General features: G+C 39.7%; 6 protein-coding genes and 1 pseudogene across 9 annotated transcripts; 4 read left to right on the forward strand and 3 right to left on the reverse strand.

The window, feature by feature from the left end:
- The first annotated feature begins 38725 nt into the window (after nt 1-38725).
- On the forward strand, nt 38726-56436 carry LOC133556384 (arrestin domain-containing protein 3-like). The gene is made up of 6 exons (XM_061906259.1): nt 38726-39137; nt 42587-42644; nt 42752-42899; nt 48696-48792; nt 51779-52035; nt 53472-56436. The coding sequence occupies exons 1-6, from the start codon at nt 38879-38881 to the stop codon at nt 54036-54038; spliced, it is 1386 nt and encodes a 461-aa protein (XP_061762243.1). The 5' UTR covers nt 38726-38878; the 3' UTR covers nt 54039-56436.
- Nucleotides 56437-61054: 4618 nt separating this feature from the next.
- LOC133556910 (arrestin domain-containing protein 3-like) lies at nt 61055-79550 on the forward strand (annotated as a pseudogene).
- A 4784-nt stretch (nt 79551-84334) lies between these two features.
- si:dkey-245n4.2 (uncharacterized) lies at nt 84335-117890 on the forward strand. Its single transcript, XM_061906260.1, has 6 exons — nt 84335-84491; nt 90377-90762; nt 92128-92281; nt 109700-109825; nt 113779-113869; nt 113947-117890. Exons 1-6 carry the CDS (start codon nt 84368-84370, stop codon nt 114143-114145), a joined length of 1080 nt encoding a protein of 359 aa, XP_061762244.1. The 5' UTR covers nt 84335-84367; the 3' UTR covers nt 114146-117890.
- Nucleotides 117891-134685: 16795 nt separating this feature from the next.
- On the reverse strand, nt 134686-157590 carry aqp3a (aquaporin 3a). The gene is made up of 6 exons (XM_061906261.1): nt 157388-157590; nt 139948-140074; nt 139730-139867; nt 137130-137245; nt 136817-137034; nt 134686-136725 (listed from the first exon to the last, which is right to left on the reverse strand). The coding sequence occupies exons 1-6, from the start codon at nt 157493-157495 to the stop codon at nt 136524-136526; spliced, it is 909 nt and encodes a 302-aa protein (XP_061762245.1). The 5' UTR covers nt 157496-157590; the 3' UTR covers nt 134686-136523.
- An 18775-nt stretch (nt 157591-176365) lies between these two features.
- Nucleotides 176366-213032, reverse strand: nol6 (nucleolar protein 6 (RNA-associated)). The gene is made up of 26 exons (XM_061906262.1): nt 212865-213032; nt 207801-208004; nt 207610-207726; nt 207340-207519; nt 207086-207254; nt 204453-204587; nt 204201-204364; nt 203951-204071; nt 203806-203864; nt 202853-202954; nt 202662-202777; nt 202407-202584; nt 202188-202310; nt 201972-202120; nt 201769-201844; nt 198178-198318; nt 197960-198077; nt 197705-197859; nt 190981-191144; nt 190715-190867; nt 190499-190596; nt 190227-190351; nt 178928-179017; nt 178644-178844; nt 176764-176865; nt 176366-176666 (listed from the first exon to the last, which is right to left on the reverse strand). The coding sequence occupies exons 1-26, from the start codon at nt 212901-212903 to the stop codon at nt 176517-176519; spliced, it is 3429 nt and encodes a 1142-aa protein (XP_061762246.1). The 5' UTR covers nt 212904-213032; the 3' UTR covers nt 176366-176516.
- Nucleotides 213033-232503: 19471 nt separating this feature from the next.
- On the reverse strand, nt 232504-238961 carry LOC133556388 (uncharacterized protein C2orf81 homolog). Of its 4 annotated transcripts, none has more exons than XM_061906266.1 (5): nt 238273-238961; nt 236759-236806; nt 236311-236574; nt 234773-234979; nt 232504-234690 (listed from the first exon to the last, which is right to left on the reverse strand). In XM_061906266.1, the coding sequence occupies exons 3-5, from the start codon at nt 236542-236544 to the stop codon at nt 233875-233877; spliced, it is 1257 nt and encodes a 418-aa protein (XP_061762250.1). In that variant the 5' UTR covers nt 236545-236574; nt 236759-236806; nt 238273-238961; the 3' UTR covers nt 232504-233874. The 4 variants fall into 4 exon arrangements, with proteins under 4 accessions (XP_061762250.1, XP_061762249.1, XP_061762248.1 ...); XM_061906265.1 differs by having other exon boundaries at nt 236759-237697; XM_061906264.1 differs by lacking the exon at nt 236759-236806.
- On the forward strand, nt 238348-254577 carry wdr54 (WD repeat domain 54). Its single transcript, XM_061906267.1, has 9 exons — nt 238348-238947; nt 239038-239100; nt 239169-239235; nt 244649-244705; nt 244787-244914; nt 245016-245116; nt 252706-252868; nt 252930-253004; nt 253075-254577. The coding sequence occupies exons 1-9, from the start codon at nt 238723-238725 to the stop codon at nt 253204-253206; spliced, it is 1011 nt and encodes a 336-aa protein (XP_061762251.1). The 5' UTR covers nt 238348-238722; the 3' UTR covers nt 253207-254577.
- The last annotated feature ends 7923 nt before the right edge of the window (nt 254578-262500 follow it).

Consider the following 262500-nt stretch of genomic DNA (forward strand, 5'->3'; position numbering starts at 1 on the left):
ATTTAGTGGTCAATTGTACGGAATATGTACTGAACTGTGCAATCTACTAATAAAAGTATCAATCAATCAATCAGTGTAAGCTGCGTGCCGCTGGCTACCTCCTGATTTCACTCTTTGCCTATTTCCTTGTGCTCCTTGTGTTTCCCCTGATCCTTGTTTCTCCTGCTCTTCCCACAGTGTCGTGTTACCACCGCTGTTTCCCTTCTGGACCCATCTTGCCTTCCCGGAGCCTCGACCTTGTTTATGGACTTTGGACCCGCTCTCCTGCCTCTGACCCCACTTGGACTTTGGACTCTCTCTTGCATATTCCCTTCCGGATTTGGACGCCATCCAACCAACACGCACCTCAACAGCCCTCACGGTATTCCTATATGATAATTCAACACATAGTCATTCATGCAAACACATAGTAGCATACACACTCCACACAATCATCAAAGTTTCAATAAATCTATTGAACTTGGCATCCCGTTGCTGTGCCGTCTCCTTCCTCAGTAGAAACCTTAACAATTTAACCTTTTATTGTTAAGTACATAACTCCACATGTGTTCATTTATAGTTTTGATGCCTTCAGTGACAATCTACAACAGGGGTCACCAATGCGGTGCCTGTGGGCACCAGGTAGCCCTTAAGGACCAGATGAGTCGCCCGCCGGTCTGTTCTAAAAATAGCTCAAATAGCAGCACTTAGCAGTGAGCTGCCTCTATGTTTTAAATTGTATTTATTTACTAGCCAGCTGGTCTTGCTTTGCTTGACATTTTTAATTCTAAGAGAGACAAAACTCAAATAGAATTTGAAAATCCAAGAAAATATTTTAAAGACTTGGTCTTCACTTGTTTTAATAAAGTAATTTATTTTTTTACTTTGCTTCTTATAACTTTCAGAAAGACTATTTTAGAGAAAAAGCACAACCTTAAAAATGATTCTAGGATTTTTAAACACGTTTACCTTTTTAAATTCCTTCCTTTTCTTTCTTGACAATTTAAATCAATGTTCAAGTAAATTTATTTTGTATTGTAAAGAATAACAAATACATTTTAATTTAATTCATTTTAGCTTCTTTTTTTTCGACGAATATTTGTGAAATATTTCTTCAAACTTATGATTAAAATTCAAAATAATTCTGGCAAATCTAGAAAATCTGAAGAATCAAATTTAAATCTTATTTCAAAGTCTTTTGAATTTCTTTTAAAATTTTTGTTTTGGAAAATCAAGAAGAAATAATGATTTGTCTGTGTTAAAAATATAGCTTTGTCCAATTTGTTATATATTCTAACAAAGTGCAGATTGGATTTTAACCTATTTAAAACATGTCATCAAAATTCTAAAATTAATCTTAAACAGGAAAAATTACTAATGACAAAATTATTTTTGGATTTTTTTCAAAAAGATTCGAATTAGCTAGTTTTTCTCTTCTTATTTTTCGGTTGAATTTAGAATTTTAAAGAGTCGAAATTGAAGATAAACTATGTTTCAAATTTTCTTTTCATTTTTTTCGTGTTTTCTCCTCTTTTAAACCGTTCAATTAAGTGTTTTTTTCATCATTTATTTTCTACAAAAAAGCTTCCGTAAAAGGAAAAAGAAATGTACGACGGAATGACGGACAGAAATACCCATTTTAGAAAATGGATGGATGGATGGATTTTTTTACCAAACGTAAATTGAGCAAATTGGTGATTTCTGGCAATTCATTTAAGTGTGTATCAAACTGGTAGCCCTTCGCATTAATCAGTACCCAAGAAGTAGCTCTTGGTTTCGAAAAGGTTGGTGACCCCTGATCTACAATGTAAATAGTCATTAAAATATTATTCTAGTTTCTTGAAAATAGCCACCCTTTGCTCTGATTACTGCTTTGCACACTCTTGGCATTCTCTGGATGAGCTTCCGGAGGTAGTCACTTGTAATGGTTTTTACTTCACAGGTGTGCTTGAAGCTCATTGAGAGAATGCCAAGAGTGTGCAAAGCAGTGATTAGAGCAAAGGGTGGCTATTTTGAAATAACTAGAATATAAAACATGTTTTCAGTTATTTCACCTTTTTTTGTTAAGTGTGAATGTGTTCATTCATAGTTTTAATGCCTTCAGTGACAATCTACAATGTAAATAGTCATGCAAATAAAGAAAACACATTGAATGAGATGGTGTGTCCAAACTTTTGGGCTGTACTATGTATGTATTACTCCAACTATAGAGTATTCACAAGCCCACTTGCAAAAGCATATCTTCAAGATGATAAAATCGTTAAAAGGAGGATGACTCTTGAGAAAGTTAATTAGTGAAGAAGCCAGTGAAGGAGTGCAAAGCAGGGCCTCGAGAAGCCGACACGGCTGCCAAAAAGTAATAATGTTTTCATTATTTATTTCATTATTCATTTATGGATGTGTTCAGACGGAATTAATAATAGAAAATGTTTGCATCATTGTGGGCCGGCCAAGTCCAGTGGCACACTTAGTTAACATAGCTCCAACAAATAAACACATCAAGTGGCTGTTTAGTGCTTCCCACACCTCTCTATTTTAATGCAGCTCACCCATCTGTGGTCACATTTTGTACCAGCTGCACTAAATAATCGCAGTTACCATTTGATGTTGCGCTTGTCCAGTAAAATAAGGCGCATCCGTTTAGTATAAAACAATTCAGAATCAATTAACGCTCCCTTTGGAGAGTGGAATTTGTACCACATTCCATTTTTTCTAGTCCAAACGTTATTCTGCAAGCACGGTATTCCCTGAACTGGCCCATGTTTGCATTGCTCACTGTTTACTGCAACACACATTTTCCTGCCGCCATCTCCCAAATACACGCTCGGGGGAAACAAATGAGGCCAGGAAGAGGAAGAGTAGTGGCAAATCATTCAAGGCTGTCCAAAGAACTCTATTACAAAAGCAGATTATATTTGCTTCCAACACAGCTTGACAAAGGTGTTTTTTTTTCTTTCTCTTGGCATGTCATTGTTCACTTGTCAAATGTGCCTCACCAACTTTCTAACTGCAACTTACCCAACCCAATTCCTGGCTTTGCCATTTCATGGAAAAAGTATCAATGGATAGGGGTTAAAAAACATACATACACACCTACGTGTAATATATCATTACACTATATAAGTCAGGGGTGACAAAGTGAAAGCCCGCGGGCCAAATCCGGACCGTGAATGAACTATATATGGCTCCTTGGATGATATTTGATTAGTTTTAGAACCAGCCTACAGGCCACAGCCACCTGCAGCTGTTTTGCACGCACCAATACTCCATCAGTATTGGCGATAGGAATTTTCAAACTGGGGTCCCAAGGACCCCATCAAGTCATACAAATGGGGTCCCACAGTAAATGTTGGAGGTCCCACTTTTTTGTGACTGTTTTAAAAACAAATGCTGGTAACACTTTAGAATGGGGAACATATTCACCAGTAATTAGTTGCTTATTAACATGCTCTTAATTAGTCATTATTAAGTACTTATTAATGCTTTATTCTGCATGGCCTTATTATACAACCAACCCTAAACCTTTAGCCCTAATCAAATACCTCTAAATGAAGTCTTTTGTTACATAGAACATGTTTCCCGTACTGAAGTGTTACCCAAATGATAAATGTATGCATTATCCTGTTATATCTCACATTCTATACTGTGAAAAAGGTTGTCATAAACGATACTTAATTCATAAAATAAAAAACTTAATACAAAAGAAAACACATTTGTATACATTTGTAAATGTATTCAGTTATAAACATTCATTCACTTTCTTCTTTCCTTCATGCATCTAAACTTTACCGTTGCCGGTATTTTTTTCCATATTTTTATTGTAATATTTTCAGAATGGGTTTGTACTCATTTTGGCCAAAGTAAGACAAATAAAATAATCTTAAATTGTCTTTTTATTTTTTAGTTTTAATGCCATGATTTTAAATAGTCCGGCTAGCGTGTACACATATTTTCCTTCATGTGGCCCCTGAGCTAAAATGAGTTTGACACCCCTGATATAAGTTATTATATGGTAGGGCTGCAACAATTCATTTGATACAAAAAAAGCTTTATTTTTTACTCTTTTGCTTCCATTAATCGTTTAATAAGGGTAATTAATTACATTTTTTTATATATATATATATGTATTAAGGTTGTCCCGATACCAATATTTTGGTACCGGGGAATGTATTTCATTACTTTTCGATAATTTTCTAAATAAAGGGGACCACAAAAAATTTAATTATTGGCTTTATTTTAACCAAAAAAATTAGGGTACAATAAACATATGTTTCTTATTGCAATGAAAGAACAATTTTGGCCTTAAATAAAATAGTGAACATACTAGACAACTTGTCGTTTAGTAGTAAGTAAACAAACAAAGGCTCCTAATTAATCTGCTGACGTATGCAGTAACATATTGTGTCATTTATCATTTTCTATTATTTTGTCAAAATTATAAAGGGCAAGCTGTAAAAATGTATTATTAATCTACTTGTTCATTTAGTGTTAATATCTGGTTACTTTCTCTTTCAACATATTCTATCTACACTACTGTTAAAATGTAATAATCACTTATTCTTCCGCTGTTTGATACTTCACATTAGTTTTGGATGATAGCACAAATTAATTTATTATTTATTTATTATTTATTTATAAAGATATACATTTTAAAAGAAGGAATAAAGAATAGGTGAGAATAAAAAATATTGATGTAATCATAGTAGTATTGACTAAATACGCTACGGTACTTGGTATCATTAGAGTGGATGTCAGGTATAGCTCCACCTATGGGATTTGTTTACATTCAGGCGCGCTAGCTTTTGTTAGCGGTGAGCTATTGTATACTCCTACGGTGTGTAGTGAAGCATGTTTAGCTTTTCCTCGTCCTGCAGGGATGATGCTTGTAAGAAACATACAAACCCTGTTTCCATATGAGTTGGGAAATTGTGTTAGATGTAAATATAAACGGAATTCAATAATTTGCAAATCCTTTTCAACACAGATTCAATTGAATATGCTACAAAGACAAGATATTTGATGTTCAAACTGATAAACTTAGTTTTTTTTATGGAAATAATAATTAACTTAGAGTTTCTTGGCTGCAACGTGTGCCAAAGTAGTTGGGAAAGGGCATGTTCACCACTGTGTTACATCACCTTTTCTTTTAAAAACACTCAATAAACGTTTTGGGAACCGAGGAAACTAATTGTTGAAACTATTAAAACTGGAATTATTTCTCATTCTTGTTTTATGTAGAGCTGTAGTCGTTCAACAGTCCGGGGTCTCCGCTGTCGTATTTTACGCTTCATAATGCGCCACACATTTTCGATGGGGGACAGGTTTGGACTGTAGGCGGGCCAGGAAAGTACCCGCACTCTTTTACTATGAAACCACGCTGTTGTAACACGTGGCTTGGCATTGTCTTGCTGAAATAAGCAGGAGCATCCATGATAACGTTGCTTGGATGACAACATATGTTGCTCCAAAACCTGTATGCACCATTCAGCATTAATGGTGCCTTCACAGATGTGTAAGTTACCCATGCCTTGGGCGCTAATACACCCCATACCATCACAGATGCTGGCTTTTGAACTTTGCGCCTATAACAATCCGGATGGTTATTTTCCTCTTTGTTCCAGAGGACACCACGTCCACAGTTTCCAAATTTGAAATGTGGACTCGTCAGACCACAGAACACTTTTCCACTTTGCATCAGTCCATCTTAGATGAGCTCGGGCCCAGCCAAGCCAGCGGCGTTTCAGGGTGTTGTTGATAAATGGGTTTGGCTTTGCATAGTAGAGTTTTAACTTGCACTTACAGATGTAGCAACTGACTGTAGATACTGACAGTGGTTTTATGAAGTGTTCCTGAGCCCATGTGGTGATATCCTTTACACACTGATGTTGGTTTTTGATGCAGTACCGCCTGAGGAATCAAAGGTCCATAATATCATCGCTTACGTGCAGTGATTTCCTCAGATCTGCTTTTATACCCAATCATGGCACCCACCTGTTCCCAATTAGCCTGCACACCTGTGGGATGTTCCAAATAAATGTTTGATGAGTATTTCTCAACTTTATCAGTATTTATTGACACATTTCCCAAGTTCTTTGTCACGTGTTGCTGGCATCAAATTCTAAAGTTAATGATTATTTGCAAAAAAAAAACGTTTATCAGTTTGAACATCAAATATGTTGTCTTTGTCGCATATTCAACTGAATATGGGTTGAAAATGATTTGCAAATCATTGTATTCCGTTTATATTTACATCTAACACAATTTCCCAACTCATATGGAAACGGGGTTTGTACCTTATTTGTCGCCATGGAGGCGAGGATTAGTGATTTAGAAGTAGCTAAAACACTGCCGACTGCGGATGGACATTAGTCACTAACTAGCTAACCATTTCTCTTCCTGAGGGTGTTTCAGTGTTATAACTTCATCTTTATCATGAATTTAATAACGTGGACCCCGACTTAAACAGGTTGTAAAACTTTTTTGGGTGTTCCCATTTCATGGTCAATTTTACGGAATAAAAGTTTCAATCAATTAAATTTCAATCAATCGTCAGGTTTTGGACCAAAATGCGTCCGTTCTCCCTTTTCTGTCTACATACTGTGTCTGCTTGTAAGTACTCCGTGTTTGCATTGCCGAACATGCTCCTATGCTCGTAAAACCAGCAATAGCATGACGTGACGGCGCACTGCTTGTCCCTTTCGAGATCGCGGGGGGTGCTACAGCCTATCTCAGCTGTATTCGGGGGATAAGCGGGGTGCATCCTAGACAAGTCCCCACCTCATCGCAGGGCCAATACAGATGGACAGAACAGGTACTTTTCAAACAGGGTATAGTACCGTTTTTGATTCATTGGTACTATAATACTATACTAATACCGGTATACCGTACAACACTAATATATATATGTGTTGTTATAGTTTCCCTAAAATACGCATTGAGGCCATAAAGTGTCTTGTATCCGATCACTCAATTAATCGAACAGACTAATCGTTAGTTTGTTGGATTACTAAAATACTTGATAGCTGCAGCTCTCACAATCCCATTCGATTTAAATTCTTGGGATCCGATTTGATCCAAATTAATTTTTGATTCAAATTAAGTCTCACATTATATTATTTGGTATAAAACCTTTTTAAAACAGGTTACCAGTTACAAAAGCTCCTCCTGGCTGCTAACGTATGACGTATAGAAATCGTCTTTTTGAAAATTGATTCTTAATTTTATTTGTTTTTCTTTAATCCATTCTTCAACATTAAGAATTAATTTAGAATTGTAAAAATCACTAATCATGATTGAAACGTGAATCCATTTTATTATTATTATTTTTACATAGAGGTAAATATTAGTTTTGTCAAATTATAATTTTTCAAAATTAATTACACTTTTGAAAATGGATTAATTATGATTAATCACAGGTTTTACTAGCTTGCATTTTCAAATTAGTTGAAAAAAAGAGCCCAATATTTGGAACCAAATGCAATTTCATGGTCAGAACTAAATATGTCGCCTGAATGCATATACATTAAAGATTATTGCGATATTTTTTTTTGTGATTAATCACCTGTTAAATTTGACATCCTTAATTATTGTTATTTTTAATGTAATCATTGACACTAATATTACTGTTACAATTATAGTGTAATAATGATCATTGTTTGCATTGTATTATTACTGTTTATTTCACTAATTAGTTTTTATGAATACTAGTACCCTATTTGTAGAAACCGTATATGCTGAAGTTGTCATGTTGTTGTTGTCATTGTGTATTTGTTGTTGTCTCTGTCCCCACAATTCCCCCTTATGTCTTCTATTTTCTTCTTTCTATCCCCATCTGGTTCGGTTGGGCCAAACTCTAAATATGTCCAAATATTCAATAACATGAAAAAAGAATATGGGGTTAACAATAAATTAATCTAAAAAGAATTGCCTATTTTTTAATCCAAAGAGCACTTTTTACAATTGTGATGCACAAAGCACAGCTTTTTTTTTTTTTTTTTTTTTACCCCCACACCTATTTGCAGCTTTAAAATGCCAGAGCCATGTGTGCATATTCATAGGGAGGGCCTCAGCGGTGCTTTCGTCTCCTTACAAGAGGTTAGCAACGAGGGCAGATCGTGGAGGTGCACGTTGAAGCAGTCGCGGGATGGGGGTCGCTGTGAGCGCCAACACATTTTGGGCTTGGAAATCCTCACAAGCTTGTCTCATTAGCTGCTAATAGGCCAGACTTTCCCTCGGCTTTTGTTGTGCATAACTTTTGTCTCATCTGTAGTGGGTGAATGGCAGTCGGGTGGATGGCAAATTGCATTTATCAAGTACTCTGTTGAGGGTGTTAAACCCTTATTGTGGCAAGAAACACACCTGCCCGACAATGAACCGAGCACAAAAGTGTGCCTGCCAAAAAGAGGTTTGAGCCAAGTTCAAATACAAAACCCAAAACCAGTGAAGTTGGCACGTTGTGTAAATGGTAAAAACAAAAAACAGAATACAACAATGTGCAAATCTTTTTCAACTGAATAGACTGCAAAGACAAGATAATTAACATTCGAACTGGTAAACTTTGTTATTTTTTGCAAGTATTACCTCATTTGGAATTTGATGCCTGCGACATATGTTCAAAAAAGCTGGCACAAGTGGCAAAAAAGACAGAGAAAGTTGAGGAATGCTCATCAAACACTTTTTGGGATTATCCCACAGGTGAACAGGCTAATTGGGAAATGTTGGGTGCCATGATTGGGTGTAAAATGAGCTTCCATGAAATGCTCTGTCATTCACAAACAAGGATGAGGTAAGGGTCACCTCTTTGTGAACAAATGTGTGAGCAAATTGTCTAACAGTTTAAGAACAATATGTCTCAACCAGCCTTTGCAAGGAATTTGGGGATTTCACCATCTACCATCTGTTATATTAACAAAAAGTTCAGAGAATCTGGAGAAATCACTGCTCGTAAGCATCGTGTGTCCAACGATCCCTCAGGCGTTACTGTATTGTAAACCAAAATCAGTATGTAAAGGATATCCACACATGGGCTCAGGAACACTTCAGAAAACCACTGTCAGGAACTACTGTTGGTCGCTACATATGTAAGAGCAAGTTAAAACTCTACTTTGCAAAGCGAAAGTGTTTATCAACAACACCCAGAAATGCCGCCAGCTTTGCTGGGCCCAAGCCCATCTTAGATGGACTGATGTAAAATGGAAAAGTGTTCTGTGGTCTGACGAGTCCCTATTTCAAATTGTTTTTGGAAACTGTGGACGTCGTGAAAGAACCATCCGGACTGTTCTAGGAGCAAAGTTCAAAAGCCAACATCTGTGATGGTATGAGGGTGTATTAGTGCCCAAGTCATGGGTAACTTACACATCTGTGAAGACACCATTAACGCTGAAAGGTACATACAGGTTTTGGAGTAACATACGTTGCCATCCAAGCAACAGCTGTTTCATGGACGCCCCTGCTTATTTCAGCAATACAATGCCAAGCTACATTCTGCACGTGTTACAGTAAAAGAGTACGGGTACTAGTCTGGCCTGCCTGTAGTCCAGACCTGTTTCCCATTGAAAATGTGTGGCGCATTGTAAAGCGGAAAATACAACAACGGAGACTCCGGACTGTTGAAAAACTTAAGCTGTACATCAAGCAAGAATGGGAAAGAATTCCACCTGAAAAAGCTTCAAAAATCGGTCTCCTCAGTTCCCAAATGTTTACTGAGTGTTGTTAAAAGTCATGTGTTCATGTAACACAGTGGTAAAAATGCCCCTGTGCCAACTTTTTGCAATGTGTTTCTGCCATTAAATTCTAGTTAATGGTTATTTGCAAAAAATAAAAAACAAGTTTCTCAGTTGGAACATTAAATATCTTGTCTTTGCAGTCTATTCAATTGAATATCCATTAAAAAGGATTTACAAATCCTTGTATTCTGTTTTTATTTACAAATTACACAACGTGCCAACTTCACTGGTTGTGTAAATCCAAATCCTCCTAGCCACTTTCTTCTTCAAAAGCGACTAGTGACAAACCTAGTGACTTTTTTGGGATGTATAGGAGACTTGAAAGCACGGATCACTCTGCTGATGATGTCCTCAATGAACAGCCGGTGCTGCCGTGAACCCAACCTCACGGATGGTCAGGTGGACTCTTGCCTCGTAAAGGAGTCCCAGCTGCAGTCCGAGCAGAGAGGAGACCCACACCCACTCTGTGCAAAGCTGCCACTGTTTGCGCCTTGCTTTACAGAGTGAGAAGTCAATGGTTCATCACTGTCATGTTAAAAATTCTAACAAAAAATATTGTTCATGTTAATGAGACAGTCAACAGATTTGGTTTGTTCATGAATGTCACAACCCTCAAGTCTTTTGATCAGTTTTGATACGCTAACATTTAACAATGTAGTACAAAGAAAAAATACTTCAACTAAAAATCAACAGAAGAAAGTTCATTCAGAGTTCTAATCATATTGTTTTTAAAAAAGATAAAACTCACTTTTAATATCTCCCATAACTAAACTGCTCTCTCCTACAGTGTCTTTTGCAGGGGTGTCCAAAATTGTTACAGCGAGGGCCGCGTAAATAAAAATTGCAGGATGCGGGGGCCACTTTGAAACATTTTGTACATTAAAAAGACTAAAACCAATACAACTTAAGTCAATCAATATGTGCCGAACTATCTGAACACAACATCTATATATTAGCTTTGTGTTGTCGGTGACAAAGCGTATTTTATATAATTTTGTACTAAATTGAGCATTTTCAAGCAAAAACTTGGCTAAATGAACTGAAGATATCAATGTATTTAACAGTATTCAACAGACGAGACCAAACCAATAAAACCATGCTGTTCAGTATCGTGGCCACTGATTGGCTCAGCCCCAGACAGCATTGCTAACATTATTTTAGTGCAAACGTTTTTAGACAATTTTAGCCTCAGTCATATAACTTGGTATTAGACACATGCTAACTGTTAGCATACTAACATTAGCATACTAGCCTGCCAACATTAGTGTCTTAACTTTTTTTTTGCCAATTTTAAAGCCAAACACCTCAGACACGTAAAACTTGGTACCTAACACATGATAACTGTTAGCATGATAACAATAGTATGCTAACTTATTTAGCCAATTTAGAACCCAAACACCCCAGACTCATATAACTTGGTACTTGACACATGCTAACTGTTAGCAAGCCAACATTTTAACTTTTCAGCCAATTTTGCAGTCGAACACCTCAGTGTCCTATACTGTAATGTGATACTTGGCATATGCTAACTGATTGTGTGATAACTTTTTTTTTTGCTATTTTTACAAGCGTACATTTTATAGTCATATGACTTGGTACATGACGCATTCTAACCGTTACCATGCTAACGTTAGCACTTAAATTTGGCTTTCACATTTCAGCATTCACATGCAGTTTCTACCAAAATTGCACAGTATAGTTGTTGTGTGAAATGCTCTTATTTTCTTTAAAATGTGTTGCGGGCCTCTAAAAAAAATGCTGTGGGTCGCAAATAGCCCCCGGGCCGCACTTTGGACACCCCTGATCTATTGTAATCCATTATGCAAATAGACAATTACGTCATCTAAGAAATTTTAGTGACTATTACTTAGGAGTAGGCAACACTGGAAGTAGGTCCTTCCAGCGGGCTAATACACAGGTGTCAAACTCAAGGCCCCGGGGCCATATCTGGCCCGTCACATCATTTTATAAGTACCTTATATTTTTGTACTAAATGTATTTGTTCTTTCCATTTTGACAAATGTATATACATATATATATATATATATATATATATATATACATATATATATATATATATATATATATATATATATATATATATATATATATATATATATATATATATATATATATCAATGTATATATAGCCCTAAATCACTAGTGTCTCAAAGGGCTGCACAAACCACAACACAAACCACTACGACATCCTCGGTAGGCCCACATAAGGGCAAGGAAAACTCACACCCAGTGGGACGTCGGTGACAATGATGACTATGAGAACCTTGGAGAGGACGAAAGCAATGGATGTCGAGCGGGTCTAACATGATACTGTGAAAGTTCAATCCATAATGGATTCAACACAACCGCGAGAGTCCAGTCCATAGCGGATCCAACACAGCAGCTAGAGTCCCGTTCACAGCGGAGCCAGCAGGAAACCATCCCAAGCGGAGGCGGATCAGCAGCACAGAGATGTCCCCAGCCGATACACAGGCGAGCGGTCCATCCTGGGTCCTCACTCTGGACGAGCGGTCCATCCTGGGTCCCGACTCTGGACAGCCAGTACGTCATCCATGGCCATCGGACCCCCTCAACAAGGGAGAGTGGGACATAGGAGAAAAAGAAAAGAAACGGCAGATCAACTGGTCTAAAAAGGGAGTGTATTTCTAGAGTATACAAATGAGTTTTAAGGTGAGACTTAAATGCTTCTACTGAGGTGGCATCTTGAACTGTTACTGGGAGGGCATTCCAGAGTACTGGAGCCCGAAATGAAAACGCTGTATAGCCCGCAGACTTTTTTTTGGGCTTTGGGAATCACTAATAAGCCGGATTCCTTTGAACGCAGATTTCTTGCCGGGACATATGGTACAATACAATCGGTAAGATAGGCTGGAGCTAGACCGTGTAATATTTGATACGTAATTTAATATTATGAAATATTGCAACAAATAATATAGTACAATCGTTTCCAGACATTTGTATTTGTTAAAATAAAATAAATACTTCAAAATCTGCTTGACTTATGGTTTCAAAGCAAGTTATTCATCAAATTGTACACTGTAAAAAAGGACGACAAATATTACGTTAAAATTACAATGTTTTTTAACAGCATATTCAATTAAAAACTGTAAATTGAAAAAAACTCTACCACTGTTTTTACTATAAAATGGTGCCAACTACGCTGCTTTTTTTTACTGTAAACTCTTCGATTGTTGTTACTGTAAATGGAAAAATGGTACCACAGTTATTTTAAAGTAACAAACTGGCAGCTCAAAAATAACAGTGGAACTGTTTTTCTGTTTACAGTAATATGTTGAACAAACTGCCTTTAATTTTACAGTAAGATTCTGGCAACTTGGCTGTCAGTATTTTACCGTAAAATAACGGTGGTACCATTTTAAAATGGTAAATAAACAGTGGATGCTGTTTTATATCTACTGTAGTAATAATGTTTAAAACAAATCTGTAGATTTTGCTTTAAAAAATGGTGATAATTTTTATGTGAAATATACAGTTTTTTTTATTTTTTACAGTGTAAGTAAAAAAAAAAAATTATTAATAAAATGCATAGGCAAATTTGTAAATTTTTCACTGTTAAAAGCGGTCCTCTGATGGCAGCCATAACTGCGAAGTTTCCCTGACGAAAAACAAGTTTGACACGTCTGTACTAATACATGAACAAGCTGCCCGGAAGAAAGTTGGCGGAGTGACAATGTGACTTTTCTGTACTCAAGAAAACATTTTGAAACAATATTAAAGAGCTACAGACCTAATGACATGAGTTTTGGGTGTTTGCGCGGGAGGCCCTGTTGGCCACCGTACAGGACATAAGGACGGGAGTTTTTATTCCCCCATCATGTACAGGAAGTCATGTACAAAAAATAACGCGGTCAAACTGGAAATTATTACCAAAAGCTTTCCTTCAGTTCTGGCTCCAAAATAGATATACTTGAGTTGTCATGCAATGGTATGGATGGGCAGTGCTTTTCTTCAGCTGCAGCACGTTTTGACAAACATTAGAGGAGACAATAAAATATCGAAGTAGATGTGCTTCGGGCCGCCAGGCAAAGACGGCAGGAAGAGAAATAAATGGGGAAAAATGCTCTTCATATTAACAACCGAACTTCCTGACAGTGGATTTTTGCATTTACAGAAGTAACCACTTGAGCCTGCCATAAGACACATCCTGTCCACGACTACTGATTTGAAAAGCATGGCCATATATCCGCTCTCATGTTTTGTTTTGTTGTTTCTACTACACTAACAGTCTGTCCTTGAATCAATCTGTTTGTTGATGTTCAAATCCCTCCTTGTATTTGGTTCTTTTGCTCTGAGATAGAACTGTGTCCTAAATGCTGTTATTCATTTCTTAGATAGCGGCCACCAGGAAACGAGCGTACCATTTTTTTCTGTTTCAGAAAAAAAAAAAAAAAAAAAAAAAGACAGTCTTGAATTACAGTACAGTGTAATTCAGAGCAAACGTTGCCTGAAGGGATCTGTTTTAATGTCCATCATAAATGTGGATAGACATGGATATAGTACATGTGCAGGAGAGATATACAGCACATGACTAAGTGAAGAACAGAAGATATGATTTGAAAAACATCCTTTTCCCATTGAAACACATGCAGACTCCATAGTCTGTTTATATCGGTCTGATCCAATGCAGATTATCCATGAGTGAGATCAGCTGATACCAATACCGATCACAAAGTATTAACTGTACACTTTGTATTGTATCTGGTAAGTGCTGTTGACAGTTTAACAAAACAAACACTTTAGTCAGTAAGACTAAAATAATGCTATTTGGTAACAGTAGAAGAGAAAGCCAAACACAAATAAGGATAAACAGAGTAAATATTGAAAGGGTAAAAGAAGACACATTTTTGAGTGTAATAATAGATGATCAAATGAATTGGGAAATCTCATGTAAAAAAATCTACAACATAAAGTAGCAAAAAACACATCAATAATGAATAAAGCAAAACATGATCTAGACCAAAAATCACTTCATATTCCTTACTGCTCACTAGTGTTACCATATCTGAGTTATTGTGCAGAAATATGGGGAAACAACTACAAATGTGCGCTTCATTCATTTACCGTGTTACAAAAAAGATCAATTAGAATAATACATAATGATGGATATAGAGAACATACAAACCCTTTATTCGTTAAATCACAATTATCGAAATTCAACAATTTGGTGCATTTGCAAACAGCTAAAGTTATGTATAAACAAATTAAAACCTGCTAGCCAAGAATGTACAACAATTCTTCTCAACAAAAGAGGAGAACTATAACCTTAGAGGAAAATCTAATTCAAAACATGCATATGCACATACCACACTTAAAACCTTTAGTATATCATTACTATGTGGAATTACATTAAGAAATGGATTAAAAAGAAATCAAAGAAAGCACCAATATGATTCAGTATAAGAGACTGTTCAAACTACAACAGTTCACAAAGTACACAGAACAAGAATTATGATGAACATCTTGAAACCATTTTAAAATTTTTTCATTTTATCGAGACAAAGAATATTTATGTATTTAATATGTGTTTGCTTAGTATAGTACATTATTTATTTATTATTTATGTGTTCACTGTTCTGTTGCAGAGAACAAGGAAACTGGATAAAATTGCTATGGTATCAAATGGCGTCGGATTAAATAAGCTCTGCTTCTTTCTACTTCTTTTCGGACGTGCTGGAATGAAACAACCAGAAATGTGTGATAAATAAATAATGATAAATGGGTTGTACTTTTATAGCGCTTTTCTACCTTCAAGGTACTCAAAGCGCTTTGACACTACTTCCACATTCACCCATTCACACACACATTCACACACTGATGGAGGGAGCTGCCATGCAAGGCGCTAATCAGCACCCATCAGGAGCAATGGTGAAGTGTCTTGCTCAAGGACACAACGGACATGACGAGGTTGGTACTAGGTGGGGATTGAACCAGGGACCCTCGGGTTGCACACGGCCACTGTCCCAACTGCGCTACGCTGTGATGCATTACATTGTATCGTATGCATGTTCCAAATAAACTGAAACTGAACTGAACTGAACTTAAAGTAGTTCTTTATCTCTTTTATTGTATAGAATTGTTTGATGAAAATAGTACACAATAACTAAACAAAAGCGAAAACTACTATCTACTAGCCATTTAAATAATTTGATTTTGCCCTCAAAGTCCTCCTGTAACCAGGTAATTACTCCCTGTGCTTGTAAACAATAAAAATAAAACAGCCAAATTGTTTTTTGAGAAAATGTAAACATTGACCTAATCACACTAGTACCAATTATATGCTGATACTACTCTTGTTATCGACACCAACAATTAATGGATTGATCCACCCTCTTCTGACTTTTCATGTATGGACTGCGGCAATGCTGACACTGCAACAGTTGCTTTTATATTAACTTCTCTTTAAATCAGGTGTGTCAAACGTATGGCCCGCAAGGTGGATCAAGCCCGCAAAGATGTTTTACCCAGCCCGTGGGATGAGTTTGCCAAGTATAAAATGAGCCGAAATTTTTGAATGAAAGAAACTGCTGTTCTAAATCTGTCCACTAGATGTCGCCATGGCAATTCTTTGTATCTACGGAGATGATGCTACATATGTAAAAAAAATAAAATAAACCACATGATATTAGTACATCAGTCGAGGAAAATGAGCAAACTATATAAATAACATGCTGTAATTAGATTTTTTTAATATATTTTTTTATTTTGATGGATTAAAAATTAACACCAATGAGTTGACAGATTATCATTATCACATAATTTATTCAAAAAGTATAAATAACGACAGATAAATGTAGAATACTATCAACCGCCACATGTAAGTGTAAAAAAAAACATCATGATTCGTACATTTTCAGAATGTGCTTGTTCTTTTTAAAAAAAAAAAAAAAATCTGAAGTTGTCTTTATTTTGAAGTTATCGTGCCGTGATTTTACCAGTCCGGCCCACTTGGGAGTAGATTTTTTCTCCCTTAGGCCCCCCAATCTAAAATGAGTTTGACACCCCTGCTCTAGACTCTTATTAATATACTTATTTTTTTCCTGTTAATACCTACACTTCAAACTTTACTAATCGTTTATTTTTTAGCTCAGCAGTTAGCTTGCTGACTTGCTCTCAGTGTGTGTCATGTTTAACCTTGTCCTCTAGTGACAATGATACTTAAGATACGAAGAAATGCAGTTTATTTGGTGATTATTATGAGCTGTACAATGTGTATGGAGACACATAATCGGCTGCTAGCCGCTTGTCAGCCGGCTGACTATAAATAGTGTCAGCAAGAGGGGATCTGTGTTTGTGATTGACATTAAAAGGTATGTACTTTTTCAGGAAAATTGGCGGATTGATCTGCAAATCTCCAGTAAATAGCATAGCAATAGCTAAATTGTTTAAGTTTCGAAACACCTCAATTATACACATTCCCATTCTAACGCTCCAACACCAAACCCATTTTGCAGCAACAGTTCCAGAGAGAAAGAGGCACTCGCCGAGAAACATCAGCAGGTCGCAAACGGGCAGCAAAGCTATGCACCTCAGCCTTCATCTAGCAGATCAAGGGCCCAGAACTAAAGCACTACCGACACTGACCTTGCAGAGACCCAGCACCCGATAGAGCTCTAACAAGGCATTAGCAGGCACCTCAAATATACCTTACAACTCGTTGCCTAAAGAAACACAGCTGCACGCTGTGTTTTTCAGGGCGCACAGGGCAAACCGGCAAGCAACATGCGGTGCTTGGGTGAGCTCAAGGGTGCAGCTGGGAGGTCAAGAATTCAAAGCAGTCAGGGGGGGCAAGGTTTATACAGATTTTTTTAATGGCATATTCCCCCTCCTTGATCGAACACACTCCACTGAATCCGAAGGATATCGGTTCTTAGGGGTAATTGAGGTTAGTTCAGGTTTCTTCTACGCAATGGATGCATTCCTAATGTCCATCCATCCATTTCTACCGCTTATTCCCTTTTTTGGGGTCGCGGGGGGCGCTGGCACCTATCTCAGCTACAATCGGCCAGAAGGCGGTGTACACCCTGGACAAGTCGCCACCTCATCGCAACCATTCCTAATGTATTACAGTGAAGTCAGTCTTTCCTCTTAAAGTGCTACTCTGATACTACAATACCCAAAACCAGTGAAGATGGCAGAAAAAAACAATGATTTGCGAATCCTTTTTAACCTATATTAAATTGAATGGACTGCAAAGACAAGATACGTAACGTTCGAACTGGTCAACTTTGTTATTTTTTGCAAATATTATCTCATTAGAAATTTGATGCCTGCAACATGTTTCAAAAAAGCTGGTACAAGTGGCAAAAAGACAGAAAGTTGAGGAATGCTCATCAAACACTTATATGGAACATACCACAGGTGAACAGGCTAATTGGTAAGAGGTGGGTGCTGTGATTGGGTATAAAAGTAGCTTCCATTAAATGCTCAGTCATTCACAAACGAGGACGGGGCAACAATTTGAGGGTTGTTAAAAGGAAAAGCCATGTAACACAGTGGTAAAAATGCGCCTTTGCCAACTTTTTTGCAATGTGTTGCTGCCATTAAATTCTAAGTTAATGATTATTTGCAAAAAAAAATAATTTTCTCAGTTCGAACATTACATATCTTTGCAGTGTATTCAATTGTGAATTGAATATAAGTTGAAAACGGTTTGCAAATAATTGTATTTGGCTTTTATTTACGGTTTACACAACGTGTCATCTTCACTGGACATTTAGGTTCCAGACCGAAAAATTATATGTACAGGTCAAATTCCCCACAAAAAAGACAGTGGTCATTTTAAACTTGATTTTTGGATGCAGACTTTTGCGTTTAAGCCACATTTTGGCCAAGTCTGTATACTCTCAAATTGCCTTGTATGTGTTTTGGTTGCATCTTAGTTATTTTCTCGCAAAATTCAAATAAATCTGCAAAATACCCTCGAGGGCAGAAACACTGACTCAGAAAAAGTTACTCCGTACATTACATGCAATACAAGTTGTTCTCACTTTTCCCTGCCCTGGTTATACGGGGGCTTTGCTCACGTCCTCCTCGGCTTACAGCACAAACATCAATTGCTACTACATTATGGAGTATTCATAAAATCGTTAAAAAAAATGTGTGTGTGTGTGTGTGTGTGTGTGTGTGTGTGTGTGTGTGTGTGTGTGTGTGTGAGTGCGTGCGTGCGTGCGTGTGTGCGTGCATGCGTGCGTGCGTGCGTGCGTGTGTGTGTGTGTGTGTGTGTGTGTGCACAAACTTAGCCATGGACACACAATCCAACACAACACCGAAGCAAAAACAACGAGAGAAAATGAAGGTAAGCCTATTGTGTGTCCCTTTGTACTGATGTTTTGCTGTTGATGCCACAGATGTTTGAGGAAATGCTTACCAGAGAATGAGGAAACACAGGTTATGGTGTCCATATGTTATCACTTGTTCTAATCTTTTTTCATTCATAATATTAACCATATCAGTGTTGACTAAGGTGACAAAAATCTAATCAAAATATCAAAATAATAGTTGAAATGGGACCTATGATGATGTATCTACATTTAAAACACATCCGCAGCTAGGAACGGCTCAAGCCACCCAGGCCACTCTGAAAGGGACAAGCGGTAGAAAATGAACAGATGGATGGATGGATGGATGGATGGATGGATAAAACAGATAATACGAACATTTTGTGTACATTTTATCTTTTGAAACATTTACTTTTAATTGCATATCTTGAAATTGTCACTGGTATTTTTTGTCCAGACACAGTCGTAAATCTATATAATAAAAAATAACTATTATATAGATTCACCCGGTCACAACATTATGTACACCTGCCTGCACACTTTCCGATCGATTCAAATTTTCATATTATCTCTTTTATCTATCCATCTATTCGTCATGCCTGTAATTCAGTTTTAAGTTTCATCATGTTTGTTTTGTTTTTGGACTCTTGTTTCCTGTTTTACACTTCCTGGTTTTGTCTGTTTCCATGGTAACCCATTAGTTTCCACCTGGTATCCAAGTCACGCCCACCCCTCAGTCCCACACCTGTTTCTAATCATCATAGCTGCTATTTATAACATTCTGTTTCTGTCGAAGGAGCAAAACAAATCCATGTCCAGGTGTGACACTATTCATTCATCTACTTAAGTCGGCAAAAAACAACGTTTTTTAGCAACTTTGTCTCGCGCCGGCATTATATGCGCATGTCACAATTAGATGAAAAGTATACTTTATCCTACTTTTATTTGTCTTCATTTAACAGTGTGGAACATAGGAAGAGGCACTCCCTATGCTAAGTGCATCCACCCCGCCTTGACGTCACGACATAGCCAGAACTGCGCGAAAGCTCAGGCCAAAATAAATGAACCATGAATGAACCTTATTAATTAACGCTTTAAAATTGTTTAACACGGATATCCAACAATGAAACATTTTTAACTTAAAAAAGACGAAAGTCATCATGGGTCCTCTTAAAAATTCCTTTGTGTTTCTAATTTGTCCCCAGTACCGTCGATAACATTACACCAAGACAGGGTGTCATATTGATTTTGGAGATAAGAAGGGGGCGATCCAAGTACAATTGCTCTACAACAGGGGTGTCAAACTCATTTTAGCTCAGGAGCCGCATGGAGGAAACTCTGTGCACACGCGGCCCGGACTATTAAAATCAGGGCATTAAAACTAAAAAATAAAGACAAAATCAGATTGTTTTCTTTGTCGTACTCTGGCCTAAAATAGAACAAACAGATTTTGAAAATCTTACTTTAAGAAATGAATGTTTATAACTGCTGCGATGAGGTGGTGACTTGTCCAGGGTGTGCACCGCCTTCCGCCAGATTGTAGCTGAGATAGGCACCAGCGCCCCCCGTAATCCCAAAGGGAATAAGCGGTAGAAAATGGATGGATGGATGGATGTTTATAACTGATTGAATTCACTTATGCATAAAAATGCATAATAAAAACTCCATTACTATGGAATGCCCTCCAGGTAACAGGTAGAGATGCTACCTCAGTAAAAGTATTTGAGTCCCATCTTAAAACTCATTTGTATACTCTCCCCTTTAAGTAGACCCCCTTTTTGGACCAGTTGATCTGCCGTTTCTTTTCTTTTCTCCTCTGACCCCCTCTCTTTTGTGGAGGGTGGCCATGGATGAAGTGCTGGCTGTCCAAAGTCAAGGACCCGGGGGTGGACCGCTCACCTGTGCATTGGTTGGGGACATCTTTGTGCTGCTGACACGTCTCTGCTCGGGATGGTGTCCTGCTGGCCCCACCGTTGACTGGAATCTCACTATTATGTTAGATCCACTATGGACCGCACTTTCACAATATTATGTTAGACCCACTCGACGTCCATTGCATCCGGTCCCCCCTAGATGAGGGCGGGGGAGGGGTCAACCACAGCTGCGGTCCTCTCCAAGGTTTCTCATAGTCATTCATATTGATGTCCCACTGGGTTGTGAGTTTTTCCTTGCCCCCTCTGAACCGAGGATGTCGTTGTGGCTTGTGCAGCCCTTTGAGGCACTTGTGATTTAGGGCTATATAAATAAACATTGATTGATTGATTGACTTAATGGGGTCCCTGTAACCCCATTTTGAAAATTCCTAGTGTCAACGTGCAAAACAGCAGCAGGCGGCTGTGGCCTGCAGGTCGGTTCAAATACTGATCAAATATCGTCCCGGGTGCCATTTATAATTGATTCGTGGGCCGGATGTGGCCTGCGGGCCCTGACTTTGAGACCCCTGCTCTACAACTAACTGATATAATGGGAAACGACTGCTGGTTTCAATTTCTGCTGCATAAAAACACATAAGGAACATTGGTCTGAGAGATGTTTCTGGGTCTGGATATGCAAATACGCGTGACTGTGCGCATATGTAGCGAGAAAGCTCCTCTGCGAACCAACCCAGCCCGAGTATAAGCAGGGATGTCCAAATATACGACAGTGATGGATGCCTTAAATTCAGTCGGCAACTTGGCCAATTGAACACATTAGGAAGAGGCACCTGTTTTCCACCCGTACAAATCTATTAAAAGATAACAGCAACGGCGCCTCCTGCACTATTAGTAAATTATAGCTCTGTCTGCATATGGTGAGACAGTGGGCCTCCCTTTTAACACTTCATAGTCTTATTAGCAGTCTCACAGTGCCACCCAGTGGCTCATACTGCAGATTATTTGGGTTCAAACTTGAGGTATTTTGACATGCATTACAGTAAGGGTTCATGTGTTTGTCATTTGAGGTCAACTAACAATACCATGGCATGAAGCAAAACAAATGCAATGTTGAACTGACTGATGCATTTCTGGGTCAGTAAAGTCAATATGTAGTACAATGTTTGAAACAAGCCTTTCTGAGGGGTGTCAGGGCTAGATAGCTGCTGATTTGAGACAAGTGTGCAATATAAAACCATTACGATCAACTCAGACCTACTTTTTTCAAGCAATAACAACAGACAAGTGCTCTTAACATGACACCATTACGACATGTCTCGGGTTAAGGCTTCGGTGCAACACATAAATGTGTCTCACAGAAATTATCTGTGGGTAAATATTTCTGCATCTGCTGTGCTGGGCATGCATCTGCCCGAGTGTAAAGAGAAGGGGCGCTAAGACCTGTAAATACTTTTACAGCAGGCAATTTGTCACGAGGTGTAAATGTCTCCGATTCCTAACAGGAGTGGGGTAAAATTTACAATCACTCAGGAAGTGACAATGGACAAAAAAGGACCACTTTTTACACTCTCTCATCTCCCTCACACCACTAAAACGCTGTTCATAAATCTCCCCCCCAGACGTCTGCTGTTGTCAGATATCATGCCTTGACAAAGCCGTCTAACCGCCATTGTCTTGACAGAAATATGATTTGTGAAACTGCAATGTCACATCACTTAACGTGATTTAGCCTAAGCTAGCGCACACCATTTTAATCAATCAAAACATGTCACCTTTCTCCTGTAATGATAGTAGAGGTAAAGGGTGATCTACTAAGACTCATCCCCGGCTGTTGATTTATGACAACTGCCAGCCAATGCACTAAAAGAGCCTCCTCTCGTCTTGTCTTTGGGGTTTCTATCAAATTGGCAAATAAGTAGGGCAGGGCAGCAGTATACATCATGTCTTGTTGGTAAATAAAAAAAACGGATGTCTGCTTGAAACCCGCACACAATAAATCTGTTTTCTGGCTGTGCACGTTTTAAATGGATACACCAAATGTCGAGAGTAGGGTTGTCCCAATAACAATAGTGTGGCACGGGTACCAAAATGTACTTCGTTACTTTTCGATACTTTGATTTTTGTTTTTAAATAAAGGGGACTACAAAAAATGGCATTATTTTAACACAAAATCTTAACGTACAATAAACATATATTTCTTATTGCAAACGTAGAACAATTTTGGCCTTCAATAAAATAGTGAACATACAAGAAGTAGTAAGTAAGCAAACAAAGGCTCCTAATTAGTCTGCTACAGTAACTAATGTAGTAACATATTGTGTCATTTAGCATTCTATTATTTTGTCAACATTATAAAGGACGAGCCGTAAAAATGGATTATTAATCCAGTTGTTCATTTACTGTTAATATCTGTTTATTTTCTGTTTCAACATGTTATATCGACACTTCTGTTCAAATGTAATAATCACTTATTCTTCTGTTGTTTGATACTTTACATTAGTTCTGGATGATACCACAAATTTAGGTATCGATCTGATACCAAGTAGTTACAGGATCATACATTGATCATATTCAAAGTCCTCCTGAGTTTATCAACATAATATACATTTTTTAAAAACCAAAGATGTTGTGATGCCAAAAAATGTTTAAAAAGGAAAAAATATTTTGTGAGGATAAAAAATATCGATGTAATAATAGTAGTATCGACAAGATATGGTATTTTATCAGGTGTAAATCCACCCATAGCGTTTGTTTACATTAAGGAGTGCTATCTTTTGTTAGCGGTAACGCTGGTGAGCTATTGTATCCAACTACGGTGTGTAGTGAAGCATGTTAAGCTATTCCTAGTCCTGCAGGGATGATACTTGTAAGAAACATACTTTATTTGTCGCCATGGAGGCGAGGATTAGTGATTTAGAAGTAGCTAAACCACTGCCGACTGCTGATGGATGTTAGCTGCTACCGGGCTAGCCATGTTTTAAAGTACCTCTTTCTGAGGGAGTTTCAGTGTTATAACTTCACCTTTATCTTTAGTTTTTAAGCCAAATTGCGTCCATTGTCCCTTTTCTGTCTACAAACTGTGTCTGCTTGTAAGTAAAGTAAAGCCTGTTAAATAGACTGACCATACGTCCTCTTTTCCCCAGACATGTCATCTTTTGTGGGAATGTCCGGGGTGTCCGGGCGGGGTTTTTAAAATGCCTCAAATGTCCGGCGTTTTGTGTCAAGGTTGCATGTGTTTTCAATGCACATACAGGGTTAAGAGGGGTTAAAAACCAAACAAATTGTGAAGGTGTGCACACGCAGCAACACTCGTGAGGGAGGTGCAGAGACAGAGAGAGCGAGAGAAGAAGGTAGTGGATCGATTGTCAATCAATACATAATTGGTCAACAGCCATACAGGTCACACTGAGGGTGGCCGTACAAAGATATTTAACACTGTTACATATATGCCCTACACTGTGAACCCACAGTAAACAATTTTTATGACAACCTTTTTCCAAAACACAGTATATAAAGTGAGATACAACAGGACAATGCATACGTTTACCATTTGTTTTCGAAACGCTTACAAAAAAGTGGGAACCCAAAAATTTACTGTGGGTATCCCATTTTCATGACTTGATGGGGTCCATGGGACCCCATTTTGAAATTTCCTACCACCAACATTGCTGTCAACAGAGGAGAAAAAAAATACTTTATTCATATATATATTATTTATAAAGCAAGTTAAAGTATCATTAACAAATTTTCACCTAGTCCCAGCCTTGGCATGCATACATATGTGTCCTCTTTTTGGGATTTCAGAATATGGTCAACCTACGTTAAAAAAAAAGAAGAAGGGGGAACCGGTACTTTTCAAACAGAGTATAGTAGCATTTTTGATTCATTAGTACCGCAATACTATACTAGTACCGGTACACCGTACAACCCTAATGTGTAGGGCTTGCTAATGCACTCAATAGGCTGGCTAGCTTCCTCCCCAATGATCTATGCAATGGCTAACCAAACTGCGGCCCGTCAGACTCTTTAAAAGTTTATCTAGAAGATTGTCCAATTGCGCATTTTAGCCTAAAATTGGTCCCTTGTGGATTGGAGTGGAGCAATCTTGCCGCCCTCTTGTGGGAAAACATAGAATAGATGGTCAAGGTCCATGAATTTCATATGGAAAAAACCTAAAGCACAACATCATTATATATGACCCAATCCAAACAACCTTCCCCACTCATGGTGTAAATGACCTAAAATCAACAAATAAAGTATACATACTTTATATAAAACATTATAATATACAAACGTATTATGTATTATAATATGACATTATAATACATGTTCAAACACTATATATAATTTAAAATTACACATATATAAATTCACTACAGTGCATGATGGGTGCAAAACACTCTCCACACTTCAATCATCAATCAATCAATGTTTACTTATATAGCCCTAAATCACTAGTGTGTCAAAGGGCTGCACAAACCACAACACGAACCACTACGACATCCTCGGTAGGCCCACATAAGGGCAAGGAAAACTCACACCCAGTGGGACGTCAGTGACACTGATGACTATGAGAACCTTGGAGAGGAGGAAAGCAATGGATGTCGAGCGGGTCTAACATGATACTGTGAAAGTTCAATCCATAATGGATCCAACACAGTCGCGAGAGTCCAGTTCAAAGCGGATCCAACACAGCAGCGAGAGTCCCGCTCACAGCGGAGCCAGCAGGAAAACATCCCAAACGGAGGCTTCTCCATGTTAGTCACATTTTAGCTGCTTGATCTTTCTGATTGATTACAAAACTTTCAGGGGATCATCAGGGAAGTACAAACAAGGTAGCAGTCAAACTTTCACATGCTCTTAATATTCAACGGCTTATCGTTTATACTTCATTTTGCATTGCCGTGACTCGCCAGGGTCTGACATGCGAGGAGGATTGTTAAATTTGAAGTATTTAAAGTTTAGTGTTGTCATTCACTCTGTTATAGTTTGCATTAATCAATATAAATTGAAGTGGTATTTTGTACAAATAATTGTTACGTCAAAATCAACACTGCTGTGTGGTGAAAAACAGTGTCACAATGTGTGTATTTGTGTATGTGTGTCAAAACCGACAGCGTATTGACGATTACCTTCCAAAATATGGCTTTACGGCAGGTTGTACTGTGATCTTAAATGTCTGGCAAACTTCATTCTTTAATGTGGTATGAAATAAATATGCAAACTTAAAGCAAACTTAATATGCAAACTTTACATGTAAAGACAGCCGTGTAACGTGATCGTGGATCACTAAGAGACAGCACACATAGTTGGAATAAATAATCATTAAACAAGCTACTGAAGTTCGTGCAGAGATTTCGATATCACATTTTTTGTGATGCTTATTTAATTACAAAACACATATTTAATATCCAGTATATAAGTAGACCAAATTCAGAACTGTATACATACTGTATATGTATACAATATATAGACATTTTGTGTGTATAGATACACTGAGTTGAGTGTGTATGTTTGTGTGTATATGTACATATATACTGTATATGTACAGACAATTTTTTTTAATGAATTTCAATATTTTAAATATTTTGTGTTATATGTATACTACATACGTACATTGTGTATTGAAATACACTGCGTTTACATGTATATATGAATATATATATATACATATACATATTTACATATTATGAATCATATTATGTACTGCAAATGTACACATATACCAATACAGGATATGTATATGAGTTTATATTGTTACTTTGCATGCAGTCGGCTTTCGGCTCCGTTTGCAGTGCAGTTTTTCGTGAAAGTAAAAGCGATATTTCTAAAATTTCGAAAAGGTATATTTGTAGCTTGTTTTCATTAAAATGTGTTTTGTGTCATGAGTCGTAACTCTTGTAAAATCTCGGAACGCAAAACTCCACTTCGAGGAAAATGGACGCGTTGCGATTCCATGGTATAGGAGATTGTCAGTAGCAGACCAAGGCAGCACGTAATCGCTCAAAGGCGACGTCCTTACCTACGGCAGCGGCCACAGATAAGGGATTTTTGTGGACGGGGATTGGGGGTTTAATGGCTATGGAAGTATTATTGTAGCAAAAAGTATTTGCAAACACGTATCTCAACCTTTGATTTTAATTCGTTATTATTTTTTTAGCAATGACAGTTTAAAAAAAACACTTAACTTATTGAGGATCCAAAAGGGCCCCACTGATATTTGTTAAAAATAAGTCATACATTTTTTTTTCTTTCAAAGCTTAAGTCTCTAGATCAGACCTGGGCAAATTAGCCTGTCAAGCTTTTCTATCTGGGCCGCCGGACATTCCCAAACATGTTTTTCCAATCTTTAAGATGGAAACTGTCGCTGCCATTATGACGTGCAGTTATGTTTTCAAATGACCGTAAATCTAGAACCATACAAAATATTTTAATGGTTAGAATCTGCGCTTTTGCATGATATACTAGTTACTATAGTATTCTAATTAGTGACTATGGTAATCTAATTAGTTACTATGGTAATGTAAGTCACAGCAGCTCAGGCGAGGCACCAAGCAGTGTGGGTGTGGAGCATTTTTTACAGAGTGTTTGCAGAGCGGCCAGCCTGAAATGCGGGTGTCAGGGTCAGACGCGGAAGAACATTTTTACAACAAAGTTCTAAAGCTTACTGATATATCAGATATGTCAGTTTGTAAGTGGGTTTATTTATTTACCCTTCATGTTCATATTTTGCTGTGTTTGTTGCATTTTTGTTGCGTTTCGCTTGGTTGTAAAATATGTCGTTCGAGGGGGGGTGTGACGTTCATATGTTGTCAATATTCAGTGTTTTATTGTTCATAGTTAATATTGTAAATCCAACATTCTTTATTTTCATGTACATTCTGGGTGTCTCATTCAGTAAAAAATGTATTCTTCCATTCTGTGTTTTTAAGGCGGTTTTTCATAACGTTTTTAGCATTCAATCAGACATTTTTGTGAGGTTTTGTATTAGTGTTTGTGTTAGAGTTCCAGGCACATTTTGTTTTCTCTAAATTTGGCCCCCCGAGTTAAAGTAATTGCCTGCTCTCAATCAACTTTAGATTTATCCTTCAATTATATGTTTTTATTATGCTTTTATATTTGTTTGTTTGTTTGTTTGTTTGTTTGTTTGTTTTATGCTGTTTTTGTCATAAAACTTAATCTTTATATGGCAAACACACAAATTAGCAATATTTTTGCCAACAAATATTTCTAAGTGGAATATTTAAAATGAAGTAATTAATAACAACATTGATTTTGATGTGGTGTTATTTTTTGAGCAAAGACAGGTTTAAAGAAAAAAACAGCCTGCATAGCAGAATTGCATTATTAGAGTCAACACTGCAATTTTTTCTCGTTACATTTCACCTGTTTGCTTGTTTATTCCACTTTTAATGTTTTTTGAAGGGTTTTTTTGTTTGTTTAGTATTTAATGGCATTTTTAGAGTAGGGCCGCACTTGTAATACGTAAGTAAGTAAGGGAACTCTACCTGTGACCACCACGGAGTGGGTAGACCCACATGCCATCATCTTCACCCTGCCCAGCCCTCCTTCTGGGAACTCGCCGAGGCGGGAGTCCTCTGGGGTGACGTCACTTGGTCTGCCATGCCCGCTCTGGCCCAGCTCTCCATTGCCCCAGCACAGCAGATCCATTGTCAGTTAAACCAATCTGGATGCAGTGAACATGCGCTGGTTAGTTGTTGACATGATAAAGAACCAATATTGTTCTTGTCATTAGCATTGAGTTCACCTGAAGCCGAATTAGTAATAAACCATGAATGTGATACAAATTCTTCTAAACGTGTTTATTTCTGCCCTAATTAGATTGTGACCCTGCACACACACACACACACACACACAAAACAGTGCATGAACACACACCAACCCCACAGCAATATAACCGACACCATTCCATCCGACTGATATTGGAATTTTCCGAAAGAGCAAACCAATAGATAACCCATTACAAAACTATAAGAGATCAATAGCTAATTTCTTGGCATTGATTACCCCTCGGACATTTAACATTCACCGTGTGGCCGCGGTGTGTGTTTCGCCCGCCGACATCCCCATTGGCTCTTGCAAGTATTAAAATTATCGATTGAGACAGAGGACTAAAAATGTCAAGCTGTTCATTAATCTTAATAAAGGCTGGACTTGACCACAGCGCCCTCCCTCTTTGCACAAACAGAAGAACACATACAAACACATGTCCGAATAGGCACCCTCTGTCAGCTGTCATTTAAGTCCTAACCATCAATTAAAAAAGAAAAAATTCATATCGACTATTCTAGAATATCGCCTACAATTAATTAGTCAGAACTGTTGAAATAAGGCATGTCCGCAAAGGGATTAGAAGGCTAATTAATCCTTAAGAATCCTGTTAATTGTGCGGAATTGATTGGAGATCAATTAGCAAAAGCTGCAACCAACAACGGCCCTGTGGATTCAGTCTCTGCTGGTCTGAGGTCCAAAGAAATCAAGAAATGACAGAACTCAGGTTAATACAACACTGGAGTTGTGAACATCCAGAGAACTAGATGTACTTTTCTTCTGCAACACAGTTTAAAGGTTTGCATTGTTGAATTACCTCGATCAGACTGACCCGTGCCCACGTTTTCTTGCTTTCCTTGCTGGCGTGCATGGACAACTTTCTTCCACAACCGCTATGTTTGCCCCCCGTCGCCCTGGCTCTATGAACCCCCCTGTTGTCTATGCACTCGCCACATTGGCAGGGTTACGATCTCCATGGCAACCGCAGGAAATAAACATCGAGTTAATGTTTTCTGAATTGAAGTTAGCTAAAACAGCACGGGAAAATGGTCAAAGGCATATACCATATACTGTATATTTGCCGCGCATATGCATGGAAAGCATGGGTGTCAAACGTACAGCTCGAGGGCCAAATTGGGCCTGCGAACAGGTTTTGTAGGGCCAGCGGAATGAGTTTGCTGAGTATAAAAATTAACCAGAAATGTTTTACTAAGGACAGCACGGGCTCTGGATTTTTCTGTGTGGAAATTGCATGTTCTCCCCGTGACTGCGTGGGTTCCTTCCGGGTACTACGGCGTCCTCCCACCTCCAAAGACATGCACCTGGGGATAGGTTGATTGGCAACACTAAATTGGCCCTAGTGTGTGAATGTGAGTGTGAATGTTTTCTGTCTATCTGTGTTGGCCCTGTGATGAGGTGGGTTCTTGTCCAGGGTGTACATCGCCTTCCGCCCGAATACAGCTGAGATAGGCTCCAAAGCGGTAGGAAATGGATGGATGGATGGATTTTTGAAAAAAAGAAACTGCTGTTCTAAATGTGTCCACTGGATGTCGCAATAGCAATTAGTTGTATCTTTATAGATGATGCTACATAAGTACAAAATAAACCATATGATGTTAGTACACCAGTCGAGGAAAATGATTAAACTACATAAATAACATACTGTAATTTGAGTTTGATATAAATTTTTTATCTTGATAAGAAAATTGACGCCAATGAGTTAACTGATGAACATTATCACATCATTTATTCAGAAAATATAAATAACCATAACTTAAGATAGAATACTATTAATTGCAACATGTATGTGTAAAAAACAAAACAACATTATGATTTGTACAATTTCAGACTGTGCTTGTTCTGTTTTCAAACAAAGAAAACAAACTGAATTTGTTTTTATTTTTAAGTTAACGTGCCGTGATTTTACCAGTTCAGCCCACTTGGGAGTAGATTTTTCTCCTTGTGGCCCCCAATCGAAAATGATTTTAAGACACCCCTGATGTAAAGTAACACAAAACATTTCCATGTATGTCATTCAACCAGAAAAAACACTTGTGCAAGCATAAATTACGTTCTAACGGCCTTAAGAATGGGTATTTTTCATATTTGAATTGATACAATACCAAAGAATCGATACTGGTACTCAACAGTACCAATTTTTTGTTACTTTTCTGTGTGTTTCATTGTGTCAAAAAATGTTAATTGTAAAACGTAAAACTTAACTTCTCCTATATTAGCATGCTGACAGTAACCTGCTAATATTTTCTGATAACATTGTTGCTATTTTTATTTGTATAAACCTAATATTAATGGATTATTATACTTGGCAGCAGCTTAGAAACCTGCTAACTTTTCCTATGTCATCATGCTAACCTCTAGCATGCTCACATTACATGCTAACATTTTAACTAAATCTATTTGTAAAGGTAAAAGGCTAAAGGGGTTTTACTTGTATAGCGTTTTTCTACCTTCAAGGTACTCAAAGCGCTTTGACACTATTTCCACATTCACACACCTTCACACACTTATGGCGGGAGCTGCCATGCAAGGCGCTAACCACGACACATCAGTAGCAAGGGTGAAGTGTCTTGCTCAAGGACACAACAGGCATGACGAAGTTGGTAGAAGGTGGGGATTGACCCCGGAACCCTCAGGTTGCTGGGACGGCTACTCTCCTAACTGCACCACACCACCCCCACCGTCCCCATTAGCTTAGAAGCCTGCTAACTTTTCCTATGTCATCATGCTAAACTTAGCATGCTCACATCATTATATGCTAGCATTTTAACTAATTGTATTCATTTAAACCTAAATATAATGACTTTTGATATTTGGCACCATTTTAGAAGAGTGCTAACTTTTCCTAAGTTAAAATGCTAACATTAGCATGTTAATATTATATGCTAGCATTTTAGCTCATTTTGTTCACTTAAACCTAAAATTCCTGGGTTTTGAGACATGTCTATATCCAGCAATTATAACTGTTCCTATCATAACAGTCTAATGTTAGCAGTCTAACTTTAAGATGCTAACATTTTATGCAAGCGTTTTAGCTTCAATCAACCCCAGGCCAGAGGTAAACACAGATAGCAGGCACATCAAAATTCCCTTGGGAGTTTTGTAGTTTTCATTTAACATTTAGCACTTAGCTGTGCTGTCCAATTGTTTTCTTGCTTTATCACACTTATGTGTCTCATTTTAAAATATTACATAGTAAACTTTATAGGCAGTTGCAAATACAAGATGTGTGTTGCCTTAGCCAGGAAGTGGTCTTCTTTTCCATTAAGTTGAAGGTGCCAGTCTTTTAGTTTCTTTGGCCCTCCAAGGAGAAGGGGGAGAGGAGAAAAAGGGGGGCAGGTGAGAGGGACAAAGAGGGGAAAACTTCCGTAGTAGAGTCAGATCAATTTGGGCAATGCGATTGAAAGGTTGTTGTATCTAGATTGGTCTCCCAAAGCTTTGGTAATAAAATATCAAAATGAGCAACTCTGCCTGGGATTCATTTATAACCAGCTTATGTGTCATCTAACAAATCTGGGGGGTGACCGGAAGAAGACCGGGTCAAAACACAACAATTGGGGGCTTTTGTCCAGGATGACACGCTGAGAATTGGACTTCTCTTGCAATCTTCCGGACAGACTCACTTGGCCAACACATAAATCAAAGTAAGCAGAGCCTTTTTCTAAAATCTGCATTAGGAGTCTGTCCAGAGGTCTTGTAAGTCAAACATTGTTTTGTATCCCAGAGACATAGTGGTGATTTTGATAGATTGGTTGCATTTTATTTTTGCCTTGTCCGCCATTACATAAAAGTTGTAAATAAGTGGTCAACTCACGGCATAGTGTCAAGATTACTGTGACGGGCTGCTTCACTGACGAGTGGGCAAATAGTTGGGTGTGACCCGCCCTAGGGAATTGATCTCCCCTAAAAGAGTAACGGGTCGGAGGACCGTTTTGTGGATAGTAAATACTCCCCGGTTGTAAGATCCATGTGACATTAACATGTGACATCGAGACTTTGTATGTGTAAGTAATAAGCAACTATAATTATTTGATACTTCTTTATATTGAAACATTTTGTGTTTTAGACTGCAATATTGTTCAACTAAGAACACTTATTATTTGAGTCTGGGTTGTGTGTTTAGCTGTTGTGGAGCTGCTAGTAGTATTGTGAGGCACATGCACTAACCCCTGTTCTACCGAGCTGCCCAGGGTTCAAGATGTTCTGTGTACTTTGTGAACACTTGTAGTTTGAACAGTCTCTTAAACTGAATCATATTGGTGCTTTCTTTGATTTATTTGATTAGTCCATTCCATAATTTAATTCCACTTACAGATATACTAAAGGTTTTAAGTGTTGTATGAGCATACACATGTTTTAAATTAGATCTTTTTACTGAGGCTATATTTCTCCTCTTTTGTTGAGAAGAATTTTTGTACATTCTTGGATAATGGGTTATAGTTTGCTTTGTACATCATTTTAGCTGTTTGCAAATTCACCAAATTGTTGAATTTCAATAATTGTGATTTAACAAATAAAGGGTTTGTATGTTCTCTATATCCAACATTATGTATTATTCTACCTGATATTTTTTTAAACACAGTTAGTGAATGAAGCGCACATTTGTAGTTGTTTCCCCATATTTCTGCACAATAACTCAGATATGGTAACACTAGTGAGCAGTAAAGAATATGAAGTGATTTTTGGTCTCAAACGTATTTGCTTTATTCATTATTGATGTGTTTCTTGCTACTTTATGTTTTATATTTTTACGAGAGATTTTCAATTCATTTTATCATCTATTATATCTGTATTTGTGTTTGACTTTCTCTTCTACTGTTACCAAATAGCATTGTTTTAGTCTTACTGAGATTCAAAGATAGTCTGTTTTTGTCAAACCATCTTTTTAGTTTGTTAATTTCTTTTAATTTGTTCATTTCTTCTGTTATTATGTGTATTACGTTCTGTGAGTAGTTCTATCATCGGCAAATAATACTAGCTTTAAGTCCTTTGTTACTTTACAAATGTCATTTATATAGAGATTGAACAATTTGGGTCTGAGTATTGACCCCTGAGGTACGCCACAAGACATATTCAGCTATGTGGAAGTGTGTTCGCCTATCTTCACGTATTGCTTCCTGTTGGTTAAGTAGCTTCTGTTCTAATTTGTTTATTAAGATGCTATGGTTTATTGTGTCAAATGCTTTTTGTTGAATCCATAAACATTGCAGCAGACTTAGACTTACACTTAGACTTAGACAAACTTAATTGATCCACAAGGGAAATTGTTGACACAATTTAGTTTTTAAATACACATACCGTCTGTTTTCAGCTTCTTTTTTTTTTTTTTACGAAAAAAAAATCTAAATAAAAATGCTCCCCTGCATACTTTGACTTTTCAGTTTTGTCACCACTAATATTAGAAGCTCTCGAAATAAACATAACATGAAATTCAAAGTTAGATAGAGTTAAGATCATTTAAAAAAGTAAACAAACAAAATAATACTATTAACTTACATATTAATTTATTTGGAAAATTACAACAATAATAAACACTTTCAAATGTAAAACTGAACATCATTATTTCTGCCATACAGTATGCAGAATGTTTGACAAGATTTGGTTATTATTATTATTATTATTCATATGTTATTGTTATTATTATAATTATTATTATTAATATTATTATTATCATTATAGTTTTAAATTAGGGGACCACAACATGTTGTCAGGAAAATACCTAACAACAGTAAAAAAAAGACGTAACATAATGAAAAAAAAGCTGATATGTTGATACTCATGAATAATTATGATATAATGTGTCACCTATGACACAACACTAAACTTAGACACAACTTGGTTATTATTATTATTATTATTATTATTATTTGTATTGTTATTATTATTATTAATAATTATAACATTATTATTATTATTATTATTATTATTATTATATAGTCTTACATTAGGAGACCACAACATGTTCTTGGGGGAAAAACCAACAACAGTAAAAGGGAAAAAAAAGACCAAAAAGACTGGTCCACAAAATGAACCGTGCATGAACATCACCTTGTTCAAAGAACAAAACCAACACAGTGCATAACTCACAACAAATGACACACCTGCAAATCAGTGTGACTTCTGCCGTTGCCGTATCCGTAATACGCCGATAGGGAGAAGTTTTTATTTACACGGGGAGTCGGGTCTGTCTTGACCTCCGCCGAACCCCTGAGCCCGACTCACCGAACCCCTAGGGTTCGATCGAACCCAGGTTAAGAACCACTGCACTACAGGCTCTTCTCACTCCTTCTTGTGTCTCCTTCTCACAGACAGCATGCACACCTTCTTGCACACGTCACATACTGTCACGTCATACGTCTCATACCTATACACCCTCGCCCAGCAGAGAGGTAGCAGACTGGGTAACGTTAGCTGGGATGCTAGCGGAGCTGTGAGAGTGGTAATACGAGAGAAAGAAGGTACAAATGAAGGAAGAAATAATTCCCAAGAAAAACAGCAGGGGGTCCATCGTCTGGCGCTGGTTCGGCTTCAAGCGGGAATATGTCGAATAGACAACTTTATTCGTCAAGTGTGGGGCAAAAGCGTTGCTACCAAAAGTAGGATCACTGCTAATATGTAGCGTCATTTGAAAAGTCACCTGCTAATAACTGTTTAATAAATACAGTTTTGGTAAAAATACTTAGTTGTGATTTCCTTCTCTGCATGGAAGTTTAAAAGTAGCATATATTAATGGCCTACTGAAATGAGATTTTCTTATTTAAACGGGGATATCAGGTCCATTCTATGTGTCATACTTGATCATTACGCGATATTGCCATATTTTTGCTGAAAAGATTTAGTAGAGAACATCGACGATAAAGTTTGCAACTTTTGGTCGCTAATAAAAAAGCCTTGCCTGTACCGGAAGTAGCAGACGATGTGCGCGTGACGTCACGGGTTGTGGAGCTCCTCACATCTGAACATTGTTTACAGTCATGGCCACCAGCAGCAAGAGCGATTCGGACCGAGAATGCGACGATTTCCCCATTAATTTGAGCAAGGATGAAAGATTTGTGGATGAGGAAAGCGAGAGTGAAGGACTGGGGGGGGTGAAGGAATAAAGGGCAGTGGGAGCGATTCAGATAGGGAAGATGCTGTGAGAGGCGCCGTGGCAGCCGTGGAGGTGGCAGGACCACTCGGCCAGGGGCAACCGCAACAAGGGATAGAGCCATACCGCTTTGAACCCGACGCTGATGGTGACGGTCAGGAGGACGCTGCTGATATTGATGCTGGAGTAGCACACGACATAAATCACCTTCAGAATACAGAATGGTAAAATGTTATTTATTTTTCAAAATGATTGCTGCATAATCAATCAATTAATCAATGTTTATTTATATAGCCCTAAATCACAAGTGCCTCAAAGGGCTGCACAAACCACTACGACATCCTCAGAAGAACCCACATAAGGGCAAGGAAAACTCACACCCAGTGGGCAAGGAGAACACTGTACTTTGCGTGTGTGGTCCAATCCAACCGTGTTCGCTTGACATCTCTGTTCCACAGTAAAGCTTGACTGTCATCTTTCGGGAATGTAAACAATGAAACACCGGCCGCAATACACCGCTTCCCACCTACAGCTTTCCTCTTTGATGTCTCCATTGTTCATTGAACAAATTGCAAAAGATTAACCAACACAGATGTCCAGAATACTGTGGAATTTTTCGATAAAAACCGAGGACTTAATAGCTGGGAACGATGCTGGCACAAAATGTCCTCTACAATCCGGGACGTCACGCGCAGGCGTCATCATACCGAGACGTTTTCAGCAGGATTTTTCGGCGCGAATTCGGTAGTAGTGGGTTTCGATAGGCCTTTAACTGCCTGTTATGTTAATTTCTCTGCTCTGTTTCACCTTGACTCTTGACTTTCTTGCTCGCGAGATCGCTTTTTAAATTAGTGGCTGTTTTTTTTAATAAACATGACATGCTTGTAATGCTTTCTTTGGCGTAACTCGTTTTAGTTGACCTTGTACCAGTCATTCTGTACCGTCATGAAACTACTTGATCCTATGTAGACTTATAATACATTCTTCAATCAATCCATCTATTATAATTAATCAGAAAAGGTTGGAAAAAAAGCTAACACTACTGGCTGTGTTCATCTAACCGGGGACAAAATGTTTTCAGCAACTCCTTTGTCCCACACGCCATTAGACTGTACAACTCCTCTCTGGGGCGGGGGGCGGGGGGTACTAGGATGACAGGGGATGCAAAACAATAACATGGTCACTACTGCCTACTTTGTCTTGTTATATTCTTATTTTACTGTTATATTTTTATTCCCATTGTTGCTTTTTGTTTTTTATTCTTATTGTAATATTTCTCTATTTTGTTTCCATTTAAACCCCCATTATTTACTTTTTACTTTTATTTAAATTGATCTCAACTCTGTACACTGCTGCTAGAATTTTAATTTTCCTGAAGGAACTCTCCTGCAGGAATCAATAAAGTACTATCTACCTACCTACCTACCTACCTTCCTTCCGTCTGTCCGTCCGTCCGTCCGTCCGTCCGTCCTTCCGTCCTTCCGTCCGTCCGTCCGTAGGAGTCCAGTGATCCCTCCGTATCATACTCCGTCCGTTCGTCCGTAGGAGTCCAGTGATCCCTCCGTATCATCGTCCGTCCGTCCGTAGGAGTCCAGTGATCCCTCCGTATCATACTCCGTCCGTCCGTCCGTAGGAGTCCAGTGATCCCTCCGTATCATACTCCCTCCGTTCGTCCGTAGGAGTCCAGTGATCCCTCCGTATCATCGTCCGTCCGTCCGTAGGAGTCCAGTGATCCCTCCGTATCATACTCCGTCCGTCCGTCCGTAGGAGTCCAGTGATCCCTCCGTATCATACTCCCTCCGTTCGTCCGTAGGAGTCCAGTGATCCCTCCGTATCATCGTCCGTCCGTCCGTAGGAGTCCAGTGATCCCTCCGTATCATACTCCGTCCGTCCGTCCGTAGGAGTCCAGTGATCCCTCCGTATCATACTCCGTCCGTCCGTCCGTAGGAGTCCAGTGATCCCTCCGCATCATAGTCCGTCCGTCCGTAGGAGTCCAGTGATCCCTCCGTATCATAGTCCGTCCGTCCGTAGGAGTCCAGTGATCCCTCCGTATCATACTCCGTATGGCAGAAATCCACTCGTTACAGCGGTCAATGTTATGCACCAAGTAGCTGGAAACAACACGCGTGGCGCAGTGGGAGAGTTGCCGTGCGCAACCCCAGGGTCCCTGGTTCAAATCCCACCTAGTACCAACCTCGTCACATCCGTTGTGTCCTGAGCAAGACACTTCACCCTTGCTCCTGATGGGTGCTGGTTGGCGCCTTGCATGGCAGCTCCCTCCATCAGTGTGTGAATGTGTGTGTGAATGGGTAAATGTGGAAGTAGTGTCAAAGCGCTTTGAGTACCTTGAAGGTAGAAAAGCGCTATACAAGTACAACCCATTTGTTGATACTAATGATTAATTATTATATACTTCGTCACCTATGACACAACAGTAGACTTATACACAATTTGGTTATTATTATTATTATTATTATTATTATTGTTATTATTATTGTTATTATTATTACTATCATCATTATTATTATAGTCTTACATTAGCGGACCACAACATATTGTCGGGGGAAAAAAACAACAACAGTAAAAAAAAATTACCCAAAATCTGGGAAAAAAGCTGAAATGTTGATATTAAAGATTAATTATAATGCACTTTGTCACCTATGACACAACACTTGCTGACATTTTTGTTTTTAAATATACATAATGTCTGTTTTCAGCTTCTTTTTTTTTTTTTACGAAATAAAATATATACATCAAAATGGTCCCCTTCATACCTTTTATTATATCTACAGGTTAAAAAACACACAAACAAATATATATAGTACTGGACACCATTTGAACAATATTTGTTTTCATAAGTGACATGCACTTTCTTTTGTGAACGCTAGATGGCAGCAGAGCTCTTTGTGTTGTATTGACACTACAATGGGTGTGGCCTGTCCGATCGTATCAGTGGATCAGCGTTAGGAGGGTCTCGGGGAAGAAGGAAAAAACTGACCAAGTCACAAAAACTGTGGATCGATTGCATGACTTTTTGATGACTATCTTTTTTTTTTCTTCATTCATGCTTCTGCTTTGCAAAATATGCCCGCGATTAACGGCTTTTCGATCGATTACAACGCCCTGAATGAGGAAAGGACCTTCTCCGAAGGGGACATTCTCTCTGGGAAAGTCACGCTGGCCTTGCTGAAGCCCACGGCCGTGCAAAGCCTGTTCGTCAAAGTCAAAGGAGAGGCTCAAGTCCGGTGGACGACGAGGAGCGGGAACCACAACTACACACACTCGGCACACCGCAGATACTTCAAGCTCAAGCAGTTTTTGATCACTGCTGCAGAGAGCGATGGTAGGTCATTTTTTTACTACGGGACTCTCAACTCTAGCCAGGGACGTGCACAGACACTTTGGGGGCCACATGCTCAAGCCAGGAATAAAGGGCACTCGTTATGAACATGTCTCATACAATTACTATGGGTGATGATAAAAATCAGTAGGGTTGTTTGACCGAAATTGAATTACAAAACTAGTGAAGTTGGCACGTATTCGTAAATAAAAACAGAATACAATTATTTGCAAATACTTTTAAACTTATATTCAATTGAATAAACTGCAAAGACAAGATATTTAATGTTTGAACTGAGAATCTTATTTTTGTCTTCTTCAAATAATCATTAACTTAGAATTTAATGGCAGCAACACATTGCAAAAAATGTGGCACATGGGCATTTTTACCACTGTGTTACATGGCCTTTCCTTTTAACAACACCCTGTAAACGTTTGGGAACTGAGGAGACCAATTTTTGAAGCTTTTCAGGTGGAGTTCTTTCCCGTTCTTGTTTCATGTACAGCTTAAGTTGTTTAACAGTCTTCGTTGTTTTATTTTAGGCTTCATATTGCGCCACACATTTTCAATGGGAGACAAGGCTGGACCCGCACATTTTTACTATGAAGCCACGCTGTTGTAACACGTGGCTTGGCATTGTCTTGCTGAAATAAGCAGGGGTTTCCATGATAACGTTGGTTGGATGTTGCTCCAAAAGCTGTATTAAGTTAAAGTTAAAGTACCAATGATTGCTACACACACATTAGGTGTGGCGAAATGTACTTTTCAGCTTTGATGGTGCCTTCACAGATGTGTAAGTTACCCATGCCTTGGGCACTAATGCAACCCCATACCATCACAGATGCTGGCTTTTGAACTTTGCGTATATATCAATCCGGATGGTGCTCTTCTTCTTTGTTCCGGAGGACACGACGTGCACAGTTTCCAAAAACAATTTGAAATGTGGACTCATCAGACCACAGAACACTTTTACACTTTGCATCAGTCCATCTTAGATGATTTCGGGCCCAGCGAAGCCGGCGGCGTTTCTGGGTGTTGTTGATAAATGGCTTTAGCTTTGCATAGTAGAGCTTTAACTTGCCCTTACTGTACAGATGTAGCAACGAACTGTAGTTACTGACAGTGGTTTTCTGAAGTGTTCCTGAGCACATGTGGTGATATCCTTTACACACTGATGTCAGTTTTTGATGCCGTACCGCCTGAGGAATCCAAGGTCAGGGGCATCCAATGTTGGTTTTCAGCCTTGTCGCTTACGTGGGCCATTTGCAACCCACACTTTGTTTTTTATTGGCCGGTGACTCATTTCAAAGGCAAAATAAACACATAGCCGGTTAGAGCATTACATAAAAAACTATAAGTTGCAATTTCGGTATGTGGGTGCAGAAATGTGCAAGCTAAACTTAAATGCTAACGTTAGCATGCTAACAGTTAGAATGCGTCAAGTACCAGGTTATATGTGTATGAAGCGTATGCATGTAAAGTTACCTTTAAAAGTTAGTATGCTAACAATTAGCACGTGTCAAGTAACAAGTTACAGTAGGGAAGGGATTCGTATGGCCCCATGTCTGAGTGGATCTCGCGTGATGGGGGTGAGAGTGGGGGGTAATCATTTTGAACGCGCCACTCTACATAGCGACTAGTGCCATGGTCAAAGTTGGATTTGCCACAAAACACATTTTAAGATATTCAACACTATACTGCCGTCTGGCGGCTAAAATGGATAGGGCACCTCCCAAATTGTCACCATTCATGTGTCAGGTAAACCAAGACAAATGGGAACATTTGAATCCCCTTCCTACAGTTTATGATTGAGGTGTTCGACTGCAAAACTGGCTTAAAAGGTTAAAAAAATTTTAGGTTAATGATGCTGCCTGAGGCTGAGCCAATCAGTGGCCAGGATACTGTTGTTGTTTTGGTCGCGTCTAGTGGCCAATACTTCTGTAAAATCAATATATTTTTTGTTCATTTATCAATTTTCATTACAATTCCTATATGAACATTTGTGTATGCATTGAAAATTGTAAATAAACACTTGCAATAGGTGGCTAGCAATGCAGGCCATGGAGATTCAATCCAGTTCTCTTATAAAGCGCTCAAAAAAAACCTCCATCAACATTTTATATGCATATAGTCATGGTCAAAAGTTTACATACACTTGTAAAGAATATAATGTCAAGTCTGTTTTGAGTTTCCAATAATTTCTACAACCCTTTTTTTGTGATGTAATTGGAGCACATACTTGTTGGTCACAAAAAACATTTTGGTTCTTTTATTAATTTCTTATGGGTGTACTGAAAATGTGACCAAATTTCCTGGGTCAAAAGTATACATACAGCAATGTTAATATTTGGTTTCATGTCCCTTGGCAAGTTTCACTGCAATTAGGCATTTTTGGTAGCCATCCACAAGCTTCTGGCAAGCTTCTGGTTGAATTTTTGACCACTCCTCTTGACAAAATTGGTGCAGTTCAGCTAAATTTGTTGGTTTTCTGACATGGACTTGTTTCTTCAGCATTGTCCACACGTTAAACGTCAAGACTTTGGGAAGGACACTCTAAATCCTTAATTCTAGCCTGATTTAACCATTCCTTTACCACTTTTGAGGTGTGTTTGGGGTCATTGTCCTGTTGAAACACCCAACTGCGCCTAAGACCCAACCTGCGGGCCGATGATTTTAGGTTGTCCTGTAGAAGGTAATCCTCCTTTTTCATTGTCCCATTTACTCTCTGTAAAGCACCAGTTCCATTGGCAGCAAAACAGGCCCAGAGCATAAAACTACCACCATCATGCATGATGGTAGGTTTGGTGTTCAGCTCAATTTTTATTTCATCTGACCACAGAACTTTCCTCCAGAAGGTCTTATTTTTGTCCATGTGATGTCAGATGTAACAAAAAATAAGCTGTTTGGCCACAAGACCCAGGACACGTTGGAAAGACTATGTCTCCCGGCTGGCCTGGGAACGCCTCGGGATCCCCCGGGAAGAGCTAGACGAAGTGGCTGGGGAGAGGGAAGTCTGGGCTTCCCTGCTTAGGCTGCTGCCCCCGCGACCCGACCTCGGATAAGCGGAAGATGATGGATGGATGGATGGATGGCCACAATACCCAGCAATATATTTGGAGGAGAAAATGTGAGGCCTTTTCATCCCAGGAACACCATTCCTACTGTCAAGCATGGTAGTGGTAGTATTATGTTATATAATGCCAACTGTTGCTTGTACAGGTTTGTTATGCGGGTAATTAAGTGGCTGTGCAGAACCCCTGTGAGTTATCAATTAAGAAATTTAAGACTGATGCGTGGCTGATAGGTCAAAACAAATCTCTTGTCTGACCCTATTGACGATGACAACCATTGTGATGTTTCCAACCAACACTACTGTTGTGTTTTACTACCACACCAGTTGTACTGTACTTGTCGTCAGGCTAATTGTAAAATCCCACTTCTTTCATTTGCAGAGACTGTCCTTGCCCGAGGTACCCATGTGTATAACTTTAGCTTTACCTTACCGTCAACGTAAGTAAGAGATTCAACATGAATTAATGTGACGCACGATTGTCAAAGTAAATCACTAAATATATTAATTACTATTCCGTTTACATCACATGTGTGATATGTTACAGGAGCATGCCTTCAAGCTTCAAAGGCAGCCATGGATGTGTTGTCTACAAGTTGGAAGCAAAGTTGTCCAGAAGTTGGAGAGTGGATCAGACTATTGAACAAAAAATTAATTTTTGCTCCAGGTCTTTCCTGCAACTACAATCACTGATGGTTTGTCATTTTACTTTCACATATCTGAAAATGAAAATTATGTTCCCCATTACCTCGTCTTTGATTTTTTATTAATGAGTTAAACTTTTTTGATGCAGATGATTTCAAACATTTAAAATTGATATTTTCCTCTTCTTATTCCTGCATATTTTTTGCCCCCAGGAGCTTCCGCCCTCCTCATTTCTTTGCATTCACACACACTTACCAAAAAAACGCACACGCAAAGTTTGTTCTCAAGAAAAGAGAAGTGTTGTCAGCGGTTTGGTTTTTCGGCAACAAACATGGACCAAATGATTGCACGCTGCAAAGTTTGTTTAAAAAAGGCAGCAGCACAACAAACGTATTACATTATCTTTATTATTATTAAGGTTTATTTGAAATAGGGACAGATACAAAAAACATAGACATCTGTAACAGTTATCCAATGTATGTATCATACTGTTTGTAGCCAAAGCTAATTTACAACACTTGTCCCCAACAACAACAACACAGATCCAACATCGTTAAAACAGGAAAGTAAAAATAATAAGGCAAAAATGAGTCGATAATAATGATAATAGAAATAATATCAACAAAGTGAAAACTAGATAAAAGCCAATAATAATAATAACAACACAAAGTGCAGACTAAATAAAAAACAATAAGTAAACATTAGTAAAAACTAAACATGGGAACATGATTGCTGCTCAACTAGCCACTTTTCAAAGTGTCAGGTAAAGAGTTCCATAGTTGTGGTCCTTTTATTGAAAAGGCAGTCTGGGCAAACCAAAGCATCCAGCCTGGTGGGGGAAATCCAGCCTGGTGGGGGAAATTCAACTCTTTATAAGGCGAACAAGAATCGAACAATTAACATGCAAAATCCTCCTAAAAAGCAGTTTACTGTGGTGGAATATTTACACAAGGTAACATGTGTCATGAGAAAAAGAAGCACAGTGGAAAACAATCACTAAAGCGGACATTCTGCAAGTAGATCAAGATGTGGTGTCCGAACACCCATTTACTAAACTATAGAGACCTCTTAACGTACATTTTTTTTACACATGTATTTTATTCAAGACAAACGTTTTTCCTCCCATAGGAAGCCCTATATTGAATAACTTTTATTTGATTAGAACAATCCATCCTTTTTTTGATCAACATACAAGCAAAATGATCATAGTATATACTACAATGAGCTATAATAGTGAAATTTCATGTTTGCTTTTTTTGAAAATTATACTATCCACCCATTCTTTTTCTACCGGGGGGCTGGAGCCTATCCCGGCTGCATTCAGCCCATGTAGAGAGGCCCAGACTTCCCTCTCCCCAGCCACTTCGTCCAGCTCCTGCCGGGGGATCCCTAGGCATTCCCAGGCCAGCCGGGAGACGTAGTCATGCCAACGTGTCCTGGGTCTTCCCCGTGTCCTCTTACGGACGTGCCCTAAACACCTCCCGAGTGAGGCATTCGGGTGGCATCTTGACCAGGTGCCCGAACCACCTGGCTCCTCTCGATGTGGAGGAGCAGCGGCTTTACTTTGAGCTCCCACCGGATGGCAGAGCTTCTGACCCTATATCTAAGGGAGAGCCCCGCCACCCGGCGGAGGAAACTCAGTTCGGCCGCTTGTACACCTCTTGTCCTTTCAGTCATTACCCAAAGCTCGTAACCATGGGTGAGGATTGGAACGTAGATTGACTGGTAAATTGAGAGCTTTGCCTTCTTCAGCACACCGGATCAATACAGTGTCCGCATTACTGAAGATGCCGCACCGATCCGCCTGTCAATCTCACAATCCAATCTTCCCTCACTTGTGAACAAGACTCCGAGGTGATTGAACTCCTCCACATGGGACAGGGTCCCCTCCCCAACCCGGAGAAGGCACTCCACCATTTTCCGGGCGAGAACCATGGACTCGGACTTGGAGGTGCTGATTCTCATTCCAGTCGCTTCACACTCGGCCGCAAACCGATCCAGTGAGAGCTGAAGATCCTGGCCAGATGAGGCCATCAGGACCACCTCATCTGCAAAAAGTAGGGACCTAATCCTGCAGCCACCAAACCGGAAACACAGATAGAGACAAAATCCAAATTAGATCTGTTCAAAAAATAATGCACTTCATAAAAATGTCTGTCTTGCTAAGCGTATGATAGTGAGTGCAGTGCCATTTCAAACTACTTCTTTTTTTTATTAAATGAAAGCAAATCTTGGTATTGTCATTTATATGCTTCGGTTTCTTTAAAAAGTAGGGACAAAAATTTTAAATCAAATTTTTTGTAAAAAAAAAAAAAAAAAAGAATTTATTTTAGGCCATATCGCTCAGGCCTATTTAGTACCATGCTTTACATGAAGAGAGTGAATATCATTTAAAGAAATCTAAAGTGGGATGTCCAAAAACGTTTGGAAGACCCGTCATCCTCCATTAGGATTTTTGGTCATTGTTTTCCATTGGAAATAATACAAATTAAAATCCTTTATTCCAGTTTACTTCCTGTGAGGTTTAGCGTGTTCTTGCATTCTTCTTCACACAAAGCCTCACTGACTGGTCCTCTTTTGGGATTAGTGTGGTAAAAAAGCCGAAGATTAAGCAAAACGATTTAGCATTAGTGACTTGTCTAGGGTGTACTTCGCCTTCTGCCTGATTGTAGCTGAGATAGGTTCCAGCATCCCCTGCGACCCCGAAGGGAATAAGCGGTATAAAATGGATGGATGGATTTAGCTTTAGTACCTTATTTTTTATTATCAACCCCTTTTAAAATAGATTAGATTCTCGCTTTCGAAGGCAAGAGTACACCCAGATCCTTTTGTTGCAAGGATTATGCAAAGTGACAAGAATGAAAGATTACCAATTTAATCTACAGAAAAGTACAAACAATAGTAATACCAGCACTGTAGGGCGAACCAAGCCAGTCTAAAGTTCGGAGCAATCTCTAAAATGGTCACCCATCATATGTGCTTTTGTCCTCCTTGGCTGCTACCTTGGCGGAGAACAAAACTGAAAGTTACACGCCACATCTGTCCATTATCCCTTTATCTCGTTCCTGGTACCTCTTCTTCCGGAACCTAAAGGAGATACAGTGTGTGTGTGTGCTTTTGCAAAGATAGGAACTACTGGATGTCCTTAAATATAATCTACTGCACATGAGGTAAGATCTCATGTACAGTTCACTGAAAATATTCCTCTAACAAATAGCCAACGAAAACAAAATAGTACAAAAACAAAAGCAGTCTTTCCCTTAAGTAATCATGTAAATCCAATTTACTGTTCCAGACACCCCAAAATATAAACACAAAACACATATTATAGGGAATAATTGTCATTTTACCTGCAGAAAACACTGTGAAATATGTATAAACGTTGAATAAAATGTATTTACGAAAATATCTTGCAACATCATTTTTGCGTTAACTGAAGACTCATGCCAACAGACTAGTTTGTGCGATGTACAAAACCGAAGACAAAATTTGGTCGAAAACCGAATTATACGAAAAGTTACAACTACTGTATATTCAATTGTTTGGTGTTGGCCGAACAGATTTTAAGCGACAATATGCTGACACCTCACGTGTCATCTTGCATAAAAACTAGGGTTGTACAGTATACCGGTACTAGTATGGTATCGCGGTACAAATAAATCAAAAACGGTACTATACTCTGTTTGAAAAGTACTGGTTCCCGGGCATAACGTCACGTCGTGACATTGCTGGTTTTACGAGCAGAGGAGCATGTTCGGCAGTGCACAATCACTGAGTACTTACAAGCAGACACAGTGTGTAGACAGAAAAGGAAGAACAGACCCATTTTGGCCTAAAAACTATTGGTAGGTAGGTCTTTATTGTCATTGCAACAAGTACAACGAAACTTTGTTATCAGCACAAACCTGTTCAAGATTAGACAAACAAACAATGTACAGGGTTACAGAACAAGAACGTTGATGGGTCGCCATAAGGCGCCCCATAAAAGATGGGAAAAAGGTAAACGCTGGGGAAGGATGAGTAAAAAAATACAATCCAGACTGGGCTCCTAAGGGGGCCCGGTTCGGAGTGAGAAAAAACCTCTATAGCAAAGCAAATATGCATATTACAACATACATCTCGAGATATCTAGCAACAGAGGGAAGGTAGTTCAAGGTCATGGTGGTAGGTCGCAGCTCTCAGGCGCTGACCATCCATTCATCACCCCTACGGGATTTGCATCGAGGGCGTTGGATTAGTGGGACGGGGGGGTGTATATTTGGCGTATATTTTTTTGTGGTTGTGTGTGTGTCTGTATATATAAGCCCATAGTGTGTCTCTGTTCCGCGGCCTTGATGTATTTGCCGTCGCTAGTCCAAAGTTCACAACAGGTGTGTGTCCATTAGAGACAAAAAAGGGAGTTTGTTGTGTCTTCGTTGCAGCGATCTTCGGGAGAGTCTCGAAGCCAGGGAAACAATCCAAGTTAAAATGATTTGTATAGATAAAGGTGAAATTATAACACTGAAACGCCCTCAGGAAGAGGCGCTTTCAGACATGGCTGGCTAGCAAGTAGCGAACATCCAGCGGCAGTCGGTAGTGTTTAGCCACTTTTAAATCACTAATCCTCGCCCCCGGGTTGGGCGTGAACCTCTGCCTCAAATAGAGGAGTTCAAGTATTTCGAGGTCTTCTTCACGAAGGAGGGAAGAATGGAATGTGGGATTGACAGACGGCCTGTACAGGTTTGTTATGCGGAGGAGCTGAGCCAGAAGGCAAAGCTCTCGATTTACCGGTCAGTCTATGTTTCTACACTTACTTATGCTCACAAGCTTTCGGGTAAAGGAAGAGGTTGCAAATACAAGCAGCAGAAACGAGCTTCCTCCGCAGGATGTCTGGGATCACCTTCAGATAAAGGGTGAGGAGTTCAATCATCCCGGACTGCTTCCCCCGAAACCCGTACTCGGATAGGCGGTGGAAAAACGGATGGATGGATGGATGGATGGTCTTTACACAGCTCTTCTTTCTGTCCTCCTAATTTTTTATTTCTAAGAATAACAAGATAGTTATGGTATTTACTAGGGGTGTGGGAAAAACTCGATTCAAATTTGAATCGCGATTCTCACGTGCGATTCAGAATCGATTCTCTTTTTTTTTTTTTTTATCGATTTTTTTTTTTTTTTTGACCAATCCAATACACAGCAGTACCATAACAATGCAATCCAATTCCAAAACCAAACCTGACCCAGCAACACTCAGAACTGCAATAAACAGAGCAATTGAGAGGAGACACAAACACGACACAGACAAACCAGAAGTAGTGAAACAAAAATGAATATTATCAACAACAGTATCAATATTAGTTATAATTTCAGCATAGTAGTGATTAAACATCCCTCATTGACATTATCATTAGACATTTAGAAAAATAAAAAAAAAGAACAATAGTGTCACAGTGGCTTACACTTGCATCGCATCTCATAAGCTTGACAACACACTGTGTCCAATATTTTCACAAAGATAAAATAAGTCATATTTTTGGTTTGTTTAATAGTTAAATCAAATTTACATTATTGCAATCAGTTAATAAAACATTGTCCTTTATAATTATAAAAGCTTATTTTTTAAAATCTACTACTCTGCTAGCATGTCAGCAGACTGGGGTAGATCCTGCTGAAATCCTATGTATTGAATGAATACAGAATCGTTTTGAATCGGAAAAATATCGTTTTTTGAATCGCGTTGAATCGAAAAAAATTGATAAATAATCGAATCACGACCCCAAGAATCTATATTGAATCGAATCTTGGGACACCCAAAGATTCGCAGCCCTAGTATTTATTAACTGGAGTTTTATGTGTTCCTTTTCTAGTCACAACAAATTGGAGTAACAGACAAAGAAGTGGGAATGTTCTCAAGCGGACATGTGCACATGGAAGTCACTGTTGATCGGACGGCTTATGCCCCAGGTGAGAAAGAAGAACTAGATATATGTATTAGGGTTGTACAAGATAGGCTCCAGCACCCCCCACAACCCTGAAAGGGACAAGCGGTAGGAAATGGATGGATGGATGGGGTGTACCGGTACTGGTACAGTATTGTGGTACTAATTAATCAAAAACGGTACTATACTCTGTTTGAAAAGTACCGGTTCCCAGGCATGACATCATGTTGTTACATTACTGTTTTACGAGCAGAGGAGCATGTTCGGCAGCGCACAATCACAGAGTACTTACAAGCAGACACGGTGTGTACACAGAAAAGAGAGAATGGACGCCTTTTGGCCTAAAAACTGACAATAAAAGGTGAGGTTGTAACACTGAAAGACCCTCAGGAAGAGGTGCTTTAAAACATGGCTTGCTCGCTCGCAGTGAACATCCATCCGCAGTCAGCAGTGTTTTAGCTACTTCCAAATCACTAATCCTTGCCTCCATGGCGACAAATAAAGTAAGTTTCTTACAAGTATCGTTATCACTGCCGGTCGAGGAATAGCTAAACATGCTTCACTACACACCATAGGAGGATACAATAGCTCCCTGGCGTCAACGCTGACAAAAGCAAGCACTCCTGAATGTAACAAATACCATGGGTGGATCTACACATGACATCCACTGTAATGATACCAAGTACAATAGCGTATCTAGTCGATACCACTATGATTACATCAATATTTTTTATCGTCACAAAGTGTTTTTTCCTTTTTTTTTTATTCATATTATGTTTATAAACTCAGTAAATGTGTCCCTGGACACATGAGGACTTTGAATATGACCAATGTAAGATCCTGTAACTACTTGGTATTGGATCGATACCTTAATGTGTGGTATCATCCAAAACTAATGTAAAGTATTAAACAACAGAAGAATAAGTGATTATTACATTTTAACAGAAGTGTAGATAGAACATGAGAAAGAGAAAACAAGCAGATATTAACAGTAAATGAACAAGTAGATTAATAATCAATTTTTACAGCTTGTCCCTCATTATGTTGACAAAATAACAGAATGATAAATGACAATATGTGACTGCATACGTTAGCAGACTAATTAGGAGCCTTTGTTTGTTTACTTACTAATAAAAGACAAGTTGTCTTGTATGTTCACTATTTTATTTAAGGACACAATTGTTCTTCGATAGCAATAACAAACATATGTACCCTAGGATTTTTTGTTAAAATAAAGCCAATGATGCCATTTTTTTGTGGTCTCCTTTTAAGAAAAGTATCGAAAAGTACCAAAATACATTTTGTTAGCGGTACCAAAATATTGGTATTGAGACAACCCTAATACGTATATACTATAGCTATTACAGTACACTTTTACAGTAGATCCCTGCTAATTCAAGGTTCAGCATCTACTCTCTCAAATATTTCTGGGATTTTTTTTCTTACTTTGAATAGTTAATAAATTACTTTTTGTATCATTTAAATATAATCTGGTTTGATGTTGCTGTCACTTCACCCATGTTTTCCAGTACTAAGATGCTTTGACAAGACATAATGTTGTTTAACTGCACATTTTGGAAGTACAACGGGTGTCATTGAGGGCCACATCGCAGTTATGTTTGACACCAGAGGGCCACTTTGAACAGTGAATTATTACACATTGCCCTACTGTATGCATGTAATTATTATTTTTTTTTACTTTACAAAAAAAAGTTATATTTCACAGTAAAAAAACTGGGCAGGACTTTACTGCCAAATTCACAGGTGTTTTTACAGCATATTGCGGTAAATGGAAAAACAGTACTGCTGTTGCCCAAAAATATTTTTTTATTTATTCTTATCGTAATCTGAAAACTGCTTTCTGAGGTAAAACTCTGCAAATTAAGCTGCCAGTTTTAACGTAAAAACAGCTGTATAATTTGAGGTGTGTTACTGTAAATAGCAAAACCCTACCAACGTTTTTTTTTCGTTTTTTTTCAGTAAAAAAAGACTGGCAACTAATTCAACAAAATTGTTTTTTCTATTTACAGTAAAATGCTGTAAAAACAAACAATACACATTAATCAGAATCAGAAGTACTTTATCAATCCCCGAGTCAAAATTAAGATTATTTATTTTTATAATTATTGTATTTATTTTTTATGATTTTAATTGTTATTATTATTTATTTATTCAACATTAAACTTTATTGTGTATGATTGGATAGATAACTTAATTTCAAATCATAAGTCATAGAGAGAAAAAGTATTAAGTTATATTATAACATTGTATAAAAAAGTATTTTATGCATTATTACATAATATTTAAGTTGAAAAAAATAATGCGATTGCAAGGAGTACATTTTCTGTCAAAATAATAAGAACGAAAAAGAAAACATAAGTACCTAATTGACACTTTCTTACCAGGCCTTTGAAGGCCAAATAAAATGAAGGGGTGGGCTTTGAGTTTGACACCTGTGACAGTGTAATACTCAATTTAAAATGCATTTAATATCTGTGAGAGGTATATTAATTGGTTTTAGATTTTAAAACAGTGGTTTCAGAAACGTTTTTTTCACCAAGTACCACTTCAGAAAATACTTGGCTCTCCACTGTAATGACCAACAATAAAATACAGTAGCGTAGTTGGCATAGACATGCATTAAAACTAAGGCATTTAATAATTATATTTCATATTTTTGGCCACTGTAAAATGTAAAAAAGTTTGAACAGTAACACTGTTGGAATATTTAAACAAGTGATTCTCTGTACCACAGTTAGAGAATGAATAGTTTAGATTATCAAAATTTAGCATTTATCTCTGTGGTTGCTTGCATTATTTGTGGTTTTACAGTTTGTTGGGGACTTGAATAATAACCAGTATTAATAGTGGGGATCTACTGTTGAGTCAAAATATGTAGCTAAATAAGGTAAACAAACGCTACTCCTGTGTATGCACTCATTGTGTTATTTAGTTACATTATTCTCTGAGAAAGTTGACAGCTTGACAAAATGTTTTTGTTTCTTCCCCAGGGCAAACATCAGTGGTTGTCGCAAAAATCAACAACTCCTCATCCAGTGACATGACACCCAAAGTGCGTTTGTCCCAGGCCATCGTGTACACCGCCAACACCAGTACCAAACACGAAAGCATAACTATTCACAAAATTGCTGGCCAAAGTATTGCACCTCACTCGGAGAAAGAGGTTAGTTGGCGGTTGAAGATTCCCACCAATCAAGAGCTGACCATCAAGAACTGCGACATCCTCTCAGTGGAATACTGCTTAAAGGTAACCATTGTGCCCTATGGCAGCTTTCCATTGTTAAAGTAGTCGTAAAGTCGGGTGATACAAAATAAGAGGAAGTTCGTATGGAGGAAATTCTCTCAAACTTTTTCAGCTCAGACCTGGGTTGTCTCGATACCCATATTTTGGTACTGGTACCGGTACCAAAAGGTATTTCGATACTTTTACAAATAAAAGAAACTACAAAAAATTGCATTATTGGCTTTATTTTAACAAAAAATCTTAGGGTACATTAAACATATGTGTTTTATTGTAATCGAAGAACAAGTTTGTCCTTAAATAAAATAGTGAAAATACGAGACAACTTGTGTTTTAGTAGTAAGTAAACAAACAAAGACTCCTAATTAGTCTGCTGATGTATGCAGTAACATATTGTGTCATTTATCATTCTATTATTTTGTCAACATTTTTTAGGACAACAAATTATTAATCCACTTGTTCATTTACTGTTGACATCTGTTTACTTTCTATTTTAACATGTTCTATCTGCACTCCTGTTAAAATGTAATAATCACTTATTCTTCTGTTGTTTGATACTTTACATTAGTTTTGGATGATACCGCCAATTTGGGTATCGATCCGATACCAAGTAGTTACAGGATCATACAATGGTCATATTCTAAGTCCTCACGTCCAGGGACATATTTCCTGAAAATACATTTTGTGATGCTACAAAATATTGATGTAATCATAGTAGTATCAACTAGGTACACTCCTGTATGTGGTATCATTACAGTAGATGTCAGGTGTAGATCGTTTGTTTACATTGTGACGCCGGTGAGCTACAATGTATAGTGAAGCATGTTGAGCTATTCCTCATCCTCCTATAATAATGATACTTGCAAGAAACATACTTCATTTGTCACCATGGGGGCAAGGATTTGTAATTTAGAAGTACCTAAAACACTGTGGATTGACATTAGCCCCTAAGTAGCTAGCCATGTCTTAAAGCACCTCTTCCTGAGGGCGTTTCAGTGTTATAACTTCACCTTTATCTTTAGTTTTTAGGCCAAAATGCGTCAATTCTCCCTTTTCTGTCTGCACACTGTGTCTGCTTGTAAGTACTCCATTAATGTGCACTGCCGAACATGCTTCTCTGCTCAATGTCACAACAGGACAACGCGCCATCAGGCCCGTTAAAAAAAAAAATTGGGAACCCATCGATTCATTTATCCATTTTCTACCGGTCCCCTTTATTTAGAAAAGTATCGAAATACATTTTAGTACTGGTACCGGTACCAAACTATTGTTATCGGGACAGCTCTAGTCCTGGCTGATGATTGTCTGACATCACATCCGCGACATTAGTAACTTCAGTTACTAAACAAGATTATCCCTATTATGTACACATGTAGAACTCCATCTGACTCGTCATTTTTTTGGTATTTCTGAGGTAACGAGATTATTTTTTTCCCCCTCAGGTGTACTTGGATATCAGTTTTGCCTTTGACCCAGAGGTCAAGCTCCCTATCATCATTATACCTTCTGCACTAACGTCCGGTATTCAGCCTGGTGATTTTGGGCCTTCTCACAACAGCGACTTCCTCCCTCCTACAGCCAGTGTGCCTTCTTATCCTGCCTCCCCAGCACCCCGAGCATATTCAGCACCCCCGCCTTCTTACCGGGGTAATCCATTTACTAGCCCACCGGTCATGAATCCTAATCAGCCTGCTTCCATGGCATGGGGTTACAGTCCAAGATCTTTTTCATACGGCCCTCCCTATTTGTCATCATCATCGAGCGTTCTCCACCCTCCGCCGAATGCATCGGCATTTCACGCACCTTCTTCAGCATTTCATCCATGTCCACCCAACCAACTGACCCGCCCAGACCCGTCCGCACCACCAGTATTCGCCCCGGCCCCATCTGCTCCTGCGTACGAACCGCCTTCTTATTCGACAAGCACCAACTTCCTGTCTCATTCGGATGAACCTCCTCCGGCTTATTCGGTTATTTTCCCATCAGCTGCAAATGAAGGGGCCAACTAGCCAAGCAGTATTCACACTACCATCAAGTGTTATGTTTGCCTGTGATTGTTTTGAGGTGCAACATTTTTTTTAGGTTGTAAAATTGTCTTTGGCCAGTTGAGGATATTGGCACCTTTAACAGTTACACATCTTTAGTGGCCTTGTCGTGTTTATTCCTGCCTTACAATGTCCAAAATATTAATGTGTTATGTTGTTGTTTAACAGGTATTATGGGGTCCAAACAGTGCCAACATTCTTGCGCGTAAAAAACACTCGCCTCCAAGTACCACCATAATGACCAACATTCAAATACTGTAGCATAGTAGGCCTGCTTATTCATTAAAAACAAGGCCAAGGTTTTATTTAACAAGTGTATTTAATATTTTTGGCCACGGTAACACATTTTGAACAGTTACACTGTGTCTGAATATTTAATTAGGTGATTTTTTTGATTGTGCTCCACACCACACGTGTCAAACTAAAGGCCCGGTGGCCAGATCTGGCACGCCACATAGTTTAACGCGGCCCTCAAGAGCTTTGAAATAAAATGCATCAATAAATTGCTCTTACTTTTCTAACAAAACGTATTTGCTCTTTCCATTTTGACCAAAAAAAAGTACATGTTTTGCATACAAACTTTAATAGCACTTAACATCCATCCACAGTCAGCAGTGTTTTAGCTACTTCTAAATCACTAATTCTCGCCTCCATGGCGACGGATAAAGTACATTTCTTACGAGTATCATCCGTGCAGGACGAGGAATAGCTAATTGAGAGTCACATCGCAGTGATGGTTGCCCTCACAGGGCCGTTTTTAACAGAGAGTAATATATCGTTGTTGTTTTTTAGAGCATTTAAAAAAATGGAGTGGAATGGAAAAACAATACCACTGTTTTTAGCGGTAATTTATTTTTTTTAACCGTGAAATATTGTTGTTTTAATGTTTATATTTGTTAGTTTTTTATGTTTTAGTATCTTTATATGAAAAAAAAAAATACCTAAATTGATTTTACAGTAAAAAACTCAGTCGGCGGAATTCAACCGTAAAATTTAATTTTACAGTGTATAATTTGCTTGGTAATTTGTTTTGAAATCTGAAGTCAAGCAGATATGCAAGTATGATATTTATCTTTATTTTTAACAAAAAATATTTTTGGAATAAATGATTATATTATATTTTGATAATATTGAATTTTAAAATATATGCAATTGCATGCAGTACATGATTTTTAATCTCAAAAGGGAAATAAATATACTTAGTAAGAAAAGATTAAGCATTTTATTAACGCATATTATCTCCAGACTTTCGCGGGCCACATAAAATAATGTGGCGGGGCCCGATTCGGCCCCCGAGCCTTAAGTTTCACACATTGTGATTTACATGTAATAATGTGCTGTGAAATACATCCTAAATTTTGCGATTGCTCAATTTAAATGTCCATTGTGTTGTGTGCTACGTGACACATATATATGTATATACATATAAGTACCAAAAGAAACAGAGAAACGCATCACAAGTGCATAACAGTGTCTGTGGATTTCCACTGGTTGCGAAACGGCGGACTCTTTCCGTTTCCATTCAAGTCTTTTTGTCAGGCATAGCGGTGACGTTACGCATTCCAACGTTAAATTAGTGTGGCTTTTCTGCAACGTGTATTTTTAGCGCGCAAGGATTTTGGTACTGCTTTGACGCTCTAAGGCGGGGGTATCTAATATGTTTCCACTTAGGGTCACACACTAAAAAATGAAAGTATGCGGGGGCCATTTTGATATTTCTCACTTTAAAAACCAGTGTAATATGAACACTTTTTGAAAGGAAAGTCAGTTTTTTGTTATTAGCGTGGACATTTCAACTTTTTCTTGTTCCATTACACCCGTTTGGTATTTTATTTCACTGTTTTGTGGGGTTTTAATCCTTGTTTTTTTAATAATAGTATTTTTAAAATGCGCTGTAGGCCGTTCAAAAATGAGCTGTTGGCCGCAAATGACCCCCGGCCCACAGTTTGGACACCCCTGTCGTGATGTATCGTTTGCTGTAAATTATGACACAAGAAATTGAATAAAAGGAAAAAAAAACGTAATGAAGTTGCATTAGATATATGGTATTAATAAAAAATATTCACATTTTAAATGAAAATAATTGTGAGAATTAATATAACTGGTACCGATCTAACTGTTAAAAAAAAAAAAAACATTTTAGGGGTACATTTTATGTTTTAAAAAAAAATGTTTGCCATTGACACAACTTGAGATACAGTTGCAGGTTTAGAAAACTATATTTTATTTTTACCAAGCTGCTGTGCCTCCCCTGCAGACTTCTGGTGTCTCCCTATGGTAAAGAAAATTGTTATAATCCAAACCAGGGGTGTCCAAACTTTTTAACTTGGAAGCCACATTGGAATAAAATTAAGTAAAGTAACTATGTGGATATATATGGACTGCATGTAATGTACGTATATATTATATATATACAGTATATACACGTTAGGTCAGAAAAAAACACAAAGGTTATATATGTGGATATATATGGACTGCATGTAATGTACGTATATATTATATATATATATATATATATATATATATATATATATATATATATACACGTTAGGTCAGAAAAAAACACAGAGGTTATATTAATGTTAAAGTACCAATGATTGTCACACACGCACACTAGGTGTGGCGAAATTATTCTCTGCATTTGACTTACAAGCCTGTTTCGCAGGTTTCCCTGCTGTCAGTACCAAAATCTCCTGATATATATTTTTTCTGACCTAACGTATATTCTGCTCTACCTCTGTATTGAGCGCTGTATAACGGATAAACCACAGAAACCTCAACACATATATATATATATATATATATATATATATATATATATATATATATATATATATACATATATATAATTATATACACATATATATATACACATATATATGTATATATCATCATATATATGTATACATCATCATATATATGCATATATATATATATATATATATATATATATATATATATATGCATATACAAACCCCGTTTCCATGAGTTGGGAAATTGTGTTAGATGTAAATATAAACGGAATACAATGATTTGCAAATCATTTTCAACCCATATTCAGTTGAATATGCTACAAAGACAACATATTTGATGTTCAAACTGATAAAAAATTTTTTTTTTGCAAATAATCATTAACTTTAAAATTTGATGCCAGCAACACGTGACAAAGAAGTTGGAAAAGGTGGCAAAAATAGTGAAAAAGTTGTGGAATGCTCATCAAACACTTTTGGAACATCCCACAGGTGTGCAGGCTAATTGGGAACAGGTGGGTGCCATGATTGGGAGTAAAAACACCTTCCCAAAAAATGCTCAGTCTTTCACAAGAAAGGATGGGGCGAGGTACACCTCTTTGTCCACAACTGCGTGAGCAAATAGTCAAACAGTTAAAGAACAAAGTTTCTCTAAGTGCAATTGCAAGAAATTTAGGGATTTCAACATCTACAGTCCATAATATCATCAATAGGTTCAGAGAATCTGGAGAAATCACTTCACGTAAACGGCATGGCCGGAAACTGAAATTGAATGACCGTGATCTTCGATCCCTCAGACGGCACTGTATCAAAAACTGACATCAATCTCTAAAGGATATCACCACATGGGCTCAGGAACACTTCAGAAAACTAATCACTAAATACAGGTTGTCGCTACATCTGTAAGTGCAAGTTAAAGCTCTGCTATGCAAAGCGAAAGCCATTTATCAACAACATCCAGAAACGCCACCGGCTTCTCTGGGCCCGAGATCATCTAAGATGGACGGATGCAAAGTGGAAAAGTGTTCTGTGGTCTGAGAAATCCACATTTAAAAATGTTTGGGGAATATTCGACATCGTGTCATCTGGACCAAAGGGGAAGCGAACCATCCAGACTGTTATCGACGCAAAGTTCAAAAGCCAGCATCTGTGATGGTATGGGGGTGCATTAGTGCCCAACACATGGGTAACTTACACATCTGTGAAGGCACTATTAATGCTGAAAGGTACATACAGGTTTTGGAACAACATATGCTAACATCTTAGTGCTGTTTTTTTCATGGACGCCCCTGCTTATTTCAGCAAGACAATGCTAAGCCACATTCAGCACGTGTTACAACAGCGTAGCTTCGTAAAAAAAAAAAGAGTGCGGGTACTTTCCTGGCCCGCCTGCAGTCCAGACCTGTCTGCCATCGAAAATGTGGGGGGCATTATGAAGCGTAAAATATGACAGCGGAGACCCCGGACTGTTGAACGACTGAAGCTGTACATAAAACAAGAATGGGAAAGAATTCCACTTTCAAAGCTTCAACAATTAGTTTTCTCAGTTCCCAAACGTTTATTGAATGTTGTTAAAAGAAAAGGTGATGTAACACAGTGGTAAAAATGCCCTTTCCCAACTACTTTTGCACGTGTTGCAGCCATGAAATTCTAAGTTAATTATTATTTGCAAAAAAATAAATAAAGTTTATGAGTTTGAATATCAAATATCTTGTCTTTGTAGTGCATTCAATTCAATATGGGTTGAAAGGATTTGCAAATCATTGTATTTCATTTATATTTACATTTAAAACAATTTCCCAACTCATATGGAAACGGGGTATATATATATATATATATATATATATATATATATATATATATATATATATATACATATATATTTATGTATATATATGCGCATGTAAAGTGAGTGTATATATATACATAAATGTGAATGTATAAATATATATTCTATAAATATATATACATGTGTACATATTATATTAACATCATGGATATATGATTAATATAATTTGATATTAGGAGTATGTGAAAGTTCGACTTCTACCTTGTTTACTTCTGTGATGACCTTAAAGTTTTCTAATCAATCAGAAATATCAAACAACTAAAATGCGTCAAACATTGAGAAGTGTGGAGTGTTTTGCATTTTTACCATCATACATTGTAATTGATTCAAATGGGTGTTTTTTATTTTTTTAGGGTGAATGGATATATTTGTATAATATCCACAAAGTTCAGCGACCATGATCCATGACGTTTTGTTTTAGTTGGACTCTGTATTTTTTTATAATTTGTCTGCACCATGACTAAGGAAGGTTGTTTGCATTGGGTCATATAAGTAAATTTGGCACTTATGTTTGTTCATTTCACAGTTAATGGTCATTGACCTTAAAAATGGCCTTGCAATGACCTGGCATCTTGTCCTGGGTGAATATTGCCTTTTGCCAGAATGCAGCTTGGATAGGCTCCAGCCACCCTTGCGACCCAGAGAAGGATAAGCGGTAGAAATGGATGGATGACCTGAAAAACCCTTTTTGTTTACTATATGGTGAGAAAACGGCATTATTTATGTTGAGTGCAATCTCTGCGGGAAAAATTAATTTTTAATCTTTTGACGTCTCATGAGCCAATTAGTAGTTTGGACACCCCTGATCTAAACAAATGGAACCAATATGCCTAAACGCGTTAGGGATGGAATTTGTAGTCAAAATGTAACACAACTTCTTCAAGTTTTTTTTTGCACACTTTCTTGTGTCATATCCAGCTTACTTTTCATTCACCAAACCACTAAGAAAACATGTTTATATGAAACATAAGCATATAGCATGTATACAACAATTACTATAAAATCAACATAGCATTAGTATTACTATTTTACACAAAGGTATTATTGTATTTATTTTGTGAACTTTGCTCTGTTGCCACATGTTCGTGTCATTGGACTATAAAATCTAATGTGCTGCTGTTTCTACAGTGATGGATTTTACTGTGATATATTTGTGTAAAGGTCCAAATTAATTTACTTCTACTCATTGTTAGTGTCCCCTCCAAACTTGTTTCTTGTTTGTGTGCAGCATGATAAGACATCTTATTATTTAAAATTATATTACAGACATACATGTATTAAATAATCATACACTGGTATTAACACAAATTAAATATTCACTAATATGCCACACACCAGCAACCCGAGATTAGAAGACAAATATTCTCACAAAATTTTATTGTCAACAGAAGTAACAAAAAGAGTACCTATTGCAGTTGTACTTGGTGTAAAGACTTTGCTGCCGGACATTAAATCTCAGGCAAAGCAATCATTTTATTGTGCTTCGCCAATTGGTGGGAATGATATAGAGAAACTATTAGTGTTCCTATATAACTACATGTGTGGGTCAAAATAAGAGAAAAAAAACACTGTTGTTATGCTGCAAATGTACTATTTCTCTGTCAATAAACAACTGGAGACACTCAAAAATAATTAATGAGAATAATAATTACTTAAATAATTATTGAAATATTACGTAATGAAATGCACTTTTACATTAAATATATTCTAGACACATTTGTGTATTCCAATCATAATTTATTAATTACTAATTTTTTTCACACATTTATGTATTTAATTCAAATTACGTTTGTATAACTGATCAAATAGATGCAATTTGTGTATTTAATTCCAATCATAATAAATGATACATTCATTAACACATGTTTGTATTTAATTCACATTATAATTCAATATTTAATGAAACATTTAGTAAAGGTGTGTATATAGTTTCAATTATAATTTCTGAAACATTTAATAACGCATTCATGTATTTAATACAAATTATAATTGAGCAATTAATGAAACTAAGTACATTTGTGTATTTATTACAAATTATAATCAAATTATAATGACACATTTATTAACGCATGTATTTATTTAATTGAAATTATAATTAATTTTACAATGACCCATTTAGTTACATTTGTGTATTTAATTCCAATTATAGTTCATTGATGACACATTTATGTATTTTATTTATTCATCCATCTATTTTCGAACGTTTGTCATTCTCAGGGTGTTTAAATCAAATAATAATTAATTAAAATATGACATATTTAGGTACATTTGTGTACCTAGTGACACATGTAATAACACATGTATGTACTTACTTCATATTATAGTTAAATAATGACACATTTAATAACACATGTATGTACTTACTTCAAATTATAGTTAAATAATGACATATTTTGGTACATGTGTGTATTTCATTCCAACTATAATTAAATAATGACACATTTAATACCACATTTGTGTAATAATTCAAATTATAATCAATTAAATAATGATGCATAAGTATTTAAATATGTATTTGTTTAATTATTATTGTCCCATTTCACACTGCATGCAGTAAATATCTGGTTTGTGACCATTAAAACATTACCACAGACCGCTAGTATAACACTATTACAGTATTCTACTATAATTACCCCAGGTCTTGCAACATATTATGCAAGAGGGCGTTGTCTATAATGTCAACAGAAGCTCAGGCAACGACAATACATACTTGTCACACCAGGTGCAGATTGCATACATTTACGACTCAACCTAGCAGCTCCACTGTGAAGCCGGAAGTCATTTTCTACCTGTACAGGTGACTCCTTTTGATCTTCGAGCTATAATTCCTCATTTCCCTGAGACACTGCTGAAATGTCTCCAATCAAAGATCTGGTGCTCGTTTACGAGGCTCCCAACGGAGCAGGCTTCTTTTCTAGCGGGGACGCCGTCACCGGATGCGTTTCTTTCACTTTGACTAAAGACACCAAAGTGAAGAGCTTCAAGGTGAAGGTCAAAGGAGAAGCGCACGTGCACTGGAGAGAAACTGTTGGCGATGACAGAAAATCCTACACCTCTCACAGGAAATACTTCAAGGACAAGGAATATTTAATTGAAAAGAATGATAAAGGTAAGTCCAAAATGCTAGTTTTGGCTTTTGGTTTACGTATCATGTTTTTTTACCTACTCGTTAATATTTCTTTCTTTCAGACAAGTTACTTCATCTTCCTTGCTCCTATTTGATCCTTCTTCTTCTTCATGTCTATTACTGACACGTCATTCACACCAGAACTTGACCCCTGTGAAGTCGTTACAGACTAAAAAAATAACACTGCATTCATTTGTGCTTTAAAATGTTTGTCCTACTCTTACAGCTGTCATGTTATGAATGTGTTATTATTCATAACTATCCTCCCCAACTTGTCTCTGCTTATTTGTGCTACATTTGTGCTGTTTGGTGCTTCAATTTATTTATTTTTTTGTATAACTACTTTAGTTTTTGTGTTATTGATGTGTTATTTTTCATAAACAACCGCCCCAACTTGTCAAAATCCTCCAAAGTCTGTCTCCATTCGTTTGTGCTGAAAAAATTGTTTGTCTAATGACAGTATTATAATGTTGATGTTATTGATGTGTCAAACTTGTCAAAATCTCCCCAAGCTGGTCTCCATTTGTCTGTGCTACATTTGTGCTGGTTTGTACTGCAAAACATGTTTGTCTAACTTTTATAGTTGTCATGTTATGGATGTGTTATTATGCATATCCAGCCCCCGCAACTTGTTTTGCTTATTTGTGCTACATTTGTGCTGGTTGTTGCTGCAATTTTTTGTATTATTTTTATTATAGTTTTTGTGTTACTGACGTGTTATTTTTTCATTAAAAAAAATGCCCCAACTTGTCAAAATCCCCCCAAGTCTGTCTTCTTTCGTTTGTGCTGGTTTGTGCTGCAAAAAACGTTTGTCTAACGACAATATTACACTTTTGATGTTATTGATGTGTTATAATTCATAACCCCCCCCCCCCCAACTTGTCAGAATCCCCCCAAACTTGTCTTCATTTGTTTGTGCTACATTTGTGCTAGGTTATGCCGCAAAACATGATATATATATATATATATATATATATATATATATATATATATATACCGAGCGTGATGATGTCACGTTATCGATGGGAAAATGCATTTTTAGACAATATGAATAGTCACAGAGAGTAACAAGTGGTAAAAAATGGGTTAGAAAGGACATATTTAAAAAAAATATATATATATATTTATATATATATATATATATATATATATATACTTTCTTTATTATTATTATTATTTATTTTTTTTAACTTGGGACTTCCCGCTGGCTGGCTTTGGACCCTGGCTGGTCGGAGTTTGGGAACATGTTTGTCTTACTCGTATAGTTGTCATGTTATGGATGTGTTATTATGCATAGCCCCCCCCACAATTTGTGCTTCATTTGTGCTGGTTGGTGCTGCAATTTTGTTATCGGTGGCCGTTTTGGGTTAAAAAAGATTGGCCGGGGGCCGGGCTGTACACACATTTATATATATTTTTATATACATATTTATATATGTATATATATGTATATATTCCGAGCGTGATGATGTCACGTTATCGATGGGAAAATACATTTTTAGAAAATATGATTAGTCACAGAGAGTAACAAGTGGTAGAAAAATGATTAGAAAGGACATATTTAAAAAAAAAATATATATATATATACTTTATTTATTATTATTTATTTTTTTATTTTTTTTACTTGGGACTTCCCGCTGGCTGGCTTTGGACCCTGGCGGGCCGGAGTTTGGGAACCCCTGGTCTAGCTATTACAGTTTTTAAATTACTGACGTTTTATTTTTCATAAACCACCCTCCCAGCTTGTCAAAATACCCCCAAGCTTGTCTCCATTCGTTTGTGTTACATCTGTGCTATTATGTGCTGCAAACATGTTTTTCTTACTCTTTTAGTTTTCATGTTATGGATGTGTTATTATTCATAACATATTTAGAGACACTGACTGTCCCCCTTACATGCCTAACCCTTAATAAACACCTAGTATTCTCTACAGTTGAGTAAATAAACTTGTTTTTTTTTTATTATTCTTTTTGCAGGCACAGAAATTTCCAAAGGTGATCATTCCTATAAATTCACGCTTAAAATCCCAGAGGGGTGAGTTGTTAGTTAGTCTCTGTTGTTTGACTTTTGCAAATGTTCACATTTTCCAAACTCCTCTGCACCTCCAGGGACTGGCCATCAGCCTTCAGTGGGTACAGCGGAAAGATTGTTTACACTCTCGAAGCGTGGATCTCCAGGAGCTGGCATATGCCTACATATGTGCAAAAATAACTCAAATTTGCTGCAAAGTACTTTCCACAGCCTGACCAAACCATGGTAATACAACATCTGTACGTGTCAAGATTATACTTACGGATGGACGATAGTTATCAGACCAATATTAATGGTAATGACGTCACACAGACAAATCCGATGGCATCAAAAAATAACTCATAGAACTGTTTAAAACTGAGGTGTTAAAGTCCTTTTCACTGAGGGCCACGGTGCAGTTTTGTTTGGCCCCAGAGGGCCTCCTCTAACAGTAAATACTATTATTACACAACTTTTTAATGCATTTTATTAGAAGATTTTTTTAAACAAAAATATTTAAAAAATGGTAAGTTGCAATAATTTTACCTCAAAATTTAGTGTATATTACTGGAAATGGAAATTCAGTACTGCTGTTTTTATGATTAAAAAAAGGCAGCTCAGTTGCCAGAATTTTACTGTAAAATTTACATTTGTTTTTTTACTATAAATAAAAAGAACTGCAATTTTACAGACAAAAAAAAATGTTGGCACCTGAACTGCCAGTTTGTTTGTTTGTTGTTGTTTTTTTGTTTTTTTTACTGCAAATCAACAATTGTAGATTTTTCGGTGTATTACTGTAAATGCCAAAACTGCACCAGTTTATGACGGTAAAAAAAGTACTGTTTTTTCAATTAGAGAAAAATGCTGTAAAAAACACAGTAAATTTCACAATTTTATCATGAAATTTATTTCTACTTTTACATTGCACAATTTGATGGATAGCTTGCTTTGAAATAATAATTATTATTGGTATGTATTTCTCTTTAAAAAATGGTTTGAATGTTTGATAATATATCTTTGCATAATTAGACAATATTTAAGTTAACATAATTTGCGATTACATGGAGTACATCTATTTGTTTTCTACCAAAATAGAAAGAAAGAATACATTTAGTAAGAAAAGTTAGAGTATTTTATTGATAAATATTTCCAGGCTTTTGAGGGACAAATAAAATGAAGTGGCGGGCCACATCAGCCCCGCAGGTCTTATGTTTGACATCTGTGCTTTAAAGACCTACTGAAACCCACTACTACCCACCACCCAGTCTGATAGTTTATATATGGGTGATGAAATATTAACATTGCAACACATGCCAATACAGCCTTTTTAGTTTTCTAAATTACAATTTAAAATTTCCCGGGAGTTTTGTCTTCGAAACGTCATGTAATGATGACGTGTATGCAAGACGTCACGGGTTTTTAGGAAGTATGAACGCTGCACACACACAGGTAAATGTCGTTTGCTTTAACGGCATAATTATACAGTTTTTTGGACATCTGTGTTGCTGAATCTTTTGCAATGTGTTCAATTAATATTGGAGACGTCACAGTAGAAAGATGGAGTTGGGAAGCTTTAGCTTTTAGCCACACAAACACACGGTGATTTATTGTTTAAAATTCCTGGAGGTGTAACTTTCCTACGGATTAGAGCGCGGTCAAAAGAACATGAAACACGACGGAATGTCAACCAGCAGGTTTCGGTGAGAAAATTGTGGTTAAAAAGTCGCTTCTAACCGGAGAAAAGCTGAGCTTGTGCCGTCCGTAGCTGCCGTCCACTCCCCTGAGACGCGGCACATCAAGACACCCGTGGAGACACCCTTCCGACTATCAGGTACTATTAAGCTCACTAAAACACTAGCAACACAATAGAAAGATAAGGGATATCCCAGAATTAACCTAGTAAATGTGTCTAAAAACATCGGAATCCTTCCCAATGCAATCACATTTTTTTTTTTTTTTTACTTTTTTTTTTTCTAGTCCGTCGCTATCAATATCCTCAAACACAAATCTTTCATCCTCGCTCAAATTAATGGGGAAATTGTCGTTTTCTCGGTCCGAATAGCACTTTTTGTAGGAGGCTCCCATTAAAAACAATGTAAAAATGTGAGGAGCCATCAACATGTGACGTCATCGTCTGCGACTTCCAGTAGAGGCAGGGCTTTTCTCCTAGCACCGAAAGTTGCGAACTTTATCATGGATGTTCTCTACTAAATCCTTTCAGCAAAAATATGGCAATATCGCAAAATGATCAAGTATGACACATAGAATGGACCTGCTATCCTTGTTTAAATAGGAAAATCTCATTTCAGTAGGCCTTTAAAAGAATAAAAAAATGCTTCAGTGAGGCGAGATTACCTCTAGTGTACTGTAGATTGGTTAGGGTGAACAAATCAAGAGCTCATACCTCGTAGGCACACATAAAATTTGTCTGAGCTACCAGAGAGCTCACAGTGTAAACAAACATAGCATCATTACTGATTCGTGAACGAGATGTTAGCCCTACTACAGCAGAGATGTCATATTTGTTCATCCTGTAGCGAGTTTACATTATTCACCAACGATACTTTAGTGGTTTTTAGAGAGTTCCCGTTGGACGGGTTTTCACGGACACATTTCCAGTGTGTGTGTTGTTGCATTAGTAAGTCACAGATGTGTACATACTGCTCCGTTGTTATTTTAAACAAACTTCTTAATGCCATTAAAACATTAGTGCCACATTTTGACCCTGCGCCTTCGACTACTGTCTTTAAAGGCATCCTTCACTCACGGACCTTTAGGGTTTTTTTAGAGAGTTACTCCACAATCCTATGTACGAGTCTCCTACTTCCAGGTGGGCACAAATTAGAGTTAAAGTAGACATCAGAGACCTATTAAATCTTGAAATCTTTACCGCAATACATTCTTTGATAAATGGTGTTTTTTACAGCATTTGTGTACTGCATGTCACGTGTCTATTGTTATGCACATGTCACATTTGGATGAAAAATAATGCTTTATCATATATCTTTTTGTATCCAACATTGATACAAAAATTGTAAGTCAGAAAAGACAAAATTCAAAACATTAAAAAAATAAAAAATAAAAAAAAGATTTGGTTATAAGCATCGGTTTGGAGAAGTAGGAAGTTATCGGTATTAGCTTGAAGACATATTGAGCATCTCCTAATCTTTTTGAAAATGTCTTATTTGCCTGATGTTGCATTGTTTACAAACTAAATTGGGTCAGGATTATACATCTTTAAATTTTTACCTTTTTTTTTTTTTTTTTAAGTGTCCTCAAACTGATTCAGTTGTCAAAGGGGACGTCCAAATGTCTGCTACTGTTGACAAGAAATCTTGCTCTCCATGTAAAATGTACCAATGACGCTCCTGTATTCACATCTTTGTATACACTCATCTTTGTATACACTCAGTGACCAATTCATTAGATACACCAGGACAAGCTTCAATGTATATATATATATATATATATATCTTCCTGTTTGAGCTGCCAACCTACCGTGGTAGAGGAGTTTGCGTGTCACAATGATCCTAGGAGCTACGGGTGCAGCTATCGATTATTTTGGTAATCGAGTAATGTTGATTAGTTTGTTCGATTATTCGACTTATCGGATAAAACACACTTTATAGCCTCAATGCCTTTATCTGGGAAAATAATGATCAATCAATCAATCAATCAATGTTTATTTATATAGCCCCAAATCACAAATGTCTCAAAGGACTGCACAAATCATTACGACTACAACATCCTCGGAAGAACCCACAAAAGGGCAAGGAAAACTCACACCCAGTGGGCAGGGAGAATTCACATCCAGTGGGACGCCAGTGATACATGAATAACAATTGGAAAAGAAACTCAACACAGATCATGGCACCCACACCCCACACCACCATGCTACTGTGCCTCCTATTGCATTAGCTATGGGAAAAACCATGTCTGTAAATTAAAGTTCCAGCTGTCTGGACTTTATCGAATGTTTTTACTGTAGTGACACATACTAACCGATTATTTGAGGCAACAAAATGTAAATCATAACTTTTTCTAAAATTGGTACGTTGTGTAAATGGTAAATAAAAACAGAATACAATGATTTGCAAATTCTTTTCACATTCTTTTCAATTGTATAGACTGCAAAGACAAGATACTTAATGTTCGAACTGGAAAACTTTTATAGTTATTTTTTGCAAATATTAACTCATTTGGAATTTGATGTCTGCAAGTAGTTTCAAAAAGGCTGGCAAAAGTGGCAAAAAGACTGAGAAAGTTGAGGAATGCTCATCAAACACTTACTGTATTTGGAACATCCCACAGGTGAACAAGCTAAATGGGAACAGGTGGGTGCCATGATTGGGTAGAAAAGCAGCTTCCATGAAATGTCACCAATTTGTGAACAAATGCGTGGGCAAATTATCGAACAGTTTAAGAAGAACATTTCTCAATGAGTTATTGCAAGTAATTTAGGAATTTTACCATTTACGGTCCGTAATATCATCAAAAGTTTCAGAGAATCTGGAGAAATCACATAAGCGATGATATTACGGACCTTCGATCCCTCAGGTGGTACTGCATCAAAAAGCGACAGTGTGTAAAGGATATCACCATATGGGCGCAGGAATACTTCAGAAAACCACTGTAAGTAACTGCAGAGCGAAAGCCATTTATCAACAACACACAGAAATGCCGCCGATTTCGCTGGGCCCAAGCTCATCCATGATGGACTGATGCAAAATGGAAAAATGTTCTGTTGTCTGTAGGGATGATACTCGAAACCGGTTTTCCCGGTTGTTCAATAAGATCACTATAGTAAAGAAAAAGAGTTGGTTCTTTATTCGAATCCGTCCCGACCAGAAATGCTCCGTGAGACATCACAAGAAACGACGTCTTGTAGCTCAGTCATTAGGCGCAGATAGCGAAAGCAGGAAAACAACGGACGGGAAAAAGCGCTCCAAGGTGTAATAAAGTTCAAAACAAAAGACATAATCCGATGAATAACTTTACTGAGAGATTTGAGCAGGGTACAACCACATGACCAACACTACATAGCAACCAGGCTAGCAACGCACCTTCTTTACGGCAGCTGTCGCAACGTTCTAAAAGCAACCGCAGCACATTAAATATATACAACATATCCCCCTTTTTTAACTTTTGTTTTTCTTTCCTTGTAAACAAAGCAAAATCACAGTGCATATGTGTTGTCAGTCTAATTATAAATAATGCAGACGAGGCGTGTTGGCTGAGTTCTTGACGTTTACTGCCGGGTAACGACATGCAACAACACTTTTTGGGGCTACTGCGCATGCTCGTCACTCCCGTTTCATGCTGGGTAGTGTAGTTGTTGTATTCCCTAACTCAGGGGTAGGGAACCTATGGATCTAGAGCCAGATGTGGCTCTTTAAATGACTGCATTTGGCTCCCAGATAAATCTTAGCTAACATTGCTTAACACGATAAATAATGATTAATTCCGCTGGTAATCACAATGTTAAATATAACGTTCAAAATATAAAACATTCTCATGTATTTTAATCCATCCATCCGTTTTGTACAGCCCCTGTTCAAAAAATAACAATGTTATTAAAAAGAATATGAGACTTATTATACTCTAAAAATGTTGGTCTTACTGAAAAAAAGCTCGTATTTAGTTGTATTCAGTGTTAAAAAAAATATTATATGGCTCTCACGGAAATACATTTTAAAATATTTGGCTTTCATGGCTCTCTCAGCCAAAAAAGTTCCCGACCCCTGCCCTAGCTCATAAAGAAATAACGTTAACTCAATAAAGTGTATTTCTTTTTTTAGCTTTAACTTTTCATATTTTAGCATTGTAACCACATTTGCAAACAACTTTTCTCTTCATAGAATTTTCTTTCAATAAAGAAATAAAGTGCAAAAATGTCAAAGCATCATAACAAACAGTTATGTCAAATAGTAGCAGAAGTGCACTTTTTGGAGAGCTGTATTATTTTCAGTTTTCTGCCCAAGGGACTGATTTTATTTAACACTATATTATTATTTATACACCTATAGTGATCACAGAGACAGGTTGTTTTTGTGTTACTGTATATATTTGTTTTTCTGAAAAATCCGACTTAATATACTTTGGGTAACAACAGTCAATATTTATTTATTTAATTTTATTTTTTTAGGGGGTAACAGTCAATATTTATTAGATTTTATTTTTTTATATAATAAAAGTGAGCTTTTGTTAAACCAAATATTGTTTTTTTTTTTCCATATACAACAATCTATCTGGACTCGATAAGAGAATCGATGAGGAATCGGTTCAATAGGAGGATTCGATAATAGGCTCGAACTCGATAATTTCTTATCAAACATCATTCCTAGTTGTCTGACGAGTCCACATTTTAAAAAGTTTTTGGAAACTGTTTACATTGTGTTCTCCGGAACACAGAGGAAAAGAACCATCCGGACTGTTGTAGGCGCAAAGTTCAAAAGGCAGCATTTGTGATGGTATAGGGGTGTATTAGTGCCCAAGGCATGGGTAACTTACACATCGGTGAAGGTATCATTATTGCTGAAAGGTACACACAGGTTTTGGAGTAAAATATGTTGCCATCCAAGCAACGTTATAACTGACGCCGCTGCTTATTTCAGCAAGTCACTGGTTTTGGGTTTTGTGGAATGACTCAACATTCCAATTCGTTTTATTGTATCTACCAAAAAAAGCATATCCTAATATTGATTATTTTTGTTTAACAGGTGAAACGCTGATCGTAACTGCTCACATAAGCAACATGTCTTCTAAAAACGTTGCTCCCAAAGTCAGCATACAGGAGAAGATACGTTACCACGCCATTGGCAAGTCAAAATACAGCGACCTCAGTGTGTGCAAAGTGGTCGGCAACACCATCATGCCAAACTCTGTGGAAAATGTCTCCTGCCAGTTGAGGGTCCCTGAAAAGTCCCACACTGTACACAACTGTGACATTATCTCCGTCCACTACTATGTTAAGGTGTGTTGTGTTTTTGTCTTCACATTAAGCTACGTTCATCCAGTCAGGGAACTTCACGATACAATATGTGATACACGATAACACAATAGTACCTCAACTTACGAGCACAATTGGCTCCATGACCCAGCTCTTAACTCAACACACTTGTACCTCAAATCAACCTGGCCCATTGAAATCAAAACACCACATTTTTCCCAAACCTTTTAAAGAATATAAACCTTTTAGACAATAAATATTGTAAAAAAAAAAAAAAACATACAATGCAACAGAATGTACTATGAACAACTACAATGTAATTATATTGCACATCATTTATTTTGCAGACTTGACTTCGAAGACATCTTCTTTGAGTTTATTCTCGGTCAAACACCCCATCAGCAGTTTCTCCATATTTTCATGAACAAATGTCTGTGTTTTTAGCTACTATTTTAACAACCTTTGTTGGCGTTAGACTCATTCTGCTTCACTATCGTGCGGACTCGCAGTGAGACGCTCAAATTGCTGGGTAATGTTTTTGATTATTTATTTCTTTAGGTCAATGAATACAAACCACTTCTTCTTAGCACTGTCCTTCACATTCACTTTCATGGTTGGAAAAAAAAAGTCATGGCCATCTCTAATACCTAATGTATTAAGAATTGCGTAGATTTCCTATGAAACACGTAAATTTGTTCACAAAATACTAAAAAAATATGCAGGCGTAATTCATTGGGAGAATCTTATTTGCTATGCCAACTACCATATTTTACAGACTATAAGCCACTACTTTTTACAAAGATTTGAATCCTGCAGCTCATACATAATTTTTCTTCGCTAACGGCCATCATGTGTTATATTAAAGCAAACGTATATGGTAGTAACACCAACACAGAGATTGAAAATATGTTATGGCGCCATCTTTTGGACACGTTTGCTCACTGCATTTAATTTTTTCACACCTTCAACCAAAAGCAGTAATGCGATTCCGTTTACGAGTTATCCTTAGCGGTTCTATTCGTATGGATTTTTCATTCATCGCTCCAAGCGACATTTGTAAGTTTAACAATATAACTCCGACAATAGTCGTGTTTTCATGCACATTTGTGATTACATCACGTGTTATTTTAATGTAATCAAGCCTCATTAGCATTAGGTAATATGCTAACACATTTCAAGAGTCTGTGTTAGCATTATTAACAGACAATGGCATTTTTTTTGTATTGTTTCAGTTTCATAAATTCCTCAGTAAATTCACCAAGATGTCACTGTGTAATTATAAAGTCTGTTTAGCTGATTGGAGAGCTGGATTCTGCACCTACTGCGTTGTGACAATGATTTCTGTTTTGTTTGATCAGCTGTTTTACTGCCGTGTTACAGGCATACTTGCCAACCTTGAGACCTCCGATTTCAGGAGGTGGGGGGTTGGGGGCGTGGTCGGGAGTGGGGTGGAGGCGCGGTTGGGGGCATGGTTGGGGCAGGGGGCGTGGTTAAGAGGGGTGGAGTATAATTCACCAACTCGAGTATTTCATATATATACAGTATATATATATATATATATATATATATATATATATATTAGGGCTGGCCAACGATTAAAAATTTTAATCGAAGTTAATCGCACAATTTCTCTGATTAATCGTGATTAACTGTATTGTATACGCAAAGCCCAATAATGAATTCAAAAGTAGTGTGTAGTGCACCTTTATTGGAATATTCCCCCACATGAACAAAAGCGCCAAAACATTTGTTGTGCAAACACAATTTAAATCAGTCCTTGTTAAACAGTAGCAGTTAAATAGCATATTTTATGAAAATCAACTAAAAAAATGTAAATACAAACATTTAAGCTTATTACTACCACTGCCAGGGTATTTAAGTTATCCGGTTTGTTATGGAAAATAAATATAATCTACATACAAATCTCTGAGCCACAATCATAACATCCGAACAGGCAATTTCTGAGGTAACAGCAGAAAAAAAATTTTTTATCAGGGATCTTATGTTTAAAAAACCTATATTATAGGTAGTGGGCTGTTTTAGGGAATTTTTGATCAAATTATCCGTAGTAGCAATATTAATAATGTTATGTTTATTCTGCGTAGTGCACTTAAAATAATTATGACCATATCTAGGAATTGATATGATGGGAATTTTCCGATTGTTTGCTTGGTGCTTTGATAAACTGAACGCATATACATGGTACTATATTGTGATGTTATGAGCCAGGGAATAAAAGAACTACCCTACCCAGCATGCAACAGGAGTGACGAGCATGCGTGGTAGCCCGGTATAGGTTGTGTCGCCATGACGGCATCTTGTATGTTGTGATTTTCCTAAAGGAACTCTCCTGAAGGAATCAATAAAGTACTATCTATATGCACGCTCTGAAAGCAAACGTTAAGAACTCAGCCAACACGCCTCGTCTGCATTATTTATAAATATACAGACAACACATATACTGCGCTGCTTCACAGGCCGCTGGATGTAGCCGGCAAAGTATTCCCATGCTAGCTAGCCGGTCTAGCGAGCATGCGTCATTCAGTCCAAAACGGCCCGATCTATCCACATTCAGAATTGTCTGGCGGTCGTAAGTGATCCCAGAGTAACCACGCTGTAAGCCTGCCATGAAATTTGCAGAATTGTCCGGTATTTTTGCCAAATGTTCCATCTTTACCAAGAGCCCCTCGACGTCGAAGCCCGTCCGGGCGACGCCATCTTGTTAAGAAAAGGCGTTAACAAAATAAAAGCATGTAAACAACATAAGCAAATGTGCGATAAAATAATTGTCGACGTTAATAGATTGATGAGTTAACTCATAATTAATGCATTAATTTGCCCACCCCATATATATATATAAAATATAAAAGAAATAGTAGAATTTCCGACGGCACCTATCACATACACAGTGATAAAAACACAGTTGTTCTATTAACTGTACTGTGCTTGCTGGTTACAAAAAAAAACAACAACACTTACCTTTCACTATTTGAGTAACCTTTGTTCTGCCATTTGCCTACTGGCGAGCGATCTCCGAATCCGGGAACATATCCTTCACGGATTTGTTGTAGACATCTGCAAATGAGAACGGGATGTTGCTTCCAGCTATCACCATAGCCATCTTTGTCCCAGCATAAGTTACACCATCGGGTTTCCATTTTGCGAGGTGGCCCATAATACTGGGTTCTGAACGATGCTGCGCTGCGGACGTTTTGTGCTTCGCTGACCGTTCATGACTGAGTATATCCGTTCGGCCACCGTGTTCAAAGGAGAAGTCTGTTCTACAAAATTTACAGGCAACATACCCCTTCCCCTTCGAACTCTCCTTGATAAACTGAAATTCTTGTTTCCATTCGTTTTGGAACTTGCGAGTGTATTTCTTAATTTTGCTCGTCGACGGTGTAATATATTGGCTTGGAGTCAATAACCAGGCGAGGTATTGAAGTTACGTCTCTTTACTGTGGGCTTCAAAACAGACTCCCTAATGCATATGTTCCTTGACTGCACTTAAATGTAGAATATATTTATATTATTCATATATTATATATATAATATATTATATATATTATTTATTATTATCATTGTTTATTGTGAGCAAAATGTGGTGCTGAATTTCCCCCAGGGATCATTTTAGTACATTCTATTGTATTCTATGTACAGTAGATGGCAGTATTGTCCTGTTTAAGAGGGTCACAACATTGCTGAGTCAGGTCCGCATGGAGCTCGAGGGGGCGTGGCCTCCAGCTCCGCCTGAATTTCGGGAGAAAATTTGTCCCGGGAGGTTTTCGGGAGAGGGGCCGAATTTCGGGAGTCTCCCGGAAAATCCGGGAGGGTTAGAAAGTATGGTTACTGGACCGTAATGTAAACACTTTCAAAATGTTTCTGTGTAAATATCTCATTTTCCATGTATATATCTGCGGTTCATAGTCCGGTGCGGCAAATAAAATTACAAAAAATGTCTCTTCTAAAATTTTGTAGGGGCAGCTTATATACCAGCGCACTCTATAGTCCAGAAAATATGGTAATAGCTTTGATGCTGGCATAACAATTAGAGATAATAGAAAACAGTTTTTATCTCAAAACACTCTTAAGTTGAGGTACTAGTGTATTTGTTTCAAAATTATACAAACATTAAGAGAATAAACTGAGTTGAGAGTGGAATTACCATGCATTGAACTAGAACAGGGATGTCAAACTCCTTTTCATTGAGGGTCACACCGCTGTTATGGCTGCCATCAGAGGGCCACTTGTGACAGTGAATAATGTATGAATTTGCCTCTGGATTTCATTATCAATTATTTAAACTGTTCTAAGTAGACTGTCAAGTTTACAGTGAAACCTTTACATTTACAAAATATTACTGTGAAATATAGTGGGGTTTTTTTACAACATCCATCCCATCCATCCATGTTATACTGCTTGTCCCTTTTGGCGGGGCTGAAGCCTCATTTACAGTAAATATAAAAACGGTATCACTGTTTTGTTTTTTTACAGAAAAAACTGGCGGCTTGTTTGCCAGTTTTACTGTAAAATGTATACAGTTTTTTTTACAACATATTGTTCATGGAAAAACAGCACAAGTTCTTTTTTTATTCTGGCAACTTAGCCGCCAGTTTTTCTACCGTAAAAACAAATGCACCGTCTTTCCATTTACAGTAATACACCGTTAAAAACAACCGTAGATTTTACAGTCAAAAACATTTTAACGCAAAAAACACTAGTAGTTTTTTTTCCAATTTACCGTAATATGCTGTAAGTTTGTTGCAATATTGGATACTATTAAAGTTGAAGACGTATGCAATTTTAAGCAATACATTTATTTTTCTGACAAAATGTAAAAAAAAAATTACATTTAATGATAAAATATGAAGTACTTTATTTACACATCATTTCCAGGTGTTTGCGGGCCAGATAAAATGTCGCGGGCCAGATCTGGCCCCCTGGCCTTGAGTTTGACACCTGTGGTTCAAATTAACATGACTTTTATACTTGCCAAAGTTGCCCGGCTGTGATTTAGAGGCAAAATGCATACCATGACACGCTTCCATAATCATCCGTCTGAATCAAACTCTGCCACTGACTTTTTTTGTGTTTTTTTTATTTTAATTCCCAGGTATACTTGGACATTAAGTTCACCATCGACCCACAGGTGGCATTTCCACTGGTCATTGTTCCTGCTGGTGTGAGCGGTCAGACTGTTGGTCCCCACCCAGCTGGTGCGACCGGTGGGCCAAGCTCAAATGACTTTCCCGCCCCGGCTTTTTCCTACCCGACACCTGCGGCCCAAGGTCCTTACAGAAACTCGGCTCCAAATCAGATCCCATACGGGGCCTTTAGCACTGGCCACAATATCGCATACCCGCCGCAGTCGGTTCCTTCCTATGGCTTTTCTTCAGCGGTTTTCCCGCCTGCTGTAGTGCAGCCTCAAGCACCCTATGCTCCACCTATGTTTCAGCATGGGGAACAGCCTCCATCTTACATGGCTGTTTTTCCACCCCCCAATAGCAGCAAGTAAATTGGTGGGCTTTTAGAGGCATCTTTTTAAATGACTTCTTTTTTCCTGTTACACCAAACCTGGAAAATGATTTTGACTCTGGGGGGCCCAAATTTAGAAAGAAAATGTGTCCGGATTCCCGTATATCTGATTTTTAGTAACACTAATACAAAACCTCACAATAATGTCTGGTTGAATTCTAAAAGCGTTATGACAGACCGCCTTAAAAACAGAATGGAATTTAAAGTTTTTTTTACTGAATGAGACACCCAGAATGTACATAAAAATAAAGAATGTGGGATTTACAATATTAACTATGACCGATAAAACACTGAATGTCACAACCCGAATAGCACTCTGGAGTCTGGACACAGATGCAGGATTTCGGAAACAAGATATTTTTTCCGACAAGTGAAGGGGTCCAAAAAGGGAGAAACAAGACAGGTTATCAAAAACAGAACTAACAAAAATATCAATAAACTCAAAACGCTCCGGCTGCGAAGGGAAAAAAAAGTTGCTAAGAATACAATATGAAAAATACAACAAATAGCTCTCCAACGGAGCCAATGCTAGGAAGCTAATCTTACCTGACAAAAGGTTTACAAACAAATAATTGCCCGTGGGTCAAAAAGTACAAAACGTGGCAATGGTTGCAGACAAGACTGTGGCAAAGGAACGCTGGCGGTACTCACAAGAAGATACTAAACACTCTGGCACAGGACAAGAGGAGGACGAGACATTTATATACATGAGGAAGGGTGACACAGGTGGGCACAATCAGGCAATCAGGAGAGACCTCAGACCAGTGAAACAGGAGGAAGAGCAAGTGATCTGAAACGAGAGGGAGTTAAAGGGGAACATTATCACCAGACCTATGTAAGCGTCAATATATACATTGATGTTGCAGAAAAAAGACCATATATTTTTTTAACCGATTTCCGAACTCTTAATGGGTGAATTTTGGCGAATTAAACGCCTTTCCATTTATCGCTCTCAGAGTGATGACGTCAGAGCGTGACGTCACCTAGGTTGTCAACGCCATTTTCTCCACCACATCACACGCAGCCAGTCAAATCAGCTCTGTTATTTTCCGTTTTTTCGACTGTTTTCCGGTACTTTGGAGACATTATGCCTCGTCGGTGTGTTGTCGGAGGGTGTAACAACACGATCAGGGACGGATTCAAGTTGATTTACGTAGAATGTGCATTGATTAGCATGGCATGCTAATCGATGTTAACATGCTATTTAGGCTAGCTGTATGTACATATTGCAGCATTATGCCTTATTTGTAGCTATATTTACATCCAGCCTTTCTCTCCACCCACATTTAATTCCAAAAAAACACTTACCAATCTACGGATTTAAGTTGCTCCAGTGAGAAGAGATGCGAAAGTCTCTCATATGGTTTTTACCGGCGAGGCTACGACAGAGATGGCACAGAGATGGCAAGAATGTCTGGATATCCTGCGACACTCAAAGCAGATGCATTCCCAACGATAAAGTCAACGAAATCACAAAAGTGAGTGTTGTTGATTTTATTGACTTATGTGCTAATCAAACATATTTCGTCGCGGCATGACTGCCAGCTAATCGATGCTAACATGCTATTTAGGCTAGCTGTATGTACATTTGAAACTATATTTACAGCCAGCGTTTCCTTCCACCCACATTTAATGTGAAACAAACACTTACCAATCGACGGATTTAAGTTGCTCCAGTGTCAATGCGAAAGTCCTGATCGTTTGGTCTCCACATTTTACCGACGATGCTAAGGCAAACATGGCAGAATAGCGTCAATAGCTATTTGCTCAATAGCTTCAGTCTCTTCTTCAATTTCGTTTTCGCTATCTGCCTCCATACTCCAACCATCTGTTTCAATACATGCGTAATCTGTTGAATCGCTTAAACTGCTGAAATCCGAGTCTGAATCCGAGCTAATGTCGCTATATCTTGCTGTGGTAACTGCCACGTTGTTTGTATTGGCATCACTATGGACAGTGGCTTCGCAAATAGCGAAAATCAAGCACTTTAAAGCTTTTTTTAGGGATATTCCGGGACGGGTAAAATTTTTAAAAAAACTTTGAAAAATAAAATAAGCCACTGGGAACTGATTTTTATTGGTTTTAACCCTTCTGAAATTGTGATAATGTTCCCCTTTAACATTTCAAAATAAAACAGAAAATGACAAGACAACATGAAACCAGACAAAACCCAGACAAGACTTCACCCAGGTGTGACACTGAATATTTACAAGACGTAAACGTCAACCTCCCTCTAGATCGACATATCTAACCCACCTACAATCTGATACATCCCTAAGCTTAAGAACTTTGTTGTAAAAATCTCCTTCCATGTCTGTCCCTGACACCCGCATTTCAGGCTGGCCGCTCTGGAAATACTCTGTGGAAACGCTCCCCACCCACACTGTTTGGTGCCTTGTCTAAGCTGCTGTTACTTAAGCCCTGTCTACATTAAGCCGTATATTTTTTATTATTAACTATTTAGCCTAAGCATCGTTCCAGCCACACTAAACCATCGTTTAAGGTTCCCCTCCTTGGATAATTTTTTACACGGGTAAGTGCACCGTTTATTTCTTGAATCTAAGGCTCTTAGCTTTGTATTTACTCATTGACCGTTTACAAACTGAGTTCGGAGAAGAAGTGACGCCAGAAACACAGCGCCCCACACAGGAAGTGACGTCAGAAAAAACGCAACACAGTCAGCTTCATAACAAGCGGTTTCGTAACTCGTAACCACTGGAAAGATGGAGGCGAGTCATCCAGACATGGCCGTGTTTCTCTTCCCGTCTGTACAGACAATTGTGGAAATCATACATGAATACCTTAAGAGAAAGCGATTGCAGTTATTTGGGATACAACACATCTCAGACAGCATGAGAACTTTCTAATGTCCAGGTCAGCTGTGATTCTACTTACCGAAAAACGTTGTCCATTTGTTGAAGGAGAGACAACAAGAATGCGGGCTCCCACGGATGTGATAAAAAAAGGTAGCGTGTGCTTTGTATTACCTGGCCGTCGAGTGAAGACTACGGAAAACGGCAACTGCATTTGGACGGGCAAAGCAGACTGTATCAGTTATTGTCCGCCATGTATGTCGCGGACTCAATGTCAACGTCCAGAGTATATAAAGTCACCAAAAATGAATGGACAATGAAGGTGAAGGCAAAAGAGTGAGGAATGTCTTGAACGGATATCTAAATCCCTAGATTGGTTATTTTAAAATGTTCTTTGTCACATTGTTTACTTTCACACGTCCATTAAAGATTTTATTATCGTATGATGGCTCAGGTATTATTCACTACAATAGGGCCCCACAGCATACTAGATTCAAGTTAATTGAAATACAACAACACTGGATATTGTTCAGATAAGTTCAATGTAATTTAAGAAGTTGCACACAAAGCAACACTGGAGGTGACTATGACATGCGCCGGCGCACAGAGTGTGTTAAATTAAAGTTAAAGTAACAATGTGTGTGGACAAGAATAAGGTTAGGTGGGATTTAACCAGGATAAAAGAGACCTTATACTACAATACTAACTAGTATATCATGCAAAAGTGCAGATTCCAACCATTGAAATACTTTGTATAGTTCTAGACTTACGGTCATTTGAAAACATCACTGCACACCATAATGGCAGCGACAGTTTCCAACTTAAAGATCTAAAAAACTTATCTGGGAATGTCCGGCGGGCCAGATTTAATAGCTCAACTAGCCGCATGCAGCCCCCGGGCCGTAATTTGCCCAGGTCTGTGCTACACCCTTTTTATTAAGTTTTTAAAATAAATGTGTGCCTTGCCAAAGCGGGTGTATTGTATTTGTACAAATAAGTTATTGAATGCAATTATTGTGTACCATTTTAACCCCTAAAATACTTAAATTAAAATAACTTTTTGCAACAATAGTTTGTAAAACAAAGTCAAAGACAGAAGTAAACCTATTTGCATCAGATCTTCACAAGATATCCGCCATTTTATTTGTTGTCCTTACGTCATAATGATTTATAACCCCTACAGAGAGAATTAAGTCGGTATTTTTATTTATAATTTTAAAGGAAATAATTCACCTCTTTGTTAGACTGTTTTCCTCAACGTTATAGTTATGTTAATTAATATTACACTGTTAAATATCTATATCTATATATATATATATATATATATATATGTATATATATATATATATATATATATATATATATATATATATACATATATATATATAGCTTCTCAGCTTCTCAGGCAAATCATATAGTTGAAGTAGATGCCTTATCGGCTGTTCAGATTTACTTAACAAAAGAGGAGTGTAGGATACTTCTCTTGTTGCCTTATTTGAATTTGACTTTATTAAATGTATTTATATTGTCATTTGGTGCAGCCGGGCCAGAGCAGGAGGGGATAGAAAGAGAAAAAAAGGAAGACAGAGGGGGAAATTGTGGGGATAAGAGGGGGATCAGACAGAGAGACAAAAATAACAACAGCAAACACAACAATAACAACAAAAACAACAACAACAATAGAAGAACACCAGCACATGCGATATGTACAAATATGATCATAAAAGTGATAGCAAAGAAGCAGTTAGTGAAATAAATAATAATATAGAAATGACAATGAGCATTTTTACACTACAACTGGAGCAATACAAATACCAATTGAAAAAGTGCTATTGATCATGAACAATACCAATAGTTTACCTCTATTATCAACAATACAGTTGTTCAAATGCAACAATACTTATACATAATGATAACTAGAAAGATTTAAAAAAAAAAAAAAATTAAAAAAAGGAATACTGAAAAATGGAGGGGACGAGAGAGGCAACCTATATTAATCTTGTAGATTGTTATAGTAACAATAGATTAAGCTCTGTCAATATGCCATGTGTTACCCAGTTTACCCTAGGGCAACAACGTTGATATATGTGTGATGAAACATGATTATGTGCATGAGTGTATGTATGTATATGTACTTGTATATGAAAATAATGTGTATATGACTGTTTGTACAGTAAATGTATATGTACAGTATGTGTATATGAATGTTTGTACAGTGAATGTATATGTACAGTATGTGTATGTTTGTACCGTGAATGTGCGTGTAGATGGACGAACTTGGAGTATGTAGGTATGTACTGTATTTGTGTATGTATGTGGGAGCGTAGGTACCTATGTATGTACGTTTGTATGTACGAATGACGGTGTGTGTGTGTGTGTGTGTGTGTGTGTGTGTGTGTGTGTGGGTGTGTGTGTGTGTGTGTGAGTATATGTGTGTTTGTATATAATATATATTTGACTTTTAGTGTGCGTGGGAGCCAGAGTACGGCCTCAGCCGCCCAGAGAGCCCAACCCAAACAGTAGGTGTGGCAGCCAGGGAGCCAGGGACCACCGGCCCCACGCAGCCATGCCAGCCAGGCCAGCCAGCGACGGGAACCCCAGAGCCCGGCCCACCGTGCCGCCCGGAAGAGCCAGCAGCAGGCCGCAGACAGACGCACCAGGCAGAGGACAGGGCACGAGAGAAGCAGCGGACGGCCAGACCCCAAGCCAGCGAGAGACAACCCCTCACACGGGCAGAAAGACGGGGCGCCCCGCCCGGGGGGACCCAGGGATCACCGCAACCGGACGGGAAGACCGCCCCGGCCCCACCAGCACCCGGGCCCCCACGACCCCACCCTTAACCCCGGGGAGCACTGCGCGGTCCACAACAGGCCGCCCCACCCAAATCGCCCACCACAGGACCACCCAGTGCAGGGCCGCGGGAACCACCCACCCCACCCGCAGGGACCCCAACAATGGAGATGGAACAACCAGCAACCGCCCTGTCGAAGTTCCCCCCCTGAGGGAGAGGGAAAAAACAAAACAAAACAAAACAAAACAAATCGAACCTACTTACAAGTTTGACAGGATACACCTTGTCAAATGATATGAAAGCATGTGTTAATCCCAAAGCCTATTATCAAGGCTTAGGGCAGGCTGATTACAAAAATACATGCGTAATAAAACCTGACAAAAAATTATTATATATGCAATTATGCAGTTCTAAGATAAGAAAAATAAGTAATATATTAATGAATTATATTCATATATATGTTTCTTAAATAAATTGTCAGTAGAATTAAACCTCTTTAGTCATAATTTTTGCGCTAAATAAAAACGTCATGTCTATGACTTCAGTGCCAGACTTCGGTTTGTTTGATATTGTCATTTCTGCTACAAGTGGTGAAAAAAGTGTATTACAACTGAGTACTGCTGTGGACCAGAGATGAAAAACAGACACGGTACTAATGAATCAAAAAGGGTACAATACTCTAAGGTACCGATTCCAGGGCATGACGGCTCCAGAACAGCAGAGGAGCACGTTGGGCATGTTCGGCAGCGCACAATCGCAGAGTACTTACAAGAAGACACAGTGTGTAGACAGAAAAGGGAGAATGGACACATTTTGGACTAAAAACTGACAATTCAGGTGAAGTTATAACACCGAAGCACCCTCAGGAAGAGGTGCTGTAAGACATGGCTAGCTAGCTAGCAGCTAACGTCCATCCAAAGTCGGCAGTGTTTTAGCTACTTCTAAAACACTAATCCTCGCCTCCATGGCGACAAATAAAGTACGTTTCTTACAAGTAACATTATCACAGCAGGACGAGGAATAGCTAAACATGCTTCACTTCACATCGTAGGAGGATACAATAGCTCACCGCTAACAAAAGCTAGCGCACCTGAATGTAAACAAATGCCTTGGGTGGACCTACACCTGACATCCACTGTAATGATGCCAAGTACAATAGCGTATGTAGTTGATACGACTATGATTACATCAATATTCTTTATGGTCACAAAATCTTTTTTCCTTTTTTTAAAATTCATATCATGTTTATAAACTCAGGAAATATGTCCCTGGACACACGAGGACTTTGAATATGACCAATGTATGAACCTGTAACTACTTGGTATCGGATCTATACCTTAATGTGTGGTATCATCCAAAACTAAGGTAAAGTATCAAACAACAGAAGAATAAGTGATTATTACATTTTAACAGAAGTGTAGATAGAACATGTTAAAACGGAAAATAAGCAGATATTAACAGTAAATGAAGTAGATTAATAATACATTTTTAAAGCTTGTCCTTTATAATGTTGACAAAATAATAGAATGATAAAATATGTTACTGCATACGTCAGCAGACTAATTTGCTTGCTTACTTCCTACTAAAAGACAAGTTGTCTGGTATGTCCGCTATTTTATTTAAGGATAAAATTGTTCTTCGATTGCAATAATAAACATATGTTTAACGTACCCTAAGAGTTAATGTTCAAATAAAGCCAATAATATAATTTTTTTGTGGTCCTCTTAATTTATAGAAGTATTGAAAGGTATATAAATTGGTTTTGTTACCAAAATATTAGTATCGGGACAACCCTAGTATGTACTGTAGCATTTATTTATGACCTTTATTTTCGACCATGTCTGAAGAAAAAAATGATACCAGTGATGTTTGTCTTAATCATCAGGGCTTAATTGGGGTACAATTGTAATCATTTGCCACAATTAACAGGTCACTAAAAACAATATCCACATTTAAAAAAAATCCAAGCACAGTTTTTCAAACCATTAGATTAGTTTTTTATATACAGTATCACATTCTTTGGGGGGCATCACGACACAGAAAAACATCATGTGACCGCACAGGCCTCCAGCGCTGTCCCATTTCTCACCATAACGAGTGGGCACCCCTATTCAGCGTGGAACAATGTTTTCTCCCACCCAACAGATTTATGCCCCTTAAACCTATCTCAAACCGTTGCTCATTTGCATGTTGTACACTGACTCAATCACCGACTGCGTGCAAAATGAGAAACCAAGCGAAAAGATTCACCATTTTAATCATCTTATAAAACTGGCGCGTCGGCAAATATTTAAAAGCCTGTACTGTATAAGTAATGGTGGCAAATGCCCTGTCTGGAGCTTAATAATGAAGGAGTGCACCCCCCTTTGGGAGTTATGGATGTCCCTTGGAGTTCGGGGAAGGAATGCAAGCCCACCCCCAACACCACTCCCCACCCTGCGTCCATTCATCCACTCACTGCCGTAATGAATGCAAGAGAGAAGGGAAGCTGCAGGAAGTCCACTTTCCAGTTCTGAGTGGCCCACTGGACCCTTCGCCATCATGGGGAGAAAGATCAAGACTGTTTACATACTTCCTCTCCTCCTTTTTACTGGTGAGACATAATTACTTAATCTTTAATGTTAACATATTTTTCAATCATTATTTGCTGGATGCTGCTTTAGCTTGGATGTTCACTGAACTGCAATGCGAGCTGTTGGTCTGAGTTGTGGGTCTGTTTTAGAGCTCGATTTAGCGACAACCTCAAAAAAAGATTTAAGGCTTAGCAAAGAAACGCCGTATTGTCCAAAAATTTGTTTCTGGTTCATAGAGCTTGTGCAAGACCCCGCTATGCAACTCTACTTGATTGTCAAATAACAATTGCACTATTGCTGAGAAATAAACATTCACTCTAAAGTGCCGTGTAACAAAATGCGTTGATAATATAACATATTGTTCGAACTATAAGGCGCAGTTAAAATCTTTTCAGTAAAACAAAAAAAAAATCAACAGTGCGTCTTAAAACCCGGTGCGCCTTATGTACATATTAATTCCGGTTGTGCTTACCGACCTCCAATACATTACAGTTGGTACATAATGTAGTGGAAAGTGTGACCAGTAGGTGGCAGTCACACATAAGAGATACGTGTGGACTACAAGTTGACACCTGTTAAATAGATGACGCGAGCAAGCAACACCAAAACATGGATGATTTTTTGAGAATATAGAACATTATACATGTACAAAACCCAAAACCAGTGAAGTTGGCACATTGTGTAAATGGTAAATACAAAACAAAGTACAATGATTTGCAAATCCTTTTCAACCTATATTCAAGTGAATAGACTGCAAACACAAGATACTTAAAGTTTAAACTGAGAAACGTTGTTATTTTTTGCAAATATTAGCTCATTTGGAATTTGATGCCTGCAACATGTTTCAAAAAAGCTAGCACAAGAGGCAAAAAGACTGAGAAAGTTGAGGACTGCTCATCAAACACTTATTTGGAACATCCCACAGGTGAAAAGGCTAATTAGGGACAGGTGGGTGCTATGATTGGGTTTAAAATCAGCTTTCATTAAATGCTCTGTCATTCACAAACAAGGATGGGGCGAGGGTCACCACTTTGTGAACTAATGGGTGAGCAAATTGTCGAACAGTTTAAGAACAACCTTTCTCAACAAGCAATTGCAAGGAATTTAGGAATTTCACCATCTATGGTCCGTATTATCATCAAAAGGTTCAGAAAATCTGGAGAAATCACTGGACGTAAGCGATGATGTTGCGGACCTTCAATCACTCAGGCGGTACTACATCAAAAACAGACATCGGTGTGTAAAGGATATCACCACATGGGCTCAGGAACACTTCAGAAAACCACTGTCAGTAACTACAGTTGGTTGCTACATCTGTAAGTGCAAGTTAAAACTCTACTATGCAAAGCGAAAGCCATTTATCAACAACACCCAGGCACGGCGCCGGCTTCGCTGGGCCAATGCTCATCTAAGACGGACTGATGCAAAGTGGAACAGTGTTCTGTGGTCCGACAAGTCCATATTTCAAATTGTTTTTGGGAACTGTGGATGTTGTGTCCTCCGGACCAAAGAGGAAAATAACCATCCAGATTGCTATAGGCGCGAAGTTCAAAAGCCAGCATATGTGATGGTATGGGAGTGTATTAGTGCCCAAGGCATGGGTAACTTACACATCTGTGAAGGCACTATTAATGCTGAAAGGTACATACAGGTTTTGGAACAACATATGTTGCCATCCAAGCAACGTTATCATGAACACCCCTGCTTATTTCAGCAAGACAATGCCAAGCCACATTCTGCACATGTTACAACAGCGTGGCTTCATAGTAAAAAAACTGCAGGTACTAGACTGGGCTGCATGTAGTCCAGACCTGTCTCCCATTGAAAATGTGTGGCGCATTATGAAGTGTCAAATACCACAACAAAGAACCTGGACTGTTCAATCAACTTAAGGTGTACATCAAGCAAGAATGGTAAAGAATTCCACCTGAAAAGCTTCAAAACTTGGTCTCCTCAGTTCCCAAATGTTTACTCAGTGTTGTTAAAAGAAAAGGCCATGTAACACAGTGGTGAAAATGCCCGTGACAATTTTTTTTCCAACCTGCTGCTGCCATTAAATTCTAAGTTAATGATTATTTGCAAAAAAAATATATTTTCTCAATTCGAACATTAAGTATCTTGTGTTTGCAACCTATTCAATTGAATACAAGTTGAAAAGGATTCGCAAATCATTGTATTCTGTTTTTATTTATGAATTACACAGCGTGCCAACTTCACTGGTTTTGGGTTTTGTACATTACAGTATGACTTTGGTAAGCTATGAAGCCGCACCACTTGATGGAACGCGGCACATTATTGCTACCATAGTTAGACGTACTGTGCTTCATCATACGGGTATTATTATGGTGTGTGTGGTAAGGACCCCAAAATGGCACCTATTAGGAGACATAGTTTTGTGTGTTTTGTTTTGCAATATTATGCACCTGCTGATGTGTACTTAGGACCAGCAAAAGTTTGGAAAATGTATGCCTTCCTGCATCGTGGTCCAACGCCGTATTTAATAACCTCCTTCTTTTTCTGTCTTTAATGTGGGGCATTCATCCCAATACCAGGTAACATACAGTTATATATCTGTCAGTAGACTTGCTATAGATATGCTAAAACTACCGGTACAACAAAAATGATGGGGAGAAGATGCTCAGAAATAAGACCCGCCCACAAAATGGCGCATCCTGAAGAGATGGCCAGAAAGCGGCTTGAAGATGGTCTGTAAAATATAATCCATGCAACATTGCGACCAAAGAACTACCATTACCAGAAGTGTTTTAAGTGTAGAAAAAAAAAATCATAATCCATCCATTTCCTACCGCTTATTCCCTTTGGGGTCGCGAGGGGCGCTGGTGCCTATCTCAGCTACAATCGAGCGGAAGGCGGTGCACACCCTGGACAAGTCGCCACCTCATCACAGGGCCAACACAGATAGACAGACAACATTCACAATCACATTCACACACTAGGGCCAATTTAGTGTTGCCAATCAACCTATCCCCAGACCCCTTTAATGCAATTTATAATCCGGTGCGCCTTTTTTATGAAAACAGACCTGAATAGACCAGCTCATCGGCAGTGCACCTTATAATCCAGTGCACCATATGCTGATACGCAGCATGTACTGTAAATGCTGCCTGCTTACACAATAATGTTGTGCATCAAACATTATAATGTGTGTACAAAGTGAAAGAATGAAACACAGAGACATGATTAGCACATGGAGGCATATTTAGCGCGATTTAAAAGTTTGCAAAGAGGAGTTCGTAAATCGAGGTTTCTTAGGATAGTACATGGAAGCTGTGGATTAGATCGAGCACTGCTGCCACCTGGCTGCAGGCTTGTGTATCGTTGTAACATGAACACAAAAGTGTAGCCACAAGGGTTGTCCCAATATCAATATGTTGGGCCTGATACCGGCACCAAATGTATTTTGATACTTTTCTATATAAAGGGCACCACAAAAATGGCATTGTTGGCTTTATTTTAACAAAAAATCTTAGGGTACATTAAACATATGTTTCTTATTGCATTGTTGTCCTTAAATAAAATAGTGAACATAGAAGACAACTTGTCCTTTAGTAGTAGATAAGCAAACAAAGACTCCTAATTAGTCTGCTGACATATGCAGTAACACATTGTGCCATTTATCATTCTATTATTTTGTCAATATTATATTTTACAAGCTGTAAAAATTTATTATTAATCTACTTGTTCATTTACCCTTAATATCTGCTTCCTTTCTCTTTTAACATGTTCTATCTACACTTCTGTTAAAATGTAATAATCACCTATTCTTCTGTTGTTTGATACTTTACATTAGTTTTGGATGATACCACAAGTATGGGTTTTAATCCGATACCAAGTAGATAAAGGATCATACAATAGTCATAATTTAAGTTCTCATGTGTCCAGGGACGTATTTCCTGAGTTTATAAACATAATATAAATTAAAAAAAAAAAAAAAGATTTTGTGATGATAAAAAGTATTGATGTAATCATAGTCGTATCGACTAGATACGCTCCTTTAATTGGTATCATTACAGTGGCTGTCAGGTGTAGATCCACCCATGGCATTTGTTTACATTGTGACGCCGGTGAGCTATTGTATCCTCCTACGGTGTGTAGTGAAGCATGTTTACCTATTCCTCGTCCTGCAGGGATGATACTTGTAGGAAACTTAATTTATTTGTCGCTATGGAGGCAAGGATTAGTGATTTAGCAGAAGCTAAATCACTGCCAACTGCGGATGGATGTTAGCTGTTAAAAAGCTAGCCATGTCTTAAAGCACCTCTTCCTGAGGGTGTATCAATGTTAGAACTTCACCTTTATCTTTAGTTTTTAGGCCAAAATGTGTTCATTCTCCCTTTTCTGTCTACACACTATGTCTGGTTGTCAGTACTCCATGTTTGTGCGCTGACGAACATGCTCCTCTGCTCGTAGAACCAGCAATGTCATGATGTGACGATGCGTCGTCATATTAGTTAAAAAATGTAACCCAAAGATACATGGGGGAACCAGTACTTTTCAAACAGAGTATAGTACCGAATATGATTCATTAGTATCGCAGTACTATACTAGTACCGGTATACCGTACCACCCTAGTAGCCACAAATAATCAATCAATCAATCAATGTTTACTAATATAGCCCTAAATCACTAGTGTCTCAAAGGGCTGCACAAACCACTACGACATCCTCAGTAGGCCCACATAAGGGCAAGGAAAACTCACACCCAGTGGGACGTCGGTGACAATGATGACTATGAGAACCTTGGAGAGGAGGAAAGCAATGGATGTCGAGCGGGTCTAACATGTTACTGTGAAAGTTAAATCCATAATGGATCCAACACAGTCGCAAGAGTCCAGTCCAAAGCAGATCCAACACAGCAGCGAGAGTCCCGTTCACAGCGGAGCCAGCAGGAAACCATCCCAAGCGGTGGCGGATCAGCAGCGCAGAGATGTCCCCAGCCGATACACAGGTGAGCAGTACATGGCCACCGGATCGGACCGGACACCCTCCACAGGGGAGAGTGGGACATAGGAGAAAAAGAAAAGAAACGGCAGATCAACTGGTCTAAAAAGGGAGTCTATTTGAAGGCTAGAGTATACAAATGAGTTTTAAGGTGAGACTTAAATGCTTCTACTGAGGTGGCACATGTCCAACTCTGAAACACTCAAAGCAGAAAAAACTTGTTCTAATTTAACTGACTCCTTACCCAGACCAGTAGTCTCGCATCTTCCATTTAAATCCGGCTTCAGGATGGAGGGAAGTGGTGTTCTGTGGGGATTAGCCTTTTGCTTTGTTTTTAGCCCCGCTCGGCATCCGCGTTTCCGATCACACCGCTGGCGTCTGCTCCGTAGACGGCCCCCGCTGCTACTATACTCCCCTGCTTCACAGGCCGCTGGATGTAGCTGTCGAAGTATTCCCGTGCTAGTTAGCAGGTCTAGCAAGCATGCGTCTATCAGTCCAAAACGGCCCGATATGTCCACATCCAGAAGTGTCTGGCGGTCGTACGTGATCACGGAGTGACCACGATGTGAGCCAGCCATAAAGTTTGTAGAATTGTCCGGTATTTCAGCCAAATGTTCCATATTTAGCAGGAGCTCCTCGAGGTCGCAGCCCTTCCGGGCGCAGGTAGTGGGCTGTTTTAGGGAATTTTTGATCAAATTATCCGTAGTAGCAATATTAATAATGTTGTGTTTATTATGCCCAGTGCATTTAGTATAATTACGACCATATCTAGGAATTGATACGACGGGAATTTTCCGATTGTTTGTTTGTTGCTTTGATAAACTGCACGCATCATAGTTAGCCAACTCAGTAGAACGCATGTTCCGATTGTTTGTTTGTTGCTTTGATAAACTGCACGTATCATAGTTAGCCATATTTCCTTTTGCTCCCTTTTCTATTTGAAGTGTCTGGATTGAAGATACGAAACAAGCTGCTGGGAACATGCTTGCAGGTGCAAGATGGAAGCCCAGGGGGGAGAGTGTCCCTTGGAGAATGCGACCCGCATTCGGCCTTACAAGAATGGCTGTGGCTGCCTGGCGGCCAGGCTCTTAGCAACAGTTTCAGTGGGGAGTGTCTGACTGCACCAGAGGAGCAGTTTGAGGGTGTGCGCATGCAGCCCTGCGACGCCCAAATCCAAAGTGAAGAAGCTGGTGCAGAGTTGGGCGATGACGCAGGCAGCCAGAAATGGTCTTGTTCCAAGAAAGGCCACCTGACTTCGCTGGGGAAGGGTCTGCACTTGAGTGCCGCACAAGAATCTACTTTACTGTTCTTATCGAGGGAACATAAACAGGTGAGACAATTAGCGGCCTCCAGCCTACACTAAATTAGGCCAGTGGAAAGATGAATATTTTAACCATGGGTGTCCAAACTAGTGTGACCTGCGAGATGGCACAAGTTCAATAAACAAATTAACCAGGAGCAGTCTGTCCAAATACGAAGGTCCCGAGTAGTCCTCGGTTCAATCCCAGGCACGGGAGCTTTCTGTGTGGAATTTGCATGTCCTCCCCGTGAATGCGTGGGTTCCCTCCGGGGCGGTTTAGCTCGGTTGGTAGAGTGGCCGTGCCAGCAACTTGAGGGTTGCAGGTTCGATTCCCGCTTCCGCCATCCTGGTCACTGCCGTTGTGTCCTTGGGCAAGACACTTTACCCACCTGCTCCCAGTGCCACCCACACTGGTTTAAATGTAACTTAGATATTGGGTTTCACGATGTAAAGCGCTTTGAGTCACTAGAGAAAAGCGCTATATAAATATAATTCACTTCACACTTCACTACTCTGGCTTCCTCCCACTTCCAAAGACATGCCCCGGGGATAGGTTGATTGGCAACACTAAATTGGCCCTAGTCTGTGAATGTTGTCTATCTGTCTGTGTTGGCCCTGCGATGAGGTGGCAACTTGTCCAGGGTGTACACCGCCTTCTGCCCGATCGTAGCTTAGATAGGCACCAGTGCCCCCTGCGACTCCAAAGGGAATAAGCAGTAGTAAATGGATGGACAGTCTGTCCAAATCATATATGAATATTCATTAGTCTGATAATTGTCATTATGTCGCCATCTGGTGGCCAAATTAAACAAACTGTACTATTAATTGTATTTTTAAAACACCAATGCCCATTATTGACTTTTTTGACCAATCCAAACAACCCTCTCTAGTCATGGTGCAAAAAAATAAAAAAAATCAACCAGCACAAAAATTCAACAAACATGGTCTCACATAACACAACCTACTCATTGAACTTTATGGATAGTACAAAAAAAGTCCAATCAACATAAAAAAAATAATAATAATATGACACCCATTTAAGTTCACTACAAAGCAGGATGGTATAACCGCAAAACATTGTCCACACGATCCATGTTTGGTGCATTTTAGCTGCATGATATTTCTGATCAATTAAAAAACTTAAAGAGGTTGTCTGTGAAGTAAGCAAAATAGGAGTTGAACGTTTACATACTCTCAATAACCAATTATAATAATTACTAATTATATCCCCATTATATTTTAATCCATCCATTTTCAACCACTTCTCCCTTTTGGGGTCACGGAGGGTGCCGGAGCCTATCTCAGCTGCATTCGGGCGGTAGGAAGGCCAGTTAAAAAGTTTGGACACCCCTGATTTAAACCCTCACGTTATCTTGGAGTTGTTCTACTCACCAGCAGGGAAGCCGTTGGCGGACATTGGACAACCAAACGCTGTGTGACGGCAGAGACGGCAAACATCATCATCACCACCACCACCAACATCAACACTTTCTGGAAAGGTCAATGGAACATGTTCTCTTACCAATCACTGAAATAGATGGACAAGCAGGTAGGGGTTATTCGATTTATATGTGTTTCTGTTTGAAAATGTGTATAAAATGCAGAATATATTTCATTATTCACGTATCCTTAATATGTCCTGTTTGTCTTCTTATGTCTTGTTTTTCGTTTGTTATAGTTTTTCTATGTTTAGGATCTCTTTCTGTTTCAGCGCTCCTTCCCTAATTTCGTTATTAGGAGCACTGATTGATCGGACCTGCCTCTGACTAGTAATCAGGACACTCACATGTGGCTGATTACTAGTCAAAGGGTTATTTATGCTGGTCCTGCCGTCCGATTGGCGTGAGATTATCACTCGCTACACACGACTGTTTGTGTTTCCTTGCTTGCCTTGTGATTCCCTGCACACCGCCTGCTGTCCCGTGTATATTTGGAACACGACACTGTCACCATGCGGAAATGTAACATAATACTCTCAACAAGAATACACATAAGGCATAAATATTGTCAGAGGGTGAGATAACCCTTGGAATGGCCAAAGGTATAGATGTGTGTCCAGGTTTGAGGATACAGTAGGCTGTCTTATTTTAATGGCTTTATTATAATCTTTGCAAACCGGGTAATGTTTGCTGTGGTCTGAAACAACATGGCACACAAACAACTATCAGAAATGCAGCCAATATTACATACAGATAATGTGTTATGAGACATGGAAAAATAAACTAATTACATGATGCAAATATATGATCAATCAATCAATCAATGTTTACTTATATAGCCCTAAATCACTAGTGTCTCAAAGGGCTGCACAAACCACCACGACATCCTCGGTAGGCCCACATAAGGACAATGAAAACTCACACCCAGTGGGACGTCGGTGACAATAATGACTATGAGAACCTTAGAGAGGAGGAAAGCAATGGATGTCGAGCGGGTCTAACATGATACTGTGAAAGTTCAATCCACAATGGATTCAACACAGTCGCGAGAGTCCAGTCCAAAGCGGATCCAACACAGCAGCGAGAGTCCCGTTCACCGCGGAGCCAGCAGGAAACCATCCCAAGCGGAGGCGGATCAGCAGCGCAGAGATGCCCCCAGCCGATACACAGGCAAGCAGTACATGGCCACCGGATCGGACCGGACCCCCTCCACAAGGGAGAGTGGGACATAGAAGAAAAAGAAAAGAAACGGCAGATCAACTGGTCTAAAAAGGGAGTCTATTTAAAGGCTAGAGTATACAAATGAGTTTTAAGGTGTGACTTAAATGCTTCTACTGAGGTGGCATCTCGAACTGTTACCGGGAGGGCATTCCAGAGTACTGGAGCCCGAACGGAAAACGCTCTATAGCCCGCAGACTTTTTTTGGGCTTTGGGAATCACTAACAAGCCGGAGTCCTTTGAACGCAGATTTCTTGCCGGGACATATGGTACAATACAATCGGCAAGATAGGATGGAGCTAGACCGTGTAGTATTTTATACGTAAGTAGTAAAACCTTAAAGTCACATCTTAAGTGCACAGGAAGCCAGTGCAGGTGAGCCAGTACAGGCGTAATGTGATCAAACTTTCTTGTTCTTGTCAAAAGTCTAGCAGCCGCATTTTGTACCAACTGTAATCTTTTAATGCTAGACATGGGGAGACCCGAAAATAATACGTTACAGTAGTCGAGGCGAGACGTAACAAACGCATGGATAATGATCTCAGCGTCTTTAGTGGACAGAATGGAGCGAATTTTAGCGATATTACGGAGATGAAAGAAGGCCGTTTTAGTAACGCTTTTAATGTGTGCCTCAAAGGAGAGAGTTGGGTCGAAGATAATACCCAGATTCTTTACCGTGCCGCCTTGTTTAATTGTTTGGTTGTCAAATGTTAGAGTTGTATTATTAAATAGAGTTCGGTGTCTAGCAGGACCGATAATCAGCATTTCCGTTTTTTTGGCGTTGAGTTGCAAAAAGTTAGCAGACATCCATTGTTTAATTTCATTAAGACACGCCTCCAGCGGACTACAATCCGGCGTGTTGGTCAGCTTTAGGGGCATGTAGAGTTGGGTGTCATCAGCATAACAGTGAAAGCTAACACCGTATTTGCGTATGATGTCACCTAGCGGCAGCATGTAGATGCTGAAGAGTGCAGGGCCAAGGACCGAACCCTGGGGAACTCCACACGTTACCTTAACGTAGTCCGAGGTCACATTGTTATGGGAGACACACTGCATCCTATCAGTAAGATAAGAGTTAAACCAAGACACCGCTAAGTCTGACATACCAATTCGTGTTTTGATACGTTCTAATAAAATATTATGATCGACGGTATCGAAAGCAGCGCTAAGATCGAGGAGCAGCAACATAGATGACGCATCAGAATCCATCGTTAGCAATAGATCATTAGTCATTTTTGCGAGGGCTGTCTCCGTGGAGTGATTTGCCCTGAAACCGGATTGAAAGGTTTCACATAGATTGTTAGACACTAAGTGTTCATTTGACTGCTCCGCAACAATTTTTTCAAGGATTTTTGAAATAAAGGGAAGGTGAGACACCGGTCGGTAGTTTACCATGAGGTCAGGATCGAGGTTAGGTCTTTTAAGAAGAGGATGAATAACCGCTTTTTTGAATGCTAGGGGAACAGTGCCTGAGGAAAGTGATAAGTTTATAATATTTAGCACTGATGGACCTAATAATACAAAGAGCTCCTTGATCAGTTTCCCAGGAAGAGGGTCAAGTAAGCATGTTGTCTGTTTTATTCCATTTACACGTTGTAACAATTCCTCTAATGTTATTTCCTCAAAACGAGAGAAACTATTTTGGAGGGCAGTATCCGCCGTATATACCATCGTATCAGTGTTAATAGAACCCCGTTGTAGCTGGGACGCATTGCCTTTAATCTCCTTTCTAATGACTTCAATTTTCTTACTAAAGAATTGCATAAAGTCATCAGCTGAGTGGGTTGAGCTACTGGAAGGGGTCCCTTGTTGGGTTAGCGATGCTACCGTACTAAACAAAAATTTAGGATCGTTTTTATTACGGTGGATGAGATTTGAGTAATATTTAGCTTTAGCTAAGGTAAGCATGCGTTTATAAGTTATTAAACCATCACTCCATGCTTGATGGTGCACCTCAAGTTTAGTCGTGCGCCATTTGCGTTCCAGCTTTCTACATAATTTCTGAGCTCTAGTTTCTTCTGTAAACCACGGGGTGCGCTTTTTTGGAGCCTTTTTTAACTTTAGCGGTGCTATGTTATCAATGGTTTCGCGCAGGGTGTCGTTAAAGTTGTTAGTGAGGTTATCAATAGAGCCCACATACTGTGGGAATGGTGCCATTACCGAGGGCAGTAGGTCAGCAAGAGTTGTCGTTGTGGCCGTATTAATGTTGCGGCTGCTATAGCAGTTATTATTATTATTAGTTTGACGAACATGCGTCTGAACCTCGAATTTTATAAGGTAATGATCGGACAATACTTTAGTACACGGGAGTATCGTAACTTTGGAGACGGTGATACCCCTGACAAGCACTAGGTCTATCGTATTACCGTTGCGATGCGTGAGTTCATTTATTATTCGTGTGAGACCACAGCTATCAATTACAGTCTGGAGCGCTACGCACGGTGGGTCCGATGGGGTATTCATATGGATATTAAAGTCCCCCATTATGATTATATTATCGGCGTGTGTCACTAGATCAGCAACGAACTCTGAGAATTCATTGATAAAGTCCGAATAGGGCCCTGGGGAGCGGTAGATAACAGCCAGGTGTAGAGGCAGTGGTGTGACAGACCTCATAGTAAGCACCTCAAAGATTTATATTTATTATTTATGCTAGGACTAAGGTTAAAGTTTTCGTTGTATATTAGTGCGACCCCCCCACCCCTTTTAAGCGGACGGGCAATATGCGCATGTGTAAAGTTAGGAGGACATGCCTCATTTAGCGCAGAAAAGTCGTTTGGTTTAAGCCAGGTTTCGCTGAGACCGATGACGTTAAGATTGTTGTCTCTGATAATATCACCAACTAACAACGTTTTGGGAGACAATGATCTTATGTTTAAAAAAACTATATTATAGGTAGTGGGCTGTTTTAGGGAGTTTTTGATCAAATTATCCGTAGTAGCAATATTAATAATGTTGTGTTTATTATGCCCAGTGCATTTAGTATAGTTACGACCATATCTAGGAATTGATACGACAGGAATTTTCCGATTGTTTGATTGTTGCTTTGATAAACTGCACGCATCATGGTTAGCCACCTCAGTAACGGGGATTTTCCGATTGTTTGTTTGTTGCTTTGATAAACTCCACGCATCATAGTTAGCCACCTCGGTAGAACACATGTCCAACTCTGAAACACTCAAAGCAGAAAAAACGTGTTCTAATTTAACTGACTCCTTACCCAGACCAGTAGTCTTGCATTTTCCATTTAAATCCGTCTTCAGGATGGAGGGAAGTGGTGTTCTGTGGGGATTAGCCTTCTGCTTTGTTTTTAGCCCCGCTCGACATCCGCGTTTCCGATCACACCGCTGGCGTCTGCTCCGTAGACGGCCCCCGCTGCTACTAGACTCCCCTGCTTCACAGGCCGCTGGATGTAGCCGCCGACGTATTCCCATGCTAGTTAGCATGTTTAGCACGCACGCGTCTATCAGTCCAAAACGGCCCGATATGTCCACATCCAGAAGTGTCTGGCGGTCGTACGTGATCACGGAGTGACCACGATGTGAGCCAGCCATAAAGTTTGTAGAATTGTCCGGTATTTCTGCCAAGTGTTCCATCTTTAGCAAGAGCCCCTCGAGGTCGCAGCCCGTCCGGGCGCCGCCATCTTGGAATATCTGATGCAATATGTACATACAGCTGGCCTAAATAGCATGTTAGCATAGATTAGCTTGCAGTCATGCAGTGACCAAATATAGCTGATTAGCAGTCCAACAAGTCAATAACATCAAAAAAGCTCATCTTTGTGCATTCACGCACAGCATAAGACGTATGGTGGACAAAATGAGACAAAGGAGTGGTATAAAACATGTCTTTCTGTGGCAGCGTCGGAGAGAACTGTACATTTAAAACAAACTTTTGAGTCACAGTCCACACAACGGTGAGTTCAAGGACCGCTAAAATTAGTAGGACAAAACGGTGCTCACCAAATAGAATAGAATATAGGATAAATCTTTATTGGCATTGTACATTGTAAAACGAAATTGTAAGCACAACTGATTTAGTGGAAATTCATAATAACACATAAAAACATATGAACATAGATAAATACAAACCCCGTTTCCATATGAGTTGGGAAATTGTGTTAGATGTAAATATAAAGGGAATACAATGATTTGCAAATCCTTTTCAACCCATATTCAGTTGAATATGCTACAAAGACAACATATTTGATGTTCAAACTGATTAACGTGTTTTTTTTGCAAATAATCATTAACTTTAGAATTTGATGCCAGCAACAGATGGCAAAGAAGTTGGAAAAGGGGGAAATAAATACTGATAAAGTTCAGATATTCTTATCAAACACTTATTTAAAACATCCCACAGGTGTGCAGGCTAATTGGGAACAGGTGGGTGCCATGATTGGGTATAAAAGCAGCTTCCATGAAATGCTAAGTAATTCACAAACAAGAATGGGGCGAGGGTCACCAATTTGTAAGCAAATTGTCGAAAAGTTTTTGGACAACATTTCTCAACGAGCTATTGCAAGGAATTAGGGATTTTACCATCTACGGTCCGTAAAATCATCAAAAGGTTCAGAGAATCTGGAAAAATCACTGCACGTAAACGATGATATTATGGACCGTTGATCCCTCAGGCAGTACTGCATCAAAAACAGACATCAGTGTGTAAATGATATCACCACATGGGCTCAGGAACACTTCATAAAACCACTGTCAGTAACTACAGTTGGTTGCTACATCTGTAAGTGCAAGTTAAAACTCTGCTATGCAAAGCAAAACCCATTTATCAACAACATCAAGGAACGCCGCTGGCTTTGCTGGGCCTGAGCTCATCTAAGATGGACTGATGCAAAGTGGAAAAGTGTTCTGTGGTCTGACGAGTCCACATTTCAAATTACATCTTGAAACTGTGGACGTGGTGTTCTCCGGAACAAAGAGGAAAATAACCATCCGGATTGTTATAGGCGCAAAATTGAAAAGCCAGCATGTGTGATGGTATGGGGGTGTATTAGTGCCCAAGGCATGGGTAACTTACACATCTGTGAAGGCACCATTAATGCTGAATGGTCCATACAGGTTTTGGAGCAACATATGTTGTCATCCAAACAACGTTATCATGGACGCTCCTGCTTATTTCAGCAAGACAATGCCAAGCCACGTGTTTCAACAGCGTGGTTTTGTAGTAAAAGAGTGCGGGTACTTTCCTGGCCCGCCTGCAGTCCAGACCTGTCTCCCATCGAAAATGTGTTCCGCATTATGAAGCGTAAAATACGACAGCGGAGACCCCGGACTGTTGAACGACTAAAGGTCTACATAAAACAAGAATTCCACTTTCAAAGCTTCAAAAATTTGTTTCCTCAGTTCCCAAACGTTTATTGAGTGTTGTTAAAAGAAAAGGTGATGCAACACAGTGGTGAACATGCCCTTTCCCAACTACTTTGGCACATGTTGCAGCCATGAAATTCTAAGTTAATCATTATTTGCAAAAAAAAAATAAGTTTATGAGTTTGAACATCAAATATCTTGTCTTTGTAGTGCATTCAACTTAATATACGTTGAAAAGGATTTGCAAATCATTGTATTCCGTCTATATTTACTTCTAACACAATTTCCCAACTCATATGAAAACGGTGTTTGTAGATAAAAATACATATAACACATAAAAATACCAAGCACAAAGCTCACATGCACAGTTATTCTTGTCTTATGTTCAGCTACACTATTGCTCTCAGGTAAAAAGTGTTCTTATTTTAAAATACTTTCATCAGTGAAGCATAAACACAACATATTAAACAGTGGACTTTTTAACAATTAGGAAAGTTTGTGTCATGTTTGTCCTCCTACGGAAACCGTACAACAACAAACATTATATTTTTCCCATTTCCATACATTTTTGAAAAACCTCCATAGAGCCACCAGGGCGCCGCTAAAGAGGCGCATGTGGGTGAAGAGCTGCGGGTCCTGACCCCCGGACTAGCCTGTACTCAAGTGGTGGGATAGAATCACTGCGTGTGTGGAGCTGGTAACCATCAGAACTTGTCATTGTCTTATTTATGTCATTATATGTAGGAGACTGTAACAAATAAAAAAAAAAAAAAGATTTAGAACATCTTTAGCGAGTCTTTCTCGTTTGCCATGATAGTTAATCCCCCTCACAGGTGTGGCATAGATGCTGATTAGTCAGAATAATTATTGCAAAGTTACGCCTTAGGTTGGCCACTATAAAAGACCAACATCTCAGGGATTGCATGGCAAGCAGACATGTTAGCTTTTGAGCATGTTTGGCGGGCTCTAATTTGGCTTGTATGTGGTAAATGCACATTTGGGCCAACATAAGGCGCACCTGTACAATAATAATGCTGTCTAATCTTCAATTTGATATGCCACACCTGTAAAGTGGGTGGATTATTTTGACAACAGGTTTGAATAGATTATTTAACAATGTTTGAGAGAAATAGGCTTTGCGTGGTACATTAAAAAAAAAGTTTTAGACACATGAAAACTGAGGAAATAATTACAAAATAATAATAATAATAAAACAATGAATATATAATATATATAAATCATATATACATTATAATATAAACAATATATAATATAAAATAAATAATACAAATGAGAATATTGACAAAAAATGGGGCAAAATAAAATGTTCATATTATTGTTGAGTGTATCTTATTGTAGCTTTATTAATTATTACTGTGTTTTATAGTATTTTATATTCCTTATAATTTCTTACTTTATTCACACTTAATTTCTTCATTTTCCTTTAACATGGAACAAGCTGCAATACTCAGTTGTTTCCTTTTTTATACTCATATTGGTATTTTGTCCATTAGTTTTTCAATTATCATTTGTACGCCTTGATTTATTATTTTTACCAGCAGTTTGCAGGGTTCATAAAACTGTTATTCACTAACATTACCAATATAACACTCATTATACTTTCATCCACTTGAATATGAAAATACAAAACATCTTGTTTTTTCGAATACCATAATTCTATATGCAGTACATGTTTTAACACAACTGAGAAGGTTACATATAAATGTAATTAATTTATTTCTTCATAATTGAATAATGAGATGAAAATGATGTAGTCCCCAACTAATAATAACACACGCACATTCAACTCAGTCTAGCAAGATAGTTTATTCCTATTAAGTTCTACCTTTGCAGCAAATATCCAACGTTATTTAGTGTAAACGCTCCCAAGAACAGCATTGTGTCAAGTTGTGTACGTTGTGGTCGACTGTCGTTACACAATTCTAGTTAGCGCCATCAGAATTGCTCAAATAGGGAAGATGACATGTGAAACAATGACACAGGGAGTGGCATGACTTTGTTGTAAATATCCCACAAAAACAAACAAAGGCAATGAATAAGCCGTGGGTTTGTTATCACAAAGCTGGTTCAGCATCAATATCACACATTAGTTGGTTCAGTCAAAGAAAACTAATAAGCATGTGTTTATGTGTGTTATGGTAGGGCGATATTGCTGAAAACTGTATCACAATATACAAACCCCGTTTCCATATCAGTTGGGAAATTGTGTTAGATGTAAATACAAACAGAAAACAATGATTCGCAAATCATTTTCAACATGTATTCAGTTGAATATGCTACAAAGACAACATATTTGATTTTCAAACTGAGAAACATTTTTTTTTTTGCAAATAATCATTAATTTTAGAATTTGATGCCAGGAACACGTGACAAAGAAGTTGGGAAAGGTGGAAATAAATACTGATAAAGTTGAGGAATGCTCATCAAACACTTATTTGGATCATCCCACAGGTGTGCAGGATAATTGGGAACAGGTGGGTGCCATGATTGGGTCTAAAAACAGCTTCCCAAAAAATGCTCAGTCTTTCACAAGTAAGGATGGGGCGAGGTACACCCCTTTGTCAACAACTGCGTGAGCAAATAGTCAAACAGCTTAAGAACAACGATTCTCAAAGTGCAAATGCAAGAAATTTAGAGATTTCAACATCTACAGTTCATAATATCATCAAAAAGTTCAGAGAATCTGGAGAAATCACTCCACGTAAGTGGCATGGCCGGAAACCAACATTGAATGAACGTGACCTTCAATCCCTCAGACGGCACCGTATCAAAAATCGGCATCAATCTCTAAAGGATATCACCACATGGGCTGAGGAACACTTCAGAAAACCACTGTCACTAAATACAGTTGGTCGCTACATCTGTAAGTGCAAGGTAAAGCTCTACTATGCAAAGCGAAAGCCATTTATCAACAACATCCAGAAACGCCGCCGGCTTCTCTGGGCTCGAGATCATCTTAGATGGACTGATGCAAAGTGGAAAAGTGTTCTGTGGTCTGACGAGTCCACATTTCAAATTGTTTTTGGAAACATTCGACATCGTGTCATCCGGACTAAAGGGGAAGCGAGCCATCCAGACTGTTATTGACGCAATGTTCAAAAGCCAGCATCTGTGATGGTATGGGGGTGCATTAGTGCCCAAAGCATGGGTAACTTACACATCTGTGAAGGCTCCATTAATGCTGAAAGGTACATACAGGTGTTGGAACAACATATGCTGCCATCTAAGCGCCGTCTTTTTCACGAACGCCCCTGCTTATTTCCGCACGACAATGCAAAGCCACATTCAGCTCGTGTTACAACAGCATGGCTTCGTAATAAAAGACTGAGGGTACTTTCCTGGCCCGCCTCAAGTCCAGACCTGTCTCCCATCGAAAATGTGTGCCTCATTATGAAGCGTAAAATACGACAGCGGAGACCCCGGACTGTGGAACGACTGAAGCTCTACATAAAACAAGAATGGGAAAGAATTCCACTTTCAAAGCTTTAACAATTAGTTTCCTCAGTTCCCAAACGTTTATTGAGTGTTGTTACAGTGGTGAACTTGCCCTTTTCCAACTACTTTGGCACGTGTTGCAGCCATGAAATTCTAAGTTACTTATTATTTGCAAAAGAAAAATAAAGTTTATGAGTTTGAACATCAAATATGTTGTCTTTGTAGTGCATTCAATTGAATATGGGTTGAAAAGGATTTGCAAATCATTGTATTCCATTTATATTTACATCTAACACAATTTCCCAACTCAACTTGGAAACGGGGTTTGTAAGTGTTTTGTATTGGTTGATTTAAAAAAAGATTGATATTTGTAGACCTATCGAAAATAAGAACCAGGAGAAAAATATATTAAATGTAAACATTCAAATATAATCTTCCTCTGATTACAATTAATCCCTTAGCTACAAACGTAGAGAGAAAATGTCAACACAACCATGGAAAACACTCAGCCCCTGTTGAGCGTATTAAGCCGGATAACTCCTTAGCCGGATAACTCCTTAAACCGGGGGTGTCCAAACTTTTTCCACTGAGGGCCACACACAGAAAAATTAAAGCATGCAGGGGCCATTTTGATATTTTTCATTTTCAAACATAACAAATTATATGGATTTTTTTTTTTTTTACCGTTAGGTCTCGATCAGTGTCAGAGCTTGGTCCGCATTGCCGGCAATAAGTCGGACACGTTTCCAGTGAGGATTGGACTCCGCCAAGGCTGCCCTTTGTCACCGATTCTGTTTATAACTTTTATGGACAGAATTTCTAGGCGCAGTCAAGGTTGTTAAGGGGTTCCGATTTGGTGGCCGCAGGATTAGGTCTCTGCTTTTTGGAGATGATGTAGTCCTGATGGCTTCATCTGGCAGGGATCTTCAGCGCTCACTGGATTGGTTCGCAGCTGAGCGTAAAGCGACCGGGATGAGAATCAGCACCTCCAAGTCCGAGTCCATGGTTCTCGCCCGGAAAAGGGTGGAGTGCCATCTCTGGGTTGGGGAGGAGACCCTGCCCCAAGTGGAGGAGTTCAATTACCTAGGAGTCTTGTTTACAAGTGAGGGAAGAGTGGATCGTGAGATCGACAGGCGGATCGGTGCGGTGTCTTCAGTAATGCGGACGCTGCATTGATCCGTTGTGGTGAAGAAGGAGCTGAGCCGGAAGGCAAATCTCTCAAATTACCGGTCAACCTACGTTCCCGTCCTCACCTATGGTCATGAGCTTTGGGTTATGACTGAAAGGGCAGGATCACAGGTACAAGCGGCCAAAATGAGTTTCCTCTGCCGGGTGGCGGGGCTCTCCCTTAGAGATAGGGTAAGAAGTTCTGCCATCCGGGAGGAGCTCAAAGTAAAGCCGCTGCTCCTCCCCATCGAGAGGAGCCAGATGAGATGGTTCGGGCATCTGGTCAGGATGCCACCCGAATGCCTCCCTAGGGAGGTGTTTATGGCACGTCCAACTGGCCACGGGGAAGAACCAGGACACGTTGGGAAGACTATGTCTCCCGACTGGCTTGGGAACGCCTCGGGATCCCCCGGGAAGAGCTGGACGAAGTGGCTGGGGAGAGGGAAGTCTGGGCATCCCTGCTTAGGCTGCTGCCCCCGCGACCCAACCTCAGATAAGCAGAAGAAGATGGATGGATGGATGGATGGATGGATGGATGGATGGCTTATAGTATATTTCCATATACATTTTAGATTGATATAAAGTAATAATAATAAAAAAAGGTTTTATGCCTTTTCTGTCAAAGACAAGCTTGTGTTTTATAGTAAAACTGAAATAAGCGGTATTTAGTAATAGGAGCCCTAAAAGATCAACAATGCAGAACACCATTCATTTTAATTATTTTAATATTTTTGAGTAATCAGAGTTAAAAGATCAATAAAATCCCATTAAATATGTTTGGGATCCAAAATGACCCCCACTCATAAAGTGATTCAAACCCCGTTTCCATTTGAGTTGGGAAATTGTGTAAGATGTAAATATGAATGTAATCCAATGATTTTCTAATCATTTTCAACCCATATTCAATTGAATGCATTACAAAGACAAGATATTTGATGTTAAAACTCATAAACTTTTTTTTTTTTGCAAATAATAATTAACTTAGTATTTCATGGCTGCAACACGTGCCAAAGTAGTTGGGAAAGGGCATGTTCACCACTGTGTTGCATCACCATTTCTTTTAACAACACTCAATAAACGTTTGGGAACCGAGGAAACTAATTTTGAAGCTTTGAAAGGGGAATTCTTTACCATTCTTGCTTGATGTACAGCTTAAGTTGTTCAACAGTCCGGGGTTTTGTTGTCATATTTTACCTTCATAATGCGCCACACATTTTCGATGGGAGACAGGTCTGGACTGCAGACGGGCCAGGAAAGTAGCCGCACTCTTTTACTACTAAGCCACGCTGTTGTAACACGTGGCTTGGCATTGTTTTGCTGAAATAAGCAGGGGCGTCCATGATAACATTGCTTGGATGACAACATATGTTGCTCCAAAACCTGTATGGACCATTCAGCATTAATTGTGCCTTCACAGATGTGGAAGTTACCCATGCCTTGGGCACTAATGCACCCCCATACCATCACACATGCTGGCTTTTGAACTTTGTGCCTATAACAATCCGGATGGTTATTTTCCTCTTTGTTCCAGAGGACACCACGTCCACAGTTTCCAGATTTAAATTTGAAATGTGGACTCGTCAGACCACAAAACACTTTTCCACTTTGCATCAGTCCATCTTAGATGAGCTTGGGCCCAGCGACGCCGGCAGTGTTCCTTTGTGTTGTTGATAAATGGCTTTCGCTTTGCATAGTAGAGTTTTAACTTGCACTTACAGATGTAGCAACCAACTGTAGTTACTGACAGTGGTTTTATGAAGTGTTCCTGAGCCCATGTGGTGATATCTTTTACACACTGATGTCGGTTTTTGATGCAGTACCGCCTGAGGGAACAAAGGTCCGTAATATCATCGCTTACGTGCAGTGATTTTTCCAGATTCTCTGAACCTTTTGATGATTTTACGGACCGTAGATGGTAAAATTCCTAAATTCCTTGCAATAGCTCGTTGAGAAATGTTGTTCTAAAACTGTTTGACGATTTGATTACAAATTAGTGACCCTCACCTCATCCTTGTTTGTGAATTACTTAGCATTTCATGGAAGCTGCTTTTATACCCAATCATGGCACCCACCTGTTCCCAATTAGCCTGCACACCTGTGGGATGTTCCATATAAGTGTTTAATGAGCATTCCTCAACATTATTAGTATTTATTGCCACCTTTCCCAACTTCTTTGTCTTGTGTTGCTGGCATCAAATTCTAATGTTAAGGATTATTTCCACAAAAAAAAAATGTTTATCAGTTTTAACATCAAATATGTTGTCTTTGTAGCATATTCAACTGAATATGGGTTGAAAATGATTTGCAAATCATTGTATTCCGTTTATATTTACATCCAACACAATTTCCCAACTCATATGGAAACGAGGTTTTTAGATTTGTATTAGTTTTTTTTTAGTTTCAACACTTAAGTGAATAGATCAACTTCAGATAAATCTGTTGATTTTACGTTTGAACTATTATTTTGTTTGTTTAATGATCTTTTTTCAGAGAAAATGTTGATGTTTTTATATGGCAACCACACAATATATGCAATATTTTCCACATAAAACGTTTTAAAGTGAAATATTTGAAATAATTGGAGCCTTAAATCAGTCCATAATTCACTATAACATTGATATTATTAATTATTTTAGTTTTATTTTTTTAACAGTGGCAAAAAAATAAAAAAATTGAGAGAGACAAAAGAAGAAAAAAAACAGCCTGCATGGCAGCTTTGTGTCACCATTGCAACTTTTTCTAGTTCGATTTCACTTCATTCCACTTTTTTTAATGTTTTTTAAAATTTTTGCAATAGCAATTCGAGAATGGTTAACAATCAGCTGCGGGCCACAAATGTCCCCCGGGCTGGACTTTGGACGGACTTGCCTTAAAAGAATAATTATTTAACCTAAGCCCAGTTTCAGCCACACTAAACCATCGTTTAGTTTTTTACACGGGCAAGTGTGACGTTTATTTCTTGAATCTCTGGCTCTTAGCTTTGTATGGACTCATTGATCGTTCACAAAATGAGTTCTGAGAGGAAGTGACGCCAGACAGACAGCGCCCCACACAGGAAGTGACGTTAGAAAGAATGTGCCACAGCCAGCTTCATAACAACCTGATTCCACTTGGAGGTAAACACTAGAAGATGGAGGCGAGTCATGCAGACATGCCCTTGTTTCTCCTTCCTCTACATGTACAGATGTGGAAATCACACATGAATATCTTAAGAGAAAGCGAGTGCAGCTATTTGGGATACAACACTTCTTAGACGGCAAGAAAAATTTCCAATGTCCAGGTCAGCTGTGATCCTGCTTACCGAAAAACTTTGTCCATTTGTCGAAGGAGAGACAACGAGAATGCAGTCTCCAGTGGATGTGGTAAAAAAAAAAAAAAGGTAGCGTTTGCTTTGTATTACCCAGCCGATGAAGGAAGACTACAGAAAACATTGATTGCATGTATATATATAAATATATTTTGGGGGGGGTGGGGGGGGGGGGGGGCGGGGTTGTGTAGATTTCATTGAAAAAAAAAATTCTGACAAAAAGGGCATTAAACAAAAACTTGAAAATTAAAAATAACTTATCATGGTGAGATTGATCTGAAGTTCATCTCGAGACTTTAGCGTAGATAGTAAAAAAAAAATTGATAACTTTTTTTAACACTTTATCAAGTTGAGTCCTTTTGGGTCCCCAATAATTTTAGTGGAATTTCTCAAAACTGTAATTGCTCAGAAAATAAGTTTTAATTAAAATCAATGTTATGTATTATTGATATATTTAAGGTCCTATTAACTTCACATCAATTATTCCACTTTGAAAATATTTGATAAAAATATAGGTTGATTGGCAACACTAAATTGGCCCTAGTGTGTGAATGTGAGTGTAAATGTTGTCTGTCTATCTGTGTTGGCCCTGCGATGTGGTGGCGACTTGTCCAGGGTGTACGACGCCTTCCGCCCAGTTGTAGCTGAGATAGACACCAGGGCCCCCTGCAACCCCAAAGGGGATAAGCGGTAGAAAATGGATGGTTGGATGGATTGCAATTATTTTGGGTTTTGACAGAAACAGCTATAGAAACATATCAACATTTTTTTATGACCAAAACCCTTCTGGTTCTCAAACGTAGGTGGAGCCCTAAAGGTACATATACATATAGTGTATACGTACCTATACATATAGTGTATACGTACATCTATAGTGTTTACATACATATACATAGATGTACATATAGTGTATACGTACATATACATATGGTGTATACAGACACATATGGTGTATACATACATATACATACATATACATATAGTGTATACGTACATATACACATAATGTATAGGTACATATACATACACATACTAGGGGTTAAATAACCACAAATGATTCCCGAGCGCGGCACCGCTGCTGTCCACTGCTCCCTTCACCTCACGGTTTAGCTCGGTTGGTTGAGCGGCCGTGCCAGCAACTTGAGGGTTGCAGGTTCGATTCCCGCTCCCGCCATCCTAGTCAATGCCGTTGTGTCCTTGGGCAAGACACTTTACCCACCTGCTCCCAGTGCCACCCACACTGGTTTAAATATAACTTAGATATTGGGTTTCACTATGTAAAGCGCTTTGAGTCACTAGAGAAAAGCGCTATATAAATATAATTCACTTCACTTCACTCACATGGGGTGAACAAAGGGATGGGTCAAATGCAGAGGACAAATTTCGTCACACCTAGTGTGTGTGTGACAATCATTGGTACTTTATATACATATAGTGTATACATACATATATAGTGTATACATACATATACATATAGTGTATACATACATATATAGTGTATACATACATATACATATAGTGTACACGTACACATACATATGGTGTATACATACACATATGGTGTATACATACATATACCCACTGTGAACGTCTTCCTGCCGCCATCATGTGGGTTGCATGGATCATTATCGAAGGACATCGCTTCGCACAGGTTTGAGGCGTGGTTTGAGGGCGTAGTTGGGGCGGGGGGCGTGGTTAAGAGGGGAGGGGTGTATATTTACAGCCCATTCACCAACTTGAGTATTTCATATATATTTCATATATATATATATATATATATATATATATATATATATATATATATATATATATATATATATATATATATATATATATATATATATATACACAGTTACTTAACTTTCAGTGAATTCTAGCTATATATATTTATTTTACTACGTATATAAATAAAAGAAATAGTTGAATTTCAGACTGCACCTATCAAATACACAGTAGTAAAAACACAGTTGTTCTACTAACTGTACTGTGCATGCTGGTTACTAAAAAAAAAAAAAAAAAACACTGGATCACGTCGGAGTCACCAGTGTTGTGCTTGTAGTGTGAAAGCAAGACAACTTTGAGTATCGTTGACACTCAAAAACGTGTGCGTACTTTATTCTCACAGAACAAACGAGAATTACTCTTACACACTCAAAATGGTGGGAAAAATAAACCCCCACCTTTGGGAGAATCTCCTGACGGCCACTTAAAGGGGCCGCGCCGAATTACCTGCAACGGAACAACATCGTCATGTGCCTAATCGAACAGTACAGTGACACAGAACAACTTTGTCATGCGCACAATCGAACAGTAAGTCAAGCAACAGGTGTGGTGAATTATGTCCGTAAATCATATATATATATATATATATATATATATATATATATATATACATATATATATATATATATATATATATATATATATATATATAGTGTATATGTATATATAATCATACAGTATATACATACATATACATATGGTGTATACGTACATATACATATAGTGTATACGTACATATACATATAGTGTATACATATAGATACATATAGTGTATATGTACATACACATATAATATAAACGTACATTTACATATAGTGTATGCACACATACATATGGTGTATACGTACATATGCATATAGTTTATATGTACATATACAAATAGTGTATACACACTATATTGATATATATATAGATATATTTATATAGATATATATATATACATGCATTAAATATATATATATATATATATATATATATATATATATATATATATATATATATATAATTGTATACATACTGTATGTACACAAACTACTCCAATCAATATTGTCATCATTTTTTTGTCGAGTCATGGAAAAATACTGTAATGTTTTCTTTAAACCAGAATTAATATATAAATCCATCCATTTTCTACCGCTTATTCCCTTTGGGGTGGCATGGGGTGCTGGAGCCAATATCCGCTACGATCGGGCGGAAGGCGGGTTATATATTTTGTTCTCTCTCATATCAAACAAAATCTGTATTGACTTGAATCGGATGTTCGTCCCTAACAGCTGCTGTTACTACATTTGCTGGTGGCGTCACAGAAGGACTTCCAGTAAGAGACGTGTCCGATGTTGTATCACCGAGCACCAAATCCCCTGCAGACCCCACCATGATCTTCTTCAGCATGGACTATGGTACATTATTGACCTGAAAATATACATCTTAGAATCATCTCATTAAAGGAGAGGGAAGGTTGCATCCAGCCATGCAATTCAAATAGACTTTACTGTACCACTAAAGGATGTTGATGGTCCGCCACTAGGGGGCGATGAAGGAAAGATCAACTTAATGTTCAAGAGCCTTTTTTCTACCGAGAGCTACTTTTACCAAACAAAAATATTCATTTTTATTTCCATAGCCTTTTTCAACCCAAACAGAAGCTTGTTCTTCCGGAGCTTTGGCAAAACGTCCACAACTCTTATTTTATTCATATGTTTTTATAAATATGTGTATTTATTTAATACATGTATTACATACCGAATGTTATGTGTATTTTTTACAACTTCTTCCCAGTAAAATAAAAATAAAAATACAATCACATAATCAAGGACTAGCACAATGAAATCAGAAAATATACTTTTGTTCAGATATTAATGCTTGATTTGGATTGACGGAGCGGTATTTATTTAATAATGTTTGTGTAATTATTGTTTGCAGTAGTAACATTGCCTTAAACGGGGGTGTCCAGAGTATTGTTAGCATGCTAGCTTCTTTGCTAATTTTGCGGGTATACATCTATACCAATATTTTCTTACTTTACGAATGATACCTGTTAGCATGCTAACATTAACATGGTAGCTTTTTATATATATTTTTTTGCCAATGTTATAGCTGTACACCTCAGTCATATTTTGGTACTTGATGCATACTAACGTTGCGAGGCTAGCATTCAAATAAATTCAAACACACACCTAAGAGGTATATCAATTTACCATGAATTGATTTACGTGGACCCCGACTTGAACAAGTTGAAAAACGTACTCTTGTGTTACCATTTAGTGGTCAATTGTACGGGATATGTACTGTACTGTGCAATCTACTAATAATAGTTTGAATCAATCAATCAATCAATCAATCAATATATTTTTGTACTTAACGCATGTTACAGTTAGAATTTTAGCATGCTAACATTGGCATGCTAGCTGTTTTAGCTCATTTATCAAGTGTCATATATTTATTTTGATATCTCACTAACTGTAAGCATGCTATTTTTAGCATGTTAGCTTTTTTTAGCTAATTTAACAGGTATACAAGTATACTTTGGAATTAATATAATAATAATATACAAAAAATTTTGGGTATTTCACTCATGGTAATTGTAATCATGCTATTGCTAGCATGTTAGCATTGTAATGTTAACATGCTAGCGTGCTTAGCTAATTTATCAGGTAGAGACCTAAGTATACTTTGGAATTAATATATTATTAATATATTTAAATATTTTGGTATTTTAGTCATGCCAACTGTAAACATGCTATTTCTAGCATGTTACCATTGTACTGTTAGCAGTCTAGCCTTTTAAAGTTCAATTAACAGGTATACGCCTAAGTATACTAAGGTTTTAATACATTTATGATATATTAAAAGTTTTGGTATCTCACATATGCTAACTGCAAGCATGCTAATACTAGCATGATAGCATAGTACTGTGGTACATTTGGTGATGACATACTAACAACACTATGCTTTTTAGCTAATTTAGCAGGTATACACCCAAGTATATTTTGGTATTAATATAGTGAAAATATATAGAATTTTTGGTGTTTCACTAATGCTAACTGTAACCATGGTATTGTTAGCATGCTAGCTTTTTAGCTAATTTAGCAGGTATACACCTAAGTATACTTTGCTATTAAAATATTAATAATATATTAATATGTTGGTATTCCACTTATGCAAACTGTAAGCAGGCTTTTGTTAGCATGGTACTGTTAACATGCTAGGTTTTTAGCTAATTTAGCAGGTATACACCCAAGTATATTTTGGTAATATATTGATGATATATCAAAATATTTTGGCATTTCAATCATGCTAACTAGAACCATGTTATTGTTAGCATGTTAGCATGATACTGTTTGCATGGTAGCTTATTAGCTAATTTAGCAGGTGTACACTTAACTATAAGTGTACTAAGTGTAACTTGGTATTAAATATTAAAAATAAATTTAATTATTTTGGTATTTCACTTAATTCTAACTGTAACCATGCTACTGTTAGCATGTTAGCAAAGTACTGTTGGCATGATACCTTTTTAACAGGTATACACCCAAGTATACTTTGCTGTTAAAATACTAATATATAAATATTTTGGTATTTACTCATGCTAACTGTAAGCATGGTTTTGTTAGCATAGTACTGTTAACATGATAGGGTTTTTAGCTCATTTAGAAGGTATACACCTAAGTATACTTTGGTATTAATATGTTAATAATATATGAATATTTTGGTATTTTACTCATGCTAACAGTAAGAATGTTTTTGTTTAGAATATTACTGTTAACATGCTAGCTTTTAGCTAATTTAACAGGTATACACCCAAATATATTTTGGTAATATATTGATAATACATCAAATTATTTTGGCATTTCACTCATACTAACTGTAACCATGCTCTTGTTAGCATGTTAACATAATACTGTTTGCATGCTAGCTTTTTAGCTAATTTAGCAGCTGTACGCCTGAGTATACTTTGCTATTAAAATATTGATACAATATTAAAATTTGGTATTTCACGCATTTTAGCTACTTTGGCAGGTATACACCTTTGATTGATTGATTGATTGATTGAAACTTTTACTAGTAGATTGCACACAGTTCAGTACATATTCCGAACAATTGACCACTAAATGGTAACACCCCGAATAAGTTTTTCAACTGTTTAAGTCGGGGTCCACGTTAATCAATTCATGGTAACCTAAGTATATTTTTGTATTAATGTATTGCTAATACATTAAAATATTTTGGTATTTCACTCATACTAACTGTAACCATGCTATTGTTAGCATGTTAGCATAGTACTGATGGCATTGTCACGCCAAATTTCTTCTCCCTACAAACCCCCCTCCCCCATTTACTTCCGGGGTCATGATTAATACAGACGTTTTGTTAACGCTATATTATGAAAATATAACGCTATATTATAAAAATACAGGCGTTTTGTTAACGCTATATTATAAAAAAAATTAAAAAAACAATTTACAAACACAAGCTATGTGATGATATAAGAGGAAACGTGACCCCGGAAATAATTGCGTCATCCCGTAGCTTGTGTTTGTAAATTGGTTTTTAATTTTTTTTATAATATAGCGTTAAAAAAACATCTGTGTTTTTATAATATTGAGTTATATTTTTATAATATAGCGTTTAACAAAACGTCTGTATTAATCATGACCCCGGAAGTAAATGGGGGGAAAGGTTTTTGTTGGGGGGGAAGAAATTTGGCGTGACAGCATGTTAGCTTTTCAGCTAATTTAGTAGGTATACACCTAAGTATACTTTGCTAATAAAATATTAATAATATAATATTTTGGTATTTCACTTATGCTAACTGGAAACAGGCTTTTGTTAGCATTGTACTGTTACCATGTTAGCTTTTTAGCTAATTGAGCAGGTATACACCTAAGTATTCTTTGCTATTAAAATAACAATGTATTAATATTTTAGTATTTCACTTATGCTAACTGTAAGCGGGCTTTTGTTAGCATAGTACTGTTTACATACTAGCGTTTCAGCAAATTTAGCAGGTATACACTAGTATTCTTTGGTATTAGTATATTGCTAATATATTAAAATATTTTTGTGTTTTACTCATTCTGACTGTAAGCATGCCATGCTAACACTCCTATGCTAGCATGCTAGCTTTCTAGGAAAATTTTGCACATATTTTTCTTTATTTGACGCTTTCAGTTCTATTTTGGCTCTTCAGTAGTCATATGAAATGTGTTGTTTTGGAGATTGTTAGGTGGAGTGTAGAGTAAACATTCAATTTTAGACTGCTAAAAGTGGTTAAAAATAGTTAACAGTGAGTGGTTGCATTGTGGTTTGTGTAAAAGTAATGACGCGCTGCTTATATATACACCTTTTACAGGCATGGGCTGGAAAATAACCATGTTGGTTTTAAGCTCCTTGGCCCTCGTCCTGGGAACGGTGATCCTTATTCTCAATGTTTATTCCAATAGGTGAGTGTAAACACGGCCATGCAGAGAACCTCACATGTCAACCTCAATCTCGCATTGTCCTCGTCTTGCTCTTGCAGACGGAAAAAGGTGGTGTGCGTTCTGAAGTCGTACACTCCGAGGCCAGAGGCCGGTGTTCCGGGGTCCCCGGTGCCCAGTGAGAGGGCCCCACTGACCGAGCACGCCATGCGCCTCCCGCTCTCCACCCCTACTCTGCAGCGAGGAGAGATCCTGATTGAGTGGAAGGATGGCAGCGTGACGCCACTCTATGAGGCCTGAAGGTTGTGCGGTCAATGTGATGATACGCAACTCAAAGCAAAATTGACATTTTAACATTTTAATTAGCAGTAGAACCACGATTTACACACCTAATTGGTTCTTAAACAGAGTTTCTTTATCAAAACGTTTGTATAGTGAAGCAAATATTCATCCATCCATCCATTTTCTACCACTTATTCCCTTTGGGGTCCCGGGGGGCGCTGGTGCCTATCTCAACTACAATCGGGTGGAAGGCGGTGTACACCCTGGACAAGTCGCCACTTTGTCGCAGGAAGCAAATATCTCCATAAAAAAATATGTAAATATGAATAGTTGATTCCAGCATTGACAAAAGTCCATATTTCAGTAAAAAAAATTGTAGATTAAACACATTAAAAAGTGCTATACAGTACTGTATACCAAACAAACATAATAAAGGGGTGATGGATCAACCTTCTATTTAATACAAAGCCAAAACAACAACAACAAGCTGAACTGTTGACACACACACACACACACACACACACACACACACACACGCACACACACACACATTGTGAGACTAGTCATGTGGTGCTCTCACAGTTTGGAATCACAAAACCCCTTAACTTTACCAGCCAGGTCGCTATAATGATTAGTAATTTAAAAAAAAATACAAATAAAAAACGTGTCACTTAAATTTGTTGGTAGAGGAAGGAGTGGGTTAGGGTGAGTGGAAGTGTCGACAACGCTGTGGATTTACCCCCAATGATTAGGAATTTAAAAAAATACATATGAAAAATGTGTCACTTAAAGGCCTACTGAAATGAGATTTTCTTATTTAAACGGGGATAGCAGGTCCATTCTATTTGTCATACTTGATCATTTCGCGATATTACCATATTTTTGCTGAAAGGATTTAGTAGAGAACATCGGCGATAAAGTTTGCAACTTTTGGTGCTGATAAAAAAGCCTTGCCTTTACCGGAAGTCGCAGACGATGATGTCACAAGGGTGTGGGCTCCTCATATCCTCACATTGTCTATAATGGGAGCCTCCAGCAGCAAGAGCTATTCGGACCAAGAAAACGACAATTTCCCCATGAATTTGAGCGAGGATGAAAGATTTGTGGATGATGATAGTGATAGCGAAGGACTAGAAAAAAATAAATAAAGTTAAAAAAAAAAAAAGGCGATAGCATTGGGACGGATTCAGATTTTTTTAGACACATTTACTAGGATAATTCTGGGAAATCCCTTATCTTTCTATTGTGTTGCTAGTGTTTTAGTGAGATTAAATAGTACCAAATAGTCAGAGGGGTGTGTCCACGGGTGTCTTGAGGCCAGTGTCTGATGGAAGTCACGGCAGATACAAGGACGGCGCAAACTCCACAGAACTCTGGTAAGAGCCGACTTTGTAACACAATTTTCTCACCGAAAACTGCCGGTTGACAAATGGTCGAGAACCATGTTCGCTTGACCGCTCTGATCCATAGTAAAGCTTCACCCCCGGGAATTTTAAAGAAGGAATCACCGTGTTTTTGTGTGGCTAAAGGCTAAAGCTTCCCAACTCCATCTTTCTACTTTGACTTCTCCATTATTAATTGAACAAATTGCAAAAGATTCAGCAACACAGATGTCCAGAATACTGTTTAATTGCGCGATGAAAAGAGAGGACTTTTGGCCGCAAATGGTGCTGCGCTAATATTTCCTAACAGTCCGTGATGTCACGCGCACGCGTCATCATTCCACGACGTTTTCAAGAAGAAACTCCTCGGGAAATTTTAAATTGCAATTTAGTAAACTAAAAATGCCGTATTGGCATGTGTTGCAATGTTAATATTTCATCATTGGTATATAAACTGTGGGTTTCAGTAGGCCTTTAAATTTGTTGGTAGAGGAAGGAGGGGGTTAGGGTGAGTGGGCAGTGTTGACAACGCTGCGGATTTCCCCCAAAGGTTTCAAACCACACATTGATTGTCAATTGCCTTTTTTGGACTGAAATTCGGAAAATGCTAAAAAAAAAAAAAAAACACAAAAAAACACTTAAAAATTACATAAAGTACCACTTAAAACTGTAACTGACTGAATTAGCACAGAAAATGTATCAGCCCACCCACATAGGATGTGCTGCCGGCCACAAAATGGGTGACTGAGATAGCCGCACACTGATGGAAAGTTTGTACAACAAAGTATATTTTTACTTGGTCTACGGTCTGTTTGTCTGAAAGTTTGTAAACCGAGGTTCTACTTTCTCTGTCGGGCAGTTGCAGATGCTAACACGTGTGCCCTCCCTCACCCCTTCATGGCACCTTGTGTGTGATGGACGACTTCTGCTACGTTGCTAAAGAGCAGAGTCCCAGTGTTTATGTGAAAAATAAAGATGCACTTCTTGGAACCACACACTGTCGGAGAAACAGCTCATTAGCATTAAAGGCCTACTGAAATTATATTTTCTTATTTAAACGGGGATAGCAGGTCCGTTCTATGTGTCGTACTTGATCATTACGCGATATTGCCATATTTTTGCTGAAAGGACTTAGTAGAGAACATCGACGATAAAGTTTGCAACTTTTGGTCGCTAATAGAAAAGCCCTGCCTGTACCGGAAGTATGTGCGCGGGACGTCGCTGGTTGCAGGGCTCTACACATATTCCCATTGTTTTTACCGCTGCTGCAGGACGACGAATAATCCAATGATTTCTCCGGTAAGATATATATCACAATTTACCCATCCAAAAACATGCTGGTTGACGTCGAGAAAACATGTTCACTTGACCGCTCCGCTTCACAACAAACAAACAAACATCGGCTGTGTCTCGGTGCTAAAGACAGTTGCAATACACCGCTTTCCACCAACATTATTGTTCTTTGTAGTCTCCATTATTAAATAAACAAATTGCAAAAGATTCATCAACACAGACGTCCAAAGTACTGTGTAATCATGCGATTAAAGCAGACGACTTTTAGACGGGAGTGGTGCAGCTGCTAATATTTCCTGACAGTCAGTGACGTCACTCGTACACGTCATCATTCCGCAACGTTTTCAACAAGAAACTCGGCGAGAAATTTAAAATTGCAATTTATTAAACTAAAAAGGCCGTATTGGCATGTGTTGCAATGTTAATATTTCATCATTGATGTATAAACTATCAGACTGCGTGGTCGGTAGTAGTGGGTTTCAGTAGGCCTTTAAAGGCTACAGACACACCAGTTGGTCTTACTAAAAAAAGTAAAAATTCCAACACATTTCCTGTGAGACTTTTAACTGGTGAAAAATAGTATAATATGGGGTCTTAACAAAATTAATGGAAAAATGGAAAAAGGATAATAAGTCTAGTTGTACTAAACCTAATCTATTAATGGTTTGTTTACTGGTGCCTTATTAAAGTTGTGTTTTTGTTTTTTTTCTTGGAAGAATTTTGTTTTGTAGTCTTTCTTACCATAATTGCCAGTTGCTTTTAAGGTTGGAAATTTCTGATGTATTTATCTTAATGACAACCATGTAATAAGGAAATTATTGTTCAGCTTCTCACTTTTAACCCTGGATAAGATAGAGTTCAGTGTTGTTCTCCATGTAGTGCACTTTCTTGCATTCAACAGCATGTACAGTTTGTTTTTACTCTGAATGTTGTTTTATACTGACCACGACTTCCAAGGTATGTTAAAGATAGGTAGGTTGTAAGTTTAACTCTAACTAACTTGTTGAGGTAATGCATTTTTTTCATTATTTTTTTTCAAAATAAACATGTCGCAAGTTCAATGTAATAAAACTTGATGTTTACCACTGGCTTTGTATTTGGTATTTACTGTGTGTGTGTGTGTGTGTGTGTGTGTGTGTGTGTGTGTGTGTGTGTGTGTGTGTGTGTGTGTGCGTGCGTGCGTGCGTGCGTGCGTGCGTGCGTGCGTGCGTGCGTGCGTGCGTGCGTGCGTGCGTGCGTGCGTGCGTCCGTATGTGTGTGTATCCATGATAGACATAATGTTTGCACATTGTTGCTGCTTCTTAAGAAAATATTGCCCTCTGTGTGTGTGTTTAGTGTAAGTGTGTGCAGGGCTGCCCTCTCCCAATCCAACTTTTTGTCATGCTTTTGTTTTTATTTATATGAAATTATCCTTTTTTTATTTATTTACAAAACCAAGTGTAGTTGGCATGTTATGTAAATGGTAAATAAAAACATAATACAATGATTTGCAAATCCTTTTCAACCTATGTTCAATTGAATAGACTGCAAAGACAAAATACTCAACGTTAGAACTGGAAAACGTTGTTTTTTTTGCAAATGTTAGCTTATTTGGAATTTGATGCACATAAACATGTATTTCAAAAGCTGGCACAAGTGGCAAAAAAGACTGAGAAAGTTGAGGAATGCTCATCAAACACTTCTTTGGAACATCCCACAGGTAAACAGGCTGGATGGGGCGAGGGTCACACGTTGTGTAAATCATAAATAAAAACAGAATACAATGATTTGCAAATACGTTTCAACTTATATTCAATTGAGTAGACTGCAAAGACAAGATATTTATTGTTCGAACTGAGAAACTTCATAAAAATAAAAACAAAAAAATACTTTAATATACCTCTGTCCCACTGACTAGTAATTTCAAGGCAAGAATTAATCAATTTGTGCCTAGAAAACATCAAATGCATACACAATTTTGTAAACATACCATGCGGCGACTATACATTAAAAATCATATACAGTATATTTATTGTTAAAAGCAGCCTTAAAACTGCAATGTGGCCCTCAATCAATAATAATTGGACACCCCTGAAATAGGGTTCTCAAACTTTATCACCAAGTACCACCTTAGAAAAGAAAAGAAACTTTAAGGACTGTTATTAAAATACATTAGCGTAGTAGGCCAAAGTATTCATCAAACACAAGGCAGAGGTTGGATTTAACAAGTATATTTAATATGTTTGGCCACTGTAACATTACACACAGTTAGCACAGTAAAACTGTGTTTGAATAAGAGACAATAAAACACTGAACTTTAATCAAGTGATTCTATTAGGGTGGACCACTAGTGGTACATTTACCACAGTTTGAGAATCCCTGGTCTACAGGATGCAGTGAATGTGACTGTAGTTCTGAAGAACAATACATCCTGTTAGAATCATGCATGGAAACTTCCCAGCATGAGGAATCTGGTGTCAACGAAGTGTTTTTTGGTTTTTTACTGTTTTTTAGGAGGCGGTAGGGCCCCAGGGGTTGTAATTGGATTGCATTAAACCAGGGGTGCCCACACTTTTTCTGCAGGCTAGCTACTTTTCAATTGACCAAGTGGAGGGGATCTACCTCATTCATATATATAATGTATATTTATTTATTTATGAAATAAATTTTGGTTAGCAAGTTAAAGGTGTTTAACACATTTAGATTCCTTTCTTCCATGCAGACACAAATATAAGTTGGTGTATTACCTGATTCTGATGACTTGCATTGATTGGAATCAGACAGTAGTGATGACAACGTCCACATTTTCAAATGGAGGAGAAAACAAAGTCCTCCTTTCTGTGTGACGACCAGGTCGCATGGTGATGCGGGGTTTGTTCTCCCAGGATGCAGACGGATTTCAGACACAGCATGCAGGTAGGAAATGATTTATTCAAGACATAAATCAGACGGGAACGGACAAAAACGTGCTCAAAGCACGGAAAGTAAAAACCAAAGAGGCTAGCGCGGAAGCTAGCAACAAACAGAGCCTAGCATGGAAGCTAGTATACAGGTAGCAGGAATCAAAAGTCGTCAACTGTTGTGTGTAGCAAATTAGGAAGCCAGGATGACTGACTGGAATAGGAAGTATCAAATAGTGCTACTTACAAACCCCGTTTCCATATGAGTTGGGAAATTGTGTTAGATGCAAATATAAATGGAATACAATGATTTGCAAATCATTTTCAACCCATGTTCATTTTAATATGCTACAAAGACAACATATTTGATGTTTAAACTGATAAACATTTTTTTTTTGCAAATAATCATTAACTTTAGAATTTGATGCCAGCAACACGTGACAAAGAAGTTGGGAAAGGCGGCAATAAATACTGATAAAGTTGAGGAATGATCATCAAACACTTGTTTGGAACATCTCACAGGTGTGCAGGCTAATTGGGAACAGGTGGGTGCCATGATTGGGTATAAAACGGCTTCCCAAAAAATGCTCTGTCTTTCACAAGAAAGGATGGGGCGAGGTACACCCCTTTGTCCACAACTGCGGGAGCAAATAGTCAAACAGTTTAAGAACAGCGTTTCTCAAAGTGCAATTGCAAGAAATTTAGGGATTTCAACATCTACGGTCCATAATATCTTAATAAGGTTCAGAGAATCTGGAGAAATCACTCCACATAAACGGCATGGCCGGAAACCAACATTGAATGACCGTGACCTTCGATCCCTCAGACGGCACTGTATCAAAAACCGACATCAATCTCTAAAGAATATCACCACATGGGCTCAGGAACACTTCAGAAAACCACTGTCACTAAATACAGTTGGTCGCTGCATCTGTAAGTGCAAGGTAAAGCTCTACTATGCAAAGTGAAAGCCATTTATCAACAACATCCAGAAAAGCCGCCGGCTTCTCTGGGCCCGAGATCATCTAAGATGGACTCATGCAATGTGGAAAAGTGTTCTGTGGTCTGACAAGTCCACATTTCAAATTGTTTTGGAAACTGTGTCCTCCTGAACAAAGAGGAAAAGAACCATCCGGATTGTTATAGGCGCAAAGTTCAAAAGCCAGCATCTGTGATGGTATGGGGTGTATTAGTGCCCAAGGCATAGGTAACTTACACATCTGTGAAGGCACCATTAAAGCTGAAAGGTACATACAGGTTTTGGAGCGACATATGTTGCCATCTAAGCAACGTTATCATGGAAGCCCCTGCTTATTTCAAAAGACAATGCCAAGCCACGAATTACAACAGCGTGGCTTCATAGTAAAATAGTGTGGGTACTAGACTGGCCTGCCTGTAGTCCCGACCTGTCTCCCATTGAAAACGTGTGGCGCATTATGAAGCCTAAAATACGACAACGGAGACCCCTTTGTTGTGAAAGACAGAGCATTTTTTGGGAAGCTGTTTTTACACCCAATCATGGCACCCACCTGTTCCCAATTAGCCTGCACACCTGTGGGATGTTCCAAATAAGTGTTTGATCAGCATTCCTCAACTTTATCAGTATTTATTGCCACCTTTCCCAACTTCTTTGTCACGTGTTGCTGGCATCAAATTCTAAAGTTAATGTTTATTTGCAAAAAAAAATATTTATCAGTTTGAACATCAATTATGTTGTCTTTGTAGCATATTCAACTGAATATGGGTTGAAAATGATTTGCAAATCATTGTATTCCATTTATATTTGCATCTAACACAATTTCCCAACTCATATGGAAACGGGGTTTCCATTTACATCTAACACAATTTCCCAACTCATATGGAAACGGGGTTTGTATATTGTAATACAGTTTTCAGCAATATCGCCCTACCATAACACACATAAAAACATAGCGGATCATAACATTCTGTTCAATACCACATAGAAGTGATTGGTTTTGGGCATCATATTTGTCCAGCTTCCATACACGTTTTTATACACTTTACAAGAAATACATTGGCGACAAACTCCATAGCTCGCTAGCTTTATGAGACTCTTATTTTGTTAGCGCAGGCAGGATGGAGCATCACTTTTATTGTGAAGACAGGAACTGTACGGTCGGTCTTTAGAGTTTTGATGGCAGGTACGGCGCAAGAGTCTGTTGAAATAAAAAGTCTTTCTCGGCTTCCTGTCGGTCGTTTTTTCCTAACAATGATCTGGCAGCAGCCAATGTTATCTCACAAGACCCTCGGGTGCCGTGAATGTCAATCAAGTGACAAAAGTGACGTATTTGTAAAAATTGATGATCGATAATTTTTAGGTCAATTTTTTATGCCTGGCTGGCGATCAGCCGGTAGCTCGCGATCATTAAATAATAATCAGTTCTGTTCTAATCTCAGACAGTGTGGGAAATTGTTTTCCTCTCATGTATTAATTTTCACCCAGTACTTGTTTTTGTTTTCATTGTGTGAAAAGTATTATTTTTATTGGGAGAAGGAGTCTCCTCTGCTGGCAGTGTTTGAATTAATGAAAGGGGAACCACGTCATTAAGTGCAGACTACACAGTGAAAATGGCATGGCACCTTAAGCCCACCTTCCCCAAACTACATCCATATGCTGTGGGGGCGTCAACTCTCTTTTCTCCACAAAGCATCACTTAGCGAAAAATTTTAATGAATGGTAAATGTTTGCGAAATATTAAGTTAATCACCCTTATATAACGTTATTGTCATGAACATGCACGTCTGAGGTAGTAAGACGAGGATTTTATAGATGATGCGGGAGGTGAAGTATAGCAACACATGCCGCTAAACAAAGTCAGTCCTCCAGCACTTGCTGGCGGCCGAGGCAGGCAGATAAAGAAGCCTGATTGGCAACCAGGAACATGTGTGCTCAGGTTGCCGATCAGGAACAGGTGAGGGTGTAAAGCACTCAGAAAGACATCCAGGGAGAGGAAACAATAAAAGCGCTGACTAAATGGGGGAATTAACAACATGTGAGACCTGACGTGACAGTTTATTTCTTATTTGTGCTGCCAGAACTTGAAGAACGACACATTGTGTCGTTGCTGTGACACACTTGATAGTTATGACAATGATTCAAGGCTTGTCAAGTTTGACATTATCCGTCATCCTGTAAATGCCCAATGGCTGAGTAATAGTGGGAGTCAGACTCACGATACCTGCATAACACCATTTAAATAAGTCATTTTTTCACCTTAAAGTAGCAGTGGAGTGGGAAAAACAAGACAGCTTTATTTGCTTAATTGTGTTTCATTTTATCCATTTAAGTTTAAACATAGCCAACGACAGTGGAACAACATTTCACAAACCAAATTGGTTCTTGAACATAGTTGGTAGTTTAAAAATAGTTTGTATAGAGAAGCAAATATTTCCATAAAAAAACTATGTAAATATGAAAAGTTGGTTCCAGCTTTGACAAAAGTCCACATTTTAATAAAAGTTTGGGTAACAGTTTAGTATGGGGAACACATATTCACCATTAATTAGATGCTTATTAACATGCAATCTAGTAACATATTGTTTCTTAATTAGTCATTATTAAGTACTTATTCAATCAATCAATCAATCAATGTTTACTTATATAGCCCTAAATCACTAGTGTCTCATGCCTTAATATGCATTGCCTTATTATACAACCAGTAAGCCATTAGCTAAGAGTCTTCCCTCAATAACTTCAGAATTATTGCTTATTAGTAGCCCTAACCCTAACCCGCATATGTTCCCCTAGTGTTCAAATAACTCTAAATTAAGTCTTTGTTACTTTATCCATCCCATCCATCCATTTTCTACCGCTTATTCCCTTTCGGGGTCGCGGGGGGCGCTGGCGCCTATCTCAGCTACAATCGGGCGGAAGGTAGGGTACACCCTGGACAAGTCGCCACCTCATCGCAGGGCCAACACAGATAGACAGACAACATTCACACTCACATTCACACACTAGGGCCAATTTAGTGTTGCCAATCAACCTATCCCCAGGTGCATGTTACTTTTAATAAGCAATTAATTAAAGGTGAATATGTTTCCCATACTAAAATGTTACCAAAGTTTGTAAATCGAACACATTATAAAGTGGCATACAGTACTGTATATCAAACAAACATGACAAAGAGGTGATGGATCAACCTTCTATTTAATACAAAGCCAAAACAACGACAACAAGCTGAACTGTTGACACGTGCACACATTGTGTGACTAGTCATGTGGTGCGCTAAAAAAAAAAAAAAAAAAAAAAATGTATCAGTAAAATTTCTTGGCAGAGGAAGTAGGGGGTTAGGGTGTGTGGGCAATGTCGACAACGCTGTGGATTTTTCCCAAATGTTTCAAATCACTCATTGGTTGTCCATTGCTTTCCTTTGACTCATTTGTAGTTGGCAAAACAAACAAAAATGCTAAAGAAAAACCCAAACAAAAACACTTAAAAATTACACGAAGCATCACTGAAAACAGTAGCTGACTAAATCAGCGCAGAAAATTAATCAGCCCGACCACAATGGATGTGGTGCCGGCCACAAAATGGGTGACTGAGATAGCCGCACAGTGAAGCAAGGTCCGTACTACAAAATATATCTGTATATACTGTATATGGAGGAAAATCTATTCCCACGCAGGCCGGACTGATGGAATCATGGCATAATAACTTAAAATTAAAGACAGCTTCAGATTGTTTTCTTCGTCTTACATTGGCTAAAAAAAAACAAGCACATTCTGAAAATAAATCCTCTTGGCAAAATCCTTCAAGTGAGTTGAAAATTCTAAGGACAAAATGGGTGCAGTTTCAAAAACTCCAAGAAGAACACAATTAACTCAGACTTTGTCTCAGCGTTTTTACAAAGTCATTCAACTTTAAGCACTTCCTGTTTAGGATTTTCAAAGTGGCAGTTCATCATTAAAATGTTTGGAAAAGCAAACTGCCACATTGGTGAAATCTGCAACTGCCAATCATTTATCATTATTCAAATGTTGCTATTGTAAAATTAACAAAAGAATGATCAATAGCGTGGGGCAGTGGGAGAGTGGCCGTGCGCAACCCGAGGGTCCCTCGTTCAATTCCCACCTAGTACCAACTTCATCACGTCCGTTGTGTCCTCAGCAAGACACTTCACCCTTGCTCCTGATGGGTGCTGGTTAGCTCCTTGTATGGCAGCTCCCTCCATCAGTGTGTGAATGTGCGTGTGAATGGGTAAATGTTGAAGTAGTGTCAAAGCGCTTTGAGTACCTTGAAGGTAGAAAAGCACTATACAAGTACAACCCATTTATTTATCACAATGACACCATATCCAAAATCAAGGTAACATTATGAAAAACTCAATATATAATATATCATTACAGTGGATGTCAGGTGTAGATCCACCCATAGCGTTTGTCTACATTGTGACGCTGGTGAGCTGTAGTGAAGCATGTTTAGCTATTCCTTGTCCTGCAAGGATGATACTTGTAAGAAATTCACTTTATTTATCACCATGATGGTGAGGATATTTAAAAGTAGCTAAATTACTGCCGACTGCGAATGGATGTTAGCTGCTAGCTAGTTACCCATATCTTAAAGCACCTCTTCCTGAGGGCGTTTCAGTGTTAAAACTTCACCTTTATCGTTAGTTTTTAAGCCAAAATGTGTCCGTTCTCCCTTTACTCTCCATACACTGTGTCTGCTTGTAAGTACTCTGCGTGTGCGCGCTGCCGAACATGCACCTTTGCTCGTAAAACCAGCAAAGTCACAACGTGACGACGCGCCATCATGCCTGTAAAAAAAAAAAATGGGGGCGGGGACCGGTACTTTTTAGAGGCGGTATAGTACCGAAGATGATTTATTAGTATCGCGGTACTATACCAGTACCGGTATACCATACAACCCTAGTACACACGCAAGGTTTGTTTGCCGGTGAGCCTTTACCAACTTTTGATTGGCCTGTATAAAAACTGAGACGGCCAAGAAACAGGACATGTTTGCTACCTTACTCAAATCTCGTCTATTGGACCTGTTCATAATCATGAGCATGGATCAATTGTACCATTTTTCTTATTTTTATGGATCAGGGTTCAGTTTGTATCGGCCTCTTGATTGTTTTCTTTTTTACGATCCATTCGAATCCAATTTGTTGCTGTCTCTCTCTTACTGTTACGGCTCAGACTCCTGCCAGCGCCGCTCGTCCGTTAAGGTATAACAGGGGGAGTGACCGAGTCTGCCAAAGATTTATTTATGTATATATATCAACCATATATATATAATAATCAAGCAATATAAAATAAACAAAGGAAATGGAGTGTGGACGAGATCCAAAAGCGTATGGGATGTGAGGCTATGTGTGTGATTAGCTGAGGTGTGTGTTACCGAAAGTTGTGAAGAGACGAAGAACACGGAATTCCGTGGGGCGATGGAGAGGATCCAGGGCGAACGAGAGGCGTCGCGAGAAACGTGTTCAAGCGGGAGGTCGAGAATCCAAAAGGGCAGTCCGGGAGGCAAGGGGAACAACAGGGGCTCACAGGGGAGCCTCTTGTACAGAAGATTATACTCCGCCAAGCGATGGCAGGTTGTCCAGATTTTAGAAGGCAGATCGCTCATCAAGGACAGGTGTGTTGATTACTGGGAAATGAATTGCAGCTGGCGGTTGCTGGCGGTTGCTGTGGGCGTGTCCCGAGGTGCGCACAGACGGACGAGCGGCGCTGGCAGGAGTCGCCGTAACACTTACACTACCACTGGTATCCTATTGAGGCTCTTATTGAAGAATTATTGGGACTATGATTGTATGCAACAATTTTTTGGGGCTTCATGGTGGGTGGCAGAGTCACAAAGGTGTGTTTGATCGTATTTGATCATATTTTTACCTAAAACCAAACCGTACTACAAACCCCGTTTCCATATGAGTTGGGAAATTGTGTTAGAAGCAGCACGTGTTACAACAGCGTGGCTTCATAAAAAAAGAGGGCAGGTACATTCCTGGCCTGCCTGCAGTCCTGGCCTGTCTCCCATCGAAAATGTGTGGCGCATTATGAAGCGTAAAATACGACAGCAGAGACCCTGGACTGTTGAACGACTGTAGCTCTACATAAAACAAGAAGGGGAAAGAATTCCACTTTCAAAGCTTCAACAAATAGTTTCCTCAGTTCCCAAACGTTTATTGAGTGTTGTAAAACGAAAAGGTGATGTAACAGTAGTGAACATACCCTTTCCCAACTACTTTGGTACGTGTTGCAGCCATGAAATTCTAAGTTAATTATTATTTGCAAAAGAAAAAAAAGTCTATGAGTTTGAACATATAATATCTTGTCTTTGTAGTGCATTCAATTGAATATGGGTTGAAAAGGATTTGCAAATCATTGTATTGCGTTTATATTTACATCTAACACAATTTCCCAACTCATATGGAAACGGGGTTTGTAAATCCAGGCCGTATGGAAACTTACTTACCACAGTACTGTATGAATAAAGCTCAGCTGGACGAAAGAGAAGGTCAGGGTCTGATTGGCCGAGACACACAAGGGGCGGGACAAGCTAGTGAAACGGTCGTAGGGGTGGGAGGTTTTGTGGTTTTGTGCATTGGTTAAACAAAAAAAAAAAATGTTTTTCCAAATAAGTAATTTTGACTTTTCGTTGTCAAAACGTCTGAAAGCAATAACATAAGCGTTTGTATGCAGTTATGGACAATTTTGGATTTGCAATTATTAGTAGATTTTAGTTTATTGTAAACCATTTGTCAGAACAAGACTGATAGAACGACATTTGCCCCAAATGGTCATCAGCTTGTTTTGCCCAAAATAAACTGACATCCAGACAGGAGACAATGTTGGAGATGAGACTTTGGTATGAACAACCTGACCCAGGGGATGTAATACCAACCTTAAAGCTATACTGCCTTGTAAAATTGATTAAACTCGGTATGTCGGATGCTATATTGAGGGTATTATACAGTTTAAAGATGAAAGCATTCCATGTTCTTTTTGCAGCAGCAGACCAGCCAGGGAATTACATTTCCTTCCTTTTGCAACATGTAGGACTACAATTGTAGCTTTTTCCTACATGACAAGGTTTCTACAGATGTTTGTCCGCCACATAAAATAAATACCACTTAAAATACATTTTACGCATGTTGTGCTTGGAAAGTTGACACAAATATACTGTGTTTGGCTTGGTTGTGGAAAAAATTTACTCTGCCTAAGATGTAGAAGATTTCACCTTCCTAAGACCTGAGCTGTTGTTTTTGTCGCTGTGTTAACCAGCACAAGTCACTACACCCATCTCCAGCCTCATCTCAACTCTTTTGTTTAGTGTTCATTTTTACCAACCTCCATAAACAATTATAAAATAGGATTGTTCCAGAAAATTATTTTTTTATGGTAGAGGTGAGTCTACTAATAGTAGGCAGACAATTTGTAATTGTACATTAGCGATGTAGCATTAGCGTTAGCTCCCTATTGCAATTGCTACCCATTGTTTAAGCCAGGGGTCGGGAACCTTTTTGGCTGAGAGAGCCATTAAAGCCAAATATTTTAAAATGCATTTCCATGAGAGCCATATAATTTTTTTAACACTGAATACAACTGTCAGGTTCAAATAGTGATGACATCTATTAAAACGACAAGAAGCAAGGAATTAAACAGAGACTGGATTCAATTTAGCTCAATGAGGAGAAACCCGTAGACCTGTACTCTTGTACAGTGTCGTCCCACGCTATGACAAGAGAATTCTACGCCTCCTCTTTCATTTTGACTTTCCCAGATTACAATACTAAATGCGTTAATCTATTATTCTTTTTATTAACATTGTTTTTCTGAAGCTAACCAATTCTAAATAAAATACTTTTGACTTCTTGAACAGGTGCAGTAGAAACGGATGGATGGATTCAAATGCATGAGAATGTTTTATATTTTGAAAGTTATTTTTAACACTGTGATTACCAGCGGAATTATTAATTACTTATCGTGTTAAGCAACGTCAGCTAAGATTTATCTGAGAGCCAGATGCAGTCATCAAAAGAGCTACATCTGGCTCGAGAGCCATGGGTTCCCTACCCCTGGTTTAAGCCATTTCCAGTGAGGGTTGGACTCCGCCTAAGCTGCCCTTTCTCACTGATTCTGTTCATTATTTTTATGGACAGAATTTCTAGGCGCAGTCAGGGTGTTGAGGGGATCAGGTTTGGAGGCTGCAGGATTAAGTGTCTGCTTTTTGCAGAGGATGTGGTCCTGTTGGCTTCATCTGGCCAGGATCTTCAGCTCTCACTGGATCGGTTCGCAGCCGAGTGTGAAGCGAATGAGTCCATGGTTCTGGGTTGAGTAGGAGTTCTTGCCCCATGTGGAATAGTTCAAGTACATCGGAGTCTTGTTCACGTGTGAGGGAAGAGTGGATCGTGAGATTGACAGGCGGATAGGTGCGGCGTCTTCAGTAATGTGGATGTTGTATCGATCCGTTGTGGTGAAGAAGGAGCTGAGCTAGAAGTCAGAGCTCTCAATTTACCAGTTGATCTATATTCCCATCCTCACGTATAGTCATGAGCTTTGGGTTATCACCGAAAGGACAAAATCACGGATCACCAAAATTTGTTTCCTCCCCTGCGTGGCAGGGCGCTCCTTTAGAGATAGGGTGAGAAGCTCTGCCATCCGGGAGGAGCTCAAAGTAAAGCCGCTGCTCCTCCACATCGAGAGGAGCCAGTTGAGGTGTTTTGGGTATCTGGTCAGGATGCCACCCGAACGCTTCCCTCGGGAGGTGTGTAGAGCACGTCCGACCGGTAGGAGGCCATGGGGAAGACCCAGGACACGTTGGGAAGACTATGTCACCCGGCTGGCCTGGGAACGCTTCGGGATCCCATGGGAGGAGTTGGACGAAGTGGCTGGGAAGAGAAAAGTCTTGGCTTCCCTGCTTAGGCTGCTGCCCCCACGACACGATTTTGGATAACAGGAAAATGGATGGATGTTTAAGAACAAACTCTAGACCAGTGGTTCTTAACCAGGGTTCGATCGAACCCTAGGGGTTCGGTGAGTCGGCCTCAGGGGTTCGGTGGAGCCTCCACTCAAGCCACACCCGACTCATCGTGTACATAAAAACTTCTCCCTATCAGCATATTAGGGATACGGCAACAGCAGAACCCAAACGGATTTGCAGGTTTGTAATTTGTTATGAGTTCATTCACTGTGTTGGCTTTGTTCTTTGAACAAGGTGATGTTCATGCACGGTTGTGCACCAGTAAAAGATCATATAACTTTGTCTTGAATTTGAAAAACATTTTATTTTTCACTAAAGAAGGGTTCATTGGATGGGTATATGAAACTGGTGGGGTTCAGTACCTCCAACAAGGTTAAGAACCACTGCTCTAGACATAAACATGGTACATATAATGCAGGGATGTACAAAATCAGGAGAAATACATTATAATAACACCTAAGCTGTATACCTGTAGAGCTTGAAAGTGTTAGATAGTAAATGCAATGCATTGTGGTTCTTGTTTCTCATGGCTGGGTTCAAAACATGGCGCGAACGCGCAACCTCATTAACTGTCCCAATCGTCATGAGCGCTTCAGGTGGAAAAAAACATTTAGTGAGATTTATTTAATTTCCTGCGTGAAAGCAAAGCCAAGGAATTCAGGAAAGCGAGCTAATAAAGAGACGACGACTGGTCTGGATAGCAGCTGTGAGACGATTAAACATCACTTTTAACGCTTAATACATGTTGGTGTGTTGACAGCATTTTCAGTCTAGCAAGTTTGAATCATAATATGTTTTATTCTGTTTCACGCGTAGCATTTAGTAGGCTGTTAGCTTTAGCCAGGCTAGCAGCAGGCTACAAACAACATAGAGTATTTTGGTAAAAAGCAAGTTATCTGTTTACTTTTAGTCATGTGCGAGCACAAAAATGAATGAGCACTATTTTTGGAGAAGTAGCACAGTGATGAAAGTATTTTAAAGTAATATTTGGCTTGTTTGTTTTTCAGAGAAACCTACTAATGAAATGAGGGTGGGCACCTTCACTCCCTGTAGGACACATAAGCGAAAGATGAGTTAAATCTTAGCAGATTTTGCATTATGAAATTATTCACTGATATAGTCTCTTGTCCATTGTTAGCATTTGGATCAATTCCACCAATTTTACTTTTTTTTTTTTTTTTTGGAACCGGCAAACTTTTGGACTGGGGAAGTTTGTCTTGGTATAGGGTTGTCCCGATACCAATATTTTGGTACCGGTACCAAAATGTATTTCGATACTTTTCGATACTTTTCTAAATAAAGGGTACCACAAAAAAATAGCATTATTGGCTTTATTTTAACAAAAAAATCCTACGGTACATTAAACATGTGTTTCTTATTGCAATTTTGGTTTTAAATAAAATAGTGAACATCCTAGACAACTTGTCTTTTAGTAGTAAGTAAACAAACAAAGGCTCCTAATTAGTCTGCTGATGTTAGCAGTAACATATTGTGTCATTTATCATTCTATTATTTTGCCCAAATTATAAAGGACAAGTGGTAGAAAATGAATAATTAATCTACTTGTCCATTTACTGTTGATATCTGCTTACTTTCTCTTTTAACATGTTCCATCTACACTTCTGCTCAATGTAATAATCACTTATTCTTCTGTTGTTTGAATACTTTACATTAGTTTTGGATGATACTACAAATTTGGGTATCGATACGATACCAAGTCGTTACAGGATCATACATTGGTCATAATTTAACTCCTCATGTGTCCAAGGATGTATTTAATTTATATAAAAAAACTAAAAAATATATTTTGATGCTAAAAATATTGATGTAATCATAGTAGTATCGACTAGATACGCTCTTGTACTTTGTATCATTACAGTGGATATCAGGTGTAGATCTACCCATGGCGTTTGTTTACATTGTGAAGCTGGTGAGCTACGGTGTGTATTGAAGCATTTTTAGCTATTTACTTGTAAGACACTTACTCTATTTGTCACCATGGAGGCGAGGATTAGTGATTTAGAAGTAGCTAAAACACTGCCGACTGCGGATGGACTTTAGCCACTAGCTAGCTAGCCATGTCTTAAGGCACCTCCACCTGAGGGTGTTTCAGTGTTATAACTTCACCTTTATCGTTAGTTTTTATGGCAAAATGTGTCCATTCTCCCTTTTCTGTCTACACACTTTGTCTGATTGTAAGTACTCTATGATTGTGCGCAGCCGAACACGCTCCTCTGCTCGTAAAACTAGCAATGTCACAACGTGACGCCACGCTGTCATGCCTGTTGAATAAAAAGGGGGTGGAACGGGTGCTTTTTAGAGGCAGTATAGTACCTAATATGATTTATTAGTATCGTGGTACTATACTAGTATACCGTACAACCCTAGGTATGGCCCATTATTTTTGTTTATTTAGCACAGGCCATTTTAGTCTACTTGATCGCTCTCTCTCACAATACCGCAGCTACGTTAACCAAAGTTTTGGACGACAAAATGTCTACCTTGGTCCCACAATGCATTGCAAAACCATGTGCTCTTTCAAGCGCTAAAAGCTTGATAGCACTAAAAAGCATTAAAAGAGAAAGCTAATAAACATAACTTTTAGATGCTTTCATTTCAGATGTTCTTCTTTTTCCTTGCATTCCTCTTGCTCCCGGGTCAGACTCTTGCTCGTTCATGTACGGTTGGGCGCTCTAGAAAATTGACGCTTTTGCCAGTTTTAACAAAAAAGTAGATTATAATTCTAAAGTATGATATTTTTTGGGCCTTTGTAAGAACTTTATCTGACTCAAATACTATGAAAATGGCTGACGGGACCACGACACAGAGGCTTGAAGATGGTCTGTAAAGCAAAATCTATGCAATATTTTGACCAAAGCACATTAGACTTTGACTTCCTTTTTATTTTCATTGAAATTTGACCTTTACAGCACAGGTAAGAACACGATTTTGTTGCATGAACTTGTTGTAGTGCAGGATAAAAGAGCAATAAGTGCAGATATAAATAAATAGATTACTGTACAGATAGATGTATTGCACTTTAGCATATGCATCCACGTTTATGGATGTATGTTATATTGTCTTTATATTCCAGCGAGTTAATCCATTTTGGGGGTGAATTGAGGGGATTTTTATGATGCGTTCAAGAGTCTGACGGCCTGAGGGAAGACGCTGTTACAGAACCTGGAGGTTCTGCTACGTAGACTGCGGAACCTCTTTCCAGAGTCCAACAGTGAAAACAGTCCTTGGTGGGGGTGGTAGGAGTCTCTGCAGATTTTCTGAGCCCTGGTCAGGCAGCGGCTTTTTGCGATCTCCTGGGTAGGAGGAAGAGGAGTCCTTATGATATTTTCCGCCGTCCTCACCACTCTCTGCAGAAACTTACAGTCTGAGGCACTGCAGGCTCCAGTCCAGACAGAGATGCATTTGGTCAGTTGGCTCTCTATAGTGCCTCTATATAATGTGGTGAGAATGGTGGAACTTGGTGCTGCTTACCATCTCCACTGCTGTGCCGTTGACGAAGAGTGGAGTATGGCTGGACTACTGCTTCCTAAAGTCGATGATGATCTCCTTGGTCTTGTTGACGTTCAGGACCAGGTTGTTGGTTCTGCACCAGTCAACCAGATGTTTCGCCTCCTTTGTAGTCCATGTCTTTGTTGTCAAGAATGAGGCCCACTACTGTCATGTCGTCCGCATACTTCTTCACAATGTGGTTAGTCATGGACCTGGCGCAGCAGTCATGGGTCATCAATGTGAACAGCAGCGGACTCAGGACGCAGCCCTTGAGGGAACCGGTGCTCGGCCTAAGACGCCTAACAGGTTTAGCTTGTTAGCGAGTCCTACACCCCAGTCTAGCCGTCACCAAACTACGATGTAAACGGGCAAAAATTTCAGGTCCATGGCATGATCGCATTATATCGAACTCTGAGTGTATGCAACCCCTTTAAGAGTCTTTGATCTCCAAAGTTTTAAGGCAGTATTCATTTTTATTTTAGTAACATGAGTTGAATTAAATATTTAGTTCTTGTAAAAAAGGACTTTTGACTCAAAGGAGGTTAACATGCTAAAGATAAAGATTAAAACATTTAAGCTATTATGTAAAATAGCCCGACTCTTGCCGCCAAAAATAAATATTAATGATTTATACCTGTTCAAATTATAATTAGTGAGCTTCACAGGAGTGTCTTGGTCCATTTTGGAAGCTAATCTGCCTGCCCTGTTTTTTACACCATGCCGGGCTAAATCCAGTGAAGCAAAACCTCTCTTGGCTAATGTTCCAGAACATAACAACGAACCGAAGCAGATTTTATTTCATGAGGCTTTAAATATAGCAGTCGGGGGTATACTTGTAATTAAAGTGTCATCTTGAAATATTGATGTGTACTGCATAATAATAATAGAGTAGCTTGTTCTGTTTTAGATCACGTCTTAAGGAGTGTGACCATGATTCCTACCTTTATGAGACTAAACTTTTAACATTAATGCTCAATTAATTTACATTACAGGCACCGTGGCTGACTGGATAACAGGAGGGCTTCATTTGTTTTTACAATTAAATGCAAAGTAAAGCATTTTTAAGAGGGGTAAAAAAATGTAATAATTACTCCTGATTCAGCCCAATTCAAAATCGGTTCATAATTTTAGAAAATCGATTCCAAAAATTAATAATCATTTTATTTACCTATTTATTTTTTTTATGGGAATCAATTGTTATACCGAATAATACATGCTTACCCATGCCAATTCCACATTGATTCAGAATTTTCAAAAAACGATAAAAAAAATATACATGCATGTAGTCCTTTTTCTAATGAGAATACATTTTTATAAAAAAACGTTTTTAGACCATGTCTATCCAACCAGAATAGCCTGGTTTTAAAAAGTTTCATTTTAACTGTTATACCAACACATTGCGATAATCGATTCTGAATCGACTTGTCACCGCAGGAATCAGAATCTGATCGACTCGGTTGGTGCCCAAAGATTCACAAATTACATTTTTAATGATAAATCAGTAGAATTGGTAAGAGAAAGCTGACCTTGACAGTCATGAATTGATGAAAACACTTTATTGTGTCAGTACAAAAGAACAACCCCTCACCCGACATACAAAATAAATGTCATATAGTCTTGCACCATAACATGAGCCATAAAAGGTGCATTTTTAACGGTTCAATTCATGACTATGTACTTGTTTGGGGGGTCAAAAGATCATTTGTGACAATATTATTAACCATAGCCATGTTTACTTGACACAAATAATCCAATCAAAGATTTGAATCCAATAAGGTCCAATGTACACACCCATTTAGATCCTGGCTTCGTGGTTGGGGTGAATCACCTTCACCGGCCTCGAAAAGAGCCAAGCCGAGCAGCAAACATGCACTTCTTACAACTTTCTTTTTAGAAATGTCAACAGTTGTTGAACGCCTTGATAGAAACACTGATTTGTACAAATGTAGAAACAAATTCATAAAAATAATATTTTTGAAAAATTCCCGGACATAAACAGAGGCGTAAAATTAAATGTGTTGGGCACAAATACAACTTTTTTTTTTTTACAACATTGGTGAAAGTAACATCTTTCTCTATTATTTCCACGAAAAATGGCCCAGACGGTTTATAGTCTACATAAACGCTTGGTGCTATTCCAATGGAGGCCAGTCGGTAGCCAAATCTTTCAGCTCAGTAGGTAGCTCACTCGCCTCAACTGTTTTCGACCTAGGTTTGGGTCCAGGCCGGCACAGAAAAATCAGGGACCGAACCACACGGGTTACAGTGGTGCCGTGACCCAAATAAGAGTAAGGTTTCGGGGGATTGTGACAAAACGGAGACCATGTGTACGTTGGTAAAACCTGACAACTTCCAGAGCAGTGCTGGCTTTTAGCTCAAAGCTTTTCAGGCAGACGGCCCAGGTTCCAGTCCTGGGCGGAACAGAAAAAGCAGGGACTGAATAATGCGGGTTACAGTGGTGCTGTGACCCGGATGAGTGAGGTTTAGGGGGCCATGTGTATGTTGGTAAAAACACATATACCGCCAACTTCAAGAGCAGTGCTGGCTATCGGGTTCGCTTCTGATGCGAATGACCCAGGGTTGAAAAATCAGGGACTGAATAACGCTGAGTACAGTGGGGCCGTGACCCAGATGAGAGTGAGGGTTCAGGGGATGAGTGCAACGGAGCCTAGCCGGTGTTTCTAGGACATGTGAACATTGGGAAAACTTCCTTCCCTGACAACTTCAAGAGCAGTGCTGGCTCGCTTCTGATGCGGAAGACCCAGGTTTGTGTCCAGGGTGGCAAATTAAAAGCAGTGTTGCCGTGACCCGGATGAGATTAAAGTTTAGGGGGAAGAGTGTAACGGAGGCTAGCCGGTGTTGCTAGGCCATGTGTATGTTGGGAAAACTTAATTCCCTGACAGCTTCAAGAGCAGTGCTGGTTATCGAGTTGGACAACCCAGGTTGAAGTCTCGGGCGGAATAGAAAAATCAGGGAGTGAGCCACACAGGGTTTGACATGTAAACAGTGGATTTGGAATTCCATTCAACGGAATTTGCGATCGGAGACATTTTGCGCATGTAAAAAAGGCTTATGTGATTGAACTGTTTTCCCACAGTAAAAAAAAGGAATATTTTCAAAAATGACTTAAATGGTTCAAATTCTTTGAAATTGCGTGGACTGGCATCATGTCTAAGTGCTCATGTGGATTGAAATCCCTAAAACTACACTGGTACAAGGCATCAAATACTGTTTGAACATGATTTTTCAAAGCTCCCCTCCACACATAATACAAATAACGACAAAATAGCTTCATTTTGATGATCACAGCATTCTGACAGGAGCTTAGAAAAGAGGATTGAGATGAACTGTGCTGGAAAGTGGATCAAAATCGGTGCTCAGTGCACTTGCTTGGCGGCCTCTTTCGACTTGTCGTTGGTGCTGACGTTAGTGAGTCGAACACTCTCCTCCTGCGCGTTCCTTCGGTCACGTACTTCACCCTCCTCGTGGAAACCGACCATCATTTGGTAGATGATGACTCCGATGATCGTACCGAGGAAGGGGGCGAAAACAGGCACCAGGAACCAGCCGTTTCTGACGCTGAAAAGTGACCGTTAAGATTAGATCATGAGCCCTTTTTGTCAAGAAGCTCACCAAATTACTATAATTAAGTGTAAAAATGGGCGCTTACGTGAAAACTTCCGTGCCCCACCCGGCTACTGCGGTAAAAAGGCGAGGTCCGAGGTCTCTGGCGGGATTGACGGCATATCCAGAGTTGAATCCCATAGACAGGCCGATGACCAGGACCACAAAACCCACAGTGAAGGCCTCCAATCCTTGGGGGATGGGGTTGTTGTAAGGATCAACGATGGCCAGAATGCAAACGATCAGTGCCGCCGTGCCAATAATCTACAGTACAGATCCAGGGACGGATGAAATTTGTGAGTTTCATTACCAAAGCATTTTTGTGTGTGTAATGAATATGCAGTTGTTTAAAATCTTGCCTGATCAAAGAATCCGTTGACAAGAGTGAGATGTTTTCCAGGATAGGTAGCAAATATACCAGCTGTCGCATTTGGTCCAGTCACATTAAATGCTCCAGGAAAGTCCCACAGGGCGTCTGAATGGGTTCAAGAGAATAACAGTTTTGTTGCCAATGAGGTTCATTTTACACATTTAACACGGTCTTGAATCAGACGTTAATTTAATATACAAGACATGGACCACTCGCCCTTGGCAGACTGCAAAAAGTGAAGTCAAATTAAAACTGTAACATGTAAAAATCAAGTACCATAATTTTCGGACTCCAAGCCGCAATTCTTTTCCTTGCGGCTTATAAAATGGTGCAGCTAATTTACAGGTGTTTCTTTGTTGACGACAATGTTTTGTATTCAATAAATATTTATGGATGGATGGATTTATCAACAGACACTGAAAAGCTGTGTTATTGTTTGCGCTATGGTGCCGTCTTTTGGACACGTTCGCTCAATGCAGGTGTCGCGGGTTGAAAATGTCCTTCCTGTCTTAATGCCTTCAACCAGAAGTTAAACAGTCTTTAGTGTTTCTGCTCAAAAAGGATTCTTCATCAATCACTCCAAGCAACGTCTGTAGGTTTTACAGTATACCTACAACTATTCTTACTTACTAAGCCCATATGTGATGTCTAAGGGAGTGTTTTCATGCATATTTGTACATGCTATCATAATGTAATCAAGCTAGCACCGTTAGTATTAGTGAATATGCTTACACGTTTACATGTATCTGTATTAATATCAACTTACAATGGCATTCTTTTTGTATTTTTTCAGTTTCATAAATTCACCAAGACGTCATTGTGGACTTATTGAATTTGTTTAACTGATTGGAGACCTAACTAGCGCATCTAGCGGTTCCATGACGATGACTTCTGTTTTGTTTGATCAGCCATTTTACTGCCGTCTGACAAACACTGTTTGGAAACAATTAAAGTATGTTAATAAACATTGACAAAATATTTTGTACTATTATAAATATACACAACTTATAGTCCGGTGCGGCTGAGATATGTAAAAATATGTTTTTCTTCTCAAATTTGGTGGGTGAGGCGTGAATACTGGTGAGTTTTATAGCCCGGAATTTACAGTAATAAATTGAGTAACAATACAGTGATGATACCTTAAGATACGAGTGACCCAGCTTTTTTGGGGATATGAGCTGTCTTTTGGCTAATTGTTATGCTTTATATTGTGAGCAAAAGTTCTGGTTAAGAGCATTTAAACAATTGTGTTTTTCCAACTGTTGAGAGTGTGAAGGAAGTGAAGTGAATTATGTTTATATAGCACTTTTCTCCAGTGACTCAAAGCGCCTTTTACATAGTGAAACCCAATATCTAAGTTACATTTAAACCAGTGTGGGTGGCACTGGGAGCAGGTGGGTAAAGTGTCTTGCCCAAAGACACAACGGCAGTGACTAGGATAGCGTAAGCGGGGATCGAACTTGGAATTCTCAAGTTGCTGGCACGGCCGCTCTACCAACCGAGCTATACTGCTATAATGAGAGTGCTGAGAAGCAGAAATGGATATTCATTTGGAATAAAGAAAGATATGATGAAAAAAAAAACATGAGCGAGCGTGTAGCAAACAGTTCAAGCACTGCTAGCCTGCACCATAATGAAGCAGAACGAGTTGATATTACCCACCAAGGGCATTTATCTATGACAATATGACTAAGCTGCTGACATTTGAATGGGAAGCAACTAAAAGGATGTATTGTATAAGATCCAATGCTGAATATTAGCAATATGACATTAATGTATAAATCTATTGTAGTTGTTGGTAGTGCATTCTAATGTATTGTTTTCATAAAATATTTCTGATATGAAAGATATTTTTTTATTTTTTAAAAGACATGATACATGTTAAAATGGTGCTGATTTTAGTGCTGAAGGCAAACACCAGTTAAATTGATTTCAATGAATTTCAATGGGAGAGGTTAATTCGAGATACACGTGTTTTGAGTTAAGCGCTCCGTCACAGAACCAATTAAGCGGATAAACTAAGTTACTACACCATCTCTCTATCATTTTGGGAATGCTTGGCCCGGAAATCGTTGAAGACCCCTGCTTCACAGTATATTTTTAAAGTACAAATATAATTTTAAATTAAATATCTGCACTGGTTTTAAATGGTACGCTGAATGTATAAAATGTTAAACAAAATTCAGGAACATGTATAGTACAGTCCAAAACTTTGGACACACCTTCTCATTCATTAGGTTTTCTTTATTTTCATGACTATTTACATTGTAGATTGTCACTGAAGGCATCAAAACTATGAATGAACACTTGTGAAGTTATGCACTTAACAAAAAATGGTGAAATAACTGAATTCTAGTTTCTTCAAAATAGCCACCCTTTGCTCTGATTACTGCTTTGCACACTTTTGGCATTCTCTCGATGAGCTTCAAGCACACCTGTGAAGTGAAAACCATGAACTTTGACGCTCTTCAAGAGAATGCCAAGAACGTGCAAAAAGAATGCGTGTGGCCATAACACTGACACATATAAACATTCACTGACATTGATTCAAAAAACGGCTTACAGTTGAACCCAAATGTTAGGACTTACCATAGTACATAGCAAAAATGACGGCCGCTCCGAGGAACCCGCCGATTGTCTGAAAGAGGAAGTACATGGGAAACTTTCTCCATCGTTCTCTGCCCAGCAGGCACAAGGCAAAGGTCACTGCGGGGTTCAAATGTCCTCCTGTGACAGCAAGTCCATGTAGACCGTTAGTAACGTTGCATCAGCTTCATGGAATAGGAAATGTTAGCCTGGAAAGATACCTGATATTTGGCCACAGACGAGGATGCCCAGAGTGGCAGCAAAGCCAAAGGCAAAGTTGACGGTCAGGAACAAACCATGAGAACCACCGCTCAACACCAACTGGGCCACGGCGCCGCAGCCGAACATCTGGAAGACAAATGTACGGAATGTAACTTCTCAGGTCAGATGGTGCGGAACTTGAACGATTGTACATGTACATGGTTATGACTTATTGTTTCAAAACTTTGGACTCACGACTTGGGTTCAGTTGACTTCCAAAGAGGGGGAAAGGGATCATTTGGGGCAGGCAGATTTAACACGTTTTTTTTGTTTTGTCGCTAATAATTAAGGCTGCTCAAAAAATAGACTCACATCCAAAGCACAATTATTTTTTAATCCGATTCTAAATCAAGTATTAACAAGTATTAATTTTGAAAAATCGATTTAAAAAAAATAACTTAATTTTTTTTTAAATACGTTTTAAGGCCATTGCTATGGGAACCCACACATTCATGGGAAGAACATGCAAACTCCACACAGAAAGATGCCGAGCCCGAGATTGAACCCCAGACTACTCAGAACCTTCGTATTGTGAGGCAGACGCACTAACCCCTCTTCCACCGTGAAGCCCTATATATATATATATATATATATATATGTGGCTTCACGGTGGCAGAGGGGTTAGTGCGTCTGCCTCACAATACGAAGTTCCTGCAGTCCTGGGTTCAAATCCAGGCTCGGGATCTTTCTGTGTGGAGTTTGCATGTTCTCCCCGTGAATGCGTGGGTTCCCTCCGGGTACTCCGGCTTCCTCCCACTTCCAAAGACATGCACCTGGGGATAGGTTGATTGGCAACACTAAATTGGCCCTAGTGTGTGAATGTGAGTGTGAATGTTGTCTGTCTATCTGTGTTGGCCCTGCGATGAGGTGGCGACTTGTCCAGGGTGTACCCTGCCTTCCGCCCGATTGTAGCTGAGATAGGCGCCAGCGCCCCCCGCGACCCCGAAAGGGAATAAGCGGTAGAAAATGGATGGATGGATATATATATGTGTGTGTGTGTGTGTGTGTGTGTGTGTGTGTGTGTGTGTATATACCGTATATGTATGTTTATAAATACTGTATGTGTGTAAGTATATATATATATATATTATATATATATATATATATATATATATATATATATATATATATATATACTTTATGTGTATATATACATATATACACTATATATCAATCAATCAATCAATGTTTACTTATATAGCCCTAAATCACTAGTGTCTCAAAGGGCTGCACAAACCACCACGACATCCTCGGTAGGCCCACATAAGGGCAAGGAAAACTCACACCCAGTGGGACGTCGGTGACAATGATGACTATGAGAACCTTAGAGAGGAGGAAAGCAATGGATGTATATATATATATATATATATATATATACATATATATATATATATATATATATATATATATATATATATATATATATATATATATATATATATATATATATATATATAATAACCTATCATCTCTCACTCAAAGTTTGGAAAGCCCCAAAAAATTTTGGGGTGTTGATTTTCATTATTTTAAAAATTTATATACGTTGGTGTTGCCACCAGTGATGGCATCGAGGAAAAAAGGGATGATGACTAACAAACCGCAAAGTGAACTTCCTGCGATGCAGGAAAGTGCCGCACATATCTCTGCCGTGAATGCTCATGACAATATAAAATATAGCTAAGATGACAAAATAGATGTTAGGTTTTTAACTCAAATGACCATATTTTGTGTGTTGCTCTTTAATCAAAGGTTAAAGTGAGTGCTACTGTACATCCTTTTTACACTTGTGTGTTAGGGCCCTGCCAACTGTGGGGGCCCCGTTTTGCGTCAAGGAGTGCATGGTTGCTTCATCCATATATTGATAGCACATTCCTGCTCCGTCACTGGTAAGAACATAATGGCACAGTACATTTCCTTGTAGCAGCAGCAATGCTGGTTTTGTAAGGCAGTCTCACTGGGTTTGATCACCAGTCAAAATTAACATTTTAAAAAGGAAAGCTCAATTACGTTAAATTTGTTATTTTGCAGTAAAAAAAAAATATATTATTGAACAATTGGTTTCCCATGAATAGTTAAGGTCCCAAAACATTTTTTGGGGAATGAAATGTATAAAAATTGGTTCAGATGGATAAAAAATTGTGAAATAATTCTGCTTAGGGCCCCAATTTAGACAGGGTGGGGGCCCTGCATATAAGTATGTTCACTGAAACATTACCTGCACAGAAAATACAAATTTACTATATTTCTTTTGGAAAAACTCTAAATCCAATTCAGCCTCTTGGTTTAAATGTCATAATGTAAGAGAAGTGTAAAACTCAAGGCAAGATCTGGCATGCAACATAATTTATTTTTTAGGGTCCGCCCTGCAATGGCAAAGGACATCCATGTCCTTTGCCATGCAAGGACCCTATTGAATCTGCTGCGTTTTATTATTCTTTCTTTCTTTCTTTCTTCCGCACCGTCGCGCCCCAATTTCACCCTCTTAACATATTTCAAAACTCACCAAATTTGACACACACGTCGGTCTTTCATGCCTTCCCAACATATTAGGCAACCAAACCCCAAAAATCAAAAATGCGCTCTAGCGCCCCCTAGGAAAAAAAAAAAACAGACTGCTTGTAACTTCCGTTAGGAATGTCGTAGAGACATGAAACAAAAACCTCTATGTAGGGATGACTTAGACCTAAATTCCATAATTGTATCTTCTGGGGCCAAAATCAACAAAAAATTTTCAAAAACCCATTCAAAGCCAAATTTTCACAAAAAATGCAATTTTTGCCTCTTTGAGCTGTAATTTGCCCCCCTTAAAATGCTTCAAAACTCACCAAACTTGGCAGACACATCAGGACTGGCAGAAATTGTGATCTAATGAAAAAAAATAATTCTAAAACTCAAAATTGCGCTCTACAAAATTTTTGGAATGAAACATAGAAAAAACTGCTTCTAGGAAGAAAACACAGACAAAACTGCTTGTAACTTCCGGTAGGAATGTCGGAAAGACATGAAACAAAAACTTCTATGTAGGTCTTACTTAGACCTACATTTTAATAATTGACAGCTAGCAGAAAAAATCAACAGGAAGTTGGCAATTACCCCTTCAAAATAAAAGTTTTGTGAAAAAACGTCACCTTTCTTCAAAAGTTATCTCCTCTGAGCGCGTTTGTCGTTTCGGCTTCAAACTCGCTCAGGAGAGAGTTTGGACCCTTCTGAATAAAAGTATGGATCAAAGTTTTGATAAGTTTTAAGGTTTTGATTTTACGCGCCTTCAAAGACGCCTTGCGCAAAGTTTCATAAAAAATGTAATTTTTGCCTCTTTGAGCTGTAATTTGACCCCCTTAAAATGCTTCAAAACTCACCAAACTTGGCACACACATCAGGACTGGCAACAATTGCGAGCTATTAAAAAAACCAAAGCCCAAAACTCAAAATTGTGCTCTAGCGCCCCCTAGGAATACAACACAGACAAACTGCTCCTAGGAAGAAAACAAAGACAAAACTGCTTTTAACTTCCGGTAGGAATGTCGTAGAGACATGAAACAAAAACCACTATGTAGGCCTGACTTAGACCTACATTTGAATAATTGACATGCTTTGGCAAAAATCAACAGGAAGCTTGATATTTTCACTTCAATACAACAACTGCATTACTTTCACAATGCATTAAATAGTGTCACCGAGGCATCTCCGACAGTGGGGCTTGGGGGCAGCAGCCCAAGGCGCGCTCGCACCTTCGCACCCTAATTTGACCCCCTTAACATGCTTCAAAACTCACCAAAATTGACACACACATCGGTATGGAGCGGCAGACCAACTTATTAAGCAACCAAACCCCAAAAATTAAAATTGCGCGCTAACGCCCCCTAGGAAGAGACAAAAAACAGACTGCTTGTAACTTCCGTTAGGAATGTCGTAGAGACATGAAACAAAAACCTCTGTGTAGGTCTGACTAAGACCTACATTTCCAATAAAAAACGTCTATACCCAAAATCAACAAAAATTTTGCAAAAACTCATTCAAAGCAACATTTTTGAAAAAAAACGCTATTTTTGCCTCTTTGAGCTGTAATTTGACCCCCACAAAATTGTTCAAAACTCACCAAACTTGGCACACACATCAGGACTGGCAGAAATTATGATCTAGTGAAAAAACCAAACCTTAAAACTCAAAATTGCGCTCTATTGCAATTTTTGAATAAAACACAGAAAAAACTGCTCCTAGGAAGAGGAAACAGATAAAACTGCTTGTAACTTCTGGTAGGAATGTCGGACAGACATGAAACAAAAACCTCAATGTAGGTCTCACTTAGACCTACATTTTGATAGGTGGCATCTTTCAGTTAAAATCAACAGGAAGTTGGCAATTACCCCTTCAAAATAAAAGTTTTGTAAAAAGCCGTCACCTTTTTCCAGACAAAACTGCTTGTAACTTCTGTTAGGAATGTCGTAGAGTGATGAAATAAAAACTTCTATGTAGGTCTGACTAAGATCGGGACTCGGGACACGGCGGCGGCGGCCAACGGCGGACCCGACCAACGCTGCTTGCAGCTTTAATTTATTTATTTTTTTATTTTTTTATTTTATTTTTTTCCAAGATGGCGCTGCTGTAGTGGCTGCTGTTGGCTGGAGCTCTGTGCTCTTGTGTCATCCTTTTGGGTTTCCCTCTTGTTTTCATGTGTTATTATACTTTTTTTGCCTTTTGGTCCGGGGGCCCTTTGGGACTGTGTGACAAGGGGTGGCACTTTCGTGACCTCTGTGGTGCTTTTTTGTGGACCTCTGTATCTGCCTCCCGGGAGCCTTTTGGCTATGGAGACCAGCTGCTGGGTGTCTGCCACACCGGAGCCGGTTTGGAGGGACTGGAGGAGGTGCGGATGAGGGGACAGGGCTGTGGAGCTAACACTGAACGCTGGGACGGAGAGGCTTCGCGGTGTCTTGGCTGGGTGAGCAGGTGTCGGACACCTCAGTCACCTTGGACGTATCGTCGCTCATCCATGCGGACTGGACACTGGCCGAGAGTTGGTTGGCGGCCGAGAGTGGAGTCGGCTCTCTTGGTTGCTTTGTTGGGTCTGCTCCTGTCTCTGGCCGTGCTCCCTCCACCCCAGCGGACGATGGCGTGGAACACCGCAGAGGCCACCACAGTGGATATGTTTCTTTTACTTTTTATTCATAGCTGTATGTAGAAAGGTCTGGTTGTATCTGCTGCTTTAATGTCTTTAATGTCCTCTGTGTTCTTTGATGTTTCCCTCTTACACACATGTAAGAGGGATGTGTACTATGGCAATGGGTCATTTTTTTCCGTTGGCCTCAGTCTGCACCCCCTCTCCAGGGCCCAGACTAAGACCGATTTTTTTAAAATTTTATTTAATCTTCTATTTTTTTCTGCCCCCCCCCCCCCTGTTTAGCTGTATCTCATCTTTTTTGGAAGGGGCGCTGGAAGCCGGCAGACCCGTCAGCGATCCTGTTCTGTCTCCCTGTAATGTTTGTCTGATCTTGAATGGGAGTGTGCTGAAAATTTTAATTTTCCTGAAGGAACTCTCCTGACGGAATAAATAAAGTACTATCTAATCTAATCTAATCTAATCTAACGCCCAGAAATAATGTGTCAAATAAGTACTTTATCGTTTCTTATTAAATGCATTAATGATTTCCATTTTAACAGAAAAAAAATCTTTAATATTATTTAGTTGTGCAACAAATATTATAAAACATTTAATATTTTTAATTTTCCTGAAGGAATCAATAAATTACTATCTATCTATCTATATTATCTAATAATGCAACAAATATAAAAATGTATTTTCTAATAATGCAACTCATATTATATATTCCAAAAAAAGTTGCTTAAATAAAAAAACACATAAATATCTGCTTGATTGATGATCTCAAAGCAAGTTATCCATCATATTGTACTTTGTATAAATGGCAATAAACTTTACATTAAAGTTTTTTTCAATTTACACACCCTAAAATAAAACGTAGATTTTACCATGAAAATAACTGTGGTAGTTGTTACATTTGCAACAATATGCTGTAAGAGCCACCCTAAATTTTACGGTAAAATTCTGGCAACTGAGCTGCCAGTTTGTTTGTTTTTTGCCGTAAAATCTGCAGCTTTTTTTTAGTGTACCCTAAAAAAGATATTATAGTCAAATGCAATGGAAAGGGTGTATTAAAATCACAAGACAAATATTATGTAAACAAATATTCATGTATTAGTCACTGTTACAAGGGGCTGTCACGCCAAATTTCTTCCCACCTACAAAAACCTTCCCCCCCATTTACTTCCGGGGTCATGATTAATACAGACATTTTGTAAACGCTATATTTTAAAAATATAACGCTATATAATAAAAATACAGACATTTTGTTAACGCTATATTATAAAAAATAAAATTCAAAAAACAATTTACAAACACAAGCTATGGGATGACACATTTACTTCCGGGGTCACGTTTCCTCACGTTTCCTCTTACGTCATCCCATAGCTTGTGTTAGTAATTTTTTTTTTTTCATTTTTTAAAATTGTTTTATAATATAGCGTTAACAAAACGTCTGTATTTTTATAATATAGCGTTATATTTTTATAATATAGCGTTATATTTTTATAATATAGCGTTATATTTTTATAATATAGTGTTATATTTTTATAATATAGCGTTAACAAAACATTTGTATTAATCATGACCCCGGAAGTAAATGGGGGGGAAGGTTTTTGTATAGGGAAGAAATTTGGCGTGACAGGGCCCTCTGAGGGCAGACATAAGAGGGGTGTGGACCTCAATGAAAACAAATTTGACACTCCTGATGTAGGTAAATATTGTCTTTATAAAAGATTGTTTGTGTATTTTAGGGTGGATAATCCGCAAGTACTGCTTTGGCAGATCGTTACTGTAAAGATTGCAGGTCTGGTTACGTACTTTAAAGCACGCACTGAAAGAAATGTGTGCTCCACACCATCCATCCATCCATTTTTTACCGCTTATTCCCTTTTGGTGTCGCGGGGGGCGCTGGCGTCTATCGCAGCTACAATCGGGCGAAAGGCGGGGTACACCCTGGACAACTCGCAACTCATCGCTCCACACCTTCTCGCCTTGAATGAATGAATGAATGAATGGGTTTATTTTGAGCCATGCAAACAAAACAAAAGAATGACATAAAATACAAAATAAATATATATATACATTATTTTTACACCTACATTGAAAACATTACATGTGCCTAATCTTTTGTAGATGTCAAGATTGGCTCAAAAGGGAGTGGGAAGAAGTAAACTTATTAGGTCCCACCCCTATACATATACAATATATATATATATAATATATAATACAATAATATATATAATATAATTCAATTCAGTGGTTGCTGCTATATATTGTCTATATATAATACATTTAAATTCACACACACTTACATATGTACACACACATATACACACACACATATATACAATTTATATATACATATACATATATACATATACACATATATATATATTCATATATATATATATATATATATATATATATATACATACATATATATACATATATACACATACACACACAATCACATACATACACACATGCATATACCCAAAATACACACATATCCATCACACACACTCACACACACACACACACACCTATATAAATACAATATATATAATAGTATATATAATATACACTTTTGTCTAAACATTATTAACAGTTTATGGTGCCTATGGGAACAAGCTTTCATTTTGACTGTGATATTAGTGGTTAATAGTGGATCTGTGGCTGTGGAGCTACTGCCCCTGATCAACAGGACCTGAGGACCACTCTTGCTATGTGTCCTATGCTGTGCATTAAAAGAGATGAGGGGAGCCCCCTGCCAGAGGAGTTATCCACGAACATAAGATCCCCCACTCGCCTGCCCTGTACCCCAGATAATGTACTTATTATGTGTCCTATGCTGTGCATTAAAAGAGACGAGGGGAGCCCCCTGCCAGAGGAGCTATCCACGAACATAAGATCCCCCACTCGCCTGCCCTGTACCCCAGATAGTGTACCCAAATCCCTTTTTTTAGTTTCCATCGGCACCAATTCTTTAGTCAGAATTCATATTTGTTTTTACATTTGCAGAAAATTAGTATTACTCAACACTAAATTGGCCCTAGTGTGTGAATGTGAGGTTGAATGTTGTCTGTCTATCTGTGTTGGCCCTGCGATGAGGTGGCGACTTGTCCAGGGTGTACCCCGCCTTCCGCCCGATTGTAGCTGAGATAGGCGCCAGCGCCCCCCGCGACCCCAAAAGGGAATAAGCGGTAGAAAATGGATGGATGGATGGCATATAGGATTGTTTGTGTACACACACACACACACACACACACACACACACACACACACACACACACACACACACAATTCAATGTATTCCTCTCATTGATACTAATTCATATAGTTTAACTAGTTGGGTGATGTCATAGAAGTAATAATAATAATGATAATATCATTAATGAATAAACAATAATAATATCGATAATGATAACAATAATAATAACAATATGAACAATAGCAATAGCAATGACAATAAATGATGACAATAATACATATAAAATAATGAAGATGATGATGATGATGATAATAACAACAAAAATAATAATAATAACAATAATCATTATTAGCCAGTGATGGAGTTTAACACTTAGGCATCCATGTTCACATTCATATACATTGCCCATACCATTTTTTTGTATCTTGTTTTGAACTGATGGACATTTGAACATTGCTTGAGCCCCACATCCAATCCGTTCCAAAGTTTCGCTCCACGCACAGACACACACAAACTTTTCCTGGTAGTTCTTATTGTTGGAATAGTAAATATACTACACCCCCTTAGATTATGAACTCCTTCTCTTGTGTTTGAAATGTTTTTGAATATTGGCAGGTAGAACCTTTTTGTTTGCTTTAAATAATAATTGAGCTGTATTAAAATCAACTACATCAGGCAGTTTTAATAATTTAGATTGTAAAAATAAAATATTTGTGTGGTCACAATATCCCACCTTGTGTAGAATTCTTATTGCACGTTTTTGGAGTGTAACCAGGGGATGTAGTGAAGTTTTGTAGTTGTTGCCCCAGATTTCTATGCAGTAATTTAGATATGGCAAGACCATTGAACAATACAATAAATGCAAAGCTGTGTAATTTAAGAAGAATTTGGATTTATTGATAATAGAGATGGTTTTGGAGATTTTGTTTTGTATATGTCTTATGTGTGGTTTCCAGCTTAATTTATTATCAATAGTGACTCCTAAGAATTTAATTTCTGACACCGTTTCTAGAATCACGCTATCTATATTTATTGCTGGTCCTGGATTGGAATAGCCGAATAACATAACTTTTGTTTTCTTTAAATTAAGGGATAATTTGTTTATATCTAACCATGTTTTTAATTTTGCAAGTTCATTATTTAGGGTGGATACAAAATTTGTATAATTATCGTTAGAATAGAAAATATTAGTGTCGTCTGCGAATATGACTAATTTTAATACATTTGATACTTTAAATATGTCATTAATATATAAGTTAAATAACTTGGGACCAAGAACGGATCCCTTTGGAACCCCACAAGCAATGTCCAAATGCCCAGATGTAAACTCGCCCATCTTCACAAACTGCTGTCTTTGTGTTAAATAGCTCCTTATCCAAGTCAAAGCTACTCCCCTTATTCCATATCTGTATAATTTTTTCAGTAATATTTGATGATTAATGGTGTCAAATGCTTTACTCAGATCCATGTAAATTCCAGCTGCATATTTCTTACTATCTAAGCTATTGGTTATCTCTTCTCCTGCATCAATTATTGCCATAGATGTTGACCTTGCTGTCCTAAAACCGTATTGACTTTCTTTAATTATCTTATGTTTATCCATAAATTTCTGTAATCTAGTGTTATATAATTTCTCTAAGATTTTGGAAAACTGCGGTAGCAAAGAGACAGGTCGGTAGTTTGTGAAGATGTGTTTGTTCCCATTTTTATATATTGGTATTACCTTTGCCATTTTCATTTTATTAGGAAATTGTCCTGTTTGGAAGGACAGGTTAAATATATAAGTTAGTGGTTTGGTGATGGAATGTATGGTTTTTTTCACAAGTGTCATATCTATGTCAAAACAATCAGTAGATGTTTTATTTTTGCAATTATTAACAACATCTATTATTTCCTCTTCAGTTACTCCCAACAGAAACATACTCATTGGATTCATTTCAATCAGTGACTCCATTTCATTGCTGCTATAATCAGGGATTTTGGCTGCCAATTCTGATCCGACATTTACAAAGAAACTGTTAAAACTCTCCACAACATTATTCATATTATAATTATCTTGGTTGTTATCAGTGAAATAGCTAGGATACAAGTTATTTTTTGATTTGCCTTTAATTATAGTGTTAAGTATTCCCCACACCTCCTTAGTGTTGTTCTTATTCCTATGTAATAGATTGGTATAATATAATTTCTTACTAGTCCTTATTATATCAGTCAATTTATTTTTATATGTTTTATATCTATGTTCAGAGTCTTCAATCAGTTTCTTTGTATATTAATTTTTTGAGCCAGGTTTTACACTACTTAATTTGATGAATTGTCTATATAATGTGTTTTTCTTTTTACAAGCGTTTTGTAAACCCTTGGTTAACCATGGGCACTTTAAAGTTTTGTTGTTGTTTCTAATTTTTTTTATTGGACATTTTTGGTTATATATTGAATTAAATATATCTATAAATGATTCAAAGGCACTATCCACATCTTTTTTGTTGTACACGCAATCCCAGTTTTGGATTGTTAGGTCCTGATTTAATAGATTGAAAGAGTCTTCTGTTCTAACTCGTTTGTAAGTATATTTTTGCTGGGAATTGAGGTCTGTACTGGTCTCATCATTATACACTGTGAATACAGCCAGATGATCGGTTATGTCACAGACCGTTACTCCACTGATGTTTGAAGACTGCATATTATTTGTGAAGATGCCTTAAAACATTTTCTTCGACAAGCGGAGATTAACATAAAATATGCAGACTTGTGGCAACAGGACTTAATACCGCCCCAATAACACACCTTTAGATGCACTTTCTATACAAAGAATTTGCACAAATGTGAGATTATTTAGAGAGTTTGTCCAAACATCGGACAAGAGCACAATCGGCTTGCTGATTCAGCAAGTTATGTGGCGACAAGACAGCCTTCAGCTCCGTGGGAGGGCCAAGCCTATAAAACGCCACAAAAACAAACATCTGGCAATTGTTTTCTAAGAACTGAAAGTTCTGAATAAAACCCCAAACTGTCTGCATTGTGCGTTTTGGGAGCAGACGGATTTGATTCAGGTTGAAAACCAGCGAGACGATGCAGAAAGTCGGACGTCATTTTATGTTGAACACACCTGTGTCAAATCGTTGGTGCACACAGCCCCTGGTCTGGTCCATTGTTTGCCTGCGTGAACTACCGTTGTGGCATGGCAGGGAGAGAATGTGAGGTGAAACTTCTCTCTCATCAAATCAGGACATGTACACTTTTGTTCCGCCTCGTTGTGCTATGTGTCACCGTCTCACTCCGGTGCCACACCTTTGGGTGTCTTTTCTTTTAGTCAATGCTAATTATGACCACACGTGTGTTTCATGTGCTCGTTAGACTTTGAGACGGCAGTCTGTTAGGACATAGTTTACAAGGAGCAGGATCAATTAAGGCAGGGGTCTTATATGGGCCCTAATTTGGTGTCCCCTCAACTCAACTTCATGGTTTAATGCGGGGGTGTCAAACTTGTTTTTTATCGAGGGCCATGTCACAGTTATGGCTGCCCTCAAAGGGCCGCTTGGAACATTCAGTAATAAATAGACATACTTTAAATTGCTTCATGATATTACTACCCAATTGCTTATCAATTACGTATATTTTTTTACATACACTGTAAAAAACAAAAAAAAAATGGTAAATTTAACAGTAAAAAAAAAATTACAGCTTAAATGGGAGAATTTCACCGTAAAATGTACAAATATTTTACAGTATATGAAATTTAAATTTGAAAAACAGTACCACAAATTTTAATGTAAAAATCTATAGTTATTTCAGTGTATTACTTTTGCGTTTTCACTATTATTGTAATTAGTAGGGATCAACAACGAAAAATTAATTCACATTTAAAATGTGATCCTTAGTCATTTCAGTTCTCAATCGATTCATAATTTTCAAAAATTGTTAAAAAATAAATAAAAACAGAACAGACAAAACAAAACAAAAATCTATTTTTTCAGTAAAATTCATTTTACAGTGCACAATTTGATGGATGTCTCGCTTTAAAAACATGGGTCAAACCAATATTTAAGTACTTATTTTCATTTTATTTTAAAATATATGACATTGCTTGCAGTATATGTATTTTTCAGTCAAAATGAAAAGTGGAATACATTTAGTAAAAAAAAGACACAAGTCTGGCCCCCAGTCTTTGAGTTAATATATATTGAATCCCGCTAAAAACAACACTAAATACACCAACAGTGCAAACACAAAACTTCCAGCACAACACACACCCATTGGGCAACACAAAGAGCAACTTCCTGTAAGGGGGCTGGAGCCTATCCCAGCTGCATGGGCGAACAAAAATGATCTGTTTTTCAGCAGAAGTCTATATGGACCATGGAGATACTCAGTTGTAATACACTTGTGGCAGTAATGACAATATCAAATAAGCAGAAGAAGTCTGCAGCTAAGTCATAGAAGTTTATAGAGTGCAAAAATAACGACTAAAGTGGTGAAGCTGTATTTACATATGCACTTTAATTATATTAACAGTTTTCATTTAACAAATATATATATATATATATATATATATATATATATATATACATATACACTACCGTTCAAAAGTTTGGGGTGACCCAAACGATTTTGTGTTTTCCATGAAAAGTCACACTTATTCACCACCATACGTTGTGAAATGAATAGAAAATAGAGTCAAGACATTGACAAGGTTAGAAATAATGATTTGTATTTGAAATAAGATTTTTTTTACATCAAACTTTGCTTTCGTCAAAGAATCCTCCATTTGCAGCAATTGCAGCATTGCAGACCTTTGGCATTCTAGCTGTTCATTTTCTGAGGTAATCTGGAGAACTTGCACCCCACGCTTCTAGAAGCAGCTCTCACAAGTTGGATTGGTTGGATGGGCACTTCTTGCGTACCATACGGTCAAGCTGCTCCCACAACAGCTCAATGGGGTTCAGATCTGGTGACTGCGCTGGCCACTCCATTACCGATAGAATACCAGCTGCCTGCTTGTTCTCTAAATAGTTCTTGCACAATTTGGAGGTGTGTTTTGGGTCATTGTCCTGTTGTAGGATAAAATTGGCTCTAATCAAGCGCTGTCCACTGGGTATGGCATGGCATTGCAAAATGGAGTGATAGTCTTCCTTATTCAGAATCCCTTTTACCCTGTACAAATCTCCCACCTTACCAGCACCAAAGCAATCCCAGACCATCACATTACCTCCACCATGCTTAACAGATGGCGTCAGGCATTCTTCCAGCATCTTTTCAGTTGTTCTGTGTCTCAAAAACGTTCTCCTTTGCGATCGAAACACCTCAAACTTGGATTCATCCGTCCACAACACTTTTTTCCAGTCTTCCTCTGTCCAATGTCTGTGTTCTTTTGCCCATCTTAATCTTTTTCTTTTATTGGCCAGTCTCAGTCATGGCTTTTTCTTTGCCACTCTACCCTGAAGCCCAGAATCCTGCAGCCACCTCTTCACTGCAGATGTTGACACTGGTGTTTTGCGGGTACTATTTAATGAAGATGCCAGTTGGGGACCTGTGAGGCGCCGGTTTCTCAAACTAGAGAATCTAATGTAGTTATTTTCTTGCTCAGTTGTGCAACGTGGCCTCCCAATTCTTTTTCTACTTTGGTTAGAGCCTGTTTGTGCTGTCCTCTGAAGGGAGTAGTACACACCATTGTAGGAAATCTTAAATTTCTTCACAATTTCTCGCAGGGAATAGCCTTCATTTCTAAAAACAAGAATATACTGTCGAGTTTCAGATGAAAGTTCTCTTTTTCTGGCCATTTTGAGCGTTTAATTGACCCCACAAATGTGATGCTCCAGAAACTCAATCTGCTCAAAGGAAGGTCAGTTTTGTAGCTTCTGTAACAAACTAAACTGTTTTCAGATGTGTGAACATGATTGCACAAGGGTTTTCTAATCATCAATTAGCCTTCTGAGCCAATGAGCAAACACATTGTACCATTAAAACATTGGAGTGATAGTTGCTGGAAATGGGCATCTATACACCTATGTAGATATTGCACCAAAAACCAGACACTTGCAGCTAGAATAGTCATTTACCACATTAGCAATGTATAAAGTGTATTTCTTTAAAGTTAAGACTAGTTTAAAGTTGTCTTCATTGAAAAGTACAGTGCTTTTTCTTCAAAAATAAGGACATTTCAATGTGACCCCAAACTTTTGAACAGTAGTGGTATATACAGGATATATATATATATATATATATATATATATATATATATATATATATATATATATATATATATATATATATATATGTGTGTGTGGGAAAAATCACATCTCTACAGAACTGTTACATGAGGGGTTCCCTCAATCATCAGGAGATTTTTGAGATTGAGGGAAACCCTCATGAAACAGTTCTGTAGAGATGAAGTAGTCTCGTGATTTTTCCCACACCTACATATTGCGCTCTACCACGGTATCGAGCACTATTCTCTGGATAATCCAATCAAGACATATATATATATATATATATATAAATATTATTTAATTACAATGTATTTACTTTAGCACTGTATAATTATATGTCAATATTTTTTACGTCAGTTTTTATAAGTCCTTTCTTTTGCAACCTATTTTATCTTTTTATATTTTCGCAATCAGCCTGACCTAAGCCTTGATAGTAATCGTTGTGATTAAAACATGGTTTCATATCATTTGACAAGGTTTAGCTTGTTAAACTGTAAGTAGGGTTATTGAATATGATTTAAATCAGGAGTAAGATGACCAATTAAGTGGTAATATTTGACTGGGACTTCCGACCCAGGGCCCAACTTGTCCACTACAGATGGGCCCTGGGTCTGAGGCCAAAAAGGTTAAGAACCCCTGTCCCAGGGGGCTAAACAGTTATGTAAAATTAAACATTTTTGAATGACTCTCACATTTTAGGGTCACTTTAGCTGTTGGTTGATGTAGAAATTCAGTCACAAAGTTAAAAGGTGTTTGGGGCCCAGCCTCACCCTAAGTCCACCTATAAACCTAAATAGAGTCTGGGACCCCTGAATTAAAGCTTATTCTATATATTTACAAAGTGTGGCATAGTGACCATCGACCTCAAATACTATTATAGTTGGGAGCCTAAAAATAATTGTATTTGTTACAAAAAATGTCACACTTTATTTATGTGGAAATATTTGTATCCTATTTTAAGCTAACCTTAATTGAATTTGATAGGAACAAATCTTTAGAATAAGTATCTTAATTAAAACGGGGGAACAGTGAGATTAACGCCTGCGGAAATTTGCTATTATATTCTTATCAATGACAGATCAGAAAGGGGCTAGGAATACGTTTGCTGTAAAATGTCATATAAAGTGATGTACCGTTCATTCATTTACATTTTACATACACTTCTTCACGCCAAACGGGGCCCCTACTGATCCTGGTGGCCCTATACGGAGGGGATTCCCCCAAAACATATTTTGTGGCATTTTCTGCTCTCCTAAAACTGTTAACTCTCTGAATATAGAAACTAAGAATCAATTCATTTTGCCTTTAAGCAACTAAAAATAGCTTAACAGGTTCAAAAATCATGTTTTGTTTAGTTTTTCCTTAATCTCCCTCTTTGAAAACTGTTCTATTTTATTCTTGTTTATATTCTTTTTAACCACGTGACTAAATGTGTGAACTATTTCTATCAGCAGTTGTAAATTGTACATTTTGACACTGTTCAGTTTACCAGGAAACGCTCAGAGACACTTACATTTGTTTAATGGCAGTTTCTCTTTGTGTTGCCTAATATGTATATACGTATATATACACACACATATATGTATATATACACATATATATAAACACACAGAGATATTATTATAAATGGATATATGTACACATATATGTGTGTGTGTGTGTGTGTGTGTGTGTATATATATATAATACTTTTTTAGACCATACTGTAAATTGTGACCTGTTTTGAAAAAATGTAATTGTAATTATAATTACCAATTAATACATTGCGAGAATCGGTTTGAATCAAGAATCAATTCTGTAGTGAAACCATAACCCCAGGAATTGGATTGAATCATTAGATGGCCAAAGATTTACACTCCTACTAATTATCATCTAATTGGAGTCAAGATTGCCATAACAAATCAAACTGACACACGGTGTGCGCGCCACAATTACAGTACATTAAATTGTGAAGTTAAGTAGAGGGCCACAAAATATGGGTCTGTGGCCCAAAAAATGCAAGTTTGAGACCCTTGTTCAAGGGGACTGAGCGACTGGTTCAAAACTTTCCACAGTTTTTAACGAATAAAAGTAAGAACATTCAATAACGGAAGGAACTTTGGAGTGGTTGGGAGCCTGTTTGCTCCAAAAGGGGCTCTGAAGCAAGGCAGCGGTAAACCCAGACTGTTCTTCTGAATATATATCCACATAAATAGTTAATTTCATTATTTTGCTTTAGTTTTTTGTCTGTAAAATGTGCATCTTAAGTGCATTTTTACATAACACAACCACAGGTGCCCACACACAAACGTTGAGGTGTGAACAGGATGTTTTATTTAAGGCCCCTCCTATACATCAAGTACTGTGTGGATTACATACACTTCACTCTGGACTCCAACGCTAACTTGGCTAACATTTAGACAAAAGTTGCATACAAAGAATATGACTTTGCTTCCTTCTCAGTTTGCACTTGGCATATTGGCCGCTTTCATCGCTTTGCAAATATTGTCACAAAAAATTGATCCAAGGAGCGACGGCAGGGTTACTGATTAGACTGCAGCATAATAGAAACAATGGAAAGTGTACAAAAATTACTTTTGAGAGCAGGTGAAGCAAGTGGTACAAACATTCATGACTGATGATGAAAGGTAGTATATATATATATATATATATATATATGTATATCTGTGTGTGTGTGTGCATGTATATACACATTCACATACACACATTTAAATATATATGTATATATATATATATAAACATACATATATATATATATATATATATATATATACGTGTGTATGTATGTGAATAAAATATATACATACATACAGTATAAGTGTATATATATATATATATATATATATATAGAGTGAGAGAGAGAGACTTTTGACATATGCACTTACCACAAGAATGAGAGTCCCCAGACATTCCGCCAGGGCCTGGCGGAGAAGCAGGTTGCGGATCTGGAAGGTCTTGGACAGTTTTTCCAAATATATCTTCTGTCTGCCCATGTCGTCTTCTCGGGTGAAAGGAAATATAGAAGGCACACTTGGTTGGCGGCTTTCGCAGAGCGGATGTGAAGCAGGAAACACCAGACTTCTCTTTTAAAGACAAGAGACTTGGGCTGGGCCGGTGCCAACCCAAAAGAGCGGCTCCACCTACCGAGCTGCAACACGCCTACAGTCCCCGTCGCACGTCAGCGTGTGATTCATAGACAGGTTTATAAGCTGAGACACGCATTTACTGTCTCAAGGGTTGAAAGGCGCAGGAAGTCATCATTGTGTGGATGCCCTCGACGGGGAATCGTGAGCTCCCCAACAACTTTTTTTTTTAATATATCCCGGATTACCCAGAATTCCTGGTTTTCCGGTATATTTTGCCCATTTAAAATGAATGGGACAATTTTTCAAACATGCAGAACTCCCACATTTCTCACCCAATTCGAATCGTGCTAGCATCCACACACTCCACTTAGCAAGTCCCAAAAAATTCCAGGAATTCCCAGATTTCTCGTCCTGAAAATTTTTCACAGTCCACATTTTTTAAACGTTTTTTACCATTCCCCTTAGTTAAGACAACAATTATTTCTGTTTTTGTACAAATTTCCAGTTTTCCCGAAATTCCGAAATACCCGTTCTTAATTCAAACTGTTAGTACCTTAACATCTTTCAACCAGTAGAAAAAAATCCCACACCCACCCATTCATATCATTTAGGACAATTGTTCTTGTATCAATATATTTTAAAAAATTCACGCTTTTTCCCAAATTTTCAGGAAATTTCCTTTCATGAATGGACTTATTCATAGTTCTACAATGCCCTATATTCTCAAAATGTTGCTCCATTATAAACTCAATTGTGACCTTTTACCCATCCACCCACACCACTCTTCCGATACATCAAATGCAAAACATGTTCTCCTTTTTCCCAAATACCTGGAATTTTCTGCCCATTGACAATGAATGGACATTGTACAATTTACTGCATATCCCACATTTCGCATCCGATTTAAACAATTCCAACATCCACACACTCCACTCACCCTGGACAATCAAACTATCAAGTCCCAAAAAATTCCGGGAATTCCCAACTTTCCTAAGCCCTATTTTCAACTCTTCCTGGAAAGTTTTCAACAGTCCACATTTTTCAATCTTTTTTTTTCGTTCAAATTCCTGGTTTTCCAGAAATGACAAAATACCCATTCTCAATTCAAACTGTTACTACATTAACACATTTCAACCGTTACACAAAACCCAACACCAACCCATTTATATAATTTAGAACAATTGTGCTAGTATCAATATATTTTTAAAAAATCCCTTTCATAAATGGACTTATTCACAGTTCTACAATGCTCTTTATTCTCAAAACGTTTCCCCATTTATGAACCCGATTGTGACCTTTTACCCATCCACCCATACCACTCATCCGATATATCAAAACATGTTCTCCCTTTCCTCAAATTCATGGAATTTTCTCCCCATTGATAATGAATGGGCATTATACTATTGACTGCATATCCCACATTTCGCATCCGATTTGAACCGTTCCACGATCCACACACTCCACTTACCTTGGACAATAAAACTACCAAATCCAACAAAATTCCAGGAATTCCTGGCTTTCCAAAGCCCTATTTTCAACTCTTCCTTGAAAGTTTTCACAGTCCACATTTTTTAATAGTTTTTGACCATTCCACCTTCCAAATATACGTCTTAGTTTTTGATAACAAACGCTCCTTTTTTTTTGTTCAAATTCCTGGTTTTCCAGAAATTACAAAATACCCATTCTCAATTCAAACTGTTACTACGTTAACATTTTTCAAATATTACACAGAATCCAACACCAACCCATTCAAATCATTTAGGACAAGTGTTCTAGTATCATTATATTTAAAAAAACATCCCAGTTTTACTCCAAAATTCCCAAATTTCCAGGAAATTTCCCTTTCATTAATGGACTTATTCATAGTCCTACAATGCCCTATATTTTCAAAATTGTGGCTCATTTGTAAACCTGATTGCGACCTTTTACCCATCCACCCACACTACTCTTCCAATACATCGAACGCAAAATACGTTCTCCCATTCCCCAAATTCCTGGAATTGTCTCCTCATTAAAGGGGAACATTATCACCAAACCTATGCAAGCGTCAATATATACCTTGATGGTGCAGAAAAAAGACCATGTATTTTTTTAATCGATTTCCAAACTCTAAAATGGTGAATTTAGGCAAATTAAATGCCTTTCTGTTTATCGGTCTTTTTGCAATGACGTCAGAAAGTGACGTCACCGAGGTAATACACCCGCCATTTTCATTTTCACATTACAAACACCGGGTCACAGCTGTTATTTTCCGTTTTTTTGACTATTTTTTGGAACCTTGGAGACATCATGCCTCGTCTGTGTGTTGTCGGAGGGTGTAACAACACTAACAGGGAGGGATTCAAGTTGCACCACTGGCAAGAAATCTGCCGCCAGACCCCCATTGAATTTGCCAGAGTGTCTGCACATTTTACCGGCGATGCTAAGACAAACATGGCTCAGAGATGTATGGATAACCTGCAGATGCATTTGCAACAATAAAGTCAACTAAATCACAAAGATGATTTGTGTTGATGTTGTTGACTTATGTGCTAATCAGACATATTTGGTCGCAGAATGACTGCCAGCTAATCGATGCTAACATGCTACGCTAATCGATGCTAACTTGCTATTTACGCTAGCTGTATGTACATTTGAAACTAGATACCCACATTTAATGTGAAACAAACACTTACCAATCGACAGATTTAAGTTGCTCCAGTGTCACAAGATGCGAAAGTCCTGATCGTTTGGTCTGCACATTTTACCGGCGATGCTAATAAGGCAGCCATGCCATGGGCCACTTCATTAGGTACACCCATGCTATGGCCGAATAGCGTCAATAGCTATTCGCTCAATAGCTTCAATTTCAATTTCGCTATCTGCCTCCATACTCCGACCATCTGTTTCAATACATGCGTAATCTGTTGAATCGCTTAAGCCGCTGAAATCCGAGTCTGAATCCGAGCTAATGTCGCTATATCTTGCTGTGGTAACCGCCATGTTGTTTGTATTGGCAGCCCTGTATGACGTCACAGGGAAATGGACAGTCGCATCGCAAATAGGGAAAATCAATAACTTTAAAGCTTTTTTTAGGGATATTCCGGGAGGTGTAAAATTTTGAAAAAAACTTCGAAAAATAAAACAAGCCACTGGGAACTGATTTTTATTGTTTTCAACCCTTTTGAAATTGTGATAATGTTCCCCTCTAACAATGAATGGGCATTATACAATCTAATGCATATCCCAAATTTCTCATCCGATTTGAACCGTTCCAGAACTCACCTTGGACATTCAAACATTTCAGTTCCACTTACGCGTATCGGTAGCTTGCACACACAATTCCTATATCAAATTTGCAAATTCTGGTAATATATATATTTTTTAAAACACAGACAGAATAAAGACTTCCCACCATGGACCTTATAAAAGAGGTCAAAGCGTGCGTGTGGCGGTTTTTGATTTTTTTTTTATTAAATTTGAAAAAAAAAAGTGTTAAAAACGGACATTACATACAGGTGAAACTAAACAAAATTGAAAATCATGAAGGTGTTTATTTGTTTCAGTAAGTAGATTTACGAGGTGAAACTAATTCATGACATAGGCTCATAACATGCAACTCAAGATATTTCAAGTCTTCGTTTGATATCATCTTGATGATTATGGCTTACAGCTTATCCATCCATCCATTTCCTACCGCTTATTCCCTTTGGGGTTGCGGGGGGCGCTGGTGCCTATCTCAGCTACAATAAAAATAAAATGTTGTGTTTTGAAAAACTTTATTTTTTTTGCACAACCCAAAACCATTGAAGTTGGCACGTTGTGTAAATAGTAAATACAAACAGAACACAATGTTTTGCAAATCCTTTTCAACCTATATTCAGTTGAATAGATTGCAAAGACAAGATACTTAATGTTCAAACTGGAAAACGTTATTTTTTGCAAATATAAGCTAATTTGGAATTTAATGCCTGCAACATGTTTAAAAAAAAAAACTGGCACAAGTGGCAAAAAAGAGTTTGGGTAGTAGACTGGCCTGCCTGTAGTCCATACCTGTCTTTTTTTGAAAATGTGGGGTGCATTTTGAAGCCAAAATACCACAACGGAGACCCCGGACTGTTGAACAAATCAAAAGCTGTGCATCAAGCAAGAAAGGGAAATAATTCCATCTGAAAAGCTTCAACAATTGGTCTCCTCAGTTCCTAAACATTTACTGAGTGTTGTTAAAAGGAAAGGCCATGTAACAAAATGGTAAAAATGCCCCTGTGCCCCAAACCCTAAATATAAAGTTTTCCAGTTCGAACATTAAATATCTTGTCTTTGCAGTCTACTCAATTAAATATAAATTGAAAATAATTTGCAAATCTTTGTATTCTGTTTTTATTTACGATTTACACGACTTCCCTGGGACATGGGAGGAGTTCGGGGAAGCCACGGAAAACGGATTCCGGGCAGCTTCAAAGCAATTTTGGACCACCATCCGCCGCCTCAGGAAGGGGAAACAGTGCACTATCAACACCGTGTATGGTGCGGATGGTGTTCTGCTGACCTCAACTGCGGATGTTGTGGATAGGTGGAAGGAATACTTCGAAGACCTCCTCAATCCCACCAACACGTCTTCCTATGAGAAAGCAGTGCCTGGGGCATCTGTGGTGGGCTCTCCTATTTCTGGGGCTGAGGTTGCTGAGGTAGTTAAAAAGCTCCTCGGTGGTAAGGCCCCAGGGGTGGATGAGATCCGCCCGGAGTTCCTTCAGGCTCTGGAGGCTGTGGGGCTGTCCTGGTTGACAAGACTCTGCAGCATCGCGTGGACATCGGGGGCGGTACCTCTGGATTGGCAGACCGGGGTGGTGGTTCCTCTCTTTAAGAAGGGGGACCGGAGGGTGTATTCCAACTATCGTGGGATCACACTCCTCAGCCTTCCCGGTAAGGTTTATTGAGGTGTACTGAAGAGGAGGCTACGCCGGATAGTCGAACCTCTGATTCAAGAGGAACAGTGTTGGTTTTCGTCCTGGTCGTGGAACTGTGGACCAGCTCTATACTCTTGGCAGGGTTCTTGAGGGTGCATGGGAGTTTGCCCAACCAGTCTACATGTGCTTTGTGGACTTGGAGAAGGCATTCGACCGTGTCCCTCGGGAAGTCCTGCGGGGTGTGCTCAGAGAGTATGGGGTATCGGACTGTCTAATTGTGGCAGTCCGCTCCCTGTACGATCAGTGTCAGAGCTTGGTCCGCATTGCCGGCAGTAAGTCGAACACATTTCCAGTGAGGGTTGGACTCCGCCAAGGCTGTCCTTTGTCACCGATTCTGTTCATAACTTTTATGGACAGAATTTCTAGGCGCAGTCAAGGTGTTGAGGGGTTCCGGTTTTGTGGCTGTGGAATTAGTTCTCTGCTTTTTGCAGATGATGTGGTTCTGATGGCTTCATCTGGCCGAGGTCTTCAGCTCTCACTGGATCGGTTCGCAGCCGAGTGTGAAGCGACCGAAATGAGAATCAGCACCTCCAAGTACAAGTCCATGGTTCTCGCCCGGAAAACAGTGGAGTGCCATCTCCGGGTTGGGGAGGAGACTCTGCCCCAAGTGGAGGAGTTCAAGCACCTAGGAGTCTTGTTCACGAGTGAGGGAAGAGTGGATCGTGAGATCGACAGGCGGATCGGTGCGGCGTATTCAGTAATGCGGACGTTGTACCGATCCGTTGTAGTGAAGAAGGAGCTGAGCCAGAAGGCAAAGCTCTCAATTTATCGGTCGATCTACGTTCCCATCCTCACCTATGGTCATGAGCTTTGGGTCATGACCGAAAGAATAAGATCACGGGTACAAGCGGCCGAAATGAGTTTCCCCCGCCGTGTGGCGGGGCTCTCCCTTAGAGATAGGGTGAGAAGCTCTGTCATCCGGGAGGAACTGAAACTAAAGCCGCTGCTCCTCCACATCGAAAGGAGCCAGATGAGGTGGTTCGGGCATCTTGTTCAGGATGCCACCCAAACGGCTCTCTAGGGAGGTGTTTAGGGCACGTCCAACCATTAGGAGGCCACGGAGAAGACCCAGAACACATTGGGAAGACTATGTCTCCCTGCTGGCCTGGGAACGCCTCGGGATCCCCCGGGAAGAGCTAGACGAAGTGGCTGGGGAGAGGGAAGTCTGGGCTTCCCTGCTTAGGCTGCTGCCCCCGCGACCCGACCTCGGATAAGCGGAAGAAGATGGATGGATGGATGGATGGATGGATGGATGGACGACTTCCCTGGTTTGGGGTTTTGTAATGTGAACCCAGTTTTGTACTTTTTAATCCAACCAAAATTAAAATTGATGCATGTCTTAAAACGAATGAATGGGAAATAAATTGGTCACCAATTAAAAAAAATGTGCATAAAAAAAGTAATTTGCACATCTTCCTGATACATCTCCAGCCAGGATTTGAAGTCAGTATAATTGTTTACAAGCACAGCACTGACATGGGCAATATAACAATGTAAACGCCTGGGGGTAAATTACAATTTTTTTTTTTATAATCTTATCAGTGACAGAGCAGGAGAGGGATGGGAATATGTGTCAGGTAAAATTTAATTTGAAGCGCCCTGTCATTCATTAATTGAGATTGAACATGCGCGTATAGTCTGCATATATGGAAGGTACTGTACCTGCATGGTGATATCTATCTCTACATCCCTGAAACTATTATTACTAATAATAATATTATACCAATAATAATAAACATATTATAAATATAGGGCTTCACGGTGGCAGAGGGGTTAGTGCGTCTGCCTCACAATACGAAGTTCCTGCAGTCCTGGGTTCAAATCCAGGCTCGGGATCTTTCTGTGTGGAGTTTGCATGTTCTCCCCGTGAATGCGTGGGTTCCCTCCGGGTACTCCGGCTTCCTCCCACTTCCAAAGACATGCACCTGGGGATAGGTTGATTGGCAACACTAAATTGGCCCTAGTGTGTGAATGTGAGTGTGAATGTTGTCTGTCTATCTGTGTTGGCCCTGCGATGAGGTGGCGACTTGTCCAGGGTGTACCCTGCCCTCCGCCCGATTGTAGCTGGGATAGGCGCCAGCGCCCCCCGCGACCCCGAAAGGGAATAAGCGGTAGAAAATGGATGGATGGATGGATATTATAAATATTATTTAAAAAGCTTTTAAAAAAATACAACATTTAAATAGAAATTTAATACAGTTAAATTGTGAACTAATAATAGTAATATTATAAACAATAAACATATAAAAAATCTGCAAGTATTCAAAACGTTTCTAAAAAAAATGTTTTTAATTGAATTTCAGACATTTTTAAAAGGTATAAATGTCACAATGTCACATGACTGTGTATCTATGATATTATTTCCTGTCTAATGCGTTTAGTTCCGTTTTCTTCCACCACTTGTCTAAACGCTGGTTCCCTCATTTGTCACCAGTTGCCAATCAGGACACGCCTATCCCTGATTGGCAATCAGGACACACCTGTCCCTGGTTGCCAATCAGGACACACCTGCCTTTGGTTGCCAATCAGGATGCCCTTTGTCCTCTGGACTGGGCTTGATCATTTTGCTTTTGTGCATTCTCTTTAAGGCTTACTGTGCACTTCCCTGCTGCATTATTCCTTTTTTTTTTTTAAACTACCGGTAAATATATTTATGCTTGATGTTCAAGACCAACACAGAACATAAAAGTACATTAATTTACCTTTCTTCCTCCCTTCTTGCTCACCTGGCTTGGTCTGACCTGTTCTTTTGTTCCTGATCTGAAACTTCATCACTGCATCGTATTCTTCATGTTCTTTCTCTGGTTTCAGTTAAGTGTGAGAATATGCACAGCTCAAAGAAGTACAGTAGAGTATATTGTAACTCTACACATCTACATTGCATCCAGAAAGCATTTACAGCACTTCTTTGTGTCCACATTCCGATACGTAATTAATTTCCTTTCTTAAATTTCTTCACAAAACCCCTCAAGTCACAGCATAAAAACGTATTTTTTAAACAAATATATTTTCAAAATGTATCAAATGCTGTGATCTGTCGGATGCAGAAATGGCAAGCTTAGTGCATGTAAACATGTATTTTACAAAAAACAAAGATGTACAGCTGAGAAGTGCACAAGGAGCAAACACTGTCTTGTGCTAAGCAAAACTATGAGGCTTCCTGATTAGCAATCAGGGACAGGTGAGGGAGTCGGCGATCAAACCAGAGGAGGGGCAGAGGCCAACAGGAAGTATTTGAATGTTCCTTTATTTAATCCGGTAAAAACTAATTGAGATTAAAACATACTTGCCAACCCTCCCGGATTTTCCGGGAAACTCCCGAAATTCAGCGCCTCTCCCGAAAACCTCCCAGAAGTAGACCAGACCAGAAGTCCTCTGGTGGTGAAGTAGCATCCTCGCCCTCTGCTGGCGTTGTGTGGTCCTCTTCAGTTGGCGAGTCAGCCACAACCCTTTCTTTGCCTTTTTCTTCAACCTTAAAAAAGACTTAAAACAAGGTCTTAAGTCCCGACAGGCTCTGTTCACAGAAGCCACGTTGCAAAGCTATGGTGTCGTTTTGATAACTGAAGGCATGTTTCATTATAATTGGAATATTTGGATGATGATAAATGAATGTGTCGTGACAGTATGCGGATTTTACCAATGCGGCTGCTTGTAGAAAACATTCAGTTACATTTTTAATAGACTGCTAATGTTAGAATGCTAAACAGGAAGTGCTTAAAGTTTAATGGCTTTGTTAAAACACTGAGACAAAGTCTAAGTTCATTGTGTTCTTCATGGTGTTTTCTAAACTGCACCAATTTTTCCCTCAGTTTTTTTCAATTTACGTCAAGTGTTTTGCCAAGAGGATTATTTGAGGGATGTACAATTTCTTAATGTACTTGTTCTATTTTTGGCCGAAATGAGACAAAGAAAAGAAGCTGAAGTTGTCTTTATTTTTAAGTTATTATGCCATGATTTTACCACTCTGGTCCGCGTGGGAAAGATTTTCCTTCATGCGGCCATTGAGCTAAAATTAGTTTGACACCCTCTACAACAGGGGTGCCAAGCGTACGGCCCGCGGGCCGGATCAGGCCCACGAAGAGGTTTTATCCGGCCCGCGTGATGAGTTTGCCAAGTATTAAAAGAAGCTGCATTTTTTTTTTATGAAAGAAACCAATGTTCTAAATGTGTTCACTGGATGTCACAATAGCAATTATGTTAGGACTAGCAAAGACTGTGACTTAAACTGTATTCCTGGCTTTCTAGAAACACTGAGACAAAGTCTAAGCTCATTGTGTTTTTGAAACTGCACAAATTTTCTCAGAATTTTCAACAAACATGAAGTGTTTTGTCCAGAGGATTATTTGTGATTTGTTCGTTTTCAGAATGTACAGTGGGGCAAACAAGTATTTAGTCAGCCACCGATTGTGCAAGTTCTCCCACTTAAAATGATGACAGAGGTCTGTAATTTTCATCATAGGTACACTTCAACTGTGAAAGACAGAATGTGAAAAAAAATCCAGGAATTCACATTGTAGACATTTTAAAGAATTTATTTGTAAATTATGGTGGAAAATAAGTATTTGGTCAACCATTCAAAGCTCTCACTAATGGAAGGAGGTTTTGGCTCAAAATCTCACAATACATGGCCCCATTCAACTCGTTGTGTTTGGAGGAAGAAGAATACTGAGTTGCATCCCAAGAACACCATACCTACTGTGAAGCATGGGGGTGGAAACATCATGCTTTGGGCTGTTTTTCTGCTAAGGGGATAGGACGATTGATCCGTGTTAAGGAAAGAATGAATGGGGCCATGTATCGTGAGATTTTGAGCCAAAACCTCCTTCCATCACTTTGATGAAAATTACAGAGCTCTGTCATCATTTTAAGTGGGAGAACTTGCACAATTGGTGGCTGACTAAGTACTTTTTTGCCCCACTGTGTATATATATATATATACATATATATATATACATATTTATATATATATATATATATATATATATATATATGTGTGTGTGTGTGTGTGTGTGTGTGCATTGAACAAATTGTAACATAAAAGTAGTCTTATGCTGAATTTATATATATACATTAAAGTAGGGATATCAAATTGCATTTATCACATAACGTTATTACATAAATTATGTACAAATGTAGCATAATCCCACAATTTACCACGACCATACATGCTCCTTTACTTCAACAGCAGATGAAACTACATCTGCAGTACTATATTTTTTTTTACTATAAGGCGCGCCTAAAATCCTTTAAAATTCCTACAATGTGAAATCATGGATTTTTTTTCCACATTCTGTCTCTCACAGTTGAAGTGCACCTATGATGAAAATTACAGAACTCTGTCATCATTTTAAGTGGGAGAACTTGCACAATCGGTGGCTGACTAAATACTTTTTTGCCCCACTGTACTTGTGTTTTTGGCCAAAGTAAAACAAAGTAAACAACCTGAAGTTTTCCTTATTTTTAAGTTATCATGCCATGATTTTACCAATCCGACCCACTTGGGAATACATTTTTCTCCATGCGGCCCCTGAGCTAAAATGAGTTTGACACCCCTGGTCTACAGCAACCAGGTAGTTTGGATATCTTCTTCCATTTTACCTGATGTATCAAGTAAAATGGTAAAACCTAACTACCTCCACAGCAATTTTGAGCTTTTCCCATCTAGACGGAGGTTTTTAGTCCCAAGAGGCAAAACAAAACAGTACAGATGTTTTTTTGTCCCAGCTGCCATCACAGAACTAAATAAGCTGTAGTGCCTATGTTTGCCTGTATTTATTTTAGTGCAATTTATTATGGTGTTTTATTCTAAATCGTATCTGAGTGGGATGTTATGTTTTATTCTTTTTATGGGGAACTTTGAGTACATGTACTATTTTGTGTTGTTGGCAATGTTTGTCATGTTTTTTATGTGGTAGGTCTTTTTATTGCATATCTAAGATGTGACTTTCTCTGTATGTTCAAATGGATGTCCTGATCTTGCTGGCTGCACAACAGGTTTACTTTTGGGTACCAATAAAGTAACCTAACTAACCTAGCCTTACCTGTCAGCACTGGATTGTTGCCTTTTTGTCGGTATGCATGAGTTAAAAAAATGTATTTGGTTTTTTCTATTTTATGCTATCTAAATTAATAGACACATCAGTTGACTTGCACATCGCCTTCTATCACTGCATCCTGGGGTCACGCCATCAGCCTGACAGTCTCAAGTGTGCTAATATGACAATAAAGTTCCTTGATTGACAAATAATTGTGTTTTTGCTTCTTTTGCACTGCTTCCCATATTTGACGAGCATCTGTCTACCAGCTGCGTCCGTCTCCGGCCGGGGCTTCCAGATGTTTACCATCGCTTGCTGGAAGGCGCAATAAAAAAAAAAATTAAAGCTGGCACGCAGATAAACAACCGTTAATAAATTAAATGTGATTTTTACCGCATGTCTGCTTGCTTGGCGGAAGAATAATTGTTTCACAAATTGCGTAATTGACAAAAACAGATTCCTCATAGTGTGTGAATCACTATCACTCACGTCATGCTGGTGATTTGTGAACGCTGTTTTTCCTGGCAATAACACTGAATATTATTTCATCACTCCAGGAATACGTTCTCTGATAAACCAAAGACTTCCTTCATCTCAACACGTTGCGCATTATGCCACAAAACAAGAAGAAGACCAGACAATGTGTCACTAAAATATCGTCACGCCGGGCAGGGCTTACGCAATTTTACAGCGCTGTTGATGCATTTACTTGTTTATAAAAAAGTGAGTGTCTAGAAGTCTTTCAAACTCTATATAATTAAGCGGGGCTGCAGGCACCACACGTCGGCGGCTGCAAATGCACGGCATGACACCCGCGTGTGTCAGCATGGCGGTACATAAAGTGCACCTTATGGTATGTTGTTAGGACTAAGCAGTCGCGTTTTCTGCAATGAGAAATATGGCAGGCATTTCTGTTGGGAATAATATGATACAATGCAGCCTGGGGTCATGACCTTTCACCTACAGATGTTAAGTACAACCCTCATAATTTTGCCCTTTCAGTTACGTAACATTGGCTGATTTTTTTTTTTCTTCCAAGAAATCTTACACCAAACTGCAGAACGCTGTGCCAACCACCTGGGTGTTGTCACGCAATAAGTTCAATTGAATGTGACAACTTCCTATTTTTTACCTTTGACACGCACCAGAGAGGGCGAAAGGCGAGCGCTATTGTTTTCAGGCGTTGGGTCGCTTTTGTGTGTAAGCAGATTAGGAAAGAAAAAAACAACCCAAGTCCAAAGCACCTTACATATGTTGTGGTGTTAGCTTATTGCGTATCCTCTCTCAGACCGCAGAGAGCCTCTATACCAGGGGTGTCAAACCCAAATACAGAGTGGGCCAAAATTTAAAACTGAACAAAGCCGCGGGCCGAGGTTGAACAAATTAACCTCTTAATAGGGACCCAAACAAGTTTTTCATTGAATATTGAACAAGCCAGGCTTATATAACTTTATAGTAACATGCAAAATTGAGTTTCAAATAATAAAAATAATAATTAAAAAATATCAATGGCATATCAAATCAAATTTAAATAAAAAAATGAATGCCTCTTTTGTGTTTGCAGCCTTCTGAGGTAAATATCAACATTAACTTTTTCCACAGGCTAATACATTTGAAAATAAAATAACAATGAATAAATCAATCATTCAGGCCTTTTTACTGCTCCGTTAATGTCGGGGCTCAGGTGGGCGGGCGGGGTTTGTTGGTAGCTGGGAGGGTGGGGGTGTATATTGTAGCGGTCCGGAAGAGTTAGTGCTGTACAATTGCAGTATTTGTTCTGTTGTGTTTATGTTGTGTTACGGTGCGGATGTTCTCCCAAAATGTGTTTGTAATTTTTGTTTGGTGTGGACTCACAGTGTGGCGCATATTTGTAACAGTGTTAAAATTGTTTATATGGCCACCCTCAGTGTGACCTGTATGCTGTTGATCAAGTATGCCTTGCATTTACTTCTGGGTATTTGTTCTGTTGTGTTTGTGTTGTGTTACGGTGCGGATGTTCTCCCAAAATGTGTTTGTTATTTTTGTTTGGTGTGGGTTCACAGTGTGGCGCATATTTGTAACAGTGTTAAAGTTGTTTATATGGCCACCCTCAGTGTGACCTGTATGCTGTTGATCAAGCATGCCTTGCATTTACTTCTGGGTATTTGTTCTGTTGTGTTTATGTTGTGTTACGGTGCGGCTGTTCTCCCAAAATGTGTTTGTTATTTTTGTTTGGTGTGGGTTCACAGTGTGGCGCATATTTGTAACAGTGTTAAAGTTGTTTATATGGCCACCCTCAGTGTGACCTGTATGCTGTTGATCAAGTATGCCTTGCATTTACTTCTGGGTATTTGTTCTGTTGTGTTTATGTTGTGTTACGGTGCGGCTGTTCTCCCAAAATGTGTTTGTTATTTTTGTTTGGTGTGGGTTCACAGTGTGGCGCATATTTGGAACAGTGTTAAAGTTGTTTATATGGCCACCCTCAGTGTGACCTGTATGCTGTTGATCAAGTATGCCTTGCATTTACTTCTGGGTATTTGTTCTGTAGTGTTTGTGTTGTGTTACGGTGCAGATGTTCTCCCAAAATCTGTTTGTTATTTTTGTTTGGTGTGGGTTCACAGTGTGGCGCATATTTGTAACAGTGTTAAAGTTGTTTATATGGCCACCCTCAGTGTGACCTGTATGCTGTTGATCAAGTATGCCTTGCATTTACTTCTGGGTATTTGTTCTGTTGTGTATATGTTGTGTTACGGTGCGGCTGTTCTCCCAAAATGTGTTTGTTATTTTTGTTTGGTGTGGGTTCACAGTGTGGCGCATATTTGTAACAGTGTTAAAGTTGTTTATATGGCCACCCTCAGTGTGACCTGTATGCTGTTGATCAAGTATGCCTTGCATTTACTTCTGGGTATTTGTTCTGTAGTGTTTGTGTTGTGTTACGGTGCGGAATTTCTCCCAAAATGTGTTTGTTATTTTTGTTTGGTGTGGGTTCACAGTGTGGCGCATATTTGTAACAGTGTTAAAGTTGTTTATATGGCCACCCTCAGTGTGACCTGTATGCTGTTGATCAAGTATGCCTTGCATTAACTTCTGGGTATTTGTTCTGTTGTGTTTATGTTGTGTTACGGTGCGGCTGTTCTCCCAAAATGTGTTTGTTATTTTTGTTTGGTGTGGGTTCACAGTGTGGCGCATATTTGTAACAGTGTTAAAGTTGTTTATATGGCCACCCTCAGTGTGACCTGTATGCTGTTGATCAAGTATGCCTTGCATTTACTTCTGGGTATTTGTTCTGTTGTGTTTATGTTGTGTTACGGTGCGGCTGTTCTCCCAAAATGTGTTTGTTATTTTTGTTTGGTGTGGGTTCACAGTGTGGCGCATATTTGTAACATTGTTAAAGTTGTTTATATGGCCACCCTCAGTGTGACTTGTATGCTGTTGATCAAGTATGCCTTGCATTTACTTCTGGGTATTTGTTCTGTTGTGTTTATGTTGTGTTACGGTGCAGATGTTCTCCCAAAATGTTTGTTATTTTTTTTTTGGTGTGGGCTCACAGTGTGGCGCATATTTGTAACAGTGTTAAAGTTATTTATATGGCCACTCTCACTGTGACCTGTATGGTGTTGATCAAGTATGCCTTGCATTTACTTACATGTGTGTAGAAGCCACATATATATTACCTGACTGGTACGGCACGCTGTTTGTGAGGAGGGAAAGCAGACTTGACGAAAGGTTGTAGAGGACGCTAAAGGCAGTGCCTTTAAGGCACACCCCCAATATTGTTGTCCGGGTGGAATTCGGGAGAATGGTTGCACCGGGAGATTTTCGGGAGGGGCACTGAAATTCGAGAGTCTCCCGGGAAATCGGTGAATGCGGTGTTACAACGGCACCGCTGCATAGCACCGGCGGGCCAGTTCTAATGTTAATTTGATATTGCCTCAAGGGCCAAATGAAATTACACGGCGGGCCACATTTGGCCCGCGGGCCGGAGTTTGACACCTATGCTCTATATAATGTCCATTATTATACAAAACTGTTGTTCTTAACAATTTAATTAGGAATATTGTGTCTTCTTAAATTAATATCATATAAGGTCACTTTTTTTTAATTAAAAGACAACATTTCTACAAAATCCTGAATAGGGACATGATGTGCCATTCTGTCCTTTTCTCCCTTATTCTCCTGACAGCTTGGCTGTGTTGAATGAGATTAACTTCCGTTCAGTTCAGTTCTGTTTCAGTTTATTTGGAACATGCATGTATGTTATTTGCATATGGAATGTAATGCATCACATATTTCCACTTGTTTTATTACAGCATGTCCGAAAAGGAGTAGGAAGAAGCGTAGTTTATTTAATCCTACCCCTTTTCATACCATATCAATTTTATCCTATTTTCTCCAGAACAGTAAACCAATAAATAATATACCATTGTAAGCAAACAAATATTAAATACATAAATAATATTTGTCTCAATAAAAAAAAAAAATAAATAAAAAAAAAGGGTTCAAGATGTTCATGGTAATTCTTGTTCTGTGTACTTTGTGAACACTTGTAGTTTGAACGGTCTCTTAAACTGAATCATATTGGTGCTTTCTTCGGTTAATCCATTCCATAATTTAATTCCACAAATAGATATGCTAAAGGTATTAAGTGTTGTACGAGCATACTTCATTAAATTATTCTAAAAATATCATGTTGCACAAAAACTGACACATTTGTTCTTAACAAAAAGAAGAGTCCTGTTGAAAACATTTAAAATGTGTTTATTATCATGCATGTACCTAAAAATTCACAATTGTTTTTTATTGTGTCCAACAGATGGCACTACTTTTTGACATTAAAAGCCTGCAGGAAAAAAAAAAACTTTTTCAGGTTGTCTGTAGAAATGCCTCGCTACTAAAATAATGAGAGCTGTGAACAAATCGAGCTTTCTGCACGGCTCTTTTGAGTGAACAATGAGAACCGATTTTGAGTTGAGAGACGTTTTTATGCACATGCAAATTTTGCATAAGCAATTGCCCTCTCTGCACAACCAGAAGACAAAATGGGTCAGAGTTAAAGAAAACTTAACAATATTTGACTTAATTTTGTTTTAAAATAAATAAAAAAAATATATACATATACAACACATACAGACATATTTATGAATACATATATATATATATATATATATATATATGGTGTGTGGGAAAAAAATTGATTCGAATTGAATCGATTCTCTTTTTTTTTTTTTTAAATCAATCCAACAAACTCACAGCAATACCATAACAATGCAATCCATTTCCAAAACCAAACCTGACCCAGCAACTCTCTGAACTGCAATAAACAGAGCAATTGAGGAGACACAAACATGACACAGAACAAACCAAAAGTAGTGAAACAAAAATGAATATTATCAACAACAGTATCAATATTTGTTATAATTTCATTTTAGCAGTGATTAAAAATCCCTCATTGACATTATCATTAGACATACACACACACACACATAAACATACACACAGATACACACATACATACATACATACATATATATATATATATATATATATATATACATATACATATATATATATATATATATATACACATATACACACACACACAGTGGGAACTCCTTAAAATGTTTCACTCATTATTCCATTGCAGGTATTTGCTAAAATCAAAAAAGTCCATTTAATTTCTCATTAATGTACACTCAGCACCCCATCTTCACAGAAAAAACTGTGGTGTAGGGATGGTTTGCAAATGTATTAAAAAATAAATATCACAGATATATACATATACACGTGTACAGTCGTAATCAAAAGTTTACATAAAATGGTAAAGAACATAATTTCATGGCTGTCTTGAGTTTCCAGTAATTTCTACAACTCTTATTTTTTTGTGATAGAGAGATTGAAGCACATACTTGTTTGTCACAAATAAACATTCATGAAGTTTGGTTCTTTTATTAATTTACTATGGGTCTACTGAAAATGTGACCAAATCTGCTGGGTCAAAAGTATACATACACCAACAAACATGATCAATTTTGGTGATGTAGAAAAGTTACAATCAAATCAAATTAGCTTCACGGCATGGCCTCTTAACTTCATGTTAGAGATTGACAACACCTGTTGACTTCTCTGAGCCCATTTAAATACAGCTCATGTGATGCAGTATTTAGACTCGGTTACAAACGCGAAAATGGGAAAGACGAAGGAACTCAGCACAGATCTGAAAAAACGAATCATTGACTTGAAAAGTTCAGGAAAGTCACTTAGAACCATTTCAAAGCAGCTTAAGGACCCAAGAGCAACTGTGCAGACAATTTTTCGTAAGTATAAAGTGCATGGCACAGTTTTGTCATTGCCACGATCAGTAAGAAAATGTAAGCTATCACCTGCTGCTGAGAAAAAAAATGGTCAGGAGTCAACTGAGAACCACCAAAAAGCAGGTCTGCAATGAATTGGAAGCTGCTGGAACACAGGGGTCAGTGTCCACTAAAGCGTGTTTTACATCGCCATGGACTGAGAAGCTACCCTGCAAGAAGGAATCCCTTACACCAGAAGCAAACACCTTAAGGCTTGTCTAAAGTTTACTGCTGATTCATGGACAAAAATAGATAGATAGATATTACTTTATTGATTCCTTCAGGAGAGTTTCCTCAGGAAAATTAAAATACAACTTGAATAAGCATCTTCTGGAGGAAAGTTCTGTAGTAGGTTGAAACAGAAATTGAGCTGTTTGCCCACAATACCCAGCAATATATTGGAGGTGAAAAGGTGAGGGCTTTAATCCCAGGAACACTATGTCTACCGTCAAGAATTGGCGGTGATAGTATTATGCTCTGGGACTGTTTTTCTGCCAGTGGAACTGGTGCTTTACAGAGCGTAAATGGGACGATGAAAAAGGAGGATTACCTCCAAATTATTTAGGACAACCTAAAATCATCAGCCCGTAGGTTGGGTCTTGGGCGCAGGTGTTCCAACAGGACAATGACCCCAAACACACATCAAAAGTGGTAAAGGAATGGCTAAATCAGGCTAGAATTAAGGTTTTAAAATGGCCTTCCCAAAGTCCTGACTTAAACCCTATTGACAACATGTATGCAATGAAGATGAAACAAGTCTGTCAGAAAACCCCAAAAATTTGGCTGAACTACACACATTTTGTCAAAAGGAGTGGTCAAAAATCCAACCAGAAGCTTGTGGATGGCTACCAAAAGTGCCTTATTGCAGTGAAACTTGCCAAGAGACATGTAACCAAACATTATTATCATGTTAGACCCGCTCGACATCCATTGCTTTCGGTTCCCCTAGAAGGGGTGGGGGGTTACCCACATATGCAGTCCTCTCCAAGGTTTCTCATAGTCATCAGTCACCGACGTCCCACTGGGTGTGAGTTTTCCTTGCCCTTATGTGGGTTCTACCGAGGATGTCGTTGTGGTTTGTGCAGCTCTTTGAGACACTAGTGATTTAGTGCTATATAAATAATCATTGATTGATTGATTAACATTGCTATATGTATACTTTTGACCCAGCAGATTTGGTCACATTTTCAGTCGACCCATAATAAATTCACTAAAGAACCAAACTTCATGAATGTTTTTTGTCACCAACAAGTATGTGCTCCAATCACTCTATCACAAAAATGACATTATGTTCTTTACAAGTGTATGTCAACTTTTGACCACGACTGTATATATAGGAGATATGGGTGAGGACATTAAAGTAACAGTATCAGAAAAAAGTTTGATTTTGCCAATGAAAAGATAATTGCTGCTGAAATGTATATATTTTTCTCATGTCAACGATTAAAATAATTAGGCAGACACAGCTTACCGATCCTGTGTGTACATTTATTACACATGATGCATTTTCTTCAAAAACAGATTTTTTTTTAGTTGTGGTCTTATAGGCAAACACAGCATCAATACATGTTTGTTTAAGGGGAAAAGTCTAACACGAGAAATAAGTAGATTTTTCAGATTAAAATGACCATCTTTCAGTCCTGGCCTCCACTGATTTGACCAAATCGTGTCCAATGATCCTGAAGTCCTCCAGTATAGCTTCCACATTAGGAAACGTTTTTGCTTTGCCGTCAGTTACCTCTACACTCCTGGCAGACATCTGGGACGTCTACAGGAAACAATGCAGATTAATCAGTTAGTTGTTTTTTTTATCAGTTTGTCAACTTTTTTTTAGCTGCGTTAAGGAGCAATGGCAAGTGTTTTACCTTAAAAGGCATTGGGACAAAGGCCGTTGGCTTCCATAGAACGGCGATCACCCTTCCTCCATAGGGATCATAGAAGAAGAGAGCCAAGTCTCCAAAAGCATCCTTGGAAAAATGGAGCCATCTATTAATTTAATATTCTAAACAAACTGCAAGCTAATTTTTAAAATAAATGCGTGTAAAAAAATGCACACAGTGTAGCCAGAATACATTCAATATATTAGCAGGGGCGTATTGACCATGTTGTTGCAAATTAACATGCATGTGAAAACTGAGTTCCACGGATTCCAAACACTTTTACTGTAATTGAAAGGAAGTTAGGGAACATTAATCAACATTTAATAATAGGTAAGTCATTTTACCAAGATAATTTTGTTAGCGCAGCTGGAACTAATGTGATTCGAAGCGCCATTACTGTAAAGGCAGAAAGTGTGTGACTGGTGAGAAAAAGAGAGCTCTTGGTGGTGGTCACGTTTGAACAAGACGAGACTTTAGAAAAAAAACTGCCTCTCGAGTTCCTACCTGCTGAACATGCACTATATCTTGCCAAGTAGAACCTCAGTTACAACAGTTCATCATCTGGAATGCTTTAATACTCACAGTTGTACTGAAAAGCATCAGTTTTCACTTGCATCCTGCACTGATGTAAACCGAGTACCGGCATTTTTTGGTATTGGTTCCTAATTGGGTGGGTCCAAAAAGGCTGTTAAGATTCTGGAAAAGCAACACAACTATCTTTTTTTTTTTTTAAATCCAGCTGATGTCGTAATTATGACACAATGTCACATTCACCTCGGGTTCAGGCTGCTACGCATTAAAAAAGACACAGGTAGGATCTGATAAACAGCTTGAAGTATTAACAAATAAGGAAGCAACGCCATACCCAAGTGTGTCACACAACAATATTTCCTCCTCAAATGTCCTTTAAAGTCTGCTAAGAGTTAGTGTCTTTACTAAGTCACGACTGCCACTACTGCGCTTCATCAACCATCATCCTAGCGATCCAGTAATCCACAGGCCAATATCAAATTAATTTAAAAAAAAAAACAATTTGAAAGATTTCACTGTTGTGATATGTTACATGATGTTGGTGGTGTACAGCCTCTTGTGTTAATAAAAATTCTGATGAAAAATGTGTTTTCACATCTTTATTTACATCAATAACATATAGTATTGATAAGATTACCAATAAATGCCAGTGTCAATAAAGAATATCGATATTGTTATCGGTATCACTAAAATCGTAACGATAAACACCCTCTACTTGATAGCATACACTCAGTGTCATAGAAAAAATGGACACCTTGCATAGTTTTGATAAAAACGGTTTGCTTCTTCTCCACTCCACTTGAGTTACTCTGCTGAAAATTTAAATTTCCCCTCAGGGATTAGTAAAGTATTTCTGATCTGATTTCTGATTTCATGTTTATAAAAACTTCTAATAGAAGTTTTAGACGTTTTTTTGGAATGAAGTCTGCACATGTGCAGTAACATGGAATGCGGAAGCTGACTAAGACGATCATGATTGATTAAACATTCTAATGTATTTTAAGCGCACAAATTAAGACAAGTTTCAATTTGGATCTCAGGACCCCAGAAAACTGCCTGTGTTCTCCCAATGGTAAGTATTGCCCCTGGTGTTAGCAAGGATTAGAGAAGTAGAAATGTAATTGTTTTCATACATAAGTTCCTTGTGTTTTCTGTGACTATTTTCCTTGTTTGTAGTTTAGCTTGTTGGCAAGCTGCTGACAATCACTATAAAAACATTCTAGACTAACATCCCAGCTTAAATGCCTTCCTGCCTCCCACAATGCACCACATGGAGACCCCAACCCTCTCCGTTCTCGGTACACAAACTGTTCCTGAAAGATGTAAACACTCACCCGCAGCTCTGCCAGGAAGAGGCTCACAGGGTTGTAGTCGACGACGGGCATCATCCCACCTGAGTGAGGCTTGCTGCCGGGGACCACGCCCCTGTTGAAGTTGAGGTGGGGACGGTCCACTGCCTGGCCGAGCAAGGGGACCTGTCTGGGGTTCAAGTGGATCAGCACATCGTAGGCATCTAGAGGAGGACGCAAGGCCACCTACGCATTCAAGTGGAAACATATTCAAGCTTGTTATACTGGGAGTGAAAGCATTCGACAAATGTTATTTCCCCAAAACTAACCCTGACATCTTGTATCTGACCACCATCCATCAGCTGATGTTCCAGAACTTTAAGACTCTCGGCCGCCACCAGAATCACACGTTGCAGCATCTGAGAAAACACAAAGATACAAACTAAGATTGTCAAAACTATCGATACAAACACGCAATAATTAATTGGATAACCTCCTTTTCACTATTGTCCTTACCAAATACTGTACAACACTTGTTTTCATGCATAAAGACTGCTGTCATTAATGAGTCAGTGTTTTCCATGTATTTACTTAATCATAGAAGCCTGTCTCAAATGTGGATTTGGCACTTCCGGTTCACTCTCGCTCATCAACACATGATAATGGAACTATAACTATAGGCAGGGCCTAAATCCTCTTCACAACACACTGGTTTGCCAGAGAATAAGACATAGCAGAAAAGATCTGTGATGCACTTCAGCTACTTTGTCGCTATATTTAGCAAATAGAGATAATGTACTTATCAAAACTGAAAAAGAGGTGTATCCTGTGTCATGCATTTATTCTGTAATCAAATGCAAGTAGTCATGAAACTATTTGCTGTGCAAGTGAGCGCCACCGGAATGGAAAACCTGCCACCACAAACCCAGGATGTGTGCAATACTACAGCATGCGGAAAACCTCCAGAAGCGAGCAATTCAACCAACGTGCTAAGAAAACACATCTTAAAGAAACTCTTCTGTCGTTTGGCAACACTTTAAAGACCACTGCTTTACGAATTTCACCTGGAAGGCAAAGTGTGGCCTGGGGTTTGATGAGCTGAATGCAGCTCTTTTTTTATGAAAACGTGAAAACAAAAAATAAATCAAATAAATTAAAGATATATAGAGGAAAAAAAGAATAATAAAATGAAAAAGGCTGAAATATTGAAACTAATAACAAACAAAACACATAGATTTCTTTAACTATATCATGGGTGTCAAACTCTGGCCCGCGGGTTGGCCCGACGTACAATTTCATTTGGCCCTTGAGGCAATATCAAATTAACATTAGAGCTGGCCTGCCGGTACTATTTGAATTGAAATATTTATTTCAAACCTGCACAGTACAAATAAACACAGGTTTTTTTTCTTTTTTTTTTTCTATAAAGGCACTGCATTTAGCGTTGTCTACAATATGTTGTCACGTCCGCTTTTACTCCATACAAACAGCGTGCCGGCCAAGTCCCAATATATATGCGACTTGTACACACACTTAAGTGAATGCCATGCATACTTGCTCAACAGCCATACAGGTCAGACTGAGGGTGGCCGTATAAACAACTTTAACACTGTTACAAATATGCGCCACACTGTCAACCCACACCACACAAGAATGACTAACACATTTCGGGAGAACATCCGCACCGTAACACAACATAAACAGGACAAATACCCAGAAACCCTTTGCAGCACTGACTACCACCAAAACCCGCCCCCCACCACCAACCCCACACATCTCATTATTATTTTATTTATTAGCCTGCGGAAAAATGTAATGTTGATATTTACCTCAGAAGGCTGCAAATAGAAAAGAGGCTTTAAATATTTTATTGAAATTGTATTTATTTGACCTTTTGTTTTTTGGTTTGTTTTTTGAATGTTGATTTTGCACTATTAAGTTATAAAATTATTGCTTGTTCCATATTCATTGTTCAAGCAAATCAGTGTAGCAAACTGAGCAATAATTAACAATTTATTCATGCACTTTCTCTTTTTACTTCAAGGCTTGAATGTTTGATTCATTCATTTTTGTTATGTTATTTTCAAATTTATTATTAGCCTGTGGACAAAGTTTATTTTGATATTTACCTCAGAAGGCTACAAATAGAAAAGAGGCTCTCAATTTTTATTTTAAATTTTATTTGATATGCCATTGATATTTTTTAATTATTATTATTATTATTTGAAACTTGATTTTGCATGTCACTATAAAGTTAGATAAGCCTTGCTTGTTCAATATTCAATGCAAAACTTGTTTGGGTCCCTATTAAAAGGTTCATTTGTTCAACCCTTGGCCCGCGGCTTTGTTCAGTTTAAAATTTTGGCCCACTCTGTTTGACTTTGACACCCCTGAACTATATGATTTAGCCTTTTTCAATACAAATGAAATGATGACATCCCTGCACCATCATACTGAAAGAATATTCAAATATTGTAGTGGTCTACAAAAACATAGATTTTCAGATAAATCACGATTCTTATTTGTAACGATTCTTAACTGATTCAAAATAATCAACATTTTTTTTTTTTTTTACATTTCTAGCCACCCAGACAAATCATATTGTTGATGTAGATGCTCATATTTGCTGTACAGATTATCAATCAATCAATCAATGTTTACTCTTACAGCCCTAAATCACTAGTGTCTCAAAGGGCTGCACAAACCACCACGACATCCTCGGTAGAAGTGTTGGACACTTCTCATGTGCCTTATTTGTATTGGACTTTATTAAATGTTTGGGAAGCATTTTATTAAACAAAACCACTTTTCTTTTAAGTAATATATGAATTGATCAACGCTCTTTATATATATTTCATGGAAGAATGCAGTTAATCATAAAAATGTCACCCTATGTTATTTAAGTATAGATTTCGGATCTAGAATCGTTTTGAATCACTAATTAATTCTGTATCGAATCGTTACCCCCAAGAATCGAATCACATCATGTGGTGCCCAAAGATTCAAAGCCCTACAATAATGTTTCATATATTTGAAGTTTCCATTGAACTGCTTTTTTTTTTTAGATTGTAAAAGTTGTTTGTCCATCTGTGTTGGCCCTGCGATGAGGTGGCGAGTTGTCCAGGGTGTACACCGCCTTCCGCCCGATTGTAGCTGAGATAGGCGCCAGCGCCCCCCGCGACCCCAAAAGGGAATAAGCAGTAGAAAATGGCTGGATGGATGTAAAAGAGTTGACATTTGTTATTTATTGCATATTTATAAGGACAGTATAGTTTGTTTTGATATACTGGGAAGTTAAAGACCCCTGCTGTTCTTTTTGGAATGTATACTTACCTCATACTTACAGTCATCTTAAAAGGGGAACTGCCTGTTTTTTTGTTTTTTTTTATGTTTCCTATGCACAATTACTGTCAAATTAATACCCTGTTGTATGCCTAAATTGAGCAATAATATGAATGTGCCTGTTACTACATTACAGCTATACTCACAGCGTGTATCTCAAACGATTATGGAAGCTTTTGGATGTTTTTTAAAATGCTTTATAGGCGGAACGGAGCAACTCCCATTGGCTTAATAGTTAGATGACTTTTGCATATGTTTATTTCCGAGTTAGAATGCATGAAAAAAAAAAAGAAAAACATACCCTGTATGTCTAAGGATCGTGAATGATAGGCACATTTTCAAAAAAAGTGCAGTTCTACTTTAAATACTTGACACTTTGAAACACTTTTCAACAAAGTGAATTTAAAAAGCACCTGGGTCGAGTTGTAACATTTTTTTTGGTATCAAGAATCGCGCAGATTTATAGACATCAAATGACATTCTGATAACCCTAATACAAACAAACCGTTGCAAGGACTATGCCAAGGGTTTTTTTTCTTTTAAAGGCACAATGTATTAAGTTCTTAATTCAAAAGTTGAGTCTGACAGGATATTTGCCCAATAAAGTTCCCAAGGTGAATTATTGTGAATTATTTCACAAACCTTTGCTGTATGTGTTTCAACTCGTCTTGGGAAAAACACATTAACATCAAAGGAGGTGACGCAATTTGTGATCAAACCTAAGCCCAATACTGTGGTAATTACTTTGGTAAATGGATTATACTTTTTCAGCGCTTTTCTGCCTTCAAAGTAGTCAAAGCCTTTTGACATTATTACCACTTTCACCTACTGATGGGACAGCATCAAGAACACCTGGGGGTTCTTCGACATGGTCACAGGGGGACTGAAGATCGTACCTGCAACCACTGGTTTGGGGGCCAACCACTCTACAAACTGCACTAATACATTGTTGGTGGAGACTGTATTTTTACACTTGCTTCAAAAATTTAAAATGTTGAAATGTTACAGAAAGAGGCTGTTATATGCAAAAACTATTTTTCTTACTTACAAATGTTTTTGTGTATTTGGGACCCCCATAAGTCCCAAAAATGTGAAATTAAATCATGGAAGCCTGGCAGACATATTTATAAAACAATCTGTACTTTTTCCAAACTTGCTCCAAACAAGCCATTTGGAAATTTGGAATTCAAGACTTGAGTGACATGTTTTGCCTTAGTTACTGTACATCAGTGGATAACTTCATACATGGTAGAGGTTTGCCTAAAAAGCTCTATGCAAGTCAGCCATTTGTATTTAGTTGTAGTCAATAAGTTTCTTATTTTTGTCTGTTCTCTTGTTGTAGGGCAAACAGGCGTGTACATGCACATGCATGCTAAAATCTTTCACTGTTATCTAATTAAAATGGGCGCATAGTTCTAACTTATATCTTTCAGTAAAGCTCTAAAAACTACTACATAGCAGACGGGGAGGAGACTGTTGGGCGGTATAGCTCGGTTAATAGAGTGGCCGCAACTTGAGGATTTCAGGTTCGATCCCCGCTTCCGCCAGCCTTGTCAATGCCGTTGTGTCCTTGGGCAAGACACTTCACCCACCAGCTCCCAGTGCCACCCACAGTGGTTTAAATACAACTTAGATATTGGGTTTCACTATTTAAAGCGCTAAATAAATATAATTCACTTCACTTATTTTACTCTGCCATGTAAATAAGACAAAACGGTGCATTCTAAAGAGACAATAAAAGCAGTGTAAAGATAGTCTGTAAAACAAAATGTATGCAAAATTTTGACCAAAAAATACAATTACACGTTATGTAAACCAGAGGTTCTAAACCTTTTTGAACTCGGGGCCCACTCAAAACTTAAAACTGTATTAGTAATCTTACTCTTGATTTTAATTTAATTCAGTTATTTTAAAACCTTGTCAAATGATATGAAACCATTTGTTAATCACAAATATTATTTATTTAACACTAAACATTAGGCTTAGGTCCGGCGGATTAGGAAAATAAGTACTAACTAAATATATTGCAAATAACTGATGAAAAATAAATTTTATTTTGTTGTAAAATAATGTTGATGCAAAAATAAATACGAATGTAGAAGTTGCCCTCTAGTGGGTTCTTCAGACCACCACACACTGCCAGGATAGCCCGGAATTCTGGGTATAACACTGTTTTAATTTCCTCAAATGTTGCAAAGTGTTTTGCTTTTCAGCCAAGTGTCTGTCTCTCAGCAGCACCTTCAACTCCAACTACTCGTTTGGAGGCCGGTCCTGGCATACCCTGTTCCACTGCAGGCCCGCAGGCCAAACCCACCTCCACAACGATTATGATGAACAATGATAATTAATCTGTTTGCTAACTAAACTGTCAAAAAAATTAAAAATTAAAAACACAGCTTCCCCACTTTAGTCATAATTATTGCGCTTAAGAAAGTACTCTATGACTTTAGTTCCAGACTTGTTCTGTTTGTTTGAGATTGTCATTACTGCCACAAATGGTGGAAAAGTGTATTAAAAATGATAAGGACTACAGCTAAGAATATATTTTTTGCGGCACAAAAATAGGCCCCAGTGGTATGGTTAAAAAACACTGATGAAGACCACAGGGAAGTGTTTAGAATGTAGAAAACACATGGCATACTGACAAAGTTTAACCCAATGTTACTATAACAATCTACAAAATTAATATAGGTTGCCTCTCTCTCTTCCCCTCCATCGTTCGGTATTCCATCCATCCATCCATTTTCTACCGCTTATTCCCTTTCGGGGTCGCGGGGGGCGCTGGCGCCTATCTCAGCTACAATCGGGCGGAAGGCAGGGTACACCCTGGACAAGTCGCCACCTCATTGCAGGGCCAACACAGATAGACAGACAACATTCACACTCACATTCACACACTAGGGCCAATTTAGTGTTGCCAATCAACCTATCCCCAGGTGCATGTCTTTGGAATTCCTTTTTTTTTTAAATCTTTCTAGTTATTATGTATACGTATTGTTGCATTTGAACAGCTGTATTATTGATAATAGAGGTAAACTATTGGTATTGTTTGTGATCAATAGCGCTTTTTCTATTGGTGTTTGTATTGCTTCAGTTGTAGTGTAAAAATGCTCATTGTCATTTCTATATTTTTATTTATTTCACTAACTGTTTCTTTGCTATCACTTTTACGATCATATTTGAACATATCCTCCTCTCTGAGCTGCTACCTTACCGTGGTAGAGGAGTCTGCGTGTCCCAATGATCCTAGGAGCTATGTTGTCTGGGGGCTTTCATGCCCCCTGGTAGGGTCTCCCAAGACAAACAGGTCCTAGGTGAGTGATCAGACAAAGAGCAGCTCAAAGACTTCTATGGAATTACAACAAAATGAACTCAGATTTCCCTCGCCCGGACGCGGGTCACCGGGGCCCCGCTCTGGAGCCAGGCCCGGAGTTGGGGAACGATGGCGAGCGCCTGGTGGTGGGGCCTGTCCCCATGGGGCCCGGCCGGGCACAGCCCGAAGAGGCAACGTGGGTCATCCCTCCAATGGGCTCACCACTCATAGGAGGGGCCATAGAGGTCGGGTGCATTGTGAGCTGGGCGGCAGCCGAAGGCAGGGCACTTGGCGGTCCGATCCTCGGCTACAGAAGCTAGCTCTTGGGAAGTGGAACGTCACCTCACTGGGGGGGAAGGAGCCTGAGCTAGTCCGCGAGGTAGAGAAGTTCCGGCTGGATATAGTCGGACTCACCTCGACGCACAGCAAGGGCTCTGGAACCAGTTCTCTCGAGAGGGACTGGACCCTCTTCCACTCTGGCGTTGCCGGCAGTGAGAGGCGACGGGCTGGGGTGGCAATTCTCATTGCCCCCTGGCTCAAAGCCTGCACGTTTGAGTTCAACCCAGTAGACGAGAGGGTAGCTTCCCTTCGCCTTCGGGTGGGGGGACGGGTCCTGACTGTTGTTTGTGCTTACGCACCAAACAGCAGTTCAGAATACCCACCCTTCTTGGGAACACTCGAGGGAGTACTGGAAAGTGCTCCCCCAGGTGATTCCCTTGTCCTACTGGGGGACTTCAACGCTCATGTTGGCAACGACAGTGAAACCTGGAGAGGCGTGATTGGGAAGAATGGTCGCCCGGATCTAAACCCGAGTGGTGTTTTGTTATTGGACTTTTGTGCTCGTCACGGATTGTCCATAACAAACACCATGTTCAAACATAAGGGTGTCCATATGTGCACTTGGCACCAGGACACCCTAGGCCGCAGTTCCATGATCGACTTTGTAGTTGTGTCATCGGATTTGCGGCCTTATGTTTTGGACACTCGGGTGAAGAGAGGGGCGGAGCTTTCGACCGATCACCACCTGGTGGTGAGTTGGCTGCGATGGTGGGGGAGGATGCCGGACAGACCTGGCAGGCCCAAACGCATTGTGAGGGTCTGCTGGGAACGTCTGGCAGAGGCTCCTGTCAGAGAGAGTTTCAATTCACACCTCCGGGAGAACTTTGAACATGTCACGAGAGAGGTGCGGGACATTGAGTCCGAGTGGACCATGTTCCGAACCTCTATTGTCGAGGCGGCTGATTGGAGCTGTGGCCGCAAGGTTGTTGGTGCCTGTCGTGGCGGTAATCCCAGAACCCGTTGGTGGACACCAGCAGTGAGGGATGCCGTCAAGCTGAAGAAGGAGTCCTATCGGGTTCTTTTGGCTCATAGGACTCCGGAGGCAGTGGACGGGTACCGACGGGCCAAGCGGTGTGCAGCTTTAGCGGTCGCTGAGGCAAAAACTCGGACATGGGAAGAGTTCGGGGAAGCCATGGAAAACGACTTCCGGACGGCTTCGAAGCGATTCTGGACCACCATACGCCGCCTCAGGAAGGGGAAGCAGTGCACTATCAACACCGTGTATGGTGCGGATGGTGTTCTGCTGACTTCGACTGTGGATGTTGTGGATAGGTGGAGGGAATACTTCGAAGACCTCCTCAATCCCACCAACACGTCTTCCTTTGAGGAAGCGGTGCCTGGGAAAGCTGCAGTGGACTCTCCTATTTCTGGGGCTGAGGTCGCTGAGGTAGTTAAAAAGCTCCTCGGCGGCAAGGCCCCGGGGGTGGATGAGATCCGCCCGGAGTTCCTTAAGGCTCTGGATGCTGTGGGGCTGTCTTGGTTGACAACACTCTGCAGCATCGCGTGGACATCGGGGGCGGTACCTCTGGATTGGCAGAACGGGGTGGTGGTCCCTCTCTTTAAGAAGGGGGACCGGAGGGTGTGTTCCAACTATCGTGGGATCACACTCCTCAGCCTTCCCGGTAAGGTTTATTCAGGTGTACTGGAGAGGAGGCTTCGCCGGATAGTCGAACCTCGGATTCAGGAGGAACAGTGTGGTTTTCGTCCTGGTCGTGGAACTGTGGACCTGCTCTATACTCTCGTCAGGGTTCTTGAGGGTGCATGGGAGTTTGCCCAACCAGTCTACATGTGCTTTGTGGACTTGGAGAAGGCATTCGACCGTGTCCCTCGGGGAGTCCTGTGGGGAGTGCTCAGAGAGTATGGGGTACCGGACTGTCTTATTGTGGCAGTCCGCTCCCTGTACGATCAGTGCCAGAGCTTGGTCCGCATTGCTGGCAGTAAGTCGGACACGTTTCCAGTGAGGGTTGGACTCCGCCAAGGCTGTCCTTTGTCTCCGATTCTGTTCATAACTTTTATGGACAGAATTTCTAGGCGCAGCCAAGGCGTTGAGGGGATCCGGTTTGGTGGCCACGGGATTAGGTCTCTGCTTTTTGCAGATGATGTAGTCCTGATGGCTTCATCTGACCGGGATCTTCAGCTCTCACTGGATCGGTTCGCAGCCGAGTGTGAAGCGACCGGAATGAGAATCAGCACCTCCAAGTCCGAGTCCATGGTTCTCGCCCGGAAAAGGGTGGAGTGCCATCTCCGGGTTGGGGAGGAGACCCTGCCCCAAGTGGAGGAGTTCAAGTACCTAGGAGTCTTGTTCACGAGTGGGGGAAGAGTGGATCGTGAGATCGACAGGCGGATCGGTGCGGCGTCTTCAGTAATGCGGACGTTGTATCGATCCGTTGTGGTGAAGAAGGAGCTGAGCCGGAAGGCAAAGCTCTCAATTTACCGGTCGATCTACGTTCCCATCCTCACCTATGGTCATGAGCTTTGGGTCATGACCGAAAGGATAAGATCACGGGTACAAGCGGCCGAAAGGAGTTTCCTCCGCCGGGTGGCGGGGCTCTCCCTTAGAGATAGGGTGAGGAGCTCTGCCATCCGGGAGGAACTCAAAGTAAAGCCGCTGCTCCTTCACATCGAGAGGAGCCAGATGAGGTGGTTCGGGCATCTGGTCAGGATGCCACCCGAACGCCTCCCTAGGGAGGTGTTTAGGGCACGTCCAGCTGGTAGGAGGCCACGGGGAAGACCCAGGACACGTTGGGAAGACTATGTCTCCCGGCTGGCCTGGGAACGCCTCGGGATCCCCCGGGAAGAGCTGGACGAAGTGGCTGGAGATAGGGAAGTCTGGGCTTCCCTGCTTAGGCTGCTGCCCCCGCGACCCGACCTCGGATAAGCGGAAGATGATGGATGGATGGATGGATGGATTTGTACATATCGTATGTGCTGGTGTTGTTTTATTGTTGTTGTTATTATTGTTGTATTTGCTGTTGTTGTTTTTGTCTCCCTGTCTAATCCCCCTCTTATTCCCACAATTTCCCCGTCTTCCTTTTTTTCTCTTTCTATCCCCTCCTGCTCTGGCCCTGCTGCACCAAATTATAATATAAATACATTTAATGAAGTTAAATTCAAATAAGGCAACAAGAGAAGTATCCTACACTTTTCTTTTGTAAAGTAAATCTGAACAGCCGATATGGGCATTTAAATCAACTATTTCATTTGCCTGAGAAGCTGGACAGGACAAAAAAAAAAAAAAAAAAAAAAAAAAAAAAAAGATATTATCGATCTATGGATGTTCTCATTCATCCATGTCATTGTATTCTAAGGGCATTCAATCGCCTAGATCTGACAAATCTAAGTCTATAAGCATGAAACTGACAAGGCCTCCTTGGATGAGAGGCAAAACGTCTTTGAAGCAAACCAAACAGTCCAGTTGCGATTGATTTAATGCCCGGAAAACAAAATACATTCTTTAAAACATTGAGGGTTTTATGATGGCAACCGTTTAGGAATAGATTGTTAATATTTTCTTTGTGAAATATTGGTTCAAATGATCAACAGATGTACCTTTAAGGTTCCAACCAAATGTTTCAGCACGTCAGAGTCTTCCCCCTAAAAGCCATTTGTTATGACTGATACACTTATTTTAAAATATCAGCCTTTTTGCCATTGCAGTGTGTTGAAAATGTACTGAAGTTTTATCGGAGGACCTGCACGTGTTACCACACATTAGAGTGCGGTAACCATCTAATTCAATCAATTAATAATTATTATTCAGTGACCATTATGTTGACAAGCCCACAGGACGACGCCTCATCAGAACGTCACAAAGCCTGAAGTTCCTGCCCTCTGGCACCTTTATAAGGAGAGGATGCTAGGAGGCTTGTTGCTCGTGTTCTGGGGGAGAGTAAAGTGAAACACGGGAAGCATATCTGGGTCAGCTACGCACTATGACAACCCGCAGTGTATACCTTTTCTGCATACTGGTGTGTGCTACTGGACCCTTATATTGCAACGCCCTGATCCAGACGGAGGAATATAAAGCTAAACATTTGCGATATTTCATTACTATGGAGGACGACAACAAAAAGCAACTGGTGAGCTCACTACTTAAAAGTTCTGATTATCCATAAAAACTTTTTTTTTTTGATAATGAATCTTAAGGAAAATGTCTAACAATTCCAGATCAATGATTTACATGATGTTTTGGAAAGACTTCAGACAAATCAACTTGCATCCTTCAAAAAAAAACATGGCCACGTGCCAATGGTATGTGATGCAGAGTATACCTCTAACTGACACTAATACAACAGTGTCTAAATGCTGTATTGTTTGTCCAGTGTGATCCAGGAGACCAGTGTGCACTAAGGAAAGGCTCCAGGATTGGGAAGCTGTGTGACTGCTCCCTGCCAAGAACATGCAACTCTTTCCTACATCGTTGTCTATGATCCTCTCTCTTCTTATGGCTAAACAAGGTTTGGCAGTTCAAACTTATGTATCCATATTTGTTGTCCATTATATCTGTAATTTTACACACTATGTACATACAAATGCTTTGTTAAACTGGGCTATATCAGTGTGAAAGTACCAATGTTTCATTTAATAAATGAGTTATGTGTGTGGTTTGCTCTTGTTTTTGTTTGTCCACTGACCTGGATAGTCGGTGCTTGCTTGGTCCAGATCGACACATTTTTGTCTTTAGGTGTCGCTATAAACATGACAGGCAGAGACTCCCTGGAGGCCAAGAAGTCATTTTTGATCTCTGTGTAGTCAGCCGCTACACGTGACGAGAGAAGGACAACAATCGAAACGTCAGTGCTGGCAATGGGCAGGATGTTAAAGTATGTCAGATGTGTAAATAAAAGGAGGTCAGCAGACGTTTGTTTTGCACGAAGCGGAAAGGAATATGTGTGAGGGTGCTTGCCTGTGAGCTGCTTGTTGAGGTTGACGACCAGCGGGTTGTTCCTCCAGTCAAAGGAGGAGAGCAGATGAAGGAAGCGCAGGAAGCCCACCTGAGGAGAACTGAGGGGACCGGGGAAAATTATATCCACATGACCAACATAGCTAAAAAGGAGGTCAAATAAACAGAAACAAGGCTGAAAATAATACTTTTTTTAAAATGTCGGGGGAGTATAGTTACCCAGGAGGGGTGAAAGGTGCAGGGTGCAGAAAGAGGGACGCCACTAGGAGGTCTGCTGTGTCCTCTGTTATGGCTTCGCTGAAAAGCTGCGCCCCCAGCCAACGCTTGGCCAGGCGGCACACTGCCCCAAAACACGGGTGCTGCTGCTGGACCCTGCCAGGAAAGACAAGTAAAAAGCCATCAATTTTCTGCACCAGTAATTATAGTCTTTTACACAGAGTTGCGGTATCAAAACCAAAATAGAAGCATTCAGCACGTAGTTTTACCCATGCAGTGTGCTGGTTATTAGAGGCCTGTGTACGGTCGTCATCTCCAAGCATTGAGCATCCTCATTGTCCCGCACAACCAGCATCCCCTCAGGGTTTACGGTCTCCCTCAGCACTTGGGGCTCTCGGTGGTATGCAACCTGGATGCGGAACACCAAGCCATCCTAGAATGACAGGTGATGATTTTTTTTAACATGCATACAGTTACAATATGATACTCATACAACATGTTAGGGCTGGGCAATATGGCCTTTTTTTTAATATCTCAATATTTTTTGGCCATCTCACGATACACAATATATCTCGATATTTTGCCTTAGCCTTGAATTAACACTAAATACATATAATCACAACAGTATGATGATTCTATGCGTCTACAATAAAAAATGATTGTTCATACTGCATTAATATATACTCATTTTAAACGTTTGTGCAGAGGGAAATCACAACTAAGTGAATTGACCAAAACTGTATTTATTAAACAGTTATCAAGCAGTGGCACAAACATTCATGTAATTTCCAAAACTGAAAGTACAAGATTGTCAGAGACATTTTAAGACAAGCTATTAGTGCACTTTTGTGCATGATGTCACTAATAGGACATACCAAAACAAAATTAAATTAAAGTGCACTTTTTGTAAAGAATATTACTAAAATAGTTTAAAACAAATAATGTGCAAAACTTTTGTGCATGATCTCACACAAGATATTGTCAAGTGTCAAATAAAAATGAGCTGCATAATAAATAGGAAATCAAATAGTGTATGTCCTTTGCAATGTTATAGTTTACCGCGGACATTATCTCCTTTTGTTGTCGACTGTTTTTTTCATATGGTGTTGATGTGGAAATGTTTGCCTCGGCATTTTGATGGTGTGGGCGCGTGGCACCGAATGGAGATGTTGACATGCGGAGTACACACTGTTTATTCTCTAGCAGGTGACTTTTCAAATGATGCTACATATTAGCAGTAATGCTACTTTTTGTAGCCCCACAATTAAAGTTGTCTATTCAACATATTCCCGCTTGAAGCCGAACCACCGACAGACGATGGATCCCTTGCTGTTTTTCTTGGGAATTAATTCTTCCTACATTTGTTACCTGGATTCACACCTTACCAATTGCACGGCTAAAGTTACCCAGTCTGCTACCTCTCTGCTCCGCGAGGGCGTATAAGTATATGTCGTATGACGTGACAGTATGTGACGTGTGTAAGAAGGTGCGCTTGCTGTCTTTGATAAGGAGACACAAGAAAGAGCAATAAGAGCCTGTAATGTAATGCCTGCAGCTAAAAGCAACTGCGTGAGAACGTGTACTCGATTATCAGGATGTAGTCATTTTCTATATCGCACAGAGACAAACCCGCGATATATTGGGTGTATTGATATATCGCCCAGCCCGACAACATGTCCAAAAGGAGTTGGAGGAAGCAGGTCTTGATGGTGAAATGTTGGCTCTTTATTGGTTGTCCGCAAGCATTTCATATTTGTCTAATCTGCTGATAAAATTATTTTAGAACATTTTGGAAATAAGGAAACAGGTGTAAAGCTTGTAAAAAAGTGTTTGTCTCCCGTCTTATAAATTCATACATTCGTTATTTACCTGTTTGAAATGACAGGTTCTAAATGTACTTTAATGGTTCAGAGATCTCCTTAATAACCTTTTTTAATCATTTCCATATCAATTGAGGTCTTGGATTTACGTTTAATCAAAATTGAGATTATTTCCTCTTCTGTCATGTCAGTGAGGAACATCGAATTGGGAATTTGGTCCATGGTATCGTTCATGTCCTCGATGCACAAATGTTCTAGAATGTTTTCAGACATATCTGGTCTAATATTTATGAAGAAGTCATTGAAGCTTTCAACTACTTTGTTTGTAATGTCACTTTCCACTTTCCATCTGAGAAGTAATGAGTGTATCCATCCATCCATCCATCTTCTTCCGCTTATCCGAAGTCGGGTCACGGGGGCAGCAGCCTAAGCAGGGAAACCCAGACTTCCCTTTCCCCAGCCACTTGGTCTAGCTCTTCCCGGGGGATCCCGAGGCGTTCCCAGGCCAGCCGGGAGACATAGTCTTCCCAACGTGTCCTGGGTCTTCCCCGTGGCCTCCTACCGGTTGGACGTGTCCTAAACACCTCCCTAGGGAGGCGTTCGGGTGGCATCCTGACCAGATGCCCGAACCACCTCATCTGGCTCCTCTCGATGTGGAGGAGCAGCGGCTTTACTTTGAGCTCCTCCCGGATGACAGAGCTTCTCACCCTATCTCTAAGGGAGAGCCCCGCCACACAGCGGAGGAAACTCATTTCGGCCGCTTGTACCCGTGATCTTATCCTTTCGGCCATGACCCAAAGCTCATGACCATAGGTGAAGATGGGAACGTAGATCGACCGGTAAATTGAGAGCTTTGCCATCCGGCTCATCTCCTTCTTCACCACAACGGATCGGTACAACGTCCGCATTACTGAAGACGCCGCACTGATCCGCCTGTCGATCTCACGATCCATTCTTCCCTCACTCGTGAACAAGACTCCTAGGTACTTGAACTCCTCCACTTGGGGCAGGGTCTCCTCCCCAACCCGGAGATGGCATTCCACCCTTTTCCGGGCGAGAACCATGGACTCGGACTTGGAGGTGCTGATTCTCATTCCGGTCGCTTCACACTCGGCTGCAAACCGATCCAGTGAGAGCTGAAGATCCAGGTCAGATGAAGCCATCAGGACCACATCATCTGCAAAAAGCAGAGACCTAATCCTGCAGTCACCAAACCGGAACCCCTCAACGCCCTGACTGCGCCTAGAAATTCTGTCCATAAAAGTTATGAACAGAATCGGTGACAAAGGACAGCCTTGGCGGAGTCCAACCCTCACTGGAAATGTGTTCGACTTACTGTCGGCAATGCGGACAAAGCTCTGGCACTGATCGTACAGGGAGCGGACCGCCACAATAAGACAGTCCGATACCCCATACTCTCTGAGCACTCCCCACAGGACTTCCCGAGGGACACGGTCGAATGCCTTCTCCAAGTCCACAAAGCACATGTAGACTGGTTGGGCAAACTCCCATGCACCCTCTAGAACCCTGCCGAGAGTATAGAGCTGGTCCACAGTTCCACGACCAGGACGAAAACCACACTGTTCCTCCTGAATCCGAGGTTCGACTATCCGGCGTAGCCTCCTCTCCAGTACACCTGAATAAACCTTACCGGGAAGGCTGAGGAGTGTGATCCCACGATAGTTGGAACACACCCTCCGGTCCCCCTTCTTAAAGAGAGGAACCACCACCCCGGTCTGCCAATCCAGAGGTTCCGCCCCCGATGTCCACGCTATGCTGCAGAGTCTTGTCAACCAAGACAGCCCCACAGCATCCAGAGCCTTAAGGAACTCCGGGCGGATCTAATCCACCCCCGGGGCCTTGCCGCCGAGGAGCTTTTTAACTACCTCAGCCCCAGAAATAAAAGAGTCCACCACAGATTCCCCAGGCACTGCTTCCTCATAGGAAGACGTGTTGGTGGGTTTGAGGAGGTCTTCGTAGTATTCCCTCCACCTATCCACAACATCCGCAGTTGAGGTCAGCAGAACACCATCCGCACCATACACGGTGTCAATAGTGCACTGCTTCCCCTTCCTGAGGCGGCGGACGGTGGTCCAGAATCGCTTCGAAGCCGTCCGGAAGTCGTTTTCCATGGCTTCCCCGAACTCCTCCCATGTCCGAGTTTTTGCCTCAGCGACCGCTGAAGCCGCACACCGCTTGGCCTGTCGGTACCTGTCCACTGCCTCCGGAGTCCTATGAGCCAAAAGGACCCGATAGGACTACTTCTTCAGCTTGACGGCATCCCTCACCGCTGGTGTCCACCAAGGGGTTTTAGGATTGCCGCCCTGACAGGCACCAACTACCTTGCGGCCACAGCTCCGATCAGCCGCCTCGACAATAGAGGTGCGGAACACGGTCCACTCGGACTCAATGTCCAGCACCTCCCTCGTGACATGTTCGAAGTTCTTCCGGAGGTGGGAATGGAACTGCGGCCTAGAGTGTCCTGGTGCCAAGTGCACATATGGACACCTTATGTTTGAACATGGTGTTTGTAATGGACAAATTGTGACGAGCATAAAAGTCCAATAACAAAACACCACTCGGGTTCAGATCCGGGCGGCCATTCTTCCAATCACGCCTCTCCAGGTTTCACTGTCGTTGCCAACATGAGCGTTGAAGTCCCCCAGTAGGACAAGGGAATCACCCGGGGGAGCACTTTCCAGTACTCCCTCGAGTGTACCCAAAAAGGGTGGGTACTCTGAACTGCTGTTTGGTGCGTAAGCACAAACAACAGTCAGGACCCGTCCCCCCACCCGAAGGCGGAGGTAGGTTACCCTTTCGTCCACTGGGTTGAACTCCAACGTGCAGGCTTTAAGCCGGGGGGCAACCAGAATTGCCACCCCAGCCCGTCGCCTCTCACTGTCGGCAACGACAGAGTGGAAGAGGGTCCAGTCCCTCTCGAGAGAAGTGGTTCCAGAGCCCTTGCTGTGCGTCTAAGTGAGTCCGACTATATCCAGCCGGAACTTCTCCACTTTGCGCACTACCTCAGGCTCTTTCCACCCCAGTGAGGTGACGTTCCACGTCCCAAGAGCTAGCTTCTGTAGCCGAGGATCGGACCGCCAAGTGCCCTGCCTTCGGCTGCCGCCCAGCTCACATTGCACCCGACCTCTATGGCCCCTGCTATGGGTGGTGAGCCCATTGGAGGGGTGACCCACGTTGCCCCTTCGGGCTGTGCCCGGCCGGGCGCCATGGGAACAGGCCCGGCCACCAGGCGCTCGCCATTGTGTCCCACCTCCGGGCCTGGCTCCAGAGGGGGGCCCTGGTGACCCGCGACCGGGCGAGGGAAATCTGGGTCCATGTATTGTCTTCTTCATAGAGGTCTTCGAGGTCCTCAAGCTGCTCTTTGTCTGATCCCTCACCTAGAACCGGTTTGCTTTGAGAGACCCTACCAGGGGGCATAAAGCCCCCGGACAGCATAGCTCCTAGGATCATTGGGACACTCATTGGGTAATGAGTATAATTTTTCTTAATGATGCTATTTAGGTTTCCCCATGTTGCTTTATGTTGTTTATGGTGGGTTAATCTTTCCTACATGCTCGTAAGATGCAAGTTAGCTTGTTTTTATACATGTATACTTATTTTTTGCCTCAATCGATCTCTGTGTTGTTAATGGGCTATATATAGTATTATTTTGTTACAATCCCTTTGTCATTCATGGCTGTTTTTTCATCTTCTGCTTCTTAATGACAAAAGGTATGTTCATGGACAATGTTTGTCATAAAGCATCATAAGAATAAAAAGAAAAATGCCATATGCTTCATGTACGTCATTTGCACTGTAAAAATTGTTTGAACGTTGTTTCTCAGATCAATTTTGATATCATTTATATTTTTCTATGTGCATATTCTTCTAAATACCTTTTTGCCAACCATGTTTCTCTTCTTGAAATGTTCGTCATAGATTGTGAAAACTGGTCGATGATCACTTACATTAGCGGACCACTTCAAGTATTTTTATCAAAACCATTAGTAAATAAATTACCAATAAGCATGGCACTGTGCATATCTGCTTGGTCTTGTAATTTTAGGATATAAAATCTTGCTGTACATTGTATATATGAAGTCGCAATTGCCTTTAGCTTCATAGGGTTCAAAAGATCCATGTTGAGGTGAGGCCAAATACAGTGGGGCAAAAAAGTATTTAGTCAGCCACCGATTGTCATCATTTTACGTGGGAGAACTTGCACAGAGGTCTGTAATTTTCATCATAGGTACACTTCAACTGTGAGAGACAGAATGTGAAAAAAAAATCCAGAAATTCACATTGTAGGAATTTTAAAGAATTTATTTGTAAATTATGGTGGAAAATAAGTATTTGGTCAACCATTCAAAGTTCTCACTGATGGAAGGAGGTTTTAGCTCAAAATCTCCCGATACACGGCCCCATTCATTCTTTCCTTAACATGGAACAATCGTCCTGTCCCCTTAGCAGAAAAACAGCCCCATAGCATGATGTTTCCACCCCCATGCTTCACAGTAGGTTTTGTGTTCTTGGGATGTAACTCAGTATTCTTCTTCCTCCAAACACGACGAGTTGAGTTTATACCCTAAAGTTCTATTTTGGTTTCATCTGACCACATGACATTCTCCCAATCCTCTGCTGTATCATCCATGTATCCATTTTGGTATAAACTCAACTCGTTGTGTTTGGAGGAAGAAGAATACTGAGTTGCATCCCAAGAACACCATACCTACTGTGAAGCATGGGGATGGAAACATCATGGTTTGGGGCTGTTTTTCTGCTAAGGAGACAGGACGATCCATCCGTGTTAAGGAAAGAATGAATGGGGCCATGTATCGTGAGATTATGAGCCAAAAAATCCTTCCATCACTGAGAGCTTTAAATGGTTGACCAAGTACTTATTTTCCACCATAGTTTACAAATAAATTCTTTAAAATTCCTATAATGTGAATTCCTGGATTTTTTTTTCGCATTCTGTCTCTCACAGTTGGAGTGTACCTATGATGAAAATTACAGACCTCTGTCATCATTTTAAGTGGGAGAACTTGCACAATCGGTGGCTGACTAAATACTTTTTTGCCCCACTGTAAAATTAAACAAATTACATACTGAGATTGCAAACATATGTCTAAAATATGAATGCACCTCAATATAAACAAAATAACGTAAGTACCTTCCAGACATCCAGGTGTGTGGCGTAGGGTCTGCATGTGTAATTGTGCTGCATACTGAGTAATTCCGCAAGGCGAATGTGGAAGGCAGCTTTGATGTGGCGGATGGCGTTGCGGTCGTGAGGCCACTTTCCACTCCCCTCCATGTGACAGATCGCTGCAGGTTTACCATATGTATAAATTCTTTTGGCGCTTACACAGAGCACACAATGCCTAATATGTTTTGTTCAAAACGTTAATATAGTTAACCATCGAACCTGTGATGGGGCTGACGTAAGCAGGGCAGGGTTTATCTTCCTTTGGCACCAATGACTGAAAAGCTTTTTCTTTGTGGAAGAAAGAAAAGTCAAACTTCAGTGGCACCGGGGGGAATACCTGCAGAGCACAGCAGAAATGTCTGAATATTAATTTACGTTTAAACAATGCAAGTTGATCTGGGTCAGATATAAAGCGCTATGAGGTGAGAGATGTTTACCTGTGTGTAGCGGAGTGCCGGGTGAGCTCCTTGCACAGATGTTATGGAGAGAGGCAGACCGTCAAGTTTCCAAAGTTTTCTGCTTAGGTCATCAAAGGATTGAATTACAAGCAAACTTTCCTCCTCGCCAGTACTTGGCACCTTGAGAACATGCAGAAAAAGGGCAACATTTAGCACAACTGCACAATTAAATGAGATTCAATACATTGGCTGTAATAAAATAGTGTACGTGGTGATGTACTACTACACTGCATCATATTTAGCAATTCCTGATGTTCTTTTAAGTCTCAATACATTATCGATAAGGCAAACTTCAGGACTGTTCTGCAACACAATGCAAACACCAATAAAAAGAGGGTCTTAAATAAATGAATGATAAATAGGTTGTACTTGTATAGCGCTTTTCTACCTTCAAGGTACTCAAAGCGCTCTGACATTACTTCCACATTTACCCAATCCCACACACATTGACACACTGATGGAGGGAGCTGCCATGCAAGGTGCTAACCAGCACCCATCAGGAGCAAGGGTGAAGTGTCTTGCTCAAGGACACAACGGACGTGACGAGTTTGGTACTAGGTGGGGATTGAACCAGGGACCCTCGGGTTGCGCGCCTCCAATCTCCCACTCCGCCACGTCTTATTTCCAAAAATTAAAATCTCAAGGTATACAACAACTTTGTTTAATTCTAATAATTTGGAGTGCACGGAAAAACGAATATAACTTTATTTGACGACATGGTTCTTCAATAATTATATTGTATTACACAACATCAATAGAACTAATGTTGCATTACTGGAAGAGCTGACTGCTCAATCGTCATGGAATGCTAGTGGCGTAATCTGCATTAGAGTTGTACGATATAGACGATATACAATATAAATTTGGCCGACAATAGAGCTTTTAATATTATTGTGTTAATACGTGTTGATACATTCTAGCTATGTTTGGCAAATCTGACTTTGGCCAGCAAACAAACGCATCTTCATCGCAGTGTAGCGTTCACGCTAGTAAGCTTGGGGTGAACGTCCCTCAACAGTGCAAAACCACTTCTAAGTCAGCAATATCCGCCCCATTGAGGCAAATAAACAAAATGTCTTAATCGTATTGTCACTGGAAGATAATAGCTAAACATGCTACATTACATGCCTTAAGAGCCTGTGCTAACTGCGAGCTGGAGCTCTTGAGTGTCAAATAAAAGTGGACAGCTTGATACAAACATAGACTTGATCAGAATATGGTCAATACTACAGTGGTTATCTCAATATCTTAATAATCAAAAAAGTTTCTGGACAAAACAGGGCATTAAGGGCAAAAACCAAAGATTTACATCAAAGCCAATATTTAAAAATGTAATTTATTTATTGTCACTGCTTTCAGGAAGACAATGAAATGCAGTTTAGCAGAACCGGCACACATTTAAAATAACAGGACACAGTAAAAAAAAATATATAATATAATATAATATACAAACCATGTCAAGTTATTGTCATGGTTTACACTTAGACTTTTTTTTATTGTCATTCAAATTTGAACTTTGCAGTACGGAAAAGAATGAAATTTTGTTGCATAAGCTCATAGTCGTGGAGAATAAAAGAGCAATTAGGTGCAGATATAAATAAATAGATTACTGTAGAGATAAATATATATCCACGTTTATGGATGTAAATAAATAAATGATAAATGGGTTGTACTTGTATAGCGCTTTTCTACCTTCAAGGTACTCAAAGCGCTTTGACACTACTTCCACATTTACCCATTCACACCCTGATGGAGGGAGCTGCCATGCAAGGCGCCAACCAGCACCCATCAGGAGCAAGGGTGAAGTGTCTTGCTCAGGACACAACGGACGTGACGAGGTTGGTACTAGGTGGGATTTGAACCAGGGACGCTCGGGTTGCGCTCGGCCACTCTACCCACTGCGCCATGCCGTCCCTGTTATATTGTCTTTATATTCCAGCAAGTTAATCCATTTTTGGGGGGAATTGAGGGGATTATTTTAATGCGTTCAAAAGTCTTACGGCCTGAGGGAAGAAGCTGTTACAGAACCTGGAGGTTCTGCTACGGAACCTCTTTCTAGAGTCCAGCGGTGAAAACAGTCCTTGGTGGGGATGGGAAGAGTCTCTGCAGTTTTTTCTGTTTACGCTGTCATCCTGTTTTTGTCTAATTATTAATGTGATTAAGACTAATGTTAAGTATTCAAACAACAGAAGAATAAGTTCTTATTACATTTTAATTGGAGTGTAGATGGAACCATGTTACAGTAGAAAGTAACCAAAAAATAACAGTAAATTAGTGAGTAGATTTTTAATAGTTTTGACAAAATAAAACAACCAGCAATGTTACCACATACGTCAGCAACCAAATTAGGAGCCTTTGATGAATGTCCTTTGATGTTTTGAAGTGGTTCTATTATCATTTATATGCCAAATAATATATTGTGATATACAGTACGGACCAAAGGTTTTGACATTCATTGAATGTATTTTCTTAATTTCATGACTACTTACATTGTAGAATGTGACTGAAGGCATTGAATTATGAATGAACACATGTGGAGTTATGTACTTAACAAAAAAAAGTGAAATAACTGTGTTTTATATTCTAGTTTCTTCAAAAAAGATATCCTTTGCGCTTATTACTGTTTTGCACACCTTTGACATTCTCTCGATGAGCTTCAAGAGGTAGTCACCTGAAATGGTTTTCACTTCACAGGAGTGCTTTATCAGCCTTGATTAGTGGAATGTCTTGCTTTATCAATGGGGTTTAGACCATCCCGTTGTGTTGTGAATGAGAAATTGTGTCTAACCTTTTGGCCTGTACTGTATATTTTTATCACAGGAAGCTGCACTATACTGCAGTGGTCCCAATCTTTTTTGCACTACAGACCGGTTTTATCAAAGTATTGTTTTCAGGGACCAGCTTTCCACTTGTGCCAGATAAATGCAGCAAAATTAAGTGCATGAAAAATACAACTCACTATAAAGTTGAATTAGTGGGAGCCCTGGGCTTGTTTCTTTGCAATGAGATCCCCAGCAGGTTACCATCAACCTGCTGGGCACTGCAGATGGAAATCACCTTTTGGCTACAATCTACCACATTTTTTATTTTATATATTCAATAATGTGCATTGTGTCATGCCACAAAGTTATAAAAAATACAATAAATTGCTACTTCCTATGAGGAATTTGACTGTACATCTATAAACAAGCTTATTGGTGTGTCTAGCGGGACAGGTGAAAGTTAAGTCGGAGAAAATGCAGTCATTAATAAATTATTTAATGTTTCTCTGCGGCCCGGTAGCCAATGCGTACCAGACCGGTACCGGTCCCTGGACCAGTGTTTGGGGACCACTGCTATACAGTATATTGCAATATAGATTTTAGGCAATACTACCAATTCCTAACCTGCATGAGTTCTAACAGCTGAGTAGAGAAACCACCATTTAATGAATATTCAAATGCATTTCCAGGATCTAGTTCTAAACTAATTATTTAAAGGCCACACACCTTGAGACTCCAGCAAACTTGGTAATTAATTGAACAGAGGTGTTAGTTGGGACGATAATTGGTACGGTTTCAAGTTTTTTACCTGATTTTTCATCTTGATGACATCGTCAACAATCGCCCCCACATAACGAACACAGGACTGTGGAATATCTGCATGTCTGTAAGGACAAGTGATATTGATGTCTCTTATGCTGTATTGACAACGAACTATCAGGAATTACAAATGCTAGTAGTAGCTGTCTAACAACGCCATAATTAGCAGGGAAAAGCATACATAATACATACAGCAAGAGTATGTGTGTGATGATCTGTTGGGGTACCAGTCGTTTCTGGCACATTGTTTCTCCTTCCCACAGGACTGCCTCAGTGATGGCACCGTCCTGAAAGCGACGCAGCTCTGAGCGTACGCCCCACAGCTGGCGGAACTCAGCCGCCTATTAAAAGAAAAACACATCAGAATTACTTGAAAGTCTACTTCTACACCGTTATGTGACAGGTTACCTTGGGGCTGTCTGCTGGAGGCCCTCTTTCCAAGACGGAGGTTGCCTGTTCAGACTGTAATAGAAATCCAAAAGAGAGAGGAGGCTGGGCTTTGAATTTTGGGGGTTCACTCTCCAAGGACCACTGCAATGTAATTCACAAACAAACAAGCTTATGGAAACTGGTGAGTTAAAAAGACTAAGTAATAGGAGTAAACACAGGTAGGGCATTGCCACAAACCTCCGGTTCTGGGGAAAAAGAGTGGGTGAGGAGGCTGATCCTTTGGCCGAGTCCTTTCTGAAGCAGTGACAAAATAAAGGGGAGTGCCGCATGCACATAATTTCCACTCTGATCCATCAGCTCATTGAGGAGGTTTAGCTTCTTACAGCTGGACTGCAGTTTGACTAGTTCACACAACCTGGGTGAGACAGAAGCATACCTCAACATTGGAAACTGATGATTGATTCAATAATTACTATTGATTGACAGCCATACTGGAAGACATGGTCACAGGTCCTCATCATGGGTTTGGGGGTCATGAGGAGACTTTGAAAGCCATCCACGGTTGGGTCGTCCCAGAACTGCATGGATACTGACGCCTCATGCTGCAGCTGAGATATTTATTTTGGGTGGTCATAACCAGTCGCATCCTTGAATAAACAATTTTTTAACAGAACCTAATATACCTTCTTGTAGGTGCAAGACGTCATGTCAGCACACATGTTGAGGTGTCCTGACGGGTCGATGAACACAACTTGGAAAGCATTGTGAAAGTCTGCGAGTGATGGCTGTAAAATAAAAATAATGAAAAGATTCAAAAAGTAAATATGCACACAAACTGCAACATAAATATTCCAAACAAAGTTATAAATGAACAGTAACAAGAGTAGGGATGGGTACCGAATTCCGTTAGTACTACCGGGTACTGGACTCATATAAAATCAAAGGGTGACAGGTTTCGATACCTCTGTTGCACGAGACGTCCGGTTGCAGCCTCGGCACCGGCTGAAGCACTAAGCCGGGAAACAAGCAAACTGAGCAAGCTCAACTGGACTGCCTTTTGGCAATGTTCCACTTTTAATGTCAACAAAGCAACAAAAAGGCACTCAAAAGTACAGTAAAACTCCACTTTTTAAAATGTGCTAACTTGATGCTGATTTATATTGGAAATTCCATAGACAGGCTAAAAGTCAACATAAGCAATTTCACCACCTCCAAATTTGGTCATCAAAACTACAACTAAGTTGCAGGTTACCATCAAACGGTTGGTAAGTAATATGCTACTTACTGTAGCACTCAACAACAAAAAACCTGGCACATTCAATTTAATAGCAAAGACTACTTTTTAGCAAAGGAAACACAATGTAGTCTGTACACTACTGCCATCTAACATCTTGCAATTGCATGCAAAGTCAAAGTATAATACAGTAAAGTACTTGCAAATGTGACACAGAAGTGTAAGAAAACAAGATAATTGGACAGCTCAGTGTTAAATAAAATTAAAATAAATTATCAGAATAACATTCATTAACATATTTGAACACCAACAAAAGAACCAAAAATGGTACAGATGAGCAGCGACATCGATTCAAAAGTACCCATCCCTAAACAAGAGGTTTATGTTTTAAGTATCACTCACGGCTGTGGAGTTAGGATCTTTGGCTAAGCTGATTCCATTCACCGTCAGGTCTGTGGATGCTGAATTAGAAGAAAAAGTTGAGCTTTTAGGATTAGTTTTATCATTGAAATGTGTATATTTATATTACAAGGTTGAGTAACCTTACCCAGAAAGTGTAGGCTGTTTCGCAGTAACTGATAAGATGTCATGGTGTTGCTGATTCTGTGCGTGGTCAGAAGGAACGCCAAGAGCATGGAGGCCAGAAATCCGTTAAAACACCCAGCGCCCTTAAAGAAAGAAAATTAACAGAACAGTTGTCGTACCTAAGAACTTCACCAAATACAAAACAACTAGCAAACCTTGACAATGCAACATACAACCATACCGAGTTTAAGAACGCTGAGTGACAAAAATACCTGGTCAAGTTCTCGTTGACGCAGCCAGACCTTTAGCAAAGCCACCCCCTCAGGAAAAGCGGCGCACTGAGCACTCACAACAGACAGAAACTGGAGGTGAGCCCTGGGTAGCAGATCCCCGAGAACGGAGCTATTGTAATGGGGAGTCGGAGGTTCATTGATTTCTGATAAGAAAATAAGCATTAAGAAATACAAATGCTGGGTAACACACATGGAGTGAAATGACACAGTAATGATTTGTGATAACCTCACCAGACTTAGTATTGTTCACCCCGGTGTACCAGCCAGTCCTTATGTTATTCATCTGAGGGCGGAAACGACTAGGCTTGAAAAACCCAGGGGGTAGACAAGCATGAAGTCGAACTGTGAAGGCAGACGAGTCTTTACCTAGAGGATAGCGCAGACCACATCAAACATTAACTATAACTTTTTTTTGTTAATATTTTTGGAGAATACAGTGAAAATCTGTAAAATGCACATCAGGTCGAGCATTAATTGTGTATAATGCTAAAAAATATCACTGGACATTTTCACCCTGTTAACATTACGCCCTATTGGGAAAACAGTTTCAAAATCTAAACAAATTGGAAGTTCAGCAACATTATGGAGTGAATTGCGTTTGACAGATGTATCACCACGGCAGAGGGACACCCTACAATTAGGGTTGCCCAATGTAAGCAACATAAATTTGGCCAACAAGGTGATAATGCATGTTAACATATTCTAGCTGTGTGCCGCATATTTGACACCGACAAACAGACGACTGTGTTCCCAAAAAATGTTTCTTACACGCTAAAGAGCTAGGGGCTAACTAATCCTCGATTCCATGGCTGCAAATAAACAATGTTTCATACAAGTATCACTGAAAGACGAGGAATAGCTTAACATGCTACACTACACACAGTAGGACCTCCCAAGAGCACTTGATGTAAACACGAGTGGACGGTAATTATACTAGTAACTATACCAAAATTGATTTCATTTACTACAGTGATTAGTTGAACCTCAGATTCAGGAGGAAAAGTGTGGTTTTCGTCCTGATCGTGGAACTGTAGACCAGCTCTATACTCTGGGCAGTTTCCTTGAGGGTTGATGGAAGTTTGCCCAACCAGTCGACATGGGCTTTGTGGATTTGGAGAAGGCATTCGACAGTATACCCCGGGAAGTCCTGTGGGGAGTGCTCAGAGAGTATGGGGTAAGGGACTGTCTGATTGTGGCTGTCCGCTCCCTGTATGATCAGTGTCAGAGCTTGGTCAGCATTGCCAGCAGTAAGTTGGACCGGTTTCCAGTGAGGGTTGGACCGGTTTCCAGTGAGGGTTGGACTCCACCTAGACTGCTCTTTGTCACCGATTCTGTTCATAACTTTTATGGACATGATTTCTAGGTACAGTCAGGGCGTTGAGAGGATCCAGTTTGGTGGCTGCAGGATTAGGCATCTGCTTTCTGCAGATGATGTAGTCCTGATGGCTTCATCTGGCCAGGATCTTCAGCTCTCCCTGGATCGGTTCGCAGCAGGGTGTGAAGCGACTGAGATGGAAATCAGCACCTACAATTCCGAGTTCATGGTTCTCGCCCGGAAAAGGGTGGAGTGCCATCTCTGTGTTGGGGAGGAGATCTTGCCCCCAAGTGGAGGAGTTCAAGTACCTCGGAGTCTTGTACACGACTGTGGGAAGCGTGGATCGTGACATTGACAGGCGGATCGGTGTGGCGTCTTCAGTAATGCGGACGCTGTATCGATCCGTTGTGGTGAAGAAGGAGCTGAGCTGGAAGGCAAAGCTCTCAATTTACCGGTCGATCTGCATTGCCATCCTCACCTATGGTCATGAACTTTGGGTTATGACCGAAAGGACAGGATCACAGGTACAAGCGGCCGAAATGAGTTTCCTCCGTCGGGTGGCGGGGCTCTCCCCTACTGATAGTGTAAGAAGCTCTGTCATCCGGGAGGAGCTCAAAGTAAAGCCACTGCTACTTCACATCGAAGAGAGCCAGGTGAGGTGTCTCGAACATCTGGACAGGATGCCACCCGAACGCCTCCGTGGGAGGTGTTTTAGACACGTCGGACCGAAACACCTATTGAACAATGTACTTTGTTGAAATTTTTTTTTTTTTTTTTTTTAGAGATTTTTCCAATCTTTTCAGTCACTCTTTCTTTATTGGCAACACATCTAGCATCTATATCTGGTGTTATTGTAGACTATATCCGTGTTTCGAAACTCTTTACCTCGGTTATTCCATATCCATGACAACAAGCGAGCTTTAGAGAGCCTGTTGTCACACTTGCTAAGCGCTGTTGAGAGCCTTACTCTGCTTAAAAGCCGCCAGTGTCATTTTGATTTTGAAGATCACTGTCCACGGGGTATATCTTGGGTACATTAAAGTATGTCCACATCGCGGACATGCTGCCTCGGCCCCGGACAACCCGGTGCGTATTAATTACGTCTTCACAATATTCGGTTTATATGTCCATTCAAACGCTGACTACCTGCTGCTGCTAATATGTATTTTTTATATTTTTCTAATGGTTTTTGAACACACAGAGTCGGCGCAAAATGAGAAAGTGCTGGTGTGTGTCTGGGAGTGAAACACGGAGACAGATGTGGGTGTACGGAGGAAATACATATTGGAATTAGGACTGTTGCATAAAATTGGCAATAAAAGCTAAAAAGAACATCAAACATTGAGTGCCTTCCTCTTGATGCTACAATTTATTATATTATTTTATTTTGTTTTTTCACACAAAAAAACACAAATATTTCAGATGTAGTGACTAATATATTGCCGTGGCGCACCGCCACAATCAAATACATTAATGGGAAGCTTTGTGTCTGTTATCTGTGCATTGGCATTACAGGTAGATATGCATTTGCCTAGAAGTAAATGAATACCTGGTGGACTCAGCAGTAGAATTGGACGAAGATGATCCCCACGAAGACAAGAGTAGGACATGGTTCCTATGTCTGAGCAGGTTGCCAGATACTGAGCCAGACCTGCCAGGTATATCGCTCTTTTCCGAGGATATCTCTGGTTTAAGAAGTCTTTGCTGTGGAGAATAGTCTAAAAACAAAAAATCAATAAAAAAAAATTCATTGACAAGACAACATAAAAGAATAATGAGCACCCAACATAATGTGTGACTTACAGCTGGGATTGTAACTGCCAGGTCCACCACAACACGTGGCTTGGTGCAGGTACCCAAAGGATAACTTCCAATTGTATCAATAGAAGGGGGAGGTGCCATGTGGAATTTCCCCTTTAGTGTTTTTGGAAGGAGAGGGATTGGAACCTTCACAGCACTAGAAAGCCAAGACAGGTCGTTTACCTGTGACGAAAAAGATTGTGTATGAATATTCAATCACCGATTGCGATACTGTTTTACACAAAGAACTACATTTGTTCAAATAATTCACACCTCCACTTCTGGAGTTTGAGGTACAGCCTGCAGTAGCTTGGTGACTGTCTGAATGAAAGAATCTATTTGCTGTTTCCTCCGTTCACTCAAGGTAACTTCTTTAAGGAGCTCTTCCATCTGTTAGTGATCATAAAATATATACTCAATAATGGTTGTATCCCCCAAAATGTTGATAACTCGGGAGGTCTTACCTGCATTTTGAGCAAACTACAGTGAAATAAGCTCTCAGCGTCTTTCAAGTGGTTGAGTTCTTCTGCTGTTGGAGGTTTGTACAGGTGGCTTGTGGACAGCTTCACCGGGTGGAAAGTCACCTCCTTATCTTTTCTCTTTTTGCTTTGAGAAGGTCCGACATTATCCTCCTCCTTCATGTCGGTTCTGGATTCTGACCGAATCACCTAACAACCACAACATCATTTAACATCTTACACTCGACAAAACTACCCTGCAAAATGTTTTATTAATACAATACAATATATGTTTTACATGTATCTGTGAGTCTGCCAAACATCTCTTAAATTGGGGCGGCATAGCTCGGTTGGTAGAGTGGCCGTGCCAGCAACTTGAGGGTTGCAGGTTCGATTCCCGCTTGTGCCATCCTAGTTACTGCCGTTGTGTCCTTGGGCAAGACACTTTACCCACCTGCTCCCAGTGCCACCCACACTGGTTTAAATGTAACTTAGATATCGGGTTTCACTATGTAAAGCGCTTTGAGTCACTTGAGAAAAGCGCTATATAAATATAATTCACTTCACATCCAATCTTACACTGATTTTTTGGACCCGATGATTTCCTGGTCGCTGCCTTGTGATGTCAGATGTGACTCACATGTAGAATTTGACAAGTGTTTTTACTCAAATTGTCATTCAATTTGATCAATAAAAAACTTGTGGTCATGTTATGTTGAAATTTCACCTTAAAAATAGTAATAGTAATTGTAGTTTTCAATGTATGATGATTTTTGTTATCCTTTGTTTCATGTGTTACTTTGTAATTTATTAAATAAAAATTGTTAACATTGTTATAACATGCTGAAATCTAAGTTGTCTGTTTTTTTGTTTAGCAAGCTTTACAATAATACCAGGTACATTTTAAGAAAGGTATGACATTTTGAAAGTCAAACTTAACAAAAAGTATCAAACCTAAAATCTTAAGCCCCACTGATTTTGTATTATAGAATTTGACCAAACATTTGGTAGTTTTTACTGGTTTTAAAAATTAATAACATTCTTAATATCACTGTATTTTTACAAAACCAGTCTGGTTACACTGGTTTGCTGTAAAACAAATATATATTTATAAATATATATCAAGTAATAATCAGAAATCAAGATTTATAACAAAGTTATTTACAGTCGTGGTCAAAAGCTTACATACATTTGTAAAGAACATAACATCATGGCTGTCTAATGTTTCCAATAATTTTTACAACTCCTCTTTTTTGTGATAGAGTGATTGGAGCACATACTATACCTGTTGGTCACAAAAACATTCATAAAGTTTGCTTCTTTTATGAATTTATTATGAGTCTACTGAAAATGGGACCAAATCTGCTGGGTCAAAAGTATACATATAGTAATGTTAATATTGGGTTACATGTCCCTTGGCAAGTTTCACTGCAATAAGGCGCTTTTGGTAGCCATTCACAAGCTTCTAGCAAGCTTCTGGTTGGATTTATGACCAATCCTCCTGACAAAATTTGTGCAGTCCAGCTAAATTTTTGGGGGGTTTTCTGACATGGTCTTGTTTCTTCAGCATTGTCCACACGTATAAGTCATGACTTTGAGAAGGCCATTCTAAAACCTTAATTCTAGCCTGATTTAGCCATTCCTTTACCACTTTTGACATGTGTTTGGTGTCATTGTCCTGTTGGAACACCCAACCGTGTCAAAGACCCAATCTCCAGGCTGATGATTTTAGGTTGTCCTGAAGAATTTGGAGGTAATCCTCCTTTTTCATTGCCCCATTCACTCTCTGTAAAGCACCAGTTCCATTGGCAGCAAAACAGGGCCAGAGCATAATACTACCACCACCATGTTTGACGGTTGGATTGGTGTTCCTGGTATTAAAGGCCTCACCTTTTCCCCTCCAAACATATTGCTGGGTATTATGGCCAAACAGCTCAATTTTTGTTTCATTTGACATCACATGGACAAAGATAAGACCTTCTGGAGGAAGGTTTTGTGATCAGATGAAACACAAATTGAGCTGTTTGGCCTTTACAGAAAGTAAATGGGACAATGACAAAGGGGGATTAACTCCAAATTCTTCAGGACAACCTGAAATCATCAGCCCGAAGGTTGGGTCTTGGGTAGGGATGTCCCGATCCGATATTTGCCAAAAAATGCATATCGGCAAGGCATGGGAAAATGCTGATCCAGATCCAGTTTTTTTTTTAAAATCTGGTCCGGGTTTTCCAACGCACCGATTTAAATCAATCAATCAATGTTTACTTATATAGCCCTAAATCACTAGTGCCTCAAAGGGCTGCACAAACCACAACACAAACCACTATGACATCCTCGGTAGGCCCACATAATAATACATTCCACTCCTCTGCTGCTCTCTATGCTCCGTTCCTCATTTTCCAGCACACTTTCAACACATCCGCAGGTCTGTGTTCCAACCGTTAAGACAGCCATGTGAATTAAAAGTTACGGTAAAAATGTCAGCTGTGTGGGATTATTTTACCCTACAAAACAAAAAAGATGAAGCGGTGGAGTGCAAAACATGCCACAATAAAGTCAAGTGTGGTGGTAAATTTGACATTTTAATGACTCTTGAGGATGAGAGGCTTTTTAGCACTCATCATTGATGAACACAGGAGCAGGCTGACACCTGAGCATCTTGAAGTGTTCGTCTTTGTTAGAAAAAATCTCCCCATTATGCTATCTACACACTCCTTTCAATTGTTTGCCACAGTCCAGGGGGGGCAAACAATTGAAAGGAGTGTGTAGATAGTTTTTAGTTTTTTTTTAGTTTACACTTGTTCAAGAGCAAGTATTGATGTTGAGTTTTAGACATTTTATCCCACTGAGGTTGTTTGTGTGTTTTGCTTTTTTTAATAATGTTTACAGCATTATTTGCACTTTTCACTGTTCACTTTTTTACCGTTTAATGATGCCATTTCTGTTTGTCATGTATAACTTTTTCTATTTTGTGTTTATTCTTAAATACCAACCATTGTGTATTATTCAAACTCACCTAATTCAGCTGGCTAGTTGTTATCAAGAGTACTAAAACCCTTTTCAACATGAATCCGACAACTAAGTAGGCCAAATAACTTTAAACTTTAATACATGCTCGGATAGGCCAGTATCGGCATCGGATCGGAAGTGCAAAAACAATATCGATATCGGATCGGAAGTGCAAAAACCTGGATCGGGACATCCCTAGTCCTGGGCACAGTTGGGTGTTCCAAGTTGACCAATTGGAAATCATGAGTTGAACGTAAGTCCTTTTGGAATAGAAGAGTGGAACTTAACAATGATGAAGAAACAAGTCCATGTCAGAAAACCAGCACGTTTAGCTGAACTGCACCAATTTTGTCAAGAGGAGTGGTCAAAATTTCAACCAGAAGCTCGTAGATGGCTACCAAAAGCGCCTTATTGCAGCGAAACTTGCTAAGGGACATGTAACCAAATACCGTATTTCCTTGTACGCGCCTGCCTTGGTTTATTGCCGGGTAAAATTCGCTCCAAAAATTTATTAGCGCATGCTTACTATTACTGCTGGGTCAAATTCTTGACGTCACGAGTGACTCTTACCTTACCATCATTTTCAAAATGGCAGAGGAGGTTTTTTTTTGCTTTAACTGTGTGTAAACCAGGGGACTTGTTCCACAGCCATACAGATCACACTAAAGGTTGTGATATAAAACAATTTTAACACTCTTACAAATAGGCGCCACACTCTGTGAACCCTAACCAAACAACAATAACAAACACATTTCTGGAGAACATTGGCTCTGTAACACGTTATAAACGCAACATAAGAATTACCCAGAAATCCAATGCATCCATGACTCTTGACTATATTATACACCCGCTAGCACCCCCCCCCCTCCCACCTTCTCCGTGCGTCGGTTGAGGTGGTCGGGGTTGGGGGCGCGTGTATAATATAGCCAAGAGTCATGGATGCATTGGAATTCTGGGTAATTCTTATGTTGCGTTTATAGTGTGTTACAGAGGCAACGTTCTCCAGAAATGTGTTTGTTATTCTTGTTTGGTTAGGGTTCACAGAGTGTGGCGCCTACTAGTAAGAGTTTTAAAGTTGTTTATATCACAACCATCAGTGTAAACGATATGGCTTCTTGACCAAGTATGCATTGCAAACTCGTATGAGAAGCAGTAAAATGCATGTGTCCTACCGGCACGCAGATAGCATGGTGTAAAGGAGGGCGCGATGACATGTTGTAGAGCAGTGGTCCCCAACCACCGGGCTGCGGCCGCAGAAGAATTACTATTATTTATTTTTTTTTTAACACACTCAATATTTTACTGCATGCCATTGATAAGCACAGGGGTGAAAAGAGGTTTTAAAATTATTAGCGCCTGCTTACTTTTATCGCATGCCTTGAATAGGCGCAGGAGTGAGAAGAGGTTTTAAATTAATTAGCGCCCGGGCGGCCATTCAAGGAAATACGGTAGTAACATTGCTGTATGTATACTTTTGATCCAGCAGATTTGGTCACATTTTCAGTAGACCATAATAAATTCATAAAAAGAACCAAACTCCATGAATGTTTTTTGTGACCAACAAGTATGTGATCCAATCACTCTATCACAAAAAAATTACAGATGTAGAAATGATTGGAAACTCAAGATAGCCATGACATTATGTTCTATTCAAGTGTATGTAAACTTTTGACCACGACTGTAAATATACATACCTAAGTTTATAATGTCAATATCCGGTTATTACAACTGATATTGTTCTCTTTTGTGTTTTATAACGATATTTACTTGTGTGAACTACATTTTGCTGCACTTTTTGTTGATCATTTGCTTTTACTGAAATAGTGATGGATGACAGAATTAAACAAGTCAACTATCTGCTGCCATTGCTGTTAGATGTAAATAAACCACACAGTGTGACTCATATAAAGCAGTTTAAGAGTCGGAGTATTGTGTTTAGTGACTTTAAAGTACAGAAACACTACATTTCAAGTAGAGTGCAGATAACACTGTGGATACGACGAGAGGCTAACTTTGTGAGCAGCAGCACAGATTAGGACAAACAATAAAATGTGGCCTTACCTCTAAAGGAGCCTCCTCAATTGTACGTTTCTTTTTCATGTTTAATCCGCACCAGAGCTGGAGTACAAAATTATATTCAGATTTGTATCGACAGTGTGGCCACCGCTGAACACATGTGCGAGGATCACAGAACCCTGCTGGTCAGCCAAACATTATGTGATTGGTTTACTCGGTCGGAAGTGAATGATGATTGGTTTACTGCTAGCAAGCTTCCGGTTGGTGATTTCAAGTTAGGCTGCATTAGCAAAGTGAAGACGCTCTGTCGTGGCCTATTTTGTTTTTTTTGCACAATTATTCTTTTACAGCCGGTAAGTGGACGAAACAATAATATATCATTGATAATAGGGTAAATATCAATGAAATATTTAATTAATATTTTCGTTTTTAACTTTTCATATCAGTTTCTCTTTAGCAGCTCTATATTATTTGTTTCATTGTGTGAATGGTTTCCCACATATGCTTTTCTATACCAATCCAATCCAATCCACTTTATTTATATAGCGCATTTAAACAACAATAATGTTTCCAAAGTGCTGCACAGCCATGTTAAAAATAATATTAAAAGCAATATTATACTCCACCAATGACTGAATAAAAACAAAAAATAAATAAATATAAAACCAATATAAAAACCATATAAAAATAAATAAGATTAAAAGCAATTTTAAAGGGTAAAAGGAATTAGAACAGTAAAATAGAAATCCAAATGTATAAAAAAAATGCAGAGGACAACAGAGGACCACACAACTCACGTAGTGTTAAAAGCCAAAGAATAAAAGTGGGTCTTAAGACGAGACTTAAAACATTCCACTGTGGAAGCAGTTTGAACATGGAGGGGCAGAGTGTTCCAGAGCTTAGGGCCGACCACAGAGAAGGCCCTGTCTCCCCTGGTCTTAAGTCTGGTCTTGGGCACTACGAGCTGGAACTGGCTCTCGGACCTCAGAGCGCGCGCAGGAGTGTACATTTGGATGTGGTCCGAGATATACTTAGGTGCCAGTCCATGTAAAGATTTAAAAACAAACAGCAATGTTTTAAAATCAATTCTAAAATGAACAGGGAGCCAGTGCAAACTCTGAAGAATTGGGGTTATATGCTGGCGTTTCCTGGCCCCTGTTAAAAGTCGTGCTGCCGCGTTCTGGACTAACTGCAACCGGGAGAGAGCTTTTTGGCTAATGCCAGCATAAAGTGCATTGCAGTAGTCCAGGCGACTTGAAATAAAAGCATGCACAACTTGTTCAAAAAGGTTAAAAGATAAAAATGGTTTTACCTTTTCTAAAAGACGAAGATGATAAAAACCCGAATTTAAAACGCCATTGACTACCAAAATTAATCTATTTATTTTTCTACTTCTACTCCTTCTTCTTTTTTGGCATGCTCTGTCTTCCACATTTTTTATCCGATTGAAACCATTCCAACTTCAAACTGTTCAGCCTATTCAGGAATCGCGGGAGTTCCATTGACAAGTTAGAAAAATTTCCAGAATTCCCACTTTTAAAGGACATTTTCCCATTCAAAATGAATTGGCCGTTTTTCAAACTTTCACCATTACCACATTTTCAACCTATTCATACCATTCCACCTTCAACACATTCCACCATCCTGGAAATTGAAACTGCCATTTTTCCAAGTTTAAAAAAATTCCAAGATTTTCCAGAATTCCTGGTTTTCTCTCTAGGTCGTCCTCAGACGAGCCTTCCATTGTTGCTTCCAGTCATCCCGATTCTCCATACATTTGGCCAGTTCCTTGGTACTCTGAACTCCTGCATCCTTCTTGAGTATGTCCACATATGTCAGTGTGGGACGTCCTCTTGACCGATGCCCATGGGTTGGTTCCCACAGCACCAATTTGCTGGCTGGTAGCTCCTGATGCCTTTGGCAGTGTCCTGCTAGTCTCATTCTCCTAAAAGCAATCTTCTCACTCACCCTTGGTAATCCCTTGTAGAGGATTCTGTTGGTTATGTGCGCACTCTTGTTGATGTTATGCAGTGCACGCAGCATCCTAGTGTAGCAACCATCCAGAGACTTTTCAAGGGTTGGCTTCAGGGTCCAGCATTCGCTGCCATAGAGGAGAACAGACTCAACTGCCGCGTAGAAGAAGCTGAGTTTGATTTGGCGGGGGAGGTCATGCCGTTCAGGGCCCTCCATGCAAGTGCCTTCCTCACTTTTAGATCTTGCTCAGTTGAGTTGACCCATGCGCCCAGGTATTTGAAGTCCTCAACTTCTTTCAGCACAGTGCCTCCTTCTGTTACCATTGATTGATTGATACTTTTATTAGTAGATTGCACAGTTCAGTACATATTCCGTACAATTGACCACTAAATGGTAACACCCGAATAAGTTTTTCAACTTGTTTAAGTCGGGGTCCACGTTAATCAATTCAACCAGAGGTTGATGTTCTGGTGGAACACTGTAGGTCATGACTTCAGTTTTCTTGGTATTTAGCCTAAGGCCAACCTTGGCGCACTCTAGCTCTACCCTGTGTAGTAGTTATTGTGCTTTTTCCACGTTGTTGGAGAGCAGACTGATGTCATCCGCATAGTCAAGGTCTGTCATGACCACTGCCGGTTGTCGACTCGACTTCCAAGGTGTCAGCCTGAACCCAAGTTCCTGCTCTCGCTCATTTATTGAATTCCTGAGCGCATGATCAAGGACTATAATGAAGCCCTAATTCCATCCTTTTTTCTGGCGACTACTCGTTCCACATTTTTCAACCATTCCACCGTCAAAACATTTGTCTTAATCAGTTTTTTAAACTGGAAAAATTCCTGATTTTCCAGAATTCACGGTTTTTCGGGACATTTTTCCCATTCAAAATGAATTGGCCGTTTTTCAAGCTGTCACCATTTCCACATTTTCAAACTATTCATACCATTCCACCTTTAACACATTCCACCATCCTGGAAATTGAAACTGCCATTTTTCCAAGTAAAAAAAAATTCCAGGATTTTCCAGAATTCCTGGTTTTCCAAAGCCCTAATTCCACCCTTTTTTCTGGCAAGTACTCTTTCCACATTTTTCAACCATTCCATCGTCAAAACATTCCTCTTAATCAGTTTTTCAAACTGGAAAAATTCCTGATTTTCCAGAATTCCCGGTTTTCCGGGACATTTTTCCCATTCAAAACGAAGTGGCCGTTTTTCAAACTGTCACCATTTCCACATTTTCAACCTATTCATACCATTCCACCTTCAACACATTCCACCATCCTGGAAATTCAAACTACCATTTTTCCAAGTTAAAAAAAATTCCAGGATTTTCCAGAATTCCTGGTTTTCCAAAGCCTAATTCCACCCTTTTTTCTGGCGATTACTCGTTCAACATTTTTCAACCCACTTTAACCGTTCCACCATCAAAACATTCCTCTTAATCAGTTTTTTGAACTGGAAAAATTTCCGGTTTTCAAAAATTCCAGGTTTCCCGGGACATTTTTCCCATTCAAAATGAATTGGCCATTTTTCAAACTTTCACCATTTCCACATTTCTACGTTCATGTTGTTTATAATGTTGTTTATAATGTGTATTTATAATGAGTTGTGCAAAGGACATTTTATAGTTTTCGGAAGTTTATTTTGTACTTGAAATTGTTTAGAAGGTTAGGCGCAATAAGTGTTTAACTTCAGCCTAAACCCTTTCGGTCTGCAACATGTTTTATTTTTAATCTATGAATGTACAACTTTTTATTTTCAATCTATGAATGTACAACTGTTTTTTTGCTTTGTTGACCATTGACCGAAGAACAATAAACATGATTCCACCTTCAACAAATTCCACAATCCTGGAAATTCAAACTACCATTTTTCCAAGTTAAAAAAAATTCCGGGATTTTCCAGAATTCCTGGTTTCCCAAAATCCTAATTTCACCCTTTTTTCTGGCAATTACTCGTTCCACATTTTTCAACCCACTTCAACCGTTCCACCGTCAAAACATTCCTCTTAATCAGTTTTTTGAACTGGAAAAATTCTGTAATACAATTTCTCAATTCAACATGTTATTAATTCAACATTTCTCAAATGATTTGAAAATTGACAACACCAACCATTTCAACTCATTCAGACTATTCAAGTTTTTACCATTTTCAAACGAATTCCTGCTTTCCCCGAAATTCCCAAATGTTTTTGAAATGGGACATTTTTCAAAGTTCCACATTCTCCAACATTCAAACCGTTCCAACTTCAAAATATTCAGCTTAATTGGGAATTGTTTGCCCTACTTCAACAATTCTAAAAAATAATATCCAGGATTTCCCATAATTTTTTTTATTTAACCGATTCAAAATGAATTGTCCATTTTTTAAACCTCCACAATTCCCACATTCTTCAACCGATTCAAACCATTCCACCTTCAACACATTCAACTCATCCGAGACATTCAAACAACCATTTTTCCACATTCAAAAAATTTCCAGGAATGCATGTTTTTTTTCCCCCAACCCTATTTCCAATTTTTTTTCGTTTGACTACTCCTTTTCCTTTTTCATCCCATTTAAACTGTTCCACCGTCAAAACATTCTTGTAAGTGAGAACAAAAAAACAAGTTGGTTTAAGAACTACAAACATTTCCAGTTTTCCCCAAATTCCAGGAATTCTATAATATCCATCCATCCATCCATCCATCTTCTTCCGCTTATCCGAGGTCGGGTCGCGGGGGCAGCAGCCTAAGCAGGGAAGCCCAGACTTCCCTCTCCCCAGCCACTTCGTCTATCTCTTCCCGGGGGATCCCGAGGCGTTCCCAGGCCAGTCGGGAGACATAGTCTTCCCAACGTGTCCTGGGTCTTCCCCGTGGCCTCCTACCGGTTGGACGTGCCCTAAACACCTCCCTAGGGAGGCGTTCGGGTGGCATCCTGACCAGATGCCCGAACCACCTCATCTGGCTCCTCTCGATGTGGAGGAGCAGCGGCTTTACTTTGAGTTCCTCCCGGATGACAGAGCTTCTCACCCTATCTTTAAGGGAGAGCCCCGCCACACTCATTTCGGCCGCTTGTACCCGTGATCTTATCCTTTCGGTCATGACCCAAAGCTCATGACCATAGGTGAGGATGGGAACGTAGATCGACCGGTAAATTGAGAGCTTTGCCTTCCGGCTCAGCTCCTTCTTCACCACAACAGATCGGTACAACGTCCGCATTACTGAAGACGCCGCACCGATCCGCCTGTCGATCTCACGATCCACTCTTCCCCCACTCGTGAACAAGACTCCTAGGTACTTGAACTCCTCCACTTGGGGCAGGGTCTCCTCCCCAACCCGGAGATGGCACTCCACCCTTTTCCGGGAGAGAACCATGGACTCGGATTTGGAGGTGCTGATTCTCATTCCGGCCGCTTCACACTCGGCTGCGAACCGATCCAGTGAGAGCTGAAGATCCCGGCCAGATGAAGCCAACAGGACCACATCGTCTGCAAAAAGCAGAGACCTAATCCCGCGGTCACCAAACCGGAACCCCTCAATGCCTTGACTGCGCCTAGAAATTCTGTCCATAAAAGTTATGAACAGAATCGGTGACAAAGGGCAACCTTGGCGGAGTCCAACCCTCACTGGAAACGTGTCCGACTTACTGCCAGCAATGCGGACCAAGCTCTGACACTGATCGTACAGGGATCGGACTGCCATAATAAGACAGTCCGATACGCCATACTCTCTGAGCACTCCCCACAGGACTTCCCGAGGGACACGGTCGAATGCCTTCTCCAAGTCCACAAAGCACATGTAGACTGGTTGGGCAAACTCCCATGCACCCTCTAGAACCCTGCCGAGAGTATAGAGCTGGTCCACAGTTCCACGACCAGGACGAAAACCACACTGTTCCTCCTGAATCCGAGGTTCAACTATCCGGCGTAGCCTCCTCTCCAGTACACCTGAATAAACCTTACCGGGAAGGCTGAGGACTGTGATCCCACGATAGTTGGAACACACCCTCCGGTCCCCCTTCTTAAAGAGAGGGACCACCACCCCGGTCTACCAATCCAGAGGTACCGCCCCCGATGTCCACGCGATGCTGCAGAGTCTTGTCAACCAAGACAGCCCCACAGCATCCAGAGCCTTAAGGAACTCCGGGCGGATCTCATCCACCCCTGGGGCCTTGCCACCGAGGAGCTTCTTAACTACCTCCGCAACCTCAGCCCCAGAAATAGGAGAGTCCACCACAGATGCCCCAGGCATTGCTTCCTCATAGGAAGACGTGTTGGTGGGATTGAGGAGGTCTTCAAAGTATTCCTTCCACCTATCCACAACATCCGCAGTTGAGGTCAGCAGAACACCATCCGCACCATACACGGTGTTGACAGTGCACTGCTTCCCCTTCCTGAGGCGGCGGATGGTGGTCCAGAATCGCTTCGAAGCCATCCGGAAGTCATTTTCTATGGCTTCCCCAAATTCTTCCCATGTCCGAGTTTTTGCCTCTGTGACCGCTGAAGCTGCACACCGCTTGGCCTGTCAGTACCTGTCCACTGCCTCTGGAGTCCTATGAGCCAAAAGAACCCGGTAGGACTCCTTCTTCAGCTTGACGGCATCCCTCACCGCTGGTGTCCACCAGCGGGTTCTAGGATTACCGCCACGACAAGCACCAACTACCCTGCGGCCACAGCTCCGATCAGCCGCCTCGACAATAGAGGTGCGGAACATGGTCCACTCGGACTCAATGTCCAGCACCTCCCTCGTGACATGTTCAAAGTTCCTCCGGAGGTGGGAATTGAAACTTTCTCTGACAGGAGACTCTGCCAGACGTTCCCAGCAAACCCTCACAATGCGTTTGGGCCTGCCAGGTCTGACCGGCATCCTCCCCCACCATCGCTGCCAACTCACCACCAGGTGGTGATCGGTAGAAAGCTCCGCCCCTCTCTTTACCCGAGTGTCCAAAACATGAGGCCGCAAATCCGATGACACAACTACAAAGTCGATCATGGAACTGCGGCCTAGGGTGTCCTGGTGCCAAGTGCACATATGGACACCCTTATGTTTGAACATGGTGTTTGTTATGGACAAACTGTGATGAGCACAGAAGTCCAATAACAAAACACCGCTCGGGTTCAGATCCGGGCGACCATTCTTCCCAATCACGCCTCTCCAGGTTTCACTGTCGTTACCAACATGAGCGTTGAAGTCCCCCAGTAGGACAAGGGAATCACCCGGGGGAGCACTCTCCAGTACTCCCTCGAGTGTACCCAAAAAGGGTGGGTACTCTGAACTGTTGTTTGGTGCGTAAGCACAAACCCGTCCCCCCACCCGAAGGCGGAGGGAGGCTACCCTTTCGTCCACTGGGTTGAACTCCAACGTGCAGGCTTTAAGCCGGGGAGCAACCAGAATTGCCACCCCAGCCCGTCGCCTCTCACTGCCGGCCACGCCAGAGTGAAAGAGAGTCCAGCCCCTTTCAAGAGAAGTGGTTCCAGAGCCCTTGCTGTGCGTCGAAGTGAGTCCGACTACATCCAGCCGTAATTTCTCTACTTCGCGCACTAGCTCAGGCTCCTTTACCCCCAGTGACGTGACGTTCCACGTCCCAAGAGCGAGCTTATGTAGCCGAGGATCGGACCGCCAAGTGCCCTGCCTTCGGCTGCCGCCCAGCTCACATTGCACCCGACCTCTATGGCCCCTGCTATGGGTGGTGAGCCCATTGGAGGGGGGACCCACGTTGCCTCTTCGGGCTGTGCCCGGCCGGGCCCCATGGGTACAGGCCCGGCCACCAGGCGCTCGCCATCGTGCCCCACCTCCGGGCCTGGCTCCAGAGGGGGGCCCCGGTGACCCGCGTCCGGGCGAGGGAAATCTGGGTCCTTTGTTTTTACTTTTCATAGAGGTTTTCGAGCTGCTCTTTGTCTGGTCCCTCACCTAGGACCAGTTTGCCTTGGGAGACCCTACCAGGGGGCATAAAGCCCCCAGACAACATAGCTCCTAGGATCATTGGGACACGCAAACTCCTCTACCACAGTAAGGTGGCAGCTCAGAGAGGAGGAATTCTATAATACCATTTCTCAATTAAAAAACTCTTAATACCTCAGCATTTCTTGACCGATTTAAACAATTCCAACACCAACCAATTCAACTCATTCTGGACATTCATGCTCCTAATCTTTTATATTTTTATTTTTATTTTTTTATCCCACTTTTATAAAAGGTTTAATTACCCTTCCAGGAAAATTCCATTTAAATGAATGAGACATTTTTCCAAGTTACAAAACTCCCACATTTTTCAACCTATTTAAACAATTCCAACATCAACACATTCCACTCATCCTGGACATCTAGACTAACAATTTCCCAAGTTCCAAACCTGTCACGGGGGGGTAAAACGGGTGGACCCAAATGCAGTAAAGACAAGCTGAAATAGTGTTCAAGGGTTATTATTAATAAAACCTGAGGGAAAAGGAGGCAGCTTGTAGTCCTAGGCTTTGCAGTCCAGGAGAACACACTGAGGCTAGCAGGCTGAGGCTAGCAGGCTGAGGCTAGCAGGCTGTGGCTAGCAGGCTGAGGCTAGCAGGCTGAGGCAGGCACACACGGCAAGTAGGGAACACATGTAGCAAGGTGAAATGATCTGGCAATCGCGCCGAGTGGAGTCCAAACATTTGTAGGCTGCAGGTGATGAGTTGATGGCAGGCAGGTGAGTGATTAGGGTGCTGGGATCAGCTGTGTCAGGCTGAGAGCTGAAGCCAAGCCTACGCCCAAAACACGGCCACTCTCCCAAAGACACACAGAGAAAAACAAGACAGACTGACTGTGACAGTGCCCCCCCCCCCCCCCCTCAAGGAACGCCTCCAGGCGATCCCCCAGGCTTGCCCGGGTGACTGCGGTGAAAGGCCAAGATGAGGGAAGGGTCCAGGATGAAGCTGCGTGGCACCCAGCAACGCTCCTCAGGTCCATACCCGTCCCAGTCCACCAGGTACTGTAGACCTCTACCCCGACGGCGCAAATTCAGCAGTCGCCGGACCGTGTAGGCTGGGTGGTCATCAATGACACGGGGGGGAGGAGGGGGCGTGTCAGGGGGAGACAGTGGGCTGGTTAAAACAGGCTTCAGTTGAGAGACATGGAAGGTGGGATGGATCCTCCAGCGTGCAGGTAATTTGAGTTTAACTACTGTTGGATTGATGATGGAAATGATTTCATAAGGGCCAACATACCGGGGTGCAAGTTTCTTAGAGTCCACCTTCAGGGGGAGGTCTTTAGAGGAAAGCCATACCTGCTGACCAGGATGGTATACAGGGGCCGTACTTCGGTGTCGGTCAGCATATCGACGATTTCGGTCCACAGAGCGGAGGAGGGCAGCACGAGCATCTTTCCACACCTTGCGGCAACGCCGCATATGAGCCTGTACTGAAGGTACGGAGATGTCATCTTCCTCAGCAGGAAACAACGGAGGTAGGTATCCTAAGGATACCTCAAATGGTGATACTCCAGTAGCTGCACAGGGTAATGAGTTGTGGGCATACTCAACCCATAACAGGTGGGTGCTCCAAGAGGAGGGGTTCTTAGCAATGACACATCGGAGGGCCGCTTCTAGGTCTTGATTTGCCCGTTCGGTTTGCCCATTAGACTGAGGGTGATAACCCGAAGTCAGACTCACAGTGGCTCCAATGGCCCGACAGAAAGCCTTCCAAACCTCTGAAGTAAACTGAGGCCCTCTATCAGAGACCACATCTGAAGGAATACCATGAAGACGGAACACATGCTGGACCATGAGGTTGGCTGTTTCCAGGGATGTGGGGAGTTTGGGTAGAGCCACAAAATTCACTGATTTGGAAAATCTGTCCACTATAGTGTGGATAACCGAATTTCCCTGAGAAGGCGGGAGGCCAGTGACAAAATCCAGTGAAATATGAGACCAGGGGCGGCTTGGGACTGGCAAAGGATGGAGTAGGTCGGCAGGTGGTCGATTGGAGTATTTTCTACGGGCACACACAGTACAGGCAGACACAAAAGCACGGGTATCAGCATCCATGGTAGGCCACCAAAAGTGTCGCTTGAGGAGAGTCATGGTGTGGCCAACTCCTGGGTGGCAGGCAAATAGGGAAGCGTGTGCCCACAGAAGAACCTGTGAACGTACAGCATCAGGCACAAAGAGGCGGTTATCAGGACCATTACCCGGGTCTGGTTGGTCTTGCTGAGCCCTTCGGACCACCAACTCTATCTCCCAAGTCACTGTGGCCACCACACACGAGGCCGGAAGAATAGGCTCAGGACTGGTGGGACCCTCCGAATTGAATTGACGTGACAGGGCATCCGGTTTGATGTTGCAGGATCCTGGACGTTAGGTCAGTGTGAAGCGGAATCGACCAAAAAACAAAGCCCACCGGGCCTGACGGGAATTGAGGTGCTTTGCAGACTGAATGTAGGTCAGGTTTTTATGGTCTGTCCAGATGATGAATGGGTGTTCGGCTCCCTCAAGCCAGTGTCTCCATTCTTCCGAATCGAGTTTGACTGCCAGCAGATCCCTGTTACCTACATCATAATTGCGCTCAGCAGGTTGTAGCCGATATGAGAAGAACGCACATGGATGGAGCTTCTGGTCCTTGGCAGAATGCTGGGATAGTACAGCCCCCACTCCAGACTCTGAGGCATCAACTTCCAGGATGAGCTGGCGTGAGGGGTCAGGATGAATCAGGACAGGGGCTGTGGTAAAACGTCTCTTAAGCTCCTTGAAAGCCGCGTCAGCCTCTGCCGTCCAAGTGAATGGGATAGACGGAGATGTGAGTCTTGTGAGAGGTGCGACCACTTGACTTTAGTTCCGGATGAACCGGTGGTAAACGTTTGCAAAGCCCAGAAAGCCCTGGAGACGTTTAACTGAGGTTGGTTGTGGCCAGTCCACCACAGCTCACACCTTTTCGGGGTCTGCCTTCACCTGACCACTCTCAATGTTGAAACCGAGAAACCTTGTGGACTGAACATGGAACTCACATTTTTCAGCTTTAATGTAGAGCTTGTTCTCAAGAAGGCGCTGGAGCACTTGTCTGACGTGAACCACATGTTCCTCCGGGTTGCGGGAGAAAATCGGGATATCATCCAGATACACAAAAACGGAGCGGTTAATCAAGTCTCGGAGGACATCGTTCACCAGAGCTTGAAAAACTGCTGGAGCATTAGTCAGGCCACAGGGCATAACCAAGTATTCAAAATGGCCAAGGGGAGTCTTAAAGGCTGTTTTCCATTCATCACCAGCTCGGATTCGAATCAAATGGTAGGCATTGCGAAGGTCTAACTTGGAAAACACAGTTGCTCCTTGGAGGGGTTCAAAGGCAGATGCCAGTAAAGGCAGTGGGTATTTGTTATGAATGGTGATATTATTCAACCCTCGAAAATCTATACAGGGACGTAGAGTGCCATCTTTTTTACCCACAAAAAAAAAACCTGCACCGAGTGGAGAAGATGAGGGTCGAATAATGCCTGCAGCCAATGAGTCATGGATGTATTTTTCCATCGCCTCTCTCTCAGGGCGTGACGGATTGTATAACCGACTAGAAGGCAGGGGAGCTCCTGAAAGCAGGTCAATGGCACAGTCATAAGGGCGGTGCGGAGGGAGGGACAGTGCATGTTGCTTGCTGAAGGCCTCTTCTAAGTCATGGTAGACAGAGGGAACCTTGGACAGGTCTGGGGGCTCTGCAACAACTGGGGAGACTGTGTCCTCAGCAGGGGAGCGGACAGACCGCAGGCAGGTGGAAAGACAGTAGGAGCTCCAGCTCACCACTTTGGCTGCAGCCCAGTCAATGTGAGGATTGTGAAGTCTTAACCAGGGCTGACAAAGGACTACAGGAGCACGAGGAGAAGAGATTATGTGGAATTGGATTTGTTCAAGATGATTACCAGAGACAAGGAGGTGCACAGGTTCGGATCGGTGAGTGACACGGGCAAGGAGTCGACCAGTCAGGGAAGTGGCTTGTAAGGGTGAGGGAAGTGGTTCGATGGTAATGCCCATTTGGAAAGCAACGTCGGCATCCAAAAAGTTCTCATCCGCCCCCGAGTCCACCAGAGCAAGGAGAGACATGGACTGAGATTGCCAACGGAGACTAGCAGAAAACTGCATACGGCATAGGGACTTAGGAGAGGAGAAAGCTTGGCTCACCAGAACCCCCACTGTTACTGGTGAGCCTACTCTTTTGGCCGCAAAGAACAGGTGGCCAGGAAATGGCCAGGTTGACCACAATAGAGACACACCCCTGCCCTCCTTCTGCGGAGCCGCTCTTCAGGTGTAAGGTGAGCCCGGCCCACCTGCATGGGCTCCTCAACAGGGGAACTGGAGGTTAAGGCTTTGCACATTGGCAAATTGGGCTCGGTCGACCTGGGTCTAAAGCTGGAGGGTTCCAATGACCTGCAAGAAACGGGGTCAGCTTGCCACTGGGCCATCTGGTCAGAGATGTTGATAGCTGCTGTAATAGCTTCGTCTAGGGACAACTGCTCATTCCTCAGAGGAATCTCCCTTCCAATGACCCGACAAAGCCCATTCTAGAAAGCAGTGAGAAGGGCCTGGTCATTCCAGCCAGACTCCACAGCTAGGGACCGGAATTCACAGGCAAATTCTCTTGCTGAGCGTTTCCCTTGACGAAGTCGCAACAACTGCTGACCTGCTTGCTGCCCTCGTATGGGGTGGTCGTAGACCCGCTTCAGTTCTGCAGATAGTGCAGCAAAGGACTGGACTGCAGGGGATCCTTGCTCACGAAGGGCATTAAAATAACTCAAAGGGGGCCCCTGTAGCAGGTTGGCTATATAAGCAATTTTGGCTGCCAAAACGAGAGGGCTGAGCTTCAAAAGCAAGCTGGATCTGAGTGAAAAATTCACGACAGGTGCTATGATTGCCAGAATATTTATCAGGCGGGGGGATGTGTGGCTCTCCAGAAGGGACAGCATGGGGTGCAGGTGGTGCAGGTTGTGGTTGAGCTTGTTGATTGATGAGAGTTGTGTGCTTTGTGGAAACGCGTGACATCTGGTCAATAAGTTTTTGTAATAGTTGGTCATGGTTTCCCAAACGCTGTCCTTGATTGGCAAGGGCCTCCCTCACACGGTCAAAATCTGCTGGGACCATTGTTAAGGCCAGATCGTTCTGTCACGGGGGGGTAAAACGGGTGGACCCAAATGCAGTAAAGACAAGCTGAAATAGTGTTCAAGGGTTATTATTAATAAAACCTGAGGGACAAGGAGGCAGCTTGTAGTCCTAGGCTTTGCAGTCCAGGAGAGCACACTGAGGTTAGCAGGCTGTGGCTAGCAGACCGAGGCTAGCAGGCTGAGGCAGGCACACACGGCAAGTAGGGAACACATGTAGCAAGGTGAAACGATCTGGCAATCGCGCCGAGTGGAGTCCAAACATTTGTAGGCTGCAGGTGATGAGTTGATGGCAGGCAGGTGAGTGATTAGGGTGCTGGGATCAGCTGTGTCAGGCTGAGAGCTGGAGCCAAGCCTACGCCCAAAACACACCCACTCTCCCAAAGACACACAGAGAAAAACAGACAGACTGACTGTGACAAAACCAAAGTCCGGTTTTCATGGAAATTCAAACTCTTCAACATTCAAACCATTCCAACATTCAAACTATTCTTACATTCATACTACATTCTATTAGCATTTCAGTTCAACTTCAGCATTGGAGCATTCCTGAAGTAATTGCGTGTGAATGACATCACATGGACAAAGATAAGAGCTTCTGGAGGAAAGTTTTGAGGTCAGATGAAACCAAAATTGAGCTGTTTGGCCATAATACCCAGCAATATGTTTGGAGGAGAAAAGGTGAGGAGGCCTTTCATCCCAGGAACACCATGCCACCATCAAGCATGGTGGTGGTAGTATTATGCTCTGGGACTGTTTTACTGCCGATGTAACCGGTGATTTAAATGGGACAATGAAAAAGGAAGATTACCCCCAAATTCTTCAGGATAACCTAAAATCATCAGCCCGGAGGTTGGGTCTTGGGCACAGTTGGGTGTTCCAACAGGAGCATGACCCCAAACACACGTAAAAAGTGGTAAAGGAATGGCTAAATCAGGCTAGAATTAAGGTTTTAGAATGGCCTTCCCAAAGTCCTGACCTAAACGTGTGGACAATGCTGAAGAAACTTCTTCAGGACAACCTAAAATCATCAGCCCGGAGGTTGGGTCTTGGGCGCATTTGGGTGTTCCAAGTTGATCAATTGGAAATCATGAGTTGAACGTTGGTCTTTTTGGAATAGAAGTGTGGAACTTAAAGGCCTACTGGTCCTTTCTATGTGTCATACTTGATCATGTCGTGATATTGCCATATTTTTGCTGAAAGGATTTAGTAGAGAACATCAACGAGAAAGTTTGCAACTTTAGGTCGCTAATAAAAAAGCATTGTCTTTACCGGAAGTAGCAGACGATGTGCGCGTGACATCACGGGTTGTAGGGCTCCTCACATCCTCACATTGTTTATAATCATAGCCAGCAGCAGCTAAAGCTATTTGGACCGAGAAAGCGACAATTTCCCCATTTAATTTGAGCGAGGATGAAAGATTTGTGAATGAGGAAATTTAGAGTGAAGGCATAGAAAAAAAAAAAAAAAGGCGAGGGGGGTGAGAGCGATTCAGATGTTTTTAGACACATTTACTAAGATAATGCTGGGTAATCCCTTATCTGCCTATTGTGTTGCTAGTGTTTTAGTGAGTTAAATAGTACCTTAAAATCGGAGGGGTGTGGCCACGGGTGTGTTGACGCCAGTCTCTGAGGGAAGTCATGAAGCTGCAGCAGGACAGGAGCTCCGCTGATCTTCTGTAAGAGGTGACTTATTACCACAATTTTCTCACCGAAAACTGCCGGTTGACATGTAGTCGGGATCCATGTTCGCTTGACTGCTCTGATCCATAGTAAAGCTTCACCAACGGGAATTTTAAACAAGGAAAGACTGTGTGTTTGTGTGGCTAAAGGTAAAAGCTTTCCACCTCCATCTTTCTACTTTGACTTCTCCATTATTAATTGAACAAATTGCAAAAGATTCAGCAACACAGATGTCCAGAATACTGTGTAATTGCGCGATGAAAAGAGACGACTTTTAGCCGTAAGTGGTGCTGGGCCAATATGTCCCCTCCAATCAATAACGTCACAAACACGCGTCATCATCGCGTTATCATTCCGCGACGTATTCAACAGGAAACTGCGGGAAATTTAAAATTGTAATTTAGTAAATTAAACCGGCCGTATTGGCATGTTTTGCAATGTTAATATTTCATCACTGATATATAAACTGTCAGACTGCGTGGTCGGTAGTAGTGGGTTTCAGTAGGCCTTTAACAATGATGAAGAAACAAGTCCATGTCAGAAAACCAACCAATTTAGTTGAAGTGCACCAATTTTGTCAAGAAGGGTGGTCAAAAATTCAACCAGAAGCTTGTGGATGGCTACCAAAAGCATCTTGCCAAGGGACATGTAACCAAATATTAACATTGCTGTACTGTATGTATACTTTTGACCCAGGAGATTTTGTCACATTTTCAGTAGACCCATGATAAATCCATAAAAGAAGCAAACTTCATGAATGTGTTTTGTGACCAACAAGTATGTGCTCCAATCACTCTATCACAAAAAAAATAAGAGTTGTAGAAATTATTGGAAACTTAAGACAGCCATGACATTATGTTCTTTACAAGTGTATTTAGACTTTTGACCACGACTGTATCAACTAAGGATACACGAGTGCAGTAAGTAGGGATGCCTTACATTTATCAATTACATGTGCAGATATGTAGTAGAGATGATATTAGCGGCTGTTTCTTTCCAAGAGTCGTTCAAAAGATATCTTGTTATATATTTTTTTCATCAAGGAAAGAAAATAACTATATTATTAGATTTGGCTCGAGATCACAACAATTTTCACCATATTAGTATACATTTGTAGGAATTATTCTCAAATGTTAATCATAATTTCATCTGAGTTCTGTTTTCTCTGTAAACATTCCATAAGGTGGCACCTTAGACCCATAGCCTGTGTAGTTGTTGTTAAAGCATATGCTTTAACAACAACTACACAGGCTACAGATAACCTCCATGGAAATCAACTTTACTTTAAAATAAGTAAATATGATATAATCCATTCATCCATTTTCTACCGCTTATTCCCTTTGGGGTCGCGGCGGGCGCTGGTGCCTAGCTCAGATACAATCGGGAAGAAGGCGGAGTACACCCTGGACAAGTCGGATGTAATTATATGTACAACATAAATAATGTATATATATATATATATATATATATATACATATTTATATATATGCAATTTAATATAAGTTAAAAAAACATCCACACAGGCATTTTAAAATACAGGAATAAATATTACCTACATAATACACCAATAATGAACAATGCATAAACAAATATCCCAAAAACAACACAATATATTAATGTAAATATAAAATGACACCACCCTACCTGGTGTGTTTACACTGAAACTAGGTCATAACAAAACAATAAATCAGAAAAGTGTATACAATTTTTGCTACAATTCTTTTGATTCCGTCTCATTTTGTGGGGGGTTTCAGTCGGTGTGCCTAACACAGCGAGGTGGCAGACATACGAAAGTAGTGTTGGTCATTTGCATTTAAAACTGCTCGCAAACAAACACATCGCAACTGCGAATCCATTCTGTTTTTTTACTTAAAAGAGCGGTGGAAAAGACTTTTCTTGTTCATGAACATCAAATATCCATATACAGTAGAATATTTGCACTTAAATGAATGCACCTGTGATGCATGGTCATGAATGTCAGTTTATTCAATATCTAAATTAAAGAGTTACATTTAACATGTATAGGCCAACTCATTAGCTAGATAAGGTGTGTCAAACTCATTTTAGCTCAGAGGCCACATGGAGGAAAATAATTTTTTCAAGTGGGCCGGATTGGTGAAATCATGGCATGATAACTTAAAAATAAGGAACACTTCAGATTGTTTTTTTGTTTTAAGATAGATCGAGCACATTCTGAAAAAGTACAAATTGAAACTTTTTTTTTTTTTCACTTACATGTTGCGGATAGGTAGGTAGGTCTTTATTGTCATTGCAAGAAGTACAACGAAACTTTGTTTTCAGCACAAACCTGTTGAAGATTAGACAAACAAACAGTGTACAGGGTTACAGAACAAGAACGCTGATGGGTCGCCATAAGGCGCCCCGTAAAAGATAGGAAAAAGGTAAACGCTGGGGAAGGATGAGTAAAAAAATACAATCCAGACTGGGCTCCTAAGGGGGCACAGTTCGGAGTGAGAAAAAACCTCCATAACAAAGCACATATTCATATTACAACATACATCTCGAGATATCTAGCAACAGAGGGAAGGTAGTTCAAGGTCATGGTGGTAGGTCGCAGCTCTCAGGCGCTGACCATCCATTCATCACCCCTACGGGATTTGCGTCGAGGGTGTTGGATTGGGGGACGGGGGGGGTGTATGTGTGGCGTATATTTTTTTTGTGGATGTGTGTGTGTGTGTGTGTGTATAAGCCCATAGTGTGTCTCTGTTCCACGGCCCTGATGTATTTGCCGTCGCTAGTCCAAAGTTCACAACAACAGGTGTGTGTCCATGAGAGACAAAAAAGGGAGTTTGTTGTGTCTTCCTGCAGTGATCTTTGGGAGAGTCTCGAAGCCAGGTAAACAATCCAAGTTAAAAAGACTTGTATTGGAGTGAAAATAAAATTTGCTTTTTACTCTAAAATTGTCTAAGACTGGTCCTTTGTCACCGATTCTGTTCATAACTTTTATGGACAGAATTTCTAGGCGCAGTCAAGGCTTTGAGGGGTTCCGGTTTGGTGACCGCAGGATTAGGTCTCTGCTTTTTGCAGATGATGTGGTCCTGATGGCTTCATCTGACCGGGATCTTCAGCTCTTACTGGATCGGTTTGCAGCCGAGTGTGAAGCGACCGGAATGAGAATCAGCACCTCCAAGTCCGAGTCCATGTTTCTCGCCCGGAAAAGGGTGGAATGCCATCTCCGGGTTGGGGAGGAGACCCTGCCCCAAGTGGAGGAGTTCAAGTACCTAGGAGTCTTGTTCACGAGTGGGGGAAGAGTGGATCGTGAGATTGACAGGCGGATCCGTGCGGCGTCTTCAGTAATGCGGACGTTGTACCGATCCGTTGTGGTGAAGAAGGAGCTGAGCCGGAAGGCAAAGCTCTCAATTTACCGGTCAATCTACATTCCCATCCTCACCTATGGTCATGAGCTTTGGGTCATGACCGAAAGGATAAGATCACGGGTACAGGCGGCCGAAATGAGTTTCCTCCGCCGTGGCCGAGCTCTCCCTTAGAGATAGGGTGAGAAGCTCTGCCATCCGGGAGGAACTCAAAGTAAAGCCGCTGCTCCTTCACATTGAGAGGAGCCAGATGAGGTGGTTCGGGCATCTGGTCAGGATGCCACCCGAACGCCTCCCTAGGGAGGTGTTTAGGGCACGTCCAACCGGTAGGAGGCCACGGGGAAGACCCAGGACACGTTGGGAAGACTATGTCTCCCGGCTGGCCTGGGAACGCCTCGGGATCTCCCGGGAAGAGCTAGACGAAGTGGCTGGGGAAAGGGAAGTCTGGGTTTCCCTGCTTAGGTTGTTGCCCCCGCAACCCGACCTTGGATAAGCGGAAGAAGATGGATGGATGGATGGATGGTCCTCAAAAACTGCGGGGTAGACAGTCCGATGTAATCCACAGTTCTTCCCGCATCCTTCAATCATTTGTGGCAGCTTTGGGGTACTTTGAAGACTGCAAGCAACTTCCAATTTATCGACAAACTAGAGCAACGCTTACTCCAATCAGCAGATGTCCTGTTGTCATAATTCCGAATAGGTGGATATCTTCACGTCCTCGACAGAAAAGTGTCGCCAGGCACGCGGCACTCCTTCTTCTCCCAAGAGTCCGGGGTGTGTCCAGCAACAACCGCTTCGTCACGACAGCAGGTTCCCCCAAACCCAAGATATTGTCAATTTTGTTGAGGCCAGTTATTTAGTTCCAATGTTTAGATTTGGAGAGCAGAGCAAAAAGAGGCGACAAGAAAGTTAAAGACAAGACAAAACAAAGAAGCAAGCAGGAGAGATAAGGGAGAGGAAACGGGAGCGTCCACCCTCGGTGCGTGCCAGAGAGAAAGAAAGGTTAGTAGTATCCATCCATCCGCTTTCTACCGCTTATTCCCTTTGGGGTTGCGGGGGGCGCTGGTGCCTATCTCAGCTACAATCGGGCGGAAGGCTTTACACCCTGGACAAGTCGCCACCTCATCGCAGGGCCAACACAGATAGACAACATTCACACTCAAATTCACACACTAGGGCCAATTTAGTGTTGCCAATCAACCTATCCCCAGGTGCATGTCGTTGGAGGTGGGAAGAAGCCGGAGTACCCGGAGCGGTTAGTAGTATTCCATCTTAATTTGTCCAAATTTATACTTTTGAATATAAAAGGTTTATCAGTCAAATAGGTGGAATTGAGTCTCGCAGACATTTTAAAGTGTTGATTTTTAATCTATCGGAAGATAAAATTAATAATAATTTCAAAATCAAATTACAGAATGTAACTAATGTAATATACTCATTTTCCCCAAGTGATGTACTAACATAATGTGGTTTACCCTGTACATACTGAATATGTAGTATCACCTACAACAAACTTTGTGAATTTGGACTCATTTCAATAATCACACATGAAGTCACATATTATTTCAGCACATTTGTGTGCCGAGTCATAAATACAACACAAAATGTGCAGATTTTTAAAAGCATTTATTTGGGTATGAATGTCACATATTACATTACCAACAACATATTTCACAATCAAGGCATTAATGTAACGATCTACATGTTTTATACTATCACTAATAAACAGCTAAGTACTTAATTGCTTCTATTTTAACACGGCACATAGCTCCACCCCTTCCGAAGCCATGCGCTCTTGCAGCAGGGAATACAAACAATTGCTATTGCGACATCCAGTGGATATATTTAGAACAGCAGTTTCTTTCATTCAAACATTTAGCCAATTTTTATACTAAGTGAACTCATCTCGCGGCCTGTATGTTTGACACCCCTGGGCAAGATGATTCAAAAGTTTGTGATTGTTCGGTATACAAAAAAACATAGAGTATCAATGTTGGCGTTAACACACTTTTTGTGTCTTTTTATGCGTTGAAATCAGAAAGGACACGCATTTCCAGAAATTAAAATGTTCATTAAATGTAGTATTGCCTGACAAAAAGTGATTTGATGTAATATTATGATATTTACACATTGCATATTTACACACACATATTTTACTAGACTACCCTTATTGGCATTACATAAATCACAGTACTGTACTGTTTACTTGTTGAAATAACCTTTTTAGAGCTAAAATCTACCCAAACGACCACTTTGCTGCTGCCAAAAATTGGTTTTAAGTGATATTTTGACAATGACACATCTTATCTCTGCATATTTTACTAGAATAGTCTTATGGGCATTACATATATCACAATCAAGTACTTGCTGTACTGTTTACTTGTTGAAATACCCTTGAAATCAATTATGGCAGCAGCAAAGTGGTCGGTAGATATTTGCTCTAAAAAGAGTATTTCAAAAAGTAAACAGTACAGTAGGTACTTGATTTTAATATACGTAATGCCCATAAGGGTATTCTAGTAAAATATGCAGGGATGAAATGTGTCAGTGGTCCTCGTCAGCCAAAGAACTTTGATTTTGGGGCGACAGCGGTAAAGTTTAGATCCATGAAGGAAAGAAGAAAGTGAATGAATGTTTATAACTGAATACATTTGCATATGCATAGGAATTTGTTTTCTTTTGTATTATTGTTTCAAGGAATTAAGTAACATTTATGAGAGCCTTTTTCCGAAACACAATATAGAATGTGAGATTTAACAGGTGTTATGCATGCATTTATCATTTGTTTTCAATATGGTTACAAAAAAGTGCGACCCCAAAAATGTACTCTGGGACCCCATTTTTATGACTTAATGGAGTCGCAGGGACCCCCATTTTTTTAAATAACCAAACGCCGACACTGACAAGATATTTTGTCTCGATTTTGCTTTATACAGCCAAATTGTATGCACATCTATTTGTGTATCTCCATATTATTTTTATCACAAGTCAAATTTCTCAGGCCGCTTCAAACATTGTATAACCTGCGGTGGAGGACCGGCAGTCAACTGATCCACGGAAAATTGCGATTTTACAGCATCAGTTTGTATCGGTCGCAGCTTGGCAGATTGAGCTTGTGATGTGAACGCCACCGGGCCCGCTGTTGTTCTCTGATGATCAATGAGAGAAACACCTTTTGCTAAATGCATGGTGTCCAACCTCAGAGCTCTCGTGATAATATCGTCCTTTATGGGAGACAACTTCCCCCGCTGAACACCCGTCCTACTTGCAGGTTTTGCTGGTTCAGCACTGCGAGCAGAATTCCATGAAGTTTCCATGATGTCAGACTGCTGTTGTTCGGGAAGGTCACTTTTTTTGACAGTTTTTCTTCTTTTGTTCACGATCTCATACTGAGGAGTGATCCAGTAATTGGCCATTGGATTATGCTCTGGCTTCCGTACTGATCGAGTTTTGTGTTGTTGTTGTGATGACCCGGCTGTATGTTTAGAAACAGAAGGGACTTTATTGTCACCCTTGGTTTCCAGTTTTCCTGCCAAACAAGACACGGGTGGCAGAACAGTTTCAGGGTCAAGCTTTGGGGGCAAACAAGCTTTTTGCTTTTTCTTAGGATAAGTGTCTTGTTTGGGACGAGGACTTGGTTCGTTACTTATCTTCTCACCACCAACAGACTTGCTCAGACTTATTTTGGCAACAGATGTCTTTGAAGAGACGCTTGTTTGCGACACAGGATTATTTTTCTGGCTTGTTCTAGGTTCAGGTGGTCGAAGGGATTTGCAGGTACCAGATTTTTGAATAATCTAGTCAGAGAAAGTGTGACATTCATTACAAAGTACATTCATTGCCCCATTATACTGTAGAAAATATCAAATGAAAAGGTACCTTGGGTGGTGTAGGCTCAGCTTGAGGTGTTCCATGTATTACTGGGAAGCATCCTTCAGACCAGACATCTGGAGTGATTGGCCTTGGTTCAGAATCCTCTGTTCTGGTTAATTCCATCGCATCTTCCCATTTATCTCGGCACATGAGGTGATGCTCTAAAGTTTGTATGAAGTAAACTTTGGCCCAAAATGCAGTGAAGGATGCTACCTGGAAAAGATGATAAGCAACATCAAACAAGATGGTATTGTAGTATTTGCGGTTACACGGTCAGTGATCAGGTCAATACAGTCGTGGTAAAAAGTTTACACACATGTGAAGGAGATAATGTCATGGCTGTCATAAGTTTCCAATAATTTCTACAACTCAAATTTTTTGGTGATAGAGTGATTGGAGCACATACTTGTTTGTCACAAAAAAACATTCATGAAGTTTGGTTCTTTTATGAATTTATTATGGGTCTCCTTGAAAATGTGACTGAATATGTTGGGTCAAAAGTATACATACAGCAATGTTAATATTTGGTTACATGTCCCTTGGTAAGTTTCACTGGAATAGGCACTTTTGGTAGCCGTCCGCAAGCTTCTGGTTGAATTTTTGACCACTCCTCTTGACATAATTGGTGCAGTTTAGCTTAATTTGTTAGTTTTTTGACATGGACTTGTTTCTTCAGCATTGTCCACACGATTATGTCAGGACTTTGGGAAGACCATTCTAAAACCTTAATTGTAGCCTGATTTAGCCATTCCTTTACCACTTTTGACGTGTTTTTGGGCTTGTTGTCCTGTTGGAACACCCAACTGCGCGCAAGACCTAACCTCCGGGCTGATGATTTTAGGTTGTTGTGAAGAATTTGGAGGTAATCCTCCTTTTTTTTGTCCCATTTACTCTCTGTAAAGCACCAGTTCCATTGGCAGCAAAGCAGGCCCAGAGCATAATACTCCTACCACCATGCTTGACGGTAGGCTTTGTGTTCTTGGGATTAAAGGCCTCACCTTTTCTCATCCAAACATATTGCTGCGTATTTTTAAAGTTAAAGTACCTTTGTGGCCAAACAGCTCAATTTGTGTTTTTCTTCCAGAAGGCCTTATCTTTGTCCCTGTGATGTCAGATGAAACAAAAATTGAGCTGTTTGACCACAATACAATTGGAAACTCAAGAAAGCAATGACATTATGTTTTTTACAAGTGTATGTAAACTTTTGACCACGACTGTACCTACTGTATGTCAGTTGAAAGATGAGTGAGGAGACTCCAACTGTCAAAACACACCCACATGGAACCTGTAATAAAACTGTTACCAAGTTTTTTTAAGCAAATAAAGGGTGTGCATTCAAGTAAAACATTAAAAATATATATCCTGGATGTCATTAAGACGATAAAATAGCTTTTGTGTCCAATTATTGGCCTTTTTTTAAGTTAATTTAAATTATACAAACAAATACTTACCTGTGATTAATCATGATTAATCAAAATTTTCAATTGTGATTCATTTAATTTGAAAAACAAACGTTTGACAGCTTTAGTTTTGATATATTTTACCTGTCTTTTAATGTGCACATTGTAACAGCCTTCCATGACCCGGGTCATCAATTCGGCCATTATCTCGCCAACTAAGTCTTCTGCTTCCTCACGGCTCAACATATCCATCCATTGGCTCCGAGTTAGACAACCAGGGATAATGTCTTCCTCCTCCGGCTCATGGGGCTGAGGTGGGCTCACCCTGGCAGGGGCCTTACTTTTGTCAGCTTGCGCTTTGGCTGCAGAGCGGGACATCCTCGCAGGTTTTTGGTTGTCCTATTTTAGCTTAAGAAAAGGGGGGTAAAATATAGAATAGAATAGAATAGAAAGTAACAATAGTAACAAAGCAACAATATTAGTAACACTTCTCAAAATCAAGCAGTGCAGTCATTTGCTACTGCAAACAACAATACAGTATCAAACACACATTTTTCAGATTGTGTCAGTTAAAATATGATTATTACTGTACCTATTATTTTGGAAACGTGTGAATGTAAGGCAATATGGTAAATCCTGTCTGAAAATATAAAAAAAAAACAACAAATTTGCACACTCTATTGGTGAATTTTATACCTGCAGTAAGCAGTGCAACAGCATGCTGGCTGTGGTTCATTTGAAAATAACTCTTTCATGTGTGTGATGTGAAGTGAAGTGAATTATATTTATGTAGCGCTTTTCTCTAGTGACTCAAAGCGCTTTACATAGTGACACCCAATATCTAAGTTACATTTAAACCAGTGTGGGTGGCACTGGGAGAAGGTGGGTAAAGTGTCTAGCCCAAGGACACAACAGCAGTGACTAGGATGGCGGAAGCGGGAATCGAACCTGCAACCCTCAAGTTGCTGGCACGGCCACTCTACCAACCGAGCTAAACCGCCCCCGATGTAATTTGTACCTCACGTGTAGTCTCTGTTATTGTATTTTATTGAAGCTGAGATAGGCGCCAGCGCCCCCCGCGACCCCAAAAGGGAATAAACGGTAGAAAATTGGAGGATGGATGAAGTAAATTCTAGTGTTAATTGGTTGAGAACACTGCACTGTCTGTTTTACTTTTAAACATTATACTAGATTTCGTATCTAAATAACCATCTACATTGTGGATAATTGGTCAGTGTATGTTTTGGTCATTGGATTATTAAAAAACTGGATATAGCGACTTGTCCAGGGTGTACACCGCCTTCCGCCCGATTGTAGCTGAGATAGGCGCCAGCGCCCTTTGTGACCCCAAAAGGAAATAAGCGGTAGGAAATGGATGGATGGATGGATAACCATCCACATTGTGGGTAATTGGTCAGTGTATGTTTTGGTCGTTTGATTATTAAAAAACTGGAGATGGCGACTTGTCCAGGGTGTACGCCGCCTTCCGCCTGAATGCAGCTGAGATAGGCCCCAGTCACCCCCTGCGACCCTGAAAGGGACAAGGGGTAGAAAAATGGACGGATGGTTCATTTGAATTTTGTTTTAGTATACAAAAATACAATTAAAATACAACGTTCTTCTTTTTTTGTGTTGAAAAGCAATAACTACATATAAAACGGTTTGATTTTCATTTTATGTAATATCACAAAATTGTTAATCAGAAACTGAAAACAGACCAAAACGGATGTTATTTTACATTTGCAGACACCGAAAGTTAATTTTTTTAAAGTAAAAGCGGGGATAATTATGCTCAATGCCCAAATCATACACTGACCGTTTTGATTTTCAATTTTCTTTCTAGATTTTTAAAATTAAATCCAATAATAATATTAATAAACCAGTCTATTTTCTATTTTTTTTCTATTTCCATTCCATCCATTTGCCTACCGCTTGTCCCTCTCGGAGTCGCCTGAGGTGCTGGAGCCTATCCCAGCTGCACTCGGGCGGAACATGAACCAACGTTAGAATGACCAAAACACACACTTACACGTGTGTAACATTTAAAATAGTGTAGCCATATCAGTGACCTGTTTGAGAGTGAACTACGACGACAAACTGACTTACCTTGAATTATTTTTGACTGACTAAACGCGACAATCTTCCTTTAGGCGTCCACTTCCTGGTGTGTATACGGGTTCCCTAGCAACGCAACACGTGACTGTGACGTAACACGACCTGGCGGCGATGTCTCTATGGCTGCGGGAGACGCCGAGAGTATTAGCCTGGAAAGAAGTGCTTACGTCACTTTGCACTAGAAATTTCAGATAAAGACAGCATGAAGTGTTGGACGGTTGCATGGACTCTGTAATAAACAGCAGTTACCCAGTCAGTTTTTAGATTTGGACGTCTTAGTTCCGGGTGGCTTCTTGCTAACAACCACCGAGCTGCTAATGCTAATGCTAAGGATCAGTCAGAAACCACTGACGTCATTGGTATAAAACAGCCCCTCTGTCTGGAATAAGGCACCTTTTTTTTTAGGATTACATACATTTATAGCGTCGTGTAACCTTCTCGATGTATCACAAAGAGAAGAGCATCCAGATTAAGAACAGCGCGTCTGCGTTGTACAACAACCTGAGCACGCTGCGCATCGCCCCGCGGCGCCTCACCCACTTCACGGTGGTCCACGCCAATGTGGTCAACATGGTCAGCGCGTCTTGGGACGGCCTCAACTACTCCACCCGTCAACTGCAGTCCAAGGAGCCCAACGTGGCCACAAGCCCATCGCTCATTATGCAGGCAAGGAGACAACATCAGATACTTTCTAAAAAAAAAAAAATAATGAGCATAACAATGTGATGTGCATCTGTGTTGTATTGCACCAACCAGGCTGCATTTTGTGTTTTGCCCTCTCGAGATATTCTGGTGGTAACTTCCCAAAGAGGCATCCAGGTGAGACCTTGTCATTTGTTTCATATAATTTATACTGTGGCCATTAATCAAAGTTTGCATTTGACCAGATGTATGAATCCGATGGCTCCATCATGGTGTACTGGCATGCACTGGAAACGCCTGAAACACCAACAGGTAAAGTAAAAGGTGCCTGAAACACCAACAGGTAAAGTAAACGGTGTTCATATGTCACGCGTTGTATAGATTTTAAAGCAGGAAACATTATGCGATTTCACTTTGCACAATAGGAGAAAGATTAAAGGCCTACTAAAATGAGATTTTCTTATTTAAACGGGGATAGCAGGTCCATTCTATGTGTCATACTTGATCATTTCGCGATATTGCCATATTTTTGCTGAAAGGATTTAGTAGAGAACATCCACGATAAAGTTTGCAACTTTTGGTCGCTAACAGAAAAGCCCTGTCTTTACCGGAAGTCGCAGACGATGACGTCACCAGTTGAGGGCTCCTCACATCCTCACATTGTTTTCAATGGGAGCCTCCAAAAAAAAGAGCTATTCGGACCGAGAAAACGACAATTTCCCCATTAATTTGAGCGAGGATGAAAGATTCGTGAATGAGGAAATTTAGAGTTGGGACGGATTCTGATGTTTTTAGACACATTTACTAGGATAATTCTGGGAAATCCCTTATCTTTCTATTGTGTTGCTAGTGTTTTAGTGAGTTTAACAGTACCTGATAGTCGGAGGGGTGTGTCCACGGGTGTCTTGACGCACAGTGTCTCAGGGAAGTCGACGGCAGCTTTATGGACGGCGCAAGCTCAGCTGATCTCCGGTAAGAAGCGACTTTTTACCACAATTTTCTCATCGAAACCTGCTGGTTGACATTCGGTCGGGATCCATGTTCGCTTGACCGCTGTGATCCATAGTAAAGTTTCACTTCCGGGAATTTCAAACAATGAATCACCTTTTGTTTGTGTGGCCAAAGGCTAAAGCTTCCCAACTCCATCTTTCTACTTTGACTTCTCCAATATTAATTGAACAAATTGCAAAAGATTCAGCAACACAGATCTCCAAAATACTGTTTAATTATGCGGTTAAAGCAGACGAGTTTTAGCTGTGTGTGTGTGTGTGCAGCGCTTATATTTCCTAACAGTCCGTGACGTCACGCGTACACGTCATCATTACGTGACGTTTTCAAGAAGAAACTCCCGGGAAATTTAAAATTGCAATTTAGTAAACTAAAAAGGCCGTATTGGCATGTGTTGCAATGTTAATATTTCATCATTGATATATAAACTATCAGACTGCGTGGTGTGTAGTAGTGGGTTTCAGTAGGCTTTTAAGCAGCACATATTATATCCTGCCCCCTCTCCACAAATCAACAATTGCTTGATTGATTGAAACTTTTATTAGTAGATTGCAGAGTACAGTACATATTCCGTACAATTGACCACTAAATGGTAACACCCGAATTAGTTGTTTAAGTTGGGGTCCACGTACAAACCCCGTTTCCATATGAGTTGGGAAATTGTGTTTGATGTAAATATAAACGGAATACAATGATTTGAAAATCATTTTCAACCCATATCCAGTTGAATATGCTACAAAGACAACATATCTGATGTTAAAACTGATATATATATTTTTTTGCAAATAATGAATAACTTTAAAATTTTATGCCAGCAACACGTGACAAAGAAGTTGGGAAAGGTGGCAATAAATACTGATAAAGTTGAGGAAAGCTCATCAAACACTTATTTTGAACATCCTACAGGTGTCCAGGTTAATTGGGAACAGGTGGGTGCCATGATTGGGTATAAAAGCAGCTTCCATGAAATGCTAAGTAATTCACAAACAAGGATGGGGTGAGGGTCACCAATTTGTAATCAAATTGTCAAACAGTTTTAGAACAACATTTCTCAACGAGCCATTACAAGGAATTCAGGGATTTTACCATCTACGGTCCGTAAAATCATCAAAAGGTTAAGATAATCTGGATAAATCACTGCACGTAAGCGATGATATTACAAACCTTTGTTCCCTCAGGCGGTACTGCATCAAAAACCGACATCAGTGTGTAAAGGATATCACCACATGGGCTCAGGAACATTTCATAAAACCACTATCAGTAACTACAGTTGGTCGCTATATCTGTAAGTGCAAGTTAAAACTCTACTATGCAAAGCGAAAGCCATTTATCAACCACACCCAGGAACGCCACCGGCTTCGCTGAGCCCGAGCTCATCTAAGATGGACTGTCTGACGACTCCACATTTCAAATTATGTTTAGAAACTGGACGTGGTGTTCTCCGAAAAAAGAGAAAAATAACCATCCGGATTGTTATAGGCGCAAAGTTCAAAAGCCAGCATCTGTGATGGTATGGGGGTGCATTAGTGCCCAAGGCCTGGGTAACTTACACATCTGTGAAGGCACCATTAATGCTGAATGGTCCATACAGGTTTTGGAGCAACATGTGTTGTCATCCAAGCAACGTTATCATGGACACCCCTGCTTATTTCAGCAAGACAATGCCAAGCCATGTGTCACAACAGCATGGCTTCGTAGTAAAAGAGTGCTGGTACTTTCCTGGCCCGCCTGCAGACCAGACATGTCTCCAATTGAAAATGTGTGGCGCATTATGAAGCGTAAAATACGACAACAAAACACCGGACTGTTGTACCACTTAAGCTGTACATCAAGCAAGAATTGTAAAGAATTCCACTTTCGAAGCTTCAACAATTAGTTTCCTAAGTTCCCAAACGTTTGAGTGTTGTTAAAAGAAAATGTGATGTAACACAGTGGTGAACATGGCCTTTCCCAACTACTTTGGCACGTGTTGCAACCATGAAATTCTAAGTTAATTATTATTTGCAAAAAAAAAAAGTTTATAAGTTTGAACATCAAATATCTTGTCTTTGTAGTGCATTCAACTGAATATGGGTTGAAAATGATTTGCAAATCATTGTATTCTGTTTATATTTACATCTAACACAATTTCCCAACTCATATGGAAACGGGGTTTGTAAATCAATTCATGGTACAAATATATACTATCAGCATAATACAGTCATCACACAAGTTAATCATCAGAGTATATACATTGAATTATTTACATTATTTATAATCCGGGGGGAGGGATGTGTGTGTTTGTGCGGGGGGGTTATTAGGTTTGGTTGATATCAACACTTCAGTCATCATCTGAGAAATGGACATTGAAACAGTGTAGATCTGACTTCGTAGGATATGTACAGCAGGTAGTGGACATAGCGAGATCAGAAAGCATAAGAACAAGTATGTACATTTGATTATTTACAATCCGGGGAGGTGGGATGTGGAGGGGGGGGGGGGGGGGGGTGTTCTTTTAGGGTTGAAGTTGACTGGATGTGTTCTTTTAGTGCGGTTTTGAAGGAGGATAGAGATGCACTTTCTTTTACACCTGTTGGAAGTGCATTCCATACTGATGTGGCATAGAAGGAGAATGAGTTAAGACCTTTGTTAGATTGGAATCTGGATTTAATGTTGTTTGTGGAGCTCCCCCTGGTGTTGTGGTTAAGGTGGTCCTTTACATTATGGAAGTAGTTTAACATGTATTTCGGTACCAGGGAGGTGTAGCGGATTTTATAGCCAAGGCTGGTATTTAGTTTGATCCGTGATCACAGATTATGTTCACACCTTGTTTGTTACACTTGTTTACCCTTTTGGGGAGATTAAGGCCCCGTTTACACTAAACCGGATAAGGTTATCCAGGGTAAGGCCATGTCTACACTAAGCCGGATAATCCCTTAAACGAACAATTATTTAGAAAGCAACTGACTGCAAAACATTTTTGGGAATTTTAAGGTTTATTTTGGGCCAAGTGTTATATAAAATAATAAAGCGATTTTATGATAATTCTAATCTACATTTAATGCACTTCCATGCAGTCGTTATCAGGGGTGTCCAAAGTGTGGCCCGTGGGCCATTTGTGACCCACAGCTCGAGTTTTGTTGGCTCGCAGCGTATTGCTGGAATAAAATCCATGCAAGAAAACACAAGCAAAAGGATATAACATAGGGAGAAACAGCTTTAGTTCTGATACTAATAACTAGAAGTGTCCAGATATATATAATTGATATTGGAAATCAGTCCAATACAAGTAAAATAACCAGTATCGGATTAGCGGAAGCTAGACATACAGTACATAATAGGTGTCCTTAATTGATAACAGCTAAGCACACAAGCTAGCCATATATTATAAGTGTCCTTCATTGAACAGTCTAATACAGCACATTTGTATATGTATCATCCATCCATTCATTTTCTATCACTTGTCCTTTTTGGGGCCGCGGGGGGTGCTGGAGCTTATCTCTGCTGCATTCGGGCGGAAGACGGTGTACACCTTGAACAAGTTGCCACCTCATCGCAGGACCAACACAGATAGACAACATTCACACACTAGGGCCAATTTAGTGTTGCCAATCAACTTATCCCCATGTGCATGTCTTTGGAGGTGGGAGGAAGCCGTAGTACTCAGGACCTTCGTATTGTGAGGCACATGCACTAACCCATGTTCCACCGCGTATCATGTTTATTAAAATTAATTAGACTTAGTCTTCTTAGACTTCCTTTTCATTGTCATTCAAATTTGAACTGTAGAGTACAGATAAGAACGGAATTTTGTTGCATTAGCTCATGGTAGTGCAGGATAAAGAAAGCAATAAGTTGCAGATATAAATAAATAGATTACTGTACAAATAAATATATTGCAGTTTTGCATATGCATCCAGGTTTACGGATGTATGTTATATTGTTTTTTATTTCAGCGAATTAATCCATTTTGGGGGGAACTGAGGGGATAGTTATGATGCGTTCAAGAGTCTAACGGCCTGAGGGAAGAAGCTGTTACAGAACCTGGAGGTTCTGCTTCGGAGGCTGCAGAACCTCTTCTGAGAGTCCAGCAGTGAAAACTGTCCTTGGTGGGGGTGGGAGGAGTCTTTGCAAATTTCTTGAGCCCTGGTCAGGCAGCAGCTTTTTGCGATCTCCTGGGTTTGGAGGAAGAGGAGTCCTGATAATCTTTTCCGCCGTCATCACCACTCTCTGGAGAGACTTCCAGTCTGAGGCATTGCAGGCTCCAGTCCAGACAGAGATGATGTTGGTCAGTAGGCTCTCTATAGTGCCTCTGTAAAATGTGGTGAGAATGGGGGGAGTGAGCTATGCTCTCTTCATCCTACATAAAACGTGTATGTGCTGCAGAGCTCTTTTTACATTAATACAAAAGTATTAGAAAACCCTTTTTAGTCTTTTGATTGGTTGATTGCAACCTTTATTAGTAGATTGTACAGTATATATTTTGTACAATTGACCACTAAATGGTAACACCCAAATAAGTTTTTCAACTTGTTTAAGTCGGGGTCCACGATCTGAGTACAGTTGTACACCACTGCATACTACAACCATAATAATCAATGTTAAATTGTCTGTGTGTCTGTGTCTGTGCCTCTTGCTGTAGGATTTGTGCAGATATACTATCTTTGTCGAGGAGCCTGTAATGATTATGTTCCGGTCATTATCACTGCTTATTCATCTGTGTGTGTTTTTCTCACAGCTCAAGCTGTGTTTGCACGAGGGATTGCTGCCGTTTGGGAGAATTACATATGCGTCGGTAAGTACTGATTGAATGATGGTGATGTCAAAATATTACATCAAAACATTTTACAGTCTTGTCACTTTCCTGTCCTTCCAGGCTTGTCCACCTGTGGAGTTCTGGTGTTTGATATTCCCAATAAAGGCAGTAATATCACACTTTCTGAGGTCCTTGAGGAGCACATGGAGCCCATCACAGACTTGGCTCCAGAGTGCTCTGGCAGCCAGGTACAGTACGTCGTGAAAGGTTGATTAATGTGGTACTTTTTGCATAAAGCCTCCTCTTGCAAATGTAAACGCTCTCCATTTCCCTGTCTATCTTCCATCAGGAGTGCATAGCTGACCTGGTCAGTGCAGACGATGGCGGCACTTTGTGTGTGTGGAAGTCAGGGGAGGAGTTTCAGCTTCTCAACAAAATTGGTGGATTTGAGTAAGTATTGAATGTGCTCTAGCTCAGGGGTGTCCAAACCTTTTCCAAATTTACAAAACAACTGAAGAAGGCGGGGGCCACTTTGATACTTTTTTGTACGTTAAAGATACTAAAACCAATACAATGTACAGTACATGTTAAATATGGGTGAATAAACACGACTTCTATTCTGGTTCACAACTTTTAATCAACTGCTGCACAGAGTTAAAAACGGAAACACTTTTTCCTTCCCGCCCATCAACACTGCGCATGCGTTAACTCAGTATATGGAGAAACATGTTTACAATCTTCCTATCTTTTATAAAATAACATTAAATAACACATGTTTCTTAAGAACAAATACATGTCTTTGTAAACAACAGAAACAATACAATCAACTTAGGTAAGAACCCATTTTCCTTCACTCAATGCTTTCAAAAGCATCAAGGGTGATGCCCCCTTTTTCGTAAGACAGTCAGCCAGTTGAGCTTTTGTTGCTGAACAAAGTACTTTTTGTATTTTTATGTTGTGAATAAGTTTTCTTTGATGCCACTTATATCTAACCGAAGCCTTTTCTCTGTTACCTGTTTTGTTGATCGAAGAGCATCATAGAAGGAATGATTATCAGTCACTCAAACTAACGCTGTAGCATTTAGACCAGTGGTGCCAGTAGCGATCTCAGAATAAAGGGTGGCAAGAAACACAGCATTGTCTATTCCATCCGACATGGCAAGAGTTTCTCCGGCAAGGGTGCTTCGCACCGCACGTCGAATTCTCTTGGACTGCCAGAAAACGGGAGAGAACTTACCTCCTTTTCCCATTGGGGTGATCAACATGCCCCCTTGTGTACCTCCATCATAAAGATTTCCCAATGACGCATCGCTGAATACAGTTAGGTTTAAGGCAGTATCATTTCCCAAATGTTGAAATTTTAAAGTCACTTTTCCAGCTTTCATTTTACGAACTAACTTATTAGCATTGTGAATTGATTGCACAGTCGCATTCTTTAGACTAGATGCCAGACCACAAGAATCAAACATTACATCAGGTCTTGTCTGTTTTGCCACCCAGAGTATCTGTCCTATTTTTAATCTGAGTTGTTCTGTCTCTGTTTCATTAAGAGGAGCATCTCTTTCTAGAGCACGGCCTGGCTGTAAGTGAATGGGGTGCAGACTTTCAATGTAGCTGTGCTGATGCAACTGTACAGAATCATTAACAGTTTCAATATCCATTCCCAAATAGCAGAAATTGTCATGTTCCTCACGTGCCACTTGGAACTCAGACTTCAGTTTAGGGATCACATTTTCTGAAAAGTTTGATGAGCCTGCCCACATAAAATCATCTACATGACATGCGAGTACACCTGTCACTGTGTTTTCATCAACCAGCCAATAAAATACTGCTGGGTCTACCTGTGACACTTTACCACCTGTGCTCAGCATGATTTCCTTCACCTTTTTGTACCAATAGAGAGATGCATCAGCAAGCCCATACACACACTTCTTTAGTTTCCAAATAACCCCCTTACAGTCAGCTTCTTGAGGAGGGTTGACATAAATGTCTCTCGACAACTCCATACCCTGTAAAAAGGCAGACTTGATGTCCATGGAATGGACTTTCCAATGATTTTGACAAATTACACTTAGCAATAGCCTTAGTGATTCAGAAGCACAGGTTGGTAATTCTTTTTGTAAATGTTTTAAATTAAATTCTTCAAACCCCCTTGCTGCTAGTCAGGCTTTAGGTACAATACCAGTGTCCCTTTCTTTGAGACTACAGACCCACCTAGTGGAGATACACTTTTGTCCTTTATTTTCAGTCTTTTCAAAAACATTTTTGCTTTTCCAGCTTTCTATCTCTGCCTGTTTGGCTGCATCAAATGATATGTCTTTTGTTATGAGTACATCAGGCTCCCCGACAGCTGACTCAGTGTTAAGATGCTGTACACATGACATGTCAACAGCCTCTTTTAGTCCAGTACTGCCATCAGGCTCAATATGCTGCACATTATACCAGTTTTTATAGGTTCCCGTTGCTTTACCTGCTCTACTGAGTACTTTAGCCTTATATGTTACACTTGTATCTCTTTTAAATGGGTTGTACTTGTATAGCACGTTTCTACCTTCAAGGTACTCAAAGTGCTTTGACACTACTTCCACATTTACCCTTTCACACACACATTCACACACTGATGGAGGGAGCTGCCATGCAAGGCGCTAACCAGCACCTATCAGGAGCAAGGGTGAAGTGTCTTGCTCTGGACACAACGGACGTGACGAGGTTGGTACTAGGTGGGGATTGAACCAGGGACCCTCGGGTTGCACACGGCCACTCTTTCACTGAGCCACGCTGTCCCTTTTCTCAAAAGTTACAATCTGTCCTGTTTTTAACTTCACATTAGAAGCAAGGAGAACATTATCACAGGCACTGTGATTCATTTGAGGTGCATCACTTTGAATTACACCTTCACTTGTGTTTCCCTCTCCATCACTGTCATGTTCACTTTCACTGTCTGTGTTTTTTTCATTATCTGAGCTACATGATGGTCTGTGTAAAGCATCTGTGTCACTATCAACGGTTATGTTCTCTTCATGTTTTTCACATCCTGTTTCAGTGTAAACCTTACTTTGTGTAATTTCCTTTTCTTTAATCTGTGTGTGCACCTTAAGTCGTGAGTGATGAACTCTAACTAGAATACCTCCATGTCTTACAAACACAACAGCTCCATCTTGACCAATCACCACTCCTGGTCCCTTCCACTCTGCACTATCTCCTCGTTTATAGTAAACCTTTTTTCCTGTCTCATATTTTTCATCTGTGTATCTAAGCTGTTTTCTTAATGCCCTTCTTATCCTTTCTGAACATTCAACTTCAGTGAAAGCCTTCCTTGAGGCATGCAAAGCTGATATGTGTTTTCCTACTCTTGTGCTCACTGTAGTGCCCTCTAGTGCAGGTAGCTCATTTACCAATACATTGGGAACGTTAGGATTTTGATCTAATACCAGTTGATGTGGACTATAACCATGTACACTGTGCATGCAGTTCTTAGCCATTAAGGCCCAGTCCAAGGCAGTGCTCCAGTCACAATCTTTTTCCTGTTCAACTTTCTGGATGATGTTCGTGAGTGTCTGATTATGACATTCCAACAGTCCGTTGCTCCATGAGCTGTATCCTGCGGTTGTCTTGATCTCGATATTGAAGTTTTCTGCCATGTCCCTGAACTCTTCATTGTTAAATTCTTCTCCGTAGTCACTGAAGAGCTTTTTGGGAGGACCATGAACACTTATCCATGTGTGGATGAAAGAGTTGACAATTACAGAAGATTTCCTGGTTTTCACAATATTTCCAGTGCTGAAACGTGTGAAATGGTCCATTATATGTAAATACCAAATGCCTGACTCAAGCTCGTGCTGGTCCACCGCCACAGTTTCATTGTATTCCAAAGCAAGAGGCAAACCAACAGCTGGCTTTGGCTTTGTCTTGCTATATCTTTGGCACATGTGACATGCATCCACTATTTTTTGCAAAATATTGAGACAGTCCCTGTCTTTGTTCCCTGAACTTTGAATTAGCCTATGCAGGCGATCTGCTGATGCATGGCCAAATTGTTTGTGAAGTTTGAGGAGAACCTTGTTTTTCTCGATTGTGGACATATTTTCTGTTACAATCAAGACTTCATCTTCAGCAAATAAATCTTGAATCTGACATTCCATGTCATCTTTGTCTCTTATGTCAACACAGTAGTGTCCTGAGCTGGTAAACTGAAGAGGTATCTGCTGCTTAAACATCACTGCCCTGTTGTTTTCTATGTCTAACATAGTTCCTGCCTTTTTTAATGATGTTTTACCCAGCAGGAGTGGAATATTAACTTTGACAACTTCTGTCTCAATGTTACACTTTGTCCATCCTATTTTAGCAGGTAGATGCACTTTTCTGGTGGAATGAATCAAATGTCCATCTCCAAAACGAAACAGTCTGTTGCTAGACCTTTCTGTACTTCTGAGCTTATTTACCTGCTTTTCATTGAGATTATCTACAAAACTTTCAAGCCACTTTTCTCCACACACTGTGCGAGTGCAGGCGGTGTCTATGATCGCTGAGCTTGCTGCTTCAGTCATAAGAATCTCATCTTTAGACTGGGGATCATTCGTTAACAGCGTGATATTAACTTCATCCAAATTGTCATTTTCAGTCAATCTTACTTGTTTGTGCTTTTTGTGCGGGCAGTCCTTTTCCCAGTGGCATGTGCTTTGACACACGGCACATCGTGATTGTTTACTGTACTTATCCAGTGGGTTTGTACCCGGTAACGGCGTCACCGATCTTTGTTGACCACGTGGTAACGGTGTGTTTCGTCTTCCTCTCCATTGTGGCTGTTCTGTGAGGAAAGCTGCATCCTGGTTCAGTTGTATCTCACTTGACTTGCCCGTTGTTTGACCTCCGAATATCCGTTTGAGAGCTGACTTCATTGACGAGAAGCTTAGCTCTGTGTTAGCCGTCAGTGCTACTAGCTGCCTGTCTTTCTCATCGAGGCAGGTTGTGTCAAGAAGTTTGAAGGCTAACACCGCATCGGGAAGTGTCATAGTGTACATTTTCATCCGGTTGTAGCGCTGTTCAAAGTCAATAATATAGTCCACCATTGAAACGGAACTGTTTTTGGTGATGCGGTCGAAATATGTGTACGCTTCGTATGCGCGAGCCTTTTCCTCTTTCAGGAAAACGTCATCCAGTTTTGCAAATAATGCCGTCATACTGTTGTCATTGTCCAACTCCTCCGCAGATATCTCCATTGCGATTTCTCTGGCTCTCCCTTCAAGTCCCAAAGCCAAAGCCAGTGCTTGCTTTTTTTTATTGAATTCTGTAACGCGCATCCGGATGTTAACTTCATTTTTCCAGCACTCGTATGGCTTGAACTCGTCAAACCTCGGCGGTATTTTATAGTTTGCAGCCATCCTCAACCATCCTCTGCTACCAATGTTAAATATGGGTGAATATACACGACTATTCTGGTTCACAACTTTTAATCAACTGCTGCACAGAGGAAAAACCGGAAACACCTTTTCCTTCCTGCCCATAAACACTGCGCAGTAACCCAGTATATGGAGAAACATGTTAACAGTACAGGCCAAAATTTTGGACACACCTTCTCCTCATTCAATGAATTTTCTTTATTTTCATGACTATTTTCATTGTAGATTGTCACTGAAGGCATCAAAACAATGAATGAACACATAAGGAGATGTGTAAATTAACAAACAGGTGTAATGACTAAAAACATGTTTTATATTCCAGTTTTTTCAAAATAGCCACCCTATTCTCTCATTACTGCTTTGCACACGCTTGGCATTCTCTCGATGAGCATCAAGCACACCTGTGAAGTGAAAACCATTTCAGGTGTCTACCTCTTGAAGCTCATCAAGAGAATGCCAAGAGTGTGCGAAAAAGTAATCAGAACGAAGGGTGGCTATTTTGAAGAACCGAGAATATAAAATAGGTTTTCAGTTGTTTTACCTTTTTTTGTTAAGTACATAACTCCACATGTGTTCATTCGTAGTTTTGATGCTTTCAGTGACAATCTGCAATGTAAATACTCATTAAAATAAAGAAAACGCATTGAATGAGAAGGTGTGTCCAAACTTTTGGCCTGTACTGTGGGTCATTCAATATGTACTGATATCTCAACAAAACATCTTGGCTATGTGTTCTTGTTAAACAATCTAATTTGTGTAATATTCAATCCTAGCCCTTGAGATATTTAATTTCTTATTAGGCCTCACTAATATTGTCATTACTCTGTCAACTAAAACCTTTTGGAGGGCTTTAGCACACTTGACAACTCAACATATTTTGCAAGAAATGTGTACACATGTTCATCATGACAGGATGCACGGGAATCAACAAAGGACTTAAACAGTAAGACAAGTTCCTCTCAGTTTTTTTCTGTTACGACCTCCGAGAAAGAAGAAAACATTTACACTCGCCGCTGCAACTATAAAGTATCATTAATCCATCAAATTGTTATAAGTACACCTTTTAATAACTTTGCATAATTACTAACATTAAAGACAACAAAAAAAGATTAATTACATATAGATCAACTTAAAATAAAGAATAACGTTGCTAACATTGTTTTTAGTCTCTGACAGAAAATATTTATAGTGCATCAATTTCCCCAAAAATAAATGAAATCCTCATGTTCACCTCTTTTAGCCATTTGATAATGAAATAAAATGACATAAATTCCAAAAATAATAATACATTCAAATTGATCAGCAACATTAACTTTGGAGAAAAAAAAATAAAAAAAATGTAACCTGCAAAAAAAATTATGCAACAATTGTTGCTATTTTTTATATAAATAAAAATACAAAAGTCAGGGTAATTGGTTACAACGAGCACATATTTTAGTGTACAGCTTTCCAAAGTGGTGTTTGAATCAAGATACCAACAAAGCATGTACCCAGGGTCACACGCTTCCCCTGATATCGTATCGCGCCCCCCAGGGGGTGCCGCCACACTATTTTAAAAGGACTGAGTAAGATGCACTGGTTGTTAGCAATTTTGATATTCAGGTTCCATTTTTGGGGAGATATGTTTCGTTTTCTTTGTCTTTTTGTGTAATGTTCTAATCTCAGACATGTTTATTTTGTCTTTAATGTGTGCGGGCCATTAAAAAACTGAGCTACAGGCAGCAAATGGCCCCCTGGCCGCACTTTGGACACCCCTGGTCTAGCTCAATCATTCACAGTAATAGAAGCCGCACATTATTTGTTGAATACATTTTTAGATGAGTCTTACATTCCTTAGTTAGAAATTGGGGATTTGTTTTAAAAGAAAAATCAAACCTTTACCTCATCATAAATTTGAAATAAAGTTACTGTACATTTCTCTTGGAGATAAAGTATATATTGATGTAATATAAATAACATGGTTTCCCTTTAGGTGTGTTACCCTTAAATGGGAACTGCACTTTTAGGGGGCAATCTTACCCATCATCCACAATTCCTATGTGAGACAAGAACATACATCCCTGATTTTTCTGTGTAAATATAAAAAACTGCTACTAATACGAGGGAAAAAAAGTATGAGATGTATCTATTCTGCCTATAAAGCGCTTTAAAAACATAAAACAAAAACTGCCAACAACGCTGCATTTACATGCTATGACCTGATATAGCGACATTAAAATTCTGGCAACTGAGCTGCCTTTTTTTTTTTTACTATAAAAACGGCAGTACTGTTTTTCCATATACACTAAATTTTGAGGTGAAATTATTGCAGCTTAGCATATTTTTTTACATTTGAGTTACAAAAAAAATATACTAATAAAATTCATTTAAAAAATGGTGTAATAATAGTATTCACTGTTAGAAGCGGCCCTCTGGGGGCCAAACATAACTGCGGTGTGGCCCTCAGTGAAAACGACTTTCACACCTCTGTCTTACACAGTCGTTTTGTGCTGTGCGTCACTGCGCATCATTACTGTATCTGTTTCTTTGCCGTCTTCTTGTTTTTTTTGTTCATCACTTGCTGCTCTAATGTAATTCCCACTTACCGCCGTCCTCATCCTTTGGTTTCATAACTGCATTGATCCTCCATCTTCTTGTCAGCATGAGCTGCTCCTCCGTAAAGCTGTGGAAAGGTACAGTGGTGGCCGGATATGGAACAGGCCAGATCCGTCTTTATGAGGCGGTGACGGGAATTCTGCACGCTGAGGTCAACGCCCACGCTCGCTGGATCTACTCGCTGGACGTTGCTCCGTTTTCCGGACTGGTTAGTTCAATAAAAGTAACACATTTTGTTTAGTGTTTACAAGGCTGCTTGTGCACTATAGCTCCTGTCTGCTGCCGAGGACTCTTTTGTGAGGGTGTGGCACATGACAGTAACTCCAGAAACCAACACCGTGGAGGTAAATCATCCAGAAACGCAATGCATCCTCATTTGGTTAGTCTGCATCCATTTCTCTTATTTCCTCTCAGGTTGCCCATCTACACAATGAGTGTGTAACAGACACACAAATCTGCGGCGCCAAGTTCTGTGACGGGGATGGCTACGCCTTTGCTGTGACAGGATATGACCTCAATGAGATTATCCGATACACGCAGACATAGTACATCACCTTTATCATGGCTGAGTACATTGATATCAAAACGGATGTAATGGGATATTTCCGCAGAGTCATCCAAATTTAGCGCAGTCAATAGGGGTATCGCATGACGTTCTTTTTTTTTTTGTAGAAGCGTCATTTCAGTTCGTTTGTGTCTTCAGATACATTTTTAAATATAGTGTGTGTGTATATATATATATATATATATATATATATATATATATATATATATATATATATAATGTGTATATGTACAGTATAGATATGTGTATGTATGTCCGTCTCTCTCTCTCTCTCTCTCTCTCTCTCTCTCTCCCTCTCTCTCTCTCTCTCTCTATATATATATATATATATATATATATATATATATATATATATAGACATACATAGTACAGGCCAAAAGTTTGGACACACCTCATTCAAAGGGTTTTCTTTATTTTCATGACTATTTACATTGTATATTGTCACTGAAGGCATAAAAACTATGAATAAACATGTGGAGTTATGTACTTCACAAAAAAGAGGTGAAATAACTGAAAACGTGTTTTATATTCTAGTTTCTTCAAAATAGCCACCCTTTGCTCTGATTACTGCTTTGAATATTTTTGGGATTCTCTCGATGAGCTTTAAGATGTAGTCACCTGAAAGGGTTTTCACTTACAGGTATCATAGAGGCCTTCAGTGACAAGTTACATGGTAAATAGTCATGAAGATAAAGTAAATATATTGAAATGAGAGGGTGTGTCCAAAATTTTGGCTTGTACTGTATATATATATATGTATATATATATATGTCAATTTTACCCGTTTGTTTTTAATTACATATTCTACTTATTTACTTGTACATTACATATATTGATTGATTTTGAGTTGAAAAAGAAGAATGTGTTACAAAAAAGTTCCACCAGAGGGCAGTGTGACTTTCGTCAACCCTATAATGGTACTGAAGTGTGTCCAGGTGGGATACTGTACAGAGACCATAGGCAGCACCATTTGGTTAAAAAGCATATATAAATTCACTTTTCACTTTTAAGGATTTTTTTTTTTCTGCTTCCAAACTTAAACAGTGTTGTTATAAAACTATCACACCAAATGTGATTTTTGGAAAATGAATATTCTTTTTCTTTTCTAACTAATGTGGTAAATTGATTGTTCTGGAAGAAATAAAGGGAATAGAAACGGGCACGCATATTTTAATTAGCAATAAACTAACTCTACTCACTTAATTCCTACTTTCTAAATGACTTTGCAAAAGACAACTGACTAGGAAAGCAGTCTCTAAACACAAGAAGATGATGTAATGTACCCTCATGTTTAGTTGGTACATGTGTTGTTATTTGTGAGCTGTTTGGACTGTTAAAAGTCATCAAGTGCACCTACTTTGTCTATTTGCTGATATTTCTTAAATTTTTACCCATTTTATAAATAACTAATGGTTAGCACAGAATGAAAGATAAGCTAGAACTTCCCAAACAATGAGCAAACACAATTTTTTAGTTTATTCATTACTTAAAGATCCTAAATTGTAAAGTGCTACAAATTGAGCATTGTGACTGATTGCAAACATGGTCTCTTGTGTCCTTATCACAGGTCACGTCTACTTGTTTTTGCCCCATTACGCGGCTAGGTATCGCTGTAATCCATTCACCTTATCGTGACGAGATAAGAAGAATCAGGTCAGAGAGGAATTGTACGCTGTTTGTCAGTCTGTGGCTCAACTAAATCCCTGAGTTGTAGTCCTTTTTTTTCTGGTTTCGCAGTCAACACTGGTCACATAACATCAGGTGACAACACTTGACACAAACAACATGTTATGCAACTTAAAAATGTGTTAGGTGCCAGCTGACTGCAGGTCGATGTGGCACCCGGGTCACATGTGGCTGCTAAGCATGCACTCGGAGCGACGCATGTTCTAATGCAATCGATTAATTTTAGTAGGTCGTGTTGTGTCACACCACCTGACTGGCTGGCGTGTTCGGGGACAGCAGAGGTCCCCAATGACACAGAGAGTATAATTGCATAACTTTCTAGAACAGTACAAAAGGAGAGAAAAGGTTACATAATGAAATATGGATTGATTGACTGAACCCCGTTTAATTAGGGGGGCAGTCACCTGTAGGTCACTTTTCTTTAAAAAAAAAATGTGGTGACAAACATTGAGCTCTCATCAGGTCAGTCAATAATTGTCTGGTCCTTTTCTCGAGCCTGCGGCCATGGCTGCGATTCTTGTTGACTTGGCTTGTCCAGCTGAGCATACAATGTGAGGGGAGATTGGAACATGCGTGAACATGTGTTCACCTTCTGTTTTGCACATGTTATTCTTTCAAAGCTCCGCAAATAGGTTGAGCCTTAGCTTGAACCAAAGTTTACAATGTACACATGTTCGGTGTAACCTCACAGTAAGTTTATTGTGAAGTTAAATGCTGTGAAATATAATTATGGTATGTCAGTTTGTTCTGAACATGCATTCAATTACGATATTGTACATCTCATATTTGCAGTTTCTCATTTTAGCGTGTCCAAAAATGAGTAGAAGGACACAGACCTTATTATATCCTACCCTTTTTCTTGTATTAGCAATTTTTAACACGTTTCTTATTATTCATTCTGTGACGCAATAGTGAATAAATGAATATACAGTACAGGCCAAAAGTTTGGACACACCCTCTCATTCAATGGGTTTTCTTTATTTTCATGACTATTTACATTGTAGATTGTCACTGAAGGCATCATCGGGGGCGGCCTGGCAAAGTTGGTAGAGTGGCTGTGCCAGCAATCTGAGGGTTGCTGGTTCAATCCACACCTTCTACCATCCTAGTCACGTCCGTTGTGTCCATGGGCAAGATTCTTCACCCTTGCTCCTGATGGGTCCTGGTGAGCGCCTTGCATGGCAGCTCCCGCCCTCAGTGTGTGAATGTGTGTGTGAATGTGCGAATGTGGAAACACTGTCAAAGTGCTTTGGGCTCCTTTAAAAAAGGGTTAGAAAAGCGCTATACAAGTACAACCCATTTACCATCAAAACTATGAATGAACACGTGGAGTTATGTACTTAACAAAAAAAGATGAAACAACTGAAAACATGTTTTATATTCTAGTTTCTTCAAAATAGCCAATCTTTGCTCTGATTACTGCTTTGGAGTTATGTACTTAACAAAAAAAGATGAAACAACTGAAAACATGTTTTATATTCTAGTTTCTTCAAAATAGCCAACCTTTGCTCTGATTACTGCTTTGTACACTCGGCATGCTCTCGATGATCTTCAAGAGGGTCAAGACTGATCGAAAACCATTTCAGGTGACTACCTCTTGAAGCTCATCAAGAGAATAGCAATAGTGTGTAAAGCGGTAATCAGAGCTAAGGGTGGCTATTTTGAAGAAACTATGATATAAAACATGTATATTTCACCTTTGTTGTTAAGTACATGTGTTCATTCATAAATTTGAAACCTTCAGTGACAATTTACAATGTAAACAGTCATGAAAATAAAAATAAAAAGCATTACATGTAAATGAGAAAGAAGGTGTCTCCATGCGTTTGGCCTGTACGGTATCAGTAAATAAATAAACACATACATTGACAAATGAGTAAGTAATTATTAAGGTCAGGCATCTATTTGTGGTGTGGTCGGGCGGAGGTGGGCTTGGCAGGGGGGGGGGGGGGTCATTGATGGGGGGTGGGGTCATTGATGGGGGGTGGCAGCGGCGGCGGCGATGACCATCAAATACATAAATAACCACAAATGCAGTTCTCATAAATTGTTCAGCAATTAATGGTTCACATTATGAAATGATAAAGATTATCTAATTTTTAAAGAAATTTAAGATGTTTATCAGGGCGCTTCTTATACCTGGGAACACTTTAGATTTGAACAGTTTCTTCACCTGGATTATAGTGGCACATTGATTTGATCCATTCGATAATTTAATTCCACATACTGATATGCTAAAAGTCTTAGGTGTTGTACGTGCGTTTTTTTTCTAATGTTGTATTTCGGCTCTTCTGTTGAGAAGAATTGTACATTCCTGGCTATCAGGTTATAGTTTGCGTTCGATGGTACTCTAACTTTTACAGCGATGGCGTGGCCGTGTCAGCAACCTGCGGGTTCCTGGTTCAATCCCCACCTTCGACCAACCTTGTCACGTCTGTTGTGTCCTTGAGCAAGACACTTCACCCTTGCTCCTGATGGGTCGTGGTTAGGGCCCTGCATGGCAGCTCCCGCCATCAGTGTGTGAATGGGTGAATGTGGAAATAGTGTCAAAGCGCTTTGAGTACCTTGAAGGTAGAAAAGCGCTATACAAGTATAACCCATTTACAGTAATTTGTTGTAAAGTTACAATACATTTTGACTTTGAATTGCTTTGAAATCCTGGTATTTTGTATTTTTTTTTAATTTTCAAAAAACGAACCGCTATCATGAATGAGGTCATGCAACACCACTGCTTATCTTGTGAGCAGTTTCGGCCCCATAAAAAAACTTAATGGTCCTGCACCTAATGGCAGCTGTTGTCACCACACTCCTACTTTTTGGGGCCACTGGAATAAAATCATGTGTGAACATCTTATCCATGGGTGTCCAAAGTGTGACCTTGGGACCCTTAGTTGGCCCGCATCTACTTTTTAGCGGCTCATGGCACATCCTAAAACATACTCTTAACTAAATGTGGTCTAAAAGAGAAAAAAGTTGTAATTTAATGACAAAACATTGACATGTGGATACTAATAACACAAATCTGAAAATGAAACATATAATACATAACATATCATGAAAACTAAACATATCAAAATGGCCCCCGTAGCCTTTGATTTTTTTAGTGTACAGCCATCAGTAGAAACCAGTGTGAACACACCTGAGCTAAACAATTACATTTGTATTGATTTTTCTTTGGAATTTTTTTTTTTGGTGCTGCTACAGAAGGAGACCAGTAATGAAAATAAATATTATCCCAGTCATAGAACTGGAAATTGATATGTGCTACAAGAAAGCAGCTTTTTCCCTGGCTGCTAAGTATAGAGGCAATATCAATGTCCACAGTGACATTGAACCAAAGAAAATGGCTGCATTCGGTCTTAATGTGAACAGACTCCTCCTAAGCATAAGCAGCGCCTTTTTTCTCTGTGATCAAAGTAATGGGTGAGTACACAACTCATTGTTATTATGTTTATATAAAGCATTACAGCTCTTTTTACACTTGTAGGACAGTTAAAAACCTTATGAAGTACGCACCCATCACAAGTCGTCAAAGGGTGAGTACTAGACAATTTATTCAGTTTTATTGTCCTGAGGTTATCTTGCGTGTTGCGTATAATGATACTGGACTGTGACAGTTTGACCCACATACTGATCAATGTGATGCCCTTTATTGCTAATAGGATTATTCTAAATTTGAGCAAGTGACAATTTTCATAGTCTCCCAGAATGCATTGTGTTTGTGGCATTGCCCTTAAATTCTACCCTCAATACCAGAAAATTTCACCAAGTCTCCACAAAAAAAAAATGTGGACAAGCAGGTTCATTACAGTGCATTGGTGGCTATCGTACTTGACCGGCGGTAGACGCGTGCACGTTTGTGTGTTAAACTTCATTATCCTGCTGAGGAATGAGCAATTTATCCCGTGGCCATCCATGCTTGTGGCAGCTGCTGGGCCTGTGTGGCTAAGCCTGCTGGGATAGAACTTCACCACAGGGAATGAAGAGCCTAAAGCCTCTCTCCAGTCTGCTGCCATACATGGACCATCTCTCTGATAAAAACAAACAGTGAAGAAGCTCCCTAATGCACGCTGAATAAATGCCTGTTCCATTCTCAGTTCACAAAAAAAAGGGCAAGTCTACCAGGCACACAGCAGACCACATGCACAATGAAGCCATAGTTGGTTTATTATCATAACCAAGAGTACCTATTTGCTTTCCACCAAACACTTTATAAATATTGTCTATTCCAGTAATACACATTTTAAAAATGGATGATAAATACCACAACAAATGTCAAGCATCCTATATAATAAATGCCTAAATAGTGAAAAAATGGCACATACATTAATACTGTATCAATTCAGCGGCGGCAGCGGCGATGACCAACAAGAACGCGGAGTTGGAATATAATTACAACCCTTTATGTACATATTTATATACATATTTATATAATATGTAACTACAAGCTCCATTCACAGAGTCCCATTGCTTTTATGAGCGGTCGAGCGAGTCAAAATTTTAATTAATTTTTTATTTGTGGCGGCCGTAATTCTTTCGTGGCGGGCCGCCACAAATAAATAAATGTGTGGGAAACCCTGCGTGTGTTTGGGGTCATTGTCCTGTTGGAACACCCAACTGCGCCCAAGACCCAACCTCCGGACTAATGATTATAGGCTGTCCTGAAAAAATTTGAGGTAATCCTCCCTTTTCATTGTCCCATTCTCTCTCTGTAAAGCACCAGTTCCATTAGCAGCAAAACAGGCCCAGAGCATAACCTTTTCTCCTCCGAACATATTACTGGGTATTGTGGCCAAACAGTTTAATTTTTGAAACAAAAATACCTATCCATATAAATATGTATGTGTGTGAGTGTATATCTATATATATATATATATATATATATATATATATATATATATTTATATATGTGTGTGTGGGAAAAATCACAAGACTACTTCATCTCTACAGAACTGTTTCATGAGGGGTTCCCTCAATCATCAGGAGATTTTAATGGAAGCATTCACATACAATGATTTATATAGGACACAGAGTGGGTGGGTACAGGCAGGCGTAGGGTGTGGTGATTGGCTCATGTGTTACCTAGGAGGTGTTTCCGTCTGTGGCGGCATGTTGAAATGATTTCACTGCGCTTTTTGAGAGATGACAGCTCTGGATGATATATAATAAACAGTTTCTCTTTTAAGCATAGGTTGCATCTTTTATTACCACTGTTGTAAGGTGTGCTGGATGCAAGAATTTGCCATGTTATTGAATATTCAACATTATTGTCTTTGAGGTTCCAAATGTGTTTGCTGAGTTCTGTAGAATTACGCAAAGTCTGGTTTCTAAAGGAGGCCTTGTGATTATTCCATCTGGTTTTGAACGCTCCTTCGGTTAATCCTACGTACGTGTCGGATGTGTTAATGTCCTTGCGTGTTATCTTTGCTTGGTAAACGACTGATGTCTGTAAGCACCCTCCGTTGAGAGGGCAATCAGGTTTCTTGCGACAGTTACATTGCTTATTGGTTTCAGAGTTGTTTAATCTGGGGTAGGCAGTCCTTTTGCAATTGCTTTGTTGTGGTTTGAAATTATTTGTTGTATGATATTCATACAGCTGCAGCTCAATTTAATGTTGTTCTTGTTGAATATTTTTCTTAGGGTGTTACCTTTGGGGAAGTGTTTGTCGATCAGAGTGAGGAACTTGTGGCCGATATTGGTTGAGACGTTTTTGCCGAATGGCGGGTTGTACCAGATGATGTTGTTTCGTTTTCTGCTCTTTTTTGGTTGGTTTCCTGGAGTGGGTTCATAGGTGAGGGTGAAGTTGTAGCCGCTTTCATCAAGTGCTTTCTGGTACGGGGGGGTTGCTTGGTCGAATTCAGCTTTGCTAAATGACAGCATCGATAGCCTTTTATTAATTACGGTAGGTATTCTTTTCGTGGTGGTGGTGGGTGGGTGGTTGCTGTCACGGTGCACGTATTGGAGTGTTGTGTTGGGTTTCATGAATGATTTGTAGCTGTTATTTCTCAGGTTGAAAGTGACGTCAAGGAAGTTGACGGTTTGCTTGTTGGCTTCACTCGTGATCCGTAGGCCGCTTTCTTTGAAGATTTGGCATATGCGCTTCTTGGTATTCTCGCTGCTCCTTGGCGAGGCGCGGCACACTGCCAGTCCGTCATCACGGTAAATACATAGGTTCAGGTTGAGGCTAGCAAGCTGGGAGAGGAGGAAACTCCCAACGAGTTCACACGTTTCTGCTCCGTCAAAACTCCCCATAGTAACGTCAAATGTTGAATTGTTCTTTTTTTGCCATGGTGTACTGTTGCGGATGAGTATGGAGTTCTTTGCGTGGATGATGATGTTTCTTTCGTTGCCTGTGATTGAGTCGTAGTCCGAGGCGAAGTCTAGTGCTTGGGTCAGTAGGTCTTGCGTGATGGAAGGGTAAAATTCTTCGATGTCAAAGGAGATAAATTTGTGTTGTTGTTTGTCTTGGATGTTGTTAAACCATTTGATTACTGCTGCTGTAGTTCTCCATTGGTTGAGTGGTGTTTTGTCCTTGATTTTTGTGTTCGACATCGAATAATTTTATATACAGAATATATATATATATATATATATATATATATATATATATATATATATATATATATATATATATATATATATATATATATATATATATATATATATATATATATGGGGCTTCACGGTGGAAGAGGGGTTAGTGCGTCTGCCTCACAATACGAAGGACCTGAGTAGTCCTGGGTTCAATCCCGGGCTCGGGATCTTACTGTGTGGAGTTTGCATGTCCTCCCGGTGACTGCATGGGTTTCCTCCGGGTACTCCGGCTTCCTCCCACCTCCAAAGACATGCACCTGGGGATAGGTTGATTGGCAACACTAAATTGGCCCTAGTGTGTGAATGTGAGTGTGAATGTTGTCTGTCTATCTGTGTTGGCCCGGCGATGAGGGGGCGACTTGTCCAGGGTATACTCCGCCTTCCACCCAATTGTACCTGAGATGGGCACCAGCGCCCCCTGCAACCCCAAAGGGAATAAGCGGTAGGAAATGGATGGATGGGTTATATATATATATATATATATATGTATATATATATGTATGTATATATATGTATATATATATATATATGTATATATATATATATATGTGTATATATATATATATATATATATATATATATATATATATATATATATGTGTATATATATATATATATATATATATGTATATATATATATATATATATATATATGTATGTCCATCCATCCATCCATTTTTTACCGCTTATTCCCTTTCGGGGGGCGCTGGCGCCTATCTCAGCTACAATCGGGCGGAAGGCGGGGTACACCCTGGACAAGTCGCCACCTCATCGCAGATATATGTATGTATATGTATATACTGTATATATATGTGTGTGTGTATATATACATGTATGTATGTGTATATATACATGTATATATGTATATATACATGTACTGTATATATGTAGAAACCCCGTTTCCATATGAGTTGGGAAATTGTGTTAGATGTAAATATAAAGGGAATACAATGATTTGCAATTCCTTTTTAACCCATATTCAGTTGAATGCACTA

Source organism: Nerophis ophidion, linkage group LG07, assembly GCF_033978795.1.
Source record: "Nerophis ophidion isolate RoL-2023_Sa linkage group LG07, RoL_Noph_v1.0, whole genome shotgun sequence".
Lineage (NCBI taxonomy): Eukaryota > Metazoa > Chordata > Actinopteri > Syngnathiformes > Syngnathidae > Nerophis > Nerophis ophidion.

Bases quoted from the DNA above. Each gene is read 5' to 3' on its own strand.
- LOC133556388 (XM_061906264.1), bottom strand. From the start codon at position 236,544: ATGTCCCGCTCTGCAGCCAAAGCGCAAGCTGACAAAAGTAAGGCCCCT. The intron at 234,980-236,310 runs GTAAAATATATC...CATCTTTTCCAG, and splicing joins ATGTGCACATTAAAAGACAG to GTAGCATCCTTCACTGCATT. The intron at 234,691-234,772 runs GTACCTTTTCAT...TTCTCTGACTAG, and splicing joins CTGAGCCTACACCACCCAAG to ATTATTCAAAAATCTGGTAC.
- nol6 (XM_061906262.1), bottom strand. From the start codon at position 212,903: ATGAAAAAGAAACGTACAATTGAGGAGGCTCCTTTAGAG. The intron at 202,585-202,661 runs GTATGGCTGTCA...TGTCTCACCCAG, and splicing joins ACCTGTGACCATGTCTTCCA to GTTGTGTGAACTAGTCAAAC. The intron at 198,078-198,177 runs GTAAACATCTCT...TGTGCTCTGCAG, and splicing joins CGGCACTCCGCTACACACAG to GTATTCCCCCCGGTGCCACT.
- LOC133556384 (XM_061906259.1), top strand. From the start codon at position 38,879: ATGCCCGCGATTAACGGCTTTTCGATCGATTACAACGCCCTGAATGAG. The intron at 48,793-51,778 runs GTGAGAAAGAAG...TTTCTTCCCCAG, and splicing joins TCGGACGGCTTATGCCCCAG to GGCAAACATCAGTGGTTGTC. The intron at 52,036-53,471 runs GTAACCATTGTG...TTTCCCCCTCAG, and splicing joins CAGTGGAATACTGCTTAAAG to GTGTACTTGGATATCAGTTT.
- wdr54 (XM_061906267.1), top strand. From the start codon at position 238,723: ATGTATCACAAAGAGAAGAGCATCCAGATTAAGAACAGCGCGTCTGCG. The intron at 239,101-239,168 runs GTGAGACCTTGT...GCATTTGACCAG, and splicing joins CTTCCCAAAGAGGCATCCAG to ATGTATGAATCCGATGGCTC. The intron at 245,117-252,705 runs GTAAGTATTGAA...TCTTCTTGTCAG, and splicing joins AACAAAATTGGTGGATTTGA to CATGAGCTGCTCCTCCGTAA.
- aqp3a (XM_061906261.1), bottom strand. From the start codon at position 157,495: ATGGGCAGACAGAAGATATATTTGGAAAAACTGTCCAAGACCTTCCAG. The intron at 139,868-139,947 runs GTATCTTTCCAG...TTGCTGTCACAG, and splicing joins CGTCTGTGGCCAAATATCAG to GAGGACATTTGAACCCCGCA. The intron at 136,726-136,816 runs GTAAGCGCCCAT...GTCACTTTTCAG, and splicing joins TGGGGCACGGAAGTTTTCAC to CGTCAGAAACGGCTGGTTCC.
- si:dkey-245n4.2 (XM_061906260.1), top strand. From the start codon at position 84,368: ATGCAAGAGAGAAGGGAAGCTGCAGGAAGTCCACTTTCCAGTTCTGAG. The intron at 84,492-90,376 runs GTGAGACATAAT...TTCTATTTGAAG, and splicing joins TCCTCTCCTCCTTTTTACTG to TGTCTGGATTGAAGATACGA. The intron at 113,870-113,946 runs GTGAGTGTAAAC...TTGCTCTTGCAG, and splicing joins CTCAATGTTTATTCCAATAG to ACGGAAAAAGGTGGTGTGCG.